We start from the raw sequence: 245,987 nt of genomic DNA, 5'->3' as shown, positions 1-245,987 counted from the left end.
AAAGAAAGAAAAAAGATGCTAATGAAAAAGTAGCATTACAAAGAGTGATGGTACACTGCAAGGGGAGAATTCCTAGATAACTGTGGTCTTGGAATTTGGGGCCTCAGGTTTCCTAACCCAGCTCTGGGGGCAGGAAAGGGATTTTCAGTGTCACATTTAGGAAATAGTGTCCATGTTGGCTTACATCAGCTTCCCTCCTTCTAAGGTCTCTTGTTCTGTTTTCAAAAGATAGAATTGGCTCCTTAGAAAATTTGTGGTTGGAACCATTCTCATTACCCTCTAAATGGAGAGAGTATTTTCTTTGGTTGATTCAGAGGAAAAATCTTCTCCAGCATTTGTTCTTGTAGGGTTTATATTGCGTTTTTACTTCAATGAAGCATTATACATGCAGGAATTAACATGAAATACATCTTTCTGTTACAAAGAATAGGGTCATATCTGCAAAGAGAAAATATGTTATATTTGTTATATTACAAATATGCCATCATCTGTAGCCACCTTTGCTTTTCATTTTTTATATCAGGCATTCAAGAGTTGTGTGTCTATGGCCACAAACCATTTGTACAGACTTTGGGAGTTGATTGAGCTCCAACTGAAATCAGTAGAAGTCAACTTGAATGAGATCTGACCAAAGCCCTTTTGCATATGACAGAACCTTGTAACGCTGTAAGCAGCAGATAACGAGGATCTTCTGATGAAGGAGAAGATGTAGTAGTAAGTCATCTTATTACATACTGTATCTCGATATATAGTAAAGGCTGCAGCACATTTTGGCTACCATGTACTTGGATATGGGTTGGATATACTAGTTAGCTGTGCCATGACGATGATAATTTGCAGAATGGTAAACTAATTATATTCCTTATGTGAAAAAGATGCTTCAAAATGCTGTCACTTCAGGGTAATGGCTCATTCATTAAGTTGTAGAACAGTTGAGATAAAACTATCATTTGCTCATTAGAGATTATAAAGACTTAAAAGATGATGCCAGATCAGTCGGTATAAATGGCTCTCATCTTCTTGCCTGGAGGCTGTTCTTATTTTTAGAAAATTTGGAGAGAGAAATAAAATAGGTAAAATTCCTTTGAACGTTGGAGAACAACTAACTGCTACCACATGTGGAGTGGGTTGCAGAGTATAAATTACAACAGTGATTCTCAACCAAGGTGCCACATACCCTGAACTGCCACAAGATTGTTTTAGGGGTGCCACTCAATATTAATACTGCTGGGTATGCAAACCTGCACGTGATTAACAAGATAAACTCGAAGATTTGAAATAATAATCAACTCAAATATGAAAATATTCTCACCTGTTGTGTTCTGCATTCTTTGCAACAGAAGAATTGCTGTATTTTTTTTCTGTAGTCAAAAGACGAGCAGAAGGTAAGGGCTAACATTTTCTGAGGTATGCCTTGAATCTAACAACAGATGCATTGAGTCTAACAAGGGTGAGAATCACTGACCTACTACCTTACTGGATAAATTAATTACAGGGAGTGTAAAATTCTAAATTAGTGTTTTCTTCTGGATCTCTAGTTTGCATATGTAAAACATATCTAGTAAGTGACAGATATCTGCTTAAGTGAGCAAGCTTCATATATTGCAAATGTGTTATTTGGAATATGAAGGAAGGGCTTTTTCCCCCTGCAGATGTGCCATTATTGATAATATAGGGCAGGAGTGCTTAACCTCTGGCCTGCTCAATCTCTGGGCCAAAGCCATCACATCTGGAATGCAGGGCTCTCCACGAGTCTGGAATTTTGATAGTGGGGGAGCAATGGCCATTAATATAGCCACCTTCCTCCTGCCAAATCCCTAAAACCTATTTCTTGCATGACAAGTCAGAGCCATGCTATGTCCCCTTCCCTCCCTGTGGCACCAGGTTGAGGCCTGGCCATGCCCCCTTCCCTCTCTGTGGGGCTGGGTTTGGGCCTGACCATCCCCCTTCCCTTGCCACTGGACTCCTTAACCCCGCAAGGAAACTCCTATCTCCTGTGGAGATGCATTGGGGCTTGCCTACCTCCTGTGTAGCCAGATGGCACATGTGGGGTGGCCCACCTGGGTGGCGGATCTGGAGCTGTGGCTGGATCCAGCCCGTAAAGAGACTGGGTGCTGCTAATACAGCCCACTGAGCAAAAAGGTTGGGTACCACTGATATAGAGAAATCATAGGAATGCTAGTTTTCAAATTTGAACATCTATTTGAGTACGTAGATTAACATTTAATATATAAAATGGGCATTTACTCATATAAATATCAGTTTGTGCATGCATATAATAACTGTGTATTTTAACACAGCCCTCTAAGGGCATTCTGTACCCTTGATTATGATGAGTAGCAGCTTGCTTCACAGGCAGTCCCAATTATTTAAATTGCCAATTATCCTGAGTAAATTATTGGAATATGCCCTTATGTCTGGAAGCCATGTCCAATAGAGTCCGTAATAACAACTTTTAAAAAAATTAAGTTACAAAAATTAGCATATAAATGTTAATTAGTAAGGAACATTTTTGCTCATTTTAAGTAATGAGGGATTTCAATAGGACGTGGTAGACTTTATATCTAGTGTGAATGGCAGAAGTCCTTAAACATCAACATGAACACAACTTTTGCCTGCATTGTTCACAATGAAAGGAAAAGAGTCACTTTCAGTATATTTTATATATTGTGGATATTACAAAAAAGTCAGTATTACGGACACTTCACAAAACAGTTTCTTGTAAAACGTACAGTGTAATTTAAAAGCAGTCACAACATAAATAGGTATTAATGTTTTCTTTATTGACTAAAGTTTCAACTCCACTAGCCTTCCCACCTCAATCTTAATTGGAGGAGTTTGAGACTTCGTAAGAACAGGATTAGACAAGAGCAAACAGATAAGGAAACACGAAAGGCTTGCTTCTCCAGATCCAATTAGTAATTTCAACCCTCTAAATAGAAAACATTTAAAAAATGTAGGAAAAATACCAGCCTTTCCCCTTCCTACATACAGGAAAGCAAAGTGTTCATTAAGAGCAATGAGAGTTGTTTACTGACTTAAATACTGAGAAAGTTAAACATCTTACTTCATATATTTTCTTTAGTGAAGCTGTATCATAAACCTTTTACACAATTCACTAAGCTAAATGAGAATAACTACTTGGACAGCTAGACACTGCCTATCATTGACTTAGCAAAGTAATGCTATACTACCCCAGGACAAAACTGCAGGGTGGTAAATTCAATTTTGTGCTTTATTCCACTAGAAGATATGTTAGAAATCCTTGAAAGTATAAAACATAAGCAGCTTGCCATAACATCACAATAGAACTGTGTTACCATAATTTAGCAATAGAATTTGCATGTACTTCTTGTATTTCTAGAAACAGATATTGGCACCTGACTACTAGTAATATGTTTCTAACGTGTGCTTCTTCAATAAGGCAATTCACGTTGACTTGTGTCAGTGTAATGGGGCATTCTTAGCTATTTGAGGCCATAACACAGTTAATGAGCATAAAAACAGAATAAACTATCATTGTATTTATGAGATCATTAGAATTTAGAATTCCAGGTGTTGACATATATCATGTAAACATTAGCCATTATTACATTTCTACTCCTGAACTAAGCAAAGCTAAATTTGTTTCATAAATCACATTATAGCAAGTCCTAAAGAATAAGAGACTCTGTATTCCACATGGAAATGCAAATTATGATAGTCTACTGTCACATATAAAATATTTTTATCAAAAACAAAACTGCAAAGCTTGTATGGTAAAATAAATCAAATGCAGTTCTTTCAAACTGAGTATATTGGTAACATATAACTAGGATCCTAAACTAATTGATATTTACGGAGCTCTTAAAAAGAAACAGCTCTCCATATGTTTTGCATGTTGAAATTACAACTAATGTTTTAAGGTTTTTGTCTTTTTCTTGCCGCTTCCCCAGCCTCCGCTGAGCTGGACTGGATGGTCCCGAAATGATATCCGCTCCTTATGAAATGGACTCCAATGTGGTTTGTCTGAGGTAGAGATGTTCTTTTCTATATAATCAAACAAATGGCATTAAACTATAGGTTCACTTCAGTCAAATTAGGTTACTTTTAATACAATAGAATAAAAATACAAATTTATAAACATGTCTAATTTGATATCATATAGTTATATATGTATTAATATACATTTTTGCATTCTGTATTTGTGGTTTTCTTAAAAGTAATTACAAGGATAAGAAAGCTAATGGCAGTAATTTTTGAAGGTATACTACTTTTTGAAATAAACTGTGTCTATACTGAAATAATTTTAAATGCAAATGAACACAAACAGAACACAGAGGCATCGGCCTTATAATTAGAGATGATAAACATGTCTTTTGACTATGTGAAAAACAACTCTGGAGATTTAACCCTTTAACTTTACTGTTTTGATGCACTGACATAAACTAAATGGGCCGGACTTGCTACAATAAAGCAAAGACTTCAAAGAAAGATTTGCCATTCATTCGAATGAAAATGAAATTGGCTCAAAAGGCAAATATAATGCTGTAGCTATGAAATAAACCCAAATTTTGAGATTTAAAAAATAGCTTTCTGTAATATTTATACATGTACCCGAATAATTGAACCACTGGTTTTTACAAATATGCAGCTTAAAAGAAGATTAGTAAACTACAAAGCATACAGAACATACAGCTGAGAAAGTAAACTACAGAGCATTACAAAAGTATAATCATTTAAAGTAAATTACCAGTTTACTGATAAGAATTTATTTAGCTATTCTAGATATCTAAAATTGTGTAATCTTCTTTTACACAACAAACGTATTAAGAGAGAAAATGAGTGTACATAGTACAGCAATTTAATATACTTATTACCACGACACCTCAGGTTATGCAGGTACAACAGAATTTTACAAGTGTCTTTTTGCCAGCTTTCAATAGAGCCTTTTCTAGTTTATGCTTTTGGAGCTGTACATATTTTAATGCAACTTTTAAAGAGGCACTGAAAATAACAGTTTGAAATAATTGGAAATAAGAAAATAAGAAGACATCATTTTAGCTGATACAGTTTTATATTTTAGCTATTTTTATATTTTATCTATTTACTGTTTGATATTTTTAGCTGAATTTGGTTTTACGTGTCAAGAAATCAGACCTTAGCTACTTCCTTTGGAATCTTATTCAGTGTATAATTCTCCTTTCTAATTGCAGCCCATCCCATCTAATTATATCTTCTCATACTACCCTAAATAATTCACTCTTCTTGATTTTAGCCTTGTTTTAGATGCAATCCTTGACTTTTACTTGTGAGTTACACAAGTTTAGTTTATTCAATCTTTTCTCCTAATTTGTATCTAATCTTATGGCTAATTAACGTGGTGCTAAAATGTCAGTGGAACCTGCTAGTTCACCCTACATCAGGACTCCCAATATTGTTAACTTGAGGTCATCTTTACTCACAAAGGTAAGAAATTTGAAGAATATGTCTCTGGCATAGAGATCCTCTTTGTAAGGGAACACAGAGTTGTTTCATTATTAAAACAAATATATTGTGAACAGTCAGGGAACCTTTACAATTGAAGCCAAAAAGTATTTGTAGAAGAGACTTCAGGCTGACATTGACGAACTGGCAAATTCAATAATTTATTTTGTGAATTTTCCAATTAAGCTTAACTGGAATTTAATATTATGTGGTTTGCTTTTCTCTCAATCTAGAGAGGTTCTGCTGTTGGAGAATTCTTGTGCTAAAAATAAAAGCACAAAGACTTAAGGCTATGGAACATGCCTTCTTTGTTTGTTTGTTTCCCTGTAAAAACAAGGAGATAATTGTTGAATGTTTAGACTAAAAAAATAGTTTGAGGCTACTTTATGGGTGAGACATTATTTCTCCACTACTTATTTAACATGCTGTGCCAATACAAAAAGGTAAAGTCAGGGACTAATTATTTCTTCCTTTATTTTAACCCTGATTTTTTTTTTTGGGGGGGGGGGGAAGGAAGGAGGGGGGGGATTTTTCCTGTTCCATATTTGTATCCTTTTTAATCTGAAAAAACCCCAAAACAACTGTTATGGCAACTACAGAAATTAACCCAGATGGGGCAGAATCCAGGAAAGCAAAATTTGAACTGCACACTAACTGCATATTCTGGATTTTTCTTGGACTATTAGAATTGCCTGTTTATAAACTTCTGTACTGTTGAATTTGATTTCCAGTGGAAGGACTCCAGAAATCTCTGTATGGTGGGTCTCTCTTTTCCATCTATGAATGCTCATTATTCAGTGGAAAGGATACCACTACATTTCCATTGCTATGAACCAGTATTACAAGGTGGTATTTCAGGGTTTTTTGTCAGAGGTTTGTTAAAATTTGCTGTAAAGATACTAAATCTTACCAGATTACTGAGATATATCTTTTTATTTGGACAGACAGGAAATGGCTTGCTCTTTTCCAAAATTCCCTAGACTTCAGAGTCAAGAGTTCACAGATCTATTTTGTGTTTTTATTTGTGACTTTTTTATATTTTTGATAGAACTATAACAAATTCCTTTTTAATTAATAGGTAGACAAGGTTCCTTGGGTGAATTTGATATCTTTTATTAGACCAACCCAAATGGTTGGAGAATAGTTATTAAGCAAGCTTTTGGGTTCAAAAACCCTTCGTCAGGCTAAGGAAGCTTCAGCAGTTGGTGTGCGCTCTTCCTGGATATACATTTATTATTTTTTAGACTTTGTAAATGGTATCTGAACAAAGCAATATTTCAGGGTACAGAGAGAAGCAATAACTGGATCAATACCAAATGATAATGCTATAAACTGTTATGATACAACTGTTATGTCTGTATGATTCTGTATTGATAAAAACTGTTGCAAAACTAATACAATGTTAACTGTGTTTCATTCAGGATTTGGCTAATTTTTAGTCCTAGAGGATCATAAGGCCATAATAGTCAAATTGTAACAGCTGATTGCAGCAATTTCCCAGCAGTATCTACTCCTCACCTTTTATGTGTAATGTCTGTCCCTAGCTTAATGTCTCTCGAGGAGAGACTAGAGAACCTGGACCTTTTCAGCCTCTGCAAGAGAAGGTTGAGAGGCGACCTTGTGGCTGCCTATAAGTTCATTACGGGGGCACAGAAGGGAATTGGTGAGGTTTTATTCACCAAGGCGCCCCCGGGGGTTACAAGAAATAATGGCCACAAGCTAGCAGAGAGCAGATTTAGATTGGACATTAGGAAGAACTTCTTCACAGTTAGAGTGGCCAAGGTCTGGAATGGGCTCCCAAGGGAGGTGGTGCTCTCCCCTACCCTGGGGGTCTTCAAGAGGAGGTTGAATATGCATCTAGCTGGGGTCATCTAGACCCAGCACTCTTTCCTGCCTATGCAGGGGGTCGGACTCCATGATCTATTGAGGTCCCTTCCAACCCTAACATCTATGAAACTATGAATCTATAAACCAGTTTAAGTGATCAGAAACTGGTTTAAACCTGTAACAGAACAGATGTTTAGTGCATAGAAACCAGTCTGAAAATGGCTGAAAACAGTTTCCGATAAACCTGGTTGAATGTGGCATCAGATAGGGCTGTCTGAAACTTTGGCAGCTGTTTCATTTCCGGTGCCCGAAACACCAAATTCAAATCGAAACAGAAGGCTCCAAAACATCTCCGAAACCAAACCATCTGAAATGTTTTGGAAAATTTCAGAGTTTTGGAGCCGGGTTTGCAGGGAAACAGAAACTAAGAAGAGGGAGGGGGAAGAGGGGTGGAAAGTCTGCTCTGATATTGACATCTGTAGCTGGCCAGTGTTTGCCATGTGTCTCTGAGGTCCCTTCCAATCCCAGTGCTCTGGGGGAGGGATGGCAGCCTGCTGTCATTCCATGCGCAGATCCAGGGGCCCGCACCCCCCTAGGAGGAGTCTGGCACAGCCCTGCAGCCCTCCCGGGGGGACACAATCCCCTGGATCTTCCTGTGGGGCTGGGGTCAGTGCCAGCACCTGAGTCTGCTGGGAAGACTGATGCCGTGGCCCCTGGATCTGTGTGCAGAATGATAGCAGGCTGCTGCTGCCAGGTGGGGCCAGTGCCAGCGCTGGGATCTTCCAGCGCTCAGGCCAGAGTGCACCAAACAGACTCAGCTGGCAGCAGCCACAGCTTAGCTGGTGCAGCCGCATGCTGTCATCCTGCATACAGATCCAGGGGCCCGCACCTCCAGGGAGGAATCTGGTACAGTCCCACAGCCCTCCCGGGGGGCATGGGCCCCTGGATTGGCATGCAGAATGACAGCATGTTGCTGCTGCTGGCAAGTGATATGATTTTTGCTTTGAACAGTTTGAGGTGCAGTTTCACAAAAGACTCTGCACCGATCTCCTTGAAACTTGGTGGACCAAGGCTACCATCCCTGCAATTACCATCCGAATTAGGCAAGAAATGACAAAGTTACAGGCATTTTGTTGAACCCCCATTATAGCCTATGGCCAAAACACTGAAACAGTGTCAAAACTCTGAAACAGATTCGGCTGAATTGAAACAGGACAGTGATCCGAAACACCAAAACGAATCATTGTCCCTCCAAAATGCCGAATCCTAAACTGAAATGAAACATAGCCATTTCAGACAGTCCTAGTATCAGACCTAACTGATTTGGATCAAACCGGTTTATGCAATGTTTGTCCCAGACCTTTTACTGGTTTAAGTTAAATGAGAAACCCCCAGCATTCCAGTATGTTCTCTGGGCTGGGCAGGGCTCTCTCATCCACAGCAAGGATGACCCTTCCTCTCTGCCCCCTGGCTGCAGCTCCAGCACAGACTGCAGGCTGTTCCGCTCTCTCTGCCTTGCTGAGGAGGTGTCTGTGTATTAGCTAGCACAAGAGTGGTGCCTCCTGAATCTGGGGGGTGGGGAGGGCACCTGCAGAAGCTGCCAGTGGCAGTGGCCCTGTCGGGGGGGGGGGGGGGGGAACCAGCCCTACCGACAGTGTCAGCGTCGGCCATCAAGGGGTCACCAGCCCCTTTAGGGGGGGCACATACAGATCACATGCTGGCTACGGTCCCTGCTGAGTCAAGAGGTAGAACCAACAAGTAGCTGGTAATGTCCCTCTGTTGTGTTCGTAATGGGGTGATAAACACTTTGTTAGGGGGTAATAAACACTGTTACCAATTCCCTGCTGGGCTAATCAAAGCATCCTGACAGGGTCTGGCCACATCCCTGCTCAGCTCAGTGCTGGGGATGGGATAGGAGGGCTGCTCTGGTGTCCCCTGGCTTCTGACCTGAGCCACTGCAGGCACGTGTCTGCTTTTTTGGGATGTCTGTCTGGTTACAAATCTGATTTAGCCTAGCCAGGTTAGACTAACCTGCAAAGATTGAATGAATTCAGGATCAGGCTTTTTGACTGTCTGTCCCTAGCCCAAAAGGGGTAGGAAATAAGTCTGTGCATATCCTTAGGGGTCTGTGTTATTAAAAATGGGGATATCGCTGAATTCACAGTTATACCATGTCATAGGATAGGGTTAAATTCTCCCAGCTGGTGATTGTTTTTTGGGTTGATAGGTTGATAGAATCATCTGTATGGCCAGATTCTCTGCTTTGCTGAATTTATGTGAATCAAACAGAAGGATCTGTAAGTGTGCCAGTTAGCTCCTTGATCCTTCTGCTGGATTCCATGGCTAGTTAGATAGCTTAGGGTCTGCACTAACCCTCATCAGATGGCATTGTCTCCAGTTAGATAAACAGAGCTAGAGCTAAGGCATTCACACTATTCTTTCCTCACACCTGGTTTCTCCCCATGAGGAAGGCTGCTCCTTCATTAACTTGTGTTTGAAGGGAAAGATAAACCTAATTCCTGTGAGATCTGAAGGCTTTAGGATGGATATAAGGTGTTCATACTGCATGTTATTTTCTCTTTCTGTGCCTCCATTTTTTTAATCTGTAAAATAGGGATGATACTTACCTCTTTTATAAAGTGTTTTGAAAATACTCATGAAAGTGGTAATAAAGAAACTGCAAAATCATTATTATTATTGCTGCTGGTGGTGTGACTGCCAATACCACCAGTCTTAGCAGACACCAAATAATGAAAGGCAATAGAGATTCAATACCTAAAGATTGTCCCTAGAACACAAAACTGAGAATTGAATCAGTTTGGGATTAGAAGTATGGTGAAGTCTATACGTATTCCAGCCTGATTTCCTGCAGCCTTTATACCCACAAAAGTAGTAATGGCTTACATATTGTTTATTGAAACATTAGGCCCTGGAAAAGAGTGGCTGAGAACAAAGATCTAGTCAGGGTACTCAGTGGAGGAACTGATCTAGTAAGAAAACGACCTCTATTTTATCACATCTTCTTTTAGAATGTGGAAATCAGCAGATAGAAAGAAACAAAAAAGGAAATACTTGCCCTGCAAATCTAGGATTTATCTGAATGCAAACTGATCTCAAATTAACTATATTAATTTTAATCCACACCTTTTTTCATTTCAGTGCAAAGTGGACCTACATGTGGACTTACAATGAGCACCTTGAGCATCATCTTATAGCAAAAAGGAAAAAACTTTTTTGGTCGTCAATTTCTGTGTAGACAAAACTCAAGGTGTCTTAACTCTATACCACTGAAACAGAATCTGAGCACATTTTTTCTTTTGTGAAGTGTTCCAATAAAGAAAGAATCATGTTCAACATAATGGGTCCCATCCAGGGAAGAATAGAAGAAGAGGAACTATTAGAATTTGTTGAGTGCTAGATAAACCATCTTGAGGGACAAGACCTGGGAATGTTTCTTACCACCCTGTGGGTATACCTACACATGCATTTATGCCAGCTTAAATTTACTGCACAATAAATTACTGTGCAGTAAGTGAGAATAAGCCATCATCTACATGTGCAGGTGTTAAAGCTCAGTAATGCTGTGTGTGGACTGACTTGGGACTGAAGTCAGTCCCAAGTCAGTCTACACAGACTGCAGTAATTAATCAGGTAAGTCACCATATTTACTGTGCAGTATGGGTGTGCACATGTAGATGCGCGCCCATACTGTATAGTAATTTTAGTTACTGCACAGTAAATGCACACATGTAGACATTCCCAGTCAGTATTGGTAAGCCACTTATTCCAAGAAATTTGGTGTTGTAATTTTTCATTGAAATGAATGGAAAGGAAAAAACAAATATGTTCCATTTATTTATATTTCTCTTCTGATTTCCCCTCTTTTCCCCTCATTGGTAAAATGTGTTTGTAGCTGCTTATTTCTTTCTGGCCATAGGAGGCTATGTTGGTATAATATTTTCAAGAGGAAGAGAGAAAAATAATTTTAAGAAGAGAAGGAGAGTTATAGGTTTAAACTACAGGGATCTGGACAGCAGCTCCCCTCTAAAAGTGCTGTACCAAACATATATTTCAAGTAAATACCACAGGGTCAAATGATCTTTTTGGGATCCTTCCACTTTTGCCTATGTAAGCTTTTTAAAAATCCTATCCTACCTATATGTAATAATCCACAATTTTTCCAGCATTAGTTAAAACTCATCCTGCCAGGATTGCTAAAACTCTCTAGGAGCTTGAGTTATATGACAGTTATATGACAGTTGTTACAGCAACCTTGGATTTTGCAGTGTCGTCTTTTTTCTAAATCAGGGGTGTCAAAGTCATCCAGTTCTGTGGGCTGGAAGAGTGGTGCAGAGCAGGTCCATGGGCCAGCTTTGGCCCATGGATGACAGCCCACCACCCTGGCTGTGTGCCTGATCTAGTACACATGACACCTAACCCAGGCTTGTCCAGGAGACCAGCCGAACAAGGCACCACAGGTGGCACAGCCTGTGACCCAGCTCACGCAAGTGCTGCAGGCAAGTGCCAGTCTTGGCAACTGTACACAAGGCTGGTCTGCTGTAGCTCATTGCTCAATGGGGCAAAACTAGAAGCCAGATTATGGGGCTCCACAGGCTGGGCCATGTTTGATATTCTTACTCTAACTTGAAAAGTGTTGCTTGTAAATTGGTAGACAGTGGATTAGGATATGCAAGAAAAAAAATCAAGGTAATGGGCCTTATCCAAAATCCATTATAGTCAACAGACAGACTCCCATTGAGTTCAGTAGGCTTTGGCTCAAGCCCACGTATGAACATTTAAAATGAATACACATAGTGACAAAATAAATTGTAACATAAAACAGCAGAATGGTACTGGCATCTTTTACAACCACAGGCATACTTATTACTGTTAATTATTATGATTAGTATAATACTTAAATAGAATCTGACAAGTATATTAAACACAATTTAACACAGTATATACTTACTCTAATATTCAGCCATATGGGACTAAAACTGCAAACAATTATTAAATAAGGAAAACAATTTAACTCATGTTATTCTGAATTCAGTTGCTTATATTTTGTGGCTGTTATGGAAAATTAATTGCTACTTTTTCATTTAATTTTTTGTAACACTATTTGTTTTTGGCTATGGTAAAGCTCCAGGAATACTCCAAGACATATTTTCAGGTACTTGTGTACACCAAACAGCCATTTAGTTTAAATCTGTGCTGAAAGCATGTCTTGAGTTTGAGTTAGCACGCTCAAATTGTCATGCAGGCCCTTCTCTGTTGTTTAATCTGTTTTCTGCTAATGATTTGTTCTGGTCTTCTTTGGTTAAATCCTGGGTTCTTTAACAAATGTCAAGGTTTACATATCTCCTGTTTTGATAAGTAATGCAATATGTAAAATGCTTTGAATGAAATTTTTGGTACCTAGGCAAAAAAAATTCTTAAACGGGTTATGATAGAAATTTTATGATGCATCTAAGACGTCACAGGGTTTTCAACGATACACCTAACATTGTGTGTTTGGATATATCATTTATTTCAAAGTCCTTGCCATATTGTATTACTTAACAGAAAATACAGCATAAGAAAGCATGGAGGGGAAAAAAATCAACATTTTAATGAAAGTGACCAGAACAAATTCTTAGCAGCAAAGCATTTATATCAATTTAAGCTCTGGAAAGGAGTTAGGTTCAGTAGGTTTGAGGGTGAGGTAGATGTTACGATCTAACAACAATTACTTTTTATATTGTTTCTTATGTTCATATTGAAGTTAGATTCACCATTCTAAACTTTATCAATAAAGTTCATCTCAATAAAAAAAGATAAAAAAAGATAAAAATCAAAATAAAACAGAGAAGCTTAAATCCTAGCCTCTGTGAAATCAATGGAAGTCTTGCCGTTGCCTTCAATAAAGTCAAGAGTTCAACCCTAGTATATACCCCATTTCATATTTTAATAAATACATGAGGTGGTCTTTATTTATTATGTCATCATATTTTAAAACTGGATTAAGCAACTTGGAATTTTTGAAGCTTTAATGTTCAATAAATCGTTTTGTTCAATTTTTCTTGTATTATTATTTCATACTTATACTGAAGTAGCCTTAAGTAGTCCCAACTGTGTTTAATATTGAAAATAGACCAGTACAAAATGTAAGACTTTGTTTCAGATTTTGTTGATATTATGGCAACTCTACATGATAAAATAATTGGAATGAACCAATAATCCAGGGGTTTTTTGTTTCTATTTCCCTCAAAAATGACAGTGAAATACAAGCATATTTTCTAATTAGAGGAAATATTCATACCAACCTATTACTAAAACTGATCAACATTTTCTACTAGAAGACCTTTTTTATTTGCTTAGAACTTTGACAAACTTTTGTTATTTTCGCTAAACTCTTACATTTCAAGTATCTGCCTAGCTGCCTCTGGCAGAAGATTTCTGAATATATCAGGCAACACAGTGCAAGCATTTCTGAGAGTGAGAATTGTTAAAATGTTCTAGTCATCTTTTCTTGAGAAACTGGTACCCCCATGCTTTGGAACAGAGACTTCAAATACACAGTGGCATTGTCTGTGTCTGTAAAAATCTACATAAATTAGCCAAGTATTTGAAAAACTGTGGTTTCACATGTTTAGTAGAAATTTGGCTAGACCTCTGTCACTAAATTCCTTTAAATCCATTCACAGTGGACATGCTCCAGGATGGGTTGCTGAGCTGGACTTCCCCAGTTATTACTGCTTTAGGCCATGCTAGGTCTTTGCACCACAAATGAGGGTGCATGTCTGCCTGTCCTAGGCTCTCAAAAACACTCTTTTAGGTCCTGGTATCAAATAGGGCAGGGTGGCACCTTAGAGACTAATTGGTTCAGAGAGGCATAAGCTTTTGTACATGACAGCCTACTTTGTCAGATGTTATGAATGGATTTACAGAAAGCAGGGGCTCTAAATAGAACATAATTTAATGCAAAACCTAGGAGGAAGATGGATGAATCAAGGGGACAAGAACTAGACTGGGGATTAGGAATACAAAACCTAAATTTCCAATCTGCTGAAATCCTTCTGAATTGTGCTCACATCCTCCAATGTATTTACAATCCTTCCCAGTTTCATGCTGTCAGCAAACTTGCTCAAGAAGCTTCCTGTGCTATCATCCAAATTGTTAATAAACATGTTGAACAGCACCAGGCCCAGGACAAGACCTCTGGGAGACTCCACTCGAAGCCTCCTGCCACTCTGACATGGACCCGTTAATAATTACCCATTACTTGCAGGTATTGAGCCAGTTCTTTATCCACCTTATAGTAGTTTTATCTAGCCCACATTTCTCCAATTTGTTTATAAGAAGGATGGGTGGGATCTTGTCAAAAGCCTTGCTGGAGTCCAGATACACTATTCCCTTCATCCTTCCCACAGCATTCCCTTCATCCACCCATGTAATTACTTTGTCAAAGAAAGGAGATTCGATTTGACACTATTTGTTTTTCATAAATCCATGCTGGCTGCTTGCAATCAGCCTTCCTTCTTACAGATGCTTGCAAATGGCCTTCCTTAGGATATGCTCCAGTAACTTCCCAAGTATTGATGTGAGGCTAACTAGTCTGTAGTTACCCAGGTCCTCCTTTCTGCCTTTTTTTAAAGAGGGGCACTGCATCGACTCTTTTCCAGTCCTCTGGTACGTGGCCCATGATTTCATGAAGATCATGGGCCACGGGCTCCAAGATTGCCTCTGCCAGTTCCTACAGGCCTCTAGGACGAAGCTCATCCAGCCCTGCTGACTTGAATTCACTCAGACCCAACAAAAGGACTCTGACCATTTCTGTTATCTCCTCCTCCTCTTCCTTACTTATCCAGGTAATCCCTATTAGGCTGTGTGGCTGCAGCTTAATTGCTTGTGAAGGCTGAGGCAAAGTAGTTGTTGAGTAGCAGGCCTTCTTTGCATCTTTGGTTAAGAGTTCCCCCTGATTAGGAGTTGGGAGAGACAGGACATGGAGTAACAGCTGAGTTGGAGGCAGAGAAGACTGAAACTGGCTCTAAAGAGAGATTGGGTCTGGCAGTCAGGGAGAAAAATCATAAAGAGGAGACTGGGACTTAGTGGTGGTGGAACATGAGACAGGTAGAGGAGCTAGAGAAACTGGGCTAAGATAGTGAAAGAAAGAATATCTATCAGAAGCTACTATGCTGAGGAAAACCTAGAAATGCCTGGGGAAAGAAACTGGAATAAGGATTTGACTGGGAAGGATTGTACAAGTGGCCAAAAGTTTGTGAAGGGAGACTGTGGAGATGGGGAGTATAGGCAGGAGAGGTGAAGTGGTACTGAAGACAGTGGGGGAGAAAAAAAGAGGAATATATTATAGGAGTAATGGAAGCTAGTATGAAAGAGGAACAGGTGGGATGAGGAGTTAGGGGAACAACAATGGGACTGGATAATGGTAGACTGTGAATGGTTGTAGATTTGAGGGGAGGAGAAAGAAGAGATCAGCTTTTGTAGTGACAAGTCCTCAACAGGACAACTACAGAGCCTGAAATGGAACCCAAGATTTCTGTATCTAATTTTTCTGTTGTTAGTAAATACCTATGAAACCACAGGTAACGTGCTGTTTCACACAGGTGGTAACAACTCATTACTGCTTACTACTTACTTACTATTTCTATTATTTATACAATTAACTTGGTATCAGAGATTTGGCCAGAATCTCTGCTCTCCCAAGCAGTCCATATGGGTATCAATATTATGTCCCATGATGCAATTTTGAGAGGTTTTAGAATTAAAGCTTCTGGCACAACTTTAATCTGTCTCTCTTAGGTGTATACACTATGCTAAAGTCCTAATTACATGAGCATGTTTTTCCCCCGCATACTTGCATCTTTTCTGCTCAGAGTATGAATGGAAGCATCTTGTCTAGCACTTCATATGCTGTAGAAGTTGAAGCGTACATTGAATAAGACAAAGGATTACAGGAAGAGAATGGCATTCTTCAGCCTGAGATAAATGAAAGTTGTCCTGTCACCACCATAGACAGTGAGTGCATCTACACAAGACAGACACTACATTACCGTAGTGATGAGCTACGGCGATGTAGATTGTCACCATGGTGACATAGTGTCGGTGGGCACAAACTGTGACACTGACACTACTGCACAGTAGCAACAAGCTCGTTGCTACTGCACAGCAAGGTCAGAAATAACCCGTGCACCACTCGGACTGTGCAGTAAAGTCAGTTACTGTGCAGTCATTTAGTACTTACTGCAAGTACTAAATGACTGTGCATTAACAACGGTGGAGTTGGGTGCATGTATAGACGTGCCCAGTGTGTGAGAAATTATGCAAGTCACTTAAACTAAACTTTTTGCAGGTATTAATTGTATGTTCCTCATTTTTTGGATATCTGACTTGAGACTTTTGGGTTTCATATGCAGAAATTCTGAATGCTTAGAACTACAAGTGAAATCAATAGGACAACATTCTGATTTGCTCCTCAGGCTTTTAAATAGTGCTGTTTAACTGTCACACCACTTAAAATTTAAGACACTTGCCCCTAGGAGAATGTGTCAAAGAGGCATGATTAAGTCCTTAGATTTCATATGCAGCCAATGGAGAGAGATAGCTGCGTCTACAGGTTGATAAAGAAAAACTAGACATTGACAGTGGAGTTGTCTGTAGAGATTAGGCTCTATTAGGATCTATTTCAGAATGTGTCTGAAGTCCTGTCCCTTTCTATGTTATTGACTCAAGACTATACATTACAAATGTATGTCCATTCAAGAGTTAAGAGCACTGAGTCCTCTTTTGAGGTTAGGCACTTAATTAAATAGGGATTTCAGGATATATCTATGAAGTATTCCATATCATGTCCCAGCAGGGATGCTCTCAACTCATTTGGTCTACCCATTTGGTCCATATGCTCCAAACGCTGAAAAGTGGTGGGGAATTCATTCCAGGAATGTTCCTCTATGGTAGTTCTTGAGATTGTGGTCTCCCTGTAGTGATTTTGCTGCTTTTCTTGGTTTGGAACACATAAGAAGAAGCAAGTGCAGGAGATTTGCTCAACACTGTACCCAGTAGGACATTGGGTACAGTTGTGCTTGGTTCACATCCAGACACAAATTATGATTAGAGCATTTACCCAGGAAATGGGAGACATGAATTATAGACCCTTCTCAGCTTCAAGATGAGGACACGTGAAAAGTTTTGCAATTAAAACAGAACAATCAAATGTACAAACAAAAATCTGGGAACCCTTGGCTAAGCTACAATATTACACAAAAGGACTTGGGAATTATAGTGATCCATAAAATAAATGTGAATCAACAGTGTGTTACTGTTGCAAAACAAGCCAAAAGCATACTGGATTATATTATCAAGCGTGAGCCTGCAAGTCATGGGAAACAATGCTTTCACTGTTTAGCATTGATGAGGTCTCACTTGAGGTACTATGTTCAGTTTTGGGTACTGCAGTTCAAAAAACATGTATTGTAGACTAATTGGAGAGTCCAGCAAAGATTTAGAGATCTAGGGAAAATGATTTACAAGGCAAGGCTGTAGGAACTTGGATTATATAGTCTGGAGAAGAGTGAGCATGGATTTGATAATAATTTTCAAGAGCATATCACTAAATTAAAGCTGAGAACCAGAGAAAAATTCAAGAGTGAAAGAACAAGTGATGGGAGGACAAAGCAAAGGAGATGGAAATGTTTGCTGACAGCTACAACATGAACAGTTTCTTCAATACAACAAAAGCACACAAAAATTTGTCCCTCTGAGGTCCAAGGATAGAACAACACTCTTTAAAGACAGGTAATGGTGAAGGAGAATTTTCAAGAGTTCCTGAACTGAGATTCTAATGACGAAGACAACACCATTAAATCCATCCCACAACAACCAGCTAAAGACTATTTTTCAGACTGACCCATTTAAGAGGCCTTGAAAGTCAGTAAGCAGATGAAGAACAATAAAGCATGTAGTCCTGAATGAATATCAGCTGGAATTTATAAGCAAGACAGAAAAAAAGCTCTCTCACCAACTGTACATCATTATTATGAAAATCCAGAAACATGGACAGATTCCCAGTGACTTGAGAGATGCCAGAACCGTTACTGTATTCAATAAAGGAGATAGATTAGATTACAGCAATGATTGTAGTATTGATCTCCTGTCCATAACTAGGAAGATCTTCACCCACATTCTCTTTAACAGACTCACTATCCTCACTGATGAGATTATACCCGAGTCCCAGTGTAGTTTCAGACTACAGAGAGGTAGAATAGATATGATCATTGCTGCTAGACAGCTCAGAAGTGCCACAAGCAACACTGCAATCTTTACATGGCCTTCGTTGACCTGACTAAGGCCTTTGATTCAATCAACTGAGAGGCCCTATAGCAGATCTTGATGAGATCTGGACACCTGCCAAAACTTGTTACATCAGACTTCTCTACAACAACATGACAGCAATCATACTAAGCAATGGTTTGGAAATGTTCAGTGTTAGAACTAGAGTCAAGCAGGGATGTGACTGCACCAACACCCTTTCCATCTATATTATAGCTATTCCACATCTCATTGCTGACACCTCATTGCTGACAGGCTTCCATCTAGTGTCAGCATCCAGTATTGCATGGATGGAAATCTCTTTAACATCAACCAGTTATGGTCCAAATCAAAGATAATCAATACCTCCATTACTGATCTTCGATATACTGACATTTATGTCATGTGTGCACAGTGAACTGAAGAGCTCCAGGTAATTCTTAACTGTTTCTGAGATGCACATGAAATACTTGGACTCACTGTCAACCTCACAAAAACCAAGATCCCTTACCAACCCACCCCAAACCAACCAGCTGCTCCTGCACATACTATAGTATTAAGGGCAATCCTTGGAGAATATTGAGTATTTCCTGTACCTGGCTAAACACTTTTCTCAAAAAGTAAACAGGGACAATGATATTCAATACTGGAAAAATCTGCCTGTGCTGCCTTTGAATATCTCTTAAATTGTCTTTGATGTTCATGATATCAGGATCCAAAGCAAACTTTTAGTCTACCAGGCTGTTATCATTCCCACCCTGTTGTATGGGTTTTAAATTTGGAGGAAACACCTGAAAGCTTTGGAACATTAGCATCAGCAGTACCTTTGAAAAATCCTCCATATCAACTGAAAGGAGAGAAGAAGTCATGCCAGCTTTAGCCAGCATTCTGGCTAAAGCAAACACTGCCAGTATTGAAGCCATGTTTGTACAGCATCAGCTCCAAGTTATAAGGATGCCAGACAGCCACCCCCCAAAACACTAACTAAGCAAAGGGCACCACTCTAGAGGTGGGCAAAAGAAGAGATTCAAGGATACCTTGAAGATAAATCTGAAGAAATGTGTTATTAACATCAGTATCTGGCAGATTCAAGCACTGAATCATCCCTAATGGCATTGCAATATATTATAAAGCAGCAATCATTTTGAGCAAACGTGCTTCATGATGGAGGTGGACAGATGAGAGACAAAGGGAAAGAACTGTGACTTGACATCACCAGGATCTACTTCTTCCCAGAACTATTTTCCAGGTCTGCAGTCGAACATGTAGATCTAGGATCGACCTCCTCAGTCATCTATGGGCTCAATGACTTCTCTATTTCCTGAAAAACTGTCATTCTTGTATTGAAGGACTGCTGCAGCCACTGACTTAATAAAAATGAGAAATAATTCTGAGAAAAGATTCGTTAATAAATATTAATTCAGTTTCACCGTTGACTTCAGCAGAGACAGATTTCACCTCAAATACCAGGCTTTTTTATCTGGATTCATTATTGCTTTTCATCATCATCTGGGCATTAAACCTGAAGTCCTGACCTTAAAAAAACCCTGCATCTGTTAGGGTGTTTTAAGGAAATGGAGGGAGGGCAGCTATTGTATAGAGATCTTATATGCCAGTAGCACTTCACTGAACTATTCTTCAGAATGGTAGAACTGCATAAAAAAATATTTTTACTATTGAACCTAAAAACTCAGATCTTACTTCTGTTACATTTAACAGCAACAAGTTTTACCTTAACTTTTATTTTAAAAAGTCAATAATAATAGGGCTTTCCCCCAACAAAATATGCAGCCTCCAAATAAAAGTAAGTTCTTTGTTAGAGGAATCCTATATACAGGCTCATTCTCCCCCCTCCCTCCCCCCCCACCTCCTTCCATTACCATTATTCATGGTATATTCAGGGAGATTAATTATGTACTGTTAAAAAAACACCATATGTATTCAAACAGCTGTAAGCAGTGAAAATGGTAAGTTTACAGGAAAATTCATGAATACATTAAAGCCTGATTCTACTAACAGTTAGAACTATGCTTTTGAGTGGTCTCATTGAAAACAATGGGAACAAACACATAGGCAAAATTATGAATTTAAAGTATTTATAGGATCAAGTCTTAATGCATGCTGCTTCTAGAAAATATTATTCTATGAGCCTTATCCCAAACACACTTGTCCACTGAAGCCAGTGCAACTTCCCCTATGAACCAGGGCTATAAAACTGTGTTTCTAAATTTTTAAAAGACTATGTATCAATCAATAAAATGTATATAGCCATTTTAGGAAAAAAAATACTAGGATGGTATATTTAAGATGCTTTCTATGCTAATAGTTGTGGAAAGATTTGTTGCCATTTTGGTCATTTTGCCCTAAAAACATTTAAGATGTTTTTAACAATACTTCTAAGGATAGAAGGAAAAACCCAATAAAATACTCCCTTGTTAAAGGTTCCTTTCACCTTCACTTATTAACATTTATACATCACAGTAAATTCATTGCTCTATTGAAGTCAATGGGAGTTTCACCCTTAACTTCAGCGGTGCTGAGATTTCACCCTAGAGGCCCAGTTTCTTATTCACTCTCATTATTACTTGTCATCATCTTCTAGAGGTCAAATCAAAGGTCCTGATCTAATAAGTAGCTGCATATGGGACATTTCTTGAGTCTATGCATATTACGTTAAAGTAAGTGGAGTTTCATGAGGGTACAGGGTGATGCCTATGACGAGTTACTTCAGTTACAACTTCATTTAAACTTAGAACCTTAGGTGGTAAGATCCAGAGAGACATCTTGGGAGTTTCAACAGTGTCTAAAAGTTAGGAATCTGTTTCCAACATGGTGATTCAAAGATATGGAGTTAGAGATCTAAGTTCTTTATACAATAAATACGGATAATTAGGTGCCTCCATAGGCTGATCAACAAAACATGTTCTAAGCAATGAAACACTGAAAAATGCAAGGTTCTCCGTCTTGGGAGGAAAAACCTACAGCATCCGTATAGGCTTGGCAGTGCTACACTGGCTAGCACTACGGAAGAAAGGGACTTGACCACAAGATGAACATGAGCCTGCAATGCGATGCTGCAGCTAGTAAAGCGACCAAAGCGCTGGCTTGCACCCATACATACTTCTCAAGCAAATCCCGGGACGTCATTTTCCCCTCGTACTCGGCCTTGGTGAGGCCGCAGCTGGAGTACTGCGTCCAGTTTTGGGCTCCACAATTCAAAAAGGATGTGGAGAAGCTTGAGAGAGTCCAGAGAAGAGCCATGTGCATGATCAGAGGTCAGGAAAACAGACCTTACAACGACAGGCTGAGAGCCATGGGACTCTTTAGCCTGGAAAAGCGCAGGCTCATGGGTGATCTGATGGCCACCTATAAGTTTATCAGGGGTGACCATCAATATCTGGGGGAACATTTGTTCACCAGAGTGCCCCAAGGGATGACGAGGTCGAACGGTTTTAAACTACTGCAAGACCGTTTCAGGCTGGACATAAGGAAGAATTACTTCACTGTCCGAGCCCCCAAGGTCTGGAACAGCCTGCCATCAGAGGTGGTTCAAACACCTACATTGAACACCTTCAAGAGTAAATTGGATGCTTACCTTGCTGGGATCCTATGACCCCAGCTGACTTCCTGCCTTTTGGGCGGGGGGCTGGACTCGATTATCTTCCGAGATCCCTTCCAGCCCTAATGTCTATGAAATCTATGAAACACCTAAAGGAAATATTAGTCAATAGAAAACATTGGCTTTGTGGCTTACCAGTGAGGGCTCCCAATTGGCAGGGGGAAGGGGCACCTGCTCTCTGGTTTATTTCTGTTTTTATCCAATGACTATCTAATCTAAGCTGTATAAACAGTCTAAGAAAACAGGGTTGAGAACCCAGGAATCCTCGTCTTCCAAGGACATGCCCTAACCACTACCCCCAGAGTTACACTTTGACTTCCTTATTTTCCTTCTGGTCCCATAACTATTGAGTTCTAGACCAGTGGTTGGCAACCCCTGTCATGCATGCCAGAGCACGGCATTAGAAGGCATGTTGCTTGGCATGCACGCCTCAGGACAGATGGTAGGGAAGGGGCCAGGGCTGTGCTGCCACAACAAGGATCAGGCCCCTTGCAGCTTCCCTGATATCTGCCTGGAGCACGCGTGCACCCACTACCAGCAACAAGACAAGCTGGGACTCCACAGACCTCAGTGCAGTAGCTTGCAGCCTCCATGCTGCCTGCCACAGCTGGCCTGGGCTCTGGGCAGGCCCCTGCCACCTGCCACATTGCCCAGGCTGCTTGCAGCAGGTGGTGAGGAGGCTGCAAGCTACTGCCCCAAGGTCTGTGGAGCCCTGACCCAGCTCATTGCCGATGGCTGGCGCATGTGCCTTGGGACAGACAGCGAAGAGGCTGGTGATGCATTGCCACAACAAGGATGAGGCCCCTCACAATTCCCCTGCCATCTGCCCCAGCACACCAACATCTTACAAGTTAAGGTTAGGGTGTTTTTTGGCACTCTGCCCAAAAACATTGCTGACCCCTGTTCTAGACTATACAGTAGCCCAGTTCAACAGGATATACTGGGGTGCGGGGTGAAACATACTTGATTCACAGAATACTTCTCAAAACTATCTCCAACCATCACTTCTCATACCATCTCAAAAAATATTAGAATCACAGAACACTTCCCAGGCATGTTAACATTTAAGGTTTTTATACCTTTACACGCGCTCTGCGGGTGGCGGGGGCACTTGAGCCACTCTAATTAGAGCGCTGCAGTGTCTCGTGTATTGGTGTCCCTGTGGTTATAAGTGGCAGCAGGGGTACTTGAACTAGAGCTTGTTCAACAAGGGGACTAAAGCGCAGGGACGCTGATGTACAAGGCATGGGCGGCTGCCGGAAAATGGTAATTACCACACTCCAGACAACTCAATTAATTGATTCTACTGCAACACACTGTAATTACTGTAATTAGGATGTAATTTAATTAAATTGATTCTACTGCAACACACTGTAATTACTGTAATTGGGATGTAATTTAATTAATTGTAATTACTGTTAATTAGGATGCAAATTAATAAAGATAAATGTAAGGTACTCCACCTGGGAAGGAGGAACCCCCAGCACACCTATAGGTTGGGGAGTGTCCTTCTCAGCAGCTCGGAGGCAGACAGGGATCTTGGAGTCATAAGTGGGAGATGATGCTCCCCCTCTATGCGGCACTGGTCAGGCCGCAGTTGGAGTACTGTGTCCAGTTTTGGGTGCCACACTTCAAGAGGGACGTGGGGAATCTCAAGAGGGTCCAGAGGAGGGCCACTCGCATGATTAATGGCCTTCGTGATAGACCCTACGGGGGGAGGTTGAGAGAGCTGAATCTCTTCAGCCTTCACAAGAGACGGCTGAGGGGAGATCTTGTGGCCGCCTATAAATTTATTAGGGGAGGTCAACGGGGAATAGGGGAAGCGCTGTTTACTAAGGCGCCCCAGGAAGTGACTAGGAATAATGGGTGTAAACTAGTTGAGAGGGGATTTAGGTTAGATATTAGGAAGAAATTTTTCACAGTAAGGATGGCCAGGATCTGGAATGGGCTTCCAAGAGAGATGGTACTATCACCTAGCTTGGAGGTCTTCAAGAGGAGGCTAGATAGTCACCTGGTTGGGGTCATCTGACCTCGGTCCTCTTTCCTGCCAGGGGCAGGGGGTTGGACACGATGATCCATTGTGGTCCCTTCCGACTCTACAATCTATGAATCTACGAATCTATGAATTACAGTGCATCTGCAGTCTTCGTGCTCATTTACAGACACCCATAGATTTAAACCCTTCAGATGAAACTGAGGGTAAATGGGGATTGTATGAGGAATAAGAGTAAAAGCAAGTGGAAGAATGAAGAATTGTATGAGGAATAAGAGTAAAAGCAAGAGGAAGAAAAGGACAAGATAGAACTTTGTAATCAATAACAAGATTGAAGATTTTCTAAGTGATTATGATGTAGCAGATGCCAGGAATGCAATGAAAGAATATAATCATACATTGATTTATCAGACAGGCAAAAAAGGAAGACAACTATCAATAAAATTTTGTAATAATTGGAGGAGAAAGAAATGTGATAAGAAGGCTGGACCATAGAGGTTCCTGTTTTGTAATTAATTAGTTAATTCATAGACTTTTATGTAGTTTTACCTTTATAATAAACAAGTCCTTCAAAAGCTTTAATTTACCTGTCCTTCCAAATGATAAAAACCCAACTATATTTTAAATCTCTCTCTCAAACTGGTCCCATTTCTACTTTTATATAATCCATGCATCTATTAACATCTACTTATATCTAATAATATGTGTTAGTATGCTATTGATGTTACCCAGAATAAATTATATGCACATTTGGTAACAATTAAATTTCTCCAATATATATTAAGATAATTAAACTATTAACTAGTATTGAACTCATACCTGAACTTTGCCTGAACCTCTGTTTAACAATGGAGCACAAATAATTACTGCTAAAGATATACAAAAGAAGGTATTGTATAATAAGGTACATTGGGTATTTTATTCTCCCTACCCTTAGTTCAGGAACAAAAGTGCATCAAACAAAATTGAAAGGCGGAAAGTTTTATACATCAGAAAAGAACTGTTTTCATAAAACATGTTACTTGCTTTTGGAACTCATTGCTACAAGATATCACTGAAGTCAAGATTTACTGGGTTTCAAACACATTATTTATGTGAATAAAGAAAACATCCATACATAATGTTAAAAGTTTAAAATCGAATAAGTATATTTTATGGACTCTCATGCTTTATCTCATAAGTCAGACACTAACTAACAGGGGTGACATTGACATTTTCTCTGAAGCTACCAGTGCTGGCTACTGTTGGAGATGAGACACTGAACTGGACTGACAAGTAGTTTGATCCAAAATGGTGATTTTTATATTTCTATCCTATAGGTTGTAGTTTATTGATTTTTTTTTGTAGCCCAATTGAACCCACATCACTGAATTTTCTTTTAAAATATATCATATGGAACCATATCAAATGCTTTACTGAAGTTGAGATATACTATGTCCACTTCATTTCCTTTATCCCTTAAACTCATTATCGTATCAAGGAATGAAATTAAGTTAGTTTAGCATGATGTTTTTTATTAACCCATTCTGCCTACTGTTTTAATTTTCCTCTAGTGCTTACAAGCTGACTGGTTTTCAGCTATTGAGTTAAACTAGCTGGACTGTAATGCCATCTGTCCTCTTGTTTTTCTTAAAATGGCTGCACTTCATAGTACTATTTGCCTCATTGTAGTGTTTTTTGCTCATCATTTTGGCCAAGATTTCAATAGTATGGGCACTTACTATTTGGTTACCAAGTGGTTGTCTAATAATCTATATAAGCACTATTTTAAAATGCCACCTGCTTCTATGAATGAGAATTGTTGACTGTGAGCAGGAACATCTTTCTATATCTATTGTATAGTGCCTGTAACAATGAAGTTTTGACTCTGATGTCTAAAGTAGATAATGTATACAAGTCTGCACTGCTGAAAAAACTTGGTTTAGACATTCTCAAGAAGCTTTAAGTTAGGGAAGGGATAGTACCCGTGGCATAATTACAAGGCCATCTTCATGCAAACACACATGGCTCACAAAAAACAACTCCACTGAATTATACAGACCAGACCAGGGGTCAGCAATGTTTTTAGGCAGAGTGCCAAAACACCCATGACCTTGACTTGTAAGATGTTGGTGTGCTAGGGGTAGATGGTGGGGGAACCACAAAGGGCCTGATCCTTGTTGTGGCAGTGCAGTCTTGGCCCCTCCCAAGGCATGTGCCAAGCAAAATGCCTTCAAGTGTCAAACGCTGGCATCCGTGCTGGCAGTTGCCTGCTAGACTTTCTTTTAACATCAGATGCATCTCATTTTTTTTAAACTAACATGTTTACTTGGTCAGTTATAAAAACCCCTCTATATTAACTAACATTACTGACTGCAACAATATCATCTTCATGTTTTCATTCCAAAGGATGCCAAGGCACTTTGCTGTTATAATGAACAAAACACAAACTGTTTACTATGAACTTTTATGCCATGAAAAGGCTGCCATTTCTGGGGTTGAAGCAAGGGAACATTTAAACTTTTATGGGTGGAAAAATAGGTTTGTTATAATATTAATACACAATATATTTATATATTTAATATATAAAGTATATTAATATACTATTATTATGTATCATTTGAGATTCATACATCTGTATTATTTAGGATATGTATAATAATGAAATATTGCATAGAATTGCAGATAAAATACACAAATGCATGAACATGATTTTATGGACAACTATTAAGAGTTTTTCACATTGTATACCAATGAAAATACTGGGTTCAATCCTATTCCATATCATGTTATTTGGACTTCTTACCATTGACGTAGGCACAGGATTAGAGTCACTGATGGGTTTTTTTTGCTGACAGTGGATTTTAACACTAGCTGTGTTCTACCTTCAGTTCACCTTATTTTAAAAGCTAAAACAAATATTTAAGCAAAATCTAGATAAAGAAAATTACGTATGCTTTTGTATCTGCTTTTCCTTTAGGAATTTCATTTACTTGATTTTTCACTTATAGGTTCAATTTTCATTTAAATTAATCAATAATCATAGCAATAGCTAAAGATTTGATCAAAATAACTGATGCCAGTAATCAGCTATGATTGTTCTTGTTGAAATAGGCTATTTTACTTTGATATGAACAATCAGAAATAAAACTCCACCACATATATAATACTAGTGACCTGCACAAATCTGTCTAGGTCATTTAATACTTTTTGTACTTCCTCTTATGTCATTTAGTGTTTCTGAGTTCATTCACTTCTGGAAAAAAAAAATCACATTTTCCAACAATTGAATAAAAATATAAATAACATAGAATGTACTCTGACAGATGTTTTCCCAGTTTTTGTTAATTAGATTTACTACAAGAAGAAAAAGTTTAAGCTTAGTAAAATTCATACTTTTTAAGCTTTTCAAATAATTATTAGATCACTTCTCTCAGGTATCAATTATTCAGTGTATTTCTGTGACATTAACATAGTATTAGTTTTTCTAAAATTTAAAAGAACCACTTGCCACTGTGTAACTAGAATGCAATAGTCATTACTTACAACATCTAACTCAGGACATGATTTCAGTTCAGTATGTGATTTGATTTGGAAACATGTACTAGAACTTATTTTTTGTATATAATAAATTTTCCTAAATATTTAGTTAACTTTTAGGGAAGTAAGAAAAAAAAATGGAGTATACAACTGCTTTTATAATTAAGAGATAGAAATACATTATTTTTTTTCTAGGAAATGAATGAACAAAAGATTTAGTATAGCTCACCAGGGAATTAAAGAAAAAAATCTAATCATGTTAATTTTTCAACTGATTTAAGCTTTTATATATAAATATGTAAAATACAAGTGAAAGTTGCAGGTAGGTAGTAAACAAGTATACACATTACTAGAAATCTGGGAGGCTGGTATGCTACCCCTGTTTATATGAGAACTTAGTTAGACATGCAGTTCCACCAACTCATTTTAAAGTAATTTTTAAAGTGAATATTGAAAGAAACCACAACTTACTTGAAGATCCTGCTGAGTGTCTGTGAGCCTGATTATTTTTTTCTCTGTTCTGAGTCAAAGCACTTCCACTGGTCATGGAAACAAGGTCTAAATCTGTGTCTTCTCTACTTACAGGGCTTGCCTGAGAGCAGTGGGAGAGAATGTACACAATCATGAAACAAAATATGACATTTTCTGAATGCAGCTCACATTACCCCAAATAAACAAACAGGCTCTGTCAAACAACCTTCTTCAAAATGATACCACAATCCTTTATTGCTGCCTAGGCTGAACAAATGCACTATGTCAAGGCATTTTTGTAAATAAGAGCCGATCTTAAAATTGTGGTTTGTGATCTGAGTCAGTACAACAACAAAAGAAAACATTTTAGTACAGTAATTTTGAAGAAAATAAATCTTGCAGACAGCTGATGAAACCTTAAACAGCTTAAGATCATTTACTGACCAGCCTATAATTTAAGTCATAGCTGAATGCCAGAAATGTCATACTGGATTATTTTCTGCAACATTTATGTTTTATCCAGGGCAAGTATCAGTTCTATCAATCAAGCATCCAGTAAGTAATTTAATCTTTTAGCTGTTTGCTACTTAACCATACCCATCAGAAAGCATTTAAATTATACTTTAGGTAAGAGTTTTATATTAATTATAATCTTCTAAAATGCAATGATTGTATATGCTGATGGTGGGGATGGTATATAAAACTATATAAAACAAAATAGAATTGAAAATGTAACTGTTGCTTTAGAAGGGGGTTTCAGATCTCGGGAATTTGTGAAGCATGGTGTAGAAACAATGACCCGGAAGATACCCTGTTCCACAGATATTACTCTTGGGATTGTGAACTCACAGGTACTCATTAAGACTGCTTCTAACTTGAAGTTCAAAATAATTTTCCGCTGGCTGGTAGCTGTCCTGGTAACTTTAATACACAATCTTTTCTTAACTGATAGTATTACAATGATCTGCATGTTGTTTCACTTTTCCACTGCAAAAAAATGGTTATTTTTGGCCTTATTTAGAGGGGTATGTTAAAACTGACAGAAATTACAGGAGATCAATATCTTTGAAAATTAGGCTGTCTTCCTTCAGTTTACATACATAGCTCAGTCATTCTGATACGTACAGGGATTCAAATTAAACAGGGTTGATAGATCATTCATATTTTCACTTCACACATACTGGACTGTTTCCCAATGGCAAAAATGGAATTTTCACAAGGTTAATTTTGGCTCAAAAATGGCAAAGCTAAAGGTTCCAGTAATATTAAATGAGTAAGCCAGGGCAATTTTTTAACTGGATTTATAACTATTAATGATATTTGTTGCTATACCAGCTAAAATAAATCACAGCAAAGTATACTTTGTTAAAATAATATAAAAAATTAAAAACTCACTAACTACTGTGCCAAATTTGATCCAAACTTCAGGAAAGGCCAAATTCAAAATTTTCAGAAGTCAATGGAAATATTCTCTTGGAATCCAATAGCTCAGGTTTAAAACTGAAGCAGAAATCCAACACATTTTAACATTTTATCAGAATTTTTAAGAACAAAAGTATAAAGCATTTCAACTGAACAAGTGACAGAATATTTAACTCTCTGTATTTCAGTTTTAGTCTTATTCCTGTCAAGTAGGGGTACCTAACTCATCAGGTCCATAGGCCCCTGCCCTCATGCCTGATCCAGCACACATGGGACTCAGCCTCAGCAAATGTTGCAGGCAGCGCAGCCTGGAACCCAGGCCCAGTGAGTGCCGCATGCAGTGCAGGGCTGGTCCAGCATAGTGTGTTGGTCCATAGGGCAGCACCAGGAGTTGGATTAAAGGGCTCTGCAGGTGACTTCCAGCTTGTTGGCCATACATTTGACACTCCTGCTATAAAAAAGTCTTTTAAAATTAACTGGAAATTAATTTCACCCAATAGGAATGTCTACCTGTACTGAACGCAACTGTTGAATTGTATATTTATTACTTTATTAAACCAGTAAGACACTTTGTGATCTTCTAAGATTAAAAAAAAAGTTCTATAAATGTAGGTAATATAGTGGATGTCAGTGAACTCTTCATGTGCTTAGCATTAGACATATGCTTAAGGACTTTGCTGAATTAGTGGCTTACTCTTCACTCTCTCTCAAAGACTTTGAGTAGCCTTAACTAGTAAACTGATACATTTCATCATCCTGAGATTTAATTTTTATTATGATGTTTAAGGATAATATTTTATCAGAAAAAAAGCTTTGTACATTCATGGAATGGGCAGAAATGTCACTGTTGAAGGATTTTATAGCTCATAGCTATAGTACACTCTGTAATAAGGTTTTTAAAGGTTCATCTTAAAATGAAATCCTGAAAAAGAAAAGTCATTTTAATTCTCTTACACAGAATCAAGAGTTAAATACAAATCAGGGCATACTATGAGGCACTATATTATTATCTACCAGTGTAAGACACAGTAGCAACATCTTTTTTTTCTGAATATGTAGGAGATGACAGAATTTGCATGTGCTGCTTTTCTTTTTTTGAATGCACATGTTTGTTCTCTTTGAGCGTGCCTACATTTCTCCTTCCTGTGTCATTTTGAATGCTGCTAAACGTTAACTTATTTTTGGTTCTGATTTTACAGCTTTGAACTGAACTGGATTATAAAAACATACGTAATATATTCAAATTTTAACAATCAAAATCTAGGAAAACTAATGTAAATATTTTTTAACTGTATTTTACAGTCAATAATGTGTACAAACCACATCATTATTTCATTACATATACGCACACTGTTTGCAGCATTAGAGATACATTTTATTCCGTTTTCTATTTTATGAGACCTTCCATTGCATTTTCCTGTCTAATATGTTTATGTGGAGCAGCTGTGTAATTATGTGGCATAAGCTGTGACAATCTTATAGCACTGCCAGTTATGTGGGCGCACCACAAAATCTCTGCTGTTTTTGCTGTGGGATTGCAAAGTATTTTGTGGACAAAACTGCTTAGTATATACTATTTATATCTACCTACGTGTATATACATTTATAGAAAATTACATATGTATAATTGCAATTTATATATAATGTTAATGGTTTATAAACCATTTCAGCTTGGTATAATGCCTGTTTAAGATTCTACCCCAAAATAATAATCATAGCCATCTAAAGTCATAGAGTCCAACAGCTTTTTATTAATAGATTTCAAAGTGCTTTACAAAGGAAACAAAAAGGTCAGTATTTTTACAACAATTTTACAAATGGTAAAACTAAGGAAGAAAGAGATTAAACGATTTGCCTATGGTTACTCAACAAGTCAATGACAGAATAGAGAATTACTGGCTCTGAATTGTCAGTCCAATTCTCTATATTCCTGCTTGCCTACACTGTCTCAGAGAGCCTCTGCTTTGCGCATCCTCTGGGGATGTTGTGTCTTCCTCAATTTTTGGAAACTGTCTTGAACATTTTGACATTACCTCAGTTGAAAATAAGAACGATAGCAGAATGGTTTATAAACCATTAACATTATATATAAATTGCAATTATACATATGTATAATTATGTATGCAATTATACGTATGTAATTTTCCCTTTGTTTGGTTACCTGTTTTTTTTAGACTAACATCAGTGTACAATATTGACAGAATTTGAGGGTAAACATTTGTGCTGGGCCATTAATAGACAGAACATAGAATATAAAAAGTAGGTTAAGATGGCTACCCTGGATTATCTTCAGTTTGGGTTACTGAAGGACTAATGTGTCTCCCTTGCACAATTTATACTGCAACGGGAGGCTATATAACAAAAGCTTTTCTAGGCTCTCCTTTGCGAGACTGCAGTGTTGTCTGCTCCTAACATGCCATTTCCATCTTTACATTCACACCTTATGCTAGAGCTTGTGAGAAGGTGCTTAAAGGAGAGCCTCTGACTATTCTGATGTTCATGTGCCAACCTGACAAAGGGTATCTGTATCCGAAAGCTTGCAGAGAAGAATTTTTCCAACTATTTGAGTTGGTCTAATAACAGATATTGGATTTACCCAAAGAACCGTGTCTGCCACGGATAACAAGGGGCTTTTCTAGCTTCTTTATGTTGCTTTAGTTCTTTGGATCAAGTTCCTGGGGCTTGTTTAAGCCAATGGCAGAGCCTGGGGCCACAGATGGCAGGAGTTGCTAATGCCTCCTATGTGGCGGGGGAAGGGAATTGCATATTCTTAAGTCTGCAATTGTCTGGTCCCTACTCAAGAAACCATTGTTTGATGCTAACTCTCCAGCCAGTTATCACCTTGTCTCCAACCTCCCCATTTTGAGGAAAGTCTTTGAATGGGTGGTTGCCCAGGTGCATCTGGATGCTATCAGATTCCTGGATCCTTGTCTGGATATAGCACAGAGACTGTGCTCATGACTTTAGTCAATCATCTTCACCTAGAGCACCATGCCCCAATGTTGGTGGTTGCTGGGCCTTGGCTCCAGCCAGGCTGAAGTCACGTGCCCGTGCCCCACTGTTGGTATAGAAATCTGGGGGGAGGGCATGCTCCCCTGTGCCCCGCAACGTGTCACCAATATCTCTACCACTATTTCTCATATGACCAGGCACTGCAGCCTCAGGTTTTTTTAGCACAGGGCTGCAGGTAGACTAGTGAAATGTGCTCTATGTGGGGCAGCCCTTGAAGACTGTCTGCAAGCTGCAGCTGGTGCAGAACACAGTGGCATGCCTTCTGACAGGAATGGGTCACTGGAAGCATGTAACTCCAGTGATCCAGAGTCTGACTGGCTTCCACAAGTTTTCTGGGCAAAATTCAAGGTGCTGGTCTAGGATTCGAAATGGTCTGGGTCCTATGTATCTAAGGGATTACCTTTTCCCTTATGCCCCATTCTGATCCCTAAGATTAGCTAGGAGTAACATCCTGCAAATAGCATCAATATACTAAGTCTGCCTGGGAAAAGTATGTGGGAAACTGTTTTCAGCAGTTGCTCCTCAGCTCTGGAATTCCCTTCCCCTTGATGCCTGCCAGAGCCCAAGCCTGGACATCTTTCAGAAGAGCTGTAAGACCTTCCTATTTGGGCAGGCATTTAGCAAACAAAGCTGAGCTGGGATCTTGTTTAGGGGGGTTCTGTATTATATTGATCCTCTAGTTGCCTTTTAAGTTGTTTTGTTCTGTTGTTCATGTTCCTGTTTTATAAGTTATTTGTTCGCCTATTGTAAACTGCCCTGGGCATTTCTTGGGAATGGCAGCATACAAGCTAAATAAATATGTACGCAAACAAATGAACACAAACAGAGCCATCTGAGATATCATCCTGGTTCTGCAAAACTCATTTATGCATCAATTGTACATGACGTGCATACGACAGTAGGTTTTTATCTTTGTAGACTATGAGCTACATATTAGGAGTAATTCAAGAGAGTTAATTTATGTCAATGACACTATGTCAATTCACATTCAGAGGATCTCATTTTATGCATTTTTCAGGTATGTGAGATTATCATTGCACTCACAAATGGCAAAAAGAACCCAAATACCCAAAAAGTTGTTTAAAAAAACTGTCTCATTCAAATTTTGAGAAGGAAAGTGGGGGGAGAGGAGAAAATTAAACTTACCTTAAATTACCTTAGTTTTGAGAGATACACTCTGCGACAATGTAATGATGTCAAATTTCCATTAGCATTATTAAAAATGATTAATGATTATATATTTTCAATATTATCTGCATTATAATTTCCAGTGCTTTAAGAATCCTTGTGCTCTTTTCATTACTATAACAACATCTATAAACAAATATTAACATTCTTTATACACGCTGTAACAAGTGGGCATCCCAGGGAAGATCTCAATTTAGGCCCGCCCACTTGTTTCTGGGCAAATGACCCTCCTGCCATGCCTTGATGTTCCAGATTATCAGATGTTAATCAGGCAGGAGGCTGCCCTTTACCTGCCCTGATGACAAGGGACTCTGTACATGCTCTGACCTCCCCTTGATGTGCCCCATGCCTCACAGATGTTTCCTCCAGCTAGCTAGTACTGGGATCTGATCTCTGGAGTCTCATGGAGGTTGGGATCCCAGTGCCCTCATACTGGGTTCTCTATCCTGGCCTCACGCCTGGCCTTATCCCCTGCTCTATATATGCCAGGCTCCTAGCCCTATCTTTGGGCCTACAAGCCCCAGCCTCAGGCTCCAGGCCCTGTACTTGGGCTCCAAGCCCCATCCCTAAGCTTCAAGCCTCTCCCAGCTCCAAGCCCCATTGTTGGGCTCCAAGCCCTGTCCCCAGGCCATGACCCAGCGCTGTCCTTGGGCTCCAAGTGTCTCTTGGCTCCATTCCCTCTCTGGGCCCCAGACTGCTCACCTCAGGCTCCAAGACCCTCACTACAGGACTAGGGCTCCAAGCCCCGTCCCACTGCGCTAAGTTACCCCATATCTCTTTGCCCAGGAACTTCCCTAATTGCTCCCCAAGGCTCAGGGCACCTCCCCCCTGGAGCCTAATTCCCAGCTCCCTAATGCACCCTGGCTCTCCTGCAAGACTGGTTGCTACCACAGGTCCCTCCACTGACCTGGGCCCTGCTTCAGTGCTCGCAGTGAGCCTGGGCTCCCCTTGTCCAGATCAAACCCACAAGGAATATGGGGCTGGGTTTTTCAGGTGCCCCTACCTGCCTTTCACCGGGGATGTAACTGGCCTGGTATTTCTGGGGAGCTACCCTGTCACAGGTAGCTCCACCAGGCCACCCTTTCCAGGGTACAGTTTTAGGTCATGCCCAGGACCATGGGGTCTCCTCCTTCCCCATAGCTCCAGCCCTTACCTCCCAGATGTTCCAGACAGCAGCTCAGCTGGATGTCACCACCTTGGCTGGTGGCAGCACACTGCTGCCCTGCAGTTCAGGGACCCAGTCATATATATACTCCAGTTGGGCCCTGTTCCCCAATCAGGCAACTCTGCTTGATTAGCACAACAAGCAGCTGTGGGCTGCCTGGCTGCCGCTCAGGACCCTGATAGTAACAGTGCACGGGTGCTCTGTTGCACACACACATACTATTTATATGTACGTATGTTTTGGTTCTAGTTGATTAAATCAAAAGCAGAAATGTTTTGGAATATAATTGTTAAAGGTAATTTTGGAATCCTTTGTTTTTTGTTTCATCTCAGACAAATATGGATAAATATGTACATAAAGGAGAGACACTGGCAATAAATATTAAATATTGCAATGAATATTTTCAAAAAGAAACCGTGTAAATACTATGCTAAAACTTCCGTGTAATGCTAACCTATATATATATAGTGGTTTGTGTCACAACATTTTCGGTACTTTGCTCCCACCACTTACAATTACATCATCAAAAATATTTGCTAGAGTGGCTGTAAATTGTCAAATCATATTTGACTGAAGTAAAATTACAAATCAGAGGCATCATTACATCTGTCACAATGTTGACAGCAGAGGAACATCTAGATGCTTCTTGATACTCAGACTTTTTCTCGCAAAAATATGACCGGTCTAGGAAACACGACTTACAAGAAGAAATTGGAAAAACTGGGATTATTTTAGTCTGGAGAAAAGAAGACTGGGGGATCTATCTAACATGAGTTTTCAAATAAAGATATCAGAAATAAATTACTCTGTAGCTGTAAGGGGCAGATCTAGGAGTAAAGGTCTTTAAACAAGGGAAATTTGGGTTGGATATTAGGATGGACTTTTTCACTATACGGTTAGTTATGCCTGAAGAAGGGTGTTTGTGCCTGAAAGCTTACAAAGAAGAAATTTTCCAACTGTTTAGTTGGTCTAATAAAAGATATCACATCTACCCAAAGAACTTTGTCTGCCTAGGTCCTTAGACCAACACAGTGACAACAAAGACCTTATATGGTTTTCATAGACATTAGGGGCTGGAAGGGACCTCATGAGATAATCGAGTCCAGCCCCCCTGCCAGAGGCAGGAAGCCTGCCGGGATCAAATGATCCCAGCAAGATAAACATCCAAATGTCTTTTGAATGAGTCCAGAATAGGTGCTTGCACCGCCTCTGGGGACAGTCTATTCCAGACCTTGGACACTCAGACTGTGAAGAAGTTTTTCCTTATATTGAGTCTGAATTGGCCTTCTAGAAGTTTGTGGCTGTTAGACCTAGTTATCCCTTGGTAAACCCTGGTAAACAAGCGTTCTCCTAGATCCTGATGTACCCCGCTTATATACTTATAGGCAGTAGGGGTGTGCAAAACAGGCTGTACTGGATTTGGATTTGGTCCAAATCCGGGAGAGTGATTCGATTAGTTGATTCAGATCACTGTCCCCGATTCGGTTCAGCCGAACCTAAAAATTTGATGCTGATTCAGAGAATCAGTGATTCAGCCAAAGACATATTTCTGCTTTAAATGTTTTTTCTACATACCTCAAGGTACCAGGCACAGCTCATGAACACTATGATGGAGGGGTGGATGGAGCATCCCACAGGAGTGTGGGGGGACCCTCGTGTGCTCGGCGGTGAACCCAGAAGTGGACCGGAAGTACTTCTGGTCCACTTCTGGGTCCGCCACCGCGCCCCCCCCCCAGCTCAGTGATTGGCCACGGGGGGGACCCCGAGTGCCCTCCCAGACCCAGGAGGCACCAGTTGCTGAGCCAGGCGTGATGGGCGTGCTTCCCAGCAGACCCAGAAGTGGACCGGAAGTGCTTCTGGTCTACTTCCAGGTCTGCTGCTGGGCCTGATGGCCCTCACGCTCCAGTGGGATGCTCCATCTGCCCCACCGTCTCAGCATTCACAAGCCGTCTGGTACCTTGAGGTATGTAGAAAAAACAATTACAGCTGAGTCTTTGTCCGAATCATTGAATCTTTCCGGATCGATTCAGAGTGTTTTGATTTAATTCAGAGAAATTAAAGGGTCTCCTGATTTGATTTGGATTTGGAAATTCAGCCACCGAAAGTGGCCAAATCTTGACAGAATCGAATCAGCAACTGAAACTTCATATAACCCTAACAGGCAGCCACCAAGTCCCCCGTGAGCCTTCTCTTCACCAGGCTGAAGAGTTCCATGTCCCTCAGCCTCTACTCATAAGGCTTGCACTCTTGGCCTTGGATCATATGGGTGGCTCTCCTCTGGACTTTCTCAAGCTTATCCACATCCCTCCTGAAGTGGGGGGCCCAAAACTGGATGCAGTACTCCAAACTGCAGCCTCACTAAGGCTGAGTAAAGCAGGAGGATGACATCCCTGGTGTTGCTAAGGTCAGTTAAGCATTGGAGCAGACTACCTCAAGATGTACTGGGTTCCCCAGCCTTGGATGTTTTGTAAGAGAAGATTAGACAAACAGTTGTCTCTAACTGTTTAGAGGTGAATTTAAGAATATCTAAATATATATAATCAAAATAAATATCACAAACTTATTTGGGTATGAAATGGAATGAATCTATTTTTATTTTTAAAATCCTAAAGAAAGATATATACATTTTCAATTTAAAATTATACTCTATATCTGGCTGGGCAAGTAAACTTGTGCCCGTATCTAACCTCGTGGTCCTCAGTGGTATTCTGTCATATCCACCCATAAGAGTCTGAATAGAAGATTAGGATCTAAGTTAAGGACTTCTGTCCAAGGAGACAAACTTTATACTAGTTTTTCACATCATGCACATAATTGAAAATATTAGTTGGGATTCTTTAAAATTCTGCATTGAAAAACATGCCTTACCACAAGCTGAACGCGCCCACCATTGCATACTTCTGGGTTTAAATCCGGCAAGAAGCGGTTGCTGTATGGCGATTTAAAGAGAACAAATATTTCAGTAAGAGCTTAAGTACACTGACTGAACTAAAATAATTAAGATATTTCTCTAGGAGCTTTTGGGAATAATCTTGCTCAAGAGAGAAAACAATACAGCTAGCTAAACACAGTCAATTTATTTAACATATTTCTATGTTTAAAGCATATGTTGAAGGTATTTTAAATATGTTAATTCTCAATAAGGAAATCAGCCAGTCACTGGAAAGACTGGACTTTATACATATTAATTAGTACAAACTGGCTGTGTCTACTTGAGACTGACTTCACAGTTGTTACTGCACAATCATTTAGTACTTACATACACAAGTTACTATGCAGTAGCGTCGCCTAATGGCTTTTTGGTGATACTGACTGTGCAGTAGCTCATTACTACTGCATAGTAGCATCATGTTGCGTTTTGTGGCATTTGACACTACTGCACAGTAGTAACGAGCTACCACAGAGTCAGAATTTCATGTAGATGAGGCCACTATAGCCCAATCCAAAATCCTTTGGAAAAAAAATGAAAAGGCTTCTACTAACTTCAGTGGGCTGTGGTTCAGTCTTGTAATTGCAAGATTGTATCAAATCGGTTGTTAGATTTACTTTTTGGAGCAATCAAGTTGTTTTCAGTTAGATACATCAATCAGCTGTTTTTTTGCACTGTACCTAATCATGTTGCCATATCAATGGAAGTTTTGCCACTCACTTCAGCAGTAGGACCAGAAAGAAAATATCTAAAATTTCTAAATGATCTTCACAAATGTCAGTCTAAATACTAATATACTGCACATATCTGCAAAGGTAACTTAATAACATTTTAAAACTCCTTCCTTAAATTACTATATTTTCTTATGTTTGAAAATCATTCCACATTCCTCTGCAAAATGTGTGAACTAAAAGCAGTGAACAATCATAAATGCCTGGAGGGGGTGTCTACATGAGACGTTTACTGTGCAGTTGACTAATTGCACGGTAAATGTGTCAGTGTCTACACGTGCAGCCCTACTGGGGTGCACAAAATGAATAAACTCTGCAGCAGGATAGTACTTGCAAATACAAGTACTACTCTGCTATGGAGTTTTTTGTGTGCAGCAATGCACGTGTAAATGCTGACTGGCTGGTTGGGGCATGAGGGTGCTTCAGTGCCGGGACTGCCTGCCACATAGCCCTGCGCTGAAGCACCTTCATGCCCCAGCCAGCCCCTCGGCAGCACAGTGCACTTTATCGAAGCAGCCCTGGACTGGCAGGCTGACTCCTTGGCTTCCTGCTGTGAGGATGGATGCTGTGACCCAGCTCAACATGTTGTGGTTTGGAAGCACGTGCAGACGTGTCTGGCAGCATCCCAGGAGCAACACTGTGGAGAATTAAGCTCCACAGTTTATTGCTGCCTCCTAATGGCACATGTAGACATGCCCAGAGGAACCTAATTGACTGCATTAAAAATACATGTTTTCTAAAAATATAATACATTTGTGGCAGTTTATTCTTCTACTTATTCATTTGATACACAGAATTTAGAAAAATCAAGAAATGTGGAAAAACAAATAAAAGTTTATTTCTTCACAAAATAATTTTATTTGAATCACTTTTAAAAAAAAGTTTAAAAAAATCACACTAAATATGATGTAGATTGACAGTGGGCCCATTTCAGAACTGCTGAGCTCTTGCAAATTCCATTTATAGCATGAGGAAACAAGTTCTATACTGAGTTTATGACCTATATACATTGGATACAGTGTGTTTGTTATCCTCTTAGTTTAAGGAATAAAGATGAATCTTTTATAAAACCATATTTGTATTATATCTGTTAAGTAATCCAAACCACAAAAATGGGTATTTCAAAATATCTTATTGAAATGTACTGTGTATGTCAAAGTAGTATTAATTTAACTTATTTTAGGGTTGTAAATATAAAATGCACATAGACATTACTGATTTAAAAAGTTTTATTTTGTTCCTTAATCCATTCTATTAACATGCATATAATCTGAGTAACTAATAGACTATAATAATTTTAATATATACAGAAAAGATAATCATGCAATACGTGATGCATGGGTACATTTCTGTACTTGTTTTAGAATATAATCCCTCATATTTCTGGTAATAAACCATTCAAGTATTTTAACATAAGACAGATCATTACTGAGGAAACATACTAATTCACTATCATTTATGAAAGATGTATCCACAAAATTATTAAATCAGTTCTAAATGGAAATTAGTTTGGGACCTGGCAATGTAGTATATTGGCCTTTGGCTATAAAGCTATGTTTCTTTTAGGACAATTAGTCCAGGTTTCACTTTACAAGCTGTATTTACAATACAAAAATCTAATTTAAAATCAATGACCTCACCATTTTACATTTCTGGAACTGGTTGCTTCAAAATCCCAAACCTGTGTATGAAGCCATTGGTATGTAAATTCTCTGCTCATTTGTAATTTCTCAGCTGAAGTATTATTTGAGTGAACAAATTCCTCCTTACTACCTAGGGATGAAAGAAAGAGCTTTATCTTTCATTGTTATTGGGAAAACATATGAAGAAACAAACTCTGCATATTCTGTAAGATACTAAATAGGTAAGAACAGCAGCACTTATTCACTTTATCTGCAAAGACTCAAAACTAACCGGCATGACCTTTATATTTTAAATATTTTTATTTTTTAGAAGAAAATATTGGTCTTTTGACAAAGAAAAAGGAAAACTTCAGAGTACCTTCCTGCAAAAACTAGAAAATTGGACTCTATTATTAAATTAGAAACTTATATAAGCCTACCTATTAAAGCATGTGTGTGCAATGTGGTAAAATAAAATATTTATCGGCTATGCAGCTATTATAATTGTTTTTCCAACTGGAGGAGTGAGGCACACAACTGATTTTCTGACATGTATTTTTGGGAGACCTTTATACTCCTCATTTAGAATGTGAAGTCTATTTTAAGTCAGTTATGTTCCAGATTGAAAAATGGAGACAAAGCATCCTAAGATATTAGATTTCAAAGCACCTGTGTTTCAGTTACTTGTGTGTCAGTTCACAAATCACTATTTCTTTGGGACCAAGAAAGGGATGGATGCAACCCAAGGAAAGTTCCAGGAGTGAATAAGCCTAATGGTGAATATCATTATCAGAAAAAAGGATATCTGAACAATTTGGAAGGTCCTCTGGTTTTGGGTCCAGAAGCCATCTTGATGGTTTCAAGATGTTTCTAGAACTTAAACTTATTATTACAGCCATTTGTTCATGTTCTGAACTGGGAGAAGCTGTTCAAAAGGCATTCTTCTTAAACTGGGATGGTATTGGGTCCTCAATACCCAGTTCATCTTGCTATTCCTTCACCTTTGTTTTCTAGAGTTTTTGTCAGGAATCTACTGTTGCTTGGGTAATTAGGTTGCTGTAAAGAACAAAAGAAACTTTTGTAATGTGTATTCCAGCCAACTTTGAGCACATTGTTCTTCGTCTTTGCTGATTATCTCTTTGCTTCTTTTTCAAATTTTCTTTTCTCTCAGAGAAAGTTGCAGCTCTAGTGAATTTAGCATTTGCTAGAAATTGTTTTAATTGAGTACGTGCTGCATCAGTTTGAATGCCAAATGATTTGAACCTCCTTTGTAACAGTTTCAAACTATCTGAGCATAGGGATCCTTATTTAAAGAGTGAACCGGTCCATGAGGAAGAGTCCATTCTCCTGCTGCTGCTCTGGTGCCAGCCCTGGCTTAGCTGCAGGGAGCTTACATGTGCGTGTGTACCTGCATGTGTGTCCATGCACACATGTATGTGTATACGCACGAGGTCCTCAACAGCTCACCAAAATTCATAAAGTGGTCCCCCCCCCCCTCCCCGCCCCTGTCCAAATACTTGCCCACCTCTGGCTGAAGATAAAACAAAGTGGCAAATTGTGTGAAAATTCACCAAACTAGTATGTGGAGTCTGGAATAAAGTATCCCTCCCTTGCTTTGGTAAAATACACATGGTCAGGCTAATAGAAAACCTAAGTGCTATAATTTGATTAAGTTGGAGATGGTCTAAGTTGTACAGACGTTTGCTCTTCTAGGAGAATCTCTCCTGGGAAAGATTTAACCCTGGTTGCTTCTACATTATTTTCTCTTGGAGCAGCCATTTTTGATCTAGGAGAAAAATCCTGAACTTCTATACCTTCTTGGTTTCTCCTGGGACAAAAGTGCCTCTCCCAGGAAAAAAATGAATGTCTATATGTGGCCTAAAGGCCCCAGGTCTCAGGGTAAATTTTTCTACCAGGAAAACAAACCCAGGATAATTCTCCCAGTTCACTGAATATGCATATGCAACAACTCACCCCCTCATCCTCTACCCAATTAGAGTGGGAGCAAAAGATGTCTCAAAGTAGGCTGCCGCTTACAATTTTTATGCCTTTTTGAATAAATTAGTCTTTAAGGTACCACCCTGCTCTGCCTTCTTCCTGTCTTCAGACTAACACTGCTGACTAACCCTCCCTTCTAAATTAATCATTTTGAAGCTATCTGTTGTTTACTGGAGAAAAAATGGAAAAGCTAATCTAACCCCTCCTGCAGTTGTTTCTTCTTTTCTTGCTGTGGTAAACAGAGGGACAGATTTCTAACTGCTTCCATTTTCATCCTAGTTAAAATCCAGTAAGAAACAGGGAAGAAATATTTTCCATTTCCTATACTGTGGAATGGAAATATTTTCCCAACTTTTCCCAACAGTATCTTCTGCAACTGAATTGGCATCTCCAACTGAACTGTGGGGCCTATGTTCATTCTTAACATTGGCTCTTCTCCCATCTGTTTCTGCACTATGAAGTCTAATATCATACTATTTCACTGTTATCTAGATAATCTGAAAATTCAAATAGCTGGAGTTCAGCAGTCTCCACAGTCTCCATAAATTCTGTACTCCTCATCTTAGCAGAAGGCCACCATCTTTTCTTTTTTTAATTTGGGGCTAGCAACTCTTTTTCTAATAGAAGTAACCTCCTCTTACCCAGGACAGCTGGGGACATGCTCCAACTTCCATCTGTAGCTGTCTTCAGTCACTTCTTCATATGATACATCTTAACTACATATTAGCAAGTTTACTTTCCCCCAGAACAGAAGGTAGTTGGAACCATTTGCCTCTGAGTGTGTGTGGGGAGAAGGATATAAAAAAACTATAATAAAAATATTATTATAGTTTTGTAATATCTTACTCCCCACACACACAGTTAACTTTTTAACTGGTGAGTCACATTTTTTAAAAGTATTGTTAATACATTGTTTTATTTGTGGTTTAGATTTCTGACTGTTAAGTCTGTGAATTTTTGCCAATTATTTTATTCAGAGAAATGCAAAATACTCTGACATTCAGTTACTGAAAATAGGGAAGTGATCAAGATACAATTAAGTACATTAAATTGATAAATATTGATCAATAAAAATTGATTTTAAAATCCCATCTGCTGTTTTTACAAAATAGCTACTCTACATAATACTGGTTTTGCTTTCTCAAAGACACACACACTGAGCAGTAATTGCTTAGTAATATATCAGAAAGCTGTTTTATTTTTTCACTCTCAAACATACGTATATTTTTAAATCTTAGTAATAACATCTTGAATATACTCCTTTAATTTATAATATTTCTTATTTATTAAAAGCTACTATATTATCACATTCATATATACTTAAATATAGCATAAACTCACTTGTACATCCTCAAATCACCCATATCAAATATGTTTGGGGATCTGGTGCTAAAATGTCAATTACTTGATAGAATTCCTAAAGTAGAAAAATGTGGCTTTTTGAAAAAACTTGTGACCTGATTTTTTAGAAGTGCTATCTCCAGTAAAAATCCCACTAAAATGATTAGGGGTTATGCATCTTTGAAAATCAGGTGAAAAAGTTTTTGAATAGACAAAAGGGAAAGGAGACACAATGCTCTGTTGTATTTTAGAAAATTAATTTAATTTCAGAAGTACTTCAAGTAAGATACTCTCACTAAATGATAGTTTCTAAGCTTTTAAAGAGACTTTTCCTATATAATGGATGCATAATTTAAAACATGAAAATTAGACAATTTTAACATCTGGCACTGGTGCAATACAGATCTGCATATGCAATACACACTTGTGCAATTCTTGAATCAATCAAGAATAAGAATTCTTGATTCTTGGAACTTCCCAAAGCTGGATAAACACCTCATATTTCACATCCAATCCTATTTATAAAATCTGGATTTGAGACAATAGGTTAATTCAAGTACTTAGACTAATCTGGATGCAAAATAGATATAAATTGATCTAACTCTCTAAAAGACCATACTTTGTCTAAGAATTTTTTTCAAGTGTTTAAAGAATAGAAGAAAGAAAAAAGAAAAAATAGTAAGTTTAGGTCTCTGCCTTATGCCAGTTATTTCTCTGACCTTATTAAAACAGAAGATAATTCTTGAGGAATAAATAATTGTATAAATTGCTCAGAACCTAAGTCAAGGTAGACAGTTGAAAAAACTGGTAAAATTATTTGAGATTAATATTTAGGAAGAGAAAATCCTCCATGTGTGCAAGAAGTTGTATTAGATGACCCTTAAGGTTACTTCCAAAGTTGTTATTCTGATTTTAGAAAATTAAATTTGTTTTAGTCTGACGGTTTGAATCTCTGTCACTATTCAAGAGTAGAACTTTACCTGTTCCCATATTGGTTGATGGGCAACTGGAAGGGGTGAAGTATGCTGGCCACTTTCAATCAACTGATTACTGACCTAACCTCTTTTAATCATGTATGTTTCTAGTTTTAATGGGTGTACGAAGGTAGAAACACAGATTAAGGAATGCTGTATATCAAGGGCAGTGCTACTGACTTCAGTAGAACAGGATCAAGCTTTCAGTTTCTGCTGAAAGTTAATGGTGGCACACATTCCCCAGGAATGAAATGGAGATTTTGCAATCAGGAAATTGAGATTAACCATATAGAAGCCTGAAATATCAAAAAACGTGAAATTTGGGCTAGTAAAATGATGGTTACAGCCTTTGTTTCTCGTGTCTCTCTCCTTCTATATGCTGGATAATTCACAATGATCTCTGGCTCAATATCCTTTCAATTTAGAAGCGAGTCAATGGCTATATACAGGTGCTACATTTCTGCCAGAAGAATTGTAGATCTCTCATTAGAACCCATGAGAATACAGGTGTTTACACAGTCTCTCCCAGAATCAAAACTGCAGTTCTGGGAGAAAAAATAACTCATCTCTAACTGGACAGAGGTCACTCAGAAGAGTTTCTCCCCATAGAACAGATGTCTATAGACTTCCCCACTACTGCTCAACATGGAGTCGAACAGCAGGGAAACGTTCCTTGTGCTTTCCTGAGCCTGGGGTTACTCCCCCGCAAATCTGGGGAAGATGGGAGGAGCAGCTGCTGCACATCTCCTCTTGCAGACTGAGAGGGGAGGGGAGCAGGGGTGGGCTTTTCTTGCTGCTTCAGTCTCCCTATCAATGGGAGGACTGGAATAACTGCTACTCCACACTTTCGTCAAACTGGAATCAACCCTAACCAAGGAAGGCACTAGGAGCTTGGGAGAGGAGGCAGTTGCAGGCTTAACACCTGTACTGGTCCCTCTCCTGGAATATTTCCAACACTAGAAATGAATTCCTATTTGTGGCCAGTGGCAAAACTCCCAAAGATATCTGTAGAGATATGATTTCATCCTATATATTTAGTGTCAGGTAGAGGACAAGTCACCTCAGAACTTATTACATACTGAAATTTTTTTAAAAATAGAGACTATAGACACTGAGTCCTACTGGCCACTTGTATGGTTAAGGGCTTGCAGGCCAAGCCCTACAAGGAGAGACTGGGGCACCTGGACCTCTTCAGCCTCCGCAAGAGAAGGTTGAGAGGCGACCTTGTGCCTGCCTATAAATTCATCATGGGGGCACAGAGGGGAACTGGTGAGGCTCTACTTACCAAGACGCCCCTGGGGATCACAAGAAATAATGGCCATAAGCTAGCAGAGAGCAGATTTAGACTGGACATTAGAAGGAACTTCTTCACAGTTAGAGTGGCCAAAATCTGGAATGGGCTCCCAAGGGAGGTGGTGCTCTCCCCTATCCTGGGGGTCTTCAAGAGGAGGTTAGATGGGCATCTGGCTGGGGTCATCTGAACCCAGCACTATTTCCTGCCCATGCAGGGGGTCGGACTCGATGATCTATTGAGGTCCCTTCTGACCCTAACATCTATGAAAAGTGGATATGCTTCAGCAACATTTAAAGCTTTCCCCCATTCTACAAAAGTGTGTGAAGAGTTAATTTTCTTAATATATTGTTTGAAATTCCTGATCTCAACATAGTCATTAAATATATAAGCTGGCACACAACATTTATGTCAGTACTTTTAGGAATCTATTATAAATAAATCTTCAGTTTTATCTTCTGCTAGTACCTTCTTTTATATTGATTAATACACACTCTATAATATTTATATACTTTATATAATTCATATTTTAGTTACTTTATGTATCAGCAGCAAAATAATACATATATCCTGAAAGTATTATATTATTTCTCCAATTTCATATATAAAGTTCTGCTACATGGTTTATATTCAAAATTGAGAAATGAGCATCGCTTCTCTTGACTTTTAATCCCAAACTGATTTATCTCTAAAAGGCAGTTTTTTTTTAAGCCTATATATTGAAAACATTAGAAATTTCTCATTAAGTATCAAAGTATATGGGCACTAAAAGCTATAGAATCAGATGGATGTCAAAGCAAAACTAACCATTTGGCATTATAATCTGTTAAAGGGAAAATACATTATTGCATTAAAATGCAATCAAATGTAGGGGGGAAAGAAAAGTATTGCAGAATAAAGCAGAGTAGGGGGGAAGAAAAAATAGATATAGATGTGTATATAATTTTTTCCTTTTCAGCAGGATTGGTACTGCATTAAATGAAGCCAATATACCTACCAAGAGATCCAAAGCATCAAGCTGGTTATGGTTAATCACTACATGTTGAACATGTTTCTGGAAAAAGACTATTACTCATAATATTCTCTAACCTGTCTGCAGGCCATTTCATTGAACTACATCAGTTCTGTGTATATGGTTTCCAAACAACAAACCAGTAGACATTGGCAATGGTCAATTTGATTTAAGAAAAAATGCAATTCATTTTTAAGGTTGAATACATAGTAATAACTCATGCAGGGTTTCATCCATTGATACTTGAGATCAAGCACGTGACAAAACCCAAGATATGGTTTATTTCTAAATTTAACATCTCTGAGTATCTAGCAGTATTTGAATAACTGACATGTACAAGCCCCAACTGCCTTGCGGTGTCAGGGGAAAATCACATATTATAAAATAAACGCATTGACAATTTTGACTGACCAATATGAAAAAAAAAATGGAAAAAAACTTCCATTCTGACCCCCCCGACCCAACAGATGTTCACTGTTGGATTGGAAGTGTGGAGGATCAAACTGTACTTTGGAGCTGACCCAGCAAGAGAGGCTGAGTGTCTGCAGCCTGTTCCTCTAGCCCCAACCCCCTCTCTGAGCTCCCATGCTGTCTCAGAATGGGAGGGGGAGAAGGTAGGGGATGGAGATTCATATTGGGGTTTGCCTAGCTAGTGCTGGAGTTGGGGGGTGCGTGAATTGGACCCCCCACCTTAGGGGTGTGGGGGTTGCAATCCACCTGCCCCAGCCTCCAGCATAGGCTGGGCAAATCCCAGATGGAACTCCCTCCCTCCCTCATCCCCACATCCTGAAGAGAGCACCTGGGATGCTGCTCCAGCCCAGCCCAGCTCTGCTCCTGATGCACATTAACTGAAGTTAATGAAGGTGCTCCAACTTGAAGCACTTCCTTCTCCATTACACGAGGGTTCATTTGTTGCATAATCTGGCACTTTTTGAAGTGCTCTACAGCTGTGCTCTTCTGTCAGTGCATAGCTGTAGAACACTTTTAGTGGCCAATCACATGACAAAATGTCACTTCTGTCAGCACCCTTAATGTCCAATTTTGGTTAATTTATTCTAGCTACAGTAGAGGACCTCATTTTTCTCAGAGTAGTGAAATTAATCCTTTTTTTTTTACAATATTAAAATGATCATTTCTCCTCTGAAAAGGCTATGTGATTTTTATGGCTGAAAACCAGATAGGAGTACTGGATTAGGGCACTGTTTTACGTAGTAAGCATTGAACATTTGGGGATGAACTGCAGGACTAAAATTGGTGTCTAATGTTGAGGAGCATTAAAGGTCTTTGAGAATGAAACTATTTGGTGTGAAAAAAATTGAAGAGAAATTAGTGGGCTACTGCAGAAATTTTATTTAGAGGAAGAGATGCATTTGAATACCTTCAGAGACTGTCAGAGCTGATTTGAATCAGTGCCTCAACACAGTGGAACTTTCCAGCACAAGGCACGGTAAGGCAGGGGAATTCTCGGCATGGTGAAGAGTTCCGGCGTGGATAGAGTTCCCGCCAAGGATATGCAGATTTGCATAACACGATTGGCCGATGTTAAATTATTCCCACGTGGCGGCTGGCAATTGGCTCGCTAGCCGTATAAAAGGTTAGGGGTGTTTCCGCCCTAGTTGGAGAACTCTGCAATTCCCCCTGGAGTGGAACTCCGGCAGTTTGATCACCTGCCAACGTCTCCCCGTCGCCGAAGCCTTACAACGTATCCTCCGTGTTGCATGCCCGAGATAGACCCGAGCTACCCGGTCTACAAGAGCTCCTCGATTAGCGACTAGAGATTAGAATTGTTGCTACTACGATTGAAGTGTGAAGTCACTTCTTGCCTGCGTTGTATACAACTCTACAGTGTAAGTAAAGCTATCTCTGTTTTTCCAACTGATATGTGTCCCGTCTGTGCCTAATTCCGCTCCGGTGATAGAGAGTACCCATCTGCCCGCCACGGGATCGCAGCCGCAACCCCAGCTAGCGTTCCCGAGGACTCCCGATCCTCGGTCCCCTCTCGGCCCTCACATGGCGTCACAGACAGGATCCTGGTCCAGACTGGTGACAGGATCAGCGGGACTGGAATTAGGATCGATAGGATCGGAGTCAGGATTTGGGGAAGATCTAATGGAGCAGGAGCTAGTGAGAAGTTGCCCCTGGCGTAGCGGGAAACGCCACGTGGCCAGCTCCAAGGAACTAGGCGCCCACATCGCGTATCACCAGGTGGGCGGAGTGGGTGAGAGGTTTATTGATGGCTACCTTTCACTGAAGGAAAAAGGAGAAGAGGCATCGGAAGTATGGGAGACACATCTGCACCCCGAGGCATTCGGGTGTGTGATGGGCAGCGAGAGAATCCTGTTCAGGCCCCGGGAGAGAGGGAATACCGCACCCCTCGCCAAATGGGGATCGGGCGACGTGAGCCCAGCTCTCAGCCAAGAGTTCGCTTGCTGTGTGCAGCTCGCACGGGAGGGTGAAGAGCCGAAGACGGCTAACCGGTTCAGCCCCCCGCTGGATACGTGTGTAGCCCCGAGGGATAGAAAAGAGAGAGTGTTGGATGTGCTGTTCCGCGCTGTGACAACTTTGCTTTGGAAGAATGCAGACCTGGAAGCCCGACTGCTCGCGGCCGTTCCGGCGGCACAAGAAGCGGCAGAGGAGAGAAGCCCCGAGTCGACGCCACTCCAAGATGGCGCCAAAGAAGGAGACTGCTGCCTGGAACCGGAAGAGAAGGGAGGAGCTTCGGGAGAATCGACAGGAACCCAGCCGGCGACCCCGCTCACCGACGCGACGTCGCTTCTGGCAGCCCTGCCTCCTTTCCATGGGGAGGGGACAGTGAGCAGAGGACATCCGCCCCTCTCCACGGATGCAGCGGCAGCCTCGACAGTGGCTACGTGTTCTGCAGCAGCAAACAGCCAAGTGAGGGAGACAATCTACACTACCCATTACACTAAAACCTGGACTGAGCTACAGGTACTGTGCAAAGAGTCGAGGATCAAGCCTGATGAGACCTTGGCTGTATGGTTAGAACGTCTGGTCATGCAGTTTGGATCCAACCTGCTTGATCTGGAGGAGGCTAGTTTCTTCACTCGACAAGCCTTGTGGAGTGGAGGACACGCCACCGATATAGATTGGCTAACGTATAATACTCACTGGCCTGTTCCGCTCCCAGCACTCGTCGCGGGTCAAGTGGATTACAAGCCCCACGTCTGGCTCGAGGGTCGTCTGGCGAGGATCAGTGCAAAGCAGATCCTACTGGCGGTGATAGGAAGCTCGTACGGTTCCTGGAACCCCAGGGAGCATGCGCTGGGACTGACACCGACCCAGCAGCAGAGACTGTGGCTGCATTGCCACCTATGAAACCCTGGGACTGTTCCAGTGACTTTTGACAGCGTAGAGGCTTGTGTTGAGATGTATGGAGGGAGGAACGCCACCGTCCTTCAAGTCCTCCTCAACCCATCAGCCGGCCAACCGGCCTGCAACCTTCTGCGACAGCTTCTGCGATTGCAAGCGCTCATGAAGTCAGACACAGGGACTTCGAATGACCCAGAGCGAGTGTGGCAACCGCCGCAGAGGATGAAAGAGGAGAGGATTATGTTTGGTTTCCTGTTACGCCACTCCAGACTCATGAAGCAACAGCTGCGGATCCTGGGAGACGAAGGTCAATGGCAGTTGGCCCATGAGCTGGGTTTCCAGTGTCCGACGGATCCAGACGGCAACTCCGGAGCATCCTCATTGTGTTAGGACAAGACCACGCAGCATCCGTGTGTGGATCGTCATTCGTGACGGTGCATCTGCGGGCGTGCAAGAGCTGTCCGGAGCAGAGTCGAGTTCGAGCACCTATGTCATGTGCTTGAAGGAGAGTGGGGAATGCAGCCGCAACCCCAGCTAGCATTCCAGAGGACTCCCGATCCTCGGTCCCCTCTCGGCCCCCACAAGAGACAAGTAAAACTACAGTTACCTGTTCAGCACTTACATTCAGTCTTTTGTTATAAATGCTGGAATTTCATATTGTGGTAACAGTATAAAGGAAGCCTGTTGTATAATGTATGTGGAAGAAGCTGGCAAGTTCTTCTTGCTCTTTCCATCAGCCAGAACTAAATAGTTAAACTAATGTAATACACAGGAAAAAGGGAATGAGAGTAAGTCGTGTATGTTTGCTGAAAATCTAAGGTGGTCTGCAACTTTCCAGATTTGTAGGAATAATTCAGCTCCCCCTAAAACATCAGTGCTATTTCTAAAGGAAGTTTTATAAAGAAAGCAGTCTTTCAGTTCTTATATTCTGGATGAATAACAAATCTTTGTAACACCTGTGGCCAGCATTCAGATATAACATTTAGATTCCTGAAACCTATGTTAAAGTTGCCTTAAGAAAGAAGGGAGACAGATATCATAGCAACACCATTTATAGCTGTAAAACAAAACATAGTTTCCATTATAACCCACAATCTAAAATGATTTATATTTATCATAAGCATTTAGACCAAGTTACAGTCAATATATCTATTTTACAAGCAAAACATTTCTTACAGAAATATGAAAAATAAATGAGTTTCAACTATTTTATGCTGTTGGAGTGCCAATATTTAAAGTGTACGTTGTTTACTAACCAGACTTTTCTGCGTATTAATTAATTTTGTTAATAATTATCACATTATCTAAGCATCTTACAATTTGGAATGTGTTTAATTTTCACAGCATCTTTTGCAATTACTTTTTGAGAGCTGGAACTTTGAAACTAATACTCTGCTATCTTCCTTTCCTTTCCCCCAAACCTTAAAACAAAGTATGAATAGGACTATACAGTTAGTTAAAAGAAATCAGAATCAACCAAAGTAGAAATGTCTCGCATGCCATTTTCTGAATCACTATAAAACTGCATTCACTATACTATTAACAGTATATTTACTTCACTGTAACTAGAAGTTTTTAAATATTTGCTTCCACAGATGCAGTTATAGGGTACAGGTACATTCTGCCGACTTCAAAAGAAGTTGAGAGCACTTATTCTTAAAATATGTTGCCAGACAAGCAATCTGGTGCCAAGCCTTAATTTATAAAGAAGCTAGAGAGATTTCTCCTTCCTCCATTTAGGTATGACATACAGAACAGCACCTAAGTGGAATATGAGGAAGAGGAAATACATATCTGTATTCATCTGGAGGCCATGATTTGTGTTTGGATAAATGCAGTTATTGATTAAGTTGTATATAGTCACTGACTTCCCTGAAGCTTTGGCTGGAAGTGCTAATGTACCAAGTGCCTTTTAAGTAACCTGCTGTCTGTATCACACATTCAGAGGCAAGTGCTGAAGGCACTAAGTTTTTCAGGGTCCCGTGTGGTAGATATTACTACTATTACTTTTAGTACTGCTATCACCACGACTGCCCAGGAGAGATTGAAAATGCTCTTGTCTTGGACCAGAAATGGGTGCTATAAAAATACAGAATAAAAATTCTCTGTCTGAAGGGTTTATAATCCATGCATAAAACAAGATGCAGCTGATGGATATAGACAGAAGGGATTATTATGGAACAATGAATAAATATACATTTCAAGTAAAATAGGATTGCTTTCCTTGGCCTTCTAGCAGTAAAAACAGTGCAAATGCCATAAGCATGATGATTTTACATTGCAGCACAAAGTTTAAACTAGCAGTCGCTAGCTCAACCATTTAAGGTTAGTCCAGTCCTGTTTCATGAACATGCTGAATTATATTATGAAAGGACTATGCTTGTAAAACTAAACTGCCTTTTTATTTAACGTGATATTTATGTAGTTAGCTAGATGCTGAAACTGCCACTAACACTTTATCCTGGTGCCTTTTTTGATCTCTTCCTCCTGCCTGACTCCTCCTTCCAAATTCCAAGCAGGTTGCTGTATCTTTCCTTTTACCAGTTTTTGTTGATGCACCTCTTATGCAAGCTCTACTGGCTTGCAGGGGCTACCAATTGTTTGTTCATTATCTACTGGACAGACAGATCCTGTCAGACCATTGTGTTCTATTAGCTCTCATAATCCATCTAGCATAGTTGTGTTCAACCTTTTAGCTGTGTGGGCTGGATAAGTGGGCTAGATCAGACCCCATGATCAGCATTGAGCTCAGGGGCCTGTGTTGCCTCCACCTAGTCCCACATGCAGGGATCGGGCCTTGGGAGCTCTCTACTGCCTCTGTCCAGCCTTGCATGTGGAATCAGGGCTTCAGGGCCCCATGAACCCTCCAACTGGCTCCATGTACCAGGGTCTGGGAGCCTCGCACCACCTCCATCCAGCCCTAAATGCAGGGATTGAGGCTCTGAGGCCATGCACCACTTCTGTCCAGCCCTGCCTGCCAGGATTGAGCTCCATGCTGCCTTGCATGCCCAGGGCCACAGCCCACAGAGCACTTTCCAGACCCTTGGGGAGCCAGATATGGCCTGTTGGCCAGAGGTTCAACACCCCTGATCTAATATATTGGTCTTAGAACCAGAATCCAACTTTGTTTGAGCAATTGCAGTAAATGTAAGATATGCAGCTCCCCTGTTTCTACCCCAATTTTGCAGAGTAGCATCTGTTTTGTACCATGTTGCTCCTATACCTTGCTTTTTCAGACTGTCCTATATCAGGCTAGTGGATGACAAGCTGCTTCTGTGTCCTCCTTGTCCTGGCCGTATCACCATTCATCCAGATAAGCCACTGTCTATTGCTATTTTGCAACTGACTTTGGTTCCATTCTCACTGTTGTCCTGAGATTGTAAATAATACACATGACCCATATCTCACTGAAGCTTGGCTTTTTTTGTGGCTTTTAGGCTGCTTGCAGACCTTAAAAGAACCCCCTCAAAAACGCGCTTTCCTGGAAGAAGCAGCGTGTTACTTAGACCTGGCCCCACAGTGCTTGTATAGATCAGATGCTTCAGTGGGGCTTTTTGTGCTTTTAACAAAGGCTGATTCAATAAGCTATTAGATAAAAAGTACCAAAAAAGCCCCACTAAAGCACCCGATCTATACAGATGTCAGGGGAGGTGGTCCAACTAATGCGCTGCCACTTCTGGGCATCTGCTGGGCTTGGCATGAGACCACACAAGGTTTAAATGCTGCTTTTTTTTCTTTTTTTTTAATGTCTGCAAGCAGCCTTAATGATTAGGCTTAGAGCGGATCAGGAGGCATAATGGCCTCTGGCCTTCTGTTGTAGCAAGCTACCTGATTAGCACAGAGCTCATTTAACTGCTTCTGCATCCTGCTTACTGTTCCTCTACTGAGAGCACCTGTAGATGGGCAGTGGAGGCTGCTCCGATGCACTGTAATTACAGTGCATTGGTGCAGACTTGATTAATCGAGCCTACTGGAGTGTGGTAATTACTGCACTCCAGCAGTCTCTATGTTCCATGTAACAGTGTCCCCATGCTTCACAATGGTGGCAGGGGCACTTAAAATAAAGCTCGTTCAATGAACTTTAGTTCAAGCGCCCCCACCACCATTTCGAGACACAGAAGACACTGTGGGAGTTTTACCATAAACCACACCCTCTGGTAAGCAGAAATTCCACCTCAGATTAGACACACCTTTATTATGGTTGGATACTAAAGCAGGATGGGGAATTGCATAAATCATACTAATGTAAATTTAAGATTATCTATTTTATTGTCATTTAGTAGCTCAAACTTCAATGGAAGTACCTGATCCATATAGAGAGGATGGCCAATTGAATAGCCTCAAAACAGAAGGGGAATCTTTTTTTAACTGTAAAAAAAAAAATAAAACCCAGCTGACTGGCTACTAAAAAGTAGGTAGTAGCTGGTTGATAACTGAGCTTTAAATTACAGTATTGAGCTTTATATTCATCTTATGGAGAATGTTTGCCTCAGGAATCCTATCAGAAGTTTTGGGAACCGGGAAAGGAAAATTGGTAAAGAGATCAAACGCATCATCCTGTTTTATCAGAAATTGTAAGAGATTTCAAAGCTCGAAGTTCAGTGATACAACTACCACCTAATAACCAGAAAAGACACAAAAGTGACCAATGTAGCCCAGGATTGTTCACAGAGTAATTCAAAAGGAAGGCTCAAAAAGGATCAGATTCCAATCTCAAATCCCAGAAGCATGCCAGGCCCTCCATCTTGCAGTATCAACACAGACTTCATAAGAAATCAGTAACAAATGGATGAGTAAAATGGATATCCCGCTCAGAGTTTCCAATCCTCATTGAGTAGAAGGAAATAGTCTCAGGAAAGCAGACAAACCCACCTGCTTTCCTAAGCTTTTAGATCTGTCGATGGAATTCCAAAAAGAGAATGAGCAGGAAGACCAATTATTTTTCAGTGTAAAATCAGATGGGTTGATGCATCTGATTGTTTTCCTGAATATGGCTTGTTCTGATTTTTCTGATTCTGGAGGTTCCTGGATAGAAGGTGATGAAGTCCGCTTAAGGAAAAAGTGCTCTGAAGGAAGTCTTAAAAAACATTTTGGAAAAGTGGAAGAAATTTTGTCATCGCTTTGCTGCAATCAAGAAAGCAAAACAGTTCAAGAAATAAAGGCTAGCTTCACAATCATTGTGGCAGTTTTTGGTTTTGTTTGGACAAGATCAGGAAAGAGGAGGAAGTATAGGGCTATTAACAAACAAAACACACAATATGCACATGTAGAAAAACCAAACCAACCACAAGTTGAGTTTGCTAAGTGGCAATAATTCAACAGTGCATTTAAGTCACATTAACTCACACAAACAAAATAAATAATTAGGGACAGCATAACATTACTTCAGTGGAGCTACAATGACTTACACACAACAGTATTTGATCCACAACTCTAGTCAAGCAGGAATAAACACAACATTTTTCATCATACCTCAGAGCATATTTTAAATGTGTTATTTTGAATTTCTATATCTATGTATTTTTTCTATGTAAATGAAGCTATTACATATTTATCAACTGATAGTAGGATTTTTGGCATATACTTTATTCTGCTAAAAAATCTTGCCAGTGCAAGGAAGTGAAGGCTAATAAGAAAAATAATATTGTCAATGTATACTAGTATTAATGCTAAATCAACATACACCCATATATACTTTGTATTTTAGATGTGTGGTATTTTGTTACTGATAAAAACTGTTTATTTTTTGGGTTAGGGTCATTGTTATTGTGTAGTGATGAAATATAATTTTGTATTTTAAAATGGTAACTATTCATGGTAGCAGTTCAAAATCTGTGAGGTTGACAATATTTATGCCACTCTAAACCCATCATGTATACAATATATACAGAATATACACAAAAGCTAAAAAAGGATCATAGTTTAATCTTTATACCAGTATAATACCACTAAGCCTCAATGAAGATCAGGCCTCCCATTGTGCACAGGATTGCACAAGCATAATGCAATGCTCATGAGAATGAATGAAAAGAATCTCACCAGTGTCTACAGAGGAAGACACAGCCCTTCTGCTAGGAATGCTTATATCTAAGACAATTGGTGGAGGAACAGTATAGATTTCAGTTTACTCCTGTTTATTTATTTGCAGTTTTTAAATAATTATGAATAGACACAAATCCATATGCCTACAAAGCATCCCAGTTTTACTTAATAACTGGTTTGCTTATAAGCATCATAGAAGTGCTTTGTGAGGAGTGATTTGAAGAACACGTATCTCTAGATCTATTTAAAAAGAAAACTGCATATCTGTAAGGACTATATAAGGGAGCAATCAATGAACTGATTTTTTTTTTCTGCTAGCCCTAGCTGAACACCTTATAGTTGTATTTTAGCCAAGAACTTCAAAGCATTTTACTAGTGATTCACAATGAAGCATCAACAATGTGGACAGGTTATTTTGGGCTTGTCAATGCACAGAAATTGCAAAAATTTAACTGAATACTATTTAAACCATACCACCTTGAGCAGGTACTTTTAGACATAATTCAAGAGTGTCCACCCAAGCAGATGGGCAGCCTACAGTAAACTGATCCAGAAACAGCCACAATTAAACCCTGACCAATTTTTGTATGTAAAGTAATATGCCTCACAGAAATGACAAATCAGACTTGAGAAAAGAACCCAGTAATAGACTCCCAGAGTTCTGGGATGCTGATACTACTTCAAGTGATTTGAGACTGCTTTTGTCTTGCCTTGATCTCCATGTTCATCCTGTTTACATTTCAAACACTTTTAAAGACCTCCTTTGTAGCTTTGATTGATCGATTGATTGAAAAGTATATATAAATTTGCTGTGGTCTATTATAAACTGTTTCCTTGCAAACCACATGCCAACTACACACAATAAGTGTCTACTGCTGGCTTTTACTTATGATCAGATCAAAAAATGGACTTTGCTGCACTTTAGCTGCAGTTCACAAAACCTCTGCATAACCATTTCAATTTCCATGGCGCCTCAGTCACCCAAAGCTTTCACCAAAAAGTTACTTAGGTGACTAATTCTCATATACTGTACAGGCTCAAACCTGCCACCATTTTGACTAAGCCACATGTTAAAGTGCATAAACCCTACCCAGGTTTATTTGGAATGCAGGATGTTGATCCAGCAGATTTGCTCAGACACTACCTATTGCCCTAATTACTAAGCTATGAGCTAAACAAGCTCTGAGATGGCTAAATGAGGTATGAGGTGGCAGGGTAGATGTCAGTCATTTCTATATGCTATTGATAGGAAGGGTCTTCTTTTTTACTCACATTCCACAAAATCACTACTATATCATTAATAAGTGAATTAGATGCCTTATCAATATATCATGTTAATTACTTATTTTCACCTCTTCTTTTGTAGTTGGGCCACTGTGCAGAGAAGTACAAGTCATGGGGTCAGTGATGCAACAAACTATGGTCCGCAGAGCAGGAACCAAAACTCAGGATTCCTGCATGGCTTCCTCACTGGGCTAAGGAGTTCTGCTCCCTTTTGCTTGCTCTCCTTACCTGACAAATCTGCATTAATTTTGCCCAGTGGCCCAGCTTCACAGGAGGGCTGGTGAGTGTTCCCAGCCAAACCTATCCCATAGTCTAGTGGTTATGGCCCTCTCATACAGGAGAGAAGAGACAGATTTGAGACCAAAAAAAAATCAAGAAAAAAATATTTGACGTATAATAGTCAATGCAGTGAGAAAAAAAATGATGGTTTACTGCAAAAATCTAGAAATGACATATGCTTTTAGGTTGTTTTTTGGTTTTTTTTGAGATGTGTGGAATCAAAAAATAAAATCACAAAAAAGAGGTAGGAGGTGAGGAGAAAAAATATTTTTTAAATAAAACTTTTTTTAGTTGGATTTCTGCAACAGAAAAACAACATGGACAACAAAAATAGTGACTTGAGAAATGAAAAAAATATTTAGGCATATTTATAGTGGGGCTGCCCAACTGGCAGCCCATGGCTAAATTGCAACCTGTGAGCTCCTGCCTGGGCACAACTCCCCGCATAGGTCCAGCTGCTGCTGCTGCAGCTAGGATCTTTAGGCTCCTGTTCCCTTTTCCAGCTTCTGCTTCCTGCCCCTGTACCTGGGGGTGGGTCTGCACTTCCCTGTACCTCATAGAATAGGACAGTGAAGCCTATGGGACCCTCACTGAGTCGGGGGGGAGGGGGGATCCAATCTTTGAAACTTCTTCACTTTCTGGTTCAGAGGCAACTGTAGTAGAAAGATGTGCCCAGATGACATTACATCCCTCAGGGAGTACAGTCTCACAGAACTTTCTCCCTTCAGATTCTGGTTTGCAGAGAAAATAAATCAGAAAATAATTTAATTATTCCTTAAAATCATTCCTGGCTACATCTACATGAGATAATGACTGCGGAGTAGCTCATTACTACTGCGCAGTAGTGTTGCATGACATGAAGCATGATGTGATGCTACTGCGCAGTAGTAACGAGCTACTGCACAGTCAGCATCACCAAGAAGCTGTGCAGGGACACTACCACGCAGTAATGCTGGTTACTGTGCAGTCATTTAGTACTTGTGTATGCAAGTATCAAATGACTGTGCAGTAAGAACTGTGCAATCGGTGTCTTGTGTAGACGCGGCCATGTAAGAGCAAAATAAGTAAACCCGAAAATTGAACTTTAAATTCTTATTACTGCTTACTTTCTCCAAGATTCCAGTCTGGTTCTTTTTCAGCTTTCATCTAGCCAGATCCTGGATCACCTCACCTTGAAGTGGTCTGTGGGCTCACTAGTAATGCTTCTTTGTGCAAAAGGGTTAATTGCATAACGAACTTAAGTATTTCAACTCTTACTAGATGTACAAGGAGTCATGGATTAAAGGTATATTGATACAGTATTCTGATGGATAAGCTTGGAAGCAAGTGGCACTCTGAAGAGGGAAGTAAAACACTTTTTAAGTAATTAGCATGATATAGTGATAAGATACTCATATTCACTGTTTAATGATATAGTGACTATTTTGTAGAACATGTTTGGAAAAAAAACACCTAAAATCTCTCATCCATAACATGTAAAGATGATTTACAACTAATGAACAAGAATTTTTTTGGTGAAATATATACCAAGTAAGTCTGTCAAATACTTGCTAAATGCATATTTTTAAAAAAGGTCTCTTTCAAATGTACACATGGAGTATACAAAACTCATATATTACCATGACAGCCAAAGTAATGTTTTAGCATATGTAGCCCAGACTACAAGCAGAGTCTGGCAAACCTGTGCAAGCAGACCTGGCTAAGAGTCAGGAGTCACGCTAATTATATAGAACTCTCAAGGGTATCTTGCAATCAGAGGTCACAATCGAGGCAACAGAAGCAATGTCACGATATCAGAGAAAGGGCCAATTCAGACCTGCTCCCTGACAGTCAGTGAGGTCAGGGCTTGTGGCAAGTAACTATATTAAAGGGAATATTCTCTTGCACACTTTTAGAACTGTCATCTAAACAAAGAAGGCCAGGTCATCTGTAGGTTAAATCAGACTCTCTGCCTAGTGCCATACAGCTTTTTAACAGTCTTATTAATTTCTTAATTAGAAAATGAACCTCGATATTTGATTATATTTGAACCTCCCTTAGCTTGATTATATTTTCATAAATTTTTAAACAATTCAGTTTTTGTCCATTAAATACTTACTGACTACTAAAGCTTCTCTCCTTTACCTTCAACATGCTAGAGTTGCTTCATGATAGAAAATTATAATTGTGTTACCCTGTGTAGTTAATACTGTAACTTTATAAACCTAGTACTTAGTCTGTAATTGAAAACAATTTAAATAATTCAAGATTATTCTTATCCGTCATTGTATGATGAATGTCAAAGTGGATGTTAATTACTTCTCTTGTCTGGCTGTTTTTATTTTTTTTATCTAAAGTTCTTGAATGGACCATAATAGAGGCTTTCCAATGTCAACAGACTTAAGAATTTTAACCAAATATCAGACGTCAGCCTGACAATATATATGTAAAGGGGGAATTTTCTGAATGCTCATATAAGAATTTTGATCATATAGAATATGATTCTTGCAGGTGCTGTATAGCATAAGATTTTTCTTAGGGGTTAAACCTATTTAAGAATATTCTACTTCTTAATTTTCTTTTTGAATATTTCAGGCTTAAATACCATCACTCCCATGGTTTAACTCTGAACTAAAACCATCCTCCTCATACCTCAAATTTTCAAATTTGAAATCAGTTGAGATATTTGTATATTACATATTAAATACAACTGAAAAATATACATTATAAAATACACACTATAACCTCAAGATCGGTTTAATAGCCTGATTATTATTACTGTACACTTTCTTTATTAAAATATTTGAATAATTTGTAACCATGCCTACAATTCCCTGTAAAAGCTTCTAAATCTAGCATGCTTACTTTCTATTGATACAGATTATATGGAACTTGTAAAAGGTATATATGACTTTGTCCATTTTATTTAACAGCAGTACATTTTCAATATCTAGGCTTTAATTTTAGAGTCTTTGCTCAATGTTTTGTTTAAAAGAATGTCTCTCATCATCAAAAGACATTGCAATGTGCAGCTGATCCACAACTTTATTAATAATATAAAAAGAAAAAGATGTAAACGTGTGTTCAATATGAAAAATGTTGTCACAAGGAAACAGCTTTTTTGGAATGCCATGTATCTTTGACCTCATTAAGACAATTAATCCTTCATAACACTATAGTTACCATCCGCAAAAGAGAAAACGAAGAATTTCTTCATAAGCTTCAGTCAGTTACATTTTCAGTTAAAAAAAATGTCCTTGTAAGGATCTCCCTTCCTCTAATCCAACCCCTTAAGGTATTTTAGCAGTTAAGGTAGGTGATTACAGGAATTCCTTTTACAGTATATAAATCTATAAGACACTATTTTCAGTTGTGGATTAAAAATGTATTAAGTTGCTGGATGGAAGCAAGCTACACGCAAGAACTGTTTTTAAGAATTCATTTGCACACCCGATTCATAGCTTTATGCAATGTTGACCTATTTTTGTGAGGCAAACTGGTTAAATTAGGTGATACTAATGGCTTGTCTTTGTATGCCTAATTTGCTGTGCAATATGTTAGAAACACTAGTTGCATACCTACAGGAGTACAATGGTTTGAATTAATTCATACAAAAATACGTTTTTGTGTTTAATTACTTTTTTGAAAGGTACAAATTGTATATTTGCATTGGATGTTACTTCATTTTTTTTAAAGCATCTAAATACATGGCACCAAATCTAAGAATTATTTTTAACTAGAATTATTAAGCCCAAACTTGTAACACTTCATTTAAAAAAATAAAAAATAAAAAAGAATTTAGCCAAGTCTATTCTTCCTCACCCCCTCCAACCAAATCCATTTGGATTTAACTTGTTGCTAAAATTATCTGTCTTTTGCACTCTAAGACCTGGGTCACAACCTTACTTAGGGACAGGAAATAGTTATCAGGTCACTGAATGGTCAAATGAAAAAGGATTTGAAATGCTTTAGTACTCAGGGGTCTATTCATCCAAAATGTTTGCCTTATGCAATGTAAGAAAACTGTGGATTTTGACTCCATACTCAACTTTGACTCCACACACAATCTGAACTGACAGAGACAAAGAAGAGATTTGTTTAATGTTACCCAGCGCCAAGTCATAGAAGTTATATGGAAAATAGAGGAAACTTCAGATGCTGTAAATTAAAACTTTTTCATACTGTTCGGCTATTTTAACTGATGATGATTAACATTTTCCCTTAATGGCTACAGAAATTATAGGCCTATGTCTCTCTTTCCCCTCACTGAAGCCATCAGTAGCTAAACCAAACCAAAAAAAAGGCAGGACTACCTAGTTCTCTCTTTTTAAACATAAAGTTAATTTTAACTCAAAGTTAGGCAATATACTGCAGTTTGACTGCACAGGTAGTACAGTTTGTCCATTATTTTTGAATGACCTGATGCTTTAAAAGATTATAATGGCAGTTTGGCAACAAGATCTGTTGCCTCAAAAGGCTGGAAATTCTATCCAAGTTAGACAGTCACACAAATATACTTAGTGCAGGTCACCCAATATCATTACAAGGGAAACAACCTATGAGGAGGAGGAAGGAATAAGAAAAAGGAGGATGATCAAATGAGTGAAACATTCAGCTAGAATTCAGAATTCTTTGGGGCATACAAGCCTACAACCATGCTTAGGCACCAGGTATTAAGTGGGAATGTCTCTACTGCTGGTACCTCCAGTGCTGGAATTTCAGGCAGATAGCAACTGTAGCATTGAAAACAAATTTCTGACCTGAAAAGCAAAGTATTAATAGAAGATGGCACATGACCAATTCACTTCCATAGATTCAGATGCATTGTTCACCTCGTGTAAAGTGTCACATTTATTTTTAAGTTTGTGCTGCAATTTTAGAATTGGTTTATTCCACAAACACTGAAAAGGCCTACATTGCCACTGATGGACAGGAGGGCTGGAAAATTAGGCACAGATTTTATTTTTTAGTTTTATTTTATAATACGAAACTGGGCCACTAAAAACTATGTAACTGAAGCTCGAGTGCGTGCATTGTAAGGCCCCTGCAGTCTTTTACAACTTTTCAGCATGCCGCTGTTGTGAACTGGGTTTGCACTCTGCCAGCAGAGCAGCTCTGACCCATGGAGAGCACTCCTTCAGATCAACACTGCCTCAGGCTTTACTGCTTTCTCCAAGAAGTCTTACATTTCAGGCATCAAGTTGAATTTCTTCTGGAGATGATTAACCCAAACCCATGACAGATTTTTTCCAAGATATCCAACTCCTTATGTTTATTTTATCCTGGCTCTTTTTGGATGTACTGGACACAAGTAACCTACTCATTTTACATGTTAAAGGGCTGGTGGAGAGCCATTAATTCCTTAAAATGAGAAAATATTTCAATGCGAGAGTTATGTTGTGTGAGCTCACGCTAGATAATAAGAAACAAAGCTGAAGAACTATGATTTTAAGAGACAGACTCCCTTCCACACAACAGCCTTTTAAATGTATTTTCATCACATCTCAAGATCGATCTTACAGGTTTTGGAAATATATTATTTAGTCATTTTCACCAGCGTAGAAATGTAATGCAGTGCTATTTTCATTACATGGTATGTGAAGCCAGGGAGAGATTAAATTATTATATTTTTACTAAAGATATAGCAAGTTATTTGTTAGAACTATAGAGTAGTTAATTCTAGAACATTGTTATTAATGCTTTTAAGGCCAGATAAAAATCGAAGGAAGACTTAATTTAGAAATTGTATGTTTATAATGTGTGGTTACTTGGAACCAATGTCTTTTATAATTTTTTATTGAAAATGGTTAAGTTTTTAAAGTTGAAAACAGTTAATACCCATGACAATTAGCTACCCTTCATATTATTCTTATCTACCCTTTGAATGATAAACATCCTGTTATAATGAAATCTTATAGGGTTCAACACACCAGAAAAGATTACTAAAATGTCCCATTCTCTGACATTTTATCAAAACCCACCCAGAGATGATTCAGAGACTAGTGACTAGAGAGTCACTAGTAAATCTGACTCAACATAAATGTTATTTACTCATGATAGCTACTTATTTTTCAATGCATACTTTCAATATCATACACAATGCCGAAAAATTGGGTATATTAAACATGTATGTAAAATTTCTTCTGAAGGTGCTTGCTTAGCCAAAAATCCTGAAATCACCAGGTCTCTGGCCTACCAGAGAAAAGGAATTTAAAGAGAAAGTAGCAGTCTTAAGTCTCCGTTTCCAGGAGTATAAGTTAGACTAGCAATAATAAATATAACAATACTTTGCACTTATGCAATGCTTTTCTGCTGAGAATGTAAAGGAGCTTTACAAATGTGAGTTATAAGAAAGATGACATGCAGACACATATTCTAGAAAGTTTACCCAATATAATATCATACATTATCTGTGTTATAGTCAGATTAAAAAAGTCTAATCATCATGGTCAAATAATAAACCATACTCTCATCATCCTTTGGTGAAACACTGGCTCAATTAAGTCAACAGAAATCCTGAAATTAACAGAAATCAATGGGCCCAGAATTTCACTTTTAGTACCTGGATTTTCAATCCTATGTTATAATTACAAGAAAAACGACAATTCTATTTTTCCTTATGCTAGTTGAAAGCAACTCATTTTTTATTTGTAATATAAACAGAAATTAATATATTTAATTGAAAGCGGTGTGATACAAGCATAATTACCTTTAAAAATATTTATGATAATCTGTTCTTAGTACTATACCAAGTATTATTCTGATTATTAAAAGCTTATTATTATGCTTATGATGCTTTTCAGAGCTAAGTGCTCAGTGATCATGTAGGCTAGGTACAGACAGTCAAAAAAACCAAGGCTGAATCGATTCACTCTTTGCAGGTTAATCTAAAATGCACAGATTAAATTGAGACACAAATGAACAGTCATTAACCTTTGATTCAGGAAGTGCAGCCACATGCCTGCAGTGGCTCAGGCCAGAAGCCAGGGAGCGCTAAAGCATGGCTGTCTGCTCACTTCCTCTTCCTGCTGCCCCTGAGGTCTCTGGGATTTGCAGTCCAGAATTACAGCAGCAGGGCTCTGCAGGCTTGCTCATCACTTCTTCCTACTTGCAGGTGCCTCTGGGATTTGTAGTCCAGAGCTGCAGCCAGCAGTAAGTTTGAGTGGGGGAAGGAGGGCTTGAACGCCCTCCCTGACCCCAGCTGGGGTTTGTCTGAGGGGAGGGCAGTCCTTCCCCTTGTAGACTGGGCCACATCCCTAGCCACCCCATTGTCAGCCAGCCCTCACTGCTCCACCTAGGGAGCAGAGGTGCAGGGCCAATCCTGCTCTCTGGAGTAGACAGCACAGCCCAGTCTAGGGCTGTAAAACATGCTGGGATGCTTGGGGGGACTGTGATTTAACTTGAACCAGGAAGGAGTCTGTTACAGAAGTTTCATAAACTGGTTTGACCCAAATCAGTTAAGTCTGATACTATATTCAACCAGGTTTATCTTAAACCAGTTTCACCCCTTTTGAAACTGGTTTATGTGCACAGAGCTTCTGTTCTGTTACAGGTTTAAACCAGTTTCTGATCACTTAACTGGTTGTGTAACTTCTGTCCCTAGCCATAATGATAGAGGAGGTAGTTTTATTAATTAGAAGCTAAAGATTATAAGACATTGCCAAACTATAAACAACATATCCTAACTACATAAAGCAATACAAGTGTTTAATTTATTGATACTGAACACAGGGAACACCTGGGAGTGAAGACAACTTAACCAGTTCATTTTCACTGACTTAAAGATTAAGTATACATGCTTCCTCTCTGACATGTATATGTGACCATGATGGATGCATTTTATATGCTGAGAGGTCATTGATTATGAATAAAATTGTTCCAAGGCTCATATTATAGTTCCTAAAATTTTGAGACATTGCATAAGGAATGGATCCAGCCTCTGCAGATTTTAACTGATTTCAGACGGAAGTGAGATTTTACTGATTTAACTAATCCACTAAATTTTTTTCCATTGGTATTGTCTGAAACACAGCTTTCTATCATAGGTAAGAGAGGTGATGGACAAGACCCATTAAAACCATAAAGGTAAGTGCGCTACAGTTGACACCTTCGATGTGAAAAACTTCAAAAGCTTGTATTCAAGATGATGGGCCAGATACTGGTGTTCCCACACCTACTTTGTGTTGTTGTGGTAGATTAAAGTAATCATTTAAAGTGAAATTACCATCTGGAAATTTACCTTGAATAAGTGGACTTGCTGGATGGCACAGAGCTTGCAAAATGTCTCTCTGATGCATTTAGGTATATGAGTGATAGGATTTTCTCAAGGGGAATAGGGGGAACAGCAGAAAGACAGAGAGAGAATGAGAATGAGAATGTGTGTGTGTGTGTTATGAAATATGCTTTCAGTTCCCAGATGCCAGAACCACCTGTTGGGTCAAAAAGGCCCTGATTATGCTGTATTAATATCAAAAGCTGGACTGGACTCAGACAGCTCCCAGATAAAAATCCCACAAAAACTATGTTAGAACAGAGTTTGAATATTTCACCTGACTTCAACAGTAATTGGATCAGGCTCTAAACTTCCCAATAGCAGCTGAACCCAGGCAAAGCGACAGAATGTTATGTAATCTTCACGTAATTCCTTGATATGCCATAGTTATGTAGTTAAGATTTTACATTCTATTTATTAAGCAACAGCATGTCTATTTGAACACCAATTAGTTGTCAGCAATTAGAGGGGTTTTGTTATCTCAGCTTCTTCAGAATAATTTTGATGCATGCAATTGTCACAATATATGAGGTGCATCAAAATTATTGTGAAGCTGAGGTTACAAAACACATGTAACCGCTGACATCTACGGTAACTGGTATGCAATTAAAGATATTGGTCTTAAAGAAAACCAAGGATATTGGGTATTAGAGCTGCCAAGCTATCCTCATTCTCTCATTCTGTTTAGATGCTGCTTCATATATACCACATAACATTCTGAAACCCTTGAATTATCCAGGACCAAAAGATGAATTAGGACAAATAGTCATTTTTAACTTAGAACCAATTTGTTTTAATTACTGTAATTAGGTGTAGTTAGACTTTTTTTCTGGAAAAAGTCCTAGCTTTCATTTACTATAGTCTTACCTTTCAACTTTCCATCAGTCCTTTGGAACATAAAAATAATAAAATCATATTATCAGAGAATGAGCCATTGAGTATATTTGAGAGTTTTGAGGTGGGGAGGATAAACCAAATCTATCACTTTTGGGCAGAATATAAAAATATACAGGTGATAATAATTGTTTAAACAAGATATAAATGTATTGCATGTATAGGAACCAGATAAAAGTCCACTTATTTCTATACAGTGTTTTTCCCCATTAGGTCTATTTTAAATATTTTAATCCCTGTTCTTTTAGTTATATCAAGATTCAGAGATGCACCATAAATTTGAACAACTTAATTCCTGTAGATACTCACTACTGTGATGTGTTCCAGTTTAAAAAGCTAAAACTGTTCTAATTGTTTCACTTCCTAGGGCATCCCCTTTCAAAAGTAGTGATCCCCTTATTTAACAGATAACATATGTGTGTTTCTATTGATGTTACAGTTTCTCCTCCCCATTCCCACTTTAAAGAAATAGAGTAGGAATATTTAGAATTCAAAATCTTTCTCTAAAATCTCCTTTAGTGGGCCCTGCTTGAATGGTGCTAGGATTCAAATCTTCTACCCAAGAAAGCAGACAGTGGAAGGAAAGGATTTGAATGACTGAAGTAGATTCCAGTCAATCCACTGATGAGTTTGTCATTTCTCCTCGTCTAAGGTATGGAGTCTACAGTACTTTCTGACAAAAAGTAGGAACAGTTCCAGGAAGATCTTCTTAAGGCAGATGTAATGGCTGCTTGCCAGGAAAGGGGATGGTCCAGAAGAAGAGGTATGAAAAATGGTAGCCCTGCTCTTTTGCAGGATATGGGGAAAGTGACTCTGGTCACAAGAGGTGTTCATTTCTAGCAGGGGAAATTTTGTCTTGGTGGCCAACAGCTGAGCAGAGGAGTCTCCTGGTAAACCCTCCTGTATGCTCCTTAGATTGGTAACCTCAGCAGGGAGCAGTGGGTGGCTGCTCCAGTCTACAGGAGGGTTGGGATCAGCTGCCTCCCACACCTCCTCCAGCCTGGGGTGACCTTGGTCTGGACAAGACACAGGAGCCTTTCTCCACTGCTTGACTCCTCCTGGGATTGGGAGGCAAGCAACAGCATCCCCAGACTAGAGTGACCCTGGTCTCAGGAAGGCATGTGGAGGAATTCCCCATTGCTCAACTCCTTTTGATCTCCAGGACAAGTCAAGTGGAGGGAAAGTAAACAGATTCCCAGAAGAAACTCTCCCAGGAGTGACCTCTACTGGTCAGAAATGGATTATTTTTCTTCTGGGACTGCTGTTTTTGTTCTGGAATATACAGTGTGAATACCTGTATGCTCATGATTTCCATCAGGAGAGATGTAATTCTCTTGACAGAAATGTAACACTTGTACATGGCCCTGGTCTGCTTTGCTCAATTAATTCCTCATTCTTGTTCTGTGATTTGATTAAAATAGAGCAGAAAAAGCTCCAAAATCTGTCTGACGGTATCTCAGCTAAGCAAGTGGTTGTTCTCTAGTACATTCTTTATCTGAATTCACACTCCAGCATGATGCCTTGTGACCAGTCCACCTGAAGCAGCACTGGCTACACCAAAGACAGTGTCCAGCTTGTCTATAAAAGCAAGCAGCATGGCAACCTTATCAGTCTAGTCAGGACTGCTTTGAAGCAGAACATGTCACAACAGCATGGAAGCACCTTCGGACTAGGGACAGAAATTACACATACATCTGTTTAAATGATGAGAAACTGGTTTAAATCTGTAACAGAACAGATATTCAGTGCACATAAACCAGTTTGAGAATGGCTGAAACCAGTTTGAGATAAACCTGGTTGAATGTAATATCAGACTTAACTGATTTGGCTCAAACTGGTTTATGCCATGTCTGTCCCAGACCTCTTGCTGGTTTAAGGTAAACCAGACACCCCCAGCATCCCGGCATGCTCTCTGGGCTGGGCGGGGCTCTCTGCTCCACAGCAGGGCTGGCCCCTCTCCTCTGCTCCCTGCCTGGAGCATAGACTATGGGCTGCTTCCCTCCTCGCCTCACCACTCCCTGCTAAGCAGGAATTCCCCCCTCCCCTCTGCCTTGCTGAGGAGGTGTCTGTGTATTAGCTAGCAGGCCACATACTGGCTATAGTCTGTGCTGAATCAACAGGCAGAATCAACAAGTAGCTGGTAATGTCCCTCTGTTGTTTTCTAAATTGGGAGATAAACACTATTATCAGTTCCCTGCTGGGCTAATCACAGCGTCCTGCTGAGCCTGGCCACATACCCCTCAACTTCATGCTGTGGAAGGAAGGGATGGCTGCTCTAGCGCCCCCCAGCTTCTATCCTGAGCCACTGCAGGCATGTGCCTGCATTTCTGGGATGTCTGTCCAGTTACAAAACTGATATAGTCTAGCCAGGTTAAACTAACCTGCAAAGAGTGAATCAATTCAGGCTCAGGCACTTTGAATGTCTGTCCCTAGCCTTGAGGGTTTACTGAACCAAGTACCCACACAGTAGCTGACCATAGGAATATAGTTGTTTCTTGAATAGACTGTGAAAGAAGTTCAGGAGTACCCTCACTTTAGTGTGTGCCTCATTGTCTTCCAAGTTGCTACCATTTTTTTTCTTAATCTCTTTAAGAAAGAGAATGTCTTAATCTCTTTAAGCAAGAGAATGCACACCCCAACTTCTCAGAGCAAAAGAAACAAAAACCAACCAGGAATAAGTAGAGACAAAAACAGGAAGATGGTAGCCTGCTAAAATTGCAGACTGCAGGTATATGTGGCTCTTTGTAATGTCCACCTGTCAAGTACAAGTTCTGATTTTTTTGTACATTCAGTAACAGCTGGAACAGTATTTTTACCTAGCAAGAGAAGGCAAGAGTCAAACTGGCCACTGAACCAGAGTTTCTAAATGGAATATTACTAATGACGAAAATTTTCCTAGCAAATTATAGAGTTGAAGAAGCCAATTTATGAGCCATTTTATAACCAATATGTAATCTGAGCCAATTTGAAGCCAATTTATAGAGTTGAAGAAGCCATTTTTTGAGTGACAACATTCAGGTGCTTATAACTTTCAGAAGGGCTCACCAACTCTGCCTCCACTGAAGTCAAGGGCAGTTTTACCAGGAACTTCACTAGCAGCAGAACTGGACTATTAGTAGGTGCCCTTAAAAATCCCATCCTATGGGTTATCCTTTCTTCTAAAATTTCTGTTGGTCCTTCACAACCTTAAGGTGAATTATTTAGAGTTTTTCAAGAAAATATTTTGAGTTTACATAAGCATGGACAGAAAATGCTTTTTCCCTCTACCATAAGTTAAATTGATAACTTTCTCTTGAGTTCACAGAAAATAGTTTCTTCTTTAAAAATGTCTGTGGTTTTTAGGAAAGAATAATGAGCTTGAAAGAGAGTGACTGGGAAATAAAGACGGTGCATGTGTTGAAATTACTTATAGGACTTTATCTATATTATGTTCTCAATGCCCTTGTAATTTATACCTCTGTTCACTGCTTTGTTGTTTGTGAAAGCATTTCTATATTAAATCTGTAGTAGCTGGTACCATATAATTCCAACTCCAATCCTAAAGTAATAAGTAGCTCTACATTTGCTGAATGGATTTTAATTTTTCTTCCCCGTGTATATTATCAAACCTGAGTTGCTTAAGTTAATTCTTCTAACTACTTATGGCCTGATCCAAAGGTCCATGGAAAACAAGTTGATAGAAGAAAAAACCCCCAAAATATTGATTTGAGTAAGATTTGGGCTGGGCCTATGGCACACATTATGAATTAATCACTACAAAACAGGTATTAAAGATTTTCATCACTGTAATTAAAGTTGGGCGAGTGCATTAAGCTATTACCTCATTTTATTTCTCAGTGTTTTTTGTAACTCAACTAAGGCTGCATAAAAGACATTACAAAATATATGTATCTAAATATATACAGATAAAGTGGAATTCTTGTTCTTACCTTCAAAGTAACCGACTTCTCCAGGCTGTGTCTTCCTTGGTGGTTTCACAGGAGGATGTTTATTTTCACTGTTTTTGAACAACGCCAGGCACACAGCTGGGTCTAGACGACAAGAACAAGTTAAAATCAAAGGTCAGATCTGGCTCAGTCATTCCTGGAAGCAGTTATTCACCTTTTAGCCATTCAATAAAGAAATATAATCTCTTGTTCAGGTTTTATATTAACAAAAAATTACACCCTTTCTAACATAAAATAAATACAATACGTATACCAGGAGGAAGCCATCCTGACTAATTTTGTATACAAAAAAAATTCTAAATCAGCTCCCTGTGGAAAAATAAAAGTACATTTTAAAGGATACACATTAGAAATATTCCAAATACTACTTAGAAGGATCAGTTTTCAAGCATAAATACTAAATCAATAACTACAACCCCAAATGCCTAGAATTTAATCCATTGTTCCTGGCAGGCCAAATAAATGAATTTCCACCTGATCACAATGGAAATAAAAAGTATTTCTATTATATGAGGCAAAACTTGAGGAATCAGTGTCCTTCACCTATATCCTCTGGGACAAAATATAAATAGTTTCTAGAAGATTGTGTACTTATGCCTGTAACTACCAGTTTTGGGTAGTTCCATAACTGTCTTGAAAAAAATACTTTTTAGAATGCAATAGATACAAAGAGTAGAATAACCTACAATCTAAAAGTAAACCAATTAGGAGGCCCAACATAAGACAGTCATACAGAAGAAAAGAGAATTTTGTGGCTTACTAATGATGGAAAGAGAAAAGAGGTTGCTTGGGTCCATGGAGGAATTTAAACAACACGGTGTATGCTGGGAGATGAAGGAAAAAATTCACATGTCCAGTGTAGCATTAAATAACTCAAAGTAAGGTTTGCGAAAAGGAGATAAAGAGCACACAAACTGGAAAAAGGAATACAGAGAAACCCCGCCAGAGATATAATGAGGGGCAAAAATGATGTAGGGCCTTTTAGGTGAGTATGAGAAACTTGAACATGACTCAGTAATAGACAAGGAGATAAAGGAAGAACCAGGGAAAGCAGTCATATGGTTAGACATGGGCAAACAAACAGAAAAACATGGGATGGAAAGCAATGAAGACAGAAAAGAACTGATAAAAGTGAGGAGTACATTAACATGTGGGATTGTCTTTTAAGCATTTTCATGTCATTAAAAAGGAAAAGCAATAAAACTTAGCAAGAATTTAAATATGGAAGGAAAAGGAACAAGATGAACCTAAGGTTACATTAGGGATATGGACAGGCAATCAAATTATATCAAGATTAAAAGGTGGGGGAGAGAAGGTGATGGGGCCTGCCTACATACCAGCTGCTCTACAGCAACCACTGTGTCCATTCCTATCCTGTGGTAAGCAGAAGCTGAAGTACAATAACTATATTTCATTCGGCAAGAAAAGCCTTGGTTTAGCTTCTGCTTACCGTAAGCTAGAAGCAGAAGTACAAAATAGTTACAGAAAAGTAGTACAATTTGAGCATGTCTACACGTTGCCCTATGGCGACATGTGATTGCCAGCTATGTCGCCATAATGGTGTGCTCCTTGGGTATAGTGTGCTGCTGTGGCGACATAGCTGTGAAATTTACTCATGCGCTGCATGCATGGCACAGTATCCACTTATACTGCGCCGTGCTTTAGTCCTTTAAAAAAGGACTAAAGCACGGCGCTGTACCAACATAGCCATATGGTGATGTGTAGACGCGCCCTTTGTTTATCTATCTATACGGTACCCTTAGATAGCCTTTGCTGAAGTAGGTTATTGCCAACAAAATTTCATGCTTCTCTGAACCAGTTAGTCTTTAAGAAGCCACCCTGCCTTAGCTTCCACACTAAGACTGAAAGTTTGGTACAAAAGGAAAGTGAAGCTGTCAATTCAGTTAGAAGAGGAAGAGTATTAGAAAGAAGACCGGTGCCCTCTGACAGAGTGAGTTTATTAGACTAACAATTCCTGTTTCTCCATTATAAGTTTGCCAGCCCGTGGGAAAGCTTGGATGCAGAGATTGCAACTTCTTAGTCAGCGAGGGTTATCAGGGCTTCATTGAAGCAGCAACAAGGGAGGTAGTGGGGTTTTTTTGCAAGGAGTAGAGGGTGGAGGAGGGTGCTAGAGCTATGAAGGCTGAGAATCTTACTCCTTTTTAAGTAAAGGTGGTTTTTCCACTGAGTTCAATGTCAACAAGAATCAGACTTTAAATTAGAAAGTTGAAGTAAGATCTCTTTTGGCAGCCTCATCATGCCAGGTTAAAGAACTGGAATAGCATAAACAGGCACCTAAAGCTACAGTTCTGCCTAAAAAAACATTCCTTTGAGGTAGGTACTCCAAACAAAGCCATCAAAGCTATCCTTTAAGGATTTATTAGCCAGCTACGGAATAGAAGATAAACTGCAGGTGGGCTTCAGGAAAAAAATCTGTCAGCCATAAGTTAGGATACAATTAACATTCTACAGGTTTCCCTCAATTTATGCGGGTTCGATTTATGCGAATTCACTCTTATGTGATGACCCTTTTGTACCTAAAATTTGTTATATGTGAGGTAAATTTGCATATATGCGATCATCATAGGCCTGGAGAATGCCACATAAATTGAATTTGCATAAAGTGAACATACTTTATAATGTCAGAAATAGGGATAGGTTCTTGTGTCGGCTGCTCCAGCAAGGGCTAGGATGAGCGCGGACAAGTGGAGCCCCAGGCAGTGTGAGGCATGGCACTCACCCCAGCTGCAGCGGCCCTGGGAGCTGCTGGCACCAGCTGCCTGCAACCACTGGGCTGTACTGTGCTCTGAACACCCTGGGGCTCTGCCTTTCCCCACTCACCTCAGCTCCTGCTGCAGCTGTCCCGGGAGCGGCCAGTGCCAGCTCCCTGTAGCCACTGGGCTGTACCATGCCCTGGTGCATGCAGCTGGTGCTGACAGCTCCCAGGGCTGCTGCAGTCCAGGCTAGGGTAGAGACAGACAGAGTTCTGGGAAAAGCCTGGAGCCACTACTGGCCTGAGCCTGCAGTGGCTGCCATCCCCAGCCTGCTCTCATCCTGAGCCTGCACCACCCGGGGCTCCACTTGTCTGCACTCACCCCAGCCTGTGCTGGAGCAGCCCCGGGAGCAGCTGACATGGGAACCTATCCCTATTTCTTACATTATAGAGCAGGTTCGCTTTATGTGAATTTGATTTATGTGGCGTTCTCCAGGCATATAGGCTACCCTAAGCACAGCTTTGATCTCTGCTCTCTACATTAGCCTCCTGTAAAGTACCAACTTTAGGATCTTATTTTCAAGGAGCTCAATAGCATATGCCCAAAAGCTCCAGAATGAAGATTGCTGTAGACAAGTCCATTTCTATGGACAAATGCATCTGTCTAGAATAAAGGGAAGATAGTCAATGACAAGAGATAGATAAATGAACTCTTATAGGGACTAAGAACCATCACAAACCTTTCAACCTTCTGCTCCAAGTGCAAGGTGCATTTCTTTGATGCACCATAAATATATACTAACAAGTCTTAACAAGTCTGAAACAAACACTTACTAACAAAAAACATCCCACTATGTACAGTTCTCCCCCCTGGAAAAGGATGAAAACAAGCAACATGTGACAGACATTTGTCACATCTATTAATCTACTAATAGGAGAACTGATATAAAACCATGGTTTAACAACTTCAGTGTAATATACAAACATGGGATTCATCATACATCACTTGAGAGAATAATGCAGTACCATCACTCATAGGGCAGCCTCCAAAAGTATGCTATATCTTCGGTCATCAGGGTGATCTCAGTTATGGCAAGGAACTCTGAGGCCCTAGATCAACCCAAGAATGGGAAGATTTAGGGTGCAGATAGAAGTTACATTTGTCACCTGATCAGTCCCTTGAAAGTGCTTGACAGCTGTGCCCTTACAGAACCACTTTAAAAGTGTGCTTGCAGAGTGCTTTAAAAGCACCCAATTGTGCTACAAATTAACACTCATTATGTGAGGGTTCAGATGAAGGGGCACCAAAGTGGAGCACCTTCATTAACTTCTGATCTTGTGGCTGGGCTGATGCATCCCAGCCCCACCCCTGGTGCTGTCTGCACGATGGGAGTGGGGTAGAAGGGAGGCAAGGGAGCCTGGGTTGGAGTTTGCCCAGCTTGTACTGGAGTGGGGGTAGGTGGATTGGAACTTCTTCTCTGCCCCCAAGGTTCCAATCCACCCACCCCTACTCCAGCACAGTATGGGCAAACCCCAGCCTGAGCTTCCTCCTCTCCCTTCTCCCCTCCTCCCATCATGCAGACAGCAAAGGAGCTAGAGACGGGGAAGAAGGTGTTAGGGTAGCTTGTCACATTTAGCTTTATTTACACCTGCTTGAGTGGTGAATTACAGTATTATTTGAACTTTTCTTTTGCATTTTGTATCTGCACTGTCAGCTATAGCCTTGAGCTTGCTCTCACAGGAAGCTTATGTTCTAGCATTATCAACATAGGTATGTAGAATGTGAGCCTTGTTAGTAACTCAAATTAACTGAACATTGTAATAACCAACTGAATCAGAGGGATGAAATGATTGGATATGTTAATGAAAGGTGATAAGAGGAAACCAACTGGACAGTGCCCAACTGCAGAACCCTTGGGATTTCCAATTTTGGTGGACAGACCAAATTAGAAGTGTAGGACATGCCCAAATTAAAACACTGGTAAAAGACCAAATTAAGATGTGTGCATGTGATGGAACAAAGGAATATGTTGACAGGATAAGAACAAGAACAGTATGGTGATCATAGGGAAACCAATCAATGGTACCCAGAAATAAGGAGTCATCAGAGGAGTGAAGTTAAAGAAAAAGCATAAAGGGAACAACAAGGAAGTTGGGTGTGTGTTGCCATTTATCCAACAACATCTGGATTGGGGCCAGCCAAAAGATCATCAGAAGACTTCCCACAGACAGCCACCCTTCACTTGCTGTAACTGACTGGCCATCTTTTTGGTGAGTGGAGTAACATTTGGGACTGAGTAAGACCATTGGACTAAGTGGTTTTTCTCTCTATATATATATAAATTATCAAGCTAACATTTAATGTATTAATAAAAGTTAGTTTTTAGTTAAATTGACTGGTTGTGTTGCACATTTTGGGTTCACCCTGGGTTGATTATGCTTTAGCAATCCTTTAGCGCCATAGGTGCGGTAACAGTGGGAAAGGGACATGCAGCTCCTCAGCTGGATTGGCTCCAAAGTGGAACTCAATCCCCTATCCTCATGACCCAACAGCAAACTTCTGTTGGGTTGCAGGGGTTGGTCTAATTTATGGTGCTTTCTGTGAAGCGCCATGAGTTAGACCAGGGAGCTGCATGTCTGTCAGTCCCCTTAATGTCACATCGCCCTACCTTGCCAACACTTGGGCTGAGTATTCCATCTTCTGACTTTCTCTTGCGATTAGATCTATTCACTCAAATGGGAAATTTTCAAATTATCAAGGAAACTGGATCACATGTATTGGAGAACCAGGCTGGCTAACTGTAGATATTAGGAATTACCCTGATTCAGACAGGCCCAGTAACTTATTTTGACATATCTTTACTAAAGCCTGTGGTCATGGCATCCTGGTGATCCTGGTGTACAAGTCTGTGACTAAACATCTAAAATGCATTTATACATAGTCATAGTACTTGTTACAACACACTAGAGCAGGGGTGGCCAACCAGAGCCACGTGCGGCTCTTCAGAAGTTAATATGCGTCTCCTTGAATCTTTGCACAAATGGAAGCTGTTCACTGTGCGCTTGTGCAAAGATTGTAGGATATGCATATTAATTTTTGAAGAACCGCTCGTGGCTCTGGAGCTGCAGGTTGGCCATCCCTGCACTAGAGGGTTGTTGTGCATTTATTATTGTAACTCAATAGAAATACTTAAAATGTACATAAGTTATATAGATATAATTATTTTAAAATACTATCCTGTATTACTTTAGTTGACAAAGAAAGCTACATGAAATTGAAAAAAAAAAGTTTTAAACCACGGCATAAAATTCATAGCCATCTATTCTATTGTTGTGTAATGAGATATCTCATTAAATAAAGTACCATAACATAGGGAGAAAGGTAGAAAAGAATATTTTGAATCCCAAATCTAAAAATGCAATAAAAAGGACATCTTAACAAGTGACTTCAGAATGATTCCAAATATAGTAACTTTCTTAAAAAGATGAAAGATCAAATGCCATTAGAAACTGACAAAAGAAAATATGCAATTTCTAATTATTTTCAGCTTATTTATAAGTTATACTGTGTCCTGGGTCTGTTAAAATTAGCCAAACTGGCTTCATCTAGAAATTTTAGACACGGTACCTTTTTCTTATCAAGTCTGTCTACTTACCGCTGCATCAAAATGTCAAATATCCAGAAAATAGACATAGAATATAGGCATAAAAGGCATAAAATAGATAGAATAGATGCATAATAGAATAGATGCATAAATAGATAGAATAAATGGATAATAGATAAAATATTATATAATAAAAATATAATAGATATAAATATTATATAATAGATATAGATTACATAGTATATAGATATTATACTAATATAATATATTAATGTATTAATAATAATATCATAACTATTATAATGTAATATACTCATAATATATTAATATGATATATAATATATTAAGATATTAATATATAGATATATAGTAGATATAAATATATAATGTTAATATAATAGATAATAGATAAAATAGATAATAGATAAAATAAATAGAATAGATGCATAAAATTACTCTATGTGCAAGACGAGCAACTGAAGCACTGAAGAAGATCCACACATTGGGGAAACTGGGAAATGGTACAAATTATTCACGTAGGAGATTTATATGAGATGATCTGCTTCTGAGCTTTTGCTAAATAATTTAGATAATCTTCATAGATTTAACAGAATGCCCAGCTACTTATATTTATACCCACCTGGATCACTTTAGCAACTGCCTACAGCACTTTTCATATTAAAAAATGAGTTTCTCTCTTTATTTAGTCTCAAACTTAGGCAATGCTACTCTGATTACTTTATAATACTAGTGCTTTTAGAGAGATGGAAAAATGAAATGGATGCATGCTTTGATGACAGGCGACCAAATGTTTTTGATTTCACACAGAGAACTGTGAAGGAGTCCAATAGTTCAAAACTACACAAATATATTATTGGACTCCTGCACACTTGTTTAAATATAATTTATTAGATGATGATCTGTCCTGGAGATCTGGAAACCAGGGAGGTAATTTAATGCACATTGTTTGGCAGACCAAATATAAATGACAATTTGGACAAACATTATAAATGTCATGGAAGTAGTATGGAAATACTAGTTTACTGCCTGATCTGATAGCATCTTTGTTACATAGTAATATGCAAAGCAATAAAAAATTAAAATTAGTTTGCTCCTGATTTTATTTGTGCAAAAAACCGAACAAAAACAGAAAAATGGACGTCTATTCTCATGTTCAGGTGTTGATTAATCAAAATAGCAGATCTGCTTCACATGAACATACGTAAGATTACCCAGATTATGAATTTAGTAAGAGACAGATCCTGTTTGTGTTCTACGCCTGTACAGCGCTAGCATAAAAAAAGGCTTTATAGACGGTGATTGGGACTCCCAGATTCAACCACACCAAAGATAATAAACAAAATGGAACCCTCCCTCTTCCCAGATCCCAAAGGAAGTACTAGGGTTATTAAAAAACTTAAGTTCCCTTACTCTTACATACACATGAAGGGTGAGTCCCCACTATCGCACATGTGAGGTTTGCAGCACTTCAAAGCCATTTGAGGTGCTGCATGCTGCATGTGGCACATGTGCACCCATGAAACAAAGATCCTATTGTAAAAAAAAAAAATTGCTATAAGTAGTGGCGCAGCACACGTGGCAGCAATGTGCGCTGCCAGAAATCGGAGCCTGGCTGGCCAGAGCCATGCTCTGGCTGCCGGCCAGGCTCTGAGCAGCTTGCTCGGCACAGCTGCTGCCCCAGGAGGCCCCCAGGATCTGAGGTAAGGTTGCTGGGGCTAGCATAGGTGCTGGCCCTAGCCACCCCTACCCCACCCAGGTCCCTTTGCTGCATGCTGGTATGTGTGCCGCTGCTATTTGGCCCACAGGAAACATGTGCCCCTGCATGTGCACACTCATGGGGATGCGCCCACTGATTGGTATCCAAATACCTTATAAACTGTTTAGTTCATTAGAATGTTGTTGTATTATCATATCATCTTAAAATTGAGATTTTTATATATGGCATTATATTGTTATTTAAAAAAAAACACAACCCCCCCCCCAAACAAACAAACAAACTAAAGAAGAGAATCCCCAGTATTTATAGTTCTGGATCACATTATTCTATTGTTGCACTCTGCTCTAAGTAGTCAAATCTCATCTAAATTCTTCTTTGTTTGTTCTTATGGTTCTACCTGGGTGGTACAGAAATATCAATTCGTGGTGTCAATCATTAACAAGTTATGTATTTTGAAAGGAAATTGTTCAACAAGTAACAGTGCAACAGGCTTGGCAATAGCAGCTAAAAACTCCTTAAGGCTTCTGGTCATCTGAAAGACTTTTGTTAAAAGAAAAAAACTAGCTTTGGGATTGCAGGGGTTAACACGAAATCTACACAATAAAGGGAATTCAGCATTCTCTTTCACCAAGATATCTTTAAGAACTCCATGATCTTTTTAATCATAACACTCAGGCATAATGAACTGCATTAAGTCCAGCTGGTCTTAGGTTGCTGGGTTTTGGGGGGGAGGGGAGGGGGGAAGGAGGGGGACTATGCAGCATTTTGCATCCTTAATAAATGGTACTTTTTTACTTTATTCTACTTAGCTGTAAAATATCTGGTTTCTTGACCAAATGTTTCATATCAGTTTACAGTAGAATAAAAACAGTTGATGTGGATATAGTACATGACTAAGACACAACATACATTTTGTATGGTTAAAATAGGCTACAATTTTATTAAACAAGCATCTGTATGTGTAACGGTTTGCTCTTTAAGTGCTTCAGTACCTGGTGTTACTCACCTCATGCTGTGTGAGTACGGCCTGCACCCTTCCCATCACTACCTTCGTAAAAGAAGGCTACCGTTAGCACTTTTTGTAACACAAGCTATAGTAATAGTGCAGTTGCTAAACTGCTCTTGTTCAAAGGTTCATAATTCAAATACATGGGGTGAAATTCACACAGAAATGAAGTGCCTAAAATTGGGTTTAGATGATGGAGTTGGCTGCTTGAAGGCAAGAAAGCAATTCACAAAATTCTTACCTACCCTACTTAGATGCACAAGATCCTCTAGATTAGGGTTGTCCAACTTCAAACTGGCTGGGGGACACATACCCCATGGACTGTACCAGTGTGGGGTGTATACTATAGGGGTAGCACTAGTGGGGGTCAGCTATGCATGCTGGTGGATGCTCCCCTACCCTACCTGCATTGTGTGCGCACAGGTGTTCCCCCACCTCACTGCACTCTGCATGCGGGGATGCTTCCCCCACCCTGTTGCACATATGTGTAGGCAGGCACTCATCTGCATAGTGCAGCACCCTGCCTCACCTTCATCTCTCAGGAAGCTCTCTATGGCACCATGTTATACTGTGTACTGAATATAAATGTACGGCACTGCAGATTCATTTTGTTAGGTACCCCCGAGCATGATATCCCACCCAGCAGAACTTTGGGAATCTGCTTTAGGCGTTTAAGTATTCTGGCAAAAAAACAACTTAGGTGACTAAACATCAGGTACTGTGAATGGCCAGAGGCCACCTTGGCTGAACTGAGTATCTAGATGTCTGTTATCTGTTTGAGATTTACAAACATGGAATCCTGCCACTTAAGTCCTCTGACTAACTCAATTTGGGAGGCAACCTCAATATTATTACTCATTTTTAAGTGTCTTCTAAGTTCAGCACTCACTGCTGCTTTTTTGAAAAAGGATCATAGGGAAGTAGAATTGGAAAAGACTTCAGGAAGTCATCTAGTATGGCCTCTTGTTCAAGGCAGGATCATCCCTAATTAATCATATATCATAGACTCGAAAGACCAGAAAGGACCTGGAAGATCATCAAGTCTGGTCCCCTGAAATAGGCAGGAGGTTATTGGGCTCAAATGAGCTCAACAAGGTGCTTGTCCAGCTCCTCTTGAACACTTACAAGGATGGCAACTGCACCACCTCTGTTGAGAGTGTTTCAGATTCTAGTTACCTGTACTGAAAATCATCGAGTCCAGCCCCCTGCCCCGGGGGCAGAAAGTCAGCAGGGATCATAGGAGCTCAGCAAGATAAACATCCAAATGTCTTTTGAAGGCGTTCAAAGTAGGTGCCTGAACCACCTCCGGCAGCAGTCTATTCCAAACTTTGGGGGCTCGTTGAGCATGATGATCCTACAAGTTATGTATCCATCCTAAAGAACTTTCATCATGTCTATATTTCCTTATTTGATTAAGAATATTGTGGGAGACTGTGTCAAAGCCCTGCTAAAATCAAGATATATCACAGCCTTGGCTAGGGGAAGCCTATCCAGAGTCTGTCACTAAAGGAAATCAAGTTTGTCAGGCATGACTTGCCTTTGAGGAATCCATGCTGGCTGTTCCTGATCATCTTTTTCTCCTCCAGGTGCTTCAAAATAGATTTCTTGATGACCTGCTCCATAACCTTTCCAGATATTGAAGTCAAACTGACTGGTCTGTAATTCCCTTGATACTCCATCTTCCTTAAAGATGGTCACTATACTTGCCCTTTTCCAGATATCTGGGAATTCATCTGACCTCCATGAATTCTTAAAAATGACAGAAAATGGGTCTAAAATTACCTTAACCAATAGCATTAGGTCCCTAAGGTATATCCCACCTGGTTCTGCTGACTTGAAAAATCTAGGTTCACCAAGAAATCCATAACCTATTCTTCTACTACTCTAAGATCCTTGTCTCATTCCCTATTATTGTTGCCAGCTGCACTCACCATCATTTATTGATTAGATATATACCATGCCCTGTCGAAAGGCTCAGAGCGGCTTACAATAAACAAACAACCCACAGACAGGATTTCCCAAACAACACCTCAAAACCTGAAAACTTTACCCCCCCTCCCCACCAACCTTTGCCTCGTGCCTATACCACTCCAACAAGCAACCCTTCCTGCCAATCCTAACTGCCAAGGCAGAAGAAATCTCTTCCCATCTTCCTGCCTCCCCACCTACATTCCCACTACCCCACCTCACTGTCAAGGAAGATGTCCCACCTCCTTTCAGTGTCACTTCCAAGTCTGTACACCCTGTCCCATAAAGGAGCTCCTCCTGAAAAAACACACCTAAGTCCCCCCCCCCCCCGCAACAAAAACACTGAATTCAAAAGAACCCTAAAAAAAAAATGAAAGAGAAACACTCAGTGTCCATCACAGGTCAACGCCAAAGGGGGCCCTTAAGTGGTGCCTGCCTAAGGAGACCTACTGGCTTTGTAGGAAAAATGGTGGAATTAAAGTACTGGGCTGAACAGCTTCCTGAATACTCTTTGGACAAGAAGTAAGGAGACTATTAGGAACCTGCAGGTGGCCAGTACATAAACCAATCCTTCCATGGTATGGAAAGTCCTCGTACTGTATAGTGCATCACAAGGAGTAGATACATGCTTCTTGGACAGAAAAAAAAAGAGGGACAAGTCCTTTTACCTAAGCATATCTGGAACTCAGGGTATACATTTTGCTGCCAGTCCCATTCAAATTCTTTTTTTAATGTATTCATGTGTCTATCAGATTAGGATTCCAAAAAACCCAGGGTAAAAGTTCACTTTACATTTAGGCAGTATGTGATTTGGCTAGCGAGGGCATGGAGAAGAGGGTAGTGTCCCACATGCAATTTAACACTTACTAAGTGCAGTTAAAATGTGGGCAGGAACACAGTCAAGCACTTCAGCATGTATTAAGTGCTCTCATGGCATTGCAAAGTCATTGTTTTTCAGATGAGTGTTATCTCCTAATGTGTACTAACTTTAATAGGTCACTACATTCCAATGATTTGCAACTGTTGCAAGGGAACAAGTGACACCAGCCAGAAGAAGTTGGAAACAGGGAACATATTTGAAAATAAGAAATACACTCTAGCAGTGTAGGGTTTAAAAGTCCCAGATGCAAGGTTTAAAAGTCCTGTAGGGGAAGTGGGGAAGAAGCCCTTTGGTTCCCTCCAGCGGGAGCCTCAGCTTACCCTATCCCCCCTACAGGGCAGTCCTGGTCCTGGGTGGAGAACCACAGTTGCCCTGGGGTAGACCCCAGCTGGTTGGAGACCAGGTTGCTCCAAACTAGTGCCAACAATATTGTCAGCATGTACTTTGGAGACTGGGGCTGTCCAGGGCGGATGCTGGTTGTCAGACATCAACCCTGGAAGGCCCCAATGTGTGGACATGCCACACATTCAATTTTAAAGTACCATGCAAATCAGCCACAAAGATGCTTTACATTATATGTGGAACATTATTATGGTTGATTTACCATTTTATGGAACCTTAAAATGGTTGCATGTGTAACATCCTTGCCATTTATGCCATGATTAATATCTTAATTGTGGCACAAATGTAACATGTAGAAGGGCCCTAAGATTAAGCTGCAACTCAGCATAAGCTGTATCACAGGATAGCAGAATTTGATATGAAAGTTGGTTTTCAATACCAGTCAGATATTTAAATTTGGGCATAAAAGGATATCTGTTTATTTGTTAATATTCTCTTACCTCCTTATATAGAGAACTTGTTGCTTACAATTTAACATTTTTTTCTTTTAAATAATATGCAGAGCATTAGCTAGCTGGTTACATCAGATATTGTGGAAAGCTTCTTCATTATAGTATATGATTTACACAGGAGGTGGATAGTGCTAAATATATCTTTAAATTTGCAGTAATATCTAAATTTGAATTGGCATTATTTTAGTATGTTTAAGTTTTGGATTAAACTATTTGAAAAAGAAAAACAGTTATAAATATAAGAACAAACCCAAAGTTTATAATAATTTGATATTTAAATATTACAAATACTTAATATTTAGGCTTTGATGAGTAGTTCAGAAAAGATGGAGTTGATATGATCATGCTGACTGCTAGGGAAAAATCAAAAAGCAGATGACAGAGGTGAGAGCTGCTTCTTAAAAGGTTGTTAAAGAGAGACAGACAAATTCAGGTCCTCTTGGATACCCAGTTGCATTAGGGGTTCAGTTGACAGATGATGCCATGTTTATTTTTAGACTGTCAACACTGCCAAATAACTTTACTACCCAACTAATGGAGTTACTTCAATGAGGTGTACACATAGAGCTATATCGGAAAAACACTCCTGAGTGGTAGATCCTGAGTGGTAGAGAGTGACATCTGGACATGAATCCAGTTGCAGTTTTCTGTTTAAAGAATGCCAGGCTCCTGCCAAAAGATGAACTAGGAGGGCGTCTATTCTAATTTATGGCATTGGTGTAAGGTCTTTCACTTCCTTTAGGACTTCAGTCAATGTCCTTTATGCAACAAGGGGCTTTGGAAGCTGATATAGGAGACACCTATGCAAGTGGAGATTCTTTTCAGACAGGAAGAATTCTCTGATGAGTATAAAGCCAGTTAAACATTATTGGTTTATCTAGCCTAGTTTCTGCCTCTAACAGGTGCAAGTAATGGAAGTTTTAGAGAAGAGGTGTCAAACTCATCTGAACCTACAAGCCAAATAAGGATCTTGGACCAGTCTGCAGGCCAGACTGGGTAGCACCACAGCTCCCAATGCTGGCCTCCTGTGCCACAGGCAGAGCGCACTGGCCAACTTACAGGTTTGCACTGCAAGCAGCATGCAGGTGGGATGCAGCATCATGTGTGCTGCATGCAGCCTAGGAGGCCAACATGGGGCCCATGCTGCATGCAGCACTCTGCCAGACCAGCCCTTGTGTGCTGGCTCCAGTATGGCCCAATCCAGACCACCCCTGGAGGGTCGGTCCAGCATAGGCACCACATGCAGCATCCTCCCCAAACTGACCCCCTGTGCCATGTGGAACAAATGTAGCCCCAGGTCCAGCCCGCACACCACATGCCCACAGGACAGATCATACAGGTCCACAGACTGAATACAACTCACAGGCCATATGTTTGACACCCCTGTTTTAGAAGAATGTATACAAGCAGATCATATGTAGAGTGACTTCTCTCTCATCATACTCTCCCAGTTACCAGCAGTCATAGGATTACTGATATTCTAAGGCCAAATTATGCCCTGACTGTTTGTGTGTAATAGCTGCTAATGGACCTGTCCTCCATAAATGCATGCACTCCCTACCTGAACACGGTTATATTACTGATATCCACAACACTCGTTGTCAACGAAATTGTTTGTTGTGTGCAAAGGTGGTTAGCTGTGTTAGTATTAAGGCAAAAGGTAGGGAAGGGCAGCACTGTAAAGATGAATTGGTTGAGTGGCATGAGCCACTTTTGTAGGCAACAGCATAATTCATTAGATGCAAAAAATGAACTAAATGGCAACTATGTGATTTGAAGAAGACTGTCTTGCATTTGAAAGCTTTTCTAACTGTATCCCAACTACATAGTAGGTCCAGTAAAAGAGAGCTCCCTAAGAAATCCTGGCTTCTCAAAATTTCTGGACCATCGCAGCTACCACATCACTCTTACATTGTATAATTAGGGTTATTACCCACCCCCAATATGAATTACTTCAAGCTTTTTCTTTCCATTTCACTGCCCACACACTCAGTACTCTGAGATCTTTTCTTTTCCCCCACTGTTCACCAGCAGCTATAAAATAGATTATCTTGAATAATACTGTATTAGAATCATAGAAAGTTAGGGTTGGAAGGGACCTCAGGAGGTCACTTAGTCCAACCCTCTGCTCAAAGTTGAACCATCCCAAGCTAGATCATCCCAGCCACAGGCTTTGTCTAGCTGGGTTTTGAAAACCCCCAAAGATGTGGATTCTGCCACCTCTCTGGGTAGCCTGATCCAGCATTTTACTACCCTCCTAGTGAGAAAATGCTTCCTAATATCTAGCTTACATTTCTCTTGCTGCAACATGAGACTGTTGCTCCTTATTCTGTCACATTATCTGCAAAATTTTCTAACTCTTTACTCCTTTGTGAATATATAAGGAAATTGCCTGTCAAGGGGGCTTTGGGGGAGCGGGCAGGGAGAAAGGTCTGGGTCCAACCCCCCCTGCCTCGAGCTGGGGCCACTCCCTGCCTCCCCCCACCACTTTGGGCTGTGGCCGGGGCCATTCTCCCCTCCTTCCTACTGCTTCAGAATGGGGCCAGGGCCATTCCCGCCCCCCCACTGCTTCAGGCCGGGCCGGGGCCTGGGCTGGGGCTGTTCGCTCATCCCCCCTGCTGCTTTGGGCCAGGGCCTGGGCTGGGGCTGTTCTCCCCCTCCCTCCCCCACCACTTTGGGCTGGGGACTGGGCTGGGGCCATTCCCGCCTTCCCTCTGCTGCTTCAGGCCAGGGCCAGGGCCCGGACTGGGGCCGTTCCCCCCGCCACTTCGGACCGGGGCCGGGACTTGGACTGGGGCCATCCCCCCTCCCCCCCGTCACTTCAAGCCAGGGCTGGGGTGGTGGTGGGGCGCAGTCACCAGTAACCCCTCCTCTTCGCTCCCCTCCCTCCCCTGTTCCCCACCACCTCCCCTCCCTCCCAGCTCTTCTAGGGAGGGAGGGGGCGCTGGTCCCTGGCTCTAAGGAGCAGACTCTTTATGGCATCCATTATGGCAGCACTCTGGTCCCTGCTGTCCCTCTCTGCCTCCAAGGATCAAAGGAGAGGGGTGAGGCCAGCTCTGCTGGCCTCAATCCCCACCCCAGGCCCCTCAGTCCCCACTATCATGGTGGTTCTCTACCGTCTGTCTCTGTCTGTGTGGAGCACTATGATTGGCTGCCAAGACAGCCAATCAGAGTGCAAATAAAGCATTATGGACAGACAGAAAAAGACTTTTATAATACTAGAATTTGAACAGCACAGGCCTCAGGATCCTTGGTGGACCCCAATATTTACCTTCCTCCAGTGTGAAAAATTACTATTCAGGTCTACTGCAAGATGGTCACTCACCCAGCTTCCTTATCAAGTTCTGTGCTCAGGGTTTCCAGCCTGTTTACACAGGGAAACCTTGTTCCTACAGTAAACAAAACAACAGAACAAGCAAGCATACCAACCACAAATCAATAGACAGCAGATTTTGGTTTTGTTTTTCTTCACATCTTGGGTGGGGCAACCCAGGCTCCATGCTTCTCCCTCTTCTTCCCTTGCACTCTGCTCCTGGGGCTTTTAACCTTCTTTGTGACTTCATCCTCATTTAATAGTTGTTAGTACAGGTTAACCCCCAGCCTTGCAGCTAGGCAGACTGCTATCTGCCAAACACCAAGCACTAGGTTGCAGCCTTTGAAGGCTGAACACCTCCTTACACTTCTTGTTTTTTCCTTGCCTTTTAACCTGACTACAATCCATAAGAAGACTTTTCTTTTAATCCCATACCAGAGGTGGCACTATGGAAACCTGGAGAAACTTTGGAAATCTGGAGAATCCAGGCTGGCAAGTTCAAAATTTAGCCACTTGTTTACTTACATAATGCTGCTCATTGAGAGGCAGCAAATGAGAGCTACGTGCCAGCATTAATTCCAACTCAGTTTAGGGTATAATTGAAAATGTTATTTTTAATTGATAAAGCTTAATTTGATCTTGCTTTCTAGTACGTCTCTCTCATTGTGTTGTACTGTATGGTTGTGTCTGCACATGATGCTTTAATGTGCATTACGGGTGTGCATCTACATGTGTGCACCCTTAATGTGCATTAAAAATGGCCAGTTTAGGCTATTCGTGCCTAAATTTGATACCTAAAAATGCAGGTATCAAATTCAGGCATGAATTAGTTAAAGTGCATTAATGCATATGTAAATGCATTAAAGCACATTAACATTGTATGTGTCGACTGACTTGGGACTAACTTTGGACACTTTATGTGCTGGGATGCAGCACTGGGCACGTTTAATTAGCAAGCTGTGCTAAGTAAAAGCACCTATGTGTCACATGCATCAGTGCTGCCATGTGTCCCCGCACTGAAAAAATGGCGATGAGGCACTTTGATCTAAAGCTCATCAGATTTATTTTATTTCAATATGCCCCACCACCATTTTGTCAGTGCAGAGACACACAGTGATGCTAATACACATGATGGGCGAGGCTGCTGGAGCACGTCACTTTCCATGCTCCAGCAAACTTCATTCATAGAGTTTACTCTGACGCGTTGGATTTCCAGTGCATTGGAGTAGGCGTCTCACATGTGTATAGAAGCCCTTCAGTCCCAAGTCAGTTCACACATAGCATTAATGTGCTTTAACGCCTGCACATGTAGATGCCTGCCTAAACCCACTTAATGTGCATTAAGCTAATACACATTAAATTTAGGCACTTTTAAATGCACATGTAGACATGCCCAATGAGTGGAATAAAAGCAAACACACAAAAAGGGGGTGCAGCATTTTCAGTAAGTAGGTTATTTGTTCATGCATTCTGTTGGTTTGAAAAATAAGGGGAAGTTGTTGATTCTCAGGACACTTTGTATAGAGCAACTGTATATGCAGGCTTGGGCCTGATGTAGTAATTGAAAAGGGAAAAGTGTTTTTTTTGGGTACTACTTGGAAGAGGTAGCTTGCATCTATAATGATGTTGTGACAATGTGTAGGTTTTTCCTTTTTTTTTTTAAACACCAATAATATGCTTTGATAATTTTCCTAAAAGCATGGTTTAGAAACAAACAAACAAACAAACAAACAAACAAACAAACAAACAAACAGCCACCCTCCACTCATCACAGCAAAATGAATGAAAAAGCATCCAAAAATTCCATTAGAACAACAAAATACCCTAGGCTAGGTGAATTTGATATGCTTAAACAAGCAACCGTTTATGACTGCATTAATTACTACTAACATAAACCAGACAACATATGGAGAAAAGATGATATAACCTAGTAGGTCCTGTTAATTAAAAATGATACATCGGCCACCAAGTGGAACACATGTCAAAAATTCAGCTGCACACCAGATACTGATGGTTTTGTTCCTGGGTAGTGGGGTAGGGTACGGTGGGAAACTATAAAAAGTTACTGGCAGTTTAAAGATGATTGTTTTAACCTCCTGTCTGTTGTTTATTTCTTATCCATAACAAAAGAGGACAGTTTGTTAACTACATGTTACTTACTGCATGAAGCTAGATTTCTTTTTTGCCACAATTAGTCTTAAGTGCTGATTGTTCAAATTTGGAAAACATACACTGAAAACTTCTCTCTCTGTACTACACTGCCCCATGAAATACAAAATGACCTTAAACAATATTTTAATATTACTAAGTGAAAAACAGGGATTTCCAACGTTATATGCCAATGGAAAATGCATATTAGCCACAAATGAAGTCTTCATATATGTTACCAAAGAGGTAAGTATTACTGATGGAAAGATTTCTAATGACTGACAGCTTACCATGACTAATGAACTTAAGATTAGTTATAACTTGTGTCAATCATACATTATGATATTTCATTCTTTCCTGGAATTGACAGCTGTGGAGTATGAGCAAGTTTGCATGGAGCAAAGGAGGATTTTAGCATGAGTCACCTGGGGGAGGGGGAGGAAGGGGGCGCATCTGAGTAATGCCAGTTTCTAAAAGATCAGTGAATGCCAAACTATGATATGATTCCACAATGGCAAACTGTGAAACCTTCACAAATGGCACTGGAGGAGTCAAGAATTGCATACAAATAGCACTCAACATAATCAATTAATGGAGGTAATAGATAACAGAGGTGATCACATGCTGCAGACATATTTTTTGTTTTTAGAGCAGACTGACACCAAATGAAAATAACCCCGCACTGATTCAGCCACACTGTAACAACTTGTGGTTACCTTGGGGCAAACAGAAGCACTACATAATGCAAAATTACAAACTTCTTACCCAGGAAAGGAAACACATGAAACAAAGAAAAGTTCCCACTTAAAACATATCAAAAATACTTTTTAAGATTCACTAAAGTATTTCACAAATTATTAAAATATTTCTTACAACATATATCCTTTTCTAAAGATTTAATCTATGAGTTTATTCCTGAGCCACATTCCTCATTTACCCATATTAATGTCTAGTGTTATCTTATAAAATTCAAGAAAAATTTCTAGAAGACCCATCCTATTTTCAGATGTCAGATTATGCAGTTGTTATCCTCTACACTTCATTCACATTGTAGCAGGACAATTGGCTTACCTAGAGTTTTATGACTAGATCTCTTGCGTTTCATTTTATGCGCTCTCTTCAGCATTAGCTGTGCAGTGGAAATATCCTTAAAACCCCTATGAGAAGGTGACAGTTTATCATCAATTTCACATTTATCTACTACCCTTTATTCTCTCACACACACTTTACACAAGTTGTACAATAGTGTAAAAACATACTACATGTTGCTCATCTGAAAATATTAAGAAATTACAGTCAATTGACCTGATATCTCTAATGCTGGTAAAAAGGTTTAAAGTGGTATCTGACAATCAGAAATAAAAATTATTTTCTTAATAAAGAGGGTGCTTTTTAAAAGCCTCTAGACCTCTAATGCCTGGGTGATGGACTTGTGTTAAAAAGTAAGTAAGATAACATACCATTCTTCTGAAATTTTCTCTTCTTTTCCTGATTTGAATGAAAATTGCTCTTTATCCTTCAGGTCAGAGAATGGTGACACAGATCTCTTCTTCAACCTGACAGTAGAATAGGATAACAGAACTGACCACTGACCACACATTGAAAAGATGAAATAAGAACTTTCCAAATGTTGCTACTCTGAAACTTCTTTTGTACCTTCTGAATCTCAGAAACAAATAAAAAAACAAAACCAAAAAAACCCCCAAATAAACCTATTTTTATAGTCCGGAAGGGGTTATCCTGGACAGTAATATGCATCTGCCATTGATTTAAGATGTTTACAGTTCAATTACTTGAAGCATATTGCCCTTTTTCTCCAAAGGAATTCAGATGTGCAAGAAATCCTTTTAAATCCTTATCTATTCTTAGAAATCTGAATTTTAAAAGGTCTACATGTTACAAGATAGCTTTTTTTTCTTTTTAAAGTGTAATGGATCACAAAACTCTTATATATTTGTATACTGTTATACTCAACTCTAATACTTAATAATTAAATTGACAAATGCTAAATTATTGCATAGCCAATATACTGTAATTGTTTTGTTCAGTTTTGATGAAAAGTGCTTTTACTTAAACTTCAATAATCATGTGACTTAACAATAAAACATCTGCAAAAGCATCAAAGAAGAGTCTTAGTTATTCTTCCAGGGCCTATTTTGGTTCTTGTCAGGTCATAATTAACTACAATCAATAATGGAAAAAAACAAATTATATGACTTACCTGCTGCTAAGCTGGCTGCTTTTTGGGGAGACTGAATATACTCTCTTATCACACTGCCAGGCTTCATATGGAGACCACGGCAAATTATGTGAATTTCCATCAGAACACAGAGACTTAGGATACTTGCAAGAAAGAGAAACGAAAGTGTGCGTTAATAGCCTTGTAACTTTGGTGTTGAGTAGTCTCATGGACTTCAGTGGAACTACTCAATAAATACAGTTAAACATCATCAGGTTTTCAGAACTGTGCCTTTCATCTGCATTTCATAGGCAATGTCAACTATGATTGGCCCCAAGATCCAATCTTTTTTTTTAACTATATATTGCAAAAAAAGATTTAATGGTTATAAACAAATGTAATTATATCTAATGATTTCAACAAAAACTAACATAAAAGGCAATCAATGTACTTATAAAAATCCTTTTTTATTTTGAGCAAAAATATCTTTAGGAATATTTTGCATATAGAAAGAGGAATAAAAAAAAATGCTACAAAAACAGCGAGTTGAGAACTTCAAAGTTTATCAAATAACTAGCAGACATTACAGTTCAATGACCTTTAGCTGTTCTGAAAATCCTCAGCTGTTGCTATATAATGCAGACTTTAATATTTTTAAAGTACTGTGTCAACTCACAATTTTTAATCTATTGCCAAATGTGCAGATGAAGCATATCATCATTTTTTTTTGCTACTGTGAAGTAAAGTGTTGAAAGAAATCCAAAATAAAGAAAAAGAATTAAGTAAATGAAAGAAAAGCTACGTGAAAAATTACATCTGGGGATGAGGAGGAAGTCAGAGGCTTCTAAAAGTAATTGTGTTTTTCAAGTCAATAAATTGCAGTATTAATCACCCCAGAGCAGCATATCCTTAAGGAATGAACAAAGACTGAAGACTAAGAAGTTTCCGTGACATGTTACCTTTGGCCAGTGCAGCTGGTTTGAGAGCAGCAGTGTTTTTGAAGGGAAGCGGGTGGAATCTAAAGTTAGCCATTCCCTCTCTAAGGCAGCCTGTATGAATGAGTAAAGTCAAATAGTGCACTGATAAAATCAGTTTAGTTTAGATAACTTTTTAAAAGTCTCTTATAAACTGTCTTGCATGCTGTTTCAACTGTTTTCACGTCATATATCAAAATAGCCACCTGCAATACCATTCCAGTTTTGGAGTTGCTATCTTGAATTAGTTTCTATACATTAATCCACAATTAATAAATATTTGTAGTGAGATGTTCTGATCCTGCTCTCTAATTCTTATTTTACCCCAAGAAAAATGAACAAATAAGAGCTAGTAAAGCAAGTCAGAAAAACTAGTTTACAACCCAGAAAACTAGTTTAAGTTACTTTTCAGTTAAACATAACAGGCAGAGAGAGTATTGTTTGCTTTTTCAAACCATTAAGAATTTACATCCTGGTTTGTATTTCTGTTGCACTTATTGATCCAGAGTATTAAGCCAGTAAACAGTCATAATCAACAGCCAAAATATAAACACCTTGAACATTTATTCTCTCAAGCAGTCTCACTTATCTGTGGCCTGAGGATAGCATTTCCAAAGTGTTACTCAGAAGGCCCCTCTAGACTTTCAGGTAAAGGTGTGATAAGATCTTGTATGCAATCCACACAATCTCACCTTCTGCCATGCCATATGAGCACGGCAGGAAGCCTGGCTGTGGGATCCAACATCTGATCCAATCGCACCTTATTGCTGGTGCAGGGGGAACCTGGGAGCCGATAGTTTCCCTGCACTGACAGGTAGCAAGCTCCCATGTCTGAAGCCCTGCAGCTGATGAGGCTTGCAGCTGGGGCAGTGAGTGGTACACCCCTGCAGCAGAGAGCCCCATTAGCTGATGGGGCTCCCAGCCACATGAGAGCACCTGGCCAAACACTCAATTCATAGCATGGTAAGAATAAATATATAGCTTATTCCTTGCAGGGGTGTAGGTTGTAGCCATGTTGGTCTAAGGACATAGGCAGACAAGGTTCCTTGGGTGAATTTGATATCTTTTATTAGACCAACCCAAATAGTTGGAGAATAGTTATTAAGCAAGCTTTCGAGTTCAAAAACCCTTCGTCAGGCTAAGGAAGTTTCTTCAGTTGGTGTGTGCTCTTCCTGGATGGAATGAAAAGACTAGGGCACAATTTAAGATGTGATTACTGGTTCATCTCACCTTAATAGATGGGGCCAGAGTGATCATCAGATCTGATGAAGAATGTCTTGCATTCAAAAACTTGTCTAACTTTATTACAACCATGCAGTTGGTTCAATAAAAGATATCCTTGCCCCTCACATAATTCTATCATGGCTATAATATCTCTTTCACTCTACTTTTACTCAGAGTGAATAAGAATGGCAGAAGCAGGAGCTTCAGGGGGTCTTTAGCACTTTGCTGATGAATTATCTTATTTTCTAAAACCCAAGCATAGATTAATATTTTAAAATCAGAAAGTCTGTAACTTTTCTCATCCTTCCTTGACCTTTTCCACCATGTTTTCTTATACCACATTTAGACAAGTGATAAAGATACATGGTCTCATGACAGTAAGTAAATACCTCTAAGGATTTGGTTTCTATCACACGGGACAGCCACTCTGATTGCCCTTACTTACCCCTTATATAGGGGTTCATTTTGATCCTAGCTCCCCTTCTGAAAACTTCTAATTTATGTAACTAGAACATCTTCCATTTATGGAATGTTACTAGCTTGCTTTCATTTTTTACTCTATAAGAACTTGAGATGGGTTTCTCAGCTCTGGATACCTTAAGATAGGATTACAGTAATTCTTTATTGTCTAGCTTGTTTAATAAGACTTTGTATAACCCTAAAATGGTGAATAAAAGGGGCTGCCAGGTTCTTTATGAAAAGGAGACGACAGGCTCATACGTAAGTTATTTCGAAAAGGTTGCCTTGGATACCAGTCAAATACTTTTCTGACTTTAAATCTCCTTCTTATTTATAAGACTATATACAATTTTTAATCAACATCCTGCTTCCATTTTTACCAAACTTTTTGGAAGCAATTATTTTGATAATTTCAGCTTATTTTTCACTCTTCAAAAGCAAGATCTCTTGAATATTAGGTTCCTTTCCCCCAGTACTTGATATGAATATCGTTCAGTGGGCGCATCTACACGAGACTCAACATCACCACAGCAACGAATTATGGCGATGTAGCATCAGTGGGCATGAACTATGATCTTGCCGCTACTGCGCAGTAGGGTTGGAAATAACCTGTGCAGTGCCAGGACTGGAAAGTACCGGTGGTTACTGTAGGTTACTGTGCAGTACCAGCTTTAGCAGGTACTAAATTACTGCGTAGTAACAACTGCACAGTTGGGTGCATTTGCAGACATGCCCAGTATGTTTTATTTATTAAATCCAGATCAGATTCTATGTCAACTTTTTTTACTAGCTGATATGCCTTCATTGATCTTTTCCATATATTGTTTAATCTCAAGAACAAAGAATTTTAGGCTTTTCCTCAACCCACTTGATATCGGTTGCATATGTTCCGGAAACATCACTGAGATAAATTGCAGAGGTATGTGACAAATAAATTTATCATGCGCTTGTAACTGCTTCTTCTGCCCTCTGCCCACTAGTCCATCTCCCTTGGGATTTATTCTCATACTGCAAACTGCTTCAAGCTTAAATGCAGCCACCATTCAAAAACAAAAATCAAATTGCCATTTAAACATTTTTCTCTTTTCTTGAATAAGGATTTTTTCTGTGCACTTAATATCTTAAAAATTAAATTCTAATCAATCTGCCTTCTGCAGCCATGCTTACAGAGCTACTTGTATCGTATACATATGCAAGAATAGGGAATCTGTAAACAGTTTATTAACAGTGAGTAAGAACCAATCTTGACTGTAAGCTCTCAGGTCAAGTCTGCAGACTTGGCAGGTTGAAGTTTTACTTCTCAACTGAGCTCATTTGTTAAAGAAACTGCAGTAAGAATGATAATCCAAGATACCATTTGGGGGACACTTACCCAGCAACAAATATTAATGGAATGTAAACTGGATCCCTTTGTTTTACTGCTGTGATTAATAACAGCCTACTTTCTTTGTTTTTTACATTTATGGTGAAGCCTTAGTTTAAAATTCACCTTTTACCATTTATTGAATTTTATATTAATATATCCTGTTTTGAACTGTATTTTGATTTGTTTCATTACATGGATGTAATTAATTGTAGTGTTTTCTGTTGTAGAGAGAGAAATTATATGTTAAAGGACAGCAAAATATTATTTTAAAAAGTAAATAGAGTAATAAAAAAACACTACTGAGAAAACTGATTGAGCACTAATGTCATATCTGCTGACAGCACATTTGACACTCTTAGTGCTGTTAAAACCTGTTTTTAACAAATATACCAAAGGATCATTTGCTTTGGCCAATAGCAAACAGATAATAGATTGTCAAAACATATGTTATTCCATTATGTTTGTCCCTGGAGCTTCCTACAGCATCAGTTTAAGAAACTCCTATTCATTTTTCCTATAAGCCTAGTATTTCAGTATAAAACAGTCTAAAACACTAAAACAAAGCATATAAAATAGATTTTCCAGCAACAGTTGAAAAAGGAAGATAGGAATTGAAACTGATGGAAAAAGTGCAATCTGTGTTATACTAAAGGTAAATTAAATTATACAGGTTTCTTGTATGGACAATCATTTTAACTCCATTTTACTAGAAGACCATATATATTAAAAAAGATCCACCTTATATTAAATATATTTCTGAAATCAAACTAAGAGCCTAATCTTGCAAACAATGCAACATTATGCAGTGTGTATAAGTAAATATAAGCCATTTTATATCTGTGTATAAGTAAACTCACAAATATAAAGACAATCAACAAGAGTCTTTGCAAAATAATTCCATTTGCATTTTAATTCTGTTATTTGCTTTAAAACAAAGTATAATCACACTGACCATTTAACAAAGTTATTTCATAAGCCCAGAGATAATACATTAATTGCTTACAAGTTAGGAAGAGATTGCACATTTCCAACAGTAAGGAAATAATTTACTTTAAGCCCCTTTTGGCTGAATATTTATATGCTTGCTTGTTAACATTTTTTTCCAGTGAAAAAAGAAACACACATATTGTACCATATTACTATTGATATTATTATCTGTAATTCTCCAAGTTTCAGCCCATATTCAAGCTATATGACCATTGATCACATAGTTCGTGGTACAACAAAATATGTGATAAAATATGGAGGAATTGAAACTAACTTAAAATAAATCTGTGTTTAGTATTTATTTAAACACCAGGCTGATCCTGGCAGATATTAAAATAATGGTGTGATTGGGATATGAGGAATGTTATGTCCTGTCATAAAAACTGTCTGTTGTACCATGTCATTTGTGGCATGGCAACTGGGGTGCATGCATGATTTTTAAAAGCCTGGGGTGCCAGGACCCTGTGATCTGGGACAGTCTCTTGGGTTCCCACACCCTGGGCTTTTAAACACTGAAGGTGTAGAGCTCAACTAGGCTGCATATGTGGTTTTTAAAAAGCTTGGGGCACCTGGCAATTGACCCCTTCATGATGTCAGCTTCTTGGTGCCCAGGACTTTTATACAACATGTGCAGCCCAGCTTGGCTGCACACATGGTTTTTAGACCAGTGATTGTCACATGCCTGATTGCAATTCCCCCAGTCCAGTCCTGGGGATTGTCCTGGACTCTGGACCTGCCCCGTATTTCATCCCTATGCATAGCTGAGGATGGATATGAGGCACAGAACAGTCCTGGTTCCTGAATCAAGACTGGGGTTGTACCCTGACAATTCTGGGGAACAGACAAAGGAATGAAGGTGGCTGTATCTTGGATCCTGAAGCTGCCCTGTGCCGCATCCAGATGCTCAGCTGAGCATTGGGACAGGCATGGCACAATTGCAGATCCTGGCCCAGGAATGGGGTGGTCCCCTGACAGATCAACAGCAGGGCTCCCCTTTGTACCGAACAAATTTGAAGACTTGCCTTTCAGCCCCTATGTGGGGTGCAGAGCAGGGCATTTAAAAGTGCTATTGGCTGTAGGCATGTGAGTTGCTGGGCAAGGCTATAAAAAATGTGCCAGGCAGGGGGAAGCCCACTGGCTTTCTGTGCCACAACACTTAAATGCTCTGCCCTGCACCTTGCATGCATGCTGCAGGGCAAGGCTGTAAACATGTCAGGCTAGTTCAGGACCTGAGACTGTCCTGTGCCTGAGGATGACAATCAGCTGATTGTTGGCATCAGGACTGAAACAGCCATGGTCTGAGACATGCCTTGTTCAATTTAAGGCATCATGCAAACCAGCCACAAAGACATTCTACATTGTATGTGGAACATCTTTATGTTGCCATAAAATGGCACATCAGCCACAAGCTGGCTGAATGTGACATGTTTACATCTTGTACAACATGTTAATTGTGCCATAAATGAAACATCTGTCAGTGCCCTCAGTTACACTGCTTATACCTACTGGATAAAAATGGTGTTATATTGAAATGTAGAGCCAAAAAAACAGTGTTAGGTTTTGTAACCAGCAATTTACATCATTTCCACACTATTCTTTTATATCTTATTTCTTTTCTATTACTGTATATGGACTACCAATATGAATTGTTAGTAACTGCTGAATTAAAAAATAGTAACTAAAAATTTTGCTCCTTTAGCTGAAATTGTGGCAAATAAAAATGGTGACTAGACTTCAAAGATCCACTGAATTCAACTGAAATGCACTATAAATCTGGCTCTGGATATCTAAATATTTCCTAATTCTGAACTAAGCTATACAAGAGAATGCACACTGTTTTATTAGCTGGTAGAATAATCGGACTCATTAAAACTCCCAGGGTGAAAGAATTTTTTGTATGTCTTTTTGTCTCAGACCAACATGGTTCCAAGTACATCTCTGAAACATGGAAGATGCCAAATTTTAGCCGATTTTGGATTTTAAACATTGCAGAACAACAAGGAAGGTTTTTTTCACATCCCTGCCTGCCATCTAACACCTCCAGGGAAGGAATCCTACTTGATCAGCACATCAAAGAGTTACTCAACACAGCTCACAAAGACACTCTCATGGACCCAGAGGGACAGCCTTCCATCTTCATCTCCCTCTGTGCAAAAATTAAGTTTATTTCCTACCTATGAGGACTTCTTACCATCTTGTACCATCTACACTTTTCCCAGAGCCGGACGAAGGGACTTTGATCCTGAAAGCCTGCAGAAAAGGACAATTTTCTTGCCAATTTCCAGTTGGTCTAATAAAAGGTATCATTTTGGAACCAAGAGTTCTAGTTTTTTGTATGTCTAGGGTGAAAGAAAACTTTAAACGTGCCAAAAACATTCAATGCTCTAATTTAAAAAATAATTTTCACTGACAGTCAATCAGCAATATATAAACAAGGAAAAATGGTTTGTTTCAGGAAACTTCTCAGACTTAATAGTGTTTAATTTCTAATACATTCTTTGCAATTATTTCTATTTACAAAAGAGGAACTTCCTAGCAGACTGGGACACTCCCAGGTATAAAAACTAGCTTATTAAGTCCTAAAAAGGACTGTCTTGGAGTAGCATAGTATTTAAATAGGATGCATCACAGAGAGGAAGATTTAGCCAGAAATCAAGATAGAAAGATGCTGCTTTCTGATAAAAGAAAGGCTATACAGTTGGGTTTCCTCTTGTCTGCCTTTTTCTTTTGCCCACAAAGTTAGCAGTAGCTTACATTTTGGCAGGGGGCTGGACTCAATCTTGCAAGGTCCCTTCCAGCCCCTAATGTCTATGAATCTATTAATTTTATGATTTCCTATCCCTGACCCAAAAGGCTTAAAAGCAGCAACATTTTAGGAGGTTCCTGTGCCACCAAGCTGTAGCTGCCATGCCTGTGACTCAGTTGTCACCAAATGCCTCTGAATCCCCTGACAAAAGGGTGGCTTCATTGGCCAGATAAAAATTACTTGGCCCATGGGCCATAGGTTGCTGACCCCTGCACAAGAGAGTAACATGGTATAAAGCAGTTGCTTTGCATCTGACATGTGTTGTATAAAAAACAATTCATACCAAGCATCAGAATCTGGGAAGTACTGAAATGCCAAACCAACCAAAAAAAACACCCGTTCAATGTATTTCACCTACACCATGAATCAAGTATTTTTTATCCCAACACTGGATTAGACTGTTGTTCATTTCTGTCAATTTGCTTGTAATTACAACATGAAATATGCTGCTGCTGAACAAGATGCAAAGTAAAGTCACGCAGATATGGAAGAACTTGGGTTACATGAAAACATTTTACTTACACTGAGCTAACCCATACCTGACCTAATCAGTGTTATGTTGATCTAAGTGTCAAACTGTACATTCATTTAGGAAGGTTAGATTGGGCCAAAAACATGGCCAGCCTGACCTAACTTAGGTCACCTGAGAATTAGGTTTGGCACGGGTTAGTTCAATCTACCAAATGTTTGTACACATCTGGCGTGCAGCCCTGGGGCTGAGAAAGCCCAGCTACTCACTACAGCTCTGATGCTGAACTTTTCTTACCCCCGATGACCCTGACTGGGCTATATTTAGCCCTGTGCCTGCCCCCCCCCCGGAGAATCCAGCCCACCCCACCCCACCCCACCCCACCATCCTACCAACTCCCCTAGACCTGCCAATTCCGCCTGTGAACTTGCTAGTACCTTGTCCTGCTTTCGTACGTCATGTTCCTGGCACAGCTCCGGCATCAGCAAAGATCTATGAACATGTACACAAGCAGGGTCTCACAACCGTGTGCATATACCCTTAGTCTATAAACACAAGACGCATAAGGAATTTGGTTGTAGCCATGTTGGTCTAAGGACATAGGCAGACAAGGTTCTTTGGGTAGATGTGATATCTTTTATTAGACCTAGTGAGTAGTTGCAAAAAAGTTCTCCCAAGCTTTTGGGCACAATCACCCTTCTTTAGGCATAGGGAATCTCTGCTGTTCTGAGACTTTACTACTGTAAAGTTTCCCTTACGCACCTTTGGCTTTTTTTCTCCCCTCTTTCCTGCTCTACCTTTTTTCTTCCAAATTTCCACCTATTTACTTTCTCACTGACATCCTGTCACACGTTTAGCTTCTTTCATTCCTTACAGTCTCCGCCACTCCCCCCCCCGCCAATTCTGCTTTGGAGCACAGTATAAAACACAAATATGAAGCTATTCTGGAAAAATCTCTGCTGTCTTGCTAACTGAGAATAAATTAGTTAGGAAAGGAGAGGAAGTGCTGATATCTCTAAAGAGGAGATCAAAAGGATTTCCTTTTTTAAAAAAAAAGGAAAAAAAGGCATTCAGCAGTTTTATCAGCTTTTTCTTTCTTTGTATTTTTTTCTCTCTGTAGAATAAGCAGATATTTAATTAAGAAGTCTTACTGGAGGGATTTTCCTACAAACTAAGTAGAGGATTTCAGAGAAAAGCTAATTAGCCCAAGGAAGAGCATTATATTAATCTGGCTATAATACCTTTTTTAGAGCTAGTTTGTGACATAAGCATACCTTATATTTACAGTGGAAAAGCTTGCAGCATAATGTATCCTTCTGCCAACAGAGGTAGAATGACTAGTTGGTAAAGGGATATAGCATTTCCTGACCTCAAAATTATCATGGGTATATTTTAATATGCCTCCTTCTGATGAATCTGCAAGCAGATCTACCTCTTGAGCAGATGCTACAGCTTTACAATGTGTAAAAGACAACTTTCAGATCTCAGGTTAAATAATTTGGAAATGTAGTACATTTCATAGGTAAATCAGTGGAAAAGTGACGGTGTGGTTTGCCATTTTTGAAAAATGACTATGGGAGGCACAGTACAAAATAACACAGTGAAATACACTGGGCATGTCTATACGTCTTGCTATGGCAATGTAACAATGCTCTACATCACCATACGGCATGCTATGGTGACATAGCGATCATATGTGTTTATATGTGATTGCCAACTATGTCGCTGTAGTGGTGTGCTCCCCAGGTGATGTGACGGCAGTACGTACCTGTGCGCTGCACGCATGGCACAGTAACTGCCCGTACTGAGCTGTGATTTAGTACTTCTAAAAGTAAGTACTAAAGCATGGTGCCGTAGCAACTTTGTCCTACAGCGACATACACATGTGCCCTCTGGAACTAAAGTGAGAGAAACAGGGATTTCTTGGTTAGGTAAATTCAATATGAATTGTCCAAAATTCCTGTGCATATTAAATAGCTATATAAAGATTACTTATAGCTACCACATGGCTCTGTCTATAAACACCAACTTCAGAAAGCCATCGTACTTGAACTAAGAAAAGGCAGTGAACTACTGCAAACTGAGATTATTTTAAAAACACCATTATGACTGCTAAAACCAAACACTGTGTCCAGCCAAGAAAAGTAGAGAGAGGTACCATATGGATTCCAAAGAAATATCACAACAATGAACTGATCTCATGGGATTGCAAGAGATTTTAAAAACAAAGAAACTTGGTTAATTATTAGTGTGCATGCCTTTAAAAAAATTAAAACTGGAAGAGAGGTCCGGTTATGTGCTATAATCTACCGTCTCTCTCTTGTAACTGTATAATTAATGGATAATCACAATATTTTGTTGAGCAAAAAAAAAAAAAAAATCTGACTGCTTTCTCCAAATGTAATTCTGCCAAAATTCTTAAATAAATTCAGACAATCATTTGACCAGGTTTCACTCTTTTTCCAATTGTTTTTATTAAAAAAAAAAAAAATTAAGACGAAAACTAAAATTAGCTGATACAGTACCTAAAAAGAATGAGGGTAAATGATTAGTTTTAAAACGTCACAGAGACCCTGAGAGAATTTTCATTTCTGAAAACTCCAATGTATTGCTATATTGAACTCCAAACAAGGCTGAGCCTTTTGAGAGTCTTACAGAAGTCATTTATGATATTTATTTAATATCACTCTAATATAAAAACTTTTCTTCAGATTGTGTTTTTTGTCATGAAGGAAGCTATGGGTCAGGAGCCAACTCCTACATTTTGTTTTGAATAAAGGACTACAAAGTACAGATGGGTGAACCTTCTAAGCTTCAGAGGTTAGATTTGGTTCACATAAGCCCCAGAAATGCTTGGATGCTTACCCAAGCCTTTTGAAGTTCCTACTCCTACCCTCTCAGCAACCTCAACAGTCCCCAGGCTTCTGGCACTTTCAATTCTTGCTTTTGAAGGCTCTAGGATCCCCATATATTTTCCCTCCAAAGGTTCCCGGAATCCTTCTACCCTCCTCCCCCAGGATTTTACAAGACTCTTCAAGGTCCATGTTCCAGATTGTCATACAATCGCTGCTCCTTTGTCGATAAAGCCACGGAACTCAAAAACTGCAACAGTTTTGCTGTAATAAGACTAGCCTTTAGAGTGTATGTATCCAAATAATAGGCATTCTAGAATCCCCCCCCTTAAAAATAAGACACAATAACACACTAGCAAAGGATACTAGAAGCCCAACAGAGGGAATGCCACAATTGCTGGATTCTTTATCAAAAGAAGGAACGCTTGCAGTCACTAATTCAAAATGATCTAACCTTTTAAAAAGTTCTGATCAGAACAGAACTTTTAAAGGGTATTCAGTTTCTGGATGTATGCTCTTTTTGTGACTTGCAAATCCCCACAAAAATGGTAGATTGAGAAAACATTTTTAAATTACAGAGAATTATTTCTGAAAAGTTGTCAAAAAGTTAGTAAGAAATGGAACAGGATAAACACTTATTTATTTATTAATTCATATGGAATACAGCAACCGAAACAGAACAAGCTAGAAACAATCTATAAAGAACAGCACTGATGAATAAGGCTAGTGTGAGTGTTAGATTTGATATCCATTGCAAAGCATTGCTAGTAGCCTGGTGCAGATTTTCAATGCAACCATGAAAATGATAAATAGAACATTCCTCTGTGATGTGTGCTATAGTTTGGATTTCATCACACTCACCACACTCACACTTGGGGTCTTTAATACAATTCTATTTATGTAGTTTTTTTGTAGACTCTTAGGGTGTAGACAGAAGTACAGCTGCCATCTGTAACTCAGAATGATTTTTGCAAAGTGTTCTTTAAAACATTACCCCAGACCAAACACAAGTTCACTGTTGTTTCTTGTGGGGGAAGTTAGCTGCTGGCTGGCAGCTTGCAGCCAGGTTCTCATAGCATCAGCCATGGCTCCCTGCCAGCGCTCCTTGTTTTCAGAAGGGTGGGGGAAGGCAGCAGATGGAGCTCATTCTTGGGGTGCCCCAACTGGTGCTGAAGGGTGGGGTGGGTGAAAATTGGAGGCCTCTCACCTTGGGACAGGCTGGGAGCTCCACAGACAGAAGTTACAAAAGACACTACATTTTGTAACATCTTTATCTGATACCACATACAACAAGGAGTCAGATTTTCACCCAATCAGCCATTTTTGAAACTGTTTGCAGCTGTGCTCTTATGCTTGGTAACAACTATAAACTGCTTTCTGTGGCCAGATCAGGCAAAAATGGTCACTTGTATCTGCATCCTTTAAGTAGCCTGTTTACAGTGAAGATCAGGAGCAGGAATATGAGATAGAATAAACAGTCAAGGAACAGGAGTGTATCTGCAAGTATCTTAAGGAAATCCTTGTCTGCCTGTCCTTAGACCCACACAGCTACAACCTACACCCCTATAATATGGAAGATATCGATTTAATCACTGTTTTCTACAAAAAGTGCATTCTTATTGTTTGATATCCTTTATTCATTTACCAGTTTAATTTCTTGAAACTTTGTATTTTTAGAGAAAGGTAAGGGCTTGACTGTGTGTACAAGAACTTGTAGAGAGACAATAGGACTGATGGGTGGGTAATCAGGTCTGTTATCTCTCATCTCCATATACTGCTGTAAACAAGGATGTTATTGATGGAGACAACAAACTGTCCCTATGCCTGAAGAAGGGCCTTTGTGCCCCAAAGCTTGCAAAGAACAATTTTTCCAAATATTTAGGTGGTCAATAAAAATTATTACATCTACCTACATCTTGTCTGTCTATGATCTCTGGAGATACAAATACACAGCTTGAAAACTAAAACTAAACATCACAGAGATGTTTCATGGGATCTTCTAGGCTGAGCACTGAGTCCCATTGGGTGGAGTGGTTTTCTTTAATCTTTACTAATCTACAGAGGAGTCTCCAGGAACCTTATAAAATTGGGTCCTTCATATAGCCCATGGCCTGTTGTGATCTATTTATAACACTTTTAAAAAGGTTACATGAATATATTGTCTCAAATAATATATAATTAGAAGTTGTAATCCCATCCCATTACCATACCTTTGAGCTTTAACATATCTTAAATTAAAACTATCTTTATATGTTTTTTTTTAAAGCATCTTAACAAAAAAAAATAAAAAAATACAATTAATCAAAAGCTTTTGGTTTAAATTTTTTTAATCCTTTTTTTTAAAAAAAAGGAATTGTTGATTTTTATCCACTGTGCTATTACAGATGCTCTGGGAGTCAGGGGCGGGAAGGGGGCGGGGGGGGAACGGGGACTGGCAGGCGTGCTTGGACTAAAGCTTGTTTGACGAGCTTTGAAGCCCGGGGACACTGATACACAAGACACAGGCGGCTTCTGGAGTATGGTAAGTACCACGTTTCAGAAGACTCGATTAATTGTCGGTTCTGATGCTCTGGAAATACGGTGTGTTGGAGCAGCCTCCCAGAACATTTGCAGGCACCCTGAGGTACTAAATTAATGTGCATTAAATTGTACTAATTCACAGTAGTGCATTTGCACACTTTTTTAGTGATGCTTAATGCACAGCAGACTATTTTACGGCAAATTCCTGTAATGTCATGGTTTTATATGTGATACTTTAATGTGCAGTAAAATATTCTACTGCACATTAAAGCAAAGATGTAGATGCACCCAGTGAAACCGGGAAGGAGCAAACTAAAGAATCCATACTCCAGAAAATCCATCTGTAGTACCAAAGGAACTATCATAGGGGTGGGTAATTATTTGGGCCTGTGAGCCACATAGGGAGTTCTGGTGAGGCATGATAGGCTTCCCCTCCCCGCCACACACAAAAGCTCACCAAAACTCCCTAAGTGGCTATGCTCTGCACTCATCCAGGCAGCTGGAATGGGGCCATGCGCAGGTAAGGAATGGGCATGTATCATCTGAGAGTGGGACTTGTAGGCAGGGCCAGCCAGGGTTGGGATCATGGGGTAGTGACAGCATGGTTCTGGGACGCAGGGCAGAGCTGTGATCCGCTGCCTCCACCACCTGCAATGGGTACCATTTCTGCAGGCAGGGGCATGAAGGGAGCAGACTGTGGCTCTGCTCTAGGCCCCAGCTACATGCCGCCACTGCCCAGTGATGCTGGGGTCTCCATGGAGACTAGATGGGACCCTTATGGGAAGGCTGCATGGCCAGGCAGATGGGATGAGACTGTGGCAGGCAGGGAGCTGTGTCTGGGGCCAGGATCTTGGTGCAGTGACAGCGCAGACCCAGAGCCTAGAACACAGCCACAATCTGCTCTCTGCACACCCCTGCTTTACACACATCTGCCTGCAGAACCTGTGCCCATTTCAAGGCTGTGTGGGCATTGGATCATTACTCTTCCCTGGCCCCAGCCCCATGCTGTCACCATCTCGTAGTCCTGCCTTCTGATCCTAGCCTCATTTACCCATCACACTCCTGGCCCCTGCCTGTACACAGCTCCATTCCATCCACCTGGCTGCATGCCCTGCCTGCATGGGATCTGCCCCCAGCAGTGGGTGCAGTGCAGATGGGCTGGGTGCCTGGACAGCAGGGTCAGGTCTGGCAGTGACTGGAAGGAGCCACCACGGCAGGGGCTGCTAAGAAATGAATACAGCTGCTGCACCACCCCATCCCCACTGCGTGTCTTGGGTGGCAGGACTGGCTGCACTCCCCATGGCCTGGGCTGACCCCATGACCTGGGCTGGGCAGGACTGAGAGACCCACTTCAGGCTAGACAAAATCCCTCAGCAGGCTGGATCCAGCCTGCGGGCCATATTTTGCCCACACCTGAACTATCAGAACAATTGTCAATAACTGTTTAATTCACCAATCTTCCATGAAGTTTCCAAATTAAGCACCCTGTGGGTGACCCAGAAGGGTGCGCAAAGTAGGGGGCATTTTCCCATGGCTGGAACCTCCAGGGTTCCAGAAGGCGTCCTGCCCTGAGCACATCTCTTCCACAAAAAACTCCTTGAACAGTTATATATTATATTTTCGTGTCAGAACAAAGGCACAAAAATAGAATCTGGGAACAAATATAATGGCTGTTCTTGGCCTAAGTGTGTATATGGGCTATTTACCTGTAAGTGGAATTCCAAGTTCAATGAACATCCACATTTTCCAACACTGTAGCTTCACTTACCAGCCTCCTTTCTCATGATTTCATACAGAAGGAAAGAACTGACGACAGTTGAATCCATAAACTTACATGGCTTTTCCGTGGACATTCATGTTTGAGTAATGATGTGCCCACTGTTAAAACTTCACCATAATGTAAAATAAGGAGAATGAGATGATTCCACTACTTCTCATAAGATTAATACTGGGGCTGTGTGAAGCTTCAGTTGCTGATTCAATTTGGTGGAAATTTGGCCTGATTTGGCGGCTGAATCTCTGAATCCAAATCAAATCAGGAGACCCTTTAATTTCTTCGAATCGAATCAGAACCCTCCAAATTGATTCAGAGAGATTCCATGATTCAGAAATAGACACAGCTTTAAATGTTTTTTCTACATACCTCAAAGTACCAGGCGGCTTGTGAATGCTGAGATACTGGGGCAGATGGAGCATCCCACAGGAGCACGGGGGGCTCTCCAGCACGCTCTGCGCTGGACTCAGAAGTGGACCAGAAGCACTTCTGGTCCACTTCCAGGTCCACCATTGAGCATGCAGGGGACCGCCGCCCTCGCCCCCCGGCTCGACTACTGGTGCCTCCTGGGTCTGGGGGGGCGCCTGGGGTCCCCCCACAGCCAACTGCTGAGCCAGGGGGACATGGGGGAGGGGGGGCCTGCGCGCTCGGCAGCAGACCCAGAAGTGGACCAGAAGTACTTCCGGTCCACTTCCAAGTCTGCTGCGAGTACACGGGGAGGTCTCCCGTGCTCCTGTAGGATGCTCCATCTGCCCCACCATCACAGCATTCACAAGCCACGCCTGGTACCTTGAGGTATATAGAAAAGACATGTGAAGCAGTGTCTATGGCCAAATTGTTAATTCTCCGAATCAGCATTGAATCTTCAGATTCGGCCAAATCGAATTGGGACAAAAATTCAAATCAACGAATTGAATCACTGTCCCCCGATTTGGGCTGAATCCAAATCCAAATCAAATATGGCCGATTTCGCACACCCCTAATTAGTAGGGCTGTGTGCAATGGCACTGTTCCATTTTGACTTGAGTTTTGAGGTTTGGACAGAACAGCATTTTGTTTTGAATTTAATTTCGAATTGAAACAGCTGTTCCATTTTGCTTCATCAAATTTAAAGTTGTTTCGATGTTTCTCCCATTGGCTATAATGGGGAAGCTCATAACAGCCTCTCTCATCTGACAGGCAAATTGGATCCCAACCCCAGGAGGCCTGTCGGTCTGTGCCAGTCCTCCTGGGGCTGAGGACCCCAATCTGCCTGCCAGATAAGGGAGGGAAGCCGGTGCTGCCGCCTGGGACTAGGCAAGGGAACTGAGCCTGATTGTTCAATTTTTCTCCCCAGTACTAGATCGGGCTGGGAATGGGAAGTCAGCCCAGCTGGGCTCAGTTCGTTTCCCCAGCGCATGGTCATGCTGGGGTTGGGAATCCAGCCCAGCTGGGATGAGTTGCCTTTCCCAGACCGATCGTATGCCTGGGAAGGGAAACTGAGCGATCCCTCTCAGTTCCCTTCTCCAGCCTGACTGCAGCGCTGGGGAGGGGAACTAAGCAGGGCTCAGTTCCCTTTCCCTGTGCTGTGATTGGCTTCCTGCACCCTAGCCGTGGGAGGCAGGGAGAGCCAGGGCTGCGCTCCCCTCCTGGCTGAGCCTGGAGCCACTGGGAGCGCAGTTCTGGTTCTCCCGTCTCCCACCACCTGGTTGCTTCAAAACCTGAAACATTTTGAAAGTTTTGAAACATTTTGACTAGCTTCATTATGTTTCGAAGCTGTTTCAAAGCCCTTTGTTTCATTTTGTCACACGGGCTTTTCCTTTGGGGAGTGCACCCAATGGTAAGCGATGCAGCTGCAGCCCCCACCCCGGCAGCCCAGCACCTAAGCCGGCTGTCCCAGAGCAGAGAAGTGGGCAGGGCTTTGGCTCTGGAGAGCTGCAAGTACCATGCCAGCGAGCCACATGCAGGTCACAAGCCATGGTTTGGCCACTGTTGTGATATGTGTTCCCCTACTACTTCTGCAAAGTCTATTTATATTAATTCTTCTGAATATTTCTGTATATCAAAAACAAGAAATGCTGTGCCTAGAATACTTATTTTTATACATCTTTCTAAGATATTCTACATTAAATGTCTCGTTTCAGTTGCCTGCCATCAATTACACAGAGGTCCCATTTAACCCTCATCTACACTCATCATAATCTTTACTCTTATAAATTTATCATGGCATTTCTAAGAGCTTTACATACAAGATGAGGTAACGTGGGGCCTAGTTAATCTTTTCCAGCAGACAGCCTAGAGGCTTTATATATAGTTTGCTTCTAAAAAGTCAAGAACTTTGGGTCATACTGTTCTGCTTAGAAATGTTTTTTCCCCAAGAAATTGCACTTCTATATCAATATCAACTTCCATGCTCTCTGAGAGGAGGTGGTAAATTAAGTCAGTATTATAAATTACTTTAGTATCAGTATTATTAGAGGAACCTAGGAGGAAAGTGAAGTACTAGTTTTCTCCACAGACAGACCCTTATATATCTAATTGCTTGTAGCTTGGATCATGAAATCTTTTTAGTTTGGAACACAGGAACAACTTCTGACCTAAGCATAGGGTTGAATTTTTTTATTACTAATTAATTTGTTGCTTTAAAATAATGTTTATATTTAGGATAACAATAATTGAAGGGGAAGACCAACATTATAAAATAAAGTTTTCCAAATATAGTTTTTTTTCTCTTTGATAGCTAGTTTCTCTACAAAATTCATAAGTATATTTAGTATCCAAAGATCATAATATTAAGAAATGCAATGCAGCTAATAATTAAAAAAAAATACCAAAGGAAGCACTGTTACCTGAAAAATAAATTACTAAAATCTTCCAAATATATCTATATCACATGGCGCTGAAATTGTGGATTTGCCATATACTTCTTATTTCCTCAGCATTCTTAGAAATCCTTTCTGACAAGGTTTGTATTAGTTAACAGGAAACAAGGTGGCAAATATTTGTCAATCACACTTTATATAAAGTGGCTTTTCCCTCCTGTTTCCTTTCTCTGACACATTTTCTCCTTTGAAAATGGAAAAGCAGCAAGGGAAGAAAGAAATATTGGATATATAAGTAGCAGAATAGGTAGTTTCCAACTAGTGTTGTATACTCATTCTATGCTGAACCATACATATTCTAGATGTGAAGAGTCCCTTTAAAAATTGTCAGGTTCCAAAATTTCTGGACTCCTCTATGCTTATTCTTGTTCTGTGTGTTATTCTTAAAAGGGATAAAAGACACCAAAGATACTCCTATCACTATGATCGAGGATTGTCTTTTCATAAAAATGGACAGATTGCAAGGATACTGTATCAGTCAGAAGTCTTGACAACCTTCAGTTGTGCCTTGTATTATGAGTCTTATAAAGCCAAACATGCTGTTGATAGGACTGTCTCTTATTCTTCCTTTTAAGTGTTTGTTTATACTCTCAGACTCTTAAGTGTAATACACAGATAGTGACAAATACTGATTGTTGCTAAAATTTGACTGGCCAACTAAGAAGCGTTTTGGAGGGCCTAGCCCACCCGTGGGGACACATTTCTCACAAGAAAACCACTCTCTCTCTCCAGTCTCTTAGTTCTAATCCTCAAAGGGAATTTACAAAACACTTTTCACAGACAAGCTTATGAACTTTACTTCATCAACCTCCTGGATACAAAAAATCATGGACTAAATATAGACATTGGATTTATGAGATATTATAACCTGCCTGACATCCGAATCCTCAGGTACCTCTCCACTACTTACCTGCTACATTCATCCCCCTTCCCCCACCCCACCAGCCTGTCTCTCACCTACTGACTCCTCAATTTACATTTTTATTGACTGGCTTTCTTGTATGCATACCAGTCTCTGCTTTCTTTACTATTCATTCCATCCAGGAAGAGCACATACCAATTGCAGCTGCTTCCTCAGCCTGATGTATGGTTTTTAAACCTGAAAGCTTGCTAAGAAAAAAATTTCCAACTATTTAGTTGGTATAATAAAAAAAAATATCAGATTTACCCAAAGAACCTTGTCTGATTAAAATCGAGGCTTCCTGACCAGTGATTTAAATCATGACTTAAATCTATTCGATTTAAATCAAACCTGCCCTGTGTAAAAGTGCCCTCACACTGGAGGCACTAAATTTAATGCACATTAGAAAAGGTGCATTAATGCACGTGTAGATGCACCCACTATTACTTTCTTCTTAAATTATTCTTGTACTAAAAATCCTGATCCCTTGAGTCATTTTCCTGAATACAGAAGTTAGGTAGCTACTAAGCAACCCTAGTGCCTGCACCTCTTGTTTGTGTGCATGTCTTTGGCATCCAGGTTTGTTAAAAAATAAACAAATATGTTGTTTTTCCTTTAACAAGTTTATATCCAACAGTTTCATGTCTACATAACTGCTAAATAGACTAATAATCATTATACTAATGATACCATGCTTATTGGATCACTGGAATCCCTGATGACAGCAGGGTCAGGTTAATTTGTCTTTTCTTCAAAGTTGTGATTTTGTAACATTTTTGGAACTATGATGCTGTACCTTATATTCCATACACTATAAACCGTAATATTAGAAATTTTATATTTTTTCTAGTAAAAATAGTCACTTGTCTTACCCATTTTTTGTTCCCAGACTCTAGAAATAGATGGAACTTCAGTTTGGGTGTGACATTAATAGTGTAGTAGCTACTGGAACATCTCAAAGAGCAGGAAACCATTAATCCATGATAAATACATTTAAATAAATTATATAAACCAAATGCTCCTTTTCCTCTGGTTATATAGAATATCCAACATATAATTATAATGTTCATCGTATAATTCTCATGTCTTATGTTGTTTGTTTTCTTTTTAACACCCACAGGACAGCTTTAAAATAACTGCATTTTTTACGAAAGTTTTATATTAACAATGACGCTTACTTCATCAAATGTAAAATCATCCACATTTACTTCTTCATAGTCATCCTCCACTTCAGCACTTTTAACAGCAGCAAGAGCACTGGCCAGTTTCTTCCTCAGAAGGAAACCCTTCCAAAATGCCTAAGCAAAAAATTTAAAGCATGTTATACAAGGCCATAGATCAAACCCAAATCCAGATTCTCTCTGTTATCCCATTAGGAAGATAAAACATCTTAGACCTTGGTTTAATGGCTCAATGATCTGTTTTTTGAACTTTATGTGACATTTAAAACTACAAGACAAATTAAATGCCGGCATATGTCTACAGCTTAGAATACTCAAGAGGCTCTCCTCAAGCAAGCAGAATGGAATCCTGAAACTCCCTCAACTACAAAAGTAGGTCAACTAATTAATTGTTTCACAATTCCTTCAGGGCCTATTATAAACTGAGGAGGAAGACAATATTAAAAAAGAAGATTGAATGTTAACTTTCCAATTACTGAGAACACAAAAATACACTTGCACCAAATTTCTACCAGTTACTAGTGATAATTCCTGCAGCCATTTCATGCAATTAACTTAGGCCAGTCACTCTCATCTTCACACTTACAGTCTGGTCCATTAAAAAAACCAAAACAAAACAATTTTTGTAGTAGTGATAGTAGAAGTTTCTATGTTGAAAAGGAACATAAACGAGAAGTATAAGAACTTAAGTATTGCAAAAAGAATAAAAGATATTAGGAACACATGTAAAGACCTATGGAGTATTTTAGGATAAAAGGCACTATTATACACAGTGATGTTATTTTTATTACTGTATTTATATATAACATGGGTTTAAAGGAAAATTCCTGTTTTATGACAGATTTTGTTAGAACTTGGACAGCAACTTTCCTTGCTCACAGAGTTCTACAATGTATAAATTACTAAGGATATTGCTATTTCCTTCTCTCTGCCAATAAGTATGTGCAAATAATAGCACTGTATTTTCTCTGCTTCATAATTTACAGTAGGCTGTCACAAACTGTAATGGCTGATCATAAACATAATGAAAATGTCAAGATTGAAGAGCTGCTTTCCAATTGGGTACTCTGCTGGCCTTTAACCACTGTGAACAGAGAAAATAAAGAGGCACAGTGTCCATAAAAAGAGTAACAAAACCTCCAACCTTTCAATGCAAATATTATTCTTTATATTTTTATGTGTTCATATTATACAACAACAGTAATGGCACTGCCTCCTGGCATACTATACACCAGTTTAGATTGGCTGGATTTAAGTTAGATTAGGTTATCATCTTATCTCCTCTACTCCTCCAGTGACAAGAAATGACAGGCCTCATACAAAAGTGACTTCTGCTCCAATTGTCACATCTCTAGACTTTAGGGAGAAAATAAATCCTTCTTTATGCCATTATTTGTCTGCTTCTCACATATTACACTCCCAGAAAACAAGTCTTCTTGAACAACTTCCACAGTATAAAATTACACATTGGCAAGGGACAAAACTTTCAAAAGTGACTGAAGTCTTTTGACTATAAATGAGATTTAGGTTCTACAGTGCCTACGTGATTTTAAAAAATGGTATTTATGCTCCAATGTCATTTTCATGCTTCTGACATTTTTACAAGAGATCTACATTATAGAACAACGTTCAGAATAGGTTATCTAAAGGTTGAAAATCCTGAAAGTGTCCCTTTAATTTAAAAACTAGAGCTTTTGTAACAGTCCATAGATGATACATAACAATGTTTAGTTCAGATTGAACCAATAAAGTAAAATCAAGTCTTGACTAATACAAGGGAATAACGTTTGACATAAGGCATACATTTTTTACTACTTTATGGATTATACGGGACATTATGGAGGGAAAAAAAAACCCTTTCTGCTAGAATCATCAGTTGCTTGTTTAAACAACTCTTCTCCACAACCGCCCCCTCCCCCCAAACAAAGGAAGAACATCATTTATAAACACAGGTAATCAGATTCCTCCTACTAAGCTAACTGAAGCCAAATAAACAACACAATAGCAAACGAACCTGAATAAGAGTGGCAGCTCTATTCTTTTGTTCTGTTGTGCGTGTGACTTGATTACATTTTTTTTTGTGGAGGGAAGTTTTTTTCCTGGTTTGGTACCTCCGCCAAATAGACTGAATCACTGTTGCTGCTATATGTAGTCTAGTGTAGAAATGAATATCTCTGCGAATTACATAACCTCGCCAATATGACTGAATTATTGTAGCTGCCAAGCTGTCAACATAAAAAAAAATAAAGCTTTATGCAAATGAAGAAATGGATGCTCTGTCATTAACTGCTGTATGTACCCAGTAAAATTTGATGCACAATTGTAAGCATATACAGGGTCTTCATAAAGTCCTTGTGCACTTTAATAACTTAGGTTGTGCACAAGGACTTTATGAAGACCCTATATATATATATATATATATATATATATATATATATATATTTAATAGATGGCAAAATCTTGAGAAGTGCAAGCCTAAATTAAAATGATTTTTAAACAATGCAACTATTTCAGAAAAATAATACATTAAGAATGTTTTTAAATGTATACATTAATTTTAAAACATTTGTGTGCAGGGTGTCAAGGTAATTAGAAGAAAATACTCATATAGTTCAGATCTGTCAAGTGGTTGTTAATTTATAAATGTTTGGGCAACTCATGGAACAAAGCTACATTCTTCCTATAGAAAAAGAATGATGAAGAAATCCAAATCCAGTGGTACTTTTGTATGTTTTGACCACATTATTTTTGAACCACCCCTCCCACCAAACTAGCATTTATCATACAAATAAAAAGTGGTGGGGAGGGGAATGAGAAATAGTTCAACTTTCCTTTCTATTTTTATACTTTCTTTTATGACGTGCAGCTACTTCAAACTTTAAACAGGTTCTAGCCACAATCCAACAGATATGTTTTCAAGTTAACTCAGTAAAAATGAAGGCATATTTTTTAAAATCTGATATTGGAAGAAGGAGGGCCAAAACCACCCCCCCCAAAAAAACAAAACATTTTCTCTCTAAACTATTTATCAATTTGTTTTAAAAAAACAACAAAAAAACACCAACATCCTGAGAGATAGCCAGCATTGGTTTGTTGCGGGTAGCTCTTGCTCGACCAATCTCATTTCCTTCTAAGACCAGGTGACCTATCACCTGGACAAGGGAGAAGAGATTGATGTCATATATCTTGACTTCAAAAAAGCCTTCGATCTGGTATCCCATGATCACCTCTTGGCAAAACTGACTACTTGTGGCCTTGGGTCCACCACGATCCACTGGCTGAGGAATTGGCTCCACGGTCGAACCCAGAGGGTGGTGGTTGACAGAAGTCAATTGTCGTGGTGCCCTGTGACCAGTGGGGTCCCCCAAGGCTCTGTCCTTGGACCCATATTGTTTAACATCTTCATTAATGATGTGGACATTGGAGTCAGAAGCAGACTGGCCAAGTTCGCCGATGACACCAAACTTTGGGGCAAAGCATCCACACCTGAAAACAGGAGGGCGATCCAAGCTGACCTGGACAGGCTTAGCAAATGGGCAGAAGAGAACCTGATGGTGTTTAACACTGAAAAATGCAAGGTTCTCCACCTTGGGAGGAAAAACCTGCAGCATCCTTATAGGCTCAGCAGTGCTACGCTGGCTAGCACTATGGAAGAAAGAGACTTGGGGGTCATCATTGATCACAAGATGAACATGAGCCTGCAATACGATGCTGCGGCTAGTAAAGCAACCAAAACACTGGCTTGCATCCATAGATGCTTCTCAGGCAAATCCTGGGACGTCATTCTCCCCTTGTACTCGGCCTTGGTGAGGTCGCAGCTGGAGTACTGCGTCCAGTTTTGAGCTCCACAATTCAAAAAGGATGTGGAGAAGCTTGAGAGAGTCCAGAGAAGAGCTACGCGCATGATCAGAGGTCAGGAAAACAGATCTTATGATGACAGGCTGAGAGCTATGGGGCTCTTTAGCCTGGAAAAGCGCAGGCTCAGGGGTGATCTGATGGCCACCTATAAGTTTATCAGGGGTGACCACCAGTATCTGGGGGAACGTTTGTTCACCAGAGCGCCTCATGGGATGACGAGGTCGAACGGTTATAAACTACTGCAAGCCCGTTTCAGGCTGGACGTAAGGAAGAAGTTCTTTGATGTCCGAGCCCCCGAAGTCTGGAATGGCCTGCCATCAGAGGTGGTTCAAGCACCTATATTGAACACCTTCAAGAGTAAATTGGATGCTTATCTTGCTGGGATCCTATGACCCCAGCTGACTTCGGGCAGGGGGCTGGACTTGATGATTTTCCGAGGTCCCTTCCAGCCCTAATGTCTATGAAATCTATGAAACAACAAGACTGCAGGAAAAAAGAGCATGTTTCTTCTCTCTAACAGACTGCAAAGTACAAGTGCTCATCAGTATTAAAGAGGATATGGTTTCAATGGTTAGGTTCTTACATTTGAAGATTAAATTTAAGAAAAAAAATCAAAACCAATACTATTTTAAATGCAACATTTAGAAAAAGATCTACATTTTCAAAAGTATTTAGGTTTCATAATGGGTCATTCCGTACCCTTGATTTCGATGGAATCAATTAAAATTCTGCAATCTTTCTGGAAGTAAATAAATTCCAAAATAAATAATCAGACTGCTAAGAACATCTTAAAAAGAAGCATTTTTTTCTGCATACTATTCTACTAAGGAAAATGAAGAAACACATTTTTCAATGATCTTCAGAATGTTATGCTAGTATTGGACTGATGTAGCCATGATGGTCCAGCAATTATGCCAAAGGCAAGGATTTCTTAGAGTGACATCTTTTATTGAACCATGGGTAGATCTAGAATTTTGAAAGAGGGGATGCAGATGGTGAGGTGCATCATCGCATATAGAACAACAACATATCTTTCTCCAGTTAAAAATAAACTAGAACAGGGGTTGGCAACCCCCAGCACATGTGCCAAAGGATGGCATACAAATGCATTTTGCTTGGCATGCGCCTTGTGATGAACGATGGGGAAGGGGCTGGGGCTGTGCTGCCACAACAAGGATCAGCCCCTCACAGCTCCCCTGCCATCCATCCAGGGGTGCATGTGCACCCATTGCTGGCAACGAGCTGGGCCCAGCTCTGTGGGCCCTATGCAGCTGCTTGCAGCCTCCCAGCTGCCTGCCACAGCCAGCCTAGACAGGCCCCTACCACCTGCCATTGAGCCCAGGCTACTCACAGCAGGTGGCGAGGATGCTGCAAGCAGCTGCACCAGGGTCTGTAGAGCCCCAGCTCAGCTTGTTGCCTCCAGCAGGTGCACACATGCCTTGGGCAAACAGCAAAGAAGAGGCTAGGGCCGTGTTGCCACAAGAAGGATCGGACCCCTTGCAGCTCCCCTGCCATCCATCTGTAGCATGCCGAGATCTTAAAAGTTAGTTATGGGGTGTCTTTGACACTCCACCCAAAAACACGACTGAGCCCCGAACCAGCTTTATGATATGCTAGGGGCCTAGGGCTATATTATTCTGTTTCAGATTGAAGCAGAAACATACATAAATTCACTGGAATGTGTGAAAAACAATCTGCAGGGCTGTGAAATTAGAATGTCATTGCCAGGAACAGCTAACAGAATTGGAGAACAAAGAATAGCTTGATTGGTGGAACATCAAGACCACTAAAAAGAAGAGAGTATCATTAACACCTATGAAATAAAGAGTTTAGAAGGGATTGGGTAGATTATAATGAGTCAGAAGTCAACTGATTTAGCACTACCTGACTAGAAATGCTGCTGCTACTGCCAGACAGTTGGTTTTAAACTCTGGGTGGCTCAGGAATCAAAAGGGGGTACAAATTTACCAGTGTAGCAGCCCTGCATCCATGCTGCACAGTTGGGATAAAGTTAGACAAGTTTTTCAATGCAAGACAGTCTTCATCAGTTGACCTGAATGTCTTGGATTCAAAAGCCTGTCTAACTCTATCTTAGCAGTTGCTCCAATAAAAAGATATCACCCTAAGAAATCCTTGCCTCATCAAAATCTTGGAAGCAGAAAATTTGTTGCAACTGAACTCATGTATACAAACAGGGCCAAATCACTGGCTCCTGTTCTGCCTGCCTAACATAACAAAGGGTGATCCGAACAAAGGCATTTTGTGCATGAAAGGTTCTCCAACATCTCTTCCAACTATACAATTAGTGCAATAAAAAATTTAGAAGTTTTTCTTGGATTATGACTGCTCATTTTTATGACAGATTTTATATAAAAATGGATCTGAGATGTATATCTTACTTTTGTCCATCATGCTCAAAACACTGAAGAATTCTTCCCTTTTTGCATGCCATAACTGGCGCTCTGAATAGGTTTCTTTTAGTATGGACAGTTATTTTATTGGGATCTTCACCTTCACTATTGGGACTGTGGCAAAATTCAGTACTCTTCTGTTCTATTCTGAGCTCTTCATTGCTTTCCTTTTGGTATAAAGATACTGAAGAGTTAATGGACTGAATGTAGCCAGAAGTAATCCATCTTTCAGAAGGATCCAACGAGCCCTGCTTATTTTCCTTTGCACCAGTGATAAAGAGGTTATTTTGCTGCAGCCTGTTGGTGACTGTTTCCTTTAAATGATTTTGCAGTGCTTCTGGTTCATCTCTGTCAGTGATGTTGAAGTCTCCGTATTCATGTGCATAACGGTGTTCATTACTGACTTTCATGAGTTCCTCAAAATACCAACATTGGTTTTGTGCAGCATCAAAGGAAAAGGCATTTCTGAAGAAAAATAAAAATGCAATTACATTTATTTTAGATTATACAAAGGATATTAAAAAAAAAAATCAACAGTGCTTTTATTTAGTTCACACGTGCCATATATATTCCAAGTACAGAAGAATACAAGACACATTTTTTGTGAACACTAAGTAGTAAATAATTTGTTTCCGTTGCCAATTTGTCACATATAATCATAATATTAAACTGTTTCTTTTCTCTTGTTTTATTTTTACATTATTTCCAATTGATATTAGGTTATTTGCTTTGCTATACTGATAGGTTGGCTTTTTTTCTCTAGTCTTTGCATATAATGGTCAGCTACTGTAGACAGAGGAGCTTGCTCACAATTACACTGCACATATATGCACATTGTTTGTTGAAAGATCAATTTTGGTGCTACAGTGCTGGAAGACAAAAGCAGAACTCAACTTGTTCTCCCTTCCTTCTGGAATGACCTCTATCTAAGGAGCTAGGAAACCTTCTGACAAAGAAGCCAGTTCTGCCAGGTGTATACTAGTAGAGAGTTCCCCTCAGCAATGGGGATTCTCTGCTGGCTGTTTATAGCCATATCGTAAATAACATTTGGGCCCTAAACTTCTATGTCCTAGTTAAAACACAGCGCGCACACACTAAGATATTAAAAAAGAAAATGAACCTCTTGGTGCTTTAATATGAATGATCATACTATGTTATTTTTTAAAGGAATGTGAGAGTTATGATAAATGGAATATTCAGTCAGATTTTATCTAAGCTTCTGCTTGGAATTGTATGGTAAGATTTAATTCCTCATTGGGGAAATGTATAAGTATCATTATTACAAGTCAACTGCAGTTTACAAATGTCCCTTATAAATACATAAAAGAATTTACTGTTTCTACTTCTTTTGTCAAATATCCACTTATAAGCCTTCTTGTCATTTTCACTATTTTAAATAGTTAGTATTTATAAGGTTTTCAATTTCTGTTAGGGTCTGTTACTGTCCAGCATCTGCATATCTGTTTGCTGAAAACAAAGTATGGCAACTAAAGTGCGTGTTTTATTTTGGGGTTGTTTTTTTTTTTGGCTACTTGCTACCAAGTGTCAAAAGATTCTGTGACAGGAGGCATTTATTAAAATAGAATTAAAGAATAATAATTCTTAAACATGGTAACAACAATGAATTTGAAAGCAGAAATAGTACAGACGATTTTAATCGGGCAGTAGTGGCATATGAAACATGAATTAGGGACCCAAGTGGTGATTACTTTTGGCAGCTTACATAGTTGAGGTCGTACCTACAGGGGCTCATAACTTAGTGAGATGTGAAACAGACAAGAAGCTTGCTCTTTTTTTTTGGCCTGTTCTTAAGCAACGTCACATTAAGTCAGTCAATTTGGAGAAAGTAACGCAGTATGTAGATATAATAGCTGTGCTGTTTAAGCTTATGTAGGTACGTATTGTTTAGGGTTCCTTTTATGAACGGCACTTTTCAATGGTTCTTAAATCATCCATAAAATGTGTTCTGAGCCAAAATATAGCATACAAGGTTTTAAGCCAAGCAAACATTTTGTAAGCCCAATTTTACATAAATTATTTCAACTTTCTCAATTACCAGTTATGAAAGATTAAGGTTCTTTCCTCCCCACAAAAACCTTCAAAATTTCTAATAATAAATAGATAAACTGTGGAACAAACTTCAATAAGAGAATACTTTACTCTTCTCAAGCATTTCTATTCTTTTAAATATATATTACTTTTTTATGGATAGCATTTTCCCCACACATCAGCAACTACTGTTTTCCATCCTTACTGAGGACTGCAACAGCCATAATTGTTTCTAATCAGTATTTTTTTTTCTGAACTATAAACACAACTTTACAGAAAATTAGTTTTGGAGTGATGTTGTGGCCATGATGGTTCAAGAAAATATGCACAAAGCATTTTTTTTTTCTTATGGGAGATCTTTTATTGGTCCAGCTGCATGCTTGGGATAGACTGAAGCTTTTGAATGCAATGCATTCTTCTCAGCTCTGTATTTTGTTTCAGATTTACCATACTGTAAGAGGTAAGTAATTTTTTTACATACAAAATATCAATTATAATGTGTGCAAATTCTGGCACACTATGACATTCTCTGCTCCATAAGAATGAATATTATGAAGCATTTCTAGCAAGGATACACTGCTACAATTGATCAACTGATGAAGGAGCACCACCCTCCATCTGCATATGAACCCACCCCCAAAAATCACAGCTACAGCATGGCCAGATACAAAAGCATTATATTTTAAAGTATGTTGGCATAGAGGCATTCAGTGTGAACATGTTCTAGACAAGAGAAAAGGTATTTGAATACTAGAAGCCTTGAAAAGTGACCAGGGAGACTGATAGGCAGTCTCAGGCAGTCTGTGATCAGGCAGTCTGATACAAAAGCCAAAAAATTGCCAGAGAGACTAAACTGGGTGGACCTTATCTAAGTCTTATCAGCATACATGATAAAAATAAAATTTCATTAAAGTTAATGTAGAGCAAAATGGACTCTTGCAAATATACCATTTTTACAGAATATAAAATGACCCTGAATATAAGATGACCACACCAATTTGTTATAAATTTGTTATAATTTTCCAGGTGTTTCAAATCTAATTATTAGTCTGTCTTGAATTTGTCCCCCCTTCCACTGCTACAGCAGGGAAAATAAATCTAGGGGGTTAGGTGGCCCCCCATGCTCTGTCCCCCCAACTTCTTCCCCCACCTCCTTACTGTCAGTCTTTGCTCTCCCTGGGAATATGGAAGTGAGGGGCAAATTTGAAAACTCTGACTTTGAAATAAACATGCCTATAGTAATTTGCATATGGGTAAATTACCATGGGTACCCACAGACTTAGTTCAACCAGAATTGATGCATTTTATCTTGTTTTTGCGACTGCTGCAACTTGTAGCACAGATACCCCATAAACACTTTTCAGCAGCAGTTTGGTACCTACTTACATATAGTACAATCTATCCATGATATTGTTCCAAAGCCAAAAGGCTTATGATTTCCCATTAGTTCATTGGGCTGGGCCCCAACAGAGTCAACAGTGTTTCAAGCCATGATGACCCCACATCTCAGCACTGATCAGTATGTGTGTGAGCTCCAGATACCCACCCACAAAGGATCCATTTGCTAATTAGGCCCCATTCATGATTGGAACCAGGTGTTCTTGTCACAAGTCCTGGGATCCTTCAAAAAATAATATGCAGATGAGATGCAACCTGGTCCAGCTCAACCTCATGGAGGGTAGGGCCATACTAATCCTAAGTGACAGGCTGAGAAAAGGGGTAACAGAAGGATTCTGGATGAATGGTTTGGGGCTCTGTTGTTTGACATTCGCCAATCAGTTATGACTGGTGAAGAAACAGGAATCATCAGGGCTGGATTAATGCATAGGCAAGCTAGGCACATGCCTAGGGCCTTGGGGGGGATCCAAGGGGGGACCAGTCCTTCCCTCTGCAGTCTGGTCCTTCCCTCTGCGGTGGCGGTGTGAATGGCCCCATCTGCCTATATTCCATTCCCTTTGCCTCCCCTGGCCTTGCTGCCACAGCAGATGCTCCCTAGCTGCAGCTCTGAGCCCTGTGAGCAGCAGCACTGGGGTTGGGGTAGGGGGGTGGGGTCTCAACTGGCCTGGAGCCCATGAGTTTGTCTGCCTAGGGCCCACTAAAGGGTTACTCCGGCCCTGGGAATCATTGGAAATGAAAAAAGAAAGGTATAGTTCCGCTGTGGGACTGAAGACGAAGTCGAAAATTATTTAATGTTGTAGGGGCTCTGCTCACTATGACTTGAAAAAGAGTCAGCACTAAGGGAGAATGAGTGCGACAGGCACTACCATGCATCGTATTCAGATTCACTAACTTATCTTGTGGTAGATTCCCATCATTATATTTGCCCAATATGGACCATGTGTTTTATAGTCATGCTCAATGTTGGCTGCATTTAATCAACTTCATAGTTACTTTTATTACTGAGAACATGCTGCTTCTGGCAGTAGTTTAATGACAATGTATTTAATGAGGTTTCCTTGTATGTGAATGCAAGATGAGAAGCTTCTTTCCCCATGCTGATGGGAGGAGGAGGGAACCTCATCTTATTAGAGTAAAAATGGTAATCCCTTTGTCAAGACGATATCATATGTACACATCATTTAAAATGTAGAAGGATAAATGCTCCTTCAGTATATACCAACAAGCAGGGGCAGATCTAGAGGGGCTGAAATGGCCACAATGAGGGAGCAGCAGATAAGAATCCTCAGCTTGCTTAACACCCCCACCCCTAAGCAGCACTTCCCCTCCCATTCCTCTCATGCGCTGCTACCCTAAGCTGGCCAAGAGGCAGGGGAATCCCCAGGGCCACTCCTACCCTGCTCCAGTCACATTGCATTAGGATCTGGGTTTGGCCAGGAACAGCAGTGGGAAGATTCTCTGTCTCCGCCTTGTCTGCCTGGGTGTTCTCCATGACACCGGGAACAGGTTCAGAGGGGAGAACCTGCCCACCACTGCCACTATACCCAGCTGAGTCCAGCTCCCAAGAGGAGAGGGGAGGTGCCACTGAACACAGAAAAGAAGAGAGGGGGCGCCAGGAGCAGGGGATGGGGAGGGAGATTCTTACTTGATTCATAGAAAGTTAGGGTTGGGAGGGACCTCAGGAGATCATCTACTCCAACCCCCTGCTCAAAGCACGACTGTTCCTAATTAGATCATCTCAGCCAAAGCTTTGTCTAGCTGGGTTTTGAAAAGCTCCAAGGATGGAGTTTCCACCATCTCTCTGGGTAGCCTGTTTCAGTGTTTTACTACCCTCCTAATGAGAAAATTTTTCCAAATAACTAAGTTTCCCTTGCTGAAACTTGCAATCATTGCTCCTTGTTTTGTCATCTGCCACCACTGAGAACAGTCTAGCTCCATTCTCTTTTGAACCCCCCTTTGGGTAGTTGAAGGCTGCTATTAAGTCCCCTCAGTCTCCTTTTTTCTAGACTAAATAAGCCCAGTTCCCTCAGTTTTCCCCCATAAGACGTGTCACCCAGCCCCCTCACCATTTTTGCTGCCTTCTGCTGGACTCTCTCCAATTTGTCCATATCGTTTCTGTAGTGGAGGGCCCAAAACTGAACACAGTACTGTAAATGTAGCCTCACCAGTGCTGAATACAGGGGAATAATCACTTCTCTTGTCCTACTGGCAACACACTTAGCAATGTAGCCCAGTATGCTGTTAGCCTTCTTGGCAAGAAGGGCACACTGCTGGCTCATATTCAGCTTATTTTCCACTGTAACCCCTAGGTCCTTTATGCAGAGCTGCTGCCCAGCCAGTCAGCTCCCAGCCTGTACCAGTGCATGGGATTTTTCCATCCTAAGTGCAGGGCTTTGCACTTCATAGTTGGTAGGGTCGGAAGGGACCTGAGCAGATCATCTAGTCCAACCCCCTGCCATGGGCAGAAAAGGATGCTGGGGTCAAATAACCCCAGCTAGGTGGATGTCTACCCTCCTTTGGAAGACCCCCAGGGTAGAGGCAAGCACCACTTCCCTTGGAAGTTGGTTACAGCTCCTAGCCGCCCTGACAGTGAAGTAGTACCTCCTGTCCCCAAACAAGCCTTTAGTTCCTAGAGAGCTCAAACAGCTTCCTGCAACTGCCCCCAAGTCTGAATCCATCTTCAGGCCACAGTCCTGGCTGACCGAGCCAGTGAGGTCTGCAGCTCTACTGTGCACTCCTCTGTATAGACCTGACCAGGTTCCATGTGCATAATGTTCTCTCTTCCCCTTGCTTCAGCCTGAAATGTCTTCTTTCTATTTTCCTTGCCCCCCAGCTCCTTGGGGTTTCTGGGAGTTGTAGGCCAAATTGACAGTCAGTACAGCTCTTCAGACTGGTTCCTCCTGCAGTTGCACACATTGGGCATGTCGCCATGAGCAGGAGCATGCATTTCCCTGGAGACAAGCAGCAGTAGCACAATATGACACAATATGTGCCTCTGCTGCTTGTTCCTGGGAAATGTCCATGCACACATGCTCTGGGACATGGCATTTTGCCCTAGGTGGGCTTGTTCTTGTTGAACTTCATAAACTGCCCTTCAGCCCAATCCTCCAATTTGTCTAGGTCACTCTGAATCCTAACCCTACCATCCAGCATATCTACTACTCCCAGCAGCTTGGTGTCATCTGCAAACTTGCTGACAGTGCACTCTATGCCATCTTCCAAGTCGTTGATGAAGACACTGAACAAAACACGCCCCAGGACCGATCTCTAGGGCACTCCACTTGATACCGGCTGCCAACTAGACATTGACCCATTGATTACTACTCTCTGAGCCTGATGCTCCAGCCAGTTTTCTGCCCACCTTACAGTCCATTCACTCAGCCCATACTTCCTTAGCTTGCCTGCAATAATGTTGTGGGAAACTGTATTAAAAGTCTTGCTAAAATCACAGTATACCACATCCACTGGTTTCCCTGCATCTATAGAGCCAGTCATCTCATCATAGAAGACAATCAGGTTGGTCAGGCATGACTTATCCCTGGTGAATCCATGATGACTGTTCCTAATCCTTTTTCTTCTCCAAGTGCTTAGAAATGGATTCCTTGAGGATCTGCTCTATGATTTTTTCCATGGACTGTGGTGAGGCTGACTGGTCTGTAGTTCCCTGGATCCTCCTTTTCCCCTTTCTTAAATATAGGTATTATGTTTGCCCTTTTCTAATCATCTGGGACACCTTATTGGCATGATTTTTCAAAGATGATAGCCAGTGGCTCTGCAATCACATCACCCAACTCTGTCAGCACCCTTAGGTACATCCCATCTGGCCCCATGGACTTTTACACACCCAGCTTTTCTAAGTAGTCCCTAACCTGTTCTTTCATCACTGAGGGCTGCTCACCGCCACCCCAAACTGTGCTGCCTGGTGCAGTAGTCTGGGAGCTGACCTTGCCTTTGAAGACTGAGGCAAAAAAGGCTTTGAGCACTTCAGCCTTTCCTGCATCCTCTGCCACAAGGTTGCCTCCCCCATTCAGTAAGGGACCCACAGTTTTCTGATCCTCCTTGCTACCAACATACTTGTGGAAACCCTTCTTGTTACCCTTCACATTCTTTGCTAGCTGCAACACTTAACTGTGCTTTGGCCTTCCTGACTTCATCCCTGCATGCCTGAACAATGGTTTTATACTCTTCCCTAGTTATATGTCCAGGTTTCCACTTCTTATAAGCTTCCTTTTTGTGATTTAGTTTACTAAAGAGTTCCCTGCTAAGCCAAGCTGGTCTTCTGCCATACTTGCTAGTTTCCTGTGCATTGGGATTGTTTCTGTACTCTCAGTAAGGCTTCAAGTACAGCCATCTCTCCTGGACTCTCTCTCCCATGAGTTCCCTGAGTGAGTCAAAGTCTGTTTCTGAAGTCTGGGGTCCTTACTCTGTTGCTCTCCATTATTCCTTTTCTCGGGATCCTAAACGCAATCATCTTGTGGTCACCGCTGCCCAAGTTGCCGTCCACTACTACATTCCCCACCAATTCCTTGTGAGCAGCAGTGAGATTCAGGGACTTAAAGAAAGGGGAAGGTTGGGAATTGAGGGGTAGAGGGTTGAGCCACCTATGCAGCAGCAGCTACTACTTCTGCCACCACCCCCATGCTTTATAATCCTGGATCCACCAAGATATATCAACCAAGCAGAAGGAAAATGGAAAGACATATTCAAAATGGCAAAGGTTCTCCAGTGAAAGTCAGAAAGCAGAAAGAATACGTTTCTACAGTACCCTGATAATATAAAAAAAATGAGAATGAACTGAATCAACAAAGGCCATATCCAAGTTTTCTACCCAACATTTGTGAAGAGTTAACAACAATATTCCTGTAGAAAAACTCAGTAGAAGTCTGTAAATTAACAAGCACAGGAATAATGCTTTGCTTCAAGATAAATGTTTTGAATAGTATTCATAATATAGCTTTTTATCGTAACACATAAATAAAGCTTTTCTTTTATATTATTACTATAAACAGCTTGTAAATACATACCCTAATGCAGAGGACTTCTTTTTTAATACACCAATTTCTTGAATCTGGGCTTGACAAAATGCCAGAAAACTTTGTGATTCTGACTCCTTAATTCTTTCAGTTGTGAGCTGCATATCAGAATTTAGGGTTTCACCATTAAGAAATCGCAAATTAGGAAGTATTTTAAGTATGGAACACCTTTTAAAAGAGAAAAGGACAAGTCATCATTAGCTTTACAGAAAAAGTTAATTAAAAGCCCCCCAACACACTGTATTTTAGAATACATGCTTTAGCTATCTTATCAGCACAACTTATGAAGAGACTGAGTTTTGCACATATAAAACTTTTTTTAAAAGTTTGATACACATGAAACATTTATATAAAATACAAAATAAGCATTTCATATTTCCCATTCTTATTTTACAAGCTAAAAGTTTTTAAACAGCCCTGGCACTAGGTAGGGAAGGACCTGTTTGCTTCTCTGGGCAGGAAAACTGTGGCACTGGGGTTAGAGGTGGGGAAGAGAACAAACGCACAGAGAAGCAAACAGCCCTCCCCTACCCAGTACCAAGCCCAGGAAAAAAACATCGCCCCCCCCTACCCAGAACCAGCAGCTTCCAAGCCCAGGAAAAAGCCTCTTGCCTGCCTGCTTCCCTGCTCCAATCATGCTGCTCTCTTTCTTCAATAAGAAGAAATAAAGGCAAGCCAAGAATATCTCAGCCCAGTGAAGTGGGGAGGGGCATAGGTTGGATGTGGGCTTTTCAGCAACCATCAAGCAAGCCTTGGTGGGACCTAGGCTTCTGCTGTTGTAATTGGTGGGAGCAAGACTTTTGCTGTTGCAATTAAACCCGGCCCTAAACCTGTCCCCTCAGCCAATCAGAAGAATGGGGGAAGGAGGGGCAAAAATGGCGGCCTCTGCCATAATCAGACCATAATATTAGCAAGCTGGGCCCTAATTATGACCATTTAGTATGAAATTAAAACTGCCCATATTTAACTTACACATTTGATGACAGCCTCAAATGTAACTCAGATTATAAAATGAAAATGACAATTGACCTCCTTCATTTGTAAGATAAATCCTAGTGCCATTTGCTCCTTTGTTTTATGAGAATTTATGTACTGATCCTGCCTGTTGTAATCACTGGGATCAAGTTTTTCTTTCACATATACTCAGAACTCCCATTAGCATCAATAAAACAGAACTGGATTTCATTCACACCATTTTTACCTTCTCCCTTCTACCAAGATTTTAGGTAGCTATTGACGTTTGCTTATTTTAGTTTACCTTTCTAAAAGATCTATTTAATATAAATATTAAAAAGAGTAAAACATTTGACTTAAGAGACTATAGGATTAGTAATGCCCTTTGTAGAATAAAGTCAGCCATTAAGAAAAGGGGGTCATTCTTGTTAAAGAGGTATTAAGGCTAACATTTCCTTACCAATCTCTTTGCATGGAAGGGATAATCTGCACACTTATATATAGTTACTCCCCACGGTCTAAGAGGGAACTTTACTGCAGAGTGAAGTAATTTACACTGGGTAAGACTGGGCATCATGTGTTCACTCCATTTATATGCTACATAGAGTATAATCAGTGTATGTCTGCATTCTAAATCAATATTTCCATTACTTAGACTTACACAACATAGATCAAAACAGGCCTAACTCTGGCTCCAAGCACCTGCCACTTGTTAAAAGTATATTATATAATTCTTTAAAAACAGGATAGTAAGAGAATGCTCAGATTTATAAAAATAGCATCACTGTACCAAGTTTCAGATCAGACAAGCTTCCTATTACTGAGATACATTTCAAAACATAGATTTGTTAAATTTTTTCAACATCATCACTACTTGATACAGTTATAAAGAGTTCTCTCATCTTCTGCAAATGTAAAACTGGTCTGAAACAGACATGAAATACAATGATGGTTTTAGATAGACTGGCCTTGAAGATGTAGTGAAGAATTACCAGAACCAGTGCTGAATAATGATACATTAAAAAAGTGCCATATCAAGTTGATTAATGCTGGAAGTAGTGTATCTTAGAGCTTTGGGATCTCAACCCTAGTTTTTCCAGCTGGGCTTCACTTGGTGAAGGGCTGAGTCAATATTTCATTTAGTGAAAACTTCCTGGTGAATATTGTGTCACTTAAGAGGCTCTATTAATCATTACGGCAGTGAAACACATTCCCTCAGGAGTGCTCAGACTGATCCCAGGTTTAATTTTTTTAAAGCTATTTCTTAGTACTTCAGTTTTGTCGGTGTTATCGCTGGCTGGACATGAAAGTAGGAAACCGATTGGGAAATTTTACAACTAATTCCTTTGTTGGTATCAAGGGGTTATGCAAAGTTCATTGGAACATATTGGCTGAAGTTGTAGTCAATGCTGTATTCAACAAATCCATATTTTATACTACCCCACATTTTAAATCCTTTAGATAAATGAATCTTCTGTCTAATCACAAAATGTCTATTGGGTCAACTGATCTAAAGGGAATTTACAGTATCAGTTTTTAAAGCTAACTGGAATTCAACAGCTTATTATTTTTTGTTTTGTTTGCCTGAGTTGTGTCCAAACCTGCAACTGGTCCTATGAAATATCAGAAATTAAAAATGTATGTATGTACACTTATGTGTTATTGCATTTTGCATAATATTCAACAATACTTGCATTCACTAATCACAACATGAATGTGTTTATTTACAGATGTCTCTCCTACTACTGAAATACCTGAAATTCCAAAATTTTGAACCTCTGTTTTTTCACTTAATACTAATCAAAAATTTGCACAAAGATATAATGGAGAAAATCATGTCAATATTTTCCTCTTACTCAAAAATAGAGGACAAGAGGAAGCTAAAGGAGGAATCTGAATTTTTCATGCATTTTAAGTGAAACAATTGGGCAAAGAAAAGGTCATGGTAATATTGCAGGGTAAATATAGTGGTTAACTGGTGAACTTATGTACGTACTGAGGCCCAGGAACAATTAAAGTCAAGGCCACTATACAGAGTTACACTGTACTGTACTTACTACGGCTCCTGAGCCATAAAAGTAGAGGATCATATGTACATTAGTAGCTACGTATTTCTGAAAGTTCAAAGATTGGCCCAGAGGATATTAAAGAAGGAAGCAAATTATGAGAAATTTCAATTTATGGTTTCACAGGAAGGCCTGCCAATGATTTCTGAAACACCAACAACCATTCTACTACTTGAAATCTATAGGCTAACAGCCATGCCCACGTTCTCCTGAAAACAACCCAAAGAGGTAGAGACCACTGGAATTCACGCCAGACATGCACTGTGTGGTGGCTCCTTTAATCTTGTAGTTTCAGCCATACACCTCTCCCCACCACTGATTAGCGGAGTGGCCCCATCAGCCCCATTGCTCGCTACTTGCTACTGATGGCCGGAAGGCAAAAACCGCAGCTTTAAATATGCTGCTGTTTTTGCCTCCCATTTGGTCAGCAGCAAGTGGTGGGACCACTGGGGCCTCTCTGTCAATCAGCAGCGGGAGGCAAAAACCAGGGCATATTTAAAACCACAGTTTTTGCCTCCCTGTCGATTGGGGCAAATGGTGAGCGGCAGGGCCCCTCCGCCAATCAGTATGTGTGTGTGGGGCGGGGAGGAAGGGGGGGCCCGCAGGGGAAACTGCAAGAATAAAGGAGCAGCCACGCAGCACAGTCCTGGCACAAATTCTGGTGGTCCCTACTTATAGAAATGACTAAAACAGGTCTGTATCAGCCAAGAATTAGTCACTATATGGAGAATGGGTATATTAAATCTCTGTCTGTGTTGCTATGAAGCAGAGAACCAGGAACTGGCCCTATGATATATTATTTAAAAAGTATAAGAATGGAGATTAAAGTATACATTTAATTCTGATTGCCTTGAAAAAAAGAAGTTGGATGTATTATGGAATTTTATATAATGGGTAGACGTAGAAAAGTAATGAAGGAGTAAACTACAACAAAAGGAAAGAGAGAGTACAGAAAACACAGGAGGAGGGACAGCAAGTGTCATCATGGCTACACATGGACCTAAGATCATGTTGAGAGGCAATTCTGATCAGTGAGAGCAAATGTAAAAAAATGAGAAGTCAAAAGTAGTGCAGACTGACAACAAGACTGAATGAGTAGTTACGTTGGTAAGACAGAGTGATCTGATGTTCAAGATAAGGTGGGTCATGACAAGGATGCATGTGTCTAATGGATTTGAGAGGACCTAAATGCATAAGAAGAGGTCATAAAGGAATCTGGTTGACTGAAGTGATGAAGTCACAATTAGGGAAGAAGGTGCCTGGGAAAATTGGTGGTAAAAAGGTTATACAGAAGAGCCATGTTCCTGTCATTCAATAGATGACAGGAACATGGAATCTTGTGTACAGCGTAACAAAAGGCTGGTCCCAGGGATGACAGTGATGTCCCCTTGTGGCTACTCGGACCCTGTTTTACCCTGACTTCTAAGCATCCTCCCCCCTCTGCTCACCTGCCATGCCTTAAGGTTAACATGTATTTAGGAATGGGAAGCTGCCCCACAGACCCATAAGCCAGCTCTCATCCACTCACTTATCACCATAAGGACAATTTCATGGTTCTAAACACTTATTTATCACTTTAAGGATATTCCATCCAGGAAGAGCACACACCAACTGCTGAAACTTCCTCAGCCTGATGAAGGGTTTTTGAACCCAAAATCTTGCTTAAAAATTGTTTTCCAACTATTTAAGTTGGTCTAATAAAAGATACCAGATTCACCCAAAGAAGCTTGTCTGCCTATCACTTTAAGGATACTTTCATGGCCTCATCTCCCCTTTTACCCATGCCCAAGCCTTGCAGAGGTTACCAATCAATCGTTATGAATCAGACTAGTGGGCCCTTTGCTCTGATCCACCTCACTCACACTCAGCCCATCCCTGGGCCATGGGTTCTCTGTCCCCATCTTGGCTCCAGGCTCTCTAGACACATCCATCTTGGCCTCTCTCTGGGCCCTGGAGCCCCCTCCCTCTTCCCTACTCCCAAGCATCTGTCTGTCTTTTCTCTTCCCTATTTCTGGACTAGACTTACTCCTAGGCCTCTGGCCCTACTCTTAGGCCTCTGGGACCTCTACCTCCCCTTAGTTCCACCCTAAATTACTAGCATTACCTCAGCCCCCAGGCATTCCTGGTGTTCATCAAAAGTTTTTGTCTGTAGCCTGCTCTGGAGCTCTTCTCACATCAGCCTCCAGGGCCAGGCTGTCTGCCTACCTCAGGCCCTGGGCTTATATATACTCCAAGCCCAGCCCCCTTCCATTCAGGTGTCTTCTCTGATTGCTGCTTGAGCTGTTTCTCAAGCCTTCTCTTCTCTTAAAGTGACAGGTGCACTAAGCACCCTCTCACAACAGCATATTGCTTGTTTTTTTTAAAATTCTGTGTGAACTTAGAACAGTTTTCACAAAAGTGTGAGAACTGTTTCTAAACAGGAGAGAACAGATCTTAAACAATCAAAACATTAGCAGCACTACTGATAGATGGGAAATTATTGAATGAAAATACCTGCTAATTTGTCTTGAAATGTCACTTTCATTGGAATCTTTTAAACTAAATTTAATAAGAATAACAAATGTCCCAATACAGGAGAAAGTCTCTTGAACTGTATTTAAATACAGGCTTAAGTCTTATTAGCTTAAGCCCATACTTAAAATTTGAGCAACACAAGTCAAATATTTATTTCTATAGAAAGAACTGAAAGCACTTTACATATGTGAACAAAATAATCTTAAATATAGTCCCATGCTCAAAAACGTATTTACGTTTAACAGACCGACACAGAGAGACAGCATAGCTGAAGGAGAAAGCTATGATAGAGCCATGACTATACCATACAACTTATCAATATTAAAAATACAGACAAGCATATAGGCAAAGTTTCATATACATTTGTATTTGGGAGTTCATTTCTTTTGGAAAAATAAGTAATCAAGTACTTAGAAAACAGAATTCATACAAATGAAAAACTACTTTCTAAAGTGTTTCACAGTAATCACTTACTAGAAATATCAAAGAAGTGTTCTTTTGGCGGTTAGACAGGTATTTCAATCATTCAAACAGATGGAACATAGTAAACCTGCCAATTTAAATGTGTACACTATTTCCAAAGGAGAACAGAAATAAAGTAATAGGTATTCTGCAAAATGTCTATTTGAGTGACAAATGTCTGTGCCAGAAGAGCTCAATGCACTCTCTTGTTTTGTGAATGAACTAATAAGAACTGTACTAAAAGGTCTTAGTTTATACGTTAAACTTTATGAACCTATAAAACATTTAAAGACATGTTCTTTAATTTTATTTGGAGGTGGAGAAAAATGTTAATTACAGAAGAGAATAAGCTTGAAGTGACTACACTACCACACTCCAGCAACAAATGAAAAGATGCGGACTTTTACTAAAAACTCAAACATATTAAGCCAAATTTGGTGGCCCTTGCTTAAGCACAGAGAAGTGTCCTTATCAATTTTTTGAAGGGTGTAGCTAAACCCAAGAAGAGCTGCGGGTGAGAGATGTGAACTTTAAGTCAAACTATGGAAAGATAGCTTCTTATTATTAAGTTCCACCACAATCGCTGGCGGTCACTCTTTGGAGGCAAACACAATCTTGCATTGCTGAACTGATGCACTTCCCTTGATCTGTGGCCCAAAGAAAAGATCAGGAATTGAAAGTGAAAGTCAGGCACCCCCAATAAATTGCAGAATCTGAGGACTTCCATGGTTCAGACAAACTACTATGACTAGCTCTTCTATCTAGCAGCTAGTTCCAGCTTGTAGCTGACAGTTACTCAGATGAAGGTGGTAAAAACTGTTTTTTATCATCATCTGATGCTTGTAGCTTCAGAGATTTTGGGGGACATAGAACTAAAAAAAGGCTTCCTATTAAATGGGATATTACTAACTACATAGCCTTTTCTTGCTAAGAAGCTAAGTGGGAATTTTCCTTCTTTTGTCCAACTAAGCGGCTGCACCTTTAATTGCTAGAAAAGCCAGTTCCCTTAGCTTCTCCCAAACTTTTAGCTGGTTTTGCTAGGCAGTGCAACTGGGTTATGCTAGCCATACAACTGCATGTGTAATGGGAGGTGGAGGAGGAGCTTTGTCATGCAGGCACATTAGGCAGAATCAATGCCTCACCATACTGTGTGTAACAAACACTGAACAGAAAGAGATCAGAATCTAAACTCATTAGAAGCATGGTAGGAGGATGAAGAGGTAAGCAGGATGAGAGGATGGTAACAACAGTTTACAAAGTAGACAGTAGTCTGAATTTGCATGTGTTTAACCATTGCTCACTGAAGGTGCAAACAGAAGAGCAGCTCCCCATTGTAACTCCTGGTGTTTCACAGGAAGCACTCTTGAGTTACAATGAATTACAACAGAAGTCTGCTGTTGGGTCCCAGAGGTTGGGGAAGCCAGCTGCTGTTTAGAGCAGCTGCAAGCCTGCAGCAACTCTCCCCTGCCAATGCCCCTTCCCCCTTCCAGCCTTGGCACTGTTTTCAGAATGGGAGGGGGGGAAAGGGAGCAGAGGGATCTCATTCTGGGGGTTCCCCAGCAGGCACTGGAGGATGGGGTGGGTGGACTGAATTGGGGTGGGGGGTCCAATCCAACCATGCCACCCTCCAGCACTAGATGAAATACCCCAGATCAAACACCATCCACTCCTTCCCCTCCCCATTCTGAAGACAGCGCCTGGGCTGGGATGTGGCGCAGACACAAGTTACTGAAGACTCTCTATTTTGGAGCATCTTCTTCTGAACCCTCATGCAATAAGGGCCCTTTTAAAGTGTTATGCAGCTGTGCGCTTCTGTTTGGTCATGACTAGAGTGCTTTCTGGGGCCAGATCGGGCAAAAACTCACTTCTGTCTGCGCCTTGAGAGAGTTTTCTAGGGGCTTTCTTTCGAGGGCTTAGTTGAGTCCTACCTTTACAATTATTCAAGTGTTCAGTAGTATATTATCCACAAAACAGGGAGAATACCAAATTAGCCACAGAGTAGTAAACTGGAAGTCAGCCCTAATTCTGAGGTTAGTAATCAATGCAAGATGTACCATATAAGAAAAAATACAGATGGCAAGCCCTGTACTGCTCTCCCTAATGTCTTACACAGACAGACACTTACACTTCTTTGTTACATCTAGGAGGGAAGATTAATATTTACTCCCCACAGACCTCCCTATTCATATATAAATATGAGGCATACAGTGAAGTTAGAATCCCTAAAAGGAGTACACTGGATATAGTTTTACAATGAAAATATCCAACTTTAAAATATATATATATCAGTAAAACTTCAAAGATAATATTGTATTGCCATTTGCAATGGTGTCCCAACCCCTCATGAAGAAATATACACTAGAACAGCACTTTCAGTCCTTGTGGAAGAGTTGAATAATACTGGCCATTTATCTTATCAAGTATACTGAGGATACTGTTTTACTCTAAAACTATCTGATATGATATAGTCAGACAAGGTTCCTTGGGTAAATATGATATTTTTTATTAGACCAACTAAATTATATTCAATTTTTAAAATGTATAGCTGCAGCATCCTCCTAGCAATTGACTACAATCCTCAGGTTTTTGTAAAGACATTACCTGAATAACTAAGGGCATTTGTACACATGATTGTGCTGAAAGTGCTCAGTGCTGCAGCACATACATTTGTATAAATGGCAAAATGCATGTCAGCACTGAGACAACGGAAGCAGCATGCTTTTGAACTAAAACACAAATGTGTTCAAAAGTTCACTGCCACCATTTTCTCAGCGCTGATGTGCATATCGCATTTTATACAAATGCATGTGAGGCAGCACCAGGCGCCTCAGTTTGCATGCAAAGCAGACTTGATTAATCAAGTCTGTTCCAACGCACCGGATCTCTGGAGTGTTGGAACAGACAAATGTATGTGTATAAATGCCCTTAAACATTATGACTTATACATCATTTGCTGTGTTAGTGCTTTGGTTGAGATAGCCTCTCAAAAAGAATCTAATATACTTCAGGGATTATCAACTGATTTTCTTACCTCCAGTTTTTTTCTTGGAGAAGTGGATTTCCATTGAGCGTTAATTCAGTTAGTTCATGGCATCCATTAAACCATGTGCTAACACTACTAAGGTCTATAATATATTAAGAAAGAAAAAACAAATATCAAATTGAGAAATTTTGTGACATTTCATCCAGCTCTAGCATAGAGAATGTTAAACAAAACTTAGCAAATATGTACATTCTTAACATTTTTATTGTCAGATTCAGAAGACAACCAAGTATATGAATAGGTTTGACAATACCTGAAATACCTGGATAAATGGGTATTTGACAAAAACCAGTGTGCTATTAAAAGAAAAAATAAGAAATGGGGGGAAAATATCAGAATACAGGCTGATGATACATTCCTTCTTTTCAGGCCTCCTGGGCCTAAAGAGAACTCTCACACTAAATGTGACATCTATGATTACATCTAGAAATTGAATTACATATAGAAATGTACAAACTACTGCTACTATAGGTGATGACACACAATTCTGCTAGTAGTTTTTGGAATGTTATGTATATGATGCTTTTCACTGTTAGGAAATATAGTAGTTGATGTACAAGTCACTTGATTCTTTAGTTGACATATGCAAGCAGGACATAATTAATTATTCATCAGTGCATCTGACCATTTCACTACCATCAAGATAACCCAGTGTTTGTATGAGATCTTTTTGTGGAAAAAGAACAGTTGTGAAAACTGAAGATAAGCAAGATAAAAGAAATGTTGGCTGAGAAGGGAAAATATTTTGAGGACTTTTCAACCACAGCATATTCTTCTTTCACTGAAGTAAACACACAGTCAGCCAAGTCCTTTCATATTTAGTAGTACATGGAAAAAACAAAGGTGGGGGCAACAATAAAAAAAAACATGGAATGATAATTTTTTTTCTGAATTACTCATTGACGTTAAGCCCTCAAGTATCTGCATTCATAATTAAAACCTTCTAGCAACTCTTCTGGCGTAGAAGTCTATGTTCCATTCTGGTTTATGGAACAAATTGACCTCCATTACGTACAACTTCATCAGTAGAAAGGCAGCAAAGAAATAAATAGGGTATAAAGTCAGCAGCCTTTGGAAACCCCAACTAGTACCGACTGCCACAGCACATCTAAGCACAAACATGTTCTGTTGCCTAGCATTTTCTACCCTAAGTACACTTTAAAATAAATAAATAAAACAAATCAATCAATAGATAAAACAAGAAATAACAGTCTACTCCAAATACACAATATTTCCCCTGGGACAAGGGAACTATATATGAAAGTTGTTAGTTATACCACATACAAACTGCTGAAAGATGCCAAGGGCATTTTTGCACATGCACCAAGGTGAGGGAGGGCATTTTAAATTAGTGTGTCTTGCGGGAGCTGCTCTAATTAAAACATCCATAGCATCTCATATATTCAGTGCCCCGCATTTCAAAATGGTGGTGGGGGTCCTTTAACTAAAGCTTTAGTTAAAGTGCCCCCACCACCATTTTGAAAAGCAGGGATCATAACTACACAAGACGCTATAGTACACTGGAGCATTCTTATTACTGTGCTCCAACTGAGTCTGCTTCAACATGTGCTAATCAGAACAGATCAGGTTTTAGGCTCCCCAAGTTACTTCACTAATAAGAGTGATGAGAAAACTTTGGTAATATTTAGACCATTTATTTATATTTTAACAATTTCAGTGACATTTATATTATTATGTTTGTCTATATTCTTTAGGGTTTTTCATAAAAGAATATATAAAATATTTTGGATTAATTTGTTCCTAAAAACTTACCTGACAAGTAGTTGTTGCTGATATCTAGCTTCTCCAAAGAGATGCATGAAAATAGGGGTGTAAGTTCCGTCAAACTAAATCAGGAAAAAAAAAAAAGTCTTCGTAATTTACTGTTGTTCTCTTGAGACAGTTCCCATTGACATTATAGCTATTCTCACTTATGGGAACTTTAACTTCAGAAATTATTCATTTAGCTATCCAAGGTGCTAGAATTAATTGCTGCAGTTTTTCCCCTTTAGCCTTACAATGTTTTATAACATTTCTTGGTCTTCTACATGGCACTGAGGCTGTGTAGATTTTACTCTCTTCCCCACCACTCCCCCTCAGTAGTTATGATCTCAACTCTTCTGCCATTTTTTAATTTTTCAATCAGCTTCTTTTGAGATAGTATGACTAGCATGCAACTAGAAAGAGACCCTGATTCTGGGAAAATAGACAAAAAAAATTAAAATATACAGAATTCCTTCTCTTTTCTTCTCCACTCAGTATTTACTGCAATGCTTCAACTTCAACACATGAACAGCACTAACATTCTCGCAGGAACCCACATGCTCTTTGACATGTCAGCTGCTGCACTGTGGTATACTAGGTCTGTGGTGCCTTTGTCATTTCTCTGGGACAGGACACTGTGTCAGTGATGTGCCAAGTTCAGGGACTGACACAGGATCACTTTTTATGCATGCGTCAGCAGGGGGCTGGACCTGATGATCCTTCAGGGTCCCTTCCAGCCCTATGATTCTATGAACAAAACTGCCCTTTCAGAATGATGTGGCAAACTATTAGGTCCCCAAAGTAGGAAGGTTATGGTAAAGACAGCTTTTGTGAAAGTCCAACAAATGCCTTAAAGAGGCACTGAATAAAGCCTAAACCTTAGAAAGCATGTACAATGATCATTTTTACTAGGAAAATTAAAAACATCTTCAGTTGTTTTGCAGTATGATAAGGTTTTATCCAAATATAAACTTATACCAGTATAACTAAGAATTGTTTTTAAGCCAGTATTTATAAGCCAAGAATGTTTGTAAATACTGCTATTTCTATATTAAAAAAACCTTAATTTTGCTTAAGCTTAAACCTGAAAAAATGAATTAAGCAAAATTGTAATAAACTTCTCTCAGACCAAAATTAGAGCATTGATGCATAAACAGGCACTAGTTTAATTAAATCAGTGTAACATTCAGTTAAATTAGTTAAAATTTTTGTATGGATAAGTAGAAACTGAAACACTGGTGTTTCATATAGCATAGTAAAAGCAAACCATTGTACTATGGAGAGCCACATTTTAAAATAGAACCGTGCTTACTTTAACTTGCTATCCAATTACCATATTTTTTTTCAAATGGAGTCGGAAAGAACAATGAAACATTAGTCTTGGAAACTAAGAGGAAAATATACTTCGTTAATAGGCTTTTATTAACATTGACATCATAATTTAAAATCATAAGAAAACTGATTTTTCTATTAACATCCAAACAGTGCATCCACTTCTATTTATATATTTTATAATAATCACTTGTAATGGGTAGTGGCAAAGAGCACATATTAGAATCAGAAAATCCATGGTACAGACTAGAGACATGTATATTTCAGAAGCAGCAACAGTTGGATGGGGTTTTATGGAATAAAATCCAATTTTAAAAGCTCTGTTTTCTAGCTGAGTAGATGTAATATTTCCTTTTTATACTGTGTTGTTGCATTGGTATTTGTTGTGCTACAGAGTGGTGAATTGGCAATCATCTTTCGACTACAGTCTTACTTTCATCTGCTGGTAGCTTAACCAGAGTTAAACCAGAGTTTCAGCGTTAAGTCATTCTATAGCTTTCCTTTTACTGACATTCTTTCTTAATTTTTTTTCTCAGAAAATTCAAACCAGAAAGACAAAGGACATTACTGAAAACTTAATACCACTTGACCTTGTCACATTAGCCCTGGGCATAAAAAAGATATAAATTACAAAGAAGACACAAAAGTAAAAGATAGTCACAAAAAAAGCAAGCAATAGCTTCCTTTTTCTGCTCCCATTTAATATTGTAGCTGGACTGGACATAGATACCCAAATATACTTCTAGTCAGAAAAACAGATTTAAAAGACTGGAACAGTTGTAGGTATTCTCTAGAGAAAATAAAGGCTGAATTTCAGAACATGTACACCAATTACTATGCTTGATGGTCCAAATCCTGCTGTGTCTTCCTTTACACATGGAAACTGGCATTGATGTTAATAAGAGGTTAGCAGGACGGAAGATGGCATAACTATGACTTAGAGTAACTTAGTATATCATTTTAAGTAAGGTTCCTATATTTTTCCACCTTCTTTATAATTTTGAGAATGTATATATAATCATAATCAAACACAAACACAGTAAGTTATTATATTTCTACATTTTCCCACCATGTTCTCTGGCAGACAGTACACATTGGTTCCCTAAGGTCAGACAATCAGAAATAAGCATGGCATAGGTGCAACCACAGAATACTGAAATCGACTGCAAAAACCAAACAAACCATCCCTCATTCATAAAAGTGCATTATCCAAGCACTTCCCTTTATGACTGATTAATCTAAATACAACTGGATATTGAAGTTAATTCCCAAATATTTCTGGAAAAGTAATAAAATTCTCCAAAAAAGGCATTTTCTAATGGGTGCTTAATAGAGAGAATAATGCTTGTTAGAGAGAATAATAGGTGTAAGATTTCAGAGGATCTTTTAGTATTTCCATTTTGACTGTTGTACAAAAAATATGCTAATTGTCTACATGATCAAAAATGTGCACAAAGAATTCAATCTTGTTTTTTCTGAGGTCACTGGAATTTTTATGATCAACTTCAGCAGGCAGGAGATTATATTTATACCTTAAATGTGACAGGTCTCTCTTTTTTGAAAACAGAAATTGTCAAAAGAGATCATTTGTCTATTTCAAAGCTGAACAGCAGCTTGATATACTGCATCATAGGTTATTTTAAATTGATAAATGCTTTATTTCAGAACCTAAACAGTTTACAGAATACATACGCAGGTATAAATAATGCATAGGACTTTTCTTTTCCTACTGGACTGCTATTTTCAGGATTGTTGTCACCTCAACAGTTAATGTTATCACAAACATATAAAGCAAAAACAAGGAACATTTTTCTCCTATTTGGGTGTCTGCGATGCTGTTACCCTATAGCACTCTTGACTAATATATAACATACTAGTAAATTCTTCAGTACTGGGAGCAGGAGCGTTGCAGTTCACTTCTGCACTAGTAATGCTTCTGCTCAACTAAGATCAACGGAAGCTTTGCGATTAACTTTATGAATGGGAAGTTCAAGTCCATAGTGTGCAGGCAAAGCTCTTCAATCATATAAACAGTAGCATTAAAAGAATACAATACAAAGTAGGCTAATGCAGGTATGTAAAAAAACGCATTTATTTTTCAGATATTTTATGTTTGCATGCATTTAACTCTATACCAATTCCCTGTTACTAATTCATGGATTTAAAACAGATTTTTATTTTGCTTTGAGGTTCACCTTTGAAAAGTGAGTGCTAGCAGCAATTTTTGGTTTATGATAGGGAGACAATATCTAGATTATCAACATTTTTTTTATAAATTAGGTTATGTAGATTTTTTTTAAATCCTGGGCTTCATGTTTAGGGACAGTATAAATGCACAGTCTTACTGATGAAGGGGCTTCCTGCAGTCAGCAAAAAGGAAATGGCACTCAGTGGTTTTTTTTTTAAGTTACAAAATTGCATCAGCTGCAGGATAAAAGCAAAGACACAGCTTCTCTTTCAACAGCTTTCTCCATTACAATTATTCTATGTAGAACATCCAGTTACTTTCACCATAGCAGACACATATGGAGCTGCTTATGATGTACATAAAGTTAACGTAATAGAGCAGGCTACTGAAATGCTAGGAATTTTGAGGCTTTTAACATGTATTACATGATATCTTGTCCTTTTGCCCCAACAATTTGAGCTAAGGCACTGATGCATACAAAGGTGAAATGGAAGCAGTTCTGGTCTGACTAGTCCTCCATCTATCTGCTTGGGGAGTGCATTAACACGCAATGCTGCTTCCAAACATGCAGCTCTTCAACCAGACAACCATTGCAGTACATAATGACAGCAGAACAGGCAAAAGGCACACTGCAGGGAATGAGTCGAGTCATGTGAGTGAGAACATATTTTATCACATATACTCCACACCTTTTCCCCCAAAACCAGCTGGGGAAAACAGAGGCATGCATTATATGCAAGGAAATGAGTTCTCCATGGGTCCAGAAATTTGGCAGCAGGAGTGGACCTAGTCCACCAAATCTGGAACCAAGCACTGACTCTGGAGCTAGACACTGAGTCAGACTTGGCAAACGGTTTCAGAGCTGATGCACAGAACAGGCCCTGCCATGTGGTTCCCAGCCCCAGCATGCAGCTCTCAACCCCAAGTCTCAGTTACTTACCTGTATTCCAAGGTAAGTGTTTTTTTCTCTTTCTTGGGACCTTCCAAAAATATTATATTTATAGGCATGTTACATGCAAGAAAATATGGCTTTGTCAATAGGGTGGATGAATGGGGAAAAAAGGTGACAGCAATAGTGGAGGGAAAAGGAAAAAAAAGTCAGAAAAACTTTATAAAATATAAAGAAGAAAAAACGAAACTCAGATTGGGTGTTCTACAAGAAGACTAGCAAAGGAAAAAAAAAATAAAATCCATGAAATAAAAAGGGGCAAATGCCATCTAGACAATTTATATACACTTTTACATTTTTATCCGAGTTTCCAAATTAAGTCAGAAAGTACAAAACAAAATCCACTGTCCAACATATAATGCTCATGTTAGAGTTAGAAAACCTCTACATAAAACTCAGAAGTGTGATCAAGATTGAAAAGTAGGATTTGTTATAATGCATTAAAAGTAGGTATGTGCACACTCTGACTTACATTGCATACCTAGAAATGGTAGATACAAATGTGAAATTGTATACATATTTCTTGCACATCAGTCAGTAACAGATATAGACATATTAAACTCTACATGGATCTAAATTTACCATAATTTCTTTATGTTTCTCCATAATCATTCCTATTTGGCTTTCATCTGGTTGAAAAGACACAGAAAACAACATACAAATTCCCCAGCTATAACAGAATGCTGCTGAATGTGATACATGTCCTAATGTCTCTAGGACTGTCCTATATTCTCTGCGGGTCAATCTGTTTTGCACATGTCTTAAATGACATATACCTGCTTATCTCTGGTACTTCAATCCTTGCAAAAGGAAGGCAGGTTGTTAATGTAAATCCTTCATAAAATGTATAAAATCATGATAAAAGTTCAGTAAAATAGACTTTCCATTCAGAAACTGTATCACCTAATATCTTTAAAACAATCACTTTACCATAAGCCTTTTTTCCTCTCGGCATTCATTTTTGTACTAGTAATATACAAAATTATAAACCAAGGTTATTGCTTGGCTTTACATCAACTGAGCCTAACTTATTTTATAAGTTTTGTATCTTTAATTCAAAATATTTGCTCACCATAGTATGACAGATTGGCTTACACAGAAGAATAAGACACTTAATTAGAGTTTTAGTATCTGCAGAGATTTGTATTTTTTCCCCATTTTTATTTTATTTTATATCTGCAATCAAACAGAACGGTGACAATGTAAAATGAAAGCAAACAACCCGAAACGTAATTTTCGAAACTGACAGAACGCATGTGTAAACTGGTAATTAGAATCTTGATGAATATTCCAGCTATCACTGTGTAATCCAGAAAGACTTGGAGGACAATTAAATTGAGCAAAGAAGCAAAACTAGCCATAGGATATGAAGAAAAACAACAAAGGAATATTAGCAAAATAACTGATATCACTGCTAAAATTATTACTTTTAAATTTACTCTATATATGAACACAGTTATTTTAATGTTTTTCTTAGCTAAATAAGTGCTATACCAATCAACTGGTGTAGGACCTTTTCAGAGGATACAGCAGAGCTAGCTTTTATGGCCTTTGCAAAGCACTCAGATTCATACTTACATGCTTAAATAGGAAAAAAAAAAACACTTTCCATTTTACCTGTTTTGTGAGAGAGAGAGGAACTGAAGCAAAGGCAGCCAACACAAAGAAAATCTTTCCATAGTTAAGATACTATTGTCATCCAAACACAGCTCTCTTAGCAGAACGTGATTTTCCAACCTTGGGAACTAAATACAAATTAGTTATTTATTGAAAATAAAAACTGATTGCAGTAATAACAGTAGAATGCTTGCCAGATAATTTTCTTGAATAAATTACTAAGTTTTGGTAAAATGTACTTTGTTAACTTTAATATAAAAATTTGCTATACATATATTGGTATGTAAACATTTAGTATAATTGGCACACAGTGTATACATAACATCTGAGATAAAAAAATATGTAAATACATTTTTATTCATGTAGGTTACTTGCTAGCTTTTGACAAAGTATTCCTCAGATTTATATCAGTGTTCTAGCTAAGAAAAGTGACTAAATAACGATACAGTAGGTATCTAGGGCTGATTTTGAGAATTTTAGCCCAAAAATAATTTGATTTTTAATGATCACAGTATTTTGTTAAATTTAAAATTTAAAAAAATCATAATAACATAAAACAATGTGAAAAATAATTGCTATAGTGGAAAGAATGGAATTTAATTTACTAAGAGGAGGACTATTAACATAAATAGGGTAAAGAAATGACCAGCTATCACAGCTAGCTCTTGACATCTTTGAAAATGTGGCTCTGAAATGAAAAATATATATTAGATTTATGAGTAATAGAGAAGCATGATGTAAAAACAATAATGATGTGGAATTTTTACCTCACTTAAGTTATTGCCCTGTAACTTCAGAATTTGTAGCATGGCACAATTCTCAATGCCCGCAAGATGAGTAAGATGATTAAAAGAGCAGTCAATGTGCATCAGTGTAGGTGCATCGCAAAGACCTTTTGTGCTGATTATCTGATTGTGATCCACAATGAGTTGCTGAAGATTTTTCAATGACTCTAAGCCACCTTTAAAACAATAAATACATAAAGATTATAATTTAGCCAGAATTAAGACCTAATGGGTTTAAAGCTTCTGTTGAGTATAAAACTTGAATCTGTCAAAATGTCAGGGTTTAAATATTTTTTACATATCAAAGAGAAATGTTCATGTTCTATAAAAGTCTGCAATTATTTTTGAAAACTTTGATTAACAGTTCAGTGCTTCCCATGTCTTTAAAGAATTTTCAAAACAACCTTTTTGTACAATATGCACTATTAACAAACATCTGATCCAATTAACTAAGCAAGAAACCAATAATAGTTTAGTATTCCCTGGGCAAATCTCATTGCGAAGTGTTGTAATAGGACATGTTTTATGCAATAAATTATACTTACAATGTTATTAATCAAGAAGCTACAACATGCTCTAGCATATTTATTCAGGGTCCTTTGGTATTTCTAAAGTGTTAGCCCCTCTCTTAAAATAATTTCTAAAAGAGGTATCAGCAGCTACATTAACAGCTTAATATTACTCCTTCAAAACATTTTAAAGTTATTTTTTTAAGTGACCTGAAGAAGTGAGAATTCATTAGAAAAATATCATCTAAGCACCTGGGATGATAATGAAGACATGCCTCATTTAAAAAAAAATGTGTTGGAAAATAAAGTGTAAGGAAAGTATATGTCTTTAAACAATTATAATTTGCATTGTGTATCAAGCCAACATGCTCTTAAAAATACTCCTAATCACTAATACATTCACAGCAAGGATCATGATATCACCTCTCTCTTCCGCAGACTACCTGCGGACAGAGAGAAAGCACCTGTGTCAGGGACCAGTCCTCTTAGGGGACCATCCTCTGAACCATTTACTGACTAGAGGGATGAACCTGGGTTCTTTTCCCACAGACTTACAGATCCCAGGAGCTCCAAGAGAGGATTAAGGCCATCGTAATGGAGGCCTTGTGCCTCTTTACTGTCTCTGGGCCCATTTGCTCCGTTTTTCCTAGCATTGTGTCTCCCTTGAAGATGAACAGCCCTTTCTGAAGAGGGAGGTGCCATGAAAAATATACTACCATCTTTTTTCTGGCTCTCTTCACAGGACTAGTTGAGGCAACTCCTCCAAGATCAACATTTTCCCATAAGTTTCTCGTCTTCCCATAAAAGGGTAGGGTAGGGTGATCTATGCAAGGAAGGAACTCTCTTGCAATTCTCACACACCAACAATCTAGGCCTTGGAAGCACTGTGCATCCCAACAAGATAGGGGTGCCACAGCCACGGGTGGCTTAGCATATGGAGAAAGAATAGCAAATAAGAGGAAAGACAAGAGGAAAACCAAAGTAAAAATTAAATGTCATTATTAGCTTTGCATTAAAAACTCATCCAGAACAGAACTTTGAAGCACGCTACTTGGAAATGAAACAGACATACTGGAACAAATCCATCCACCTGAAAGAATACCAGATATTAAAGTTATAAGAAACTAGATCTAAGCCACATGTTCTGTGCTAGAACCGCCAATCCCAGCTTTAAGATATGAAGTTACTAGCCTTCACTTATCTTAAAAGAATTTCAAACACAGCTTGAACATACTACCCCAGGATCTCAACTTCTGAATTCACTGGAAGAGTTTAAAAGGGAACTGGCACCATCTAGTGGACTCAGTGTAAATTAACTTTAAACATAGTACTGGAATTAACAGTTTCAAGGACTTCTCTCAATAGTCCTCTCACATTTTTAACTATATCTATTCTTTATGTAGTAACACTAACACCCTTAAAAAAGAAGCACTAAATTAAAAGAGTGGCAGAAAATGAACGGATATGTACAAGGAACCTGGACATGAGTATTAGACAAGTGATGAAACCTGTTTATTTCCAGCTCTGCTAGTGCTCTGTTCTGTGAGCCAAGAAAGTTACTTCACCTTCATGTAGTTGTAATCTTTCCCACCCCTCAATCATCTTGTTTATTTCAACTGAAAGCTTTTTTGATTGTAAATTCGAAGAGCTCTTTCACTATGCTTATACAATATCATGAAAAATGGACTCAGCCTATTTGGGGACATGTACATGCTACTGTAATTAAAATATACCGATAAAATAAAATAAAATAAAATAAATAAGATGCTTGAATGGCTGTAGTTTAAACCAAATGTATCTTCAGTAAACCCAAGTGCCAGGTAAATTTGTTTTCTCACAATTCAAGAACTAGTATTCTCAGTTTTATATAATGATAAGGATTCCATCATGCATAAAATAGCACTAATGGTACAAAAGACAAATGAGAATTATACTTCACATGGTCATTGACATATAGGTGACATCATATCACTTGCATTATGCTAAGAGTACAAAAGAGTGTTTTGTGACAATATGTGTATGCCTCAAGGAAACATAGAGATCAAAACTTCCCTAAGTGCAGCTGTTCTGACAGAATGCATCTGCATATAGCTACCACCCCACTTGCCCATGGTATAGCTAGCCCATGGCGCCCCACTCTAAGCATAACATTGTTTGCTCAGATCAGCAACAGTAATATTTTATTTAAAGCAGGAAGTAAATGAGGCAAGAGCCAATGGAAGAGAACAGGGGAGCAGAGGGAGCCTGAAAGGAGATAGGAAGATATTTGAAGAAGCTGATACCTGTGTTAAATGATTCTTAATAACTTTCTAAGAAAAATTAAGCCCAAAACTACCTATAAAAGCCATGGTTCTGTCTTGTTCTTGTTTGCATTGGTAGTATTCTGGAAAAATATCCCATGACCCATGAAAGATTTATAGAAAAAGAAGCATCATAAGCTCTTTATTAACAAGCCTTCATTTAAAATAATGATTTTTTAGATTTAAATTGGTAAAGTTCACTGGAACAATACACTTTGGCATATTTATGGATTATACAAATGTTTAAACACCCAGTTAGTGAGAATGCTGCATTCAGAGCATACAATCATTGAATAGAATGCATGTTTCTGTCTTCACTTTTTACATATATTTTGCTAACAGCTCCTACCAACTGCCTTTTTTGCCAATTTTTTATTTTGATGAAGACAAACATCATAGTACCTGTGAAGTTCCCTATGAGGAATTATTAGACTGAATTGTTACAACCACAAAAATAAGTAAACCTTATTTTTAAAGAAAAAAATCCATCGACTAACAGTTTGAAATTGAATAAATTGTGTATAAATTAAAAAAGACAACAACACAGCACTGCAACTTCCCAAATTGCCAAGGAACATTCTGCAAGATTTATAGGCAGAAGGGGCAAATTAACATATTAAAAACACAAATCCATCTTTATGAGATTCCTTAAGATTTCTTACTATCAATATGTTATTGTATGAAACAAACTCTATGTTATATACTTAGTTTAACCAAACCTCCTCACAGCCATTCCTGAAAAGAGAAAAGCAGACTCCAAGTGTTTTTTTCTCTTGAACATCCATTTTTCCATTCAAACTCATTGCACACTGCTTTCATTGTACATAACAGACATTACAGAAGGCTTTTGTTCTATACAGAGATACTACATACCTAAGGATCATCAATTAATAATATGTCACCTTCACATTAATCTTGCAAATATTCTGCTCCAGGAAAACCAATGCAAACAAATAATCTCATACAGCACTATTGGCACCAAGGATACAAAGAAGTTCCAGTATTTCTCCTTGCAACCAATCTGTTTCATCAGTTCCCCCTTGGGCTACTGACTTTACTTTCACAGCAAGTGCCAAAAACACCAACATTCACTATTACTGTAGGGCAGTATCCTCAAGTAATATTAATTACATTCAGATACTTTAATATGTAAAATCAACATTCAAACATCTGAAGTCCTGGCATTTTAACATGGAATTTAAACTGCATGGGTGGCTATAAAATCACAATACATTTCTCTAGTTTAAAATTTCCTATTTGCCATTTATTTGTTAAATCAGGGAATTAAGGTCCTTATTCTCCATATTTATCTAGTCTTCTGCTTTTTGCCCCTGGCGACACTTTAAAAAAAATAAGGTTAAATTAAGGTAGCTTTCTTCTACTTGGGAGATTCATCAGCGCTACTTCTTTCTATTTAAATAATAATTTTAAAAAATTAAAAAATTAAAAAGGCTAAAAACAAGATATAACAATTAGGGCCCTTCCTTCTGCCTTGGGGACAGATTCTATTACCCTTTCTGCACTTAATTGGCACATACCCAGCCATGTAGGTGGGATTTTGGCACTTATATTCAATGATCCATGCTGTCTGGATGTCTAAGAAGTCAAGAGAGAGAGAGATAAGGAGGGCCTATGGTAAGCTGGATATATAGCTCAGTCAGATGGCTGCTACTCTGTACAAGAAAAGGTCATGGGCTCTAGCCCTGCTCCTAATAGGACAGAAGCTTTCCTATTGTTCTCCATCTGTTTTATCTAACAACTATTAAATGCAACAGGCAGTAACTCAGACTGAAAAGGACTGCTGGAAAGGGAACTGGATAATGCCTAACCTGTGGCATGGTAGTAGAGCTAGTATGCTAGGAACCTAAAGATGTGGGTTTAAACACCTTCTGGATGAGGGAAGCCTAGAACCTCAATCAGTATCTGGCTACCTGGGACAGTGATGTAACCTAATAGTTATTAGGGCTAAAGCATGGGGGGAATTCCTCTTCCTCCTCTTTTTGGAATTTATCCCTTAGTACATACAAATGTAGCTGTGTACCTTCCTGGCCAGTTAGCCTACTGCATGTGCAGTAGCAATGTGGATACACGCTACATGGGCAGCAGAAGTGGAAAATATCAATCACTATATATGAGATGGGTAAGTGCCATTTAGACATGAAAAGCTTAATAGGATTCCACCCTACAAGCTCTCTCTTGCCAACTGAATAAATTCTCTCTTCTGAAGATAACGAATTCATTCTCCTCAATCCAGGGTAACAGAATCTATAGTTACATCCAATATACTGCCCTTTGCTTTCAATTTATAATTGATGAAACACTTTGGGTCCTGGTCCTGCAGTACCAGCATGATGATAGAGGCTCTCTAAGGCTCCAGATTTCTCCTCCTGTACAATTTTTCCCCATAGATACAAATTCCTTTTCCTTTGTTTCTTGTTCTCATCTTCTACCCATCCAAATGCCTTGATTCTAAATTATTCACATCAAAAGAGGTAAGGACTTTATATGTACTATTCTGACTTTTTAATGAAATTCTACTGCTCAGAACATGTATCTATCATCTTCTTTTAAATAAGCCTGGTACAAGATTATGAATACATTATTAGAAGTCATTTACTTTTTTCAACCCAATTAAGTTAAGAATAAATAAATAATAATGGGGGCATCTACACATGCACTTTACTGTTGAGTAGACTAAATAGCTTCACAGTAAAGCATCACCATCTACACATGAGCAGGTATTAGGGTGCAGTAAACTAATTAACTCCACCATAAGATAGTACTATCAGGGACAGCACCATCTTACTGACGGGTCATTTACTGTGTTGAAATGCACATGTCGACGGTGAACAGGTAGGGGCCATACACTTGCCTGGCATCTAGCTCCTCAGGGTCAGCACCCTCGTGCCCCAGCCAGTCCCTCCATCACTCAATGCTGCCACCCAGAGCTCAAGCTGACCCCCCTCCCCATGTCACCTGCCAGCTTGGTTCTACTCTACCCCAGCTTGAATTGCTGCTGTCCTGGGTGCACATGTAGACACTGTTCCCAGGAGCAGTTTACTCTGGCTCAGACAGCACTGGAGTTTATTGCTTCACCTTAATTTCACGTGGAGTTGCACCCACTAGTATTATATAAATTAAAAAAGAGTCAAACAATCTGTATTATTTTCTTACCAATTCGTGTAATTCTATTGTAGGATAATTCAAGATTTCGGAGATTATGGCAGCCATCTAGGCCACAAACTGACGAAAGCTGATTTTTATTCAGATTTAGAATGCAGAGATTTTCCAGTTTTTCACAATTTATTGTTTGAATATTATTTTCCTGTAACAAATGCAAAAGATAAAATTTAAAAAATATCTTTTGTGAAAGGAGTATATTATATGGCTAATTAAAAGTAGAGGAAACGTTACCATCTTTACTCATCTTAGCCCAAGTAGCTAGCCAATATTCAGGACCTTTTGAATTGTTTCCTTTAGAAGAGGAAACTAACAACAGGCTCAGGTATATCTTTAACATAATCATTTTTTGTATACAAAGATGTTGAAGTCATGTTTTTATGAACACATTATTAATTGAAAAAGTAAGGCAGTTTCCTTGACCATAGGTCAAAGCATCTTTCCACCAGCATTTGTGCAAAAAACAATTCTCCTGGCTATTTTTCTGGTCTATTTTTCTTAACTTTCTATTTTGCCGTTTCTGATAGCTGTATACTCTCAGGCAACCAAAGGTCTAGCTGCCTGCATTTGCATTTACAACCCAGCAGAACCTCTTATACTCCCAGTCCAGCTTTTCTGTGCTAGTTTGCTTCAGGCAGTATCTTCTGTTATTTCAGCTATTACTAAAAGAGGATATTTAACTGATCGCTCATTTAGCCTGAACAAAACAAATCTGTCTACCAGCACTGCTCATATACTAAAGACTTACTCCAAGGAGCCATCCAGCCTCCAGAAAAAAAAAAATTATTTTATACAAGTAAGAATAAGCTAATACTCTGCATCATTTGGAACTTAATTATCTTAACACTTAGAAATGGCAGTGAACATATATAGTCAGATCCAAATCATTCTCATAAGTGTCTCCACTTAAGCCTTCGCAAAAGCTTAAAATTAGACACCTTGCTTTAGGGAGAAGATCCAAATTGGTAAGATTAGGCACTTTAGATTTCCTTACCATCAACAGAAAGTTAGCTGCCTCCAAAAGGCAATCCAGAGCATCCAGGTGTTGAGACTGGAGCCACATCTACATCTTTCCCCAATCCTAAGAGTTTATGCCCTGACTCAGTGCTGTATAGTTGGCTCCTCTACCATTTCAGGAGGGGATGCACAAGCAGCATTAAGTTTGGTGTGAATCACAATGTCTGCAGCAACTTTCATTTCTGAATATGAGCTGTAAGTGTTGCCCACCTTTTGAACAATAGTGTCCTGGGAGGGGAAGGCAGGAATTGGAGGAGGTGGCAGGTTCATGAGTTTCAGGGCTAAAAATAGCCTAACCAGGGTCAGGTGAGGAGTGGGAATAGTGCAGCCCCAGGGCACTTCACCTGTGAACACATACAGGTGTTCAGTAGATCAGGTTACCCTGATCTCGATCTAAGTTGGTTTAACCCGAGGCAAATTAACATAGACCAGACGTGCCAGTTTTTGGGCAACTGAAACCTGCTGCACACCTGTATGACAGGTCATTTATAACAACCTAATACCTGTATGTATTCCTAGATGGCCAAATCTAGTGATCTAGCCGTCCGGAAAAGAACAGAATGCTACTCAAGGTGCCTACCAACTCTGAGCTGGATTGCAATGAAGCTTATGCCACAATTGATCTTAGATCAAAAGATCAAGCCAAGTGGAGGTGTCTAGACCAGGGGTCAGTAATCTATGGCCTGCAGGTTGGATCCAGTCCTCTGAGCCACTAGATCCAGACTGCAGGGTCTTCAGCAGTGTTTGGTGGCAGGGGGGTTTCTGGGGCATTCAGTGCTGGAGGTCTTCACCCATGCCACACTGTAATTAGGCATCAGAGCACCCAGAAACTTTTACATATGCCATACCAGAGCCAGGCAGCAGGGAGAAAAAAGGGGTGGCAGCAGCAGCCAGATCATAGCGCCGTACCCTGAATCTCAGCTGGGTCACTCTGGTCCATTACCAGAAAACGCTGCCAGTTGCTACCTAGATAGTGTCCATCTGGCTTATATTTTGGGATTTAGGTGTCTAAATTCTGCCTAAATCCCATTTAGGTACCCACGAAAATGATTTTGATCTGACAGTCTAAATAAACTGCAATCAGAGAAAGACTAACAGATTTGGCTAGATACACTAACTTCTCCTACTGTTTTGCTCAGGGCACCTAAAATTAGGGAACACTTTAAAAAAAATCCCCAAATTACATTCTGAATAAGTACCAAACTGAAAAAAGAACACTGGGTTTTGACTCCCATTGTACTGACTTAGCCTATGGAAACATTCTCTCAGCTGTAAGCCACTCTGCCAATTCCTTTCAGAATTTGGAGGAGTTCACATCTTAAATGGTAGTCTGACACAAAAAGAAAAACTCAAGGCTTTTATTGACAATGGATCTTCTGTTTGTCAAGGTACATTAACTCAGTGGCACGTTGGTATAATCAGAATAGTTGAAACTGAATTAGTAAACACATCTGTCTCTTATAAACTGTCAAGTTCCTTAATTTAGGCACATTATAAAGACAAAAGTTTTCTTTGTTCATTCAGTTGTACAGACCGCTGCATAAGGGGCAATATGTGCCACCCCGTGCCTCAAAAAGTCAAGTTTGGTCCTGTTCCTTGCACAAAACTAGAACAGCAAGGCTTCACTGGGTTCTGAATGCAAATACGGACAGCTAGACCTTTGGCTACCTGTGAGTATACACCTATCAGAAATAGTGAAATAGAAAGTTAAGGAAAAATAGCCCAGAAAAAATAGCCAAAAGAATTTTTTTGGAAAAAATGCTGGTGGAAAGATGCTTTGACCTATGAGCAAGGGAAATGCCCTATATTTCTCAATCTGAGAGAGTACCCCAGAGGTTTACATGCATCTCCTCTCCCTCTAAAGGGAGCATAGAAATAGGTTTTATACAGCTACACAACAGAATTGAGAGAGTAAATACTTAACTTTCAAACACCACATTTTCAAATTAAGGTATATATAGTAGAGTGGCATGTATCACCTTGTGTCATTTAAGTCTATTGCTAAAGACAGACACTTAGGATTTGGGAATAAAAGCAGACCCTAAGGTGTCTAAATATGTACTTTTGACCTTAACATTAGGTACCTACTTTTGAAACCCCTAACCTATGTATAATACATTTAGATTTGGTCTACATCACAGATGGACAGCACAGTTATGTTGTTCAGGTCTATTATGAGGCACTATCGTTGACTGACATAGGTATACTGGTAGAAGTTCCTAGCATACATGTAGTTATATCAAATAGTCTGCGCCTTTAAAAGTGTATCTTCATTCACTTATGGATGGTGGTTTTACCAGACCTGGACAGAGCACAGTTCTGTTCATATAGCTGTGCCCGTGTTAGGAATGCGTTGTTAATATAGCAGGGGTTTAGGTTGTAGCCGTGTTGGTCTAAGGATACAGGCAGACAAGGTTCCTTGGGTGAATTTGATATCTTTTATTAGACCAACCCAAATGGTTGGAGAATAGTTATTAAGCAAGCTTTCAGGTTCAAAAACCCTTCGTCAGGCTAAGGACGCTGCAGCAGTTGCTGTGTGCTCTTCCTGGATGGAATGAAAAGTAAACAAGCCAATATAGCATTCACTAGTAAAAAGTTCCTAGTGCATAAAGACTAACATGTATTTAATTCCATAAAATAGTAAATGGCAGAGGTTGCATTTTTGCCCCACCTCCATATATAGATTAAAATTTGTTTGGTACCTCTACATTAATATACTTGAGGTCTTTGCAGTTACTTAGTCCTTCCAGTGCAGTTATCCCACATCGCCTAAGGGTCAATAACTGAAGATTTGTGCATTCTGACAACGTAGAGAGGCTACACCCAGGCAAATCTTGAAGCGTAAGTGTCGTGACCTACATATAGTAAGTGAAAAATGTATACATATGATTGAATTCATAATATTTTAATCTATTAAAGCTTTTTATTTACATTTCTGTATAATCAAAGAACTATGGCAATATTCTGAACTATAGGCACATTTAATTTACTACTTAAAAAAAAAAAAAAGCTATTGAATGTTACTGCCTTCAAAAAAAAAAAAAAATTCATAACACTACCTCCACATAAAAAAGCCTGAAAATGATTCGTTTGGTTTATAATTGTCAGTGAAGAGGAAAAAGTAACACTTCAAAAAGGGAACCAAGTCTCATTCTGAGGTCTATTTTACATGTGAGTTCTGCTCTACCTGTGACAGCACTTGTGAACATATGGGAAATAATGTTGCAGCAAAACAAATCCTAATGTGGATTTTCTCATTTAAGAAATCACATGGAATAAATAGTCTTCTTGAAACAGAAGTGAAATGTATCTTGGAAAAGACTATCTGGACTTGTGATAGAGGTGATATCTTTTATTAAACCAAGATTTTTGCAAAAAAAATTATTTAATTGCAAGCTTTCAGGCACAAACACCCTTCATCAGGGATCGAAGAAAAGATTGTAAAAGTTCTCCTGGGTAGAAATGAAAGTTCATATTTCATAGGATTTCACAGAGGAGTAAATAAATGAAAACTCCTCTGGGCAGGTAGTTCTTAGCTGGTAAGGAGTCAGTCGCTCAGATCTTGTGAGGTGCTGCGATTATGCAAATTACCTTGAACAAAGGCAGAAGCAGTATCTCAGGTTTCAGGTGGTCAAAGTTGCTTTCTCCTTGGAAAAGTATAAAGATTTCATTTTGAAAATTGGCTAAAATTCGATATTTTCATGTTTTTGCAAAAATCTTGTTGGTCTAATAAAAGGTATCACCCTACCACGAGCCCTGATTGCCTTTTCCTCTAGACCAATACAGCTACAACTTGGACACCTGACACATGGAAGACATCAAATTTTAGCCAATTTTCTTAACATAATAACAAATTACAGCATTTGTTTATATTCCTGCATATGAAAAAATATCAAAAATTAAATCTGTATATATTATTTCTACCAATGGTCATGTAGCCTTGCTACCCAACAAAATTCAGCAAAAATAGTATTTGACTCTTTTGCAGTAGAGTAGACTGTTACAAAGCAAGGATTCTGAATCATTTTCATAAAATGGACAATATCCTGGGGGCAGGGGGGAATCGTTTTTATCCCAATCACAAAATGTCCTTGTTTCAATTAAGCTATTGGTAAAACTGGTACATGGTAAGCACAAGGTAAAACTAATGTGAGGAAGCTATCTATGTACTTTCACCTGTAACCTAGCATAATTCAGTAGCTGGAACCATAAAATCAGGAACCCGGGCAAGATTTCTAAAGCGTTCGCTAATACCACTATTCTCCTCTCCCTCAGCAGTCAATGGGAAAACGAATTTTATTAAACTAATGATGAGAGCTTTTGAATCCCACCTCAAATTACCACTCAGTTTTCTTACTGTCTGAGAATCACTATATTATAGTTACCTGTTGGAGTGCACTCCAAGGACCACTCTGAATGATCATTTCTATACTTAATGGAGGCATTGAATTAGCTGTGCTTTTTCTTGGCCGGCTTATTTTAACTTCTTTCTTTTTCTGGTTTTCCCTACAAATTTCAGACCACGGTTTACATGTCTTCATCCATGTTAGTCTCTTCTTTTCAATATCATCATAAAATGTTAATGACTTCTCAGAATACTCAGTGCTCTTATCACTTTTATCCACATTTTCAGTGAGTTCCACCTGCATTTCTCCCATTCCATCTTCTGATGTTTTAATTACTTCAAAATTAAAAGACTGCACTTTGTGTTCTATTTTCTCAGTGTCTGGATGAGACTTCACATTATACTGACTGCTGAGTATACTGTTTTCCTTATTTCCTACTACATTAACATCAGAAAGGTCAACAGGATCACAATCCAAAGTATTTGCATTTATATTTTTATCAATATATATAGTTTGTGAGTAACTTTTTTCTACATGTACCACTGAATTCTCATCTAAGTCTTCAATATTTGTTTCAAAAGATTGTTCTTTCCTCCCAGGTTTTGGTGATGTCAGTTTTCTCTCTTTCGGAATCTCCATATTATTTACTTCTTGCATCTTTTTAATAGCTTTATCTTCCTCTTCAACTATTTCCTGTATCTGTTTTTTCTGATCCTTTTCCTCTTCTCTTATTTCTTTTATATCTTCTCTCTCTTTTTCCTCTTCTCTATTGTGTGCATCTTTTTCTCTATTTTCAGCCATCTTGTCCCTGGTTATTCTCACTTCCAATTTTGTTGATTCTTGCTGTCTTAATTGAAGCTGTTTTTCTCTTTCAAACTTCAGACTTGCTTTCTTTTTTTCATATTCTTCACGCCTCTTCTCTTGTTCCATAAAGTTTTGTCTTTCTATTTCTTCTTGTCTCTTCCTCTCCTGCTCTTTTTCCCCCTTCCTTTCCTCCATTTGCCGTCGTAATTTTTCTTCCTTTTCTTTCACTTCCTTCTCCATCTTTTCTTTAAGCTCCTTTCTCCTTTTAATTTCTGCTTTCCTTTCTTTTAGGATGGGTGCATATTTTCTGTATGCTAAAAATGCTCTCATTTTGGCTTGTATTTTCACAGCTGCTGTATGCTGCTGCTTTGCTAAGTGCTGTCTTTCTTTTGCTTGCTGCTCTTCAAAGATACTTTTCTCCTTTTCCATTTGTAGTTGTAATCTTTTGATGAATTCCTAATCCAAAAGAACAATTGAAATGCATGTTCAGAATATGATATACTGAAACTATACCTGAGAACCAAGTGTAATAAAAAAAAGAGATTGGCACAGATTTATTATTAAGAAATGATGTGGCTATCCTTTCTGAATAATTATACTTTACATTCTGCTAATCTGATTTTATTTTGTTTCCTAGTAGGTTAGCCTACTACTCTTATAGCTGAGTCCTCTTACTTTAAAAGTTGGCTAAATCTTTATTTGGGTGTAGAGCTGAAAGCTGTTTGCAGCTGCAGAAAAAAAAAGTGGCCTGCTCAGCCAGATCCAACTCTTACAAAGAGCTCCAAGTAACAAATTTCATGTTTTTCTAAACCACTATGATGTAATCTGGATGAATGTTCCCTGTTGGCCACTCACTGTAGTTCCATCACCCTCTAGAGTTTCAGTCCAGGCACTTTCATGTACTTTCTTTCTAGCACCCAAGCCAGACAGTTGTTACTCACAGTTCAACTGCTTGTCCCCACTAGTCCAGCCAAGACCCATCAGGCTTGCACCACAACTTAAACTAATCATCTCCCCGAATCTTACTAAAAGTGTGTGCTCTCTGTTTTACAGTTTAACTTGTCAGAAGGCATGCAAACACAAGTGCACACACATATAAATACAGAAAGGCTTTGCACAAATCCTCTTATGCCATCACAGTTTATTTAAAGATAAACACACGAGGTTACATATCATTAGAACAAAATAACTCTCTTAACACGATACCCTATCTCTAGTTGGGGATCCATCTGTGTGAAGGCAGGCAGACAATGTTTTCCCCCACTTCACCAAGCTCTTGGTGCAGGCAGATGCCACTTGGCTTGAGCTGCCGAATGTGGACAAGGGAAGGACACATTGCTCAGTCCCTGCTCCTTTTAGAACTTTTTAGTCCCCAGGATATCACTTCCTTCACTTTACTAAACCTCATCATGTACTTAGATACCTTCTAAGTAACATCACTGCTAAGGCAACCTGTCCCAACACAACATTTCTCTTCAGTAAGAGCTACCTTATTTAGTACAATTACTTTTCAGTGGTATAACCACTAACTTTTAAGCCTGTGCTACCAACCTTTGAACAACAGAAAATAGGAAAAGCCTGAATATCTAAAATGGACTTGACTCCTTTGTGAAGATACAGACTGGCATTTCATAACCTAACATTCCCCGTTCCTCACACCTATACAGAGATAGTTTCCTAATACACACAGTAACATCATTCAGATACACTATGTTCTTCTAGATAAGAATAAACATTTCATTCACATGAACAACAGTAACTTTCTTTTGGAGAAAACTTCATGCCTGCATATTACCTCATGTTGCCTACACTTCACTCCCCAAACTTCATTTTCTTTCAATAGCTCAGCTTCCATCCTAGCTTGTTGTTCCTGTGTAGTAAGCAAAAATTCATCATTTTAACATTCTATTATATGTAACTAACTAACATCATAGCAGACTCTCTCCAAGAAAAGAGAGAAAAAAGCTCAATCCATGTATCTGTTTATTTATGTCAAAATTTGAATTACACTAAGAGGCTTATTTGGTTAAATCAGGAAAACAAAAAGACTTTTATTCACCAAGGCGCCCCCGGGGGTTACAAGAAATAATGGCCACAAGCTAGCAGAGAGCAGATTTAGACTAGACATTAGGAAGAACTTCTTCACAGTTAGAGTGGCCAAGGTCTGGAATGGGCTCCCAAGGGAGGTGGTGCTCTCCCCTACCCTGGGGGTCTTCAAGAGGAGGTTAGATAAGCATCTAGCTGGGGTTATCTGAACCCAGCACTCTTTCCTGCCTATGCAGAGGGTCGGACTCGATGATCTATTGAGGTCCCTTCCGACCCTAGCATCTATGAATCTATGAATCTATGCTCAACTGGGGTCAGCATCTGGGTACTTTAACCCAGGAAAATGATATCTTAGCCTGCAGAATCTAAGTTATTGACAATAAAATCTCTCTAGGTCCTACATTGGGATACAGCAGCACTGAGGCAAGTTCTCAAGTGTCATGCAGCAAATCTTTCTCGAGAGCATCAATTTTATTATAAAGAAACTAAGCTCATTTAAGCCTTTTCAGAGAAGATTTAAAAGAAGGAAAACTCTAATTTCAAACTCCAGTATATTTCACACAGTCTGTTTGGGAAATTTTCCAATTTCAAATCTTAACAGTCCCAGCATGTTGGCCTTGGTACACAAGGAGGAAGGCTGATAACTCTTCTTAGTGGTCCAGCTAGCTATGACATGGCATTCCAATTAGCCAGATAAGAAAAACTGACCCAACAAGTTATGGCATCCAGAACTCATTGGTTACATCAACTGGACAGGATCAAAATGATTTATAAGGATTTTGACTCAGGCCTAGCAAACAAAACTGGTCATGGCTTTTGAACAAGAGTTAAGCATATTACACTCTGTAATCTCAGAACTATTTGCTCCAAACAAAACTGAACGAGTAGCAAAGGTGGTAAAGTGACAAATTTCCTTTGCCACTGTCCAGAAGATGCAGTGGAAGCCTACAAGAAAGAAGACACTAAGAAGCTATGCTTTCTTTTATTAAGGATGAAATAGAAAAAAGAAGCACAAAGGTGGGGTGTAGAAGAGAACTGTTACAAACAACAGTCGGGTTACCCATGATGAGGACTGTTACCTACAAAGAACCACCTATGCCCAGCAGTTTGTCATAAGGCTCATTCTGCCCACAGTAAATTATGTACAACAGTTATATAATTTGATATTATACACCTGTAAAAAGCAGCAAGAGAGGTAGAAAACACATTTTATCTAACAATTAGATAACATAATGGACTTGACTCCAAAATACGGTATAATTCTGACACTTGGAGACAAGAATGAAAAGGGTGATGTGAACATGGTAAGCAAATAAGCAATGTTGTAGAAATGCCAAGTATAGACATGATTGTAATTATTTATGGCAATGATTAAGCTAATGCCCAAGAAAAAGATGAATATAGCTAGAGCCAAATTTGATTTTAATAAGCTAATGGGTAGCTCTATGAAGGGGGCATACGTAGTGATGCTTCCTCTTTAAAACCATAGATGGTGATGATATAGAAACCTTTAAAAAGATCAAATATAAAATATGTAGGGAAATAATTAAAAAAACACAATAAAGGAAATTACTGAAATGTGCAAACAAGTGAGGAAGATCTGGAAATACCACGACACAAGTGGTATTACACTATTACAAAATAGTGTAAACAAGTTCTGACTGCAGAAAAAGTACAAACCATACACACAGCAATCAAGACATCATGAAGACTGGACAAGAAAAAGTTCCGGAAAGAATAAACTTAAGTATAAAAACTATCACAGGGGTGGGGGAAAAATACAGCCTGAGGGCCGGCCGGAGGGGCTTTGTCCAGTTCACAGCAGGTCCCTCGGTCCTGCCTGGCCCAGGCAATGTCAGGTAGTGGTGTGTCCTACTGCCCTCTGGGCACACAGTGGGGCTGGGGCAGCTCTGCAGCTAGACTACCTTTCTAGGCACACCAGGTGGTGACAGCTTCTTCCATCTGTCACCGCCATTGGCCCTAGCCCTGTGGTCCAGTGGGGATCCATGTCACGGCCCTGACCCAGCGTGCCCTGCACCTGCTCTAGACTTTCCTGCTCATGTTAACAGTGGCAGCAGCAGTGCCAGCTGGGCAGAAACTGTTGCTCAGTGCAGCAGAAAATAGCTCCTCCCCCTTGCTGCTGCCTTGCTACAGCTGCTCAGAGCCTACGCCAGGCTGCCCTACAGCTCCTCTGCCCCGTGGGGCAGCCTATAGGTGGCAGTGACAGTGGCGGAGCCACAGGGCAGCCCAGCATGGGCTCCGGGTGGCTGCAGCAGGGAGCGCAGGGCAGCAGCGAGGGGGAAGGGCCACTTTTCCCTTGTGCTGAGCAACAGTTTTCGCCTGCCTGGCACTGCTGCTGCTGCTGTTTAGCGTAAGCAAGCAAATCTGGACCAGGCACAAGGCGCGCTGGGTCAGGGCTGTAGCCAGGTTCTGGCTAATCCACTCATGCTGGATTGAGTCCACAGCAGGCACGGGGCAGGGTAGGGGTTGTGCACTGCTGGTGGTGATGGGGAGGCGCCGCAGGGTGTGCAAGCTCTAGGCTGTTGTGGGACACGGGTGGGTGCACGTGTTGGGGGCTCCCATGCACATCCCACCATACCCACAAACCTTCCCCCACAAACCTCATAACCACATCCTCTCCCCCACACAATCACACATCTCACAAATACCGCACGTACTCACACCTTCCCCGTCTGCCCACAAACCCCACACCCCCTACACACACACCCATGCACCTCTGGGGAAGCCCCGCTCACTGCTATGCACACACACTCCACCACACACATGAACCCCTGCCATGCACACCCCCTGCACACCCCAGCCACCCTCCCCCCCCACATCCCACCAACCCCATACCCACAAGCATACCCCCACAAGCTCCCCATACCCACCCACACTCCACATACACAACCCCCTGCAAACCCCATACCCACCCACTCATACCCCCCCACACCCCTCCTGCAATACACCAGAGTAAAAACTCATTTTGAGCTATTATGTAATCACCTCTATATACACAATGCAAACACACACAATCAGGACAAAAATATGTTTTTTAAATAAAAATTAAATATGTTATTCTGGATGTTTGATTTTTAGTATATAATTAGGGTTTTTTTCCAGTTCCAAGATGGCAAACCCCTTTCCCAAACAGAGTACTTCTGGGACAAGGGGAGGGACTTCTGGTGACAAACTTTATTGGGAGGAGGGGAAGCAGGACTTCCAGTCCCAAGATGGTGACCGGGGGCAGGGCACCTATCAAGGGGCAGAGCTACCCTTGAGGCCCTTGACAGCTCACCAGAACTTGTTAAGTGGCCCTCCAGCCAAAATAATTCCTCCCCCCTGAGCTATCAGGTAAGGAACAGATGAAAACATGCAGAAGTAAATCTGAAGTGGACCAAAAATAAAAATGGAAAAAGCCTATGAACTGAAGGCAAAAGCCAAAAGAGGTGCTGGAAATACGAAAGAAACATTTTTACAAAGTAAGGAGCAGTCCCTCTAGATGCAAGCATTCTAGGTGTGCTAGATACATCCATTCTATTTTACCAGGTGTTCTGTATCATCACTGAACTACTTTTAGAAGTGAAGCAATTAAAAATGAAATAGCTGCAGGAATTGACACTATAACAGCTGAAGCACAGTGGTGCTCAACCTTTTGGCCCTGTAGGCTAGATGAGTGGGTGGGGCCAGTCCATAGGCCAGATGGAACTGCCCCCACCGGGATTGGACCCTGGGGCCCGGCCCTGCTCCCTTCCAATTCATCATGCCCCTCCCACTCCAGCATGCCAGATTGGGTCCCAGGGGCCTGGCACTACCCTTTCCCAGCCCCCCACACAGGTGTTGGGCCCTGAGGTCCAGGGCCTCCCCCTCCCAGCCCTTGTGTGCTGGGCTTTAGCCCTAAATTCCAACGCCACCCCCACCCAACCCTGCATGCTGGGATTGGGTACCAGATCCAGTATGCAGGGCTCAGGGCTCCTCATGGGTCTAGAAATGTGGTGGTGGGGAGTGGTGCCCCATGGGCTAGATGACACAAGGCCACAGGTTGGGGGTTGAGCACCCCTTCATTGAAAAATAGACACAGAAGCTGTGGGAAGAAGAAGTAGTACTAGATAACAGATTAAAAGTCATAGTTATACCAAACCTGAAAAAAGTATGAAAGCTGCTGCCAAAAAAAAAAATCATGTCATTCAATTGTCAACAGATTAACGTCAGTTGTAGAGAAAAAAGTTACTTAGACTAACTTGAAATTGAGTTGACCAGATATTTACAAAGCATTTACAGATGACACTTGATTCCAAGGATTTTAATTGGTACCAACCTATGTGTATTATAGAAGAACAACAAAGCCCAAAGATGACGATTGAATAGTTACATTGTTAACAGAATCTGTCTCTCAAGACAAACCAGGAATAAGTCATAATGTGCATCACAGTACATGAAGACCAGTATAATCTATTCTAGTAGTATCTCATTCTGGCCTCATAGGTAAGTAAAGGTTAGGTAGAGAAGGTAATATACTGTTTTCAACTTTGGTTCTGTATTTAAGTAGTCTCTATGAGAGGCTATATGTACTTTAGATACTGTTGTTTAAACATTACCATATTAAGCATCTCTAACTTCATCCTCTCAGATGCAAATTCCTCCAAGCACCATTGTCTCCTTTCATTTTTTTCTTCATTTTGTTTTTCCTCTGTTTCCTTTTCAGCCCTCAGCCTTTCCATTTTTTCATTTTCTAGCACTTTTTGTCTTTTTTCCCAAAGGTCAAATTCTTGTCTACATTTTTTTTCCACTTCATGGTAAGTAAAGCTAAAGGTCATGTCACCATCATCTACAAGAAATTTAAGAAAAAGTATGAGTTCATAATAAATGTCAATCTAAAAGCATAAAATATCAATGATGTATTGAAAAGAAACCACAATGGATAAGACTTTGTGTTGGTTCCCTACAGTTTATAACCCTAAGAGAAGCAGACTTGTTGTAAGACTCAGGCTATCAGGCTAACATGGGTGGCACAGCAGGTTTCTTTCTGTAAGTTACAGCAGTCGATCATGGACTATGTATAAAAAGTAACACTAACCAAAATATCCTTAGTTAATAGAGGTCCATCCACTTCAAACACTGGTCCTGCCACAGTCATATTGGGGCTGGCAAAAGAACCTGTGTGAAACTATTTGTAGCAACCCTACATTATGTCTGCAGGAGGGCAATCTGTGTTGTTTGCCCTTTGAATTTGAAGATAACTGTGACGTCACTGGTTGGTTTGGTTTCTGTGAGCGCATGAGTGGCTGATCGGGCCAATTTGTTCTTTGAATTGTCTGTGGCACACTGAGCAAGAGATGCCACTTTGGGTTGCTTGATCAACAGCGGATGATGTGTGCTGTTGCAAGATTTATGCTGCTTGCGCTACTGCTCTGCCTCAGCAGTCCTCCTCCACTCAAACTGTAGATCCAGTATAGATGAGGCTTTGCCAGGTGGAACAATCATGAACAAGATCTTCCTAAGACTTCAGGTCAATCCAGAAACTTTTCAAGGGTGACTTGAGGGAGTCCTTGAAACATTTCTTCTGGCCTCCTTGAGTGTGCTTTCCCACCTTTAGTTCGCTGTAGATCTTCTTTGGCAGTCGCTCATCTCACATCCTGGCGACATGGCCTGCCCATCCCATCTGTGATTTTATCAACAGAATGTAGACGCTTGAAATGCATGCCCATGTGAGAACCTCAGTGTCTGGGACCTTGTATTGCCACCTTATCCTCATCAGTTTCCTCAGACACTCCATGTGAAAGTGGTTCAGCCTCATAGCATGGCGTCTGTACACTGTCCAGGTTTCACATGCATATATCAGGACTGGCAACACAATGGCTTTGTAGACCTTTGGTTTTGTTCGTAGACTGATGCCTCTGCACTCCTACATATTTGTAAGTAGTCTGCTAAAGGCTACACTTGCTTTGGTAATTCTGGCGTTGGTTTCATCACTGATGTGAACTGCATGCGACACTGTACTGCCGAGATAGGTGAACTTGTTACTGCCTGGAGTTTGGCCATTCGTTGGGAATGGTTCAGTTGATTCACAATATACCAGAACAGAAGAATTATTTCTAAAAAATTAGGACTGTATTAAACAACAGCACAACTAAATAAACAATCAAGTGTGTTTACCTGTAAAAGAATGTTTATCAGTGATCATACTGCAAGGGACATCTTCACTGGTAGGCTGAACATTAATGTTTGGAATTGCACTAGCCTGTAATTCTTCATTCTCTATTTCATACAATACCTAATAAATCCAAACATAGTCATAGTAAAAAAAAACGAAGCTATTAAAATGTGTAAGCAGAACACTTAAAATTGTAACTTTTTGAGGTAGAGGCTATCTTTTTGTGCAGCAGCTAACACTCCTACACTTACAGAATACCACCAGTCTTATTGTTGGTCAATTCTGGCAACATTAGCACAAGCTCCATACTCCACTCTGAGCAATCACGGTTTGGAAAATGCAGGCTACAGTGGAATCCCGTTTATTTCTTCAAAACATGCAAACAGAAAATCCAACCAAAATCCCATCTGTCCTAGCGTTTAATGCTCCCTCTCACTTTCTGCTGACAGAGGCAAGTGCACCTGTTCAAGCTAGTGGCAAACAGAGGCACAACAAGTGGAGGAATGCTGACCACTGGAGAGTGAGGGAGCAGGCAGGAGAAAGAGGGAGAGGATTCTTACCTACTAGGGGTCTTTGCTCTCTTCCCTTGAATGACAGTGTCAGCATCATCTGCTGTTGCTATAACAGCATAAGCTTGTGCTGCTGCTGAGGCAGAGAGTGTCACAGGCTCCCCATAGGTAGCTCCTGGTACCCCATTCACCCTCAACCCCTGGGAGCAGGGCTGTGCCGCCCATGACAAAACCTCCAGGGGAGCACATCATTCCATTCCCCCATGCCCACCAACTCCCCAGATATACTACAGGTCATAAGATTGCACAGGACTTCTAGGGCCAAGTAGGGGCTTCAGAGGGCTGCCCTTGCCATGACAGACTCCTGTAGAGATGGGGTCCCCTCACAGTAGGCACCTGGGGCTGGTGTCCTGCTTGCCCCCTCTGGTTATGCTACTGGTGGCAATCCATAGGTTAAAAATGAGACGTCCTGAACAGAAGACACACATTGTAGCAGCAGATAAAGAAAAACAATAGGGAAAAAAATAGTATCTTTCTGTTTCAGGAGTGTCCTCAGCAGAAAGAAGGAAGGAAGAAAGTTGCATCCTTATATTCAATAGAATGTATGTACTTTAATTAATTTGTGCCACACAAACTGCCCCCTCCCCCCATTTTTCCAGTCAAATGTCAGCATCTCAGAAAGCACAAAAACATTATGACTTTCGGAACTGATCCACATAAAGAAAATAACATTCTTATTTCATACATATAAGGGGGATAGGCAGTGACTGCAACTGTGGCTCTGATCCAGGGATGGGGCCACAGCTGCAGCTGCACTGTAGTCACAGTCGTAGTTGCAGCAGCTGCTTGCTACCCTGATCTTGGAATCACTTTGTACTTGATTCCAAGACAAGGGGCTTTTTTTCCCCATGTTAAATGAATGAACTTCATCTTCAGATCAAGTAAATATGGTTAAGTGTTCTGTCACAAACAGGAATGCCAAAAGAAAGTGATTTTAAGGATTAGAAAACATGTTACTATAAAATACTCAGTAGTACAAAAGGATGATTTCAAATAGATAATACATAAAATGGAAGTGTTTTTAAATGCAGATTATGGTTTTCCAAGCCATGGAAAAAAATTAGGCACCCAAATCCCACTGAATTTCAATTCACGCCTTCAACTCCCAGAGTCTCCTTTAACAAATTGCAGATATAATTCTTTTAACATGTTTCCATGAGATAACAGAATCTTTTTAGTAAGTGAATATATTACTGAATTCCAATCATAATAACTAAAAGGAATCTGCAGAAGGATAAGATTAAAGATGAATGCTATAAAAATATTACAATGGGATGGTATTGTAGCTGCAACGTCCAGGAAATACAAAAGATGCAAGAATTTTTTGGTAATATACTTTACTAGACCAATTGTATAGTTGGGTGAGAAGTTAAACAGGTTTTTGGGTTCAGGGTGCCTTTATTCAGGATCAGAAAGAAGCAGGTACAGTCAAACTGCACGTCTTTTGCTTCAAAGCTACTTCTAATAGCTTCTCTTTGCTCCTATTTTACAGCAGGATCACCCAACTCCTTTTAAGTAAATGCATTTATTTACAAATGGAGTTAACCGAAAAAACAATGGGCATTTATAGAGATACCTTTTTGTCCCATAACGCGCTGGATATCTGCCACTTTGGAGCAAACTTGATCAATCAAGTCAGCTCCGCATGCCAGCTGATGTGAACTGCGCCGCGTGCAGTTGTATAAGGGACGAAATGTGCATCAGCACGCAGAAAATGGCGGCAGTGTGCTTCTGAACTAAAGCACCTCTGAAGTGTTTTAATTCAAAAGTGCGCCGCTGGCATTCTCTCAGCAGTGATGCGCATTTTGCCACTTATACAACTGCAAGCGTCACAGTGCCAGGCACTTTTTAAAGCTGGTGCTGCAGCACTTGTACGTGTAAAAATGCCTAGTGGTTTCTGTTTATTTCGCTTAGGTTGTACCTGCTTCTTTCCCAGACATGAAGAATGGCACTGTGCCCCCAAAATCTCATCTAATATCTCTCCCAACAAAGAATTAAAGATACCACCAAAAGCCCTTGTCTATCACATAAAAATATCATACTACTATTGAAATGACATTCTGCCTCCAGACTAAACATCAATTCCACCATTTATTCCAAATTTTAGAACTTCATAATCTACAAACTAAATCCCACTGGGTGCATCTATACATGGATGAATATGCTTTCCCTAATGTGCATTAAATTTAGTACCTCCAATGTGAGGTACTCAATAAATGCACATTAGCCTGCGCTAATGCACAGTACCAAAAGCGCACATTTTTAAAGTGATGCTTAATGGGCAATAGAATAGGCTACTGTGCATTAAAGAGCATATGTAGATGTGCCCACTGACTTACAACCAGGTACTAAATCTTGTGAAAACAAAACATACACATACTTAACTTTATGCAGCATGGGTAATGATGACAATTCATACCACGTAAAATTATACATGTATGTAAATCTTTGCAGGACTGAGACCCTTATAAGCAACTGGTGATCTACATTATGGTGAGGTCTCCTTTACTGTAAAGATTGTTTCAATTAGAGATTACCTTTATTTTTAGTGCTTCTGGATCTTCATTATGCTCAGAAGCCAACTCAGCCAAGTAATCTGCAGCACAATTAGAAACTGCTCCATAGAGATCACCTGAAGAGGAAAAAAAAAATATCATTCAAAACAGCTGGAAATTACTTCTGAGTACCCTAATACTTCTGAATGTTAGTTTCCCATTCTCACTCCCTAAATACCTAAGAATGTTTTTCTTTTTTTTTTAAAGAAAGAAAAGATTATTTACCTCAGTGAAAATCTTTTTTTTTTTTTAGTAGTGCAGGCACTCAGTAATGGAACTGTTAAAGCTAAAAAAGCTAGTTCCATAAAATTCAAATAAATAAATATTGAAGTACAATAAATCTATGGCAACAGTCCACAATGAACATATATCTTAACACTAAAAATATGTTATATTTTAGTATGATAACTTGTATAGAATCAAGTCTATGAGAAACTGAAGCTTTTCTAAGCAACAGCACAAATAAGTAAATGTTTATATAAATTATATTTAAAATTCTCTTCACTCAATGGGCAGAAAAAAACTTGTCCTTAGTACCCAGATGAATAAATAATCAAGAGTCTCAACAATCTAGGGTTATTTAAGGACAAAGGCCATCGGTACACAAACAATTTAAAAGGAGATACTGTGCGTCTGTAACTCTGAAGAATCTGCCTCTGTGTATGCTCTTTCTTCATGGTATATGAAACTGAAGACTGTCCCCTCCTACCTTCCGTTAGCTCACGGTAAGTTTTTATATGGTTACGCCTTTCAGGTGTTGTTATGTTCTAAGCTTGTCAGTTTGAAGTAGCTTAGGTACTTCTACACAACGATTGCAGTCATTTTTGTGCTTAAAGATTTTATCTTCCACATGCTTAATCCTAAAAAATGTATGTCTCAAGACGGCCAAGAACTTTCTTTCACAGAAAGAGCATGACAGGCGCAAAGGCCCTTGGATCTACTGTATATCTCACTGGGCATATCCACATGTGAAATTAGGGTGCCAGAGTTTGCACCAGAGTTTATTGCTCTCAGGCACAGCATTTACAAGTGCATCCAAGACTCAGCACACTGAGCCAGAGTGGTGCAGCCCTGGCTGGCAAGGGACCCAAGGGGTCAGCCTTCCAGTCCAGAGTTGTTCCACCCTAGCTCAACATGATGCAGAGGGGCTAACTGGGCCACAAGGATCCTACAGTGTGAGGCTAGCCAGCAGGCAGCCCCGCACTGTACCCTTGTGACCTAGCCAGCCCCAGTCAGCGTCTACATGTGGATTGTGGCACACTAAATAACTCCATGGTAGGATAGTACTTGTGTCAGGCAGTACCATCCTACACCAGAGGTAATTACTTTACTGTGGCCTAATGATGCACATGTAGATGGTGACATTTATTGTGGAGATAATTAGTCACCTCCACAGTAAAGCACACATGTAGACGACTCCACGGACTTCAACAACACTGATCCAGTGCAAAAGCACACCCAAGATTAGGAACTCCTAATATGTAGTATGGCTTGTTGATCTAGGGGTATGATTCTTGTTCTGGGTGTGAGAGGTCCTGGGTTCAAATCCCAGACAAGCCCTTTTTACTTCAGAGTTAGGGCTGCCAGGCTCTGGAATGGACTCCCAAGGGAGGTGGTGCTCTCTCCTTCCTTGGGAGTCTTCAAGAGGAGGCTGGACAGATATTCGGCTGGGGTGTTATGACCCCGCACTTGTTCCTGCCTGGGGCAGGGGGTCGGACCTGATGATCTGTTTAGGTCCCTTCCAACTCTAAGCACTATCAAACTATGAAACTATAGCCTGCAAGCCAAGTCTGGCTCACACAGCCTTTGGATCAGGCCCAAAACATGGAGCTTCAGCAGAAGGGGCTGTCAGCTGCAGGTGCTCTCCCATGCCACTAGGAAGACAAGCAGCAGCAGCAAGGTCCTAGTGATTGCCCACCTGCCTCCAACCCAGGGTTTGTCATTCCAGCTTGCAGCCAGAAAAGGCTGACTACCCCTGCCATAGCTTTTTTTTTCACTGTGTAATCAGGTCCTGTGAGATTACAAGTGGTAAATATGTATGTTGAAAACAAAAAAAGAAACAAAAAACATAATTGGGTTTAACAGCCTGGCACCACACATATACAATTCCAAGTCACTGCTTACTTGTAGCTTCTTCATCTTCCAAGTCTTGAAATATAAGCTTTTCAGAATTTTGACTTCTTCTCTTTATAACATTTAAACAGTAGAGAACTGATTCTGGTAATTCATCTGAAACCTAAAATACAAACAATCTGAAGCAAGCTACATATTCATCTGTCTGTCAGCACTATACATTCTTAATATTCAGGAATTAAAATTCAAATGTTCTTCCCCTCCACACATTAAAATGCAGATTTTAACAGCCGTTCCTACCAACAGATAAGGAATGGATTTTTCAGTTTTTGTTAATTTCTTCCTACAACCTGTTTTGGCCTACAGTATTTTTTCAGTCAGCACTTGACAGGCATATAGACTTCACAGACAGTCAATGACTATGAATGTCCAGTAGCATCTTTTAAAGTAACAATTTATTATTGATCCATGCTAAATTAAAGGAGTTAGGAAAAATTACTAAATATGGAGGTAGTAAATATGAGACTCATGGCATTTCTGTTACAGAGACACTGAATTCTTTGAAAGACAAAGATATTTTAGATTCACTAGAATACAATATAAAGAAAGTTTCTACTATATGTGGTTTAATTTGCATTAGATTGGCATTGTAACTTTTGCCCATTCAAACATCTGCAGTGCTGCTTTGAAAATGTAAGCACTTACTTGAATACTGCATATGCACATTCATCAACACAATGCAAGTCCCAATTTGTTGCCTACTGTTTACATTTTAACAAACACTGGTTATCTGTATGTTGGTTACCTGCATAAACTAGTATCTTTCATACTAGTCATACTCTTAACTGCAGAATAACTGTAATTATCTACTTCTAGCAAACTGTGTTTCATTTAACTTAACCAGAAACAGTGAAGATGAGGCAATTTCAAAGTGTTACTATCAGAAGCCTTGAAAATGACAAGCACTGGCCAGTTTCAGAGCTATTAATAGGACAGTACTCATAGTCATGGTTGGTAGGGTTAGAAGGGACCTGAGCAGATCATCAAGTCCAACCCCCTGTAATGGGCAGGAAAGAATGCTGGGGTCAAACAACCCCAGCAAGGTGTTCATCCAGTTTCCTTTTAAAGACCCCCAGGGTGGGAGCCAGCACCACATCTCTTGGAAGTTGGTTCCAGATCCTACCCGCCCTGACTGAAGTAGCGCCTCCTGATACCTAGCCTGAATCTACCCTCTGCCAGTTTGTGACCATTATTTCTTGTCACTCCTGGTAGTGCTCGGGGAACAGGGACTCCCCCAATGCCTGCTGGTCCCCTCTGACTAGTTTGTAAACAGCCACTAGATCCCCCCTCAGCCTTCTCTTGTGAAGGATGAACAGGTTCAGGTCCCTTAGCCTCTCCTCATAGGGCCTGCCCTGCTGACCCCTGATCATGCGGGTGGCCCTTCTCTGGACCCCCTCCATGTTGTCCACATCCCTCCTGAAGTGTAGCGCCCAGAACTGGACGCAGTACTCTAACTGCAGCCTGACCAGTGTCGCATAGAGGGGGAGGATCACCTCCTTGGACCTGCTTGAGATCTATCTGTGGATGCATGACAAGGTACAGTTGGCCTTCCTGACCGTGTCCCCACACTGTCGGCCCATGTTCATTTTGGCATCAATAATGACTCCAAGATCCTTTTCTGCCTCTGCACTGATGAGAAGGGAGTTCCCCAGCCTGTAGGTATGCTGCTGATTCTTCCCACCCCCAGGTGCAGTACCTTGCACTTGTCAGTGTTGAAATCCATCCTGTTCTCATTCGCCCACACCTGTAACCTGTCCAGGTCTGATTGCAGCCTATTCCTCCCTTCTAGCGTGCCCACTTCACCCCACATTTTAGTGTCATCTGAGAAATCTGAACAGTACTGACAGATTCCTAACCAATGCTCCTTAAATACATAGAATTATCAGTGTTGTAGTATTACCAGTCCTGAAATCCACTAGCTTTGCTCATCTAAAAGCACCCCCAACTATTAGAAAAGCCTTGGAAAGGAGGGGAGCAAGTCAGTTTTAAGACTGTTACCAACACTAGATTTGGACTGTATGAGCGTCCAGATGAGTGCAGTGTTCTCCGTGCTGAAAGGGCACACTGCCTAAGCATGCGCTATGCTGTGTTTTTTTCCCACCACTTTTTTTTTTTTTGATATCCAGGGGTAAAAAAAAAAAACCCACAGAAGAAAAAACCCGGAGCAGCTGAAAAGTGGAGCCGGGCCGGCCAGAGCTGTGCTCCGCTGCCACCCAGGCTCCACACGGCAGAATCGCCCTGCCTGCAGCCCCGGGAGGCCCCCAGGACCCTAAGTAAAGCTGCTGGGTCCAGTCCAGTGCTGGCCCCAGCCTCCCCTACTCCACCCAGGGCAACTTGCCGCGCGACAAAGTGCACAATGGTACGGGCATTTCCCAGGGACAAGTAGTGGCAGTGCAAGGTGCTCCGCCGCTACTTGTCCCTGGTTAATCAAGTGTCCACGTACATCTGAACACGCTCTAGGACTTCAAGAGAATATCCTCAACCCCCTCTAAGTGCATGTCTTTCTCTCTTAAAACGTATGGTTTTGCTTAAGCACATTCCTTTTAAAACATTTGCCTGTACAGCTCAGAGTAGTTATTTCTTTAAAATAAACTTTTTTTCATGGGTTCTCCATTACTTCAGTTTATGTTTTCATACAGCTAAGTTAATAGGAGTAGGATACATTTTAAGGAAGTTTTTCTCCAGGGTATAAGTGTTAGGAAATAGCTCGTTTATCAACCAGACTTTCCAGTGTTTGTTCTGTGATCCCAAGTATTCCATGAAGAGGGCTCAGCAAAACACACAAGTTTGCCAGGCATAAGTTATGGTACTTTTAGCCACCCTATTTCTATTCTATACTTACTTTCTCACCAACACTAGAGGCTTCTGATGATAAATCCATGTCAGAATCATCTGCTTCAAGGGAGGAAACATTAATTCTGCTCAACTCAATTTCTATTTCTTTTGCAATTCTTGCATCCTCTTCCTCCTCCATCTCTGCCCATAATAAAATGATAATATGAAAAAGTAAAAAATATTTATTATTATAAAGAACTGACTCCTGGAACTGACAGTCTCTCCCTGGTTGGGAGCCCTGCTAGTCTTGGCTGGGCACTGCCCTCCTGCTAGGCACAACCAATAGAATGCCAAGGACAAGTGATTGACAGGTATTTCCACCAATGAACTGAAAATCAGGACTTTTTGCAGTCCAGTCCTCATTCTGAAATAGGGGATAAAGGGTTTTAAATCAGGACAATTGTGTTACACAGGACCAATGGCCACCACCAGAGCCACCACCTACGGTAAGCAGGCCCACAGCTAGCAAGTGGCTGGCAGGGGCAGGCAGCATGGGGCCAGAGAGCAAAGGGCAGACCCTGGGGCCAAGGGGGTTGGACAGGTGATGACAGGGGTAAGAGAGGCACAGGGCTGGACAGGGGAGAGGGGCAAGGGTGAGGCCACCTCACCCCAGCCCTGCCACTGCTCAACCCTTGCCACAGCTTTCCCCAGGATTTAGGAGGCCCCTCTGCTCTACCCATGAAAAATTACAGCAGACGCAGTTTTCCACGTGCACAGTCTCATGGCAGGGTAGATCGTCTTAAATTCCAAGACGTCATGCCCTCGGGTCAATACGGTAAAACCGGCCCCAACTGTCGGGCAAATACGGTAAACCGGGCCTAACTGTCCGTCGCGCCGGGCTGCAGAGACAAACCCGGAGAACGCCACGAGGTATTCCGGAAAGTGACGTCGCTAAAAACCTCCTGGCGCCAAAGGCACAGCGCGATTTGCGCATGCGCGGGTGAACTACTACTGTGGAGACCTGAAGCGTCACCGTCACCAAACGTCACGTCACCGTCCCCGCTGCTATTGGCTCTCCCCGCCCCGCGCTTGTAGCAGGAGGCTCGGGGCGGAGCTTGCTGGCGCGGCATGCCGGGAGCCGTAGTTCTCCCGCCTCCCGCAGCCAAGAGAGTGTCGCCGAGTAACTCTCGCAGCGTGGACGGAGCCCGTCGCCTCCGGCGGCTGCTGTGAGGTCTGAGCCGAGCCCCGGCCCGTCCGGAGACTCCCCGCGACCTTCCTGACCCCGTCGCTCGCGCGCTTGGCGGTGCCGGCTCAGAGTCCTACCGGAGCGCAGCTCCCTGCGTTTCAAACAGGAAGTGTAACCATGGCAACGGGCGCAGGCGGCTGGGTGAGCTCTCTGCTATGGCCAGCCAGGAAGGACAAAACTAGTGAGCGTTTCTCATAAGCGTTTCAAACGGGGCGATAGCAAGTAGAGGGCTCCTCTCCCCAGCCCTCCCAGCCAGCTTAAAAGGCATTTGCCTGGGTGATTTTGCTTGTTGAGCAGCAAATGAAGCCTTGCCAACCCCTAGCATCTTCTCAGGAGGGAAGATGCCAGGCCCTTCAGCTAGGCTATAAAGCAGTGGGATGGAGTTGTAAAAATCGTTTACAAGTGCCAGGGGCTGAATCCCATTCCTGAAGCTTTTTTTCCTCTGTTACTCAGAGGGCTGTTGTACACTAGTCTGACTTGAGGTGCGGGGTACTTCACTCAAATTGTGATCACCCCCCCCCCCCCAAACAGGTATCATCATTGGTTGATAACACCTGAGGGTGCGCACAGGAGTGACAGTTTTTGCCTGAGCTGGCCACAGAAAGCAGTTTATAGCTGTGACCAAACACAAGTGCACAGCTGCAGAAAGCTTTAAAAATGGCCGATTGAGTGAAAATTGGACCCCTCTTTGCATGAGGAGGTATCGGATAAAGATGCTATAAAATGTAGCGTCCTTTGTAACTTTCGTCTGCTGAGCTCCCAGCCTATGGCTGTCTTCAGAGTAGGAGTGGGGAAAGGGAGCAGAAGGAGTTCAGTCTGAGGGATTTTCGGCCCCCCCGGAGGGTGGGGCAGGTATATTGCAGCCCCCGGAGATGACAGGCTTCAATTCACCCACCCCAAATTTCAGCATCAGCTGGGGAGCCCCAAGAATGAGCTCCAACTGCTGCCTTTTCCCCATCCCATTCTGAAAACAGGGAGCACTGGCAGCGAGCCCTTACTATGGGAGCCTGGCTGCAGGCTCCCAGCCCCAGCTAGATTCCCCTCCCCCTGGAACCAGCAGTGAACTTCTGTCTGGTCCGGGTAAAACTTGGAACGCTTGGCAAAAATCGTTTAGAGTTACTCCTGGGAGCTGCACTACTGTCTGAAGCCTGAGGTGTTTACAAAGCAACTCTTATTCCAGAGAGAATTCCAGGTAGAGACCTGCGCGGGTTGGATTTTAAAGGCCCACTTCTGACCTGCACCCAATATTATAGATGGGGACACAAAATCACAACCTACACTAGCAATGTCTTCTTGCCCACAGACTGACCTGACTAGCTTTAAGCAAACCTACAACCTGACACAAGCACATTTTCTAATTACATTGTTCAAACTGCTGACAGATATGAGGGGTGGGAGAGGGGGAACATGCTTTACCGGAAGCACAATACTTCAACCCAGCTCCCCAGCATCTGTATATATTCAGTGCTTCAGCAGCACTTTTCTCAAACCCAGTTCTATCAGCTATCAATTCAGGGGTCAGCAACCCCCAGCATGTGCGCCAGAGCATGCTAGTCGAGGCCATTTTGCCTGGCCCGTCATATCCAGCTGGGCTCTGGGCAGCTGCTGGCCACAGAGTCTGGGCTACTTGCAGCAAGTAGGCTGCAAGCCTTGCTGCAGACAGCCCAGGCTCTGTGAAAGGCAGCAGGTGCCCAGAGCCCAGCTAGATGTGACAGGCAACTGCAAACCTGGAAGCGGTTGCACCAGGGTCCAGAGTCCCAGTCAGCTCGTTGCTGTGCACAGCTCTGGGACCTCCATGGGGAAGGAGCCAGGGCTGCACTCCACTGCCAGGGGCTGCCTGTTACAAAGCCTGACATCCCCACAGGGGCAGGAGGGGAAGCAGAGCAGGGAAGCAAGGGAGAAACATCCCTGTCCCTATCCCGTCAGGCCCAGCTGCAAAGGGCAGGGCAAGTTGCATGAGCACAGCAGCCCTGTGCAGGAGGGCTCTGGCCAGGTGGCTCTGGCCCCAGCTGTCTCCATCCATGTCTCTTGCGGACGAGGTAAAGCAGACCTTGGCCTGGCTGTGGTGCTAGGGTGACCACCCGTTCCTGATTGGGTGTGACAGTCCTGGAATATGAACCTCAGGTCCTGGTCCCGAGCCGTGGGACAGCATTTGTCCTGGATTCACAGTGTTTTGCAGGAATCTGGGTTTTCCATTCCCTGAACTGCAGGTCTGTCCTTGCAGACTGGCAGCATTCCAGGTTGCAAGGTACTGCCAGGACTGGGATGCAGGGGGTTCCATTTGCATGTGCCTGCCCACACACATGTTTGTGGTTGGGAATATAGCCAGGCAGCATGGAGAGCAACTCCCTATCGTGAAGCTCCCCTATTGGTGGGGAGAGGAGAGGGCATAGGAAGGGCAGGGGTACAGATTGAGAACCCCACAGTGAAGGGAATGCAGCAGGGCTGGGGTTGTGGGTGCTGCCTGGCCAGGGTGGTGCATTGAGCCTGGTGTGGGAGCAGGATGAAGCCACAGTCAGCTTGTCCGGGGGGGCGGGGGGAGGGATCCAGCTCACTGCTGCTGTACACAGTTTCAAGGTAACATGGGTGGGCATGTTCCCCCCAAATTTGTGCATGGGGCAGGGGTGAATGAAGGCTGTCTGCTGCAGGCTCAGGGCTCCACACCATGCTGCCTTTCCTTGGGAGCCTTGTGCTGGCCATGCCACCATGGCGAGTTGCCCCCTGTACACCCGGCAGCAGCAGGGGAAGTGGTGTGGAGTTGTGACCCTCTGCTGCTACCAGGTTGGGAGGGGGTGAGTGGCTGGCACAAGGCTCCTGCGGAAATGGCAGCAGGGCGGGGAGCCCCAAAGCCCACAGCAGGCAGCTTTCATCCACCCCCACTCCAACCATGCCTCTAGCAGAGGTGAGGAGCGGGAGGAGGAGAGGCGGGCATGTGTCCCACCTTTCCATTTTGAAAAGGTGGTCACCTTATGTGGTGCCGGGAGAAGGTGCTTGCGGGAGGGGGTGATGCTGGAGGGGTCGCTGCACTAGGCAGTCCCAGGGGGCTCCACCTCCCATGCCCAAGCCGAGCCGCACTGCCAGCCCCTGCCCCTGCCCCTGCTCTTGTTCCCACTGTGCTGAGCCGGGAGCCAGGCCACTGCTGCAGGGTAGCACAGACCTCGGCCATGTCCCTTTTCCCTGTTGCCACCAGAGGGGTCCCAGCAGGGTCTGCTCTGCCCCTGTGTGTGTGGTCACTACATGGGGGAGCTGCCCTACCCCCCAGCCTCCATGCCTTGGCCCCTTCCCCGCTGTGTTCCTGGAGGTGCATTTGCAGCCACAAGCAGCAACAAGCAGGGCTAGGTCTCCAGACCCAGGTGCAGCCACTTGCAAGCTCATGGCTGCCTGCCATGAGCAGCCCAGGCTCCCTGGTACGGGTGGCAGGGGCCTGCCCAGAGCCTGGGCTGTTCACAGCAGGCAGGTACAAATCTGCAAGCGGCTGCACTAGGGTTGGAGGTTCAATCCTGCTACTTGCTGGCAGCAGCTGCATATGTGCTTTGGGGCAGATGGTGGGGCAAGACAGGTCCAACTAAAGTAATGCCTATTCTGGGCATGTGCTAGACTCAGCCTGAAGGCACACTGAGTTTAAAGTAAAGCACCTGCCACATAAGGGAAGTAGTGGGCCCAATCCTGGGGGGGTGGGGGGTGGTTCTGAGACCCTGCGATGCAATGCTAGTGGGAGGGGCAGTGCCAGGACTCCTGGTCCACTGGGGCAGGAGGGGGCAGTGCTGGGCCCCAAGGCTCCCTTTTGGTATTAAGGGCTCAATTCAGTTCAGGTCCTGCCCCAGTCATGTGACCCATGGACCCAAAAGGTTCTGTACCACTGAGTTCGATATACTAAATGACATCTGAGACTATTTCCAGGCCTATTTTTCAATTATACTAATCCCATTGGGCATTTTTACAAGTGCTGTGTTGGGAGGGGTGGGGGGGAGGGCTTTAACTAGAGCAGGTCCATAAGTCTCTAATTAAAGCACCTGCAGTGCCTCGCGTATCAGCATCTCCATGCTTCAAATGGTGGCAGGGGCGCTTTATCCAAAGCTCATCAAACAAGACTTTAGTTAATTGAATCTGCTCCAGTGCACTTTAATTATAGCGTGTCAAAGCAGCCTCCTGGCTCATGTACAGGCACCCATTGGTTCCAAATGAACTATAGCTAATTTATGCCAGCGGGAGATCTGGCTTGAAAAAAAATTGCATTAACATACAGTAGGTTCTGGGGTCCATGATTCTGTCTTCTAGACCATCCATTTTTACATTCCAAAAATCTTTGAAAATCCAGAGAATACAAGGACCCTATTGTGAAAAGCAATTACTCTGAAAAGGGCTTATGAGTTATAGCAAACAACCAACCCAGCATGAGCTCCCAGTGTGATCGGAAAAGAGACACAATACAAGGTATAAACAGGGAAGCATTTAGGTAGCATAAACAGAAGTTTTTAACTCTGTTCATGTCATTAGTGGAACCAGTACTGGACTACCACATGTCATTCTTGTGGCCATATACCAAAAAAGAGGATTGAACATTTAGAGATAAAAAGAAAAAGTAACATCAAAACTATTTGAGAGCTGGAGAAAAAACCCTACAGTGAAAGAGTTAAAGAGCTTAATCTGTTTTGTTTATTCAAAAGAAGTTTAGAAGATGACTTGATTAGAATTTGCAAATTCATATGCAGATTAAATATCAGGTTGCAAGGTCTCTTACCTGTCAGAGAAGATCAAAACAAAAATCAAGACCTGGAAGTTAAAGCCAGACGAATTCTATTTAGGTAAGGCATACATTTTTAACAGGAAGATCATTTAAGCATTGGAACAAACTGTTCAGGAAAATGATCTATTCTGGTTTTTTTTTGGGGGGGGGGGTTCTTCACTTCTTCATTAAGATTGCATGCTTCTCTGGAAAACATGCTTCAACTGAGCACAAATTAGTGAGCTCAATACAGTTATAAATGGGTGAAAATCTCTGACAGAGTCAAACTTGACAAGATGATTCCTTCTGACCTCAATATATATTAATGTAAATTTATCTTTCAATTCTACCACAGCTACAAGTTTGTGATAATATGTAATAATTCTATTCACAGCAATTTTAGGAGGAGTGCCCTTTTCAAGCAAAAATTAAATCAGTTTACATTTCTTTTAGTGCCAAATGGGCTCATGATGTTTGTTTTTAAAATGTGTTACTTGTGTTCATGGTGATTGAAGACCACAAAGCCTACATAATACATTTAGTAAACAAAATGTATCACTTGAAGAAACTTTTGTACATAGATCTCTCCTGTAACCAGGAAATAATATAGGGACAACACAAGAATTAGTAAATAAGTATTTCAGATATAGTGAAGAAATAGATTTGTCATTGTAGGAAAGTGCTGGAAAGTTCGAAGTAAAATATTCATAACTCGTAAGGATTTTCGTATGTTTTTGAGACAACTAGAGCACATGCTTTTAAGGGGATAAGGATAATACTACTTTTACCTTTTTGACAGGTAATTTTGTAAAGAATATATTCTGCTGATAAGTTGTATTAGTGATGAAACATTTAATGTACAAATTGTACTATGTATCCATAAGAATTGCTTTACTGTACTAAGATTATGCTGCAGATGCAATGTTTCAAAAAATTTTAGATGTAAAACTTTCTGATGAGATGCAATGCCCTGTGAATATCCAATACACCACTGTGAGTTACAGAATCTTCTCCAAGAAAAGTGTAAATAAGTTATCCAACACAGTTTATAAACTGTGTGTGGTACTATAATATAGAATTGAAAAAATCAAGAGAGAGCATCTGGCATTTAGCAAGTAAAGGTTCATAATGAAAAGAATAAGAATTTAGAGAAATAAGACAACCCAACTAACTGACACTCATATTAATCAGTTACTTTTGTTGGCTACAAATGTCCACCTCGGGATCCTTAAAATTCTTGTTTATTAGGCGGATTGAAACACTGTAATGAGTTAAATCATAAACCTTGGGGCTGGTCCCCACACACACACACGCACATATGCACACACACACACACACAGACACAGTAGCAAGCTACAGAGTCAGGTATACCTATCCTACAAGCACTGGAGTCTGTCGTTGAGGCTTCTTTCAGCGTGGTGTTATCTTCCAGAAGGGGGTCGCCGGCTGGTCCTTCTGGCTGGACAGGTCTGGATGAGTTGGAGATCAAGAGGGCGCCACTGAGGGTCACTTTTCACTGCCTTTTATCTGTCCCTGGCAGACTTTGGTGACTCCCCAGTTTTCAGGTTTGCCCAATCCAGTGGTCGTTGACCCTCGTGGGACTTCCCCCCCCCTCGGTGGCTACTGGGCGGCATCTGTCAGCCCCAGGGGTCGTCCGCATGTACGTGCAGGTTTGGGAGTCCGTTGATGAATTTTGAATAGGGCTCTGGGAGCGGTCGATCTAGATATTCAGCCCAAAAGTTGGTCCCCGGCATTGATTAACTCAGGCCAGGGCTTCTAGCCCTTGATCAGTGAGGTTTAGAGATTTCCCATTTGTTACATTGTCTTCTATTGAGTTCTTCCCTTGGCTGATCTGCAGCTTCCCAGGTGTCAATTGCTGTCTGCTTCCATGTTACACATTCAATCACTGATTCACTCGCTCTTTCAGGGGCCAGCCTGATACAGGGAAGGACAGTTTGATTCCTGCCCTTGTTAACATTGTTATAATGAATAACTTACTTATGAAACTAAATACATTCAGTTGAAAGATGAAAGGTGAGGAGTATAAAATATAAGCTACAAATGCCATGGCACACAAATAGATAAAAATACCAAAATACAAGGGGAGATACAAAATGCGCACACACAAATTTCAAAACACAATTCCTTATCTTAAAGTGAAAGAAAGAGGAAGGAAGGAAGAAAAGGTAGATGAGGAAAAACATATCCAAGTAGGGGAGAGCAACTGCAGGCAAGAGGAAAAGGGGCTTTCTGCTACACTTTGACTGTCTTTATGCAAGGGAGATTTCATAATTCTGGATTTATGTGCAGGAACAATTCTTTGAAAATGTAGAAGCTGAATCATCCTGCTGCTTTTTCTTTTCCTTTATTATATGTCTAATTATGGCAGTCTCATTAAAGCCCATGTATAGAGAGCAGTTCTGAAAAAAAGATAAATCCTTATGCACTTATCCCTTCCTTTTTTTAAATTACATCTTCTGAAAAATGCATTACAAAACAATAACAAAATAGCAATGATTGTCAAGCTTCGATCTTTTCATTCTTCCATTAGCTGGAATGTTCTTGCGTAACAGAAAAATTAGTGGACCGCCTCTTAGAAATCCTGCAGTCCTGTAATAGAAATTTTCCTCTGTACCTACATAAAAATCGCACTCATTTAACCTTAAACGTGTGTTTAGTCCCATTGATTTGGTCCATTGTTTTGTTTGTCTGCAACTGTAATCCAGATCTCACTGAGATTATGAGTGTGTTTTGGCTAACATCAATAAAAGTTGAATCAGTCTCTGTGATTCAGATCTATGACTCATGCAACGGATAGGTACCTAACTCCTACGGATTTCAAATGAACTTGACAGAAATTAAGCACAAAAATAACTAAGAAACTGGATGTAAGCATACAAAAGGCAGATCTCTAATGCCTTTTGTGTACACATTGTCCTACCTCTTTTCCCAAGGGTCTTTGTGATAGAAGAAGGTGAAAAAGACATGGTATGACGGATCATACCTGTGAGGCAGACAAGACGTGACAGCTCCCTGAACACCTTTTCTGATGCTTGTACTTTGTAGTTTAAAGCAGCAGATAAATATTTAAACTTGTGTTTCATGCAGTTGTCAGGGAAAATATCATCTGAGCAGCAGTTGGTTTCACTGAAATTATGAACAACTTTATATTGATTGAATTAATAATTATCTTAATTATATTTTCAGAAGCCATTAAAATTAATCAAAAGGAAGAATGAAAACAAGAAATAAAATAATAGTCATGAAATACTTTTTAACCATCTTTAATGGAATTTCCTTGGTAAGAGTCTTGATTAATTTTAAATTAAACTGCTTGGAATATGTTATTTAGCAAGTGTTTAATTTAAAGCAATAATTTTTATTATTTTCAGATTTTTGGTCTCATGGTTTTTACATTCGCTCTGTGGCTTTTATTTGACAGAAACAACTTATTCACCGCTTTATGTGAGTATTGGTACTTTTTCTGGTTTTCATGGTTTCCAAAAGATATACCAGCTAACTACAGAAATATAATTACAGGGCTTTGTCACAAGGTGGCAGTGTTAGATTAAAATGCCATTATTAACTTTACTGTTAATTATGTTTTCCCTCTTTACACAAATATGATTATTGAAATGGGGTTACTATATATAAACATGTCTCCCCGATTACTATAGGCAGTTTACTTTTTAATGTGGTCACAGAAATCAGTATATTTGTGTCAATACAAATTAGTGATATATTTCTTTTTTCCCTGACAATTCCTCAGAATAGACTTGCCCTGTTTTATGTGTGTAGTGATTGTTAGTGTAGATGATCAGATGACCTGAACATGAATACAACTTTATGGTTGGCAGACAGTATCAGTAGTATAACTAGAAGTCAGTGAGGAGATGCCCACCCCCAGAGCAGATTTAGAGGGGATGCCAGATTGGTGGCCCCTGGGGAACCTGCACTTCAACAGCTATCCTGAGCCCCTGGCATGTCGGCTGCTGCAGCTGGAGTGCAGTGACTACACTGCAGCAGCAGCAGCAGCCAGGTAGTCTACAGGTGAGGTAAGACTTGCTTGGAACCCCCTCGGCAGAATACCCCGATCCTGCTCCACACAACCTCCACCTCCCCCCTCTGCTCTGCCCAGGATGCCAAAATTGTTATGTCTCTGATCAATGTAGTCATGCCCTTTTCCTCAACGCACATGACACATGACATGTCACATGGCAAAGAAATCTAGTGCAAGTTGTGGCTATTCAGCTGTTTCTGGTCTACAGCAGCGGAAGTCTAATTATTTAAGGCAGCCTTTTACTATGGGCGGGCCACCCCTTTTCACCTGGTAGTCACCATGGGCAGACAGTCTCCCGATCCAGCTGACTGTGCTCTGTGGGGTGGGCTGCTCTCCTCGCCAACCATGCAGCCTCTGCACCTCATCACCACCATCAGTTATGGCAAGCAAGGATTTGGAGTGGCTAATTTGACAGGGACAATGGAGGGGAAGGAGAGCAGCCATCCCCACAGGACAGCATTGTTATTGGAAATAGAACCAGAGCTGGGATCAGCCAGCAGTTAGTAAAATGCAAATTGAATTAGACAGAAGCAGAGGATCAGCCAACTGTTCTTAAAACACAGACTGGATCAGACCTTAGTGGGCTAGATCAAGTTGCTTCTCAAGCTGGATCTGGCCCATGGACCATAGGTTGCTGATCCCTGATGTAAGGTATATGATATACCATCACCCTGGCATCTGCCTCATAAACTGGAGTGTTTGTGAAGAGGCTGGACTAGATGATCTTGTGAAATGCCTTCCAGCCCTACTTCCCTATGATTCTATGAATGTGCATATGTACACGTTCACACTGCCTTATGACATGCTGTAGAATTATCATCTTCAGAACTGTCTTATCCCCTGTACCTTTAGAAATTTCTGCATTATTCTTTTTTCTTTGCTGTCTATCAGAAACATTTTCTCTTGTTTATCTTGAGGATTTAATTTTTGTTTCCAAGAAGTTTTTATTTGGAATTTTAAAGTGATCAATATTGCAAGTTGTACATTTAGTTGCCTTGGTGAATCTCATTTTTTAATATTCCACTTTGTTTGAACTGTAGATTCATTTAGCTCATGTTATATAATAAGTAATATTGTTTATCTCTCAGTGTAAAGCACCCTTAATGTAATGTCCAAAAATATTTTGTATTAACCTAATGCTCTGCTTCTGTTTTCTCAAAGAAGTGTTTTTTGCTAACAACAAGACGTGTGTGTGCTTTCCTTTTTGTCTACTTAAAACCTTTGTTAGCTGCCTGGAGTGAGCCCTTCTTGCTAGCTTGATGGCATGTACCTTTCCTGTAACAGGACAACTTTTGAAGGCCACATCTGATCAATTCCAAAACTTCAAAGAATGTTCTAGGGACGAGTAGTTATGTGCACTAGTCTGAGGTCAGGAAGAAGAAAGGGTAGGGTGCCATCTTGAGATTAAAGCCCAGATCCACAAACAGAGTTAGGTGTCCAGGTCCTGTTGAAGTATAAATTAGACAACTAATTCCTTTGAGGTCCTAGTTGTAAGTGACTTGATTAAGATCATACAGCACCTCCACTCTGGTGGAATTTGGAGGTTCAGTTTACCGCTTATCCACCAAACAATCTTTGCATCTACGGCTAGGGACAGACATTACACATAAACCATTTAAGTGATCAGAAACTGATTTAAACCTGTAACAGAACAGATGTTCAGCACACATAAACCATTTGAAAATGCCAGAAACTGGTTTGAGATAAACCTGGTTGAGTGTAGTGCTAGACTTAACTGATTTGGGTCAAACCGGCTTATGCAATGTCTGTCCCAGACCCCTTCCTGGTTTAAGATAAACTAGACTCCCCCAGCACCCTGGCATGCTCACTTGCCTGGGTGGGGCTCTCTGCTCCACAATAGGGCTGGCCCCTCCCCTCTTTTACCATCTACACTTTTCCCAGAGCCTGACGAAGGCACTTTGCTCCCGAAAGCTTGCAGAAAAGGACAGTTTTCTTGCCATTTTCCAGTTGGTCTAATAAAAGATATCATTTTGGACCAAGAGCTCTAGTTTTTTGTATGTCTTCTAGATTGCTGTTTAAAACTCCATGTTTTCAATTCACCAGGGGTTGGTAATATTTAATTCAAGGTGAAATTTCTGTATAATTATGGATCTGAAACCAGAAATCAATAAATAGTGCTGAACTTTGCATGTTTTCCATCTGGAGTTATAAGCCAAGATCATCCTATTCCCTTTTGACCATACCTCAGTAATAGGTATCAAGTTCCTCCTATACATTTTGCCATTTTCTAGGAATGGAATCTTTATATCTATATATCTATAACAATATACATATATCAAGTCTCTTCACTAATTTTTTGACATTGGTGTAAATGTGTTAGCTATCTGTACCCTTATACGTGTTCTTGTTTACATCTAATTTAGTACTGGAGTCTTATGGTTGCTAATGTAATGGTAGTTAGTGTAGTATAGAAGAGCAAGCATATCTGTGTCTCTTAAGCCATAGAAACTGGTGGTAATAAGTTCATTTTGTCACTTTACTGGGCGCGTCTACACATGCATTTAAGCGTGACTAAATTTAGTGCTTATTAAGCTAATGCACATTAAGGGATTTTTGGCAGGTGTCTACATGTGCAGGGACTTGGCACTAAAAGTATCAAATTAAGTGTGATATCACTTAAGGTATCAAATTTAAGTGTGATTAGCCTAATTTTGCCGTCTTCCATGTGCATTAAGAGTACACATGTGTAGACACGAGCCCATAATGCGTATTAAATTAGGCTTATGCACATCAACATTTCTCATGTAGTCGTACCCACTGTTTATATCATTCAACAAAGCTTTTCAAGAAATTAGTTTAACGAATTTTAAAAATATATTCTTAGGGCAAAACTTTTCTAAGTAGAAGATACCAAGAACAAGAAATGCTATTTTATGAATGCATTTTGTTTCAGCTTTCACAGGTGAGGACCACTTGGTATCTTATCTTTGTTACATATTGCTTGGCACTGGATCCATCATTATTTTTATTTCATTCTTGGGATGCATTGGAAGTTTCAAAGAAATCAGATGTTTACTAGTTCTGGTGAGTAGAGATTAATGAAATGCCTCAGGCTTTGACAATTTAGGTAGCAAAGCAGAGTCAATGTATGTACTAAAAAAGATTGTCCCAATATTATGCTTTACTCTAACTATTATCTGGGTCATGTGTGAAGGTCTGCAGAAACAGATAAGGAAACTGAATGTAAGATGACTGTCCATGATATAAGAAACTGTGTGTTGCATAAGAAAAGATATTATAAGATAATAATGAGCTGTAACAAAATGCCTTTAGCTAGTCACAATACTAGTGGGCATTAGGCATATAGATATGAAAATGGTGGAACTTTAGAAATGTTATCTGTTAACATTTGCAGTTTCCAAAAAAAGTGCTTCTAAACCCTGACACAATTTTATACAAACCCTCTAATGCTTTATGATCTGAAAGTTGATTCTTGCACAGGACCATTTATAATAACTTGTGAAACTGCAGCATGCTATAAGTCTTCGCAGTTCTTTAATGTCAACAGACTAATTATTTATTGGAAGTAATCAATGTCCAGCAGTGACAAAACCAGACAGAAGCAGTTTGTTTGTAAGTTTTGCCACCACGATAATTTTGTTAATGGTTTAGTAGGCCTTTTTAATTTAAACCTGAATTCAGTTCTATATAGTTCTACTGAACGTTGTCATCTTTGCTTTTCTGGAGCTATTCTAGAAAAAATTACTCCTCTACCTCACACAGAATCTCAATAGGGTGCTCAGAGATTTCACATTAAGCCATTGCTTTGTGGGCAGTAATTTGCCTGTTGGGCAAGCTATGTTGCTAAAAGGGGTCTGTACTCCCTTGGGCAGTGCTTCCTAGCAAATGTGGATGAAGAACTCAATGGTGTATCACTTCAGCATCACAAACAGAAAATTTGACTTCTGTTTGCAGGAATAGGCTGAGCGGTGTGATTAATCTTATTTTATTAATCTTATCTTATTGTTCTCCTTACAGTGTAGGAAGAGAAAGGGTAATTGAAATTGTCACTAACCCAAATTACATATGTCCGTGGCTGAGTAGAGGGAGAATTCTTATTGCTGCTGGAATTAATTGCGGCCTCTTTCTCTAAAGCTTTGAATTTAAGCAAAGGAAATGCACACTGATATTACTGATATGAAATGAGAAATCAGATTGAAAAGATCTCAACACAATGATGCAAGGTTCAGGGAAGTGGGATCGAGATCCTTTGCCCTGTACCTGACTCAAGATAGATACGGGTAGAATTCTTTTTGCATTCCTCAGCTATTTTTACTACTTTGATAGCTTTAACTCCATAGCCACCCGCCTTTGACCTGAACTGGGTCACTGTAGCCCACAGCCCAAAAAGGTTGCTGACTGCTGAGTTAGAGATTTTGTGGATTCATCCTCACTGGAAATTTTCATGTTCAGATTAGACAACTGTTTGTCTGGGGTGATTTAAACAAGGAGGATCCTACTATGAGGAGGGGCTTGGACTAAATGATCTTTTGAGGCCCCTTCTAGTCCTATTTTCCTATGATTTCCCTCTAACACAAATCTAGTTTATTAATCTGCTAGCTTCGCTTAAAAAAAAACCTGTGGAAGAAATAACCCAGGATTATTTCTGCTTATTGACCATGACTATTTAATGCAAAGCGCATAAGTGGTCTAGGAAATCAGAACCAGAACCCAGGTGTCCCCCGCCTCCGTGTCTTAAGTGCTCGCATCTCTGAGATAGGAAGTCATGGTCCCATTTGCTTACTTTCCTTCTGTCCTTATTATGCTTGCATTCCTTTTTGCCTAGTGACCAAGTTTCACCAGGAAGGATGAAAGGTACCCACGATACAACTTATTCTATAGCTTAGTGTTTAGGACCCTCTTCTAGGACTAGGAGATATGGCATTTGAATCCTTGGAGGCTGAAGGGGTTCTATACTCCAGGTATTCCATTTCCTAAGTTAGTGCTCTAACTACTAACTATTACATAATATGCTGGCATCACCACTGCCACCAACTGTGCATTTTGAGAAAAAGTGACTCTCTCTTTTTAGCTCTTTGCTGTTGGGTTTGGTACCCCCCCAGCATGAGTCTGTATTGCAGCAGAGCTTAGGTGGGAGTTAGGTGTTTAGCTGCTCAAAGTGGATCACTTATGAGTGTGGCCAGAAGGGCAGGTCTAGGAGCATATGGGAATTTACAGTCAAAATGGAGGCACTGTATGAACTTTGATGCCCAGTGTATTTTAAGGCTCATGAAATAAGGCCAATCTAGATCTCTCTTTGGAGTTTAGGTAACTAAATTTTACCTATGTCATGTTTAGGCACTTTCCAGGTCTACACCTACAGTTATGCAAACATGTATTATTATACTAATACTAACTGACTTCTGTGTAGCCTAAATTTCATGGTAAGGGTTTTTACAATTCTTTGAAGATGAGTAGCATAATAATACCTTAATGCTACATAATTATTACCTACCATTAGCACCCATTCATTATTTCAATTATGTTGTGGCTTCCTCTTTAAATCAAGAATCAGTGACTTATGCCCCACTTGATGCCTAACCCTACCTGATAGCAGCAGTGATAGTGATGTATTGAGTTTTCCGATTGCTTTTATGTATGCAGATTTCTTGCTATTATTGGAATGTCCCTGAATAATAATCACGCACGAGGAGAGTTCAGTTTATGGATTGAACTGTGTATTGCATCATTCCATGTCTAATAAATTTTACTGATACAGTATATTATTTTCATTTGACTTTTTAGTATATGGGTCTCACAGTCGTGGTCTTCAGTGTCCAAGTTGCAATACCAGTGCTAATATACACATTCAAAAAAGAGGTATGTAAATTTTCTATATATCAGACCATTATTAATTTTATAATAATCTTTTTTAAGTGTTTAGAGCCAATCCCTATGGGGTGCTCCCTGCCAATAGATGGGAGCTCTGCAATGACCTTGTCCAGATCCTGAATATGCTCATACTGGCACATGGAACCATTTGGCAAGTGGAACCAAGAGAAATTCACAAGTTGTAGAGAGAAGTTAATGCCAATTAATGTCCTATCTTCTCTTCCACTATCTCCATAGAACCTATGCCTCCTGTTAAAGAGTTGTGTAAATTAGTCTACATTCATTAGTAAGACTCACGCATGGGGTTGCAGGCAAGACATAGACATGGATACAGGTACTGCAATTATTAACAGCTGCTTGTAAAAAGGGATTGGATGGAAGTCAATTCCTTCATTTAATAGGGTAGAACGGGCCAAGAGAGTTTCAAGTATTTGAAGATCAGAATTAGAGTTCAATATAATCTAAATAATGATTTAAAAAAATCAACAAGATAAAATGTAATAAAGACAAGTACAATTCACCACTCTTCAAAAGGAAAAATGAAATAAATTAATAGAAAATAGGGAACACCACTCTAGGCAGCAGTACTGAAAGAAAGAAGAGTATATGGAACATATATAGTGGACTGGAATACAAGTCAACAATATGATGCAAAAAAAGGGCAAATCTCATTCTGACAAGTATTAATAGGATCATCATATATAAGACATGGGAAGTAACTATACCTCTGTGATGAGTGTTATTCAGTCCTCAGCTGGATTATTGTGTCCAGTTTTGGGTACACACAGTTATTTTGGTAAATCTGGTATAATTTATCAAACCAACTCAAATAGTTGGAAAAATTCTTCTTTGCAAGCTTTCATGTACAAATACCCTGAGAAAGCATCTGCAGTTGGTCTGTGCTTTCCCTAGATGGAATGAATAGTTAAGCAGTCAGAGGCTAGTATGTATGCAAGAAAGCCAGTCAGTAAAGAGGTAAACTGAGGAGTAAGTGGGTGAGAGACAAGTTGGGGGTGGAGTGGAAGAGGATTGAGTGTAGCCGGTAAATAGTGGAGAGGTACCTGGGGAGTCGGATGTTAGGCAGGTTGTGTCATAAATCCAATGTCTTTATTTAGTCCAGGGGTGTACTTGGTAGCCATGTTGGTCTGAGACAAAAAGACATACAAAAAACTAGAACTCTTGGTTCCAAAATGATACTTTTTATTAGACCAACTGGAAAATGGCAAGAAAATTGTCCTTTTCTGAAAGCTTTTGGGATCAAGGACCCTTCGTCAGGCTCTGGGAAAAGTGTAGATGGTACAAGATGGTAAAATGTCCCCATAGGTAGGAAATAAATTTCGTTTTTGCACAAAGGGAGCTGAAGATGGAAGTCTGTCCCTCTGGGTCCATGAGAGTGGACGTTTTACTATCTCACCCACTGACTCTCCACTGACTGGCTTTCTTGCATAAATACCAGCCTCTGTCTTCTTTACTATTCATTCCATCCAGGAAGAGCACACAACTGCAGTTGCTTCCTCAGCCTGACAAAGGGTATTTGTACCCAAAAGCTTGCAAAGAAAAAATTTTCCAACTATTTGAGTTTGTCTAATAAAAGATATCAGATTTACCAAAAGAACCTTGTCCGCCTATGCCCTTAGACCAACATGGTTACAATCCATACCCCAGTTTTGGGTACCACATTTAAAGAAAGATTGGAGAGAGTCCAGAAGAAATCAACAATGATGATGAGAAGTTAGAAAACCAAAGAATAAAGGTTGAAGGAGCTGGTCATGTTTTTCTCTCTAAAAAAAAGACTGAGAGGGCAAAAAAATCCAATATGTAAACAGTTTTTATGACAGAGCATTGATGAATTATTCTTTATGTCCACTGGAAGTAGGGCAAAAAGAAACAGGCTTAATTTGTAGCAAAAAGAGAGTAAAAATATATATGAGAGGAAACCTTAATAACTATAAGGATAGCTAAGAACTGAAAGATGGCATTTTAGGTGCCTGTCAAATTCCTTTCAGTTGAGTAATTTATAGGTTAGATAAACATTTGTCAAAGCCAGTCTAGGTATGTTTGATTCGACTTCAGTGGGCACAACTACACAAGATGCTTTACTGCTCAGTAGAGCTAATAACTGCACAGTAAGCATCCATGTCTACACATGCAGATGCTTACTGTACAGTAATTGCTGTAATTGCGAGTAAATTTGCTACCTGCAAATGCAAGTAGCAAGCACCCAGCTGCCGCTCTTTGATCGTAGGGCCAGGGCTGGGAGATCCTTCTCCTGCAGCCCTCGCCCCACAATCACGGGACTCAGGCTGGAAAATCCTTATCTCCCAGCACCTGCCCCATGACCACAGAACTGGTGCTGGGAAATAAGGATCTCCCAGCCTGATCCCCACAACCAGGTACCCAAGTACCTTGGGAAGAAGAATTTTCCAGCACTGGCCCTGCACCCACACCTCCTGATTGTGGAGCAGGCGCTTGGGTCCCTGCTGGCGGGGTTGGCGAGCCTGTTCCCCACCCAGCTCCGTGATCGCAGAGCTGGTGGGGAACAGGCTGTCTAGCTCCCTCCCTGCAATCACAGAGCAGGGGCTGGGAACTGTCCCAGTCAGGGGCAGGTCCCAGCCCACTGCCTCAATTGGGTGATTGAGCCATGGGGCTTGGAAAGAGATGTAAAGGTGGGGCAGGTCCCAGCCCTCTGCCCCATCCACCAGTGGGGCAGCTAACATCAAGCTCTTGGCTAGGCGGGTAAGCCCTGCCCAGCCAGGGACTCACTGCTAGCTGCCCCACTGGCAGATCGGGGCACAGGGCTGGGATCTGCCCCCCCCCACCTGCAGTTCTTTCCAAGTCTCCTGCCCCCAATGGAGACCCAGGGCCAGGAGCTCCCTGCTGCCAAGGCAAGGGGATATTGTCTCTGCCTAGGCTTCAGTGGTGGAGCCTGCCCTAGCAGCAGGCAGCCCTCCCAGGGGCAGGAAGCAGTATCCCAGCCCCCACCAGGAGACAGCTGTCTCCTGGCCCTGTGTTCCCTGCCAGCCCCTGGACCAGCATCCAGGGGAAGCCTAGAGCTTCTCCTGGCTGCTGCAGGGGTCTGATGCAGGACCAGGGGGGATGGAAGCAAATTGCTGGCATGAGCAGCAAATCTGCTCCCATTAACCTGGATGTGTAGATGCCTGCCTGGGTCAGTTTATTCTAGAGTAATTTACTCTGGAGTAAACTGATCCTGCTGTATTTGCATGTATAGATGTGACCAGTGAAGGTGAATGGGTTAAAATAATCTTTTTTTCTTAGTGAAATGTTTCAGTGACCTATAGAGCATCATCATTGTTAGACCCCAACTCCATGCGGCGCCCAACGACTAGGGAGACAACAGTCCAATTACCCATGGATCCTGTTACTCATTAGCCAGAGCAGAGCAAAAAGCAAACACCAACACACATTGCTCGCAGCGGCTTTATTCAAAATAGAGACAGCTTCGGACTAGCTCCCACACCGATGGAATACGGGGAGCTGCAACAAACAATAGTTTTTTCCCATATTTATACACTTTGGTTTATACTTATTAACATTTACCCTGTCTTGTTCCACCTCTGGTTCCACCCATTTGTCCTCCCATCTCAAACTCCGCCTCTGTTTGCTGTTTGCTTCATTAGCATGGAATTGCCTATGCATTTCATTCATTTACATGCCTTTTTGCTATGAGCTCATGTCTAAGAACTTGACTCCTTTTTTTCGGTCAATGGGTGAACTTTGATCAAAACCTGGAAGCTTCTAGAGGCTTCTTCACCAATCACCATTCACCTTTTTGCATATGTTCATCTTGGATTCTGTTACCAATTATGTGTTGTTTTCTTTACATTCTAGTCTGTTTTTCTTTGTCAGGTTGTGCCATCTTCCACCTTCTTTTGGCCCCTCTATCTTATCTCATTCCTTACTGTAGCTGGTTCACAGCACACAGACTCACAGATTCACTTGCTGCTTTTCCCTCAGAAAATGGTTGACACAGTTAAGGTGGTTACTTAGCATAAGCAAATGGCTGGCTTAAATATCAGTCTGCCTTGTGGTCAGCAGCTTTGCTTGGCCACAGGTAAAGCTTTTGTATTCAGCTGCAAATCCAGTGCTGTCTAAGATCCAAATTATTGTCACCCTGACAATCATCATTATCATTTTCCATTCTATTCTATGTAATCCCCCTATTTTCTGTGATCCAGAATTCCTTTGGCCTGGGAGCTGCTGTTACACTGAACTTGTAGTAATCTTCCCATTTTCACTTTCTTCTTTTCTATCACTCTCAGGGATGCAGGTGTTTTCCCATATAAGAAAGAGAACACAGTGACACAGTCATTGAGTAGAGCAGAATGTCTAAAAGAAAAATATAGATTAGAGTATTCCCCTCTTCAAACCATGGAAGTATTGACAGCTGCCTTTTGAAACAGCAACGCCTAGGTTTCAACAAAAAACATAAGATAGCACAGACGTCCTTTGCATACATTTTCTTTAATCAGAAGTGTAACAAAACACACTCAGGAAAGGAATCATATCTTCCAGACAGGGTCTTGTTCTAAGGGTCAGGAGATCAGTGACCTAATACTGACTCCCTCTGACCTACTCTATGATTCTGGAAAAGTTGTGTTACCTCTCTATGTATCTGTTTCTACTCCACCCTTTATATTGTTTATCCTTACTGAAGGCTCTTCGGGGTAAGGCCTATTTTTTATTCCAAATTTGTATAGCACCTGGGACAATGGCATCCTGATCTCTGTTGGGGCACTACTCTTATATTAAGAATAAAGCGTTTTCAGTAGTTTATTTTAAGTCAATCAATATGTCAGTATTAATGAAGCTAGTAATGTATTTTAAAAGCTTTTTTGTTAACAGGCCAATGCTATGTGGAGTGATAGACTTGATGCAGTTATTTCCAACTATGGGAATAAGAATCTGACTCAAGAAGAACATGCATGGCATATTCTGAATGATGTGCAGCACAGTGTAAGTAGGAAATGAGAAGATACCAGACCAAAATGTTATATCATCCTAGTACTAGGCATGTCTTAAAGCATTAAATAAACACTATTTTTTAGTTAGTGAGTTATTTATTATGATATGCAGATAGCTTCCCTGCTGTTACAACAATACCTTGGGGGTATATGAACTTGGTTGGGTTTATGTAAAAAAAATATTCCCAAACTTTACCTTGCAGACTTGTATGGGGCAAATACAGTCCCTGATCACTGCGACACAATAGGGGACCTAATCATAACAGTAAAAGTTCTCAAGTGCCTTGGCCAGTGTTAGAAATCTTGGTGTATACTAACAGCATTTGGAAATGGACTCAAGCCCCAGAATAGTAAAAAAAAGTGAAGCTTGCATACTGTGACCTGTGGGCATAGCAGGATCATGCTGTCATGGCATTTATATGGAAATATCATGTGTCTTAAAAAGAGACAATTCCTATTTCTCCAATACATTTATATCACACTCATATTTCCCAACTGTATGGCTAAGTACAGATAGTCAAAAAGCCCAAGGCTGAATTGATTCAATCTTGGCAGATTAGTTTGAGCTGCATAGAATGAACTGACAAGCAATTGAATAAACATTCACTTTTGATTCTGGAAATGCAGCCACCTGCTTGCAGTTGCCCAGGCCAGAAGCTGGGGGTGGAGGGGAGGGTGCTAGAGCATGCCTCCCTGCTTGGCTGGAGCAGACAGCTTGGGCCTACGTTAGCCCACCAACCCTGTCTGGTGCGGCTTGTGGGAGAGGTGCAAAGCATCCCTGGGATGCTGGGGGACTATAAGTAACTTGGATCTGAAGGGGATCTGGGTCAGAAGTTCAGGGAACCTATTTAGCCTAAATCAGTTAAGTCTGATACTACAACCATCCAGGTTTATCTTAAACTGATTTCAGCCATTTTGAAAGCAGTTTATATGCATGGAACTTCTGTTGCATTACAGATTTGAATCTGTTTTCAATCACTTATATTGGTTTATGTGTAATTTTTGTCCCTGGCCAAGTGAGAGCACCTGCTGGTGTTGTATTTCATTTCACTAACTACTAAATGGGCTGTATCTTACAGCCCCAAATTAGCCTGGAAAATCAAATGGTGAGACATGAATCATTTCTCTTGTTAAAGGAAGTCCTTAAAATACAGTGCCAACTTTTCCATGGAATATACTGTGGCAAGGTGATCTTCATGATTCTTGACAATATTAAAAATAGCTTTATGACACCAAGTAAATTGCAGCATATGGGTCTCGGCTTACAAATACATTTGCAATAGAGATTTTAAAAACAAATGTTCTTTAAGAATGAGTTCTTCTCTCTTTAGGCTGCCCAATCCTGTCTGCAGAAACAGCTGGTGCTATTGCATAATCCTAACCTAAGTGCATTTTTATGCTACACTTAGAGGTGTGATTGCAACATGTGTAGATACACCTGAGGTGGCTTAAATCTTGCTCATTTAAGTATCAGTTAGCAATATAAGTGCAGCAAAGCAGAGTTCAGTATGGGCTAGCCACCCATGTTTGTCACCAGGGTCCTGAATTGGCTTGTATGTTCTACAATCCAAACTGCTGCATTGACACTGCTATTGATCCACAAGTTAACTCTGTTACAGCTAGCTTAGGTATGTGCCTTCTTTTCTAGTTGGAGTGCTGTGGAAGATACAACTTCTCAGACTGGAAAAAGAATGAGCATATGGAACATGTAAATCAGGTTCCGTGCTCATGTACAATATCTAATATCAAGAAATGGTTTTGTGTTGCTTCAGAAACTTCAGTGTACAGTAAAGTAAGGACTAAATATTTCTTTTAAAGTAAGAATAAATTAACTGTCATATTATTATGTTTTACTAAATCTGACTTTGTCTTTTTAAAAACTGAAACATAAGTAAAGTGCAACCTAGTTAAACCAAAGACATTCATAGGTGGGCCAATTGCTTGCATTTCACTTTTCAAATGTCCATCACAGAAAATTCTTGATCAGAGCCTCAGGATAATAGGACCTAGGAGCATCATATAACTGTGAGAGAACATTCACTGGTAGCCTGTGCAGTAGCAAAGCTCTTGGTATTCACAGTTCTGTGCTGTGGACAGCTATGATATAGAAATGAGGCAGTGTAGAAAAAAAAATCCATTAGCATCAAATTTTTTGATTAACTATTATTTATATAGTGACAGCACTGCCTTTACCTGCTTTTTGAGTTGTCAGTATACTTTGCAGGATGAAAAAATAAACAAAGCATAAAAATAAGCCTGAGAACATCCAAAGCTCAGGATTCACTGACTTCAGAGAATGACCAGTTTGTTTAAGGAAACTAGATTCTAAACCTGCAATTATTAGAAAGTTGGAGTATAAGGAGAGACCAGGGATTCACAACATTTTTGGGCAGAATGCCAAAAATACCCCAACCTTGACTTGTAAGATGTTGGCATACTGGGGGGCGGATGGCAGAAGAGCCATGAGGGGCCTGATCCTTGTTATGGCAGTTCACTCCTGACCCCTTCCCTGCCATCTTCCCTGAGGCACGCATTCACCCGCTGCCAGTAACAACCTGGGCCAGGGCTCCACAGACTTCGGTACAATGGCTTGCAGCATCCCCACTGCTTGCTTCAAGCAGCCCAGGCTCCATGATGCTCAGGTGGGGCCTTTCCAGAGCCTGGGCTAGTTGTGGCAGGCAGCAGGGAGTCTATAAGCTGCTGCACCGAGGTCTGGGGAGCCCTGGCCCAGCTCACTGCGGGTGGCAGGTGCATGCACACCTCCAGGCGGACGGCATGGGAGCTGCAGGGGGTCCATTCCTTGTTATGCAAGTGCAGCCTTGGTCCCTTTCCCACCATCTGCCCTGAGGCATGCATGCAAAGCAAAATGCCTTTGAGTGCCATGCTCTGGCATGTGTGATGGGGGTTGCCAACCCCTAGAATAGACCTTACCACCATTTTTAAAAGCTCCATGAAATATTATACCAGGAACATAGGGTGTGTGACAAAATGGGGGCCCTCAATTGAAGCAGTGGGTTTTTAAAAACACCGCTTCAATTTAGGGCCAATTAAACCCCCATGTTGTGCACACACCCAACTTACCTCTCTGGCGGCGGGGATGGGAGGGCAAGCTGCTGGCAGGCAGAGCGGTCCCTGGGCCACAGGGGGCACTGGTGCTTCCCTCCACATCAGCTCCCACCCCTCAGTGGCATCCGCCTGCAGGCACCCAGCTCTGGCAGTCCCAGGTGTGAAAAGACATGACTTATCAGTGGGATGCAGGTCATTGAGGGCTTTATAGCTGTTAACTAGCATTATGAATTTCACCCAAAAGTCAATTATCTGCTAATGCTCTATGTTTTTGCCTGTCCAGTAGGGCTTGTCCCCTGTTATTGTCAAACATTAACTCATCTAGGTTACATGAAGGGATATAAAAAAACACTTTTCTCTTTTATTATATATTTATAGTGTATTACTTTATTATTCATAGATATAGATAGACTCTCACACATTTTGGATCAATAATTTCTTTTTCCTCGTAGAAAATATCGTATTTACTTAGAAGAGGAGATTTTCTTCTCTTCATTTAACATGGAGGAAAAAAAGAACTTCACCTTACAATCAAGCATGAGGCAGCTAGGAGCTAGAGCTGCAGCTGCCACCTACCCCCCCCCCCCCCGCCCCTGGCTTTTCCATGCCCCACCATTCCTCAGCTGCAGCCCCCAGTCTCCCCACCACACCACTTCTTCCCCTCTGCCACACTTCCCCCTCTCTTTGCTCCATGCCAGCAGGCTCTGTCCTTGCTACAGCCTGAGGCATGGAGCACGTGCTCCAGCCCAACCCCATAGCAGCAATGCTGGCTCTGTGCCACTGCTATGGGGCCAAGCTGGAGCCCTGCTACATGCACCAGGCTGCAACAGGGACAGAGTCTACTGCCACAGAGCAAAGGTAAGGGGGTGGGTAGAGGGGAAGGTAGGGGGGCAGAAATTTCAAGTGGGGAAGATGAAGGGGGGTGGGGAACTGAGTTTCTGGGGGAGCAGAAGTTGTGTGGAAAGGGAACAAGTGGGAAGGGGTATTGGGGCAACATGAGGCTGCAGGGGGCCAAGCACAATATAAGGTAAGAGAGGGGACAGCTGGCATGGGGCAAACTGCCTCCTTATTTTGCTACCTCCACCTTGCCTGCCCCATTACTGCCCCCACCACTTACCCTACCACGTGCCCCCTACTTTCTCCTTCATTGTGTCCCCGCACTGCCTGCCCCATTACTGCCCCCAGCATCTCTCTCCCCCCACCACCTGCAGTAGCTCAGGGGGACAAATTTAAGATGATCCTCCAATAATTAGATTCCATACATGGAAAATTATAATAAATGTGTTAGTTTTCCATGTGTAGAATCTAATTCTTTTGGTGGGGGGGGGTCATCTTATATTCAGGGTCATTTTGTATTTGAGTAAAAGTGGACTATACTTTTGATCAAAATAAATACCTAAAAATTAGAGGTGCACTGATATATCGGTCTGATATCAGATCGGCACCCATATAAAGAAAATTGTCTATTGGAAATTGGCCTTAAGCAGCCAATAATTGGGCCAGTAAATGCGTGTGCATGCACGCAGCCACAACACAGCATGTAGACAGTGAAAACACAGCCAGCAGCTTGGAGAGCTGCCAGCTGGTAAGTCTAATGTGGTAGAAGGAAAGGGGGAAGGGAAGGGGCATGGGTGGGGGCGAAGATCAAGGTCCCCATGGTGAGGGAGGGAGTGAGGCAGGGGCTGGGGCAAGCACTGCCCAGGCAAGACAGGCAGGCAGGCCACAGACCAGGGCTTGTCCAGGCAGCTCGGGGAGGGGGAGATGGCTCCCACTGCCATGCACCATTTGTCTGCTGGCTCCAGCTACTGTTCCTTCTGCTTGTCCGGGAAGGCATGGGGGGGGGTGCCTTTGGATCTGCGCAGGGTGAGGGGTCTTGGGCTGTTCCTGGCAGAGCCTGGGCCGGGCTAGGCATGGAGGCGGTGCTACAGTGAATTTTGGGATGGCTACAGCCCCCCCATAGTCTCCTCCCAATAATGCTGCGCCCAGCCCAGGCTCCACTGGGAACAGCCCCATACAGCCCCAGCCCACCCCATGCCCTCCTGGACAAGCAGCAAGAATAGTGGCTGGAGCTAGCAGATGAGTGGTGCAGGAGCAGTCTCCCCCCCACCCCCCCAGCACTGCCCAGACTAGCCCTGCTCAGTTGCCCTCCTACTCGCCACGCCTGGGTAGCGCTTGCCCCAGCCCCTGCCTCACTTCCTACCTCCCTCACCACGGGGGTCTGGATCTGTTCCTCTCCCCTCCCCTTCCATCACACCAGACTTACCAGCTAGAGGCAGCTGTATCAAAATTTGGATCATATCAGTCAATATTCCTACTTACCTATTGGCATCGGCCCCAAAAACCTCTATCGGTGCACCCCTATAAAAATTATTTTAGTATATGTTTTAGAAACTTAAAACCAGAAGTCATTTTATTTGAGAACTGCCAACAACTGAAACACTTTCCACTTCCAGATTTTTTATTTTCTTGCAAAAATATTTTAATGTTTTTATGTGAGCAGAAACTCACAGTAAAAAATAAAATATAAAAGAGTATGGTAGAAACTATGGTTTCAACAGGAAAAAATCCCTATGTATGTATCAACAAAAAGAAAAGCAGTCCTTATATACATAAACTAATAGTTCTTTACACTACTCCAAAATACACGGTTCTACAAATAGTTTTGAATAACGGCAAATGCACCTAAGGCAGTAGAGAGGAAAAAGACACAAAGGAGGGAAATTGTGGTGTATATACCTTTTGTCTTGCAGTAACAGTAACCCTTCCTTGTTTTTCAGCATATTATCTATGTAAAAGTTTATGAATTCTTAAAATGAATGGTATAATACATACAAACAATGATCTAGAAGTGTTTCTCAACTTTTTCAGACTCAAGGCACCCCTTTATTGGACCCAAGGAATGCCTCTATAACTTTGTGAATTGAGTGGCACCTAATTTCAAAAACTTATTTATATATTACAGTGCTTACTACCTTGCAGGGAGACAGGACAATAGGGATGTGGGGATTAGCCAGGCAGAGACAAACCTGATCCTCTGCTTATCCTCCAAAGGATCCCCAGGGTGCTACAGTTGAGAATCATTGATCTAAAAGAATATAAATTAAATCTAGGATGAATAATGGATAGGATTCCAGTTATCTCGCAACAGCTAAAAATGTTATTTCAGGCATCCAACTGTAGAGTACTGGATGTTTAGAAAAGCATCTTCCATGTTGCAGGGTTGTTGATTGTAGCCATGTTGGTCTAAGGGCATAGGCAAGGCAAGGTACTTTGGGAAGATGTGATATCTTTTATTAGGCCAACTGAGTAGTTAGAAAAAGTTTTTTGCAAGCTTTCAGGCACAAGCACCCTTCTTCAGGCACTGGGAGACTGCTGTTGTTCTGAGATCTCCACGGTAGGAAAGGAGCTAAAAGTGTGACAGGAGGTCAGTGAAAATGTAATTAGGTAGAAGTTTGAAAAACAATGGGTAGAGAAGGTGGGGGGGAATGGGTAGAGAAGGAAGTCAATGGGTAGAAAAGGAGGAAGGAAAGGCAGGTGGAGGGGGGGGGAGGATGTAGAAATGGTAAGTTCAGGCAGATACCTGGTGAATCAGATATCAGGCAGGTGGTAACGTGTCCAATGTCTATATTAAGTCCATGATTTTTTGTATCCAGTAGATTTATGAAGTGAAGTTCGTAGGCTCACCAGAAAAGGTGTTTTGTAAGTTCCCTTTGAAGATTAGGACTGAGAAATCAGAGAGGGAGTGATTGTCTTGTGAGAAGTGTGCACCCACAGATAATTGGATATTCTTTCCTTTGATGGATTTTCGGTGTGTGTTCATTCTGGTACGCAGTTGTTTTGTTCTTCCTACATATTTTCCATCAGGGCATTTGGGCTAGGGACAGACCTTCAAAAAGCCTGAGCCTGAATAGATTCAATCTAACCTGGCTAGGCTGAACCAGTTTATAACCAGACACACATTTTATCTGGACTGGGGGAATTCAGACACATGCCTGCAGTGGCTCAGGCTGGAAGCCAGGCGGCACTAGAGCAGCTCTCCCTTCCTTTCCACAGAGATGAGCTGGGGGGGGGGGGGGGCATGACCAGGCCCCAGCAGGACCTCTGATTAGGGAGGTCTGCCTGCACCATCCCAGGCTTTTCCCCACTTACTGCTCAAGGGGTGGGAGTGTTGCCAGCCCTCAGCCCCCTGCTAGTACTCTGAGGCAAGGCAGGTGTGCAGTGCATGCATCTGAAAAGCTCCATAGCATCAACAATCTCCCTCCCTGCTTCTTTATAGTGTCTGCAGCAAACTGACAGGTAAGCAAACCAGCAGGGGGCTGATAAGTGTTTATCACTCCATCAGCAAAACAATAGCCTCTCTCCATTAGTTCAAACTCTTCTTAAATAAGTTACCACCTGACCTGTTGATCAGTTCCAAAAAGCCCTAAGCGGTCACTGTTCTGTCTGCCTATCCCAGTGAAATTGGAGACAAACACACAGACAGCTCTCTGCATTAGCTAGCGTACCACATGCATAGGGTCGGTGGGGCTGGAGTCGGCACTGTGAGAGCTTGCGGGGAGGGGGGAAATTCCTGCTTGACCAGCGAGGGGGATGCGCCAGGGGAAGCCAGTCAGACCCTGTTGTACCTGCAGTCTGTGCTGGAGCTCCAGCCAGGGAGCAGAGGGAAGGGGCCAGCCTTGCTGTGGAGCAGAGAGCCACAGCCAGCCCAGAGAGCATGCCAGGATGCTGGGGGCATCTGGTTTATCTTAAACTAGCAAGGAGTCTGGGACAGACATAGCATAAACTGGTTTGAGCCAAATCAGTTAAGTCTAATACTACATTCAACCAGGTTTATCTCAAAATGGTTTCAGCCAATTTTCAAACTGGTTTATGTGTACTGAACATCTCTTCTGTTACAGCTTTAAACCAATTTCTGATCATGTAAACCAGTTTATGTATAATGTCTGTCCCTAGCCTTGGTGCTCTGGATGAGATATTACATTTCTGGAGGTTCAGGTGTAAGATCCAGGAATGGTGATGGTTCTGTTGTGGGATGTGGTTATAGTGGGAGTGGTGGAGATGTGTTGTCAGGTTTAGCATTTCTTGTTTTGGAATGGTCTGGATTCATTTGGTGTGGTTTGGGTCATAGGGAGTTTTCTTCTGGTGATGAGGTTAGCAAGGTTTGGTGCTTGTTTGAAGGCTAGAATGAGTTGTTCCGGAAAGATCTCTAAGAACTGGGTCTTCTAGTATAGGTTGCAATTGTTTGAGGATTTTCGTATAGGTTCCAAGGAAGGATGATATGTCATAACTAATGGTGTTCAATTTGTGGGGATTTTCTTTTTTTGCTGCAGCAGATCTTTGCATGGTATGTAGGTGGCACTTTCAAAAGTACAATCTCTCTCTCTAGCGGATTGTCCTTGTTGGGTGAAAGCCCTTTTGAGCTTTGTCAGGTAGCAATTGCAGGTATTCTCCTCCATGCAAATTCAGTGGTATCTGAGAACTTGGCTGTAAATTACAGCTTTTTTGGTGCATTTAGGGCGATTGCTGGTTCTATGTAGATATGTATGTTGGTCCATGGGTTTCTTGTATATGGTGGTTTGTTTTTTACCATTTTGGATATTCATCATGGTGTCCAAAAAGGAAATGTTGGTGTTTGAGTATTTTCACTGACCTCCTGTCACACTTCTATCTTCTTTCCCACCTTGGACATCTCAGAACAACAGCAGTCTCCCACTGCCTGAAAAAGGATGCTTGTGCTCAAAAGCTTGCAAAAAAATTTCCAACTACTCAGTCTAGTAAAGATATCACATGTGCCCAAAGAACCTTGCCTGCCTAGAAAAACCATCTATCATTTATTCTCCTACAGAAGTGTAGTCCTTTTTACCTCAATGTAAAATTCAGTATGTTTGAATCTAAAACTGTTACCTTCAGTCTTTTTTTTTTTTAACTACCTAAACAATTAAAAGGCTAGAAGCACACTAATACAGTTACTGCCTTGTGTAGTGTTAGAATTATCAGGTCATGGCAGGAAGTTTTTGCATAACATGTTAACAGGTACACATTGTAAACCTTATTCTGGCTGAATATCATAATTAACAATTATCTGACACTTAAAATCTGTTCATTTCCATTTCCTTAGGGATGTGAAGAGTATATTAAAATGTGGTTTGAAAACAACACTCTGTTCTTAATTGCAGTCAATATTGGGCTGTTAGCTGTGCAGGTAAGAATACTTAAAAAAATAACAGTCTTATGACATTCACAAAAATAAACTCAGTACTCTCTGGGCTTGGTTGTGCCCTGTTGAAATGACATAGGAATTTTTGCTTAACATTAAGGGGCATAAGAACATAAATAATGGTGCCTTTAGAAGATAAATAATGTTGACTTCCTCATAGACCCTGATGCCCGGTATTAAATAGATCATTTATATACATTGTTTTATCCAACTTGTTACATTTATCTGCATTGGAGGGTAGGAAATCAGCAGAAATTGAAAGCTCTCAGAGGAAAGGAGCATTTCTTTGTTCTCTATTTGGTTAGCTCTTGGTAAAATGGGATTTATGACTGGGGCTCTTAAGACTAATATAATGATAGTAATAAGTGTCATTAATTGTGGAAGATTACCACTGTAGGTTCAAGAAAGATATATCAACTTCTTAATCTTTTAATCAATAAGATTATTGTTGGAAAAGAAATGGGAAGCTGTGAAAGTTATACATTAAGTTTACATAGATTTGATAAAACTTATGATGGTATTAGAAGGGAGTCACTAGGTGCATCTACACATATGTTTTAGTGCAGAGTAGACCAATTAACTCTGCAGTAAAGTGTCACCATCTACACATGTGCAAATAATAGGGTGCAGGAAAATAATTAACTCTGCCATAAGATAGTACTGTTGGGGGCAGTACTCTCTTACGGTGGAGAAATTAACTGCAGTTTTACGGAGGGGTCATTTACTACACTGAAATTCACATATAGATGGTGACTGAGCAGGGGCCAGACTCCTGCCTGCCACCTAGCCACATGGCTCTGCAGGGTTAGCAGCCTTATGCCCCAGCCACCCCCTCTGCTGCCTGACACTGCCTCTTGGAGTCTGGGGCTGACCCCTTGCTTCCCTGCCAGCCCAGGCCTGCTCCACCCCAGCTAAAATTGCTGCTGTCCTGGGCACATGTATAGACACTGTGCCCAGAAGCAGTTTATTCTGGCTCAAACAGCTTCAGAGTTTATTGCTATGCCTTAAACTCATGTGTAGATGTATCCACTGTGATCAATCATGGTGAGGTTTGGAATTCCCAAAAAGACTGGAATGCATTGCTAAGATGTGTATTGAAGACTAAAGGAGTTACCATTACTTCAATTCTCATGTATCAGATCCAATGGAAATCAGTAGTGGGCTCAAACAAGAGGATGCACTGTCATGGATGCTTTTCCATTTGATGCTTGAGAAGATCGCAAGAAACCCTGCTGAAGGAGGAAAAGGTTTGCAGCTAAACAGACTGCACCAGAAATTTGTGTATGCAGATAGTACTGCCTAAGAGAGGAAATGGAAATAGTACCAAAAAAAAAAAAAAAAAAAGAAACACCATCGATGATAGGAAGCCCAACTTCTTTGGCAATGTCAGCAAGACAAAAATACATGATCACATCCAGAAATAAATCTCAATATCACAGGAAGATAAGAATAGGGAATGATAATGTGGAAAATGTAGAGAAATGTAAATATTTAGAAACAGTGGGTGTCTATACACGTAATCAAGGCTGCTCTGACATGCTGTAATTACAGAGCGTCAGAGCAGACTTGATTAATTGAGTCTGCTGGAGCAGACTCAACCATGGTCCAGCAGACTCCAGTGTTCCCATGCTGAGAAATAGTGTGGGGGGGGGGCATTTTAACTAAAGCCAGGGTGCAAATTATGGGGGAGCTTGGGGGAGGGGGGTCAGAGACGAGAGCCCCCCTGTAAGATTTGAAAATCATAAACTGAGGGGGGTCTCCAATTGGATTCCTCCTTCCAATGAACCAGTTTTGGGGGTTTTTTTGCAGACTTCCCTTCCCCCCCAAGAGTCAAAGAGTAATTCAAACCCTGACTGAGACTTGTCAAATGAGCTTTAATTAAAGCACCCATGCCACCATTTTTCAGTGTGGGGACACTGATGCACATGATGCTCCAGGTGCTGTAATTAGAATAGCTTTCAGACCTGCTCTAGTTGAAGCACCCCCTACCCACCACCTCCTACAGCATGTGTATAAGTAAGTGCCCAGTAATCACAAAGGACAATCAAATAACTGAAGAAACCAAGGCAATCAGGGTCTCTCTAACAGTCACCCCTCTTACTTGGGGTCTCTCTAACTGTCAACAGGCTATCCTCTGCCACCTGGGTGCAGCCCCAGGTTTCTCCTCCAGCCCAAGCTCTACCTCAGGGCTCCTTAACTTAGCCCTGGGCTCCCCCTGCTCACCAGAACACCACCAGGAATGTGGGGCTGGGCTTAATGCACCCTGACCCACCTTTCATGGGGATGGTAATTGGCCTGGCATTTCCTGGGGGCTCACATGCCACTAGGAGCCCCACCAGACCACCCTTCCCCAGTAAGGTGCAGTTTTGCATCTTACCCAGGACAAGAGGTCACCTTCTCCCCATAGTCCCTGCCCTTACCTCCTGACTCTGGCCAGAGCAGCGTCTCAGCCTAATGTTTTCACCTTTCTTCCTGCAACAAACTGCAGCCCAGCTTATATCCCTGGACCAAAATGGCTGGCTCATCAGGCACCTGGCTGCTGCCTGTTTGCTGCTCCTAAAGTGGCAGGCACCAAAGGTGGCCTGCCACAATGATACAGTTGTTCAACCTGTCCTTTTATATGGATGTGAATCCTGGATTCTGACAAAGGCAAATGGAAAAAGGCTGCAAGTGTTTGAAAACAAAGTACTAAGTAAAATATTTGATGCAGTGCAAGAAAATGGAGAATGGAGGAGAAGACATAATCAAGAGCTTACCTAATGACTTAAGCAAGATCAGAGCACAGAAAATAAAATGGGCAAGGCATATCACAAAAAACAATGAGAGAAGGAGTGTGAGATAGATTTTGGAAGCTGAGGTAAAGGGTATCAGACCTCAAGGTAGACCAAGGCAATGATGGGTAGAGAACATAAAAACTAATCTGGAAAGAATAGGCAAAGATTCAATAAAGTGGAAGGAGATTGCACAAGATAGGAGGAGATGGAAGGCTGTAGTTAAGGGAGTTATAGACCCCTGAAGCCTTTCAGGCCAGAGGAAGAGCGAGTGGGTGTTAAATTAGACAGGACACAAATCACTAGAGAAAGACTATTTAACAGTTTAGAAGATCATCAAGTCCAGCCCCCTGCCCAAGGGGCAGGAAGTCAGCTGGGGTCATAGGATCCCAGCAAGATAAGCATCCAAATTTCTCTTGAAGGCGTTCAATGTAGGTGCTTGAACCACCTCCAGTGGCAGGCTATTCCAGACCTTGGGGGCTTGGACAGTGAAGAAATTCTGCCTTATGCCCAGCTTGAAATGATCTTGCAGGAGTTTATAACCATTAGACCTCGTCATCCCTTGGGGCGCTCTGGTGAACAATCGTTCCCCCAGATCCTGGTGAACACCCCTGATAAACTTATAGGTGGCCATCAGATCACCCCTGAGCCTGCGCTTTTCTGATTCTCTTTCTCTAGTCTGGGTGTATTATAGCCCTTCGTGCTGTAGGGATGTACTATTATCTGAATTCTGCAGGAGGGAAATTGAGCCACAAACAGGTTAAGGGCCCGCTCCAGATTGGGAAAGTAAGTACACCTAAACGGAACTACTGCTTACATTACAGAAAGTAAACCAATATGACTTAAATTCATTTGACATCTTCATTTTGGACTGCAGTATTCCCTAGGTGTCTAAATTTAAACTTCCATGTACAGCAAAAGCTCTGTTATCCGGCACCCATGGGGAATGGGGGGGTGCCAGATAACTAAATATACTGGTTACCTGAGAGGTGTCTTTGCCTGGTTGGGCTGCTGCCCCTCCTGCGGCATCCATTGCACCAGGCTTTCACTCCCTGCTAGGGGACAGGGAAGGGGGCCCCACGCAGCTGCTTTGCCCCGGGCCATGGCCTGAAGTTGGCAAAGTGGGACTCGGTGAAACCGGAAGTGGGGCTTCCAGTTTTGCTTTTGCCACGTCAACTGGCATGCCAGTTAATAGAGCATGCTGGTTAATAAAGTGCCAGATAACACGGCTTTTACTGTATGTGCAGAAACAACTGTTTCTGAGGATCTAGATATATAGCTTCTAGCTGAGCTCTACTGTGATTCAGATACTAGGCCAAGTGGCACATAGGGTGCCTATACACATGCTCCTTTGTGTTCTAATTAGAAATACTCGATTAATCGAGTCTGCTCCACATTTTAATTAGAACACTCCAGCATTGCTGCAGTGTCATGTATATTAAGCCCCTGAACATTTTAAAATGCCCATGGGGCTCTTTAGCTAAACTTTGTCAAATGAGGTTTAGATAAAGCATCCCACAGCCATTTTAAAACACTCAGGGGGTTAATGCAGTATCTCTTAACAGCTTTCATACCAATCCGTAATCATGTTTGCTCTTTAGGGATCAAAACCAAATTTGAGAACTTAATTTTGAAGTAACATGTAGATTTGGAAACTTTTGATTATGGTGAGAGAACAGAACCTCTTGTACATGGATTACACTAACCTGTTTTTATTCTGACTTATTTTTATTCCAGCGGTCTTTCCTGCCCAGAGCAAGGGGGCTAGACCCAATGATCTCATGAGTTCCCTTCCATCCCTAAACATCTGTGAATACGCATGATGCCATGGCATTTTAATTAGAGCAGCTGCACGGGAACCACTCTGATTAAAACGGTCCCCTACCCCCTGAGCAAGTGTATCGGTAGCCATAAATTCCATGAAAGAAACTGAAGAAACCTAATCTGCTTGGTGTGTCTGGAGCATTCCTTACACATACCAACAGTATAAAGTCCAATACAAAGTACTAGAGCTATGGTCACGTTCAAAACCAAGAACACAGGATTTGAGGGTTCCCTCCAGCTTTCCTACAGCATGTTAATGGTTAAAATACTTTTAAGACCTGGTTCTAGGCCTTCCTTGGTCCACTCTAAAGAGCTTCAGTCCCCCCACTTCCCAGAAAACAGTCTGTACAAAGTAGCACTCAATCAAAACTGTGATCCTGGGCAGCCATGAATACAAGGCCCTGTCTACACTTCACATTTATACCATGAGTCACATGTTAATTGCAACATAAATGGCAAGACCACTACATCCGCATCCAATTTAAGTGCCACAAAATATCAAATCAACAATAAAAATGTTCTTTATAGAACATTTTTATAGCTGGCTTTCATTGTACCTTAAATTGAATGTATAGCAGGTCTCAGGCCAGGGCCAACAAGCAGCTGATTTTTGGCTCCAGCCAGAAACCACATCAGGGTCTTGAACCAGTGACCTTATCAGCTAGAGCCTGACAAGGAGCTCACCAGGGTCTCAAACTGGCTACAGTGTGGTCCCTGGCTATAGCTGACAATCAATTGATTGTCAGCCCTGGTTCTGGATCTGGAAGTACTTAGCTTTTGGCTTCCCATTGCTGGGTTCTGGCTTGCTGGTGCTGTTGGCTTGCCCAGGCTCCCCCTGCACTGGGAAGTAGAAAGGATACAAGTTGGATCTGATTCCCAATCCCAAAATTCCAACTTCTGCTATGCATGGCAGCAGGACTAATTGTATGGATCAGATCCCATTGCACCTGTAAATGAACATGTATCAAAGACCAAGAGTCACAGGGCCAGAACAAGTGCAAGCAAGGGCTCCTTGACTGGTATCTTAGTGATTAGGGCACTCAGCTGGAGGTAAGGTAGCGAATCCTGGATACCGGTCTTGGCTCCCTGCGCTGTCTATGCATTCTACCTTAGTTTTCGAATAACATTCAAACAAAACCTTGAGCAAGCAGCTATCACTATGGTTTTTAACACTTCTTCCTTTTTTTTCAGATTCTCTTGTTCATTTTAGCTGTATGTCTGTCCAGAAATATCAAGAAGAAGAAAATTTGCCCACAAGATTAATATTTTTTTTTTGGTTTTGTTATATGGCATGGCATTTCTGATGATTGTTTAATACGTCGGAAGGCCCTTTAAAGTCAGTAGAATTATACCTGTTCAATCTGAGGAATTTTGGACTAAGCCTTAAAATGCCATAATTGCCATGCTATATTGTATTTTATATTTAGATACATAATTAGTATTGCTTATAGTCTTGGGCAGTGGTTAGCAGCCTTTTCCAGCAGCGGATTGGAATGGCCCAGCTCAAAGCTAGTGCTAGGAACCAGCCACTGCTGCTGCATCTGTCCCCTGCCTGGCTGCAACAGGGCTAGTGAAGAGTTCCCCATCACTTGGCCATCCAGCTGCCTGGCCACAGTGCAGCACAGTACAACACAAGTGAAGTCCTTGCTGCCAAACACTGCCAAAGCCCCAGCTCTGTGGCCTGGTCCAATAGCCCATGAGTCATAGATTGCCAACTCCTGGTCTTGGGTATAATGTTTATTGAAGATGTATGCATAATGAAGTACTGAGTAACCATTCTGTTTCACTGAATACTGTCTCTTTAAAGCAACCTTTGAAAGGGTACTGGCTCAGCAAATGGTTGTAAAACAGAAGGAACCACAGATATTCATCACTCAATTCAAAATCTAATAACTTGGTGTCTGACAAAATCTATCAGTTTTCTTTTTATTATGATGTTTTGAAAAATCCTCCTGTCACAGATTACCCAGGGAAGCGCTTGCTTAGGACCCCGAACATTTAGGAGGAAGAAAGGATGTGAAAACATGCTCAGAGGCAGATTAATTCACAGGCTCTTTATGATAAAGTACGTTGCAATTTGCACTATGGCATATGCAGATCATGTAACTGTATGTTACAGTTACTCTCTTTTTTCAAAAAGATCAAAATTGAGCAGGTTCTAATTATACTTATACCAAGTTTCTTATAGTTTCCTGAAGTGAACTGAATCCCTTCAACTCCTAGCATCGTGCAGTAGTCATCATTTCATATCTTATTCTGGGCCCTATAATCCTCAAAATGTTAATTGGATTCAATGGGGGGCTTTTCCTAAAGGCTTAATTCAAATTCTGCAGATTGGTAGTTGGGGGTAATTCTGTGGTGGAAATCAATGGAGTTATTCCAGTGTAAAACTAGCAGAAATGGGGAATGGGTCCATACTTTGTAAAGCACAATTTGAGGCTAGTGCAAGTGAGCTGGCTTCTAGTCCGAATTCTTAAAAAAAAAAACAAAAAACTACCACTCATCCTTCTACAAACCCAGAAAAGACTGCCTAGCATAAATGTGCCATGGAAAAATTAGAGTGCAAAGTCTTATTAAAACTGAGTCAGAGTTTCTAACTCTTTAAATAAATCAACCACATTTTTCTTCTATATTCAAATAAAGATTGTTTTGTCTTCAAGAAAAAAATCAGTAACCAATATTCTTCTGTTTTCTTTTAATGGAACTAATTACATTAACATGAGCACAGTGATCTCATGGTAACTTAAAATAAAGGGCAAATTTTTCCTTTCTTTAAAAAACACTCTTAAATCTCAGTTATGTTAAACATACATACAGACAGTCTGACACAATGCTTTGATCATAGATCTTAAGGAATTTATCCTTTACGACAATAAGGTGATTAGAAAAGTCTGTCTTGTTCAGTATTTTGGAAGCCTAAGTCCCACCTTGAATTTTGTCTTAGAAGTAATAAGAGTTTGTATTTTCATTTTCCTTTAACTTATTTTCTCTTAGTAAAAAACTGTAAAACTTCATATCATCATACATAAAAATAGCAAATACATAGTGGAAATGATTTGCTTGGGGGAGAATGCTGTAGAACATTTTAACACTCCTAAAGCCCTACACATCGTATCTATTATGCAATGATCTTGTTAACTGCACAGTAAATTTAGACAGGGCATACGTGTAAATTAACAATAGGACCTTAAAAAGGTCCAACCAACTATAAAGTTATTGCTCAAAAATAGGTAATAACTTTATAGCTGGTTTCTATCCAGCTTTAATTTGTATGTGTAGGCAGTCTTCAGCTGGAAGACTCAACCACAGTTTCTCAACCTTTGCAATCTCCCAGCCATGGGTTGTTCCACACACCCCCAGGACTAAGATCACAGCCATGCCTCAAGTCTGCCGGGTCTAAGAGTCCCGCACCTGATGGGACTCTGTCCCACCTGCACCACACACATGGGTATGATTGTATCTAATGTGCAATCCCACAATCATGCCTCCTACCATGTGTGTGTGGCATGTCAGGAAGTGCGATTGTGTGGATTGTGCATTAGAACTCATGGTGTCTTTACCTGCACTTTTAGAGGGGGCGCTAAGATATACACAGCCAAGTATTTCTAGTATAGAACTTGTGAAGAACATGAAATACTCTCTTGAAATGCTTTAATGTGTGAATAAAAATGAATGGTTTTCACATGCAGCAACACTTTCAAAATCTGTAACTGTTGGAGCAATAAAAATGTTTTAAGACAAGTGTTGTCATTCTCTATAAAAATATTTTAAAGCCAGTTTAATTTTAACTAGAGCATTTTAAAAGTTGAACAGGGTTGGCGATCCTCATTGTTTTACCATAGATGGTAAAGGTATTTGGTTTATTACTTAAAGTTCCAGCTTCTAGAGACAAATAATAACGAGAAAACTGCAACTTTAATTAGCAATGATGTTTCTTGCTTTCATGGCTGCACAGAAGAAAAACTTCTAACATTCATTGTTTCAAAATGTTATGAACTTTAGGTCAATTTCACAGTTTTTTGATGCTTGATTTATCCATATGCTTGGAATGGCCAGTACTCTTAAGTGGGGAAAGCACTCACAGGTATATGTTTATATCTTTTTAGCCTACGCGTTCCGGTAACTTCAAATCAGGGTAACAATCTGTTGGTATGTTTTTATTACTTGTTACACGTGTAAGGTGATCTGTGCTCTGTGATCTACGTTAATAAATGGGTCAAAATGGAGATTGTGAGAAGGGATCAATAGCAGTGCATGGCTCTTTTTTAGCTTGTAAATGTTTTGATATTGTGATTGTGATACAGAGTGGCTAAATCTTAATTCTAGCCAAACTACATTGCAGATTTTATTCAAAAGGTATGGAATGAATGGAGATAAAAGGATCCCACTGTGTAGAGACACAGCAGCAATCCACTTCAAGACCTCTGAGTTACCCATCTCTGTTGTAGGGGTGAAGGAAAAGAGATGGAATTATACTTATCTGTACCCATATGGACTGATTGTCAATGGCTGTATATTGGGGAGGAATACAAAGCACCATTCAAAAGAATGATGTAACAGGTACACTCTCCATGCAAAGTAGAGCAAGAAGCCATTTTGTTCTTTGAGTTCTGCCTAGGAGCCAAGCGTTTCTACATGGTCCTAATGCAGGACAGTGCAAAATCTTCTCTACTGAACTCTGTCTTTTTCAATATCCATTGCAAAAATCTCACATATGTCTTAAAGCCTAGCATAGCTTTCGCTATTTCCCAGTGTTAAAGTACTTGCTGCTGCAATTTCTCAAGAAACTGACAAGTGCATGAGAATTAAAGATATAACGCTAAACTGATTGTACATCTAAATTCTAGAAATGATGGTTTCTTTTGAAGCCAGATGCTGAGCTACAATACAGTTCCTAACTGCACTAAAAAAATTGGCAAGATCTTATTGTACTTCAATAGCTTCTGTCTAAGAAATTTTAGAAAGTTCAACATTGCTACGAAAACAAATGAAGTGAGTCCAGCTGTATCCTGATTCTCGAGTGGGACTCTATACTAAAAATTTAATGGGCATGGGTTTATTACAAGGTTCGGATCTTTCATTTCCAATACTCAGTGGCTGACGTGATTGCTGATCACATCATTCTTTTTCCAAGAACTACCTCCACTCATTAATCACTAGCAAACTGTTTTCTTTTTTTCATTTCAAGCTGAATTGTTTCATATACTCATATTGTTTTGCATTAAATGTTTATGTCTCTGTGCAACAGTGTTGCTATGTCACCTCATTCACAGACATGCAAATATCATCCATCTATCAGCTAGAATGAGTCATTCAAAACCTCTTTGGTAGCACACCCGTGTTCCCTATACAGATTAAAAACAAGTACAATTTAAACGTCATCAAAAATCAGTCCAATGTTGATCTCATTTTTGTTTGTTTGAAAAGAATAAAAATACCATTCATATACACACAAAAATTCCACATCTGTAGAAACAAGTTTTAATTATTCTACACCAACGTTGTAATAACAATGCAAATTGAAGAAGTAGGAGATGTGTAAAATATTTGTTCATTAACTTTAGTTTTTAGTATTGCTTACAATGGACAACTGAGTGAATAGCAGCTGTCTTGTCAAAAACATTTACAGAATAACAGTGAGGTTTGACAAACCTGAGACAAACAAGTCAGCCACTGAAACATTTGTGTATTTGTTTTCATATTATTTTAAATTTTCCCAGATAAAAATTCATTTTATTTTAAATATCTTATTCATTTTATTTTGAAATATATTATTTCAATCATAAGATATTTTTTAAAATTCACAATAGAAAAAAATGTAGTTTAAATCTCTTGTAATCATGCAATTAGTAATATAAAATATATCACCCAGAAAAATCCTTGCCTCTTGCATATTTTCTGGATCATAATGGCTACATCATTATTTTTACACCATATTAAAAAATGCTAGTTTGCTTTATTTCTAGGTGAAATAACTAGCATTTCTTTGCAAGAGGAACTGATGATGACTCTTTATAGACATGCAGCAGTTTTTTCCCTTTCTCTTTAACTTTCATTGCATTTCCCTCTAGCTGTATTCACGTCACACTTCCAGCAAAAATAAAAATCACCACAAATGCTAAGTTTGTTAATTAATTGGTGTATGTTCTGATAATTCTATTTCAGTACTCCCTGGATGACTGTATAACTTACCCTAGGCTGCATCTAATAATACAGTACATCAGGAGGCAGTAAAATACTCATAGTCATAGTACTTAGGGTAGGAAGGGACCTAAATAGATCATCAGGTCCGACGCCACCGCCCCGGGCAGGAGTTCACAAAAGCAGTAATGTACTTGCTTGTAAATCACTGAGCCCGTGAATTTTGCAACTTATCTGATTATTGCTAAGCAACATTAACATTTAGAGTTTAAGAAATATTCCTGATATACCCTTTCTCTATTGTTTTCTTCCAAACACCACAACGATTGCTAATTGATCCTAGACAAATTATCCCCTTTGTTTAAAATATGTACAAGACATGATTCTTATGTGGGTGCAACCCCATGGGCACATCTCCACATGCAGAGGCAAGCACTCTTTGTGGCAAAAATAATAGGAGCACAAATTTACGTTACTACTTTTTGCCACAGTGCACACCCCTGCATGTGTGGGTTGGTGTGGGGCAAATTGCCCCACTTCAGGGAAACTGCCATTTTCCTGCTCCTCCCACCGTGCTGGGGCAGCCAGGGGACAAAGAAAGCAGTGGAGATGCTCTGGCCAAGAACCAGAGCATTTTGGGAGGACCCAGCTTCCATGTCTGCTGGCGCACGTTCCTCTTGCATGCGCTGCACTACCTTTTTCCACGCTGCTTTTTTTCCTTGTTTTTTTTTGCTGCTGGGATTTCCTGGTAGCAAATTTTGTCCCCATGCTGTGAATTTGCGGCACAGAGCACATTTTATCCTGGGAGTTTGGTTTGTGGTGCCGTAAGGAGGTTTGTGCTGTTAAACCACACATGCTTGCATGTCTGGATCCAGCCAAAGGGTTCAGTGAAGTTTTTTCTAAATCTTAACAAGGTAAGTGAGTAGAGAACTCTGCCCTGTAATTTTCCAAATTAATCATTATTAATTAATATTCCAAACTAATGAATGAATGTGGTTGCCTCAGAAACCACTTCTCTCCGAGTGCCACACTGAATGATCCAGCAGCAGAAATCCTCAGTCTGGATGCCCCTTCATAAATATCAGGGTAGTATCAATGGTATCAATAGCAGGGCTTGGTCCTTGAACCGATACTCTTTAGTGTCTTCATCAGCGACTTGGATGAGGGAGTGAAGTGTACTCTGTCCAAGTTTGCGGATGACACAAAACTGTGGGGAGAAGTGGACACGCCGGAGGGCAGGGAACAGCTGCAGGCAGACCTGGACAGGTTGGACAAGTGGGCAGAAAACAACAGAATGCAGTTCAACAAGGAGAAATGCAAAGTGCTGCACCTAGGGAGGAAAAATGTCCAGCATACCTACTGCCTAGGAAATGACCTGCTTGGTGGCACGGAAGTAGAAAGGGATCTTGGAGTCCTAGTGGACTCCAAGATGAACATGAGTCGGCAGTGTGACGAAAGCCATCAGAAAAGCTAATGGCACTTTATCATGCATCAGCAGATGCATGACGAATAGGTCCAAAGAGGTGATACTTCCCCTCTATTGGGCGCTGGTCAGACCGCAGTTGGAGTACTGCATGCAATTCTGGGCACCGCACTTCAACAGGGATGTGGATAACCTGGAGAGGGTCCAGAGAAGGGCCACTTGTATGGTTAAGGGCTTGCAGGCCAAGCCCTACAAGGAGAGGCTAAAGAACCTGGACCTTTTCAGCCTCCGCAAGAGAAGGTTGAGAGGTGACCTTGTGGCTGCCTATAAGTTCATCACGGGGGTACAGAAGGGAATTGGTGAGGTTTTATTCACCAAGGCGCTCCCAGGGGTTACAAGAAATAATGGCCACAAGCTAGCAGAGAGCAGATTTAGATTGGACATTAGGAAGAACTTCTTCACAGTTCGAGTGGCCAAGGTCTGGAACGGGCTCCCAAGGGAGGTGGTGCTCTCCCCTACCCTGGGGGTCTTCAAGAGGAGGTTAGATGAGTATCTAGCTGGGGTCATCTAGACCCAGCACTCTTTCCTGCTTATGCAGGGGGTCGGACTCGATGATCTATGGAGGTCCCTTCCGACCCTAACATCTATGAATCTATGAATCAAAGGGGACTATTACAAGACTTCCTCGGCTAAGAACTTTTTGCCTCATCTTAGTTTTTAAGAAGTCAAACGTCTAATACCTTGTTTGAATACTTATCATGTATGGCATTTTGTGTAACTATAGGCAGCAGCTCAGCAAACTTCTGAACCTTTCTTTTTCACACTAATTTGGGTTTGTGCTCTTTTCTGTTATAATTTTTTTGTTAATGTAGGGAAGTAGTGATATTTTAAGAGAGCTATAAATTCAAATAAAATGCTTGATATTATGTATTTTGTGGAGTTACCATATGAAAACAAAGCTATGCACTTTTGGACATAAATCTGTTATGATAATCAAAATATGAAAAATATGTTATCAGACCTTGATGTTTATTTTTAAAGGTCTGAAATTCTTAGAAAATCCTGCAATTTGACAATGGTTCTTTAGAAGATGCCATATAGATAAATTGCTTTGTATTTATATTTAACTATTTACTCTTGATATGCATTGCAACAGATAAATATCATGTTTCCTCACTTGTTGTTTAATCCTGAAATATTGGTGTCTCCATTGCTTTAGTTGTCCCTTGGCTCCTTCAGCATGGTGGGAGCTAGGAAGAGTGAGGAAATGCAATTTCCCCAAAGCGGGGCAATTTGTCTGGCACCAAACCACGTTTTCTGCAATAGTACCTACTGTGTGCATCTACACATGCTTTACTGTGGAGTAGATTAATTATCTGAGCAGTAAAGAGTCACCATGTGCACTGGTGGTATTAGGTTGTAGCAAGCGTATTAGGTTGTAGCAAACTAATTTACTCTGCCGTAAGATAGTACTGTCACTGATGGCAAGGTAGCTATGGTAAGTCCCCTATCTAGACCCTTCCCCAGCCCAGGACTGGAAGCTGTGCTGTTGCTCTCCACCTGGCATGGTGGAGACCAGGGTCCCAGCTGTGTTGCAGGTGGGCAGCAAGCCCTGCAGTAGTGCTGGGATGGGTCCCTCTTCAGGCACTGTGGCAAGCACCTACTTAAGGTACTAGCTTATGGTGAAGTAAATTCGTTTGTTACAACCTAATAGATCGCTGACAGTACTATCAGTGGTGGATTAATTTACTGCAATGAAACGCACATATAGATGCTGACTACAGGCATATATTGCACCCAGTCAGCCCAGCCAGCTGGGGGTCTGCTCTGCCCCGGCTCAAATTGCTGCTGTCCTGGGCACATGTGTAACCCCTGTGCCTGGGATTAGTTTACTCCAGCTCAAACTGCTGCAGAGTTTATTGCTTTCCATTAATTGCAAGTATAGATGTACCCACTGTGTATTGTTTAGGCATCGTATATTTTGCTCATGTTTTCTGCTATATGCATATTGGTATGCAGTCAAGGTATGTCATACAGATATCTTCTTTAAAAAAAAACCCAATGCATCATACATTTTGTTATGGTGTAGGGCATGGGTGGGGGGGGCATGCTATGCATGGCCTATATCAGGTGCTAAAATGGCTGGCTATATCTCTGAATTCATTAGTCAGTTCTTGTACCGCTGCCAATAACATGCTGTGTGATCATCTGCATAGGTAATATCTCCTTTCTTCTTTCCTTTGTCTGACTCTCTGATTTAGATTGTAAGCTCTTCAGGGTGGGGTTTTCTCTTACAAGGGATATTTGTATGGTGCCTAAGGGGGCGCACAGCATTGAAGCTGGGGGAAGCAGGCAGATGTCCCTGGAAACTTCAGGAGAAGGTGGGGCATGGCCAGCTGCCTCCACATTGAAGGTAGAGGACACTGGAAATTTTCAGGCCAGGGCATAGGGCATTGCCAGAATCATGGGATGTCTTCTGGAAGCCCCTGGAAAGTTTGAGGTTGTGGGGGTGGCCTGACCAGTGCAGCCATGGTCACTCTGGAGCAGGGGCTACACCCAGTTGCAGTGATAGAGAAAACCATGCAACAGGACCCACACCTATGTGTATTCACTACTCCTTCCATCCACCCTTCCAGTCTTTCTTCTATTCTTCCATCCACTCCCTCACAACTAGACCCTCGCCCATTCAAGGATGCCGAGACCTCATGGGCACTGCTGCCAACCATGGATGAACCCATCCCATCCTCCTGGTAACAGCCCCTAAGGATTCCTCCCCTTCGGTGTTGGTCCCCATGTCAGCACAGGATGCGGGAGCCAAGTTGCACCTGCAGCTGGATCTGAGCTCCCTTGACATCTTCTCAGGCATGGTCAAGAGCAGGGAGCACAATGCACAGGACCAGGGGGGAAGATCCAATACCACAGAAATTGAGACCTAGGACCTGGGCTCAGAGTCTGTGTCCCCCACCCTGTGGGAGTCCTCTTGACCCTGGTCTTCAACCCTGCAGACCACGTGGGCCCCAGGATGCAGTTCCCCACACATCTGCCATGGGTGTTCAACTCCCACTTCTCTGACACCTCACTGCCCCCTTCCAGATACATAAAGGGACCGTCAGCCCTCCCCCTACCAACACAGTGGCCACTGCAGCCAGCCTTCCCTTCAACTTCTGCTGATGAATCAGGTACCTATGGAGGATGCTGTACAGCCTGAAATGGTGCAGTTCACCTCCACTCCACATGACCATGCTGGGGACCCAGGCACTGGAGGAAACATGAAGCCTCTGCAGGTAAGGGGAGGGGGAAGGAAGGGGGAACAGGGGGACCCACAACTGTTACTGGCCATCCCTGCAGTCATAGCCCTCTCAGGTTGTTGCAGTCAAGAAGACCAGGAGGGGTTGGGGTGGCCAATGCAGGGATGGAAGTGCATGGGAGAAGGATGAATTGCTCCACCCTGACCACTCAAAGTGCAGGGCCCCAGACCACTCATGAGGTTTCTGTCTTTCAGCACTAGGCAGACCAGTCACACCCTCCCCCCCATCCCATCCTTGACCACAGTCAAGGTGCTAGACTCCACACCTGCACACCTGTCACCCAGGGTGGTTAGCAGCCTGTCTCCCATTCTCAAACATAAATCTACCTCATTCACACCTCCCTGCCTTATTTTTCAGGGCCAGGCTCAGCTACTGGGAGAAGCAGAGCCTCTTCCCAGGTGGCCAAAACTTTGTCACTGAAACAACTCCCCCCTTCCCCTTGTGCTTATGGAAAGGCATTAAAAGACTATATTGAACTCTGCAGACAAAGTGTAAAGAAGAGGTACAATTGCTGGTTCTTGCTGCCCCTCCCTGGTTGGCAGCACCACAGGCCCAGGTGGCAGAGAGGATACTGAGGTCAAGGACAGGAGATGACATCCAGCTATCTATGAGAACCACTGGAGTTGCAGTACAGCAGGAATGAGAAAAAATACTCTTTGCAAACAACCCCTCTCCCTTCCTCCCTCCAAGTCCAAGAAAGGCACAAATGTGATAGCAGAAGCCCCACATGGGAACTGTTATCTCAGCAGATCCAATCCTGCTGCTAGGGCAACTCCCAAGTTCTACACCTGGAGCGGCTGCAAGGGGCACTCCAGCACTTTCCGCCTCCGCTCTGATCCAATTCCTTGGGAAAGTTCATGGGTGCCAAGTAACTCTGAGTTTCTGTACTGACCCCTCAAGACAGCCCCCACTTCTTGCAATCACAGCCCCAACTCCATCCCAGACTGCCCCCCAGCTGATGAAAGGAAAGCAACCTCCACCCTCACTGTCTCCTGGTGTATTCAAAGTAGAAAAACAGTACTGGGATGCAAATGGCAGTGCATGGCAAGATTCTTCTTAGGCAGCCAGGGTCTGGGGAACCTCTCCTGGGGTCAGGTCACTGGTTCAGCATCATGTAAGTAGTGGTGATGATTGCAAAGTCAGGCTTCCCTGGCATGCTGTCAAAGCAAATGACCCCCCCTCCCCTCCACCCACCCTCTTCCAGCTGTTGAAACCCTCCAGGAGGAATATGTTCTGTAGCAGGAGCAGGGTGTATTGGCTGGCATTCCCCCTAGGCCCAACTGACTCTCACCAGGGAATATTAGGAGTGAAGTACGCTCCTGCATGGACACGGCCTTGAAACACCTCTCCTATAAAGGAACATGTGGGGGGGGGGGGAGGGACAGAGTAAGAGTTCCGCTGGCGTTCCCTGGAGTGGTCATTCCCTGCATGCTCCCGGGATGGTCCAAGTACCTGTGAGACCCTAGGTCCCTGGACCCTCTGAGGGAGTGAAGCTGGTGGTTGCCACAGTGCCTGGAGAGGGACCCAACCCCTTCCTCCCCAGCAACCCATCCCAGCACTACTGCAGGGCTTGCTGCAAACCTGCAGCACAGCAGGACCCTGGTCTCCACCATGCCAGGTGGAGAGCAACAGCACAGCTCCCAGTCCTGGGCTGGGGAAGGGTCCAGATAGGGGACTTACCATAGCTACCTTGCCATCCCTGTGTGACTGACCAGGCAACTTCATTTTGTCAGGAAAAGATGTAACTTCACACAATGGCTCTGTGTCTCCCCCAACTGCAGAGATACCTGTGCAAGAGAGGACACTGCATGGAGGCCGCAATGCCAGTCCAAGGCCAGGGGGCTGCACAGCTGCAACGTGCATGAAGAATGTCTGTAGGAGGCATCAAAGAAGCAAGAAGGAGATCCTGCAGGCCTTGAGTGCTGTCTCCAAGCTCCAGGCATGTACAGCTGACTCCTGGCACCAGAAGCTCCAGAACAAGCATGAGGAGAGACTCCAGATGTGGAGGAGGGACATGTTTAGGCTGGGGGTATATCTGAATGCCCCCAGCCTGCAGGCCTTATCCAGTGCAGGTAGCCTGTGTGCTCCCCGCAATCCCCCCCCCCCCCCCGAGCAAATGTGTAGTCTGTTGGCTATCAATCTGACCTAGGCCGCTTACAGAAAACGGTGTAACTTAGATCAATTCCTCCTCATTCTTTTTTAATGTCTGTATGTGGCCTGTGAGATTCTTTGAAACTGTTGGCAACAGTTCTTTACAGGGTAAAAGTAAAATTTCCTATGCTAGTATCATAATAACCCTCCTTTATAGAAATCTAGCAAAGCTGCTTAAAATCAAGCCATCAGCAGGCTGTGTCCACTCTTATTAGCAACAACCAGTGCTTCTGTCCTCCACTAGTGAGAAAGGTGTTTAGCTTTTTTGTTGAAACTGGCTAAATCAAAACAAAGGCCAGCCAGCTTCATCCAGCAGCTTTGCACAGAGATTATATCATCAATAGTAAATCCAGTCCAAAAGACACAAATTTGTATAGCATCTTTGTTTATATTACCACAATATTTTCCCTCACTGCAATTTTAGTACTGTGTTATTAGAGAAAATGACTGCAAAATATTGGTTATTATCTGGAGGAGGGAAGCAGGTAGTTTATGGAAGAGAAAACAGAAGAACGAAGATACTCATAACACATTGATTGCATTTCTTGCAACTGCATTTTATTAATAGAGTGGAATTTAAGAGTGAATTTTACTCCCAGGTTTAAAGCTCTAAAACAAAGTTAACTCATTATTTGGTGAATTAGATAGAAGCATTTTTAAGGAAAATTCCTCTGTTGATAAGGGAGCTCACTAGAATGGATTATCTGAATGTTTATTCTGCACTAATGGTGCAGAATGGAGTCCAGATTTCTTTCTTATTCAATCTGGCCCTCCAAATGTTAATCGATATCAAACCTGATAATTTCATAACACCTTTTTTGCACTCCTTAACTCAAAAAGCCATTTCCATGAAATGCAGCAAATGAAAAATCTCATAAATCCCTAATCTTTTTCATGAAGTCTGTAGTCTGGTGGGAAGGGGCAGACAGAGTTTCAACTTTAAATCTCAATCCTTGGCTTTTAGCAGTTTAAGTCAGACCTTTGATATTTTTCCTTACACAGAATTACACATACATTCTCATGAGCAAATCTCGAAGGCTAAAAATTTGGGTCAGCTAAATAACTCAAAATTTTGAAATATTTAAGATTATTGGAACATCTTAGTTTACAAAATTTAGCCACATATATCTTCTTTTGGGAGCCAAAGACTCCCAAGTTGAGAATATTAACCAGAAATTTTACAACCTCAAGAAAAAGTCAAAGATGCATATTTGGTTAAAATTTTGTAAATTATAGCCAATTATAATTGTTGCTATTATACCCAATTATTGGCTATTAATTCACTCGGGGGGCAGGGGGGTTGTCTTGTCCACCCAATACAGAATGTGGATATAAAATGCATGTTTGTGTCACTGGCCTGAATAAGCTGTAGGGGCAGCAGTGAGCTTCCTGAATCAGGAATAGCCATAGAGGCCCTTTGACCTCAGAGATACCCCCCTGGAAGTCAGGACAAAAATAACATTTGAATCTTTCCAAGAATGTAACTGATTGGGATCTGGTTCATAATTGTACCTAGAAAGAAATGTCTACATGTACACTGCTAAGGATCAAAGGAGAACCCTAACCATTTAAGGGAGTGCACAGCTGCCAAAACATGACCGGGGGTGGTAGAATATCCAGACCATCATGCTTTCCAGGAATCAGTGTATGAAGCTTCTCCAGGATGCCCCTAGAGAGGAAGGAAGACACAAATTGGGGCAAAGGGTTGGAGTGGAGGGGTTGCCAGGTGCTGGGGGTTGTGTGGTCCCTTGCTTATGATTTCCAGGAGGCTGGGTGTCCTGGGTCTGTAAGCAACCGTGCTGTTCACCAGAGTGCCTGGTGCATACCAGTCTATCGGATGTTGCTGTTGTCCACGGGAAGGATGGTCAGTGATTGAGACAGATTCCGGAGGATCCTCAGTGGCTCTCGCCTGCCATGACTTTGCTGAAATAAATGTATTTAGTAGGGAGGAAGACGTATGTTCTGTCCTGCATGGTCCCCCCTCCTTTGATCCTTCTGTCAGTCTTCCTGTTTTGGGGCTCTGCCTACCCAACACCCCACCTAACTCCAACCAATGATGTTGTATCCCGGCCTTCTGGGTTTGGTCATGGTCTTGGTATGTGTCTTGGCCGTTCAAGATGGGAAACTGTGTATCAATGTCAGTTCATCTCACTCAGCACTTGCTTCGGTGGGACTGACTTAGCCTCGGTCTGTCCCCAGGTTACCTGGTCTCCCCATGTCAGTCTCAAATCTTTTGGCTTGTCGTCACCGTTGCATGGACAGCTGTCTCTCCTTCTCTCCAGAGGCTCTGAGACAGCCTGCCTGGAAGACATCCAGAATCCACAGATCTGTTTCTAGTAAGTAATGTTGCCCTTCTGGGCTTACACTATCTGCCAAAATGGGGCTGCCACCATTTACCCTCTGTGAGGCATGGCTCTACCCTGGGATGCTGAGTGCCTGCAGGGGAACCCACTTCCAGTCCTCCAGACTTCCAGTTCATTGGGGTTTTTATCCCTGGTTCCGTGGGCCAGCTGGTGAATCGGTGCTGGCATGCAGCCATAAAGTGTGACCACACCAGTGCAGGAGCCGATCCTGGTTCTTCCCAGCTTGGCTGTTTCTTTGATTTTTTTTTCTTCCATCACGGTGCTTCCTATGGCTGCGATGCCGCACCCACTGCTCTCTCAGCTCAGCATGGTCCCACACCAGCTCCATTCATCTTCTACGCCAGGTGAGGTCCCCTCTGGGGTTTTATCTTTGTCACAGGATCCCTGGTCCCCCCACCAAGAATTCCTTGGATTTTCTAAACTCCTGCCCCTTGTGAATGTCACTTCCCTACTAGGAATCCTGGACAGTGAGATCCCAAGCTCAGTTGGAGAGGGAAGGGTTGGAGAGGTTGCCAGATGTTTCTTGCCCCTGCTTCTGGGCTGCCACTGCTTTCCACCCAACCCATAGCCCATGCCTCAGTTTTCCTGCATGCCTAACCTGCATAGGCCATGCCTGTACTTGCTTGCACACTACTAAACTCTGTGTGGTGGTACCCTGGCAGGGGGTGACAGTTATATGTGTGTGTAAGGGGGGCAGGGTGGGGAGGAAGTGAATATAGGCCCCTGGTTCTTCATTCTAGGGGCTGATTACTTTGGGACTTCCTACAGTTTCTGTTTTACACTGCAGCTTTAGAAGGACTTTCCCTAGAAAGCCACTCAAGCACCTTGCATATGGATGTGTGTGCAAGGTGGAACCAGCAGGGTAGGGATGGCTGCAAGAGTGCAGCACAGAGGGGGAGGAACAATTAACAGTTTATGGGCTAATTCACTACACACTGGGCGCATCTACATGTTCATGAATGCACCTTCGATACTGCACATTTAGTTTAGTACTTCCTTAATGAAGTACTAATTAAATGCGCAGTACCTAGAGTTACTGCACAGTAGAGCTGGCATACGGTTATTTAGTGATACTTATTGTGCATCTGCCTAATAACACTGCTCAGGAGGCTATTAGCACGGTTTGTGCTGTGACATGCTACTGGACATTGTTTTTAGATAATATGCAGTAATCATCTCGTGTAGATGTGCCCACTGAGTGTAAAACTGGCAGCCATTCTGTTCTATTAAGTGCATAATGACTCTGCTCCTCCCACCACCACACAGCAATTGACAGAACATGGTGAACTCCTTCCACCCCAGATAAACTTGGAAGGCCAACCCAGGGTCCCTACCTGACACAGAGGTTTTCTGCTTCCCTACCCTGGAGACTGTGGTCTCCTTAGGCAATGGAACTTAGGGCAGTGGAGTTCTGGTTGTATCCCAGAGCAGCCCCATTATCCTGCATGGGTCTGCAGGAGAAGTAATGAATGCTGCAGCATGAGATGCCTGGAGGACTGACCAGACACCGGGCACAGAATGCTCTGTGTCTGCACATAACACTGAAGCAGTTCAAGGAGGGCAGGCTCAAAATAGTGCTTGATTTTTAATCAGCGTGCTTTTAAAGCATCCTTGGAATTTTAAATGGCTATAATATGGCATATATATCTAGACTTTTAGGTTTAAAATATTCTAAGTATTGTCTGTCCAAACCCTGATGACAATTCCTCCTTAGAGCAAGCAACAAACATGTACCAGCTCAGCTTGATGAGTCACTCTGTATAGTTTTTTATGAGGAAATATTTCCAAAATGCAACACGGCTGATCCCTGATTAATGTAAATTGCACGCAGCACTTAAGAAATAATGGATTTAAGTTTTAAGTTATTGGGGTTTTTTTACTTTTCACCTTCTGGATGTGACCTACTAATTTTCTTTTATATTTTTTAAATGTCAGTTAAACTCCTAGTGCATTTGAATAGACTATTTCATTTAACATATATTTAATAAAGGTCTTATTTCTTGAAACATGAAAAAAGATACATTTGTGATAACAATAGGAAATAAGACTCTTCCAAATGTGAAAAAATACCAGCAACCAGTCAATTACATGAGTTGTTGCTGCAGGTCCACCCAGCTACTCACTCATAGTCAGCTGCTAGCATGTATCTTGAAGTCATATTGTAAGGAGGAATAACAACAAATGTCTCCCTGCACTCTTTCCTGACTGAGAAATTGTGGTGCAGAACAGTACAGATGACTTCTCCCAGACCACAACCACAGACTAATTGGCTTTGAAGGGTATAAGAACCCACATCACAAGACAGTGAATATGTCCATGGTCATGGTTGCATAATAATACTGTACATATGGGGCATGTTCCCAGTAGCAGAGAAATGTATTTATGACACATTAATGATGGCAGTAATAATCTGTTTTACTGCTTTAATAAAAAAGTGTTTTTATGTAGTAATAAGTTTTAACATGTTCACATAATTTCACTTAATAATTGTAGATATCTTGGAATTCTCATAATCTTTCCAAACCTAGGCTCCAGGACTGCTGACTAATAAAGGCTTCAAAAGGCTTCATTGCATCTTTGCTTACAAAGCCAAATTGAAACCCTGGGGTGAAAAAATCAGTTACATTAAAATCAATTAGTCAAGTTCAGCACAAGCTCCATTGCTTTAATGGAGTTGCATCTAAGGATGTCTGATCTGTCACAACCCAAGGGTGTGATTTTTGTTTGTGTGTGCTTCGGCACTGCTAAATTATTTCCCGCCACTCGTAGCTTTCTTTGCAGGGTACATTTCTTCGTTGCAACAGAGAAATGCATGTTGCAAGGAGTTCCCACCATTTGTATTCAGATTTGTGCCCCACTATTGGCCAGTTCTAAATTATTCCCACGTGGCTGCTAGCGATTGGCTTGCTAGCTGTATAAGAGGCTTGAGCAGTCTCCGCCCAAGTTGGAGAACTCCACGACTATCAGGAGGAGGAGAACTTCACGTCTCGTGAAGATCTCTAAGCGCTGTGGAGCCTATCGGACTCAGCGTGTATCTCAAGAAGGCTATAGGGGTCTGATCAACTTCTCGCCTCTCCCTGTCACCGCCTGATCCCTCGACGTACCCTTCCCTGCGCGCAAGTTCCACGGAGCCTAGCAAACTTCGTGTGAGTGAATCCAAAGCTCTACCCGGGGTTCAAGTCCTGCAGTTTTTTTTCTTCCTGTCGCTGAAACCCCATTGCGACGTATTCTCGAGGTTTTTGTTCATCTTCCCGTCGCCAAAACCCCATTGCGACGTACCCTCATGTTCTGCAGGTTCAAGTTTTGTTTTGTTTTGTAACCGCAACTCAAGCAAGTTTTCCTGCCTGCACCGCGACCATCTTTGGTGTAAGTAAAATAATCTTAAATCAACCACTAAGCGTCCGTGCCTAATTCTAGCGTGCCGCCTTTCTTCCCCGACCTGGGGTGTCCGGGCTGCTGGCCACAGCCCGCCGCGAAAAAGAAAACCCCCGAGAGCCTCGGACCACTCCCGGCCCGCACATGATCAACAATCCATGTGTAGTTTTAAAATGGGAAATAGCCTCTGTGCTAATTTACTAACTCTGAACTATTTTGTTCTGCAAGCTGAGTATCAGTATGTCTGCCCAACCACAGTGCTTTCTGAGTCCCTCACTGTTATAAACTATCACTCAGAACAAAAATAATTATTGATAAGTTATTTAGGTATTATTCCAAAATGAATATGCACTGTAATTTACAATGTAATTTAAAGTCAGATTGTATCACCCTCACTTATTTTACCAGATAGACCTCACCTTAGCCTGACTAAAGGTTCTGTGATCCTGGCCCTCGGATATTAACATTTTCAAAATTAAAAATCAACTTATTGACTGTACAGATTGTCTTACATAAAAATTAAAAGACAGGGTGAAAATGCAAAACACAGGAAGTGTTTAAGTCAGAGTTTTGCTATTGATTTTAACAGGGCCAGGATTTCAGGCATTAAAAGCAGATTTCATGATTTAAAGAAGAGTTGAGGCAGCTACTCAAAGTAACAATGCAAACAAAACACTTTAATATAGGGAAATGAAATTATCAAAAGCAAAAACCAAAATGATTCCCTTAAACTACACCTATTTTCTTAAATTCTTCAACAGCAATTTTCAGATGTTTCTTTTTAATACACCTGATTGTCCATAAAAATGTCAGATTGACTGCTGAGGGGTATGAAAAAATACCTCAAAGATATCAGGGTAATCTTTGTTTTCCTTAGTAGATAAATGACAGGATACATACCCTACCTTTGCATATTTTGAAAATGATAAAGTGATAATATATGAACTACAATGTGATGGAAACATGATAGCAGTTAACTGGGTTCTAGTCTCTTCTCCAAAAACTGTATTTTATCTATTGACTATTTAATGTAAAAATACGTAAACAGTCCAAAGAGAAGGGCCTGGAACTTCTCAAATGATTGCCTTAACCACTGGTATGACAGTCATGTTTGTGTTTGCTTCTTCCATCTGATCCAATGCATCTTTCATTTTTTTTTCTACATAATGACACAGCTTAGACAAGAGAAGTGGACACTGCCCACCCCAAGAATAAGGTTTAACCTGGTACATAAACCATTAGAATTAGAAAGAAGTTAAGCTTTTCTATGGACCTATGCCATGATTTGCATCTGGGCCTAAATATTCTTCATACGTATCAGCTAATTATCAAGGCAAAATTTGATCATTAAACACACTATGTTATGCATACATAATCATAACTGGCCTCATAACATGTCCACCATGAAATGACATATCTTGTTAGACACCAGAGTGGCCCATTAGTACAAACTGGGCATGTGTACACATGCAATTAATGCAACTGAATAAACTCTGTCACTGTTTGAGCTGGAGTAAATTAATCCAGACATCACCACCTACATTTGATTTTTAAGCAGTGTAATTTACTCCGCCATTTCCTAGTACTTGTGTCTGACAAGACTATTTGATGGCACATTAAATTAGTCTACACCAGCCTAATTACCTCACACATGTAGACGATGATGCTTCCTGCACAGCAAATTAGTCTACTGTGCAATAAAGCACACATATAAATGCACCCAGTGTAATTAGAACAATGCTTCTTCTAACTTTGACAGTCTATTCAGTTTGATGACCTTAAAGTATTAATTTTGCTTCATATTTTCCATATACATTTGGTAAGAAAATATGTGGTAAAAAGTTAGCCTTGTTGAAGTCAGTTTTAATACTTCTTTTAAATTCAGTGAAATCAGGGTTATACCAAGATCACTCAGGCCAGGTACAGCCATTATACTTTTACTGGTATAAGTGATCGGAAACAGGTATATAACTGTAACAGATCATAAGTTCTGTGCACAACATTGGTATATACCCATAAGAGAACAGAAGTTTGGCACACAAAGACCGAAGTTAAAAATGGTGGAACCCAGTCTAAGATTCACCCTACCCCGCCACCAAAGGGCAAATGTGTGTTCTCTTTGCTACTGATTTAAACTACACCACTTACAGGAAACCACATAACAGATTGAATCCGCCTCAGACTTTTTAAATATCTGTACTTAGCCCCAGTTCCACACCATCTTTCCTCCTGCGAAAGAATGTATTTTATATTCGTACCACCAATAACATGGCATATAAATCAATTTTATACATAAACAAGTTTAAAGTGCACATAGCCATTCAGGTCTAAGAAATATGCCTAATTAATTAAACCAGCCCATTACGAGTAATCTGCTGGGATTTCTTTTCCCTCCAACCAGGGAATGGAATAACATCATGAGGCAGCCCGCTGTCCTAATGTGCGCACATACAGTGTGGACATACAGTAATCTACTGCCCAGTTATCAGCATCCAGGCTAGCCAACTTAAAGGTAGTTTGTGTATGTCTGCAAAAGCTCCAGTCCCACCTTGAATGGTAGTGTAGCTATACCATCAGAGACATCATTCTTTCTCTCTTCTGTTTATGAGTTAATACAGTGCGGTGCTGCTGGGTGATTGCTGCAAAGCTCCATTCTAGGCCTATCCAGCTCAAAGACACTCATTGAAAAATGTAAGAGAAAATACTGCATCTCCAAATTACAAAGTTCTTTCCTTGGTCTATCAAGAAGGAAAACTCAAGTGGTAAAAATTTCTTCTCCCAATTTAAAATTACACAAAATAGTATTAAAAAAAATGGGTGTTGTTTTTTTTAAAAATAATTAATTATACTCCTAACTTCCGTAAAAAAGATCTTACAGAACTGTAGAGCTGGAAGGGAACTCTGTGGTCACCTGGTTCAACCCCCTGCACAGATCTCAATTAGTGACAGTACAATGTTTCTGCTAGACTTTCAAAATCAAGGACCCAAATATGTTTCAAGTTTGGGGAGGCTCACTGTAAAACAGCTTGAATTGTATTTTGTAAGTTAGGCATCTAAAGGTAAAAATCACACACCTAGTTTCACCCAAATTGAACTTTGAACATGAAATGGCACATCCACCCTCTATATTCACGATGTTATAAACAGAATGAATCATGTCTTAATAACTTCAAGGAACCTGTAGCTGCCAGTAAAGTCAGTGGAGTCAGAAGACATGGCAGTAGTAGTAGGCCAGTTTACCTCCAGGACTGTGCAGTGTCCAAGACTCTCTTGCAGCATCAGTTGCTAACTGCATATGCTTCTTCATCCATACCAGGACCATCAAACTTCCAAGCAGCTAGGGGCTGCATGCCCGTGGGCCAAACAGCAAGGGCCACATACCATACATGCCACATCATGGCAAGCCACAGGCCCCCTGGTTGCAAGCCATGTGGGTGTTGCTTCTGCACCTTGTACCCAACTTCTACACCATACAGCCATGTGGGTCCTGCCCTCCTTAGCTACACTGCACACCTGAACAGCACTGGATTCACCCTCTGGTCCCTGTGGCACACTGCCTCAACCTCATGGTACAGAGGGGCAGGAAACAACATCCAGAGGAGGAAGGGGGAGCCTAAAGCACTCGGCTGCTGTTACAGGCAGAGAGATAGGGGGAGAAGTGACCTAGCAGGAGCCCAGGGGCCATGACCACGAGCCATCAGTTGGACAGTCCTGATTTATATCCTAGGCACCCTTACACATGTACCTTCTAAAAGACACTACACAAGTTTCTGCTTTTCTGTTCTCCCCTTTACTCCCTGAGAAGAACACTATTGCCTACTAAGTTTAAAGGAGGAGGGGGAATAAAAGAACTACATTCATAATAATATTTTCTTATATTTTCTGCTCATTATTGTACAAAAGACTTCTGGTAAAATCAGCGTACCATAACTGGATAAGACTAATGTTAGAGTGATTCTTGCATGTATTGAAATCATATATTGTGCTCCCTTTGTTTGGATTCTGTTAATCCAAAACATTGTGTTAGGTGTTCGGTTCTTAATACATTTGATGTGAATGTCATTTAAGATTTTGCATAGTTTGGATTCACAACACAAACCACTATAGTGCAGATTATGATCCAATTAAGATTTTTAAAACTTTAAACCTACATGAAGTGTAACAATCACTCTACAAAGCCATCTGTTTGCCAGCCTTGTGTTTCTTCCCAAGAATTGTTCTTACTCTTCTAATAGGATTATATTTTACTGAAATTATCAGATTTTTTTTCCCCACTAATGTGTCCTTAGAAAACTTCTGTGCTCATCAATATTGGTTGAGTCACTTTGTACTAAATGCTTGTTAGGTGAACTGGTTTGAGTGGTTAATTGTGTTGTAGCCTTATCATATTCAAGAATGGTTTAAACTTGGGCACATATGAATTAGAACTGTATTCATGCTTTTTATAAGCCTGATCCTAGATAGTACTGAATATCCTCAATTGTCTCCTCAGCTGTCTCTATATGTTAAGAATGTACAGCAGTCATGTGCACGTTGTTTAGCACAGCTCAGTATTGGGCCCTGTTTTAACTCAATTCCCAAATTTTAGTGTTGTGAATCAAAGATAACAAGAATAGCTTTCACTTATGAATTTGATATTCATCCTGTGGGAAGCCAACGTCCTTTACAAACTAGTGTTATGTCTTGACCTCCTTATTCATGTAAATAGACCATTGGCATAAATTAGAGTATTCACATGAGCATGAAACAAAGATGAGGTTTTATACACTATGTCTACTCTCATTATAGAAATAAGTAGTGGCAATGTATGCATTAGTCAACAATGAGTACACACTTTGGGTAGGTCCCCACATACAGGGACATGTGGTTTGTGGCACCAAAAACCACACACAGGGAGCATGAAAACAAATTTTGCACAGTGGCAAAATTTGCTGCTGGGAAATCCTGGTAGCAACAGAAAGCACCAGAACAAAAAGTGGTGCAACACATACAAATCAAGTGTGCACCAGAACAAATAGAGGCTGAGCCACCCAGAGCAATGCTCTGGCTGCCAGCCAGGCCTCTGCGCCCTGCACCCCTGCTTCTCTAGCATGCCACCCCGGACACCAGGTGAGAGTGCTGAGGCCAGCACAGATGCTGGGCCCAGACTCCCCTACCTCTACCCAAGACAATTTGCTGCATCCCAAAGCATACATATAGGGGTGTGTGATGGGGCACAAAGCAGTGGCACAAATTTGTGCCACTGCTATTTGTGCCTCTACAAGTGCATGCCCCTGCACATGGGGACCTGCCCTTTGATTGCAATGTTTAACCTCATGTCTTCCTATACACACATGCTCTGGGTGCGGGGGGGACCCTTTAATTAGAGCTTCAATTAGTGCTTTAATTAGAGCAGCTCTGAGAGCAGCTCTAATTAAAGCACCCAGAGCATCACATGTATCAGCATCCCCAAAAACGGTGGTGGGGTGTTTAACTAAATCTCATTGAACAAGCTTTAGTTAAAGAGCCCACTGCCATGTTTCAGTGTGGGGACACTGACACACATGATGCTGGAGTCTGCTGGAGCATGGTAATCAAGTCTGCTCTGACATTGTAATTACAGTGCATCGGAGGCAATTTCACTGCACATGTATAAGCACCCAAGCTTTAGAACAAGACTGAATCTGGGCCTTAATAATATTTGCTGTTCATAGGTGCACATTTAAAGTCAATGCCTGAAATAAAGAAACTCATATAGAAAACTGTATTCAGCTGAGGCTAGGTAAAAACAAAATTACAGGTAAGACATTTTTAACAGTTTGAGAGTGGATAAGAGGCATTCTTGCACACAGATGTCTGAAATAATTTGCAATATTGTTAAAGGATGAAACAGTCATGAAATAATTTTTGTTTTTAATGTTACATAAATTTACAGAAATGACTAGACATTTCCTGTGTGACTCTTTTTTTATTTCCAAGAAATCTCAACTCTTCAGAAACTTATAGTAAGAAGTTTCAATTTTACATCCTTTCAGTTCTTAGTCATGCTTTTCCTGCATGGATGTCATCAGCAGATTAGAGGTACTTTATTAGTTAAATAACCACCAGCATGATGCAACAAACAACATATGTTTCAAGAGTAAAATGCAATCAGGAAATATTTTAAATATTTGGCTTATTTAAGCATATGTTTTGTTTTGCCTTTTTTGAAAAAGGTTCAACATGGTCATGTTCTATGTACATTACATGCACATAACCATTTCTTTGTTCCTGCGTGGCTGGAAACAGACAAAATAAGGCCTATACAATAAAAATAACTCTTGATAATCCAGGCATTTATTTTGACATCTCAATTATGGATTTATTAACTGTCTGGCAAAACAGCAGTAAATGTTCTAATGTGACAGGGGCTCTTTTTTTTCTCTAGCAGTGCTCTGAATGGTGATGGGTAAGAGAAAATTTTCACTTGCAGGATTTCATGTCTGTGTAAAATTTGTGAGAGACCATGAAGAGGCAATGAGATGTTATTGTCAGCAGGGTCAAACCTGTACAAAGAAACCCAAGTGTGGATTTTTTTTGCCCCCCTATTCACTCAAAATAAAAAGTGATTTTTGTGGGGTAGGTTACACTGAAATAGTGACTCACACTGATGTACAGCTGAATATCTTGTGCCTACTTTATTTTTATACTGGTGTAAAGGCTGCTAAACTTTCATGTACCTGCAATCTGACTTTGGTTAGTCCACCTGAGGTTAAAATATGTCTTTTATGTATGCATAATCATAGCAAAACACTTTCCAGTATGGAAAGAATAACATTGATAATCCCAGCTATCAAATCTTACCTCTTTCAGCAAAAAACGGCATTCCCCCCAAACTAAAATCAGCACATCAACAAATAAACTCCTTGATCAAACCCGTACCACCTAGTAGCAAAAATAACATCTTCACAATTAAATTTCCAGGGTACTGACAATTGCCACTGAAATATTCCACAGACAGCTAGCCCATCTGTTCCAGATTCCAATATAATTTTCACTGGTGTAAAAAAACAATATAAATTACAGTGATGGAATCACGTCCTGTGCCCAGCCAAGAACCGATAGGCAACATGTAGGAGGGGTACAGGCAAGGCACATGCCCCCCCTGAGAGTGCTGCCCTCTCCCTCCCCCCCAACAGCATGCACTCTGGCTGATAGGGGGACACAGAGAGCACTAGTGCTCCCTCTGAAATTGGCTGGCATTTATGCCACCACCATGCCACTGGCACACTTAGCAACTGGGGGAGACCTTACCCCCCGGTCATGCCTTGCTGGTTCCCCTCCCAGATTTGGGAGGCACTAGTCACTTATGCAAGAACCCACCAAAAAGTCCAACCAAGAGCCCTTCAAAAAGTCTAGCAAAGTCACCTCAAAGAAGTCCTTCCAAATCAATATGATTGCTATTTACAATATAAATACATTAATGTAGCTATATTACTCATCTATGATTGATTGAGTACAAAATTCTGGGTTATTTTTGGTGAAAATAGGGTATCAGGCCTTGGTTCAGGAACCAATCCCCCATTTATAACACTGTTTCCTATGGGAAAATCATTACAATGTTTCGACTTAAGACATGGTTTTCAAGAACCAATTGTGTTGTAAGTCCGAAGACTGCCTGTATTACAATATAAATATACTTTAAGCTTCCTCTTTATGACTGTTCTTTGACTTTTCTAGATCTGCTTCTAAGTTGTTTTCCCTTTTTTATTCAGCACTTTATATGCAAAACATTCTTATGTGTGAGATGATGAAATGATAGAACACTCTCTGTAAACGTATCTTCTTGTCCTGTCTCAATTTCTTCTATTTCTGTTGTTTCCTTCCCTCGGAGCAGTACAAGAGTTAAACACTGCTATCTTTATAAGAACACTTTTTTGAACATAGAGAGTGAAGAACTTTCCCTTCCCTCCAGGTGCTTCCTCCAAGTTCAGAGGCAGGCATATTGGCAGAACTCTGAGAGGTATGTTGCACCTCTTACCATGCTGTGGTTTTTCTATACATAAATAATAGATTTCAGTCTCCAGTACTAGCATGATACTAAAATTCATTAACTCACTATTTTTTTAGTGTGAAATCTAAAGGCCAGATTCTCTAATTTGTCAAAGGTTTGGAAAGCAGGAAGAGTGTGTGTCAGATTTTGACTATATACTTCTGTGTCCAGTCCACCCCCAAAGCAGATTAGAACACACGTTACCGTGTTTGAGCCTGTGCCAGATGACAATTGTCAAGATATACTACACTAGCCGAATACAGCTGGAGTGCACTGTATTCTGTTCACTTCAACATGGTTCTCCAGCTCTTCTGTCCCTGACCCACAGACTTTAGGGAGTTTGGTAGTAACTAGCTCCACATCTTTATTGGGATGGTAGTGCATTGAGGGCACTCTTAGCTAGTGAGAATCAGTTAATTATGCTCCTTTTTTGTTCACTCTCTGAAGAGGAGTGCTTCTGGTACTCTTATAGGGAAGACCAGCTCCGCTTCAATCAGTGCTGGCCTGTAATCACAAGGAACAAGTAAGCCTCAAGTAAATATTTTCACGAATATCTTTATCTTTTTTTTTCTGAATGAACTTATCAAAGTAAATAAGAGCAATGGTAAGGTCCTCTGAATTTTTATAGAGTAATGGAGCCACCAAATATTATGGAAACGTATTTCTTCCATATTTAATTCCAGAAAAGATGTGGACAAATTGGAGAGAGTCCAGCAGAGGGCAACAAAAATGCTGAGGGGTCTGGGGCACATGACTTATAAGAATAGGCTGAGGAACCTGGACTTATTTAGTCTGGAGAAGGGAAGACTAAGAGAGGATTTAATAGCAGCCTTCAACTACCTGAAGGGGGGATCAAAAGAGGATGGACCTAGACTGTTCTCAGTGGTGGCAGATGACGGAGCAAGGAGGAACAGGCTCAAGTTGCAGCAAGGGAAGTTTAGGTTAGATATAAGGAAGAATTTTCTCAGTAGGAGGGTAGTAAAACACTGGAACAGGTTCCCCAGAGAGATTGTGGACTCTCCATCCTTGGAGGTTTTTAAGACCTGGCTAGACAAAGCTTTGGCTGGGATGATGTAGTTGGGGATGACCCTGCTTTAAGCAGGGGATTGGACTTCATGACTCCCTGAGGTCCCTTCCAACCCTCATTTTCTATGATTCTATACCTACTTAGTCTTTGACATGACTAGCAGAATGGCTGCATGGTTATTAACCCAGAAAAACTGATGTTATAATACATAGATTTCACAGATTAGATTTCATAGATTTCATTAGGGCTGGAAGGGACCTCAGAAGATCATCGGGTCCAGCCCCCTGCCCCAGGGGCAGGAAGTCAGCTAGGGTCAAAGGATCCCAGCAAGATAAACTTCCAAATGTCTCTTAAAGGAGTCTAGAATAGGTGCTTGCACCACTTCTGGGGGGAGTCTGTTCCAGGCATTGGGGGCTTGGACAGTAAAGTTCTTCCTTATGTCCAGCCTGAAACGGTCTTGGAAGAGTTTGTGACTGTTTGACCTTGTCATCCCTTGGGGTGCTCTGGTGACCAGGCATTCCCCCAGATCCTGATGTACATCCCTTATATACTTATAGGCAGCCATCAGGTCCCTGCTGAGCCTGCACTTTTCCAGACTGAAGAGTCCCATGGCTCTCAGCCTCTCATAGTAAGGGCCTGTTTTCCTGACCTCTGATCATGTTCAATTTCTATTAGGAGAGTCCCTGTTCTCCCAGTAAAAATGTTGAAGCTCTTTCTCTTGAACCAAAAATGGCAGTTCTTGGAGAAAAATAAGCCCACTAGAACAAGGTAGAATATTTATCAATATTTGTTGTCAGGCAGAGCATGATTGTAATTACTTGAGGCAATGCTAAATTTATCAGAATAAAGTGCAAGCACAAGGCAGTTTCTAGACTTTCTGAGAACTGGTATAAAATGATAAGTAACTTTTAGTTGTAGAATCCACTCACAAGTGACAGTGAATGAATATTATTTTGGGGAAGGAAGCTTCAAACTTTTAACAATTAAGATGATTTTACAGTATATTGATAATTCTTAGCCCCAAGCTAAATATTTGTGTCAATCACTAGTGACCATAAGGCATTTTCTTTTGCTGCCTTCTTTTTCTTCCCTCAATAGCTAAGTGTCATGATAAAGATTATTTTCTGAACTGTTTTCCCTCAGAAAGGACTGATTTTTTTTTTCCCAGACTACAGAACTCACTAGGTAACTTGCTTGTTACTGAAAGCATCTAAGACAGATGCTTTCAGAAATAGTTATTACTATTCATTGTTCCTATTGCTATACCCCATCCCTTGGATAACACTAGCAGGACTTGAAATCACTAGTACTACTTTAGGATTACAGCAATATACTATCTAAGTCAGAAGAAGCTTATGCAGTCTGCTTCAGAATGCATTTAGCTAGGTCAGTATGCCCCTAGAGACAAATCAAGGCTAAGATTTTCATATTTGTGTGACTAAAACTATGACTACACTGAATGTGGGGTAATAATATCTGTATATTATACCAATAAAACTCTCCTATTGTAGATACAGCTATCATGGTAAATCTGTACTTTGTATCTCTATAGCAAAACCATCTATCATGTGCAAAATAAATGCTGCTGTAAAAGAACAGCTATTTTGGGATAACTGTGTCTACATTTGTGGCTTCTGCTGGCACAGAAAGCTGCTGATTATTCAGAAGTCACACCTTGCCACACATTTGACTAATACAGCTATGTCAGAAGAAATCTGTAACATTAGGCATTGTCTGAGTAGAGCATAGAGCAGTCAGAGGACTTTCTGTCACTTCGGGACAGAACGGAGCTACTGAGTGTGTAGTTCACTCCAGGGCTACTGGGTATGGTGTATCTGCTCATAATAGCCTTACACCCACTGGGGAAACTTGCAAACTATGTGATTCTGGGTAGAACTGTGCAGCCTCCACTTCCTCTGTGTTGTCTAGAGAGTAGATAAAGACAGATTCTGGTTTATAATCTTGTCTGCCATGTAAGATCTGACATTATAAATTGTTCAATACGTTAGTGGTAGGCTGTGTTACCAGAGCACTAAAATAAGGAACTAGGCTATAAGGCCCGAGACACCAGACAGACACAGAATGAAACTGTAAATTAGTATGATCAGTGAAAGCTTAAAATAGAGCCATGCAATTACAGTAAGTAGAGGAAACAGATACAAGGTCATAAGCGGAACATCTTTCACAAATTCTATTCACAGCTTCTGGTAGTTTGTCAGTGTAGCATAACACAATGTGGTTAATTTATTGATGATAAAGAAGAAAAATGATAGCTGCATATAGGAAAAACTATATTTGATTAAGATAGAAAGGATGAGCTCTACTAGGTCCAATGCCAAAGTGAGACCCTCAAAGTTGATGTATAATTCTAGGATGTTGTTCCAGCTGCTTTGTACTCTTCCACAGGCAGCAACCTCAGGAAGGGAATCATTTGATCAAACTGAGGCTTATCTGTCTGCTCTCTACTCCTGAAAATCCCCGCAAAAAGGCCCCAAACCCTAAAACCAAGAAAACCCTGAAGTCACTTGGCTATGTGCAGGCATTCGCAATACCCAATCTATGAACACATGTAGATTGGGAGTGACTTGTACACACATTTGCCAGAGCTGGAAGCCATACCAGGAACCCCAACTTGGGGTGGGGGGAAGGACAGGCTGGATTAGTGGGGTTTGTGGGAACTTGGGGACTGGTAGGTCTGCAGGGAAGTCGGCGGGTCTGCAGCAGGGGATACCTGTCCAGAGGTGGAAGGGTCCGGAGGCTAAAAATAGAGCAGCCAGGGTAGAGGTGGTGTTGGTAGGAAGAGCACAGTTTCAGGACTGATGTGGGCAGCTGGGCTTTCCCAGCTCCAGGGCTGCTCTCCAAGCATCTACAGAGAGTCAGTAGATTAGGATAACCCATTCCTGATCTAATTCAGTTCACCTCCTCAGGTCAACTAATTTAGATTGGACTGGCTATTTTTAGCCTGATCTAACCTCCTGAATGTCTATACTGATGGGCACTAAGTGTAACATTTGCATGTACCCTCTGAGAGTGGATTTGAATTATTGCAGATTTTTAATTGATTCTATTGTGTCACTGGGATTGGTATAGCTTTATGGTTTCAAGCAAGTTAATCAACATTTGATCTACCAGAATTAGTAGTTAGTTATGAAGAGGATCTTTAGAAAATAAAAATACATGAGAAACCTAAACAGCAGTCTCTAATTAGCTAATATCTTTCTTCTCCCATTAGGGATATCATTTTGGAGCCAAATTTTACTCAGCTGGAAAAGAATTAATTGTATCCATTACAGAATTGATTAGAAGGCTTTTAGCTAATTATTTCCCATTTTTTTCCAGACCATCACAGGTATATTTATTAAAGGTCAAAATTGTCTTAGAATCAAAATAAAAGTTCAGGATCAGAAAATGGCAGTGCTGGAATACTGAAAAAGGTGCAATAATAATAGTGTCAACTCATTTCAAGGGATAAGGAAGTCAAGGGTGATAGAAATCCCAAGTAACTTGCTAAAGTTCCTCTGAAATCCTCATTTGTGGACTGGTGGAGTCCCCCATGGGAAAATAAGAGTGTTAGACTATCAGAGAGCAGACTCAAGTCATCTGAGATTATGGGGTCATTTACTCAGAAAGCTTATAATACTCTTTCAGCTTCCTGATTTTTGTCCCCTTGGCTCAGGGGAATGCCTTAGCCTTCAGTTGCCCTTTTAAAAATATCATAGTATGGATAATTTTGACTTTTCAAGTGAAAAAAAATCAGTTTTCTAATTCACATTTTTTACTTAAAAATCTAAGCTAGTCTAAATATTTTTACAAAAGGTGAATTAAGGGCAGATTTTAATGAAACACTTCAAAATTATTTGAGATAGGATATTTCAACTGACTTACATCAGAATAATTTGAGAGGTTTTTCAATTTTGAAGACTTGAAAAGTAAATATGTCTATTAATTCTGATGCAAAACAGGAATCCTTAAATATTAGAGAAGGTTATAGGATAGAAAAAACATTTCTTGGCTAGCTGTAAATCTGAATGTAATAAGGATTTGTCTCAGAAGGCATGATACTATGTGGTTTTCCCCATCCACTGTGATGGGGAAATGTCAAAATCAGGATGATGTAGGTAAAAAAAAAGCCCCTAATGACAAAAGTGGTAGGTCTAATGTATAATGGTCTAGGGTATCCACAACCACACATCTGGGAAATTAATGTACTTAATGCTGATATCATTTTTATCAAGAAAAGAAAACAAAATCCTGCAAAACAAGAGACAAGCTGATATTTACAACTGGTATATTACTTTTTTTCTTCACCCCCTAGAACTGCGAAAGGATCAAGGAACAAACCCAAGGAATCCTAATAGCTATATTTATTTGGGATAAGCTTGTGATATTTGTCCTGCAACAATGTAGAGGAACAGAGTACAAAACTGAGGGCACCTCTGTCTTTGTTGATGCTTATGAATAATTGAAATAAGGTCACTGTTAAAGCAAAGTGGAGCTTATCAGCAGGAAGGCTCAGATATGCCAATTTTCATCAGAAATATTCATTTCAAATACAATTCACAGTTTTTTGTATAGCGAGAAGTCTTTCTCACCATGTGAACTCTCAGTCTGCTCCATCAAGTTAAGCAAATCAGCTTCCTATTATAAAGCATATATTTTAACTAGAATCCATGGCCTTTTGACCCCTGCAAATCTGAGGACATCTTAAATGTTTTAGATCTTCTCCTTACTTTATACTAGACTAGATTTTATTGAAGGAGTTTAAAACTTGTGGCTTCTGTTTCGTCTAGTCTTGCCTTCTGAAAATAGAGAACTTTTTATTTCCATGGATATGATTTTAAACATTACACAGCTTCAGGAAAAAATTAATATTTATGAAAAAAATCCTGGTGCTGATATCCTTCTCCCTCCCTCTCCTATGCTTCCTCACTGACAGGTGGTGCATTTATGCCACCAAAAAAAAAAAAAGTGCAAAGGTTGCCGTAATCTTGGGAAAATAACTTCACAGCTCCTTGCTAAGCGATTGCCTTGGTGATGATACAGCCTGTGGAAATACACGGAAAGACTACATGGAATACTCCTACATAATCTATTTTATGGCGTCTGATGTACAGAGATCAAAAGACTTTATAGACTTTAACAAATAAAGCCCTACAGTACCAATTTGGGATAGCTTATGATTAAGGGATTTAACCCTAGGATAGAAGTTTTCTATCTTTTAAAGAAGTCTTAAAACTCTCTACTTCCATCTGGGATAGGTTCCCTTAAGGTAGGATAGGTTACCCCAGGGTAGGTTGCTCTGTGAAGAACCCCCCAGACACACTTTAGTGTAGAGAGTGTGCTGAGGTCCACTGGGCAGCCTCTGGAGGCTGTCTAATACCTTTCTGGAACAGCCCAATATTGAGAGAATACAAAATTGATTTAACCTACCCTACCCTTTCCAACCTCCTAGGCTTGGTGCTGTGTCATAAGAGGTTCCCCACAAAATCTCACCCGAAAAATAGCAAAGTCTTTTGTTGAAATTTCCAAGATATTTAATCTGCTGCAGGGAAAGTAGGTTGTGTCTGTGTACATGTGTCTGTATTCACCTATAGGTATATGTGCACATGTAAATGCTGATAGTTACATTCATGTATATCTGTCAGTATACATATATGCACGTGTATGAGAGAACATGTAATTTACATGGTTCGCATTCCATGTTCAGATATGATTGTTTCTTGCTCTTTAAGAATCCCCTGGACAATGAAGACGAAACTTTATGGAGAAGCACTGGCTTGTACAGCTAAAACATAACACTTGCAAACTGCTGTGGTTGTTAGAAAGGGTTTTAAAACACTGGGTTAAAAGTGGGAATTTATTAGGCTCTGTTGTCATGTTAACAACTCAGATTTTACTGTAGTTATAGTTTTTACATGCTTAGAACATTTGGCAAAGGTATCCTATAAACAGCAACTAGTATGATTATAGTCTTTAACTAAGGTAGCTTATACTTTGCCTGTACAAACAAACATTACAATTATGTTGTATTATTTTGGCCAGTATCCCCTACAGTTAAACATTCCTAAACAGTGAGAAATATATTCTGAATACATGTCAGGGGATGTCCAGGTAACACTTCTTGTTCTTCACTAAAGATTATTCCATATGTAGCTTTTTCAGTAACATAAGATAAATGTTTAACAATATCTGGTACTAGGATTTCCAAATGTCTGTGTATTTGAAAAATCACTCGAAAAGCAAAAAAAAAATCAATAAATTTTAAAAAATGGAATACTTTTACTGAAATAAAGATATTGAACCTAGGCATTTTAGTTAATGTGAGAATATTACAATGAAACCACTGGTGACATGTACAGGGTACACGTGGGTGCATGTGCACCCCCTGAGCATGGTGGTGCACCCCCTACGAAAAGGTGCTCCCGACACTGTTGGTGGCACCTGCGGGCTGTCGCCACTCTCCTCCCCTTGCCGTTAACACTCCCAGCAGCATCTGCATGTGGTCAGCGATTGCCGCTGGTCGCCTTCGCCACTGCTGGCGGCATCTCGAGATGGTTGCCGACCCCTGATTGCTTACCGCTGCTGCGCTCCCTCCGCTGAGCTGCTGCTGCCACCGTACCCTCCCACCCAGCTGCTGGGGAAACAAGTCATTCATGAATGAAACAATAATTATTTTTAGACATATTGTGGCAAAACTATATGCAGTAATAACTGCTGAGGCTTTATTTGAGGGTGTGAAAGCCCAAGAGAAGGAAAGCTGTATGCACTGAAAAAGTGGAAAGATTCTAGAAGGAAGCAAAATGAATAGTGGTTTAGGAACACTGTTATAGTTTTTCCCCATTTTAATACACACATTCATATACACATGTGTGTATGTATATTTGTCCATGCACGCATTTCTCTCTATGTATGCATGTGGATGTGGGTGTGGGGTATATACAAACCATTACTTTTAATTTATTATTAAATTTATTATGACCATCCTTTAGATGCCTTTTCCAGCTCTTTGATGTCATTGTTAGACTGAACATCTGTCTTGGGAGCAAACAACAGTGAAGCTAAAGCTAAAAGGGCTTAATTTTAAAGGTGTTTATCCCCTCACTTTTACTGTGACCACTTGTTCATGCAGTTGTGTGAAGCTTGAGTAAGCAGCTCCTAAATCACCCTTGCAAGTGACTTCCAGTAATGATGGCACTAAGAAAGCAAATCTAATCAGGATATTGCCCAATTTAGAAAGTATGAGATAAGGCTTTTCACATCAAGCAGGCTGAGTTTACAAGTAAAACATGTTGTTCCTGACTACAGATCCTGCACATTTTGAGATCAGGCCAGGCTTTTCCCATCTTGTGCACCTTGAGCAGTAATGAACGCTGTCTCCAGTAAAGGACATATGCACCTTAAGGTTAGACTCTGCAACACCTTACTTTTACATGTCTAGTCACTGGGGTGGATGCCAGAACCATCCATTAATGATCAAGGCTCCCTATTCAGTATACAGGAAGTGGTAAGTACCTGTGACATCCAAAACTACCAGCATGCTGAGCAGGGAACTATGTAGAACGAGCTATTAGGAAAAGTCTGAAGAGAAAGGCATGTTTGAAACCCTGCCCTCCTTTGGTAGTTAAGCACCAGATTTGAGGTTGCATGGAGTCACCTCTATCCAGTCAGGATCCATAGCCTGAAATCCCTCTCCTGAGGGACTTCAGTACAAAGAACTGAGCAGAGTTAACCATTTTAAAAAACGAGTGGTTGTGACAACAAGCCTTCTTACAATTTTGTACATTAGCTGAGTGATTAGGTATCTTACACTGGAACAGGGAAACTGGATTCTATGCTCTTCTCAGCATGAGATGATTGCATCCCATGCGTAATAAGTCCAAAGCGGAGATCTAGACCTAGTCAGGGTCAAGCAGGGAAGCAGGACAACTGATCAGGCATCAGTGGCAAGCCCAGAGCACTACCCTGGTCCCAGTTGGGCTGAGTGAGACAATCAGGGAAGCCAATCTTTTGAAGCAAGAGGCAACACGATCCAACTGATTTAGCCCTTAAAAGACAGCCCCCAGACCACAGTATCCTTGTTTAGGCACAGGGAAAGGTTCTTGCTCTTGATCCTCTGTATGCTTCTTTATTCGTTGTCTGGTTTTGACTTCTGGCTCTGACTCTAGCTTTGGCTTCTGATTCTGACAGGATCCTTGGCTTCTCCTTCTTCTAATTTTCTCCTCTTGATTTTAGTTTGACTTCCAGCTCTAGCTTTTGGTTTTTGATCCTGGTTAACTTTTGGTTTACCCTGTTTCTGGCACCATCTCTTTACCCCAGTCTATCTTCACTCCCAGTTCCAGATCCATCACCAGACCACCTCACATGCCCAAAGTTCTGGGAAACCACCCTGGACTGCTTCTGTACTTCAGGTGTCCAACGACAGAGCCAGACCATCCATGTCCTGATCCCTATCATCATGATTACCTCTTCCAAGAAGCACACACTTACTATTAAGTTATATTGTATTCAGAATAGTTGGGGTGTGCTTTCACTGCACAGGAAATAATTCAGCTAACTCCTTTTCCTGCTTAAGCTATTAAGCTAACTCCCTCTTCCTGCTTTGCCGCACAGTGGCATAGCTTCAACAGGAAGAGTAAAGAGTACACCTGCCATCCATACAGATTCACCTTAGCCTAGTGATATAGGTGTGTGGAGGCTGCTCTGACACACTGTGATTACAGCATGTTGGAGCAGACTCAATTAATTGAGCCTGCTGGAGTGTGACAATTACCATGCTCCTGCAGCCTCTTGCGTCTCATGTATCAGCATGCGCATGCTTGAAAATGGTGGCGGGGCACTTGAACTAAAGCCTGTTGAACCCCTGCCACCATTTTCAAGGGTGGGAATGCTGCTACATGAGACTCTGCAGCACCTTAATTAGAGTGGCTCTTGGAACTCCTTTAACTAAAGTGCTGCTCTACCTCCCCCAAACCATGTGTAAAAGTGCCCTAAAGCACTCTCCTGGGAGGTAGGTTATGTGAATTTGAGCCTGCTCATCCTGTGATGATATCCTTCCACTGGATGTGTTTCAAAAGAACTGCATTATTTTTCAAAAAAACAGATCCTGTTGTGCCATATAAGTTCAGAGAATGCCATTAGATCAAACCCCTCTCAGAGGAATGCCTAATTTCTGGATCCCATTTGGACATATGTGGGAGCTAGGCACAGAGCTTCTCGGGCTGTGGGAGTTCTGGCTGTGTGATGAATTGGTACTCTAGGCACCTGGAAACCTTTAAGTTAAATGGGAAGACATGTAAGGGGCCTCCCTGACAGCAGCTAAGCAGTGATTCCACTCCCCGCCTCCGATCACTGTCCTGGATTTAGGCATGCTAATTCTATCTTCATGCTGTCTAAGCCTTTCACTGGAACTAGCCCAAGTAGTCTGCAGAACAGATCAGGCCATGTGTGACGTCTTTGCAAACTCATGTTCAGGTAATGCTGTCACTAATGTCTGTGCAATTTCCCTTGTTTACATTTGCATGGATAACCTGAAGAAAAATGCTTTGTTCCAAAAGCTTGTATAACATCTCTCCCAGGTACACACTGGGCACATCTACATGAGAGGCTAACTGCACGGTAACCTAATAATGCTGCGTGGTAGCATGCTGGGCAAAAGCTGTGCTAATATGCTACTGCAAGGTAGTATTACGTGACTGTGCAGTAAGCGTCACTAAAAACCTGTGCAGTGGCACAAATTACTGTGCATTGATTTAGTACTTGGTTATCCAAGTACTAAACTTAATGCACAGTAACTAGGGAGCATTAATGAAGTAACTAGGGAGCATTAATGTATGTGTAGACGTGTCCAGTTGGTCCAATAAAAACACTGGACCAAAAATATTCTTGCCTCATGACTGTAACTGCACTTAACATCCAATTTAATCTGATGAAGATTAGATGCTAGGGCTTTCTGTAAATTGCAGCAGAGACATACTATTTTACCTATTCTATGAAAGGTAGATTGAAGTTCAGAGAGGATTTGAACAAGCTGGTAGAATTGAGGGTAGAACACAGAGCCCATAAGTTTTTACCTAAAGTTTCTAAATCATGAAACCAGCTTCCCAGAGAAATATTTTTTTAACACTATCTATAAAAAGGTATTATCAAATGCATGCTTCACTTTAGTTAGACACAAATAGTTTTAAGACTTATGAAGATATACTGCTCTGGACATTCTACAATGTCCAAAAATAAAATGAACTTGCCTGTCAGAGTTATTGCAAAAAACCATAAAATTATTAAGTGTATGTATAACAGCTTTAGGGAAAATACTTCAATATAATTATTGTTTTTTCTCTTACAAATACTTATATGTATAAATAAAAGAGTATGTAGCAGTTGTACAGAACAGGCTTTCCATATAATAGGAGAGTCTACAATTTTGACTATGTTGGTACAAACATAGAACAAACATAAATTCCATTAAATAAATTGCAAAACAATTTTAATTTTGTATCAATTGAGATAATTTGTCTGAATAAAATGGAAGGATTTCATTCCTATTTTGACTATATAATGTAATGTACTATAATATAAGAGTATGGATTTTTAAATGAAAAATTACAAGGTTCCAGTCCAAAAACGTTGAAATGTAATCTTTCAAATTTGCTGCTTACTTAATTCTCCCCCCTTTTTTTTCAAAATGTTTTTTCTGCCAAATTGGCACATTTTATGCAACATATTTTGCTTTTGGTGAATTTGCATTTTCAAATAGAAAAACATGCTGTTGGGAAATTTCCAGTCAGCTCTAGAAATAAATGCTATAGACATTAAATTGGAATTAGGATTCCAATCAAGGCATTATGTCTGAAACTGCTGTATATCCAAGCAGGCATGGTACATTGCCAAAATGCAATGTACTGGGCAGAGCAGGCTGTTTCTCATTTTTAACAACGCTGGTG

At 40.6% G+C, this 245,987-nt stretch overlaps 2 protein-coding genes across 6 annotated transcripts; one reads left to right on the top strand and one right to left on the bottom strand.

The window, feature by feature from the left end:
- Nucleotides 1-2,644: 2,644 nt before the first annotated feature.
- Nucleotides 2,645-173,633, bottom strand: LRRIQ1 (leucine rich repeats and IQ motif containing 1). Of its 3 annotated transcripts, XR_009461631.1 has the most exons (28): nt 173,417-173,633; nt 172,571-172,704; nt 169,720-169,831; nt 167,578-167,672; nt 164,474-164,591; nt 162,916-163,145; nt 158,067-158,141; nt 155,507-156,727; nt 153,824-153,976; nt 150,099-150,249; nt 144,098-144,291; nt 143,331-143,458; nt 137,254-137,327; nt 135,469-135,562; nt 126,433-126,609; nt 117,950-118,426; nt 113,707-113,917; nt 111,690-111,809; nt 92,278-92,367; nt 91,361-91,482; nt 90,600-90,695; nt 90,211-90,296; nt 70,897-70,998; nt 40,290-40,422; nt 37,858-37,918; nt 28,203-28,323; nt 22,196-22,308; nt 3,952-4,029 (listed from the first exon to the last, which is right to left on the bottom strand). XR_009461631.1 is itself a non-coding variant. In XM_019480959.2 (27 exons), the coding sequence occupies exons 1-27, from the start codon at nt 173,631-173,633 to the stop codon at nt 3,893-3,895; spliced, it is 4,929 nt and encodes a 1,642-aa protein (XP_019336504.1). In that variant the 3' UTR covers nt 2,645-3,892. The 3 variants fall into 3 exon arrangements, 2 of the variants coding, with proteins under 2 accessions (XP_019336504.1, XP_059582120.1); XM_019480959.2 differs by lacking the exon at nt 22,196-22,308 and having other exon boundaries at nt 2,645-4,029; XM_059726137.1 differs by lacking the exon at nt 22,196-22,308 and having other exon boundaries at nt 2,645-4,029; nt 173,254-173,505.
- Nucleotides 173,634-173,799: 166 nt separating this feature from the next.
- TSPAN19 (tetraspanin 19) lies at nt 173,800-210,989 on the top strand. Of its 3 annotated transcripts, none has more exons than XM_019480961.2 (9): nt 173,800-173,890; nt 181,683-181,776; nt 181,868-181,940; nt 185,450-185,580; nt 188,302-188,376; nt 193,252-193,362; nt 195,019-195,162; nt 202,555-202,638; nt 208,440-210,989. In XM_019480961.2, exons 2-9 carry the CDS (start codon nt 181,711-181,713, stop codon nt 208,509-208,511), a joined length of 756 nt encoding a protein of 251 aa, XP_019336506.1. In that variant the 5' UTR covers nt 173,800-173,890; nt 181,683-181,710; the 3' UTR covers nt 208,512-210,989. The 3 variants fall into 3 exon arrangements, with proteins under 3 accessions (XP_019336506.1, XP_019336510.1, XP_019336507.1); XM_019480962.2 differs by having other exon boundaries at nt 173,853-173,930; XM_019480965.2 differs by lacking the exon at nt 195,019-195,162.
- Nucleotides 210,990-245,987: the final 34,998 nt, after the last annotated feature.

This window comes from Alligator mississippiensis, chromosome 4 (genome assembly GCF_030867095.1).
Source record: "Alligator mississippiensis isolate rAllMis1 chromosome 4, rAllMis1, whole genome shotgun sequence".
NCBI classification, from domain to species: Eukaryota; Metazoa; Chordata; order Crocodylia; family Alligatoridae; genus Alligator; species Alligator mississippiensis.
This window is presented reverse-complemented; position numbering and strand designations above follow the sequence as displayed.

What these genes read in the sequence shown, in the direction of transcription:
- TSPAN19 (XM_019480961.2), top strand. Translation starts at nt 181,711, where the DNA reads ATGAAAACAAGAAATAAAATAATAGTCATGAAATACTTTTTAACCATC. An exon ending in TCAGATGTTTACTAGTTCTG is followed by an intron (nt 185,581 to 188,301) that starts GTGAGTAGAGAT and finishes TTGACTTTTTAG; the next exon opens with TATATGGGTCTCACAGTCGT. An exon ending in TGAATGATGTGCAGCACAGT is followed by an intron (nt 193,363 to 195,018) that starts GTAAGTAGGAAA and finishes CTTCTTTTCTAG; the next exon opens with TTGGAGTGCTGTGGAAGATA.
- LRRIQ1 (XM_019480959.2), bottom strand. Translation starts at nt 173,633, where the DNA reads ATGCCGCGCCAGCAAGCTCCGCCCCGAGCCTCCTGCTACAAGCGCGGG. An exon ending in CTTGGAGTGCACTCCAACAG is followed by an intron (nt 153,977 to 155,506) that starts GTAACTATAATA and finishes TACTATATGTAG; the next exon opens with GTCACGACACTTACGCTTCA. An exon ending in ACACTCAGCAGGATCTTCAA is followed by an intron (nt 4,030 to 28,202) that starts GTAAGTTGTGGT and finishes TTGATTATATAG; the next exon opens with AAAAGAACATCTCTACCTCA.